Raw genomic sequence first — 230,095 nt, forward strand, 5'->3', positions numbered from 1 at the left:
ATGTTATTGATTTTTGGTGTTATTACAAAAATATTCCTATGAAATTGTAAAAAATCTAATTTTTGTGATATAAAATGTAATGTCATTTGTTTAAATCATAAAATGAGCTTTAATAATATCTACATCTAATTTTAAAAAATCTACCTAATTTAGCTTTTTTTTTAGCACCGCTAATAATTATATAAAACTTGTTACAATTATAGTTAGTTAATACTTTTTTTAATAACATAATTAAATGTACAATATAGTTAATTAGAAAATTGTCGAAAGACTAGGCAGAGGCATTTAAATATCACAAACAGATTTTTACAATGCAACTATGAAGGCGTAAGCACGGTCTACTTGGGTGATAAATCATAACATAAATCATCCTAGAAGGAACTATGTACATACCTAGGCTGTATTATAAATTAGTAAGTTTTACATTATTAAGAGTTATTTATTAATTTAATTTAATTTTTATTAAGTAGATTTTTACATTTTTATAAATTAAAATTACAGACACCATGAAGATCCCCCCCCCCCAATTTAAAATAAAATAGACAAGAGAGTGACAATTGAAACAATTATTCTTAGTTTTTTTTTCAGTTTCAATGTTTTTCTTGTTACAATGAAACAAGTTAAAAAGTGTTATACATTTATTATTTTAACCGGTTTGTTTTAACTGGAAGGTGTAGGAAAACATTGTGGCCTAAAGTTGATTACTTCTTCATAGATCAGTTCTGAAAAAAAAATATTTGTAGAATAGTCACAAGTGAATTGTAGAGTCACATCACTTAATAAACCTAAAATTTACATATTTCTCTTATGTATAATTTGTTTCAAATGAAAATATCTCATTGAACATAACTCAATCAAAAATTTTTACCCAAAATTACTAATTAATTTTACCCAGAATGTGAGAGAGAAAGAGATAGGGATGGAGGGAGGGGAGGGAGAGGGGGGAGGGAGGGAGAGAATGTGAGAGAGAGAGGGAGGGAGGGAGAGAGATGGAGGGAGTGGGAGGGAGAAAAGGAAGGAGGGAGAAAAGGAAGGAGGGAGAGAGAGAGAGAGAGAGATAGANGGGGGTGAGAGAGAGTGACAGAGACAGACAGAGAGATAGAGAGGGAGAGAGTGAGAGGGAGTCATATGAAAGGCCAAGACCAGCTACTCTATACCGTTTGATTTTTCAAGAATTTCTTTTGTTCTGTGAATCCCTCACCTCCCTTCAGTACTAAAAAATGAAATGTCAGATCAGTCTACATTTTTCTTGTGTTAACTGTAATATACCTACTGCTCCAAAATGAGAGAAAAATAGGAAAAAGCAATGAAGAAAATGTTAAATAAATTAAAAAACAGATTTTTAAAAGAAAAATCGACAGTTTTGTTTATCCAATAAAATAATATTTTGTTGGAATTGTTTATTTGTACATAAGTATGTATTTTTTTTTAACAGCCTCAGTATTCCAAATACTCCTCTGCACCAATTAGTTTGGAGCACTGTAATTATTAAAACTTAAAACAAATCACATATTTTTTTGTGTCATTATCAACTACCATGGATTATTATGCTTATTGCTTATTATGCCCCTCCCTATTTATCAACATCATGTAATTTTTCTGGGACATAACCCTCGCAAATGTTAAGAGATAGCTGTATATCATTCCAAAAAGTATATTAAATTGTATGTGTAATGAATATGTTTCCACCTTATTTAGTTAATAAAAGAAAATTTACCACTAAACTTTTACAGTACTCACTGAATGACTTCAATGTGTACCATGTATTCATTGGGTTTTTAATCAGCATTAAAATTAGGCATTATTCCCATCTAACTATGCTTAAATTCAAAACAAAGAATGTTAAGACTTAAAAAATTACCTTTCCAGTTTTCAACTGGAAGATCCATATCTTCAAAGCTTTCATCATACGGAGGAGAAGTGGGCTCATCTGTAGGATCTGCATAATGCTTCAAGTACGGATGAGCGAGCGCTTGTTCTGCCTTTATCCTCTTTTCTGGGTCAAGTTCCAGCATTTTTTCAAGAAGGTCTATTGCTAAAATAAATGTTCATGAGTAAATTCAAATAAGATTTTTTTTTATTGTAACAAGATTTAAACTTACCCAAAGGATTGGCACCTTTAAAGACATCTTGAAAATCTTTCTTTTTCATCACAGGTAAACACTGTATGTAATTTCTCCCCTGTAGGTCAAAAAACAAGAAAACTACACCAATAATGACAATAAACCTAATAACCAATATCAAATAAAGTTCAATTAAGATTTTAAGTTGAGATAAAAAAGTCAGCGTCACGAGCGGGATTCGAACCCACGACCTTCGGCTTGATACGCCGCTGCTCTACCACTTGAGCTATCGTGACTTCTTTCCCCTCAGGCACTAACTTCCCATCTCAACCCCACCTTTTGAATTTTCCCTCCTTTTTGCTAATTAAATAAAGTTTAATTAAGTGTATTAAAGCAGAGTAAATGCCTCTTTTCAGCAAGTTTTACTCCATTGTTTCAATTTGCAATAATAGATTAATACATTCCAGCATTGTACAAAATAAATATTAAAACTTATACTAAATGACCAGAAACCACTTTAAATCTACTGAGCAAGTAAACAAGGAATAATAAATCAACATTATACAATTAGCTCTATCATTAACCTTTTCAGGACTTGGTGACGAGTTGTCTTGATCTTGTTTCTTTTTTATTTTAAGATCTTTGGCAGGACATTCACGGCATCTATTGGGCTGAGATGTGTAGCAGACACCTCTCTTGCCCTTCCTTTCCAATCGTCATCATCAACCAACCCCTCTTTTTACCTTTCCCTACCATCTACACTATTGTCTTTCTGCTTTTTCGCCTTTTGTCTGCCAAGTGCCCTCAGTCTTAGTTTTATGTTATTTAAGTGCACAACAATTTTCAGAATGTTTTTATTGTCCTTATTTATATGTATTTTGTTATAAAATATAAAGTAATTTAAATAGTAATTTTAGTAAGTATAATAAAAAGTAATGTAATTCTTGTCATACAACAGGGTTTAATGTCTTACAATGTCTTTTTCATACCATTATCAATTAAAAAGCCATCAGCTATGCTAGGATTCATACCCAGAACCACTAACGTGGAATTGTAATATTTTGTTGTATTTATTTTGTTTTTTCGTTATGTTTTAAAATACATAATGAACACTTTTTGTGAATAATAAATTTTCAATTAAATACTTTGTTTTCCCCCCCTCCATTTACTTAATTCTGTTGAAAACTATAATATCCTGAATAATATAAAGCCAAATTTTGAACGGAATTGGTGCACCTCAAGAGGAGTAAAAGTGAATCGGGCTTCGGGCGTGTTACATAGCAGCTGAGAATACAGGCAGGGAAATGCGTCAAGCATCCTAAAAATCAGCCCTGAAAAGGTTAATAATAATAAACCATAATGGAGGAACGAAAATGCAAATAAATGTTAATTTAATATTACAACATTTTATCATGTCAGTCTTACTTTACCTTGAAACAAAGGACACAGTAGCCGTTATGTAGTTATTGCTACCGATACTATTTTTTAAATATAAATTATCTACGTATGCCATTGTAATTGAATTTTGATGGGCATTTTTGAAAATTATATAATTATTATTCTAATGCACATTAAGATAGAGTACCTCTAGAAAAGAAATCTTGTTCATGATTTCCACAGACGGGGTACCACACATTTTAAGAATAAGATTTAAATGATCAAAATCTGCAGGCAATGTTAAGGTTCTTTACTCCGTACAAATTTATAATAAAGCAATCTAATGTTATACAATAATAAAGACACTATTATTACATTTAACCGCTTTTAACATTACATCATTTATGTATATTGTGTTACAAAAAATAATTTTACACAATTGCAATATTTAGAGGAAAAAACAGTTCGAATAGCCTATCAGTGTTTTGTGAAAATAAATCTTAGCATTTATAATGTTTACTTTTACTGTAAGTGAGAATTAATAAACTGAGAATGAAGAAAGAAGTAAGGTGTTTAAAAGTTGCATACCACAGGGAAACTGATTTTGTTGAGAGAGAGAAAGTGTAGAGGAGAGGTTTTGAACATATGTAACTTGGAAAATATTGTATTGCGGTTTGAAAGGTAACCAACCTTTAGGCTGGCGCCACACTAGACGGAATGCGACGGGAATTTCTCGATGAAAAATCCACCCAACCTGAACAGGCCACATGGTGGAAATGAACGGAATGACTACAACGAATGTTTGGATAACTTCATTAGGTTTCAAAAACCAAACAATCCTATTATTCCAATCCATTATTGTACAATATGCTACATTTCTGTGAAAAATCGTTCTTCATACTCCATGTGGGACAAAACAGAAGGTGAAGTATTATGAATATTGCCAGAGGAAGACGGTGTTGTAGGGGGGGGGGGCAAAATGTTGAAGTCACTGAGGATTTATTGGAGCAGGTTGTTGTAGCTCTGATGAATGATAATTGATGTTTTTAATGATATTCATTACTTGCAGTTTGAAATCGAACTGTTCAGAGGGTGTCATAGTTTCCATTTCTGGAAGGGGCGAGAGCAGGAAATTTTTACTTGCATCATCTTTCTGCATGCTCCGTTCTTGATCTTTCTCCATCAACTTCACCAAATGTTCTTCAAACAAAGTAATTTTTTGTTTTTGAACTTTGCTTTACGACAAAGGTCGTGGCGAAGAATACTGCTGAGATGTTGAGGGTTGTTGTGGTATCGCAAGATGGTGTGATAAAGTTTGAGATGTCAACGAGTTTGTCAATTGGCTCGTCGATACTACTGTCTGAAATAATTTCGTTTTGCACTATATATAAAAATTTCAGTGCTTCAGAGTATGGAGGAATCCTCCTATTTTTTCTCTCTCTCTTCTTGCTGGCAATCCACTTTTTTTGGTTTGCTTTCTTCTTTTCTTTGACAAAATAGTCTCTTAGATTCTTCCACCATTTTTGCACATCATTAACTGCAAACAAAAAGAAAAAACTGTAGGTTATAGTATTATATAATACCTAGTAATATTAAATGTGCAATAGAAAACAAATTTGACATGAAATTCAAGTAGGTATTGTGTTTTACAGCTACAAGTATGAGATAAAGCTTTGACACATTGAAAGATAAAGTAATTCTAACAACACAAATTGTGTACAGCATTTCTCAATTAGGGATATTAAAAGTATGTTACTGATAATAAATGCATATCATGCTTACTGCCAAATGTCATATCGAGTTCAAAATATTTTTTTCAGGTATTTCATCAACCGGAATGAATTCAACACGCTAGCTCACAACTTTCTATTGGGTCGGTAAATGATTGCATAAATTGAGAAGGGAACATGCATTTATTTGTGGCAAACGTTACTATATTATTACTAAGGAAATGCCAGAGCTTTCTCAAGATATGTAGCTGACAATAGATGAACAGTTTTATGCGAAAACCCATTTCCCAAATTGCATTGGAGTAATTGACGGCAAACATATTTGCATGACTAATCACCCTCATAGTGGTTCACTGTACTTCAACTACAAAAAGTATTTTTCACTTGGGCTCATGGCACTTGCAGATTCTGTTGTTTTATTGCTACTGATATGGGTGCTTGTGGCAAGGAAGGTGACAGCAGTATCTTCACCAATTCGAATTTGGGGAAAAAGTTTTTTCGTGGTCAATTGAACTAATAATGCAAATCTCCCTAACTCCAATGGACTGTCTCAACCATTCATCATAGTCGAAGATTTCCTTTCCTTTTACACAAACATTTGATGAGACCTTTTGGTAATAGAAATTTGAACAAAGAGAAACGCATTTTTAATTACCGTCTCAGCAGGGCCCGCAGGTGTGTCAAATGTGCTTTTGGAATGCTTCCAATAAATGGAGGATTTTACACAGGAGTATTCTTACTGAACCAGATTTTGTTAAGATTATTGTAAAAGCGACCTGCGTTCTGCACAATTTTGTATGAAGGCATGATGGGTATAATTTTGAAGATGAATTATCAGTATGTCGTTGAACACTCTACCATCAACAGGAAATACAAGGACAATAAGTCCAGAAAGCACAAGGGATGTTTTCTTGAAATACTTCATACAAGAAGGGACACTTCCATGGCAAGATAGTTGTATTTAAGCATTCGTTACGACTAATAAATTATATGGATATTTTCTATTATGTTAATGCAGTTTCCACAATAATCTATGCATTTTCAAACTAAATTTTTTTTTCAAAATAAAAAATAAAATTAAAAAGAATAAATAAAAACTCCTCTTCTGTATGCATTAAATTTATACTCATTTGAATCACTTTTTTTAAAGCAATAATACTACAAAATAATAAATAGTAAAAGAAAAAATCAACAAGTACATACAAATATATAAACGATCGAATTAATGTAGTGAAATAGAATTAATAGTAAACTTACCAGTTTCCTTTTGTTTTGTTGTGGAAAACTCAGCCCATTCTTCATTAAAAATGCCAGCAATGTCTTCCCCTAAGCTTTTCTCTTGGCATCCCTGTTACTGTACATTCTGTCTTTAAATTTCCACAGATAGGGCCTTTTCTGAACTTCCACAATAAAATGGTCTATGTCCATCCTAGATCAGCTTTTTGCTGTTTGATTGCCTGCCTCTTCCCAGTGTGCCGCACCCCTCTACTCTGTACTGTTTTGACCTGCTTAGATGGAACCCAGCAGAAAATCCTGTTGACGGACACGTGGTGCACCAACGGAGCTCGACAGAAATTTCCTTCCAGTCTGTCGCTGGCTGTGTGTTTTGAATAAAAGCTTGTGCAGCGGAAATTGTCGTCGCATTCCTTCTAGTGTGGCGCTGGCCAATGAAGTTTAACATTGAAATTCAAAACTGGAAAGAAGTAGTCATACCAAAATGATAAAAGCGATCAAATAACAATATATAATATTTCCATTTATAATATTTCCTCTTGGATTCTGTAAGGTTTCTACTCCTATCCATCTTCAGTGGTCAGTCTAGAGATGGCAAGAAGCTGAAACACATCAGACATACCAAAGCAGCAAGTATAGGAAGACCAAAACCTCCATCACCCTTTACATCTATAATATAACTAACCGCTAGGGTACTCAGTATTCCACCATTGGCCATCTCTCATTTATGCCAAGAAATACATTCACTCTCAACACCCATTAGTGGACAAAACTATTAGTACTATTACAAACAGTACTGAAACAGCCCTATTTCTTCCAAGAATCAGAATAGGGGACTCAAATTTTCAAATCGAGTGATCAGGATCAGGAAGAAAGCTCTCTGCAAAAAACCATTCAAATTGACACTGATAATGTACTCTCAATATACACAAAGAAAACTAAGACAAGATTCTACAAAGTAATACACTGTTAAAGATTTTAATAAATGAACAGCCCCTGAAGTTTTAATTCGTCATTCCAGTTTGAAATAGAGCAGTACATATAATGGTCGTAGGTTCTAACTCAAGAATCCACTGTCAACTGCCCATTTCTCCTCATAATTTGTACTGCTGGTCGGTCTTCTAACCTGCTGACCTAACCTCTACCGACAACCAGATGCTGCTCCAATGATGGCAGTAACAATGTACAATAAAACAAGCCTATTTTCTCCACAAATTGGAACAGGGGACCTAGATACTCGCTGCCATGTTCAAGCACAGTTCTCCTATCAGGTGGCATTCCTACGTGCTCTCTATATGTAGGCAGTAATTGCAACATTCAATTAGGTAGGACATATCGGGCAACTTCTCTACATGCTGGACACATATGCGGACTTGGACACAAAAGTGTCCGAGTGTCAACCTTGCATGGCCTATTTTTAATCAGGTGAGGATGACCCTTTCTACAAGTTAGATCGTCCAATTGACAGAGCCCTTGATTATCAAAACTTCTTTGCAGATCTGGCCCATTGACTCTGCCACTTTATTTCAATCATGTTTTTATTGCAGTTTTAGAGTCAAAGGGCTGGATCGCGTTGGTTAAGTCTGGAGGTTGGGACGTCCCATGCCTTAGCCGTCTCGAATCACCCCATAATACACACATTTCAAATAATAACATGTCTAACATTTTAAAAATGCTACATATGTGTAAGTTACAAGTTTAACACTCTCACCAAATGATGTGAACATATTCATAAATAATATATTAATTAACAAATAAGTTTAAACAGTGAACAATTTTTACACGCCTTGTTTCTTATAATCTCAATTACACAACTTCAAATAGCTACTTTTAAAACAAGGTAACTGGTAGTAGAGCTTTCAATATTAATTAAACAATCTTATTTCATTTTAATCGAGAGTAAGAGAGGATGAAAGACAACAAAGAAAAAGTTTGAAAAGCATACAACATGCTCTTTGAACATTAATACAATTAAATAAACCAACTGATTAATTAATATGGAGTTTTATATGAAGTATAGTATTTATAGTATAGGTAATAAAATATAAATAAATGAGTGTACAAGTGTTTATAGGGTGTCCCAGTTCCTTCTGACGAAACTCAGGGAATCGATTCTACTCTTCGTTTGGAGCAAAAAATGCTCAGGAGAAAATTTTCGGAAAGTTCTCTATTTTGAAGATATTTGTCAATTTAGGTTTTTTTCTCATTTCGCATTTGTTCTGAAAAGTTCCTCCTTTGTTGTTAGGTGCTTGCTACAAGAAGAACCATTGCATTTTATTGTATGAATCTTTCTGGTATGGTTTTTGTGAGATTACAGATGTCATTTTTATTTTACAAAGCGAGTTCTAATTGATTTATTTCTACCCCCCTTCAAATTTACCTTAGCTCACGTTTTCAAACATTCAATTGTTATTTTTCAACTCTACTGCAACATTATTTAAAACCCTGGATATATCAACATAAAGCATATTAGATGAAGAAGTTTTTGTGAAATTTGACAAGTTGTAGGTATTTTTTTATAACCTCAGTAGAACGTGCAATCATGACCAAAATTTTAAAGTTTGTAATTTTGACATATTCCAATTGATAATGGCTAACATTTTATGTCATTCAGATTATTGCAAATATAAGTATCTTACAGCAAATTTAGAGTTCTTTTAAATGGTGTAATTGGATTTGTTGTAGTCTCAACATTTTGGAAGTTGTAAGCGTTTTTATGGGGTAAGGTAGTGAAAAGTTGAAAAAAACCTAAATTGACGAATATCTTCAAAATAGAGAACTTTCCGAAAATTTTCTCCTGAGCATTTTTTGCTCCAAACGAAGAGTGGAATCGATTCCCTCAGTTTCGTCAGAAGGAACTGGGACACCCAGTATATGTAATTTAGATGATGTTCACTTTTTAATATATTATAATATTAAAAGTTTTATCGATTGCAGAGGCCAAGTTTAAAAGACACAGTTTGCCAAAAAAAAGTATTGTGGATAATTTCTTTACCTTCCAACCCCAACACAAACCATCTTCTTTTTCAAAAAAAAAAATAAATAAATAAATAAAAATAAAATAAAAATATAAAAAAATATGGTCGGCTACCGACTTGTGACCAAGCAGCACTGGAGAGACTGGTTCTTCCATGTGATAGAGGGGCAAAGGAGTACTTGATATAAGACGTTTGCACAATGAGCATTTCCATGCACTCCATGCCTACTATTAAAGCTGTAGTCATCACAGACGCCATTAAACTTTTCAGTGGGAGATTGTGCGAATGTACACCAAGTTGATCGGGTTAGTGAGGAGGCGGCAAAGCGATGGAGGGAGAAGACATTACAAGGGCAATATCCAGCAATCCCGGAGGCTTTGGTTGCTTGGTTAAAGCATGGAAAGCTATTCCTGGAAACATAGGTGGGCATCCATAACTAGGTGGTATCTACGAAGACGTATCTGAAAAGAATAGTCGGGGACTCAACTGTGACGGATGAAGCGTGCAGGATTTGGGGCAAGTATCTAGAATGCCTTGAGACATAGTGCAGCAAAGATTTTCACCTAATACTGGCCATACGCTTAAATCTACTGCAGGAAGTGGATCCTTATTACCGTTACCACTCCAGTAGTACTGGAAGATAGCGAACAAGTACTATACAGATATTGTACAGTCCTCACAGGCATAACAGGCTTTTACCTGACAAAACAAGAGGAAATGTAAAGTTTTAAAATGCACATTACTTTGCCAAATAACTGGAATGTGGAGTCCGCGTATCAAGAAAATGCTGCAAGTACTACGAGCTTTCTTCTGAAATTTCAGCCCAATGGAGGAAAGTAAGCAAGGTGGAGACTGTTGTTCTGCTACTGTTGGCCACGGGTATTATTTCACCCACATTTAGAAGAGGTCGGACAAGGTCAGAATTAACCATGGAGTAATTCCACAAGTACAAAAGACAGTAATCCTCAGAACATGTAGAATCGCTAGGTTTGCATTAGTTTATTCCTGTGAGACAGAGTACTAAATGTCCCTGAAAGATTGAGACAGAGGGGACTATCTTAGGGACTACAAATTAAAATTGTTCATAAGAATAAGGCAAGAACATGCTACTTATTTCTTTATGATTCACTTGTTGGAAAGAACAATATTTGACTGCTGAGTAAGTAAGGGTGTGTCAGTGTCAAGGTTGAAAGATATTGGTGGGAAAAAAGAAGCTCTCTTGTTTCGCCCACGAACTTAAATTTTTTTTTATGAAGAAATTTTCCACAATATTATCACCAAATTTGTTAAAGATGAAATAAAATTTAACGATTTTGTATGTAAAAAAAATTAAAATTATTAATAAAATTACAGGCAAGAACATGCTTTAATTTCCTTACAATTCACTTGATGGAAAGGTGGTCTCATTCAATTACAACAGCAAAAAAAGTAAGATCTCTCCTGCACTTCACACTGAATAAATAAGTATCAAATATGAAGTATGGAGGTACTAGAATAACATCTTTTTACAAAAAGAAAATGTATTTGGTTTACACAAACATAAGTTTATTGTGTTAATTATGAATTGTTATTCATAAATTATAATATGCTTGTTATACTGCAACCAACAAAAGTATGTCATAATATAAATTTTGTCATTACTTACCGATTCACTTGAAATTTTTCTCATGAAATCACTGTTTGGTGTTCCTAATACTTCCATGATTAAATTCAGTTGATGAATATCTAATGCATAGTAAAGGGAAAGCACAATCAACAAGCAACATCTAACATGCTAAATTATGCACATTACAAAAAAAAAAAAAAAGTAATAAAAGAAAAAAGTAGTCAGTAGAAGTACATTCAATTTAAAATTCCTTTGTTCTTACATTTTAGAACATGCTTGGATTCTGATGAGAAAAAACACAGTCATTTTATGAGATAAATATTATTCACTCAATGCATCATAGTGAAAAACAACTTTATTATTGTTTTTAGTGACCGGTTGTTCAATAATTTGTTGAAGTCAAGTCAGTGGTCAAGAATGAAAAATTTAAAAAAAATACTTTCATTTTTTTCCAATGTTTCTACCTTTATCGGTTCAGGGCCTGAGTGAATTCTTTTATGACAACTCAAGAATAGCACCACACTTTATGTGAGTATGAAATACTTGGTTCAAAATTTACATTTACATCTGTATTGTATTTTGTCCGATCAATGTATGATTTATAATTCACCCAGGCCCTGAAGATGACCCGTATAAAGGTTGAAACATCGGCAAAAGAATGAATAAGCTGTTTTTCTAAAATACTTCATTCTTAACCGCTCCTCACGACTTCAACAATTTATTATTTAGGATAAATTAGTTATGAATAACAGATTTACAGTTGAATTAATTAACTAACAAATTATTAGGAATAAAAATACTACTAGAAAATCAATACGTCAAGTCAATTAGCCTTAACGGATATCCGATTAAAATGATATTATGCCTTACTACCCAGTATCACCAAAAAGTAAGCCATTTTGTTTGATCAATAGAATAGACTGATGACCAATCTCTCCATTCAAATTACTGTACAATAGATAAAATTGCAATAATTAAATCAACCATGGATCAATTGCCACATTTGATTACACAAAATGTCTTTTTGTACAATTTTTTGTTTGTTTTTGTAATTTGTATTACAATGTTTATACCAAACAAGGAATGTTTGCATGAGTAATGTTTATGACACACCGTACATAGATCAGTTTCCATATTTAATACGAATTTAATTGATTTATTATATTTTAATGCAAAGTGTGGTTGAGTTAAAAAAAATAAGTCACGATAGCTCAAGTCCTTCTTGTGACACTGATTTTTCAATTCAACCATACTTTGTATAAAAAAACAATTAATTATATTAATCACTTTGGTTAATAGGACCACCTAAAACATGTATATTAACTTAATCCAAATATTTTGTTTTATGTTTTTTAGGTTGTTTTAAGTCTGTTATCTCTTAAGGGATTTCCTAAACTATCAACTGAAGATTTGCTGACTTTCTAAGATTAGTTAATAATAAAAATAATAGCCAATACCACTGAAATAATTTTAATATGCTGCAAAAACTAAACACCTGGAAATTAATGTATAAAAATTATGGTTTTTATACGAGTGGATAAGCAACACAATAAATTGGCAGTAAAATCATTTTATTTTTGGTCCCTTTGATATTCTATAGTCATGGGAAACATGATGCCTTTTAAATTATTGTACAGTATATCTTAAAATATAATATAGTATATACCCATCTGAAGGAGAAAGATGATGGGAAAATAATGGCCGAGGGTAGAAGGCAGATCCATTAAATAAAAACTTTTTTTTTTTCAAAACAATCGATTTGCAAAAAATTTATTTTTTGCATCTTCAAATTTCTCCATGAACAAACAACAATGAACACTTTTTACTAACATAAATATTAAAAGACAAAGCAACATTTTAAGAACTTACCCGCGTAAACTATTTAAAAATAAAAGCTTTAGCCACCCTTGATCACACAAAATAGCAGGCTTCATTTGGTTGTTCGATCAAGCAATCAGACTACAATTATCAAAAGAGAACTTGGAAAAAGAACTTCAAATAATTAGATATTTGGCTTACGTCAATGGATACCAGAAACATTTGACCGAAAACCTGTTTAACTAAAAAAGGCTTAAGTTAACATTTTACAACACAATACACATTAACAATAAAAACAGTAATATAATCTAAGCTCAAAACTGTACATACATGGACATACACCCGTGTACAGAATTGAGCCTATCACTTCTTGCAGTCAACCAGCAAATACAGCTTATTAAGCTGCATTAAATTATTAGCAGGCCTTGATAATCATCCACCCCAGGTGTTGGCAGTCCAGAGTCAGATATCAGTGTTATCTGTCTGGCCGCTGAGAGATTGGGCTCCAGGGGATATGAACAACTTTGTCATTTTAGCCCCCAATGTAATCAGTGTCTAAATCGAAACCCATTCACACTTTCACTCTTCTTAAATATATTATTTTTTATCTCATACTATTCACTCGGTTAAGGTAGTGGGGTACTTGATCGTCCTTCATCACCCTCTTTACGTATTATATAACTAACCTAATTGAAGTTCAATAAGGGACTAAATATTCCGCTATTGACCCTCTCACACTAAACATTCATGGAAATAAATAGATTCGGTCTCAATATACCCAAAGAAACACAAGATATTAATAAAATACTATATACAGTAAAATCCTGTTTCCTCCAAAAATCAGAACAGGGGGCTCAAATACTGATATATCTCAGGGCATACTTCACGCTCTTTATATAGAGCCGAATGACAACCTTCAATTAAATGCCAGACAAATACGTGGGCTTTTGGTATGTCAACCTCATATGGCCTATCCTTAATTGGGTGAGGATTACCATTCTTCTTTGTGCCAGGTCCTCCAAGGGCCACCTATCTCTTGATAAGTGAGAACTTCTACAAAGATTGGGAGTCCTGGACTTAGCCGTCTCTTCCAACTTTTCGTTACTCTACCCAAACAACAACAGAGTTTTTTCAAGACACTCCAGTTCATGGTATCTTTGGAACAAGAGCACAAAAAGAGGGTTGACGGAAAACCCTTCTCAGACTGCAGTGCCCACACTAAGGGTCGATGCAGACTAGATAATCAGAGCCACAATCGTCTCAATTCACCCCAAGTATGTGTCGAATCGCTTACAAATTCACTGTAAATGCTACAGTAGAGCAGGAAGACCATGAAGTTTATGCACCCTCGTTGATTCTAGACACATCTGTAATTGTGAAGATGAGTCGAAAACCGGTGTACCTTGATTTAAGCTCTGACAACTTAGCTCGGTAAAGGTATGGCGGAGTTTACTTGACAAACATGGCAAGTGGGATCAGTATGGCCACAAGGACCTAGAGCAGAGTCAGTTGGTTGCCCAGCTCGAGTACTGTTCCCAGTGTCATCCCTACCCTCCTAAAGCTTCACCAAAGCATATTCCCAGGGGTATAGGGTAGTACTTACCCAGGTAGTAAGAACAGTATAAAACTTTCTGTTGCTTGCATATTGTTGTACTTTCCTCAACAATGGTATAAGTATAGCCTTTCAAAGCTCTGGCTCCACCCGTCAGAATTGTTCCCACCCTAAAGAATCCATTCGACAAATGGTCTCAAAGTGGAGTTTACAAGATGGTATGCAACTCAGTGTGTGTGAACCAAACGTAAGAAATTCAGTAAATGAATTAAAGAACACCTTACATACTTCCAAGTTTTGAGACCACCTAATACAAACAGACCATCCATTTTACCAAACCAAAATATTTTGCCTTCACTTTGGTGACAAGGGTTGACAACTCAATTGGTTAGAAGACTCCAGTTGTCCCCCAATTATGAAAAGCCTTCCAACCAGTGCGCACATTTTCAATTTGGCGCATTGTGAAGTAAATGTTGACAGCGGTAGAAACCTTTGTGTCCAATAAACCTCCTTAGGGCTGCCTGTGCATTCTTCCCCTACTCAAGTCAGTTAAGGCAATGCAACAAATGTTTCTAAATACTATACATATTATAATTTGTTCTACTTTTATGTAGTTTACCTGGTTAAGTCCTTAAAATGTTGCTTTTCAGATTCATATTAATAATAAATGTTCATGGTTGTGTTTGTTCATGTAACTTGATATGCAAAACGTAAATTTCTTGTGAAACCAAAAAAATTGTTTTTAGTTGTTGGATTTAGACACCCCTACCCCTCCACATCAAAGTGTATACTTTTATAGTCCCAAAGTGGAAGTTACTTCAATCCAAGTCAAGGGAGAGTAAACAATTTTTTCTGTTGGTCCATTTTCTTTGTTTATTTATTAGATAAACGAATAAATAAAAAATTAAAATCAAAATGTTTACAGAATTCCACATGGCAGTTTACTTCAAATACTTTGAACTGATCTTTTGTGTATTTATTCACCAAAAATATGCACCAAGCCTACGAACTATGTCTAACTATCTATAAAACGTGTTAAAAAGAACTAAAAAGTGTAAAAAAAATTGATAATAAAGGATACGGTCTTTGCCAGGAAAAAGTGTTTTTCTTGTTATAAGTTCTGCCATTATGCAACCGACTGACCAGATATCAACTGTAATATTAATGAAAATATTTATGTTTAATAAATAAATAAAATGTTCTTTGTAGATAAATTGTAAAGTAGCTTTTTAAGCATTTTTGCTGAAAGTAACTAACTTCACCTGTTTGATTATAATGCATCCAATTTAGCATAATTTCAGGAGCTCGATACCAACGTGTCGCCACATATCCTGTCATTTCATTTTCAGTAGGTCTAGCTAATCCAAAATCTAATATTTTAAGCTCACAATCTGCATTAACAGCAATGTTAGATGGTTTAAGGTCCTGAAAAATTAAAAATACAATATTATATGAGAAAAAGTTATTTGTTTGGCTTTAATTTTTTTTTAATTTAATTATTTTCTAGTGAACATAACATAAAACAACAATGAACCATAAAGTTTAAAGGTAAATTTGTGTCTATTTCTTAAACAATACGTTTCACTTATTTATTTACGTACTCTGTGTATTATTCCAGCAGAATGTATATATTTAAGGCCTCTTAAAATTTGATACACCAAGAATTGAACATGGTCATCAGATAATGGTTGGGTTCTTATAATACTATTAAGATCAGCACCCATCAAGTGTGTTACTAGATAAAGGTTTTGAAAATCATCAATGCTTCTTGAGGATTGAAAAACATCTAGTAAACCAATTACCTGGAAAAAGTAGAGTACAAGATATAACAATAATTACAATAATACATAAAGGAAGAACATTGTTAGTGTGCAAACAAACTAACAAAATACTTACATTTTCATGACACATATGTTTTAACATTCGCAGTTCACGATAAGTACGTTTTGCATGTATTGCCGACTGAAAAGGTCTAGGTAGTTTTTTAATTGCAACTTTTGCCTTATACTGGGTATCAATTGCAGAACTGAAAATCAATTTTTTTAAGCAAGTTTTTTTTCTGTTAGCAACTATAACAATTATAAGAAAAATTATATTAATAAAAAGATATTGTTATGAAAAGGTAGTACAAGCTACTGAAAGTTAAAGATATAAGCAGATGTTAACATTCACATTATCTTTTCCAAATAATTAAAAAATTCTAGAAATTCTTCAAATTTCTAAGCCATACCAATAAGTGTTACTTATTTAACTGGGATACTTACCCATGCAATAGTACTAGGTAAGGAAGTTATGTATTAAATGAATGAATGAACGATTTTATTGTTAATTATGTAAAGTACAAAAGAAACATTTAATAAATGATTTTTTTAGTCCTTTGTGTTGGTGTTTTTAAAATGAAACCATTACAATAATTTTTCATATCATAATTTTATTTTAAAAAGCACATTCAACACAAAGGCCAAAAAGAAGAATTTTTTCATCTATAAATTGAAAAAAGAAGGACAACAAGACAATGAAGAAAAGGAACATTAAAAAAAATCTTAATTAAAAATGAAAGACAACGGCCTTTGATTTGCAAAGGGTGGATTTGATAGTAAAAGCAAGAATTAAATTTGCAAAATGGTAAATTTGACTGTTTGATTCGCAATAGAAGGAATTGATTTGCAAAAAAAATTTACTGGCAAAATGATGACTTTCATTAGTAAAAAGAGTATATTTCCTCTACAAAAGGATGAATTTGATTTCCACAAGTGTGAATTTCATTAGTAAAAAAGTACAATTAATTTGTGAAAGGATGATTTTTGTTACTAAAAAGGTGAGTTTGATTTATGAAAAGGTGAATTTGATATGTAAAAGAGTGCATTTAATTTGTGAAAGAGTGAAATTGATTTGCAAAAGGGTGAATTTCACTATAAAAGAGTGAATATCTGCATGAATATAATGAAATAATATATAATGAATATAATGAAAAGAGTGAATATGCAATTTAATTGAATGAGTGAATTTGCCCTAGTAAAAGGGTGAATTTAAGGATTAATTGAATTTGCAAAATGGTAAATTTTATTTGTAAAAAGGGAATTTGATTAGCAAAATGCTTAAATTAAATTGCAAAAGGGCGAGTTTGGTTTGCAAAAAAGTTAATTTGATTTGTAAAAGGCTGAATTTAAATTGCAAAAGAGTGAATTTAATTTGCCAAGTATGGATTTTTATGTGTACAAAAGTTGAATTTAAATTGCAAAAGAGTGAATTTAATTTGCAAAGTATGCATTTTTATGTGTACAAAAATTGAATTTAAATTGCAAAAGCGTGAATTTGATTAGTGAAAGATTTAACTTGATGGCAAAAGGGTGAGTTTGCTTTGGAAAAGGATGAATTTAAATTGCAAAAGGGTTATTTGATTAGCAAAATATTTAACTTGATTAGCAAAATATTAAAATTTTATGTTTTTCATAAACATTATTTTTTTCTGGTTATGCTTGTAATATTTGGCATAGTTTTAATTTTTAAAATCAATTTCCATTTAGGCCAAACGATCAAATTTAAGTAATTTTTTGTTTTATAGCAACTCAGTTAACCGATTTGAAAAGAAAAAAAAAACAGTTTGATGTTCATATGTAAAGAAAAACAAAGCAATAACAATTCAAGATGGTTGACGTATTGAAACAGTGATAAAATCTTCTATAAAAAATTATTTAAAAAAACAGCAAAAAAATCAGGAAGTGCAAAAAGTATAGTATATACAATTTTTATTGCTTTGTGTAACAAAATTACCTGCAGGTATATATAACTTTTTTTTTTAATTTACATTGATACTTACGGGTATTGATTAAAAAACAAAGATAAAATGTATCAAGATATGTTTTATCATTTTTTTATGTGAGATATCGCATGGATCTGTTGTTATTTTAATTTTTTGTACGTGTCTATTGTTATTTTGATATTCAGGGTTTGGGCTACTCGTGTTACAACCTTTGCCAGTATATTCTACATTTAAAATGGAACCAAAAAGTCCGAATTAACTATGGTCCGAATTTCAAAAGTATCGGCGTTATTCCTCTTTTTCCGATATTTTATGGTTTCACGACTTTTCTTCAAATGAACAATTATAATTTCAAAACTAAATGGTTTTGGACGGATCCGTTGATACTATTGAAAACTACGTTAAATGTCCAATAAGATGTGATCAATACTAAACTTATAAACGTTCGTGAAAAAAGCGTTTTTGTAGCGAGAATTTTGAAAAATAATTTTCTTTTCAAAATTGAAAAACTTACTACGTTGTTTCTAAACTACTATTTCTAAACCTAGAGACCAGCAAATTTCAGAAAACGTACTCCATTAATATCCTTTTTATTGGTTTAATTTTTTTAAAATTACTTTTTGCAAAGATGAAGAAATTGATGAAGGAAAGGAAAAAACTGTGGTTGACGATTGGTAAGGTGGAAAGATTGATAATAATAAAAAAAAATAATAAAAACTTAAGGAAATTTGGAATGAATTAACTAAAAACGTTGTGAACCTTCAAGCTCTTTTATTCCAGGGAATAATAACACAAAAATACAATAATCCTTTAATCAAAGTAGCAGTCGTATTGGTAAATAAGTAAACACTTGCACTATTTCGGTTACGAACCCAAATTAAAAAACGTTTAACTAATTCAGTCAAAATTAAGTTTTTTTTATATTTTTTTAATCTTTCCACCTTACCAATCCATCAACCACGGTTTTTTCCTTTCCTTCATCAATTTCCTCATATTTGACAAAAGTAATTAACAAAGCGATTGTACCACTAAAAGGATATTAAATGAAGTGTTTTTTGAAATTTGCTGGTCTCTAGGTTTGTAAATAATAGTTTAGAATCACCATAAGTTTTTCAACGTTGAAAAAAAAAATATTTTTCAAAATTCTCGACTAAAACGCTTATTTCAACGTTTACAAGTTTAGTACTGATCACATCTTATTGGAAATTTAACGCAGTTTTAAATGGTTTCGACGGATTTGTCCAAAACCTTAAAAAATCCTAAAAAATCAGAAAAAAAGAGGAATAACCCCCGACTGTTGAAATTCATACCATAGTTAATTAGAACTTTTTGGTTCCATTTTATAAGTAAAATCTACTGGCAAAGATTGTAACACAAGTAGCCCAACACCCTGTATATATTTTTTTTTCTTTTATTAGAAGAAAATGTAATTTAAACAAAAGGGATAACAGAAGACGGCTAAAAATACTGCCAATTTGAATCAAAGTAAAGAAATGATACAACTATAAATAGACTGTAGTTGAAGGGTCCCTTGTGCCAAAACTCACGTCGAAAACAAAAGGAAACAAGAGAAATTTCCAATTCTAATTTTGCTGTTGGGACGATCATGGAAATAAAAATCAACCGTATCGACCTAAGCCCGGATTACACACCTTAAATTTTAGCTTTCTTTTAAAAAAATTCTGTTTTCAAATAGTTGATGTGTAGGCGTACGAAGTCCCTTTTGTCAATTAAGTTGCAGATGAAATAAGACATTTAATTTTTTTTAAATAGAATGAATTTATTGTATTTACCAGACTTGGCCGTATGATCCGCTACCGACTGGTATCAGTTGTTGATACCTGACGGGCACTTCCCATTCCGTCCCAGTCACCTCGAGCCTGTAGAATTCCAGCGTTTTATCCATGAGGACGAACCGATAATGAACACAAACGCCACTAAACTTTTTTCTATGAAGTCCGGCTTAAATTTACAGATCAACCTGTCTCATAATTGTTGAAAATCAAACAAATTCGGACAGCATAGCGACACATCCGAAGGTTTTCTCCTTTCTGTATAGTTTTTAAGTTTATGATAAGTCTACGTTCTAAACATAACCAGGCAAAAGTTCTGCCAACATAAAAAAACCGATTCAACTTTTACAAATCACATTTACACAAAAATCTCTCGAAAAAAATTAAATGGAAACTTTATTTACACTAGTACAGTCATTCTATTATCTAAAATGACGTTCGTAAAAGCTAATCGTTCCCTTTTAGAAATTGCGGAGGGGGAGAATAAATTGCGATTCCCCAATACGGTTTTCTCTTATCACAACATAAGATAATAATAATAAGATTTCTTATTATTTAATAACATTATAAATATATAATATATAACTTAAGAAATATAAAACAAACCTAGAGAAAATAAATGAACAATTACATGAGTTTTAATTAATTATTCTATTTATGTAAGGTCTTGGTTTATATGAAAAAGTTAGTGTCACGAGGCGAATTCGAACCCACGACCTTCGGCTTGTGACACTAACTTTATTATCTCAACCAAGACCTTCCATAAAAAGAACAATTAATTGAAATTATATGATCAATTGGACCGCTAAACATAAATGGTTTAATTACATGATTATTAAATTTTTTTAATTTATTAAATTTAAAAATTTCCCAAAAAGTTCATTAATACAGATTGCCCAGTTGTAGATGTAATGTTCGGGGGGGGGGACTAATATACCGAGCTGTTTGAGAGCTATTGTTATTTGTTTTTTATTGTTTATAATAATGATAGATTTGTGTCCCCTGCGTGTTCTGGGAGTGAATGTATTTATTAGCGTTAATGTGTAGTGTGAGAGGTCCGATGGCGGAATATTTACTAACCCTTCGACCCTGAATTTATAGTGGATAATTATATAGTAGGTACGGAGGAAATCAATTACACCACCACCCTGAGTGAATGGCATTTAAATAGGAAAGACGATATTTAAGAGTTGGAGTGGAGGAATAGCGGAGTAATTTGGCAGAGACCTAGATGGGCTTAGGGATTTTCATATATAAAATGGAAAAGAAAGAGAGCGACATAAAACTTTTTTTTTAAGAAGTATTAAAAAGTAAAACTTTTTTGCAGGGGAAAGGATCTTCAAGTGATTGTAGCAAACTCACTGTAAAAAAAGCACGTCCAAAAGCTTCTTCTCCAAAAAGACAAGAACCTCAGACATGTCCAGTATGTACATATTTTTATCGATATAAAAAATATAACCACCAATTTCAATTTCAGTATTCAATAAATTTTTCGTCTATATAAAATATTTGGATTTCGAATAATAAGTGAGAGGAGAGATAGAGAGGAAGTGATTGGGTGAGTGAGAACAAGAGAAAGAGAAAAGGAGAGTGAGTGAGTGATTGAGAGGTGAGAGAGAGAGTGAGAGGGGAGAGAAATAGGGAGAGTTATTGAGTGAGTTTGTGTGTGTGAGTGCGAGAGAGAGTGAGTGTGAGGTGAGAGAGAGTAAAAAAATAATGAACGGATGAATGAGAAAAAGAGAAAGAGTAAGTGAGAGAGAGAGAGCGAGAGAGAGATAGAGAGGGAGAGAGAGAGTGAGAGGGGAGAGAAATAGGGAGAGTTATTGAGTGAGTGAGTGCGAGAGAGTGAGTGTGAGGTGAGAGAGAGTAAAAAAATAATGAACGGATGAATGAGAAAAAGAGAAAGAGTAAGTGAGAGAGAGAGCGAGAGAGATAGAGAGAGAGAGGAGCGAGAGAGAGTGAGAAAAGGAGAGAAAAGAGGATGAGCGGGTGAGTGAAAAAAAGAGAAAGAGAAAGTGAGAAAGAGAGACTGGATTTAACTGATATTTTAAAATAAGGAAATTTTTAAAAACTTGTTTTTAATTTCTTTAGGCAAAAACACGTATGTATTATTCATGAAGGGATCGTTTTCACTTTGACTCCGACATACATATTTCTGAATTTCGATGATGTGACTGAAGTATGCTCTTTTCAACCCTCGTTCAGCAGCCCGGCTAGCTCAGTCGGTAGAGCATGAGACTCTTAATCTCAGGGTCGTGGGTTCGAGCCCCACGTTGGGCGATAATAATTTTTCAATGGACGATGCTTTGATTCGTTTGTTTTAATCTTTTAAGAATTTGAAGTTCGTGTTCATAAAGATTTTTAGACGTTTTCGTGGCCTTTTCCCCTTCAAAAAATAGTTGACTTTGCTAAGTTTCGGAATAAATAGGTCACTATTTATTGACAATTTCTTCAAATGTACTTCATAATTCAAGTTGACCATTAATTCATACGTTTTTTCCTTAAATTTTGCCCAATTAGCTTCTTTTTAGTTCCACTTGGGACTGGAAAAAAATAACTTGAGGCTTATCAATGTCCGTGACATCTAAGAGAGTAGGAAAATGAACTTATAGTAAACTTATAGTGTCTCCTAATTATCCGTAATTCTACGTCCTTAACGTACATTTCGTAGTGATTAATTTAAAGGTCTCAATGACAGTCATGATGATCTGAATATCAAGGTGTTTTGTTTTTTAATATGGATTTGGATTGATCCATTTAATGTATATTTTTTAAGTGCTATTTTTGGATGTAAAAATTAGATGTATAAATAATTTTATTTTATTAGTTACTTCTTAAAAGTTATTTTTAAAAGAAACCCCAATGTCTTCTATCAATTTCACATTTACTACGATGTTCTCGGTAATTACTACGAATTGCCGTGTTTTTATAGTTTTTTATTTATTTTTTAAACAACAGTGAGTTTTTTAAAAGATATTTTCAAAAGTAACGTTTTGACACCGTTTTTCAGATGGATATACAAAACTCTTTCCCTAATCTGAACTTCGTCACTCCAAACATTCCAGTAATCGGAACTATACAAAATTTCAATAACAGAATTTTAAAGAACACAAATGAAACATGACGGGGAAGGGGAAGCGAGATAGAAAAAGAAAAAGTAAAGATAGAGAGTGGGTGACTGAGAAAGAGTAAATGAGGGAGAGTGTATGAGAGGAGAATTGAAAAGAGATAGAGAGTGTGTGGATATATAAACTCCTGCTCAAAATTAACGCACCACTTCAATATTTCACCATATGTTTTTCTCAGGTGTTTTTTGAACGTTATTTTTATTTTTAGTATTGTAGGTTNGAATGGGAGCGAGAGCGAGAGAGAGAGAGAGAGAGAGAGAGAGAGAGAGAGAGAGAGAAAGAGAGAGAGAGAGAGAGAGAAAGCGTGAGGGAGAGTGTGTGAGAGGGAAGGAGAGTAAGAGAGTAAGTGCGCGAGTCAGTAAGAGGGAGAATCATACGAAAAACCAAAGTGAAACCGAAATAATAAAGTGTGTGCTGAAATTGTTTTTTTGTTCATATGTATGTATTTTTTAACACCTCTGTAATCCGAATACCCCTCTGCAACAAGTGGTTGGTATTACTGTGTGAGCACAGTATCTTTCAAATCGTCCTATTTTTGTTACGCCACTAAGAATGGAAAATGATTTTAAAATATGAAATGTTTTTCCTAAATATCCTTAAAAATGTATATTCTTATTTTGTGAGGCCATTCATGATGAAATTAAAACGAAAAACAAATGAAGGATTAAAATCATGGGCATCGGATGTCGCATCCGTTTTTTTTTTAATTTTTTTTTTTATTGGATTGGAGCGCCGGATGTCGGATGTCTTGGCAGAACTCCGTAGTTCCAATCCGTATGCCCAAAAGAGGTTGCAGTAAAGTCTTGTATAAGTTTTGTTTAGTATTTATAGTCAGATGTCTGTTGTTGAGTCTGTTTTTTCAATGTGAACACCGAGTACGTTTTTCTTTATTCAATCTTGTCCTCCACTTTCTCCACCAGTATATGATAAGCTCAATATGTTCTTGGATGTTGGATGTAGCTAGGATAGGATTGAAGTTAGAGGACAAAATTGCTGTATTGTACGCGTAGGTGATGATGATGGTATTAGGATATATAGGTCAGCAGTAAAAATGACAAAAAGAATGAGACCAAGAATGCTGCCTTGTAAGACCCTAGCTTTTAACTTTCTTACTTAAAGTAAAAGAAATACTTCTATCTAATAGGCATTTTTGCTTCCACTTGGCCAGATCAAATTTGAAATCAAACCTGATTGCTAATTAACCTTAATTTTGGTTGCATCAACACCGACTGACCCTACTTCCATAACTCATATTTAGTTCTAATTTTTATTGGTCAATGGTATTTAGTTTTGTGGTTCGTTCTTTTTTTGTTTTTCTTAATTAAAAACAAATTTTCTTTCTAATAGGACCAGGTGATTTAAGATTAATTAGTCATTTGTTTGATAGTATTAAATCGAGGCACATGTTGCTATGGTTTTATAATTCATTTTCGGGTCAAAATTTTTTCGGCACACACGGCTTCAAAATTATAGGGTAATGCACAACCAACAGACTGAACTAACCTGCAGGAGACTTTTCCCTTTCACAATACCCAATCTCAAAAAGTGTAAGTATCAATGATTTTTTTAATTTTTGCATTTAGTTTTTTTGTATTTTTTTAAATTAAAATTGTTATGCGGTCGGCTTTTATTTTTTGAACAAAACGTTTGTTTAGTGGGTGGACGCAATACCATACATTGGTGAAAAAGGTTTGCCTTTTTTTTCGAAAATCGTTTTATTTTTGCATTTTGAATTTTTAAAATTTAAATTTTTTATGGGTTCTTGTTGCTATGGTTATGAGACAACATGACTTAAATTCACAAAATGAGTTAAAAAAAAAAAAAAAGGATTTCCAAATTTGTCAAACGGCTTTTCTAAACAGATGTCATACTTGTTATGTAGTTTAAATATATTGTTAAATTTTATACCCAAATAAAAATTAAACATCAATTTTTAAAAGAGGGGCGTCGGTGGACGCAACGGTTTAGGCGTTGACGCGGCGCTCATCACTGTAAGGTGAAGGTCCCGGGTTCGATTCCAGCGGACCTGCATTCGAACCCGAAATACTTACATATGGGCTTTTTTTTCAAAAACAGCGGCACCCTGAGGGTTTATATGACTTCTGCTGTTACGAAAAAAAAAAAAAAAAAAAAAACTTGCAAAGGGTCTCACTCACATTTAGCTAAGACGTAACTTGAATTGATACTCTTTGATCAATAGATAATTTTTTAATGTACTGAAAACTACATTTAAAAAATAATCATTTCAATTCACCGACCTCACATTCTCTATGTACGCCCATTCAGTCTGCAGGGTCTTGTTAGGATTCGAAGTCTTTCCTGCTTCCTTTAATTCATTCTATTGTTATGAATGAGTGAATTCCACTGTTTCTTATTTTCAAACTGTCTCAGACAAAAGTTTGAGATACTTATTGATACTGTGAATTCCTATGGCACAGAAATGCTCAAGATCTATCAGCAGTACCTTTCCTTCAAGATTGGCGTTCTCTCTTTGCCCTCTATTCCCATATGTCCTGGGACCACCATAGGGTGACTGTTTTTCGCATACCTAATCTATTTAGTTTAATTTTACAATTCAACACCATCTTCGAGATAATGATGAGTGAACTTAGTGCTTTGATGGCTGCTTGACTATCTGACACGATAGCTATATTCTTGTTGAACCTGTAAAGTATCATGTGCCAATCAGTTGAAAAAAAAAATATATAAATATAAAGGAGGGATTAACGTCCAACTACTCGTTGGGTGTCGCGGACGAGGGGGTCAAACCGCTTTCCAATAATTTATCCATATTGGAATTTCACAACCGAGGGTTGTCAGTCTCCGAGGTGCTGACCTTAGGGATAATACCTCAGGGAGTTCACCTACCCCGTTATGCGGCTAGGTCGCTAGTATCTCGCTTGAGCCAGATGCTCAGGAGATTGTCGCATCCCCAATCAACGGCTCTTTCGACTGCTACATCACTCCAAACACATGGAAAAATCCCCATACACATCATTGGAGGGGCGAAGGTGACGCTATATTTCACCATCAGTCACCAACAAGTCACACTATAAAACAGATCAGTATACAATAAAAAACATACGTCCTCTAAAAAGCCGAACAGGGCACTCAGAAACTGCCCGATAAACATCCTTAAATCCGGCAACATACCTACATGCTGGACACATATGCTTTATTGGGTCCAAACAAGTTATTAATGTTGTATTTACGTTTTAAGTCAATTATTAATCTTTATACCTAGGGATAGGGATAGGTATACAGATAAAAGAGGTGTACACAAGGATTTCTGCACCTTGACCTGAGTAGATTCATTATGCTTTTATAATTTTATAAATCACTGGGTAGCTTCAGGTTGTTAATTAACCTCCATAGAGCCTCCTTTAATGTAGGATCTTGCTTGGGGGTTCTCCTCTCCTAGTTGCAGGACTATTCTCACATAAAATGGTCTCCTCTTTTCCTGGCAGTATCTGCACATTGTTTCTTCTGACTGTAGTCTTATTCGGTGTATGTGCCTTATTATGCGGCACAGTACCCTGTTCCAGGAGGTGGTAGGAGTCCAACTAGAATCCTGGTTCTGTTGCGGTTCCCCCAATAATTCCATTTTAAGTCTTGCGGATGGCCATTCTATGAATTTCTTCGCGTGCCTCATGCTCAGGGGAGTTTATATATTTATATATATCGTGCCAACGTTTCGATCTTTATTGAGATCATCTTCAGGGCTCAAAATGTTTGTTTTCCGTGTAGATGTATCATTCTTGTGTGTCGTGTTGAGAGTGCCCAAAGGTTATATATATATATAATGTAAAATAAACAAATAAATACAAGTTTCCGGTTTTTTGTCTTTGGGTGTATATGAATTTTTAAAAGATGTTATAATCATGAATTAATAATTAAATTTAACGTATTGCAGGGTGTTTACCGAGGCCAGTGCTATCGGTTCGTCCAGGTGCACAAGGAGACGGGACAGAGGACAATCCGGCCATGTCCCAATTTACACAAACAGAGTATGGCAAAGATTATACAACAAAGAAAAAATATAAACCGATCAATAAGTGGCGTATGGTCAGATCGGCGTATAAATTGAGTGGACGACCGAGTAGACGTCACAGTAGAAATAGTCAGGAATTGAAAGCCCAACCTTCTGTGGCAAGACTTCCGTCAATTCCTTCACTTCCGTCCATCTCCTCTCTGTACGAACCCGCTCCAGAAACAATGGAACCAATCTGTAGTCATAGCTGCGGGATAAAAAAACAACCGGAAATCTCACCACGAGGTGGTAGTCCGCCGAATACGCCGAAGATGAGGAGGAGATCACTAAGAGACGTCGGGCCAAAAGTCGATTGTTGGCGTTCTTTCAGACCTACCACCACCTCCACCGTCGAGAAGAAAGACTCCAAACTCCGACTTCAGTCCATGCTTTCAGTAGTCGACTTACTCCTATCTGCAAGTAAGAAAGAAAACTGGATACTCAGAGCGTCCGGATACCTGCTGGCGTTGAAGAAGGAGATCAAGTTTTGTTTGGACAACAAAATTCTTCCCCGACTGGCATCAACTAACGATTTACCGACTCTTTATGAACCGAGAATCAATTATAAAGAGTTCAACCCAAGGCGAAAGTTTTACGGATACGTACGACGGTTGAGGTTCGATGATTTCTATGACGATGAAATTCCTCACGAACCATGTAAAACTTTACAACACGAAACTCGGTTTTTGCCCATGGTTGATCCGACAACGGATATAATCGAGACTAAACTCAGCGTCAGGCCCAAAGCCACAGAAAAGTGTTTGGACAGCGATAATCTGAAATCGAGGAACAACCCAAATGAAAATCTCTACGACATTTTGAAATCGTACTGCATCGGTAAGTCTGCAATGCAGCACTACATCCCCGGCCCGATAGAACACGACTTTATAGACGATGGCATCGTAACGGACGAAAAACTTCCAGAAGATGAGGAAAAAAGACTGGAAATAAAATTGTCTTCTTTCCTTAAAGAAATGTTTTCCTTTAGCCCTTCAAGTTCGAAAACTGAGAAGAGTGCCGAAGCGCCCAGTTTAGACGTAGCGGATATTCTCAAGCGGCTCCAAATGGAATCGAGCAAGGAGAAAAACAAGTCACACTCCAGCGATCATTATTACAGGCATGAAGAAAATTTCTACAGAAGTAAGACTATAAAACGCGGAAATAAACAACTCTCACCCAGTAAAACACCGTTGATAACATCTGTAAAACTTTCAGAATTGATTTACGACAATAAAACTAATTCTACGACACACCGTCACACGACGGAGGGGACATCTAGTAAAAAAGATTCGGATAAACGTGTCACTTCCACAATAGACTCCCGTCTTAAGAGAGAATTCGAATCTCTTGAGATGAAGCTAAGAGGAAGTCATAACAAACTCTCCTTAAAAGAATCCGCCCACCTTGCAAATATACTTGACCAAATAAAACGCATGAGTTTTCAAAACAGAAAGAGCGCAGCAGAACTTAAACCGCCAAAGAAATCAAACCAACAGCCAAAGCGGCAACCAAAAAATGTGCCGAAGGATTTGAAGTTCTACGACGGAATTATCGCTCAGTCTTCTTTGCCCGATGCTGTATGCTTTTCGCGGATCAAAAAGCTATTGCGAGTTTATAAGGAAAAACAAGTCGATGAGAAGATTCGCTCTTTAATAACAGACTTTTCCGATGACCAAAAGTACGGAGAATTAAAAGAAAACATACAGCGACTGAACGAAGTAATTGGTAATCTGGCCAAAGGGAATAAGGACTGGGCTTCACTGCCTATAGACGCCAGAATTAAAGCAGTGGAGAACCCAACCGAAAAATCTATGATTACTGGACTCGAGGCTCGTGAAACAATAAACGAGCTCATACAGATTATCGACAATATAAAAGATATTTCGAGCAGGGTATATGAAGTAAAGTCTGGTGACGCTCCTAGTGGAACAATGTCATGTAAATCCGGCAAGGCAAAACAAAAAGGCAAAAAATACACTAAAAAGAAGCAAAAAGCGGGAAACTTAAAAAAACATCAAGATTCGCTTACTGTATTGCAAGAGCAAAAAGTGTTTTCATCACGTAAAGGTTTAACGCAGGAAAACCAAAAAGATTTGTCTCAACGCAATAAACCAATGGCAGAGTGTCGGAAAGGACTACCCACGGAATCACACAAGCAGTTACCTAATAAGGGACATTCGTTAAAATCACTCAAGGCCACTTCTTCAAAATCTAGTAAAAAATTGCAACCCAAGTCCTTAAGAAGTTTAGTACCGGATTCCCGAAAGTCTTTACAGTCTGTCCGTAAGACTTCAAAAAGGGAGGTGAGTAAAGTTTCACAAATGTCCCGTAAAGAACAGAAATCGAGTAAAGGTTTGCACCATAAATCTTCCAAAAGATCTGCCCAGGGACGTCGGAAGGCACATAAGAGCGTATCGCATAAAGGTGCGCATCCGAGAAGGAAGAAACAGCGACCTGAACCCGTTCGAGGTTTAAAATCCCAATCAAGAAAGAAGATGAATCGGCGATCTCGTAAAACGTTGAAATCAGGCCGCCAAAAAAAGAAATCAGTAAGGAAAACTACACAATCTAAGAAAGGAGGGCTAGCCCAGCACCAGGAGCCGCACAAAGCAACACAATCCAAATCCAGCAAAACCTTGCAACCAGGAAACAACAGCAAATCACAAGTCGAAACCCGTAAATTGACATCCAATAACAAAACCAAAAGCCCTCCTACCAGAAGGAAGAAAATACCATCGCTTAAAAGACTGCTGAATAACGTAGGCATAAAACAGCAACCTTCCAAAGGGCATGTAAAAGCAATCGCACAAAACGTTAGTAAGATTTCAAGCAGCCAAAGCACATCTCAATCTCCAAACCCTAAACAGATAAATAGGCAGAAATCTATTGTGAAACAGGCAAGCCAGGGGAAAAATAATTCAACGCCTAAAGAACTACCAGGAGATATGTCAAAAACGTTAACTCACAAGCATGATTGTATGGTGTCAAAGAGCGTCCTGGAGGCAATTAAAAAGAATCCTAAATACATAGAGACTGCCGTGGAAAATATACTGAAGAGAAGCCACTCCAAGCAATCTTTAATATCCATGTTACTACAAGTAATCCACGCACGTTTGGAAAGTGAGAATGGAGAGAACCTCGGATGTGGGGATCGTAGTAAAACAAATCGTAATAAATTCGACGATATGTATGAGAACCTCAGCGTCACGGAGTTGAGCTTTAACAGTCCCAATGTGAGTTGTCATAGCTTTAACTATTTGAAAAATTTGTACGATAAATCGACCAACTCTTTTGGTAACCAATTGACGAAATCTTTGGCGAAAACCTACCAACTCAAGACAGGGAACAGATTCGTTGAACAGGGTTTACCCAAACAAAACATAGGAGATGCAGAACTGCCTCGCCAGACAGATGCCTTGGAAAGGAGAAAGAAATGCTTACTACTACCCACCGAAAAAGTCCTTCTCGAGGAACATCCCAAGCCAATCATCAACAAACCAATTAAAAAATTGCCTGTTCGGAACAAAAAAATAGAAAAGTCTGATAAAGCCAAAACTTCAGCTAGCCACAAAACTATGGCTATGAAAGGGAAAAATATCTCTGCTAAACACTTCACTTAAAGGAATCACACCCAGCTTCAAATTGTTACAAGTGACACGTCTAAAATTAAAATTATTAAATTAATTGTTCCACGCAATTAAGTGTTTTTTTCTTTGTTTCATTTATAGACCTTAGACCTTAAGCAAGTTGCGAGTTAAGAAGCTCCCTAACGCCATAAGTGTTTTAATATTGTAGTTTAGTTGTAGTTGAGAACCCTGGTTCTGTTGCGGTTAGCCTCCAGTAATTCCTTTATAAATATGGCCCTTCTACGAATTTCTTTACCTCATACCTGGGGTTTTCTACCAGGTTTTGAAATCATTAAGGATCCATTTTTGGATTCATCCTTTTTTTGTGGCTTGGTGCTAGGACAGAGTAGGTTTCTGGGCCTAGAGAATTCATTCTGGCTTCTTTTTTGGCCAGCATGTCCACCTTCTCATTGCCTCTATGACCTGAATGACCAGGGACCCACATTTGTGCATAACTTTCTTATTACCCATTTACACTTTACTGGTCAGTTGACCAAGTTACTTCTTTCAATTAATTATTCTTTCTATTTAAGGACTTGGTTGAGATTTTTTCTTTCTTTCTTTTTTCTTTCTTACTTTTCAACCAGGTAAAATTTATTGTTCTCACCTTATGAAAATTAACTTGACAAACTGTGCCTAGTGTTTATGTTAAAAAAAGGTGCCAAAAATGGCTGATCAAAATTAATAGTTAAGTAATGATCAAAAGGAATTTATACAAAGTTAAAATCTAATTTATTTAAACAGTCTCATAAAAAGATTTTTATTACTTTCATAATTACATTTCCAAAAAAAAAAAAAAAAAATTATATATATATTTATCAAAAGTACTGCTACAACCAGCAAATAAAACAGTTTTTTGCGTTATTAGCAAATATCAGGTTTTACTTCCTATGTACTTGAGCGCATAAATCACATGGCAAAAAAAATGTGACTAACATAATAATAAAACATCACAAAATTTCCTTGACTCATGAAGTTTGAGTGCTGTTTTCGGTTTCTTTGTTTTCGTTCTCTTTCTTTTCTTTTTTTAGAGGAACTATCTGAAATTTTATATCAACACCGGAGCTTCTTTTCTGAAGAATTCTCGCTTGCTTCCCAATTAAAGTCTCTATCTGTGAATACACTTTTTCCTGAAATGCCAAAATTAAACAAAAAGACATAAATATAAATATGTAATTTTTTTGTAGTGACTATTGTATTTAAATAGAATTCAGCATAAGAAAAATAGCGTGCCAACTGCAACCATGTGTACTAATGGGGGTAGAGGTGTTTTGTATATGCCCAACCTTTAACATACAAATTTTGCCTTACATTATTTAACTATAATGTTATTACAATTAATTAAGGTTTTTAACTGAGATAAAAAAGTCAATGGCACGAGCGGGATTTGAACCCAGGATCTTCGGCTTGATACGCCGCTGTTCTACCACTTGAGCTATCGTGACCTCGATCCACTCGGACAACAACTTCCCATCTCAACCGCACCTTTTGAATTTTCCCTCCTTTTTGCCATTTTTCAAAAAACCTTAATTAATTGTAATATATTAATTGGTCAAGCGGACCACGAAATTAGTGAATATAATTTTATTACAGAATTATACCGAAGGGCTTAAAGTCCAACAACCCCGTTGGGTGTCATTAACAAGGGATCAAAACATTTTACAATACATTTTTCATACTATGATCAATTAAAATCCCATGGGTTGTGCCAGGATTCTAAGCTGGAACCACTAGCACGACAAATATGAGTCGGACACCCCAACCACTCAGCAACCCTGGGGTGTAAAGGTTGTAAAGCAAAGTAATTCCTTTCTTAAAGGAGGGCTTAATGTCCAACTACCCATTTGGGTCCCGCATCCCGCAACAAGGGATCAAACCACTTTACAGTACATTTTCATACTATGATCAATTAAAAAACTATGGACTTCACTGGGATTCAAACCCAGGACAGTTGCGTGGCAAATAAGTCGGATGCCTTAAACCACTTGCCTATCGCATTTTTTTTTTTTTTGACAGGGGCATCTGACAGCTTGGTCCTTTCTGCCCCGAAGCACTAGCAAAATATTGCTACACACTCGATACACACACACAACGCAGTCTTCTATTATAGTGAGGATAGACATATCAAAATGATCAGAAACGACCAAATTACTGGCTCCTCATGGTGTAGACAACGTAAAAGTATACAGGCTGAGTTGAATTACTGCCCATTCCTGTATTTTATTATATTAGAGCATTTTTGAGGAAAAAACTATACTATTCTTTTGATTTTTGTTTAGTTTCTCATGAGCCAAAACGTTTTGATAATTCAAAATGAGAGTCAATTAATTGATCATGGTACATAAAAAAATTTATTAAATAAATTGTAACAATATCCTCAAATAACATCAACTATAGGAATGGTATGCTCACAGTGCCTAGGTAGAAGTAGGGGTAGTGTGATGAAATGTTCTTAGTACATTACTGGTGGAAGGAAGAACACGATATCATGCCTGCAGTACCAGACTAGAGATAGGGGTGAGCGTGATGGCACACTGTCGGAACAGTACCTCACTAGCAGTAGGGGTGAGCATGATAGCACGCTGTCAGTACATCACTGGAAGAAGCAATAGCACGATATCATGCTCGCAGTACCTGAGTAGAGGTAGGTGTGTGCATGATGGCACACTTTCAGTGCGTCACTGGAGAAAGGATGAGCATGTTATCATGCTCGCAGTATCTCACTAGAGGTAGGAGTGAGCATGATGGCACACTTTCATTTCCTCACTGGAGGAAGTAAGAGAGTGATATCATGCTCATTGTCCTGAAATTATTAAATAAAATAATGACAGGGAAAAACTCTACTGTTATTAGAAGAGTCATTTGGAAAAGTATAATAAATTGCCTAAAATAACGAATGACTTAAATTAGTTTTTTATTTTCATATTGAACACCTTACCGTTTGCTGGTCATTAGGTTCCAGACCTGAAACAGTGGCTCGTACTTGGTGATATTTTTCAATCCACTTGATAATCTGTTTAACTTTAAAATCTAAATCGTGATTTGAAATTTTGTTCGAAAATGTAATTATTTTCTCGCTTTTGAACCCAGTGGGTTGGTCTTTTGTGCTTTTTTTGTGTTTGATTTCATCTTGTAAGTACTGGGCACTGGTTAAGAGTTTGTATACGGCACATTTTTTCTTTACATCGAAATCTGTTATTTTCATTAACTTCAGACCTCTTCTGTTCGAAAGCTTAGTGGCTTCTTCCAAAGTGATATACGATACATTGTCATCTGTGCCGATCAACGATATGTAAACGGGCTTTTTCTTTTTCGATGATTCTTTAAGCTGTTCACCCTCTAGCGGTTTGTTGTGAACACGGTTCAAAATCATCGGACTGTATCTTAAGCACTTTTGAAACGGTGCATTCGACGGAATACAAGAGTTGAGCAACGTACTCAGGTTCAACTTGGAAAGTAGCAAAGACATAGCGGAAGACTGGTTGGTACACATTCAAGACACCGGCAGGCTTTTGTCACCCCTCGAATCTACAATATAAAATTAAAGGGTTACTGAGTTGGAGTATTTATTACGTTTAGTCTTACCCTACCGAGGTACACTCAAAGAATGCTTTAAATCTTAATTTTAAAACTGGATTTTTTTTTTAAATTCTTCAACGAATTGAGATTTTCTCTTTTTGTCATCTACCACAGATGACATTCAGACAATAACGTTTACTAAAATCTTAAATATCGGAATAAAAATGTGCCAGAAGTTTCAGGTCGAAAATTCAAAATATAAACAAAATCAAAACTCTTCCCAGTGCGTAGTTACGACGAAGGTATCAATTACCACACGCGGTTATGGACCAATTTAACAATATCTAATTTATTTTAACGTTAGGTCAACTTATCCTCAAACCTCTGTCTAAATGGTAAATTAAACTATAATTTTTTTAAATTCTCAACTTTAAAAATAATTCTAATTGAATATCACTTGAACGATTTTAGAGTTTGCCTAATCTTAAGCCTTAATACAGTGCTGTCTCAGTAATCTGAACTAATTGCTTCAGGGGGGGGGTATTCGGATTACAGAGGGTGTTAAGTATATACATAAAAAAAAAAAAAAAAAAAAAAAAAAAAATCCAACCACTTTATTATTTCGGTTTCACTTTGATCTTTTGTATGACTCTCTGTAACTCACACACTCTCTCTGTGAGATGACTGAAAAAGTTGTGGCACTAAAAAGTAACACCAACTTGAAAAACCACTGCTCTTACATCAAATTTGTCATACTGCCAAAACAATCACTATTAAAACATTACCACAGAATTCAGTCAATTACACACCCAACACCGATAGAAGCAAGATAGATATGTTATATACTGTATGTTAAAACTTCCATTAACACCTGCTAAAAAAAATTAGAAACTATTAAAACCTTAGCAAAAAACAATGGGTATCTAAAAATATTTATTGATAGGTTGCTAGTTAAAAGAATAAAAAAATTAACTTTAAAAGAATCAACAATAGGACTCAGCCACCCCACCATAAATGAATCATTAGGTTTCCGTTGTTGNTATTATTCTAATTTTTTATCTTTTATCTTTAATCACTAATTTATAATTAATTTCTTACAGTATTTACCATTATAATATTTACTTGTGTTATAATTCCCGCTTTTCGCATGTGCGAAATTGAGCGGCATTAAAAACCAGCTTCTCATTGGAATGTCGCGTTGGAGGGGGTGTCAGCGGGTTCACTTTTGAAATTTATGTCGAGAACTCCTTCAAACTGATGATGAGCTAAAAGCTTGAAATCCGGATAGTTGGAAAACAACTTATTGTGAGTAGGAACTATCTTTTTTTACAAAGGGATTGAACACCGCATTCACTCCATCAATCACCATTTTTTGATAGATAGATAGCCTGGTAGGTTGTAGTGGTGTAATATATATAAGGAAAATATGGAAATGCACAAGATTCTGACCTGCAGATTGGCTGAATGGTGCACATACAATCAACCTGAGCTTTTTACTATTCACATTGGATGATGGCACTTGCGGCTGTTCTGGCTTTGCTTGGCTGGCTGACATTGCCCAATAGAAAATTTTTATTTAACACCAAGTGTTCCTACTAGCAACCTGCAACAATAAAAATGCTACTCCAACAGCACATGAAATAAGGGAGGTCAACTGTCTAGAAAATCTGGGTTGAACAGTGTCATTCACATTGTAAAGGCTCTAAGGTAAGAGAGGTAGATCGACAAACAAAAAACGCGGTAGGAAATGGAAATCTCGACATGAGCTTTAAGACGGTTCTGCAGTCACATGTCTATAAAATGTGCAAATTAAAAACTATCCAATTGTGGGAAGCCTATTGGGAAAACTGAAAAAAGGAATACACACAATGGCATTTTTTTCCAAGTATCAAATCAAGGTTAGACTCCAATTGCACTCCAACTTGTATAGGTGTTCAGTGGACATGGGAAGCACTAAGTATACCTGGATCGCTTCCAAATAGTAAACAACCCTTCTTGCCCCTTTGGCGCAGCTGTACAAGATTGGGACCGCCTGGTGTACCAATATCCTGTTTTCGTCCACGTCAGAAGCATCTCTCTCCTTCTCACTGACTGTCTCACCTGCTCACTTTCTCAGAGAGAACTGCTGAATTTAGAATGTTTTAGGACTAAAATGATAATAGGAGTGCTTACTCCAGAGGCGTATAGGCTCAGAGCAGCAGAAACAAGCAGGTGAGATTGTCAGGAAGAAGAAGAAATAACAGAACAAGTCCTCCGCTGTAGTTGTGGTTACTGAACACTTTCAAGGAGATGGAAATGTTTGGTATAGGGACTGCATCAAGGCCCTGTCAGACAATAAATTAGCCTTATTTTAGTACCAGGGTACACAGGGCAGAAGACTGATGAGAAGATCAATTGGACAAGTCAGTTTATATTGTTAAATTAAGGAAATTTTTTGAGATAATTTCAGGAGAAAAAAATCCAACTATCTAGCTACTATTCTTTATATATTTTTGATTTTATTGTACATTTTTCATGCATATTAATTTCTGTATAAACAAATGGATTGTGTATTTTCTCTTATCACTGAAGATCACCAACTACATGCACTACGATTGATTGTTACCACCGGTAAATTCAGTTTTTAATTTATTTCTTCAAAACATTCACCAATTTTAAATAAAATGAGTCTATTTGGACCCCAATTACAATCACTTTTAAAAATGCTTTCAATTTCAAATGGTATTCAGTTATAAAAATGGTGAATCTCGTTTTAATATCACAATTTGTCATGACATATACAATCAATAAAATATAGCATTCTACACAAACTACAACTATGTAAAAAATAATTCACAATGAAATAGTGTTGTCTAAGACATTAACAGCCTGAAAATAATAACATTTGTAAATGAGCAACAGTTCTCTCTCCTCCTACAAAAGAGTAATAAAAAATTTGATCTCACATCTTCATTGTAAATATTAAAGAAAAACAAAATATATAAATGGGTGAGAAAAAAAAGTTTAATTTACCACTCTGCATTCCAATGTTAATTATATCAAAAATATTCAAGGTGTCATTCTTTGTTGTAGTAAAAACCATTCTGCAAACATGCCTTCGACTTATACTTTATTTGCTTGAAAATATAATGATGGTATAAGGATACTAAGAAACAGCGGTTTGATATTAAAAGTTTTGCAGCTTTCTAACTTATTGTATATTCCCAGTTACTGACTTTTGAGCTTTTACTGTACTCAACCTCAACCTAGTTCTTTGGAGTATCATCTTTTTTTTTTGCGGTAAGGTATTATATTAAAAAACACAACTGGAGCAGAGGATGTTTTTTTTAATCAATGTCAAAAATTGAGCAGCTTTACATGGCCATTTAAACATCGAGTAAGCATATATCAGCAGACCTGAGTTCATCCCAACGTACTTTCAAATGTTTGTTTTTTTTTCCCCAAAAAGCGCTTGAACTTTTAGCTAACTTAATTGCAAAACCCCTTTTTTTAAAATTATGATCATTTTGTTGAAAATATAAGATAAATTTAATTTTTAATTTTAACTCATGACATCCTTAATATTTGTATTATTTTTCTTCTCACTCATGTACTAATATTTTCAACGACTATTATTTACGATATGTCTATGAGACTTCACTTATAGAGATCAACAGCATTACAAAATATTTTCTAAAAATTTAATTAATTTAAAATATACAGTTTTGTTCAAGTTTAATAAAATTAATGTAGATATCCATATTGTTTTGGCACATCATTTCACATTATGTGGATTTCATTTATCAGCCTCCTGTGAATAATACAAACTATTAGAAAATCATTTGTAACATTAAGATATTTAGATAAATTACAAACAAAATAACAACCAAAAACGCATTTGATATGTTAGTATTTCACATGCTTCTTTATGTAACAAGTTATACTACTGATTCAGTGAGAGACAGGAGCTCATTTTGATAACTTTCAAATCTTGTAACTACTCCTGATTCAGTGAGTGACAGTTCATTGTGCTTACTTCCAAATTCTGTAAATACTCCTGGTTGAGTGAGTGACTGGAGCTCACTTCCTAATCCTATAACTACACTTGACTCAGTGAATGAGGAGCTTATTTTGCTTACTTCCAAATCCTGTAACTCCTGATTCAGTGAGTGACAGGAGCTCAAATCCTGTAACAACTCCCGATTCAGTGAGTGACAGGAGCTCACTTTGCTTACTTCCAAATCCTGTAACTACTCCTGATTAATTAGGTGAAAAAAGCTCTGTTTGCCAACTTCCAAATCCTGTAACAACTCCTGACTCAGTGAGTGACAGGAGCTCACTTTGCTTACTTCCAAATCCTGTTACTACTCCTGATTCATTAGGTGAAAAAGGCTCTTTTTCCTAACTTCCAAATCCTGTAACTACTCTTGATTAATTAGGTGAAAAAAGCTCTCTTTGTCAACTTCCAAATCCTGTAACAACTCCTGATTCAGTGACTGACAGGAGCCCACTTGGCTTACTTTCTCATCCTGTACTCCACAAAAATTATTTTAGAGATTGTTGATTCATTTTTTAAATTTAAATACACACTAGTGTTGTGTATTTAAATGTACTTACACAAACAGTGGGTTGGTATTTTTAATCTATGAGGTAATCACACATACCAGTGACAAATAATAGTAGGGTCAAGAAACTTGATTTGCCGAGCCATAAAGAGCATCCAGTACTCCGTCTTTGATTATGTTAGGCAAGCCAGTTCGTTTTGTAAACATTGAGTTTTCAAGTTTAAATATAGGTTGATGATGATGATTGTCACTGTAAATAGTTAATGATTAATTAATCACTGGTATATTGTATACATTTTAAGATGGTGTAAAATACCTGTTGACAGAATGGTTCGAGGATAATGACAAGCCCAAAAAGTTAGTTACAAAATTTCTGCTTGGCACAAAATGAAACATTGTCTGTAAATAGGTTTCAAGCTCTTTTCTCCTTTGTTCGAGTACTCTCACTTGAGAGCATCTTATTCTTTTCGGTGGAAATGGAGGAGTTGAAAATTGTTTTCTGAGCTTTAAATAGTAAAAGATTAAAAATCAATCATTCTGAAAGTAGTTCAAAATTCAACTTACTTCTCTGTGCAAGGAATGAAAAGCACTGTATCTTTTTTCGACAGTACCAAAGAGACCAAGTTCTCTAGCGCATACTTGGATTAAATAGACGTAATATGGTTTGGTATCCTGCACCAATCTGTAGCTTGGAATGTAAATATCGTTCATCATAATTCTGGTACCCTAGAAATTATATACATATATTAACAATAATCTATTTATAACATTATTTTGAATTAATTAATTTATTTGAAAAACAAATTGGACAGTGGAACAGTTTAACATTTATTAATTTAACAATTACTACATGACAATACTATTGCTAAAGATTTCTGCCTGTTGATCCCAAAATTCAGACTTGATAATAAATTTCAAATATAAATACCCAATTGAGCAGTGAGAAAAAGGAATCCCATCTGGTATATAGATGGTCCAAAAAGAGAGTATGGGTCAGGAGCTGGTATCTATGTTAAAAACCAAGGACAAGAATTTATGAAGGCTTGGGCAATAACCACTTTCTTTCAGGTTGAGACTAGCCATTGAACAAAGGAAATCAAAATGCTGGTTATTACTAACAAAACAATAGTCATCTGCTAAGACAGCCTGGTGGCACTACCTCATAGATAGTAAAGTTCAGAGCTATTAGACAACAGAATTACCCTTATTTGGGTAACAGGGCCAAGGGGTAACAAGTTGAATGATCAAATGGACAGGGCAAGTTTACTGAAGACATCAGCCCTGAACCATTTTCCCTCTTGCAATATAATGGATTGTCAAAAACCAAAAACTTAGATCAAACAGACAATGTGTTAAGAATAATCTGTTCGATGTGAAAGTATTCCAGGACAGAGGCACAAGAAAAACTTCATTAAAGGAACAACATAGAATTTAACGGTAGATCTAGTAAACCTAGGACATGTTGAACTACAATGATAGTAGGATTGCTGGCTGGACACTGCAGTCTCTGGCGGCATATACACTACAAAAACCTTGCACAGATATGTCAGAAAGATGTCCTCTATTGGTGAGAAGGCTTATATAGACGTGAAGAGAAGTTTTTCCGCATCATCACCCCAAGCGCCTACCAGATTGCAGAATGTTCTACTGTACTCGCTGCAGTGCCGCGGGTGTGTCCACGAGATTGATGCACCCTGTTATGCATGGCGCTTGGCACACCCTCATCAGTTCTAGACTCGTCCGTAAAGACAAGGTTGAAACTGGTGAATTCCAATCAAAGTTCTAAGACCGCAGCTCAGTAAAGGTGTGTCAGTGTACACAACTTGACTAATACTGTGAGACTATTCTGGACTAGAACGACCAGAAGTACCCAGGGCAGTGTCAGTCTGCTTTACCGAGTTCCATCCCCAGAGTCAAACCTGCCCTCCCAATGGCTTCACCAAAGCGAACTCCTAGGGTCACATAGTCCAAAGTCGCTCATATACCTGGCTATACTTTTTCTTCAGTATCGTGCCTGGCTTGGCCAAGAAACCCGCTGCATAGCTGAGACTAAGCTGCTATCTACAGAATTAAGTGTGGCAACACTCCCGCACTCAGTAGAGGCTGTCAAAGGTGCAATAAATTATTATTTCTGTTTGATAAGGTTTTCTCATTAGGCGACGTGAGGTGTCACTGGACTTCCTGCACTATAGAATTGTTTCCCTATTTTCAAACAGTTCCAAACAAAGATGACTCCTTGAGATATTGGGACCTGGTCAATGTCACATTCAAACCACTTACTTACTTTCAAACTACGTTTTTACACTTGTAATTTTAATTATATAACAATTAAGAAACGAACCACTTTTGATGCTGGGAAAAAAAGCGATAATAATAAATTTGATAATTTTCTAAAACGTTGGGAATTGAATAGTACCATCGTACGTCGAGAGCTCCGTCATTTGTGTTTTGAATTGGTACCGTCCAAAGCAGACAATTTCGTCAGAAAATGAAGATTGAAGATTAAACAATAAAGTCCAGGTTAAGAATACAAACAAACCGGAAGTCAATAGTCAATATTGACTATGAAAGTATGAACTAGGAAGAGGAACAGAAGGTACAGTCCGTTTTCATCTACCCCACCATTTAGTATCTACGCATCCTTCTACTGTCATCGCAGTCCTTGTCATTTCCCTCCTTTTTTCTATTTTCTTATAGTTTTCAAAAGTATTAATGTTAAGTTTCATAACACTTAATCAATCATAACACTTAATATCAACTAGGAACATATTTTATTAAAAAATACACTGGCAGGCCGAAAATTTCCATCTACTTGTAATCCAACTTGATTTGTATATATTTTTATATATTAATCAAAGTTTCACATTTTTTTAACGTTTAATAATTGAATCGTTGTCTAAAAAAGTTAGAAAAAAGTAAATTGTTAAGGACAATGAAAAAAAAAGATGGACATATAAAATTGTTTTAATTTTGTTTTAGCTTTTTAATTTACATTTCAATATCCTCTTGCCTTAATTGCATCTCAAAGACATCTCGGCATACTTTCTACCAGTCTGGAAATGTCTCTTTGCTGGAGGTTAGCCCATTCTTCACGAAGAGTCCTTTCAAGATTGTGGAGTGAATCAGGAAGTGATGAACGTGCTTTTATTTGTCTTTTGAGGTTATCCCGTAAATGTTTGATGCAGTTCAAGTCGGGAGAATGGGCTGGCTAAGACCCTGACGTTATGCTGTTGAAGGTACGTTTGTACTATGCGACCGACATGTGGGCATGACATTATCATGCATTAGAATAGGATTGTTGCTGATTTCATCGAGATTAGGCAATGCATGATGTTCCAAAATTTCATGCACATAGCGAGTGGCCGTCCATGAACAACAACCAACTCTGTGTGACTCTCCATTTAAATTCCCGTCCACATCATCACTGAGCTACGTTGAAAAGGTTGGCTCTGGGAAAAATTACAAGCTTCATAACTTTCATTTTGCATTCTTCACACTCTTTCATGCCGATCTGGAGATCGTAGAGCAAATCTACACTCATCAGTAAAAAGTACAGCAGATCAATCGTCCTAAGACCAATGACTGTGTTCTCGAGCAAATGCGAGCCATGCAGTTCTGTATATTCTGGTCCTCTTACAGGGCGAAAAGCGGTCCATACAGATTTAATTTTCTTCGAGCACTGCATTCAGAGATTTGGACACCTCGAACTTCCTGGAGCTGATGAATCGTTTGAACAACAGTAAGGTGTCGGTTTCGCAAAATGCTCAAAGTCAAAAAACGGTCATCCTGTGTTTCGGTTACCCTAGGAGGTTCAGTACAAGGCCTTCTATGGTAGGACCCAGTTTCTCTAAAAGGTCTAACGGCATCTCGCAGTGTTTCGTAGATATCACCGATGGCAATAGCCGCATACCTGATGGAACATCCATCATCAATAAGTGCCACACCACGTGCAACATTCTCAGCACTAAGTGGCATTTTTATGTTTAAAAATTGAAATTAAGAAAACAAAGATGAAAACTAAACAGTTTATTGTTTCAGAATTCAAATGAGACTGAATAAACATTTCCAATCCTGTAAAAATTATACATTGACAAATCCTTTATCCTTGTTTTGGATTAAGGATTAAGTGTGTTTAGCTCTAATTGATGTATATATATGTTGTGTATATATATATCAGAATGAAAACATTGAGGTAAATATTTGTAAACTGTTTAAAGGCTAGGTTAATGAATGAATATGAGTATATATAAAATTTGTGTGCTATATCACCTTGTCTCTTGGTAAATTTAATTACATTCGTATCAGCATCTTCTCATTTCAAACAATATGGGTGATTTCTTTGAAAGAAAATTAGTACTGGTTGATATACACTTAGGCAAACTTTGCCCTATATCAGCTATCAGTCATAATATTGTAAAACAACTACAGTATTAATTAATACGAATTTTTTAATTATCAAAAAAATAAATATTCAGAAACAATAAACTATAAACGTTTATTGATGGATCTCTAAATCATTACAATTAATTTCAGATAATCGTAGAATAGACATTATCACTAAACACTGGTGTTCATTTGCAAAAAATTCTCTGCCCACAGATTTTTTTTTTTTTTTAAATCTGAAACACTTTTTAAACTATCTTAGTAAATTGTTGCCCCTCCCTTATTTCTAATTACTTCTCTCAATCAGTTTGATATCGAATGGGCTAATTTTCTTATCACTTCAGTACAGATTTGGGTTTTGATTCATGGAGGAAATGGGTTGTTCTATTGTATATAGTAATAATAGTTGTGTATACCTAATTTGTGTTGAGAGTGAATGTATTTATTAGCATGGATGTGTAATGTGAGAGGGTCGTTGGTGGAATATCGATTACCCTATTGACCCTCAATTAGGTTAGTTGTACAGTATATAAAATCTAAAAGTTCTATATTTTGTACAACATTGTGTCAATTCATATTAATATCGTATTTGTATAATTGACCCAGACCCTCTAGATGATCAAGATAAAGTCTTTCTAATCTACATCACAGACTGCATCTGATGATCTTTAAATAATCTATGTTCGTAATTTGTTGCTCCTCCTTTATTTCTAATTAGTTCTCTCAATCAGTTTGGCATAGAATGAGCTAATTTTTTGGTCACTTCAGTACAGATTTGGTGTCACTTATGTATGACACATTTTTTCAGATCTGTCATGTTTTTTATTATGCCTTTTTTTTCGCAATCGCCAGCCCATTTTGTACCATAAATGTTCCTTAATGTTTAGGTTTTAGCATTTGTCAATATTAAAAATGGATGGTTCTTTAAAGATCTGCGACAAAGAGCATTTAAGTCTGCTTGAAGTAGTAAGTGGTCATCTTAGTTTAGAAATAATAAGAATAACCATTTTAAGCCATCAGCAAAAAGAAGAGAAGTTGACTGTTTTAAAATAGAAAAAATATCGTTGATGAAAGCATTAAAAATGTGCAGATTTGACCTTATATATAACAGACAAATGCTTTGTTTAAACCTAAAAGTTCTATATTTTGTACAATATTGTATCAATTCATATTAATATCTTATAAGTATTTGTATAATTGAAACAGTGTTTATAAATCCCAGCCCCTGAAGATGATCTAAATAAAGATTGAAACGTTGGCAAGATCAAGAAAATGGCTTTCTAACCTACATCACACCAGACTGCATCTCAAGATGTTGAAATAATCTATGTTAGTAATTTGTTCCTCCTTTAGTTCTAATTACTTCCATAATGTTTAGGTCTTAACATTTATCCATATTAAAAAAGGGTGGTTCTTTAAAGACCAGCGATAAAAAACATTCAAGTCCACTTGAAGTAGTATGTGGTCATCTTTAGAGTTTGGAATTAATAGGCATGAAAAAATTTAATCTATTAGCAAAGAGAAGAAGAGGTGAGTGTTTAAGAATAGAAAAAATATAGTTGATGAAAAGAGTAAATATGTGCAGATCTGACCTAAAATAAAACCAAAGGCAACTATTGCATATTTTTAATAGGTTTTGCCTGTATAATAAATAAATATTAACTTAAGGTCTGGATTGAAAACAATGACCGTGATTTGGACGACGAAACGATTCCCGGGTTGTGACGTAACGGAAATAGTTGCATGTAGGCGGACAAACGGCGGGTAACCGTTTACGGAGGTTGCAAACAAACTAAACCAATCTGATAATCCATTGAATGTCGTGGAGAGTCTTGTTCGGCAGAAGGCCCGTCTCTAGAGTCGGAATGAACGGGCGTCGGTTTTTCCCCTCGAGGCGGACACCGGGAACGACGTCTGGCTGTTATTTCCGTTGGAACGGATTTTGATAATAAAAGAACAGCGAGCTAGGAAAAGATGAGAATCCGTTTCGCCAAGCTTTTGGCCCTCTCTGTGGTTTTACTCAACGTCGTCGCGTTTTACTTCGTCTGGGTCCTGCTGAAGAGCCAGAACGAGCTGGCCGGCGTCTCGACCGGGCAGTACGGCCAATCGACGACCGTTCAAAAAAGGGTGAAGGCGAAGAGGCCTCCGACGATGAACGATGTGGTGCAGAAAAACATCACCATCGTCATCCGGGGCTTCGAGAACTTCGAAAACGACATCCCCAACACGGTGAGGTCCATAACGTCCACCTACCCTAAAATCAACATACTGATCGTGACCGACTCGCCTCCTTACCCGCCACTACTTTTCAACACTTCCAACACACTTTTCCAAAACGTGAGGCACGTCTATCTTCAGTCTAGCTTGAACAACTCGTTCGAATCGAGGACACCGGTCTTCCAGTTGAAAGGCGACTACGTCCTCTTCATGCCGGACTCGGCGAGGATCCACACGAAGAAGACACTGGAGAAGATGTTCAAGACGATCGACGAAGGGAAAAACGAGATAGTCGCCGCGACGTTCAAAGCGACGAAACCCGTCGGATGCCTCAACACCCACATCAATCCGAAAGAGTGGATAATACAGTTCGAAGAATCCAACGATGACAAGTGTGATTTCGTCAAAGGGAAACACGCCACACTCCTCAGGACGGACATACTCAAAACCCTTACGGATCCATTCATGCTACCGTTCCCGGATTCGTTTTACGTCCAAGCTGCAGCCAAAGGGATCAAGGTACGACTATTGTCTTTTGACTTTCATCTTCTTCTGTTTTACCTGTCCTACAGATCAAAGCTGCAAATAGACCATAGATTCACTGATAGGCAGGATTGAGAAATCATTATTTAATAATGAATATACACTATGCTTCTTCGATATCCAAGGGGCGTTTGATAATGCTGATACTTTTTGCATTAGATAATTACAATGTCGACCATCACCTTACTAGATGGGTGAAGACCTACTTGGAAGGAAGGATGTGCTTAGGTGGTAACACTCTTAGAATTAATGTCAAAGGAGGCTGTTTGTCACCTCTTTTATGGTTAATTACAGTAAACAGCTTAATAGAACTTCTGAATAATTCAGGTTTCTACAGTCAATTATTTTCAGATGATGGTACCATAATGCTCACAGGTAGGGATCTTCTGACTCTTTCATTACTGATGGAAAACGCCATGGGATTGCTTTATGGGTGGTGTTGTGACAAAGGTTTATCAATTAATCCTGCTAAACTAGAATTGATAATGTTTAGCAGGAGAAGAACATTAGGTAATTTTAAAAACCCTAAATGTCAGTCTCCTCCCCTCTTTGTAATAACACCTCAGTTTTTCAGGCGGAAATCTGGGCCATTAATGTGTATTGTAGAACACTTATGGAAAATAAAATTAAGGGAAAAAGAAATTAAATTTTTTTCTGACAGTCAGGCTAGTCTTAGGTCACTGCAAAAAGATTTGTCAACCTCATGACTGGTGGAGGAAACTGTAGATTTTATCAATAGGATCTTTTCCAGGTTTGAGAACAAGGTGACCCTTATTTGGATACCAGCACTTAAAGGACACCATGGCAATGAAAAGGCGGCCTAGCCAAAGAAGGTTCTAATACTGCGTTTGTCAGGCCACAACCGGTATTACCACACTCTATGAGCACTGCGAAAGAGAGTAGCAACAATTGGTGCATGAAACAATTCCTTAGGGAGTGGAATTTATCTCCTGGACACAGGCAATCGAAAGATTTTGTTAAGGCGATCAAACCAGCAGAATCGAAATGGCTATTCTCTATCTCAAGGAAGGGAATTAGGAGGCTGATAGGTATCCTGACGGCCACTGCCCACTGAGAAGACACCTCTCCATAATGGGTATTCTACCAGATCCCTTTTGCCGTTTTTACGAAATAAAAGAAGAAACGGCAAGGCACTACCTCGCAGAGTGTGATGGGTATGCTAGGTCTAGATTTGAAATCTTTGAAGGAGAGTACATCACCAAATCACTCCCCGAGATTAAATGGTCCAAAATCTTGAGGTTTGTGAACAGGTCCAAGAGATTTATGCAGGACACGTGAGCAACCAAGTCCCGGACCTTTTAGGGATGGGGTACGAGTCTACCCACACATTTAACCCCTCGGGTCTTGGTCGCCCATTCTGCATAATATGTATATATACCTGTCCTACAGATCAAAGCTGCAAACAGATTGTAGATGTAGGACCACCACCGCATGCCATGGAACTTGACACAAACAGTATCTTGTTGGTAAATTGGTTAAAATATAAAATTATAATATTTGGACTTGATGTCTCAAGGACAGAAGTCACGATAGCTCAAGTGGTGGATGGTGAGGGTAATGAGGATACTAGGAACCGGGTTTTTCTGCTGCCAAGGCACTGCAGTCTTCTTGTTTAAGCTGCCTACCCACTATGTTCGCGAACCAGGTTCCTCTTTAGTGTGTACACTTCTGCGCTCAGAGAGTGTAACAGTTCGCGAACATTCGAGAACGTTCCAATAGCTATCGGTTTTTGGGGCAAACTCAAAGGGGAGCACAGTACGTTCGTGGATGCCAGTGAGGAACGTTATGTAATGTCTTACCTAACATCACATTGTGCAATCTCCGAAATCATAAACTGGCCGGAGGAAAAATGCCTCGTTCTTATCGAATTGAACGAAAAATATCCATTATTGTGGGATCCTAAAGGCTCCAATTATAAAAAAATTGCGTCCTGAAAGAAGACGCATGGCGAGAAATTGTTAAAAAAAATCAATCAAACTGGAAGTCATGGTTAGATCTCTTTTCATAGAAATTTACTCACTAAAAACATGCTGCATTAGCCACTATCTTGGATGACATGTTAATCCATCCACGTTCGGGTGAACACTGTGGATCTCTTGCAGAGCAACCACTTCGTGGCCTCGTCCCCACTTGAAGTGGCTACAGGATCACAGAGTGCTACTTGTTCTTGAACATAGTGGATATGCAGCTTTTTTCTACGTTCCTAGTTCCCTAGTTCAGTGCAATCGACTCTTCTCAGAAGTATTAGGCCCTTGACTTTTGCTGCTTCATTTTCATTCCCTAGGTTTTTTCTGTATGCTAGGTTATGTCTTCATTGAGGCGTTGCTTCATATTCAAAGATGATATAGGTGGCTGTTTCCTCATCCTCATTGCATAATCTGCAGATGGGATCATCGTTTTATATACCCATGTTATGTAAATGTTCTCTCAGATGCCGGTGACCGGTTAAATTAAGGTTCGGGGCCTATGTTTGGTCTTGCAGATCCCCTCTGGTCAGGATATCTGCTTTTCCGTTACCCAAAATTCTGTCTCCTGGCACCCAAGATATCTTCTATCATTGCTGTTTTCCAGGTTTTGCAATTTCGGATGCATTCACTGATTAATTTTGATGTGATTTTTTTACACGCTAATGCTTTAATAGCTATTCTTAGCTATCCGATCTTATGAAGATTTTTTTTGCCAGTGTAACCTCTTTTAAGATTTTCTAGGGCACAAGCATTGATGGCATATATTTCTGCTTGAAAGGACGACGTGTACTTCCCTAATGCTTGATGATTGGTCATATTTTGGTCTATTTGGTCTCTATTGGATATTTTGATTCAGAAAACACCCGATCCGGTTCTTTTGTTTGTTTTGGAGCCATTTAAATATATACCATATGCTCTCCTGAATTCTGCCTCTCCTTTATAGTCTGTCGAGACTTTATAGGATGTTGTAAAGAATGTTGTAAAGAATGTTTTTGGGATCGTATAATCCCCAATTTTACGAATGGTTGTCTGATTATATTAATTATGGTCATGTTCCCGAATTGTTTAGTTCCCATCCAATTTGATTGTTTTTGGAGCTGAATTGAGTTTTTCCTAGCTTCTTCGTGTATGAACATGGTTAGGGATGGTTAGGTGCCATAGGTTAGGTTCCAGTGCCAGGTAGGTTTAGCAGAGTTTTTAGTGCGATTGAGGGTATTTTTTCATTGACATTTCATTCTTATAGGTTTGCTAATCTTTGTATGTTGCCTAGAGTTTGAGTAGTAACTTTCTGTTGACCTTTGTTCTACCAGATTAATGATCCATAGGCTATTTTGGGTCTTATTACTGCCATGTATAGCCAATGGTCCATTTTAGGTTTTAATCCCCACGTTTGCCTAGGGGTCTTCTTGTGGTCAACAGCAATATTTTACTTTTTGTTATGGTTTGCTGCAGGTGAGGGTTTCAGGTTGATTATTCATAGGTATTTAACCTCATTTTTTAACTGCAGCATTTCGTTATAGAAGTGTAGGCCTTGTATTTCTGTTTCCTTTCTTGTTGAAAGCAGTTATGGTAGTTTTTGAGGTGTTTCTTTTAAGTCTTTAACGATTGATGATAATGATGAGGATATTAGGAAGCGGGTTTTCTGCTCCCCAGGCACTGCAGCCTTCTGGCTTATTCTACCTTCCTAGTCCCAGGTTAAGTGCAATCAACAATATTCTTCTTCTCAAAAGTATTAGGTCATTGACTGTTGCTGCTACAATTTCATTCCCTAGGTTTTTTCGCATCTGAAGATGATATGGGTGGCTGTTTCTCCCACCTCATTACATAATCTGCAAATGGGATCATCATTATATATGCTCATGTTATATAGATGTTTTCTCAGATGCCAGTGTCTGGTTAAAAGTCGTACCACTTGTCTGAAAGTGCCTGGGTACTGACCCTTAGGCCCTTAGGTTGTGGGTCCAAGTCCTGTTCGCGACACCAATTTTTCTTCTCAATCTTTCCTACATTGAATGAAAAACTAGTTTAGATAACTAATAAATAATTAATAAAACTAAAAAAATATAATTAACTGATGGACAAAATTAATGCACAACCCTTAAATTTTAAATTGTTTAGGTTTGAGTTGATGATGGGGTTTTGTCTACTAGTCGGTGAATTCATGTTGAACCGGCACAGGGTCAACTTACTGGATCTGTCTCCAGTCATGGATTTTTGAGTTATTCAAACGCCTTTTGGCATTGCGCCATCTTCAGTGAAGAACTTGTGCCGGTACAACAGGAGTATTTAGGTTTATTCATATTTAGCATACCGGAAATAGGTTTGGTTGTAAAAATAAGACATTTAAAAAGAAAATGTTTATTACCTGATTCTTCTACCCCTAACCACCCCCAAATAAAAATGTAAAAAAAAAATTGTCCCCTTTAATACCAAGTATTTCCACTAGAATATAAGATTTCCTCAACAAAAGTTTGGTTTATTTCAAGTATAGATGGTAAAAAAACATTTTATATATAAACTGTGTGGTTTTGACTTTTTTTAATTAATACATATTTTCCTATTTTAAACAACTATTTTATGTATTCCTATGTTTAAAACCGTTGTTTTATTTCAGACAAGAGTGATCAGAGACCTTCCTTTTGGTAGCGGCAAAGAACTTTACAGCAACCCGCACAATCAGTGGAAAGCTCAGCAGCTTGAAAAGGATAGGACCCACAATATGTTTAGAAGCTTGGGCTTAAAGAAAGTGGTGCGTGAAAATGGACTTGTAGAGTGGTATGGGTGTCGGAGAGATACGCCACGTTGTTTCGGTACAGTCGTCGACGACACGCCGCAGTACCTCTGGGAAGGTAAATGGACTCCTCCTTGCTGTTTAGCAGGATTGAGGCGAACGGCGAGACACGTTTTTCAACAATTGGAGCAATCTCAAACACGTTACTGGCTGGAAGGAGGAAGCCTTCTCGGTGCCATAAGGTCAGGTGACATCTTACCATGGGACTACGACGTCGATATTGGTATTTACAAGGAAGACATCAGTAGATGTATATGGCTTTTAAGAGCTAAAACAAAACCTACAGCAGACGAACAAGGTTTTATTTGGGAAAAAGCCATGGAAGGAGACTTTTTCCGAGTGCATTTCAGTCAAATAAACAGACTCCATGTCGATATATTTCCGTTTTATTCTCGAAACGGTACGATGACCAAAAGTACTTGGTTTAAAACACACAGACAAGACATGGAGTTTCCAGAGCATTATTTGAAACCCTTGTCCAGTATAGATTTTGTAGGTCGTACAGTTTCTGCCCCGAACAATATTCATGACTTTTTGGAATTGAAATTTGGAGAAGGCGCCATAGAAAATCCGGTGTATCCTAATCCACAGAAAATGGCTGGCTTAGGCTATAAAATTTCCCCAGAAAAAACATAAAAGTGAAAAAAAAGCTTTTTAGTTCTTAGTCATTCGTATTTCTAAAATTAAAAATTAGTTAAAAAAAAAATTGATTGCTTGAAAAGTGGTCTATTTTTAACACTGAAAGATATTAACTTTTTTTAAGACTATTTTTCTACAAAATTCGAAAAGGCCTAATAAATAATGTAAGGTAATAAAATTTAGTTGTTTTAATTAATCATAAGTAAACAATTACCTCAGAATGAGAGAGTGAATAATCAATTTGGTAATTAACAGTAATATAAAATTTAAACTAGAACAGTAATTAGATTAACAGTGAAAACCATCTGAAAACCAATTTTAATGACAGTCTGTCACCACTGTTGAATGGTCTATAATAAAATAATTATTTTAATATTATACCTAAAGTATGGATGCAAATAACCATATAGAAGAAAAAGGAAAGAAAAATCTAGTCTATTAGTAAAATAATTGTCAAAAAAAAAAAAAAATACAACCAAAATCAAAATTTCAGCCAAAGTTTTAGTACCTTATTAAAAATAGATTAAATGTCCACTGTTAGATTGTCAAGGAACTTTTAATTACCGCCATTTAATTTGAAATTTTAAAGATGTATTAACGTTATAATGTCATAATGTTTGATTACAATTTCATTATGTCCCTGAATTGCAAAAAACAATCAGTATTACTTTCATAGGAAAGCGATATGTCGCGAGTGCTTAAATTATAAAATTAACCATTTTTAAAACGGAAGTAATCCACATTTACGACCCAATTAAGTGATATCATTTTCCCATGTTTCATCAATGCAGGAGATTGAAATGTATGATTGCTACATGGATTTAAACATAGTATCAAGTTGTAAAATAAGTCCGAGGCTTTTTTAATGATAAATTCAAATTCATTTGAATCCATCTTCCATATAATTTTGTAATCCTGTTCTCCCACAACGTCTCAGGTTTTTGAGCAGTGAACGCCTTGATGTGTTTTTTGCTTCTAAAACTGTGTTTCCATCCCTCACGAAATGGCTGTTTCGGGTTTTACATTTCCACGTGGTGAAACAAGGTGAGCCATCAGTTTGCACGAGTCAAACATGCTGTTCGTATATACAACTCCTGCAGCATTAGCATTTGGTATCATGGTGATACTTTATGTTAATAATGAAAAGAAAAAGAAGTAATGAAAACACCACATTTCCCAACATGCATCCCCTCTCTTGTCCTTATTATGATTACTTTTATATTTAGCATCCCACAAAAATCGGTAGCTTGGATAAATCGAATACGGTCCTCTTGGTTCATCTGTAGCTCGAGACACATCTGCATTTACATGGAGAGAAACAGACAATGGGAGGCACTTTGATGCACACTAAGAAACTGACAGCCGGCTCACCCTGAAACATCCTCGCCCCTGGCTATTCCAAGAGTAGTATCCACAAGAGACAATTTTTGCAGAAGAGCTATGCGAGTGATTTTCATTCACTGGAAACCCAGCTTTAGTTATATAAAGTTTTTCCTTATTAATATAGTTTTCCAATACCAGGAATAAGTGAAAATCTGAATGAATAATGTCAGGTGAATCCAGTGGGTAGCACGTCCCAGCCAAGCTCCTACGATTTCTGGGGCATTATTCTGGCAAAAAAAAAACAAAACAATCTTGCGATTAGCCAATGCCGGTTAGTTTTGGTTAAATTGCTGACTTTAATTCTTAAATTATATACAGTACACTAGAATTAATGGTTTGGTTGGGTGAAAGAAGCTTATAATAAAGCACCTCCCCTCATACTGCCAAATCCATATTTGCCCAAGGATTTTCATCTCTGGACATTGTTCAAAAGGACCCTCTTTTCATCCCATTCAGTCTCAATACTCTGTATTAATTGTAAACATCTTAATAATTTTAAAACTTGCTCTTAAACTGTTTGTTACAGGCTGTTTTAATCCAATAAATGCAACACCTTGATAAGCTACAAAGTTGGCAGAAACAAAATATCAGTGCCATACTGTGCTTATAACCTTGACTACATCTTCCTGTCATCATTTGTGACAATTCTATTTTGACCAACTGACATCTAACCCACCTGCTTATCAGACATTTCCCACTGCCAAAATTTGCATAAATGGATGAAGTCAATACCTAGCCCTGCTTATAACCCTGACTTAACTCCTTCCCATGATTGTTCACTGTGACTGTCTATTTTGAGCAACTGAAATTTCATACGCGTTCTCATACAGACGTTTAACACTGTCAGCATTTGCATAAATGGATAAGTCACTGCCTTGCCTCTCCGTACTTATAAATCTGACGTCCCGTCATCTTCCTGAAGACTTTTACTGTCTATTTTGTAGTGACAGTCTATTTTGGTCAACTGAAATGGAACATGTCTATTTATAAGTCAAAATGGAATGTCTCTCCCTGTGTATATATCCCTGAGATCCACCATTTTTCCTATGATATTTTATTGTTCATGAAAATTACGTTTTTATCAAGTGAAATGCAAAATTTTTGATCATCTTAATGCACCTGTTTATACAGACATTTAGTACTTTCAAAAATTAGCATAATTGAATGAAGTCACTGTCCCGCCTTACCCTGCATATCCCTGATGCAGATTCTTTTCAGACACCCCAAATATCGCCACAAGAAGTTTATCCAGCTGCTCTCATAAACATTGCTTCAAAACACAAATAGATAAAATTGAATTATTGAAAAAAAAAAGCTATGGACTTATTTTACATTCCAATACAAATACTGCTGAATTTTATGGATAAATAGATGCTCTTATGTAGGGATTATCATAATTTTAATTTGACTTTATATTTTATTGTTATATCACTTTATCAGGCAGTACTGCAAACCAAAATTAATATAACGGTGCACAAGCAATATGTAAATTTTTTTTTTCACATTCATTCCATCGATTTGTCATAGTGTGCTGTTTAATTTCAAAGTTTAAAGAAAATTAACACATTCTTGAACTCTGGTGTATATAGATGTATTAAAAACAATTTATCGCAATATGATTTCATAGTTAATTAAATCCCTGGAGTAAGTTTTTCCAGAATTGTTACATGTTTGACTTAGAAAAAAATCCTAGGTACCTTCAAAAGGTTGAATAGTGATTACAAATGCCCTAATCTGTTTGTATTTGAACAATTGCCTCAAAAATTTTTAGAATAGTCATGTAAAATTCAACCTCGGAAGTTTTAATCAATGTGCCAAAAATGCTTTGTAATATTTTTAGAGGATTTTAGCACATTTTTTTATTAGATTTAAACAATGCCCAATATATTAGATCAAATTTCATTTCATTTTAATGCTAAAATTGTACAATAGTGCTACGCTGAGATTAAAAAGTGGCTAGTTTTTTATTTCTTTATTGCAAGTAGAAACACTGCTTTCATATTTGTACATATACATACGTATGTGATGAAAATTCACTATTTTCTTGAAATGGATCTACTAATAGGAGCAAAAATTGTCAACTTTACTGTTGTAATAGTGAATTTTCAAAAAACTTATAGAGTAATTTGCTGTTTGTTGATACAATAATGTTGCCATATCATTGTTCAAAGATGTTTCATCAATTTTCCAATTATGTATTGTTAATTGTAAGGCATTCGTAATATTTTGATATGTTAAAACTTATATTATTTTGGATTATTGTCTGTGATAAATCACTTTTATATCAAATTTTTAATTTATTTTCTTCCGAAGTGGGTATTATTAGAGAGATTTATAGATTGTTAGTGATTGTATCTTTAAATTGTTACTTATTTCTTATGAAACGTCGTTGTATTGAAAAAAAGACTGCATTAAATTTATTTGTATTTATCTTGCAATGCATTAAAATAAACAAAAACAAAGCAACAAAGTACTTTTGAAACTTTGATTATCCTGTTAGCTTTTTATAAGTAAAGGTACAGCCATAATGGCCCATAACCTGTCCATACAGAAAACAGAAATGCGTAGCGTGAAGGCTAGATGTGTCAACTGTGCAGAGGGTACCATCAGAGATTCCACCATGCTCAGGCGTTTTTTTTTGGGGGGGGATCACTGAAAAAAAATAATATTGGAAAAATTGTAGAATTTACTGGAGTTGGTTTTGATGACCCTCACTTAGACTAACTCACTCGTTGATTGATTAGAGAGTGAGTGAGGGAGAGAAAGAATGAGTAAGATAGAGAGAGCATGACTGAGAGATAGAGAGCGTGCTTGAGTGTGTGTGAGTTGTGTGTGTTGAGAGAGAGAGAGAGTAAATGAGTAGGTGAAAGTGATTGACGGAGATTATATGAGAAAAAGAAAAGATAGGGAGAAATAGTGATGAGTGAGCGAGACATTGAGCAGGGAGATAGACTGAGGGAGAGAAAGAGAGATTGAGTGAGAAAGAGAGAATGAGTGAGTGAATGAGGGAAAGCCTGAGTGGAAACAATAGTAAAAGAATGAGCGAAAGATATAAAGAGTGAGTGAGTGAGTAGAAAGATAGAGAGAACGTGGGTGTGTGTGTATGAGAGAGAGAGAGAGAGAGAGAGAGAGAGAGAGAGTAAGTGAGTAGGAGAAAGTGAATGATACGGCTTAAAAGGTGCTTAAAACAAATCCGAATTGATTTTTCCAACAAAACAACTTTTTGGCTTACTGAAAGCGTCTTTTTGTTTTTGTACTTTTTCTTATATGGAATCAGGTTTAATTCAACTTCGCATACTATTGTATTGGTATACATCCTTCAAGTACATGCACAAGGGTGGGAAAATTTATTTTAAATATCTTTTTTTTCTTAGTCTACTAGGCCCACTGTGGTTCAGAAGAGTAAAATATATTTTATGTCTGCTCCAGGACCATAATTTATATTTATTTTATAATGGGAGGAATGGGTAGGGACATAGATAGATAGAAAGGGTGAGTGACTGAGTAAGTGAGTGTGTGAGTGAGTAGAGAGATAGTGAGTGAATGAGTGAGTGAGATAGATAGAGAGAGAGAGAGTGAGCGCGCGTGTGTGTGTGTGGGCGCGTGCGCGCGCGCGAAAGAGAGATAGAGAGTAAGTAGGAGAAAGTGAATGATACGGCTTTAAAAGGTGCTTAAAACAAATCCGAATGGATTTTTTCAACAAAACAACTTTTTGGCTTACTGAAAGCGTGTTTTTGTAACTTTTCTTATATCTAATTACTTGCATACTATTTTTTTTATCCTAGATTTGTTTTAAATCGAATGGTATACATCCTTCAAGTACATGCAGAAAAATAGGAAAATATGTTTTAAGTATCGTTTTCTTTAATAGCCTCCTAAATCTATGGTGAGGAGATAAAAATATTTCTTTTTTATATTTTATATCCGTTCCATGAATATAAATTATATTTACTTTATTACATAAAGTAACAACACCCACTACCAAAAAAATCAATCCCAACAGCTATCTGACTTTCCTCTATTGGCATTCAACCTGTAACTACCAAAATTTTAGAAAAAAATGCTTAATACTACTACTAATAATAATGTAAATATTTAAACGCCTAAATATTATTCTTTACGATTATTTGGAGATCGTGAGATGCGGTCTTGTGTCATGTAGGTTTAGAAAAACATTTCCTTTATTGCGCCAATGTTTCGATCTTTATTTGGATCATCTTCAGAGCTCAATGTATGTATTTTTTGTGTAGATGTATCACGGTTGTGTGTCGTGTCGCAACTGTTCAATTTCTCTTTTGGTTAACCCGACATAAACGTCTGTAAACCATTGTTTCTTGATGTAAAGTGTAATATTTAGGCATTTGAATATTTACATTATTATTATTAAACATTTTTTTCTAAAATTTTGGAAGTTATAGATGCCAATAGAGAGAAAAAGAGATAGACGTTGGATTGATTTTTTTTCTCGGTAGTGGGTGTTATTACTTTATGCAATAAGGTAAATATAAATTATATTCATGGGGCGGATATAAAATATAAAAAAAAGAAATATTTTTGTTTCCTCACAGTGGGTCTAGGAGGTTAGGAAAAAAATATTTAAAACATATTTTCGTATTCTTGTGCATGTACTTGAAGGATGAATACCATTAGATTTAAAACAAATTTATGATAAGAAAATAGTATGCAAGATTGAATCATTGATGTGATTAGATATAAGAAAAGTTACAAAAACAAAAAGACACTTAGCAAGCCAAAAAGTTGTTTTGTTGGAAAAATCAATTCGGATTTTTTTTAAGTACCTTTAAAGCCTGTATCTCTTAATTTCTCCTTCTCACTTACTCTCTCACTCACGCACGCACGTTCTCTCTGAGTCGCTCACTTACTCATTCTTTCTTATCACTCACTATCTCTCTACTCGCTCACGCTTTCTCTCTATCTATGTCCCTACCTTTTCCTCCCAAAATTCATTTGTTTCGGATTTGTTGTAAGCGTCCTTTAAGCCTTTAAGGCGTGTATCGCTCATTCTTTTACTATCGTTTCCACTCAGTCTCTTCGTCATTCACTCACTCAATCTCTTTCTCTCTCTACTCAATGTCTCACTCACTCGCTACCTTCCCCCTATCTTTTCTTTTTCTTATATAATCTCTCTAAATTACTTTCGCCTACTCATTTCCTTTCTCTCTCTCTCTCTCTCTCTCTCTCTCACACACACACACACACACACACACACACACACACACACACACACACACACACACACACACACGCACGCTCTCTATTTTTCTCACTCACGCTCTCTCTATTTTAGTCACTCATTCTTTCTCCCCCCCCCCACACACACACACCCACACACACACACACACTCACACACGCTCTCTATCTCTCTCACTCGCGCTTTCTCTATCTTACTCACTTATCCTTTCTCTCCCCCACTCACTCGCTCTCTAATCAGTCACCCACTCTTTCTATCTATGTATGTCCGTTCCCTTTCCTCCCAAAACAATGTTTCCTTTGTTCATTTGTTTTTCCTTTGAAACTGACTTATCGAATTGTTTTCCGAAGTTCGGATTAGGCAGGATGCATTGTGAGATAATTTCTCAAGAATTGAAGTTTGTTCACAGGCCACCGCTGATTCCAATTCTTATTTATATTGCACCAATTATTATTTTTTATATATTATCTTTGTATTCTTTAAATTTCTGTTTAGGTCCACTTGACAGACGACTTTAACCATTGTTTCTTGACAGAAAACATGATGTTTAGGTATATAAATATTTGCATTGTTAGACTTTTTTTCTAAAATTTTGAAAGGTATAGGGATAGTGTTAATAGAGAGAAAGTCGATATATGTTGGGATTGATTTTTTTCGGTGGTGGGAGTTGTTATTTAATGTAATAAAGTAAATATAAATTATATTTTTATGTAAGGTTTTGGTCGAAATGAAAAAGTTAGTAATACGAGCGGGATTCGAACCCATGACGTGACTGTCACGCTAGCTCAAGTGGTAGAGCAGCGGCGTATTTAGCCGAAGGTCGTGGGTTCGAATCCCGCTCGTGGCACTGACTTTTACATTTCAACCAAACCTTACATAAAAAGATTAATTAATTGAAAGAAGTAACTTGGTAGACCACTAAATATAATGGATTTAATAAATTATATTCTTGGAGCGGAATTAAAATAAAAAAAGAAAATATTTTTGTCTCCTCTGAAGCACAGTGGCCGACTCTTTATAGGATCTAAAGAGACCACTTTTCACTGACCCTGTTTGGTCGTACGACGCGGATGTAAAACAGTGTAAAATCTTCGGCGAATCCGAACGAAACCGATCCCGGATCTACAGGGGGAGCGGAGGAGAGCGGACCCACCGGAGAGCGGCCGGAGTCGCTCTGCAGTTCCCGAATCGTTTGACCGAGAAAGAAAGAAGATAGACGAAGAAGAAGTCCGGCCGTGCAGGTCGAAAGAAAAATAAAGAGGGGGCGAAGAAGATATGAACGTGGTAGGGGCAAGATCGGCTCGACCCGACCGACTCTCACATCAGTCTCACAAGAGTCGGCCGTAGTTCTTGCACCCGTTTCGAATTTCTTCACGATCACCCGACTTCATTCATCTCAGACCGTCTATTTTTGTGGCTTTGTTCAAGTGCTGTGTGGTGTTTTACCGATACACGTAAGTACCCTTTTATAAAAATTTTTTTTTTTGAGCTGTCACTGATTTCTCGATGACGCCGGGTGTAAACAAAATACATCTCGTCAAATTCACTCAATGGTCAAATCTTTCCATCCAAAAATTCCGTTTTGTTTCGACGACCTTCTGCCCCGGTGCCTTAATCCTCCTACAACAACACACTAATCTTCCCTGAAAGAATTTCAGAACACAACGTCGGAGATTACAGTCGTTTTACAGAGATCAATGTACAAATTCCATTTTGGCCCGATTCACAACGAAAAACTAGAGAGGAAAATGAGTTTTTTAAATTCAGCAGGTTTTTAAATGTTTGTGGCTGGATAATAATATAGTGGTCGGTCGAAGGAGGATAGGATAGCGGTACTTCCAGGTTCCAGGTCAGTCTTTAATAAGCTCCATAAGTCAAAGAACACGCTACAACATTTTCGTCCTCCTCAATGGAGGGTCTCATGAAAGATCGAAATAATTTAATACTTTTTCCGGCTCTGCTGTCATTCGTAGATAAATCCGTCAAAAAGTCTCGTTCTTAAAACTGCCCTAGACCGAGATTTTTTTGATCAAAATGGCCTACGATTCTGCAGAAGTTCAATTTCAATTTTGCTTTTGAGGAAGACCAATTTGCCGAACATGGGAAGCTGCGGATGTTAGGCTGACATCGACGTCCCGTTCGATATTAAAATTCATTAATTGATCATTTTACACCGAGCCGAGTAGAACAAATCAAAACTGTTTCGATAATCGTTGTAATTTTTCCAGTCTTGGGTCTTTAAATTCCACATAGTCGTGGATAAAGCCGTCTTAAAACTGGGCCACATCGGCTTTTGTGAAACGGTCAAAAGGTGCCACTTTCGTACCCATATCGGGAGCTTTTCTCGTTCTCCTACGCCAACTTCCGCGAAGTTCAATTTTGCATATTTTACATCCACCTTGTAGAACTTATCTCGACTCTAAAAACCAACAACAACAACGAAACATTAAATCGTGACAACGGAAAACAATTAAGATTAATAATAAAAGCCTGAGAGGCCCGCATTGTAAATTGTATATTCCATAAGAATTAAGCATTTCGTTATCACACAATTCAAAAAGGTGAAAAAATATCAAGCGTTTACAAAAAAAAAAATTAATACACGATAAGGGTATAAAAGAACATTTTATGAGTGGTACTAAAAAAAGACAGTAAAGTTCACCATTTATGTCTTGTTTCATTTGGATGACGATTTGTTACGACAGGGGATTGTAATTCTCAATAATGTCATCGGTTTTTTAATTTCAACCGTCATAAAATTAGTACAAGATAAAAACGATTATTGACTTTTGATTTTCATTGTTTTAATCGTGTGTGACTCAGTTCTAAAAAAAATAAATAGTTGTTGCAATCGCATGCTTGAACTGCGTAAGTCTGGGGGGGGGGTTTCTATCGAAAGACAATATTTAATCGACAATACGAAATTTTCATTCAACATGAATAATCCGAAAGAAACAACTGGACAAAAAAAACCTGAATAATCACTGGGCTTGAACCCGAAAAACCATCTGGCGTGACGGCGAATTTGAAAGAGGAATTTGTACGTTGAATCGCCGATTTTTATCAAATTTTTTTGCGTGATACTAGGCCGAAAAATATTGGACACGTCTCCTGTTCTTGCCGATGGGCCCTAGGAGGCTAGAAAAAAACAAAAAAAAAACAGATTTTTTAAAATATATTTTCCTGCCTTTGTGCTTGTATTTCCTGATTATTACCATTCGATTAGAAAAAAATCTAGTTTAAGAAAATAGTGTGCAAGATTGTGTTAAATGAGATTAGATATAAGGAAACAAAAAGAAAACAAAAACAAAAAGACGCCTTCAGTAAGCCAAAAAGTTGTTTTGTTGAAGAAAAAAAAATCAATTCGGATTTGTTTTAAGCATCCTTTAAAGCCCCTAAATACGAATTTTGGAACATTTTTGGGGTAGGGTCTAGTTCGAGCCTGTCCTCTGGTCTTCCTGTTGTTCCGTTTAAAAATTCTTAACTCCTCTGGATTTTTACCAAATTCAACATTATTACAACAGTTGGAAAGCAGATTATTTCTTCTTTCACGCTATGTCAACAAAAAGTCAACATTTTATGCAATGAATAAAATGGGGTGATGCAAAAAGTCAACAATATAATAGGAATGAAATATACAATAACTGCTTAAACGTTTATTTTATTTCTCATGTTTGAATTTATTTATGGAGACTTGGTTTGTGCCACTAAGTCTGGTTTGTAGGATTATTCTAAGTTATTATCAAGTTTCATATACATCAGTGGAGTCGTTTCAAAGTTATCAATATTTTTTTCGACGAAAAAACCTTAGCCGAAACCTTCAAGAAAAAAAAATTATATTATGATTTTACCAAAAAATTTTATTTAAGCGTTTTTGGGGTGATGAAACTTTCTGTCCTGTTAAAAAAATATTTTAACCGACTTTGCTAAGTCGTTCGGTCCCTTCCTTCCTATAAGAGCAGGGTGGGCCATGATAAGTATTGAAAGTACATAGTTTGTGACCGAGAAACGCAGAAAAATTGACGAAATTTTTTTTAAAACAAGAAACAAGTTCATATTAGTTTTTCGCACCAGGTAAAACCACTCAATACAGATTTTCAGGAAAATCAAAAATATTTTTTTTCTCAGGTTTTGCGCCCTTAAGGATTTTCCTAAGAAAATCATAGAAACTGTTGATAACATTGAAACGACTGTACTGATCCATATGAAACTTTATAGAAACTTGGAACCCTGTAAACAATATCTAATGGCACAAACATATTCTCTGTAAATAAATCAGAATCGAAGTTACGAAATAAAACGTTTGAGCGGTTTCTGTTGATTTAATCTTTGTTTTTCTTAGTTTTACTAATGTCAAATCTAAACCCTATTGAGCTAGGCCGAAAGAAAAGACATTCAGCTTTCCAACGGTCCTAATAACGTGGAATTTGGATAAAATCCAGAGGTGTTGAATGGATTTTTAAGCGGAAAAACGGAATCGGAGCGAGTCAAAAATTGCCCCTGGCAGATCGAGCTCAAAAATGTATATTTTTTCTTTGCTATGAAAATTCCTATTCAATGGCTTTACAAGATGCTTAAAACGAATTGTTTAGTTAAGAAAATATTTTGGCCTTATTTTCCTTCCATTTTTGCTAGCCTGTGTTTACAGCTAGTTGTAAAGAGATTCATAAATATTGAACTATTTAATTTGTGACAGAGCGACATAGTTTTCAAAAAAATTTTTTTTTTAACAAGAAACATTCGTGTTTCAAACACCATAAAAACCCCGAATAAAAATTTTTGGGAAAATCAATCTAAAACTTTTCGTCTTCCAATGCCATCGATTTTTTGTTGGTAAATCATAAAAAACGCTGATAACTTTGAAACGACTCCATTGATCCACATGAAACTTTACAGTAAGTTAGAATCCTATAAAAGACATTTAATGGCCCAAACCTAGTCTCCGTAGGTACATTAGGCCTAGAGATAGAAAATAAAATGCTTGAGCAGAAGTCGATTTCGTCCATATTTTTCTAACTTAGAATGGCATAAAATCTAAGCATTGTTGACACACTACATACTATATACTAAAAGAAGAAATATTCAGCTTCAAATGGTTGTAATAACGTGTCGAACTTGGTTGAAATCCAGAGGAGTTATGAATCTTTGAATGGAACAGGGACAAAACGAAATTCATCCCCATCATCATAGCGAATCCAGCCAAAAAAGGAGTTAATTGTTGATTGCCATAAAAATTCGTTTTTGAGAGCTTTGAAGGTCGCTTAACGCAAAGACGAATTGGGTTTAAAAAAAACTTTTCAACTACTTTACTGAAAGCGTGTGTTTGTTTGCCCCTGGCTGATCGAGTTCAGACCAAAAATGTATATTTTTTGTTTACTATAAAAATTCGTATCTAATGCTTTATAGGAAGTTTAACACGAACACGAATCGGTTTTTTCAACAACAAAAAAATTGCCGGCCTACTTTACTGAAAGAGTGTTTTCGTTTTTCTAACTTTTTTTGTACTTCATCACTTCATCTCATTCAATACGATCCTGCATATTATTTTATTAGGTTAATCTAAACATGCTTTCCAACGGTTGTAATATCGTAGAATTTGGATAAAATCCAGAGGAATTATGAATTTTTATGAGGAACACCGGATATCTTCAGGGGAAAAATTGTCCCAGTCTAACCCAAGAATTGCATTATTTTTACAATGAAAATTCGCATTTAAGAGGTTAAAACAAACCCGATTTTTTGTTGTTTTAAAAAGTTTTTTTGATCCATTATGCTTCCAGTTATGCTTACCAGTGCTCACAGCTAGCCGTAGTAGAATCAGGATAAACTGCAGACATTCCTGTGAATTCCGATTTACTACTCCTCATTCAGAGGGTAACCACCTTCCATCAAATCGAGACCCAGTGTTCTTCAGGAACCTCCAAAAACATGCCTCGACGAAACCAAATCTCGGAAAATACTTTTCACCTTACACCGCGTCACTCATCCCCATCTTCTACAATTATGTTCCTCTCCCAGCAATGCCATCCGCTATTTGAGACTTTACATTGAAAAAAAAACTTACTTGGAACCCACAAATTCGAGTCAAAAGAAAAGAACATTATAAACTGCAGTATTCCTATCAATCTCTTCTTTTTATAACTTTTTCTATACCTTATGTCATTTAATACGATCCTCAATATTATTTTCTTATCCTGAGTTAAAAAAAAGAAAGAAAAAAGAAAGCCTGATTGATATATAATAACATGGGAAATACATTCATAATAAAGATAATAAAATATACTTAATTTACTAGAAATATATTTGGAAGGACGATTGTACACATGTCTATTTTTCGATCTAGCACGTCCGAAAAAAATTCTCTCCTGAGGATCGGAACTGGCTGATTCCTGTAGTGATAAATCTTCACGATTAAAATTCACGAAGAAAAAATTTATACGAGAAGTGTAAAATCGAAGATCGGCTAAACAAACGAAGCCCGTCGGCGACGTTTCACATTCAAACCTACTTCGTACTTAAAAAGCGGGTCACGGATGAAACATCAGATTTTCTTTTCATTAAAAAAGCTATTAAAATTGAATTTTTTTTTTGAAATGGAAAAAGTCTGATAAACCTTATATTTTTTAAATGACCCAATGACACATTGACTTTTTTTCAATGAGAAAATCACACCGCTGAACGTAGTATTCAAGTCGCGTTGCAGTTGAATCAATAAAAATGAATGGATCAATAAAATCTGCGTCGTGGGAAAAGGAAAGAAAAGCTCATTGATAAAAATAAAAAGGCGATCCATTTTCCATTGTCATCAGTAAACAATTTCATGACAAGAATTGTAAATGAATAATTAGTCGCCAAAATTGATCAAACTGGTTACTCGTTTGATTTTCAAGCTGTCTCATCTTTATTAATGTGTGTCTAACGTTTTCCTTCCCGCTGATCTTAGCAATTTTTCAATTTCTTTCATCTCTACTATATTTCACTAAATTCTAAGATTACTATGGTTGAAAAATAGCTCGGTTATTGCATATAGATAATTTAGGGGGGGGGGAAATAAAGAAACATTAAACAATGAAATGTACAGGCGGATTTTTTCGACTCACGAGACGGGATGGAGGCGAGCCCAAAAGGAAAATTAAACATCTCGAACTCGTTAAACATTCGCGACGGTTAGGTAAAACGACGATTAATATAATTTTGATTATCGACGTGAAATTGCCAATTCCGAGTAAAACTAGAAGTGATAAGAGTTCGACTGTTGGCAAATATGCAATTCAAATAGACCCAGACGATTTATATTTCAAATCAAAAACACTTTTTTTTCCTATTCGTTTTATCTCTGACATTTATGTAGTATAGGCGGATTTTATTGATATTCTGTGATATTAGGTCGAAAAATATTAATATTGCCTCGAGAAAAAATATATTTCGCGGAATTTTTTTTGAAAAATACATTTTTCTGCCTCTTTCTTGTTCAAATATTTCAAAGTTATTATATAGTCGATTTTTAAAAAAATCGGTATAAAGATAATATAGAGGATCGTATTAATGAAATTAGGCAAATCGAAAGATTAAAAAAAAAAATACGCTTTCAGAAAAGTACGTTAATTTTTTTTTTGAAAAACCCAATTCGGCTTCGTTTTAAGCACCCTTTAAAGCTCTCGAAAACGAATTTTTATAGAAAAAATAAATAAATACATCTTTGGGTTAGTTTGTAGCCCGAGGCTTTCCTCTAGCTGTTCCTGTTGTTCCACTTAAAAATTCAACTCCTCCAGATTTTAACTAATTACTTCTTAATTAATGCTGTGTTATTGCAACCACTGGAAAGCTTAATTTCTCTTCTTTCTATCTGCATCAACAATGTTTATATTCGACGGCATATTAAATGAGAAAAATAAGGATGAAATCAACAAACGTTTTAATTTTTATCTTAGGGTTCTAATTTATTCGGTTTGTGCCATCACTCGTAACTCCTTCAACCTGATGAGGTGCTTCAATGCTTGAAACCCTGATAGTTGTAAACAACAAATCTGCGAGTAGAACCATCTTTTACATACTCATCCCACTTTCATCATTTCTATGCCTATTGTAAAAAAAAAATGATCTTACAACAATATTTGGTCAGTTTTAAAGGATTAGAGGTAAATAGAATTCCCATTTGTGTTTACAATTGGATTTTGTAAATAAATATTGGAATAGTCAATCTCTTTTTAGTAAAGCTTCTTTCCGATAAATAAATTTTTTAAATTTGTTTTTTAAGTTTGTAATTGTTTTTAAAATTGTATTCAGAGTTTTTTTTAGGGGGTGCGGAAAACGAATAAGATCTTTGTTTCTTGTTGAAACAAATATTTTAACCTACTTTGCTAAGTCCTTACCAACGTATAAGAGATAAGGGGACATGATAGGTATTGAAATGCATAATTTGTGACCGAGATATACAGAACAGTAACCTAACATATTTTTTTAACAAGAAGAAAAATTCATATTCATTTTTGGCATCTCCAAATTAGGAAAAATTGGGAAAGACTTTTCGCCATTTAGATTTTGTTTTGAAAATCGTAAAAACTGTTGTTAATTTTGAAACGACTGCACAGATCCCTATGAAACTTAATAGGGACTTGAAACCTTGTAAAGAATACATAATGGCACAAACCTCTTCCCTGTAAATAAATTAGTACCGAAGATATGAAATAAAACGTTTGAGGATTTTCTGTTGATTTCATCATTTTTTTAAACTTAAAATATAAACTCTGTTTAGCTAGGGCGAAAGAAACGATATTAAACTTTCCAAAGGGTCGTAATTTCGTAAATTGTCAAATTTGGATAAAATCCAGAGGTGTTATGAATTTTTAGTGGAAAACTGGATATCGATGCAAGAAAAATTGTCGCCGTCCAGCCCAAAAATGTGTAATTTTTAGTCATATGTAAATTCGTATTTGATGGCTTTAAAAGATACTTAAAACGATTTGTTATGTTAAAAAATGTTTTTTTGGGCCTTACTTTGCTTGCAGCAAGCCATAGTGAGGTTCATAGATAGTTTGAACTTTGTATAGTTGAACTTGGTATTGAAATGCATAATTTGTGACCGAGATATACAGAACAGTAACCTAACATATTTTTTTAACAAGAAGAAAAGTTCATTTTTGTTTTTGGCATGTCCAAAAACCACCCAATTAGGAAAAATTAGGAAAGACTTTTCGCCCTTTAGATTTTTTTTTTGAAAATCATAAAAACAGTTGATAACTTTGAAACGACTGCACAACAAATCCATATAAAACTTAATAGGGACTTAAAAAACCCTGTAAAGAATAAATAATGGCACAAACCTCTTTTCTGTAATTAAATTAGTACTGAAGATATGAAATAAAACGTTTGAGGATTTTCTGTTGATTTCATCCTTTTTTAAAACGTAAAATATAAACTCTGTTTAGCTAGGTTGATAGAAACGATATTAAGCTTTCCAAAGGGTCGTAAATAGACAAATTTGGATAAAATCCAGAGGTGTTATGAATTTTTAGTGGAAACCGGAAATCGACGAAAGAAAAATTGTCGCCTTCCAGCCCAAATGTGTAAAATGTGTAATTTTTTAGTTCTATGTTAATTCGTATTTAATAGCTTTAAAAGATACTTAAAACGATTTGTTTTGGTAAAAAATTTTTTTGGCCTTACTTTGCTTGCAGCTAGCGATAGTGAGCTTCATAGATATTGAAATACATCATTTGTGACTTAGAAACTCAGAAAGGTAACAGCCCAAATGTGTAAAATGTGTAATTTTTTAGTTCTATGTTAATTCGTATTTAATAGCTTTAAAAGATACTTAAAACGATTTGTTTTGGTAAAAAATTTTTTTGGCCTTACTTTGCTTGCAGCTAGCGATAGTGAGCTTCATAGATATTGAAATACTTCATTTGTGACAGAGCGACTTAGAAAGTAATCTAAAATATATTTTTTTTAATCAAGAAACAAAGTTGATATTCGTTTTTTTAAACACCAGATAACCCGTGAATATAAATTTTTGGTAAAATCAAAAAAAAAAAAAAATTTCTAAAATTTTTCGTCTTTCAATCCCTTCGATTGTTTTGGTAAATCATAAAAAACTTTGGAACGACGTCATTGACTGCTGGAGACTTTATAGAAACTTAGAATCCTATAAACAACATTTAATGGCACAAACCCAAAATCACATTTGTTTTCCGCACCACAAAAAACTACTGAATACAGATTTTCAGGAAAATCAAAAATATTTTTTTCTCAGGTTTTTCGTCCTTAAGAAGTTTCTTAAGAAAATCATCGAAACTGAGCGGTCCATGTGAAACTTAATAGGAACCCTGTAAACAATACATAATGGCACAAACCTCTTTTATGTAAATAAATTTGTACCGAAGATATGAAATAAAACGTTTGAGGATTTCTGTTGATTTCATCGTTTGTTTTTAAACTTAAAAGATAAACCCTGTTTAGCTAGGCTGAAAGAAATCATATTAAACTTTCCAAAGGGTGGTAATTTCGTAAATTGTCAAGTTTGGATAAAATCAAGAGGTTTTATGAATTTTTAGTGGCAAACCGGACATCGACGAAAGAAAAATTGTCGCCGTCCAGCCCAGAAATGTGTAATTTTTTAATCCTATGTAAATTCGTATTTAATGGCTTTAAAAGATTCTTAAAACGATTTGTTTTGTTAAAACCTTTAAAACATTTTTGGACCTTACTTTGTTTGCAGCTAGCCTTAGAAAGTAGTCTAAAAAATTTTTTAATCAAGAAACAAAGTTGGTATTCGTTTTTCAAACACCAGAAAACCCACGAATATAAATTTTTGGTAAAATAAAAAAAAATTCTAAAATTTTTCGTCTTTCAATGATTGTTTTGGTAAATCATAAAAAACTTTGAAACGACTTCATTGATCCACATGAAACTTTATAGTAACTTAGAATCCTATAAACAACATATAATGGCCCAAACCTAGTCTCCGTACATACAGAGATAAGAAATAAAATGTTTGAACAGTTTTTGTTGACTTCTTCCTTATTAATCTACTCTCTGTGGCAAAAATCTATTCTTCGTAAATATATTTTTTTAACAAGAAACAAAATCACATTTGTTTTCCGCACGACGAAAAACCACTGAATACAGATTTTCAGGAAAATCAAAAATATTTTTTTCTCAGGTTTTTCGTCCTTAAGAATTTTCTTAAGAAAATCATAGAAACCGATAATAACATAGAAACGACTGCACTGACCCATATGAAACTTTATTGTAACGTGGAACTCTATAAACATCTAATTTCACTGACCTATTCTCTGTAAATAAATTAGAACCGCAGATGTGAACTAAAACGTTATATTCGTGTTTTAATTTTTTTTCACTTTCTTTGGTACGTTTCTCGGTCAGAAATTGTATTTTCAATATTTACCTTGACCCTTGCTATCGTTGCACGTACAGTTCGACCAAATGGCTTAAGGTAAAGAAAACATATTAAAATATTTTTTTACCAAAGTTGATATTCGTTTTCTGCACCCAAAAAATTCCTGTATACAATTTTTTTGAAAAATCCAATTCAGATTCGTATTAAACACCCTTTAAAACCCTCAAATACAAATTTTTCTGTCGTTTTTTTTGTTAAAAAGTTTTTTACGTGGACCAAGTTTTCGCCATTAAACGATGTTTATAGGTACTATAAAGTTTCATGTAGATCAATAAAGTCGTTTGGTCCACTACCTACGTGTTGGCCAGGGTAGATATTGAAATACATCATTTGTGACTTAGAAACTCAGAAAGGTAACCTAAACTCTTACAATTAATTAAGGTTTTTAGTTGAGATAAAAACATCAATGGCACGAGCGGGATTCGAACCCACGATCTTCGGCTAGATCCGCCGCTGCTCTACCACTTGAGCTATCGTGACCTCGATCCACTCGGACTAACTTCCCATCTCAACCCCTCCTTTTGAATTTTCCCTCCTTTTTGCCGTTTAAAAAAACCTTAATTAATTGTAAGATATTAATTGGTCAAGTGGACCACGAAATTAGTGAATTTAGTAACCTAAAATATTTTTTTGAGAAGAAATCCTCCTTTAGCATCCTCAAAAAACCGCCGAATACCAATTTTTAGGAAAATTAAAAAAAAAATTCCTATGTTCGATGCTTTAGATTTTGTAACAAAACATAAAAACTGTTGATAAAGTGAAACGACTGCATTGATCTATATGAAACTTAATAGGAACTTGAAACCCTATAAACAACATCTAATGGCATAAACCTATTCTCTGCAAATAAATTAGAACTTGAGAAATAAAATGTTTCAAGAGTTTCTGTTAATATAATCATTTTTTTCTAACATTTACTGATATTAAATCTAAGCCTTGTTGGTGGCTAGTCTGAAAGAAAAGGCATTCAGCTTTCCAACGTAATAACGTGGAATTTGGATAAAATTCAGAGGTGTTATGAATTTTTAAGCGGAAAAACGGACGACGGCGCCAAAAAATTGCCCCTGGCTGATCGAGTTCAGACCAAAAAATGTATATTTTTTGTTTACTATAAAAATTCGTATCTAATGCTTTATAGGAAGTTTAACACGAACACGAATCGATTTTTTCAACAACAAAAAATTGCCGGCCTACTTTACTGAAAGCGTGTTTTCGTTTTTCTAACTTTTTCTGTACTTCATCACTTCATCTCATTCAATACGATCCTGCATATTATTTTATTAGGTTAATCTAAACATGCTTTCCAACGGTTGTAATATCGTAGAATTTGGATANGGGCATCGAAGATATTGAATTGCTTAATTTCTGACCGAGCAAAGTTTAAAAAAAAATTATTAAGAAACAATGTTGATATTCTTTTTCCGCACCACGAAATAACCATGAATACAAATTTTTGAGAAAAATATTTTTTGCAAAAGTAATTTTGGAAATAAAAATTTTCTAAAGACTTTTCGGCTTCCTTACTTTGATTGTTTTTGTTTTTGAGAATCATAAAACACGGGTATAAATTTAAAACAACTCCACTGAACCACATGAAACTTTATAGTAACCAAGAATCCTATAAACCACATTTAATGCCACAAACCTAATTTCCGTTAATATGTTTCTGTTCTGTCAATTTAATCCCTATTTTTCTAAACTTTACTAATGTTAAATCTCAGCCCGGTTGAGCTAGGCTGAAACAAAAGACATCCAGCTCTCCAACGGTCGTAATAACGTGGAATTTGGATAAAATCCAGAGGTATTGAATGAATTTTCAAACGGAAAAACGGAATCGGAGCGAGTAAAAAATTGCCCCTGGCTGATCGAGTTCAAAAATGTATATTTCTCGTTTTCTATAAAAACTGGTTTTTCAGCAAAACAACTTTTTGACCTACTTTACTGAAAGCATGTTTTCATTTTTCTAACTTCTTCTGTACGTAATTGTCACGTTATTCGATACTTGATATTATATGTTTGGTTGATTTTTGTCGATTTCATTCTTATTTCTCTCACTTATAATGAAACACGATCTGAATTTGTTGACAGCCTGAAAGATAGAAATTCAGCTGGTGTTCCGCTGGTGGAAATTGGATAAAACCAATAGTGGTAACTTTGTCGATAAAACATTCAGACAAATTCTAATGCAAGTCTCTCGTATGTTAAACTTGGCAATATTTTTAAAAATGTTGCAATGACATTTCCGCGGGTAGAAAACGTCAGTGTTCACCGAGGCGATAGGTCGAATCAGTTAATATACGAGCATTAGGAAACCATTACCAAGAAAGTTAAGTACGGGCATAAATATTCGCCCCATCCATTCTTATATTTTCATTTTCACCCGACAGAGGGGTGAAAGTATCATAATTATTCATAAGGTGAATGTAATTCGAAAACCGTCGATGTTATAATGTAAACGATTTCCAATGTTGGGTTTTCTTCAAAATCGCCCTTTACGTCGTACTTTACGAAACCTACGCGGTTTTTTGTCTTTCCCTTTAGAAATCGGCGCCCGTTTCGATATAATCTAAAGCGCAAAGGCCCTGTTGCAACATTATGACTTTATATAGTCAACAACGCTTGAGGTTGATGCAGTATCCATGGCCGACCGTTGTGAAACGCAACACCACCTTCTCGGTTTCACCCTCACTCTCAAACATTTTTTTTTTTTAATCGCTCCACTGGCAACGCATCGAATTCAAAACTCTCTCGCGACTTGGCTAATCAATTTTACGCAGTAACGCAATTTCTATACTATTGCTATTTTTTTTAGAAAGATATTAAAAAATGTTAAATAAAACGGTTGCGGTTTTACTTTTAAGAAAAAGAAAATAGATTGATTTAAAAGGGCAATTTTCACAAAAGCTCAAAAAAATATTCGTAAGATCGGATAGCCAAGCACTTATTGAAGCATTAGAATGAAAATAAATCACATCAAAGTGAATGCATTGAAAATCTCTAAAACCTGGGGAAACCCAACACCTTGATATCTATGGGTATCAGGGCACAAAGGAATTTGGGTTAACGGGAAGGCAGACACATTTACCACAGGAGGATCTGCATGACCATTACAGGCACCTATTCTTGGGATAAAACACAAACAGAATCCTCAATCACAGAATGAAGCCAAAAGAGAGAAAATGAGAAGTGGATAAACTTTAGAGGTAGATGTAGATGTAATAGTCGGGGTATAATATACTGCGCCCTTTAAGAGCTATTGAATCCCCGTTTTGTGTCTATGGCACACCGGTGAGTCCTATTTCATTAAGGAACTTGATTAGTAGGCCTGGTTTCAATAGTTGAATCTCTTCTTGATTGTGATACTGATTTGTGATACACGCTGTGTGACTGTATGTGGCGTGCGCTTGACGTCGCATTGATGTGCACACCTCTACCAAAACTAGACAAGGCGTCGGGTAGCGTCGCATAGCGTTGCATCGGGTAATTGTGTTCTCCGCTTAAAGCACACCGGTGAGTCCTATTTCATCAAGGAACTTGATTAGTAGGCCCAGTTTCAATGTGACCACAGAAGGGTTCTCTTCTATGGTCACATTGTACATCCTAAAGCACTTCCTCCTGAGGGCAAGTGTAGCACCGCAGTTTGTTAGTAGGTGTGTTGGTGTCTCCTGCCTCTTTGCAGAATCTGCATGTGCCGTCTTGGATTATGCCAATCTTCTTTAAGTGTGCATTTAGCTTGCAATGTCCTGTTAAGAATCCTATTAGGATTCGCAGTTTATTCCGGCTTCCTTTGATACATTTAGTAACTTCTTTTCTTCCGAAATTTGTTAGGAAATTCTTGGATTGCCTTTGTTCAACGAGGGAATTTCATTGTTCCTTCATTTTCTTTTTGCCCTTCTGCTTGAGATACTCATTGATAGTATGGGTTCCTATGCCACAGAAGGGTTCAGCGGTGTAGCAGCTCCTTTCGTTGCAAGTGTGTCCGCTTTCTAGTTGCCTTCTACTCCGATGTGTCCTGGGACCCAGCAGTGACTTTGTTCTGGGTACCTAATATGTTTAATTTGGTTTTGCAGTTCAACACCGTCTTTGAACTAATAATATTTGAGCTTAGTGCTTTGATGGCTGCTTGGCTATCTGACATGATAGCTATGTTCTAGGTTTTGTACCCTTTAGTCAAGTTGAGTTGAGTACATCTCTCGATTGCGTGAATCTCAGCTTGGAAAATACTGGTTTATTTTCTCATGGGTTCTGAGTATTTGGTTCCAGGACCGAATACTCCTGCCCCTGTACCTTCTTGTGTTCTAGAATCTGTGTACCAAAAGATACTGCAATTCTTAAAGGAGGTGTTTTCCTCTCGTTCACATTCTTTTTTGGTACCTAGGTTTATTTGGAAGTTTTGATTAAATTCAAACATCCTGTTAATGTCGTCTCTTGGAGCCATGAGTATCGGATGGTCTTTCATTATTTTGTTGCTATCTCTCCATTTTAGTTTTATTCCTGTTGGAGGTTTCTCTTTGATAATACTAATGATAGTTTTCTGTGCTGTCCTTGTTACCATGTGGTGCAGGGGGATTAATCCCAATACTTTTTCCATACTAACTGTGGTATATGTTTTCATTGCTCCCGTTATGCAGATGCATGTACGTCTCTGTATTTTTGTGAGTTCTTTTCTTTTAGTCATTTGTTCTGCTTTATCGGCCCAGGCTACGGCTCCGTATGGAAGTATGGCTCTTACTATCATCCGGTGTACATCCAAAGCAGGGTTTTCGGTCTGCATCCCAGTTCCTCCATGCTATTCTTCTGCACACCATCAAAGCGCGTCGCCTTCGTATGGTAGAGCCGATGTGTTTCTTAAATGTCAGTATTTTGTCTAGTGTGATGCCCAGATATTATTGTTATTGTGTTAGATATCAGTGTTGTTGAGTGTTATTTACCTCATGTGACTTTATTTTTTGTGTAAAAGCGACTATGGTTGTTTTATAACTTTACAGGTAATAAACACAGTAAGCCTATGTTAAAAAAAGAAAAAAAAAAAACAAAAAAAACAGCCAAGACTGGCAACTCATTGCAATGTTAGAAAGGGCTAACCTCAGAGGAGTAATAGGACTACCGGTCACTTGCATCTGAGGTGTTTTCTCAGGTGCCATTAACTCGTATAAAGCTCTGTAACTGAGTTTTACTATGTTTAACTGTAACAACGTCCTTGTCAGTTTTGACGAGTTCTATAACAATGAGCTTGCTGTGTCTGTCACCTTGAGATTTCGTCCACATCTCATTTTGTTTTTTGTAGATTTATTCTAAGATGGAGGAGGCTGAGTCTGTGTTGAAGCTCCTCTGTCCAGTTAGTCTGCTTGTTCCTCGAAATTCCTTTCTGCCCTGGCACCCAAGATATTACTAGGTTATATTCTTCCACCTTTGAAGGTTTTGGATGTATTCACTGGCTATTTCGGATGTTTTTACGTGCTAATGATTTTAGGGTTCCTTGGCTGTTTGATCTTATGAGGTCATTGTTACCTCTTTTGTGATTTTCAAAGGCTTGTACGTTGATGGCATGTATTTCATCTTGAAATACAGAGGTGTACTAGATTGTTTCTGGAGATTAAATGAGCTTTCCCTCGTTCCCCTTTTTGCTGCCCCTTTGAAACTTAGGTTTGCCAGTTTGTACCCTGCGTAATGTGTGGTTAGCTCGTTGATTGTCGAGCATTGGTCCACTAGATTACTGATCCATACTTGGGGTCCTATTACTGCTGTATATACCCAATGGGCCATCTGCGGTTTTAGTCCCAACGATTTGCCTGAAGTTCTTGTGGTAGTTGACTTTGCCGTTTTCCCTAGACGCGTGGTATGTGCTTCTAGATTCCTGAGGATACAACCGGGTTTTGTTCCGTGGCCTTGAGGGATGTAGGTGGTGGCACAGCCATGCACATCCCTTGTCTGCCTTCCACGATCATTTTGTTTGATACTTAAATTGCTTCATAGTGTGGTATAACACTCTCTGTTCTAGGGGGATTATAATGTACACGTGGCCAATTGGGACAATAGCCCCATTCTATAGTCGGAATCATGGAACGAAATGAACGAGGGAAAACGGATTGAGAATCCAAGATCGCAAACTGTAATATTGTTAGTCGTTCACTATTGTTTTGTTTTCTCATGCTTCATTTTGCGTTTCGGGGGTTCACAATGTATAAACAGTCTCCTTCAGAGGCGCGTCTGTGCCGGAGAAACTAATTCATCATTGCTTTTGCCTCTTATTACAAAGTACAGAAACCATTAGCACTCACTTATGATGGCGCAATGCCGAAACGCATCTGACAGATCAACCTGAGGATAAGGAACAAATCACAAGTTCATCACCGCGCTAATCACAGGAGGAAATTTCACGAGAATAAGTTCAGCAAATTGTTGTAATATAAATAATTCATCCAGATGTAAAAATGACGAACAGTTACAACATAAAATTATCCCATTTAATCGAAAGATTTCAACATTTTCGTTTCTGTTTATGCATGTATAAATAAGTATAATTCAATCTTGTATTTCTTGAATGTTACGCTCTGTCAGCATTGTTAACTTTGTCAATAAAAGGTAGAATAAATGAAATTTTCATGCTTTAACGAACACGTTTCATAATGTAACTTACAGGGAGGGGGCATAGTGCAAACAGTTACACTAATGTTTGTCAACTAATTTTCCTTGTCGAATAAATCAAATGACTTTCTATGGAAAGTTGTTTGTGGATTACATAGATAAGAAAATTACCCTTTGAGTTCCTTTAGTGTAAAAGTGTAATTTGTTTTTTCGCAATCCACCCCGGGCAACAGTTTATCTCAAGCCGAAAGCCGGAACGCCATTTCTCCACCCGATTCTAGACATTTTCAACTTAACCGCTTGGCCGTTTTCAAAGATATTCTATCGGGTATGAATGCTTTCTCCATCGTTCTACCGCCCGGATCCGGTTTCAAATAGGATGCACATTAAATAATATTGCCTTCGCTGACAAGGTTCGGTAAATATCGGATGTTTAGCGGGCTGTGCATTCCGAAACATACATTAGCGTCAACACAGATTTTTTCAAAAACTACACGACCTAGGGAGAAAAAAGTTGTCTTAGCATTAGCTCTACTTTTGATCATTGCAATAACTACTTTTGGTATTTTGTTGTTATCATTATTATCATAATGTACGGTGGGTACCAATAAATTAATAAGGTAGGGATAGGGATAAAAGAGGCGGTCACAAGGCCTTGCACCTCGACCCGAGTTAATCTATTGTGCTCCTCTATTTTTTATACTGGCCAGGTTCATCTTGTTAGTCATCCTCCATAGCCCTGCCAGCGGCTCCTTAGTGTAGGACAAGGTTTGGTTAATGTCGGATGTTTAGCGGACTGAGCATTCCGACACTTAGTGTAAACACATATTTTCTTATAAACTACCCAACCTAGGGAGAAAAAAAATTGTCTTAGCATTATCTCTACTTTTGAACGCTGCAATAACTATTTAGGATTTTGTTATTATTAACGAGGCGGCCACAAAGCCTTACAACTCGACCTAGATAGACCTTTTATACTCTTCTATTTTTTATACTGGCCAGGTTTAGGTTGATAGTCATCTCCATAGCCCTGCCAGTGGCTCCTTAGTGTAGGATCTTGCTTGCGGCTTTTACTCTCCTAGTTGTAAGAATCTGCGCCTGCATAGACCTTCACAAAAACATAGGATGTGTTCTGCGGCTTCCTCTTCTTCCTGGCAGTATCTGCTATCTGCACAATGTTTTTTCTGTCTGTACTCCTATCCGGTGTATGTTCCTTCTTTTGGGGCAGTGCCCTGTAGTAATTCCTTTGTCAGTATTGCGGATGGACTTCTATAAATCTCTTCACCTGCCCCATGCCAGGGGTAATGTTCCGCCAGGTTTTGTTCTCATTAAGGATCTATTTTTAGAAGTATGTATGTAGTTGTTCAAGTTTTGTGTGGGGGTTCGACATCAGTCTGCGATCTAACTTGCTATTCTGTTGTTGAGGTATAGTGGGCACGACTGTTTTTTAACGTAAACATTGAGTACAGTTTTCTTCATTCGTTCTTATCCTCCACTTTTTGCACCAGTCTTCGATAAACTCAAGATGTTCTTGGATGTTGTAAGTAGCATGGATAGGATTCAAGTTAAAGGAAAAAATTGCGGTGTCGTCCGCGTTCTGGTGATGATCGTAATAGGGTGTAAAGGTCAGCAGTATAAATGATATAAAAGATGGGATCTAGAATACCCCCTTGTGGGACGCCGGTTTGTATCGATCTGATTATGCTAGGGTGTTAGACCTTATCAAAAGCCTGTGCTACATCTTGCACCCAAGCCGTACATTTTATTCTCTAGAGCAGAGGATCTGAAACCTTATTGATCGTGGAATGATGAAGGCGGAAGTCGAATTGCCGATAAGGAATGATTTTATGAGTATCTAGAATGGGTATTAAGTGCTTTAAAGGAAGCGCTTTCGAGGATTTTGGACATTGAAGGAATACGAGTCTGTAAGAAAATACGTCGTTAGGAGGTTTGAGAATATATCCCTAAATCTCCCAGACCAATACATTATCAAAAGTCAAAATATTATTCAAATGGCCACGTGGTACAATAAAAAACGAATAGACAGACCAAATGGCAAGAAGGAATAAGGACTTCAATGACCTTTGCTGTCACTTTAGCCAGGGACTGGGAACTGGGAAGCCTGCCGGCGTGAATGATTGCCTGCCCAGGAAACAAACTCCTACCAGACCTTTCTGAAAAGAAGAAACCATTCTAATCCGGCAAAGAATAGGCCACTCCCGGCTACCCTTCCTCCTCGAAAGAACTAGCAAAAAGTCCAAACTGTTTCCAATCACTATTTTCTCCAGAAACCAACACCAAACCTCCTCTACATATTAAACAGTAGATCAACGTTAACAAACAAAATGTTCAATTTCTTCGCAGACATCCAACTTTTGAGTAAAATTAATTGTCATATCTTTTCGATACAGGTTCCCTCTGGAGGTGACGGTCGGTCTCGGGTTGGATTAAGGGCCTCCAATGCGTGACCAATAAGATCGCTGCTTTAAGAATTTTTTTTAGGTTTGACGAATTTCTTTATAATATGCGACTTGATGGGATTAAGAGTAATTATCATATATGAAATCGGAGTGGCAAATGGCCCATTAGGTTTGATTAGGCTCTTGTCTGCATTGAAGGCTGAATCCCAAAAATGGATCCTCTTGCCGACCCTGGACCCGTCAATGATTACGGCAGTACCGCCGTGGCCGAAGAACGTTCAAATCAAAAGAAAAAACAACGCCCATTTGATTTTGTAAAACCTCGCCGACCTTAATAATCAAAAACGTTCATTATTCCAGCTTTCCAAAAGTAACACATTTGTACCATTTTCCTCGAGCGTTCCCATTTTCACTGGGAAAACGTGAATCGGCGTTGTTGATTCGACTTTAAAACGTAACGATGAAAATTCTACGTGGATGTATAATAATAAATAAATAATTGACGAATGTTTAAATATATTAACAATCAAAAAATAAACTAATGCAAATTTGGCCGGGAGAACCTGCAGACGTAAAGGCCAAAACGAATTTTCCCAATTGATAATGACCTCATCTCCGTTTCAAAATATTTATTATTATTAGGTGATTACTTAATAACTTCCTTTATTAGTTATAAAATAGTAAATCCATCAGTCAGTGATCAAAAATGTGCAATCAAACTCATTACTGAAGTACACCTCGGTCTTTAAAGCTGAAATTTATGCCAGGATATTTGTGCCTTGGAAAATCTTAACAGCGGCTACAGTGACAAAAAAATCCTCATAAGATCGGATAGCCAAGCATCTATTAAAGCATTAACATTTAAAAGAATCACATCAAAACTAGTCGTTGAATGCATTCAAGATCAACAAACCTGGGGAAACCCAACAATATCTTGGGCAGCAGAACACAACGGAATTTTGGGTAACAAAAAAACCAGACACACTGGGCCAGAGAAGGGTCGGCAATACCACCACCAATAGGCACCTATTTTCGGGATGACAAAAACAAGCGCAGATTCTTCCATCACAGAAAAGATAAAAAAAAAGACAAAAGTAGAAGTGGACAAACTCGAGGGTGCTAGACTCAATACTTATGCTAAAGAAACCGTCACCAAGACTGGTGCTACAGTTAGAGTGTGCTAAACATCGAGGAGTGATAGATCTATTTATCGGTCGCTGGCATCTGGAAAACAGCTACATAATATGGATTTCAATGATGACCCTATGTAGGTTATACAATGAGAAAGAAGAATCAGCTTCCAATGTGAAGGAAGCAGCTCAATGGAGACACAACCTGTGATACAGAGAAAACCCAGGGAAAGGAACTGTAGCTACGACATTCAATGAGAGTGTCAGACTCAACACTTCTTAAGAAAAGGATCGAGACGATTGCACTGAACTAAGGAACTGGGAAAGTACAATAAACTACAAGAACAACATAAGCGGAAACAAAAAGAACTTCGAATCCGTCATCATGATCATCTTCATCATTATCAGTCAGTGAAACCAAATTCTGCTCGACGGAATTCAACCTTACATATATGGAGTCATATATGAACTCTCGATCGCTGGTTCAGTTTGAGAATTGGAACTGAATTTTCAGATATAAAGCCAAATGAGTATTACTCTAAGACCTATCCTCTACAGGTTTACTACCGCTGACATATATACTTAAACACGCTAATGACTCAGTCTTAACATTGCCAAGGACTGTTGCAGTCCTTATTGGATACTCAGTGTTACCCAGGATCTACAATTATTATTGAGTACCTCACATCTTGCTTTAATTTAATACAGCCTGTATTCTCTCCTTTTTCCACTTTGATTCATTATTGTTGACACGAGGTCTTCCACTCTCGAAGTCTTTTTTGGAAAACATCATTAGGTGCAGAAAATACTGAAGATTTGATGTCTTGTCTGCCTTTACAATAATCCCAAGAAGAACGGATCAATTGTTCTGTATGTGACTTATAATAAATTTTTTCCGTAAGATAGCGAGTTATTTCTTTGATTTAGGTTATTATCAATGCCTACGTTAAAAAAATAGTCTGTGATGTTGGTTTTTCCATCTTGATTCATTACTGTTGTTATGAGGTCTTCTGCTCCTCCACACAATCGGATATTTCCGTAATGCACCTTCCTCATGGATTCAGTGTTCAACTTGTGCCATATTTTCTACAATCGCGTCGAGCGCGACGTGCCACCCGACCGCCGTGAGTGCGTTTTTACAGTTACACGACTTTCTTTTTTAGTGAAGGTGCAGAAGAGGATTGATAAACTGTAATATTTATGGATTGGGGATGAGGCCGATGGAAGCGGAGCCGAGTGGAAGGGTGCCCCCAGGAGGTAAAAGTAGGACCTTTTATGACGTGGATTGGAAGAGGAAAAGAGCGACGGAGAATGGGAAGGGAAAGACAGAGACTCGGCGGGCCATAGGTTAGAGTCCGTGTCGAAAGTCTCCTGCCGGTACTCGTTTGAACACTTTCTCCCCGTGGTAACTCGCGGAAAACGAGACCCAGAAGATGGGTTTTAATTTTTGTAAACGGAAGTCTTGAGGTACGCGCATGATCTGTACAGCCGCCCACACCAAGGTTTTCACTCTGGCTTTCGTTTTACTCGAAGGCATTTCCCTCTCATATGAAACAAACGGATTTAAAATGCAAAATACATCTGATTATTAGGATCTAACATGTTTTGGCTTTTGGCCATCACACATCTGATGCAACAAGCATTTCAAATTGTGGAAGATTTTTCACTTTTTCACCAGCAAACTAGGCAAACGACTAATAAGGGTGATACCTGCCTCAGATTTATAAATTGCCGAGTATGCAGAAATCAGCAGGCCTGATAACCAGCAGACCCGCTAGAAGAGAGCATGGCTTGTAGCTGTTTGTATCATTAACGCCCCCACCAGTGTCATGTATATATATGGGCTGTGTCCAGACACCTAAAGAAATGGAATCTCTTGCTGAACCTAGGTAGCTCGATATGTCCAACGGTAATGGCCGTTCCCAAACTAAAGCTCCACACTGCGTCACCCACCTCACTAACCACAAAGTCCTCAACATTTCTTTTGTCAATGAACTGATTGTTAGTTCATCTATCGGATGACTTTTAACGGCACCTTCCATCCACTTTTTGAGGATTTCGCGTACACGCAGTTCTAGTATTTCTGCTTGAATAGTTGGAGTATGCCCCCGGCCGTAGGAAGTTTACAGTTTTGGCCTTTAAGGATGGCAGAAGCTAATGGGTCGGCATTAGCATCTGCCATCCTTGTACTGTCTGTATATCAAAGTAGTGCCATTTTTTGTTTTACAGGTTTCTTTTCATTCCTTTCTTACACTAAAAACCAGTGGTTTATTATGCATTATAGAACATAGCTGTTCATTTTGATATCCATGATATTTAGTTATACATGAATTGTACTGGTAACAGGTGTCAAACCAAAGCATTTCGTCACTAACTTCTCTATCCCTAGTGACCAGAACCTTTCGTAACCTGAACCAGTCCTCCTCGATAGATGTATCCTCCTGTGTGTTTCCTCCTGAGGAAAAACCTACTCATTTACTTCAATTAATTATTATTTTTACCTCAGGTCTTGGTTGAAATGAAATAGTGTCACGTGCGGGATTCGAACCCACGACCTTCGGCTAAATACACCGCTGCTCTACCACTTGAGCTACCGTGATTTCGATCCACTCGGACACCAACTTCCAAACTTAACCTAAAACCTTTCTAATTTTGCGAAGCCGAAGTTCGTGGGTTCCATTCCCGTTCGTGACACTAACTTTTTCATCTCAACCAAGACCTTAGATAAAAAGAATAATTAATTGAAATAATTATTATGCNCATCTACACGGAAAACAAACATTTTGAGCCCTGAAGATGATCTCAATAAAGATCGAAACGTTGGCACGATAAAGAAAATTTTTTTCTAAAACCTACTCACACCAGACCGCACCTCCCGATCTCCAAATAATACATTGAAAATATAATCTTGCCTACTACTATACATCAACAAAGAACTACCGACTTCTAATCAGCTCAGATACTTAGGACCATAACTATCTACTACAAAGAATTGAAATCCAAATACAAGACTGCTTAATAAAAAGACTTGGACAACTACGAAGGAGCGACTATCACTTTGGACATACGGCGTCCATACCACCAAGGCTTCCGATAATTTCCAGAGCATCCAATCCATGATCAGTAGTTATAAACGTTAGAATGTTTTTTAATGAACAGAATTGAAGACAATTTTGCCGGTTTATGTTAATTTTCTTTTACCGTGTGGCCAAAATCGTTGATTTTTGAAACCAGATTTCGGTTTGTTTATTAAAACCAAGTCCAGTAGTAAAACGAGTCCCGATGTATTCCATGTCGCTCAGTAATTTACAGTCTTCTATCAATTTCTTTTCACCGGGAGGTATAATTTCATAATTCGTAGGCCGGCTGTTAATTGGCTTTGAGCTATTTCCAATTTGCATCCCATTTCCAGAGATTCGGTGCGTGCCTGTTTCTCACGGAACACCTCCTACCGCTAACAGGATGCGCTTCGGCCCGACGACAAAAGTAGATTTGGGGCTCATTTTAAATCTTTAAAGACCAAGGCTCACAGCGAATGATAGAATTTGTATATAGGACGAGGCATCCACCAGTGAAGTCGACACATATGGTCGCCCTTTAGAGCGTGAGAATCATAAAAATAACTTCAAGGATAATTAACGAGACTGGATTGTTTATAATATGACATCGATCGTGGATAACAGTCATCTTCCATCAATCAGTACCCCCAACCATGACAAAATTTGCGTTAAACATGTAACTATTCAATTTCTGAAAACCATAACGGAAGAGATTGCGCTGTCTTTTGACCTAATAAAGTCGCGTGACAAGAAGGTACAAGTTATGCAAATAAGATCTAGGACCTTTGGAAAAAATGTACTAGCTGCCTACTGTCGAGAATGTGTCCTTACTGCATTCCACCCTATGCAGACAGTTTAACCACTTTTACTTTTTCTGCACGTTTAACTTCTTAAAATATAAATAACTACAAAATAAACCGCTTTATATAGATTTTGGTCGTGTTTTCATAAAAGGATAAAATTCTCGTATTTTACAACATCGCCGAAAGAATGTTAACAATGGTGTTTTGAAATGAGGACAATCTCGTTCGGTGTTTTCCTAGCACCTAGAAGGTGATTAGAAAATTCTGCGCCGTTGGCAAATAAGTATTATGGAATACCATGGGATTACATGGGAATGAGTTCACCTTGTTTTTTTTAGGGGGGGACATTAGGACAAATGTGTCCGAAGATAATTCAGAGGCGGCGTGAACCTGCTGTTGATAGGGAGTACAAACAATTCAAAAAAAAATCCGTTACAACAGTACTGAAGCACTTATAAACTTGGCATTATAATAGTAAAAGTAATCCGTTAATTTACTAATGAGGAAATCCTGAGGTCGTTAATGTCCTAGAAGGTTGTCAAGAAGGGTCCAGGGTCTTATCGAGAGATCTGAATCGAAGTAGGAAGCTAAGTCAACGGTTCGAATGATTTTGGACTGGACCTGCTTGATTCTTTGGAGGTTGGAACGCTTCGTTGAACCCCACGGTCGAATTCCGTCCAGATTGGTTGTAGTGATGTGTACATGAGGTGTTTACATCGTTTATGTAGTTCATTCCGTCTGGTCAATTCTGTGCTTTTAAGTCGAGTGGGGTGTTTCATGTTTTATGTCGATGTCTCAAATACTGGAGACATTGGTTGCTGGGAGAGGCACTGGGTTGTAATACATTAAAGGAGAGGTGATATAGGAGTGTAGGTTATTTCCTAGGATCTGGTTTCGTCGAGTCTGACCGTTTTTTCATACAGGATAGTCCTGGAGGTTTCTGAAGGCCATTGGGTCTTGGTTTCTTGAAAGGTGGGCTATCGTCTGAATTTGTTAGGAGTACTGTACCGAGATTGATAGGAATACTGCAGTTTATAATGTTCTTTTCTTTTGACTCGAATTTGTGGGTTCCAAGTAAGTTTTTTTTTTCAATGTAAAGTCTCAAATAGCGGATGGCATTGCTGGGAGAGGAACATAATTGTAGAAGATGGGGATGAATGACGCGGTGTAAGGTGAAAAGTATTTTCCGAGATTTGGTTTCGTCGAGGCATGTTTTTGGAGGTTCCTGAAGAACACTGGGTCTCGATTTGATGGAAGGTGGTTACCCTCTGAATGAGGAGTAGTAAATCGGAATTCACAGGAATGTCTGCAGTTAATCCTGATTCTACTACGGCTAGGTGTGAGCACTGGTAAGCATAACTGGAAGCATAATGGATCAAAAAACCTTTTTAAAACAACAAAAATCTGGTTTCGTTTATACTCTTAAATGCGAATTTTCATTGTAATAATAATGCAATTCTTGGGCTATACTGGGACAATTTTTTCCCCTGAAAATATCCGGTGTTCCTAATAAAAATTCATAATTCCTCTGGATTTTATCCAAATTCTACGATATTACAACCGTTGGATAGCTGAAGCTCGTTCTTTCGGTCTGTATCAACCATGTTTAGACCATCATAATAAAATAATATGCAGGATCGTATTGAATGAGATGAAGTGATGAAGTACAGAAAAAGTTAGAAAAGCGAAAACACGCTTTCAGTGAAATAGGTCAGCAATTTTTTTGTTGTTGAAAAAAACCGATTCGCCTTCGTTTTAAGCACCCTATAAAGCCATTAGAAACGAACTTTTATAACTACCATTTTGGGTCTGGATCATCCATGGGCAATTTTTTTGGCGCAGACGTCCGTTTTTCCGCTTAAAAATTCATAACACCTCTGGATTTTATCCAAATTCTACGTTATTACGACCGTTGGAGAGCTGGATGTCTTTTGTTTCAACCTAGCTCAACACAGCTCAGATTTAACATTAGTAAAGTTTAGAAAAATAGGGATTAAATTGACAGAACATAAACATATTAACGGAAACTAGGTTTGTGGCATTAAATGTGGTTTATAGGATTCTTGGTTACTATAAAGTTTCATGTGGTTCAGTGGAGTTGTTTTAAATTTATACCCGTTTTTTATGATTCTCAAAAACAAAAACAATCAAAGTAAGGAAGCCGAAAAGTCTTTAGAAAATTTTTATTTCCAAAATTACTTTTGCAAAAAATATTTTTCTCAAAAATTTGTATTCATGGTTATTTCGTGGTGCGGAAAAAGAATATCAACATTGTTTCTTAATAATTTTTTTTTAAACTTTGCTCGGTCAGAAATTAAGCAATTCAATATCTTCGATGCCCGTACGCATAACTGGAAACATAATATTTTGCACATAACAAAATAAATCGGGTTTCTTTTTAAGAAACTTTGAACGCCCTTAAATACGAATTTTCATAGTAATCAAAAATTATACATTTTTGGGGTTTACGGAGGCAATTTTTCTTTTCCACTTGAGAATTCATAACCCCTCTGGATTTTATCCAAATCCGTTGGAAAGCTGAATCTATCTAGTTTAAGTCTGTGTCAACAAGGTTTAGATTTTACATGATCATAAACGAGAAAAAAATGGTGAAATCGACAGTAAAAGCCAGAGACCTTTTTTATTTTATATCTACGGTTCTAATTTATTTGTTTTCGCCATTAAATTGTAGGATTCTAAATTGATTTAAAATTTCATAAAGATTCGTGCTGTCGTTTCAAAGTTATCATAATTAAATTCAATAGTTTTCTAGGTCTGCTTGACCAAATAATATCTTTCAAGTAATTAATCTGCATTTAAGAGATTGGTTGAGATAAAAAAGTCGGTGTCATGAGCGGGATTCGAACCCACGACCTTCGGCTAAATACGCCACTGCTCTACCACTTGAGCTATCGTGACTTCGATCCACTCGACCCATTGTCAAGTCACGATTGCGCAAGTGGTAGAGCAGCGGCGTATTTAGCCGAAGGTCTTGGGTTCGAATCCCGCTTGTGACATGACTTTTTTATCTCAACCAGTATCTTAAATACAGGTTATCATAATTTTTGTGTTTTTCAAAGAAAGTCGAAGGAGAAAAATTTATGAAAAAATCTTTTTTTTTCATATAAAAATTTATATTCGGGGTTTTTTAGGGTGCAAAAACTGAATATCAACTTTGTTTCTTGCTAAAAAATTTCTGTTGCCTACTATGCTACATCGCTCGGTCATAGTAATGTTAATGACGCACTACATACCAGTTCTAGTTTTAGTTTTATGTAGTTTGTCGGCTCCTCCTGTTTGCCAGGAATAAATTGTTGGTTTTACCATAGATTTTATCAAAAAAGAAAAATTCTCTCACAGGTGTCTATTGTCCCATATAAAGATTAATAAATTCTCTCAATTTTATCCAAATTTGATGTTATAAGAGTTAAAAAGCCCGGCTGGCCTTTTTCTCTTAAAAATTGTTACAAAATTGCTTCGTATTTATTTACAGCGGAATTCGCTGGTAAAAATCAGCTGATTTTAGACCCTGTGAGTAACGTGAATGAGTTTCTGCCTTTCTGCTTTAAAAATAAAAACAAAATAAATATTGTATGTACACATCTTCCATGGAGGCCGATTCGGGATTCCAGAGGCGGATGGATCGTAAACATGACTTAATTGGCGGTGCGTACGCGTAGTTTCGTGTTTTCTAATGAATTAAATGTATGCGACTGACGCAACGAGGCGTCTCGAGAATATAAATGGAAACAAAGCGAACGGTTTCCCGTTGGTACCGTTTCTTCCAGGCGAATCCCAGACGGAGGCAAGCTCGGCCGATTCCCCCCGCCACGATTCATCCGGAGGATTCGTTCAGGATATACCTCGTGACGTATCCCCCATCCATCCTCGCACACACGATTCCCGTAAATAAAAATAGCCCGTGTCCTTTTTAGAAAAGGAATTTCGGTTGAGATCGGAGGTCAGAGCAATGGTGAATTAGGAAGCTGCATAGCTCCAAACAGGTCTACGAGTAGAAAGCGACCCCTTGTACTTTCCAACACTGACCTTAAAGACTTGTTTACGGATGAAAAGGGAGAATACCAATCCGAACCGAGATATTTAATACGTGAGAGAGCCTTTCAGACTTTTTTTCCTCCTTAATTTAATTTAAAAATTACACAAAGGGGTGAATATGCCATCCTTGATCTTTTTACCCTTTACCATTTAAAAATTAATCATTTAAGTTTCCGTAATAGGAAAACAGCACATTGGTAAAACACTGAGAAGAGACTCGCTTTCACACAAATCACACAAACCCGACAATTTTAAATTTTAGATATACAGTTACTCTTATTTAATTTATCAAGCTGGCGAGGTTCCATGGATCATTAGCTGCTAATGCAGAATGCCTTCCAAGATTCCAATTTAGTTTCTTTAATCAATTCTCGATGTATTAGCTTCAAGACAAACTATGCTTATTTCTGTGTGTTTCGAAGCATTTGATTGTTGTATGCGCTTTGGTTTAATCGCCTGCTGGCATTAACTCTCTTCCGTAGGATGTCCAAATTTTCATTCCACCAATTAACAGTTTTTTGGATATTTATTCTACTTCTTTTAACAGCGGGTAAGGATAATTTACCGGCTTCAATAATCGAGTGATGCACCCTATCAGTGGATGTATTCAAATTTTGAGGACGAGGACCCTCTATCCGGTGTTAAGAGATGGCTGAATCAACGCAGTCTAGCTAGCTGGGAAGAAATTTGGAGTAACTCTATCTAGAGGGACGACGTACCAGGGAGTTCTTTTCATCGGTCTCATGCCGTTTACGGAAGGGCCACAGGCGTACCCAAATCCTGACAGGACATGGAAAATTGACGGACTATCTCTTTCGCTTTTATATTAACCCCGATCTTGCTTGTTCTTGCAGTCGGGCATCTCATCAGACTATGGATCACCTTCTTTTTGAGTGCGATGCAGTGAACACTCCGCACACATCAAGAAAGAAATCCATGTCGTACTATATTACGAGTCCTTAAGTCAATTTACATATGCTTACATGGCTATTTGCGAGTTCTTGAAGTACAGAAGAAATTTTACAACGTTTTTGTTATCTCGTTTTGCTAGTATGTTGACCCGTAGCCCGACTATTCTCGACCTGTACGATTTTTATTGTGTTTTGCTGACGGCCCTAGTTAACGAATCCGTCCCCTTTTTCAGACAGGCGTTCATTTTCTATATTTGTATTGCGTTTCAAAATTTGTCCACGTTGGATGTCCGAAATATCGAAGAAGTTGCTGAAACCGGTGAAAAACATTCAATCTCGCAAAACCTACTAAAATTTTTTTTAAAGAAATCGTTTTGCACGTCGAAAGCTTTTGGGGTTGATGGTGAGTTTACAGTGGAAGTTGGTTAATTATGGAGGAATTCATTAGTGATTTAAAGGCTGCAGAAATTTGAGACGTTGAAATACTGGAACGTTTAGGTTTCATCGTTCTATAAACGTCCAAATCGTTTGTCGTTTTTCGTCGATTGCTTGGATCGCCATCGCATGTGTTTATCGAAAGGACAGTATCGTTTCAGTTGGGTATGTCGATTCCCAGAGGGGCCCCAAGGTAATGCAGTTAAATTTGGGTAATCTTCATTTTCCATTGTCTATACTTATGAGATATCCTCCGATGAGATTGTAAAATCGGGGTCAGAGGAAAGAGGTAGTTAGTCATATAAAAGATAAAGAGGATCGGCCTAGCACTGTGGTACCTCAGAGGTCAGCAGTAGTCGGATCTGCTCCTTGCCGAAGGTTAAAAGAAGTCGGCCTCTTGACTGCTTTGCGCACCGTGAGCAATATTGGTTTATTGTGCAATCTCCATTACAATCTTGAGCTCTTCTTTAAACTTAAGAATTTTCATCAGATCCCAAAGCTTTTTTAACGGCTCTCGTGTTCTTCAGACCTTCGAACCTCTCAAACGGTATCTCTAGATGCAAGGTCTTCGCATCAGAGGACTTCTTCTGTGCAGTTTGTTTTTACTGCTCAGAGTCTATATGGGGGCAGTGTCCAGTTAGCAGGACTATCAAACTAGCCCTAACAGGTCCTAAGTTAATGAAATTTTGTCCAGAAATACAACCCCATTGAATCGAAGATTTTATTCTTAATATATTGTCTGATGGACGTTTTTGGCCATTTGATCCTCGCTGCCCTTCTGCCCAGTGTGCAAAAACAACATGTTTGTCCGCAATGTCAGTCAAGGTCTTCATGCAATCTCAAACATACTTTACTAGCGATGCGGTGGTAGTTTGTTTGGCTTTATTATACCTTGGGTTTTTACGTAGATGCCAGTTCCTCAACCATGCTCGACGATATTAAAACCCCAGGAATACTCCGAAACCTACCAAAGAAAGATGTTTTACTCTAGCTCAACTACATCAACCTTACTAATCTCTCACTTTCCTCTGTTATGGAAATATTCCATAATCACTCTTATATCCTTACGAACCTCCCAATGACATGTCCTCCTACCGACCTATAATGCCAAATCATCCTGGACTTCGTTTAAATCGTATAATGCCAGTCTTAGATTTACATAAAATTTCACGTCAGTTCGGTTTCCGTTCTCGTCAGACGACGATTCAGCTAACACATCTGCTTTAGAGAACAGAGAGTACTGCTCGGGTGCTTTCATAATCATACAAGCTTTTGGCACCCGGGAATTTCCTTCTTTGATTTTCTAGATCACGACTGATTAGCTAACAATTATGCGGCCAATCTAACAAATTATTTTATATCTGAACAGTATCGTTGACTATTTTTTAATCGAAGAATGTTACAACTTTGTAATCGGTCGATAGCAATTATAATTCGTTACTAATTCACTAATCTACATTATCGACTTATTATCTCGAACCAAGGTGTCGGTTAATTTATAATTATTCAATTGCTTATCGTATCAGATTAAAACTGATTGTGTGTTTTAATTTTTTGTTTCAGGACGGGGAAATTCGCCGAATGGATTAAATCTCGTAAGCTCAAAGCCCTTATCGTTAAACTTAGCAGTTGATAAGTTAAACTAGATAAAACTACTATAACTATGAGAATACAGCAATTTTTTGATTTTGGTCTGCTTATCCTAGAAGATAAAGGACAAAATAAAGTAGCGATATAAAGAGGACATTTTAAACACCGTTGAAACTCAAAATATCAGAAAACAGGCAAACTGACGTCGTTCGAATATCTTGCCTTTTCTAAGCTGTTTTCTCCGATTTCCTTTTGCATATTTTGCCATGTTTCCTATCAAGTATGACGTTCAATAAATCATGGTTCGATTTGGCCTTAAATTCCATAGAAAACCTTGTTGAAAAAGCTGACTTTCTAATTGGAAAATGTAGCTTTACGATTTACGCCATATCTAGGCGATTTTCTCCAACACAGTTTCTACATATGGCCAAATAATCTATCCTTTATGACTGCTTAATTGAGCAGGGTTCAATTTGGTTGGAAATACCAAAGAAAACTATGTTAAAAAAGCTAAAAACACTAAGAAATGTTTAACAAAACATAATAACACAATATTTTTAAATTTCAAGAAATGAATTAATGTTTAGAAATATATGGATATATTACAATACTATATATATAGCTTATAAATGTTTAATAAAGCGAGGTTAATAATATTAAAGAAACCCGTGTCGGAAAAGCCAATAACAACCATAAATGGCGAAAAAATGTACGTTTTTACTGCTTGACTTTTCGAGAATGTTTTCTCCGTCAAAATTGGAATAGTCATTAGAGTTTACATCCTTGCAAAGTTGTTATCTTAATCAAATTCTTCATATTCAATATGACTTTTAAGTAAAGTTGGGCTAAATTTTGTTTTAAATACAAAAAAAAAACTGATGAAAAGCTTACAATCGTCGGACAACACCCAAACTGAAGTTTTTCGAGTACTTTGCATTTTGTAGGAGGTTTATCTGTCAACATTTACACATTTTGTCGTATTAACCATACAATATAATTTTTAAATAAAGTGGGGTTAGATTTTTCTCTACATTTTAAAGAAAACACCGTTATACAAACTTAAAAACGCCAGAAAATTGCCAATCCGATGTTTTTCAACTAACTTGCCACTTGTAGGTTTTCTCTGAATCAAAATGTGCATATTTTTCAAAATCCACCACGTGATTGATTTTTAAATAAAGTGGGGTTTAATTTTGCTTTAAACACCAAAGAAAAACCCCGGTTAGAAAAGCTTGAAAAGCTCAGAAAAGAGCAAAACCGACTATTTCGACTGACTTGCCTTTTCTACGATGTGTTCTTTATCAACATTCGCATATTTTTCCATATCGATCATCTCCATGATTTTTAAATAACGTGTGGTTAATTTTCCCTTTAAACCCCAATGAAAACTCAGACCCAGTTAGAAAAGCAAAAAACGTCAGAAAACTGCCAAACTGACGTTATTCTACTGACTTGCCATTTCTAGGTTGCCGTGTCAATATGTGCTGATGGCTGATATGTCAAAAATTGCGTATTTTGCCGAATTCCCCATCCAAAGTTATTTTTAAACCAAGTGGGGTTAAAGTTTGCTTTAAATGTCTAGGACGGTTAGATAAGCTTAAGAATGTCAGAAAACAGCTGACTGGTGTTTTCTGACTCCCTTACCATTTCTATGCTGTTTTATCCCGCAAAATTAGCATATTTTTCATTATTCACCATAAAGCATGGTTTTACAATAAAGTAGCGTTAAATTTTGTCTTAGATACCAAAGAAAGCTAAGTTAGAAAAGTTTTAAAATGTCAGAAAACATCCAAACCGACTTTTTCTACTACCTTGCCTCTTCTGATGATGTTTTCTTTATCAAAATTTGCATGTTTTGCCAAATTCCCCATCCTATATGACGTTTGATAAATTACGGTTTGATTTGACTGAAAAGAAAACCTAGTTAGAAAAGCTTAAAAAGGCTAGAAAACAGGCAAACTGTTGTTTTTCAACTATCTTGCCTTTTCTAGACTGTTTTATCTGTCAAAATTAGCATATTTTTCGTTATTCACCGTCCCAAATTATGTTTAATATCTTGTGATTTTAAATGTCAAAGAAAACCTCATTAGATAAGCACTACGTCAGAAAACAGCCAAATTGAAGTTATTCGATTACCTTGCCATTTCTAGGCTCTTTTATGCGTCAAAATTAGCATATTTTGCCAAATTCCCCATCCAACGTGATTTATAAACAAAGTCGGGTAAAAGTTTGCTTTAGATATCAAAGACCGTTGTTAGATAAGCTTAAGAACGTGAGAAAACTGCCGAAATTGCGTTTTTCGACTGCTCTTCCTTTTGTAGCTTGCTTTATCAGTCAATGTTTGCGCATTTTGCCAAATTCTCCATCTAAAATAATTTTTGAATAATCTTAAAGTGCGCGTTAAATTTTGCTTAAGAAACCAAAGAAAACGTAGTTAGAAAAGCTTAAAAACATCAGAAAAAAGACAAACTGACCTATTTCGACTACTTTGCCATTTCTCGGCTGTTTTCTCTATCAAAATTTGCAAATTTTTCAAAATTCACCATCTGACATGAATTTTATGTAATGTGGGGTTGTTTTTTTATAAAAACCAAACGAAAGCCATATTAGAAAAGTTTTAGAATGTCAGAAAACAGCTAAAATTGGCGTTTTTTATTTAAATGTTTTATTAGTCAAAATTTTCTGTTTTGCCAAATCATGATTGCCATCATGATTTTTAAATAATTTATGGTTAAATTTTGCTTTAAACACTAGAGAAAACGCTGTTAAAAAAGCTTTAAAACTTCAGAAGACAGAAAAACCTACTTTTTCGATTACACTGCCTTTTCTTGGCTATTTTCTCTATCAAAATTTACATATTTTACCACATTTACCATCCAATGTAATTTTTCAATAAAATGAGGCTACATATTCCTCTGAATACGGGAGAAAACATCGTTAAAAAAAACTCCAGAACGTCAGAACACAGCCAAACAGGTTTTTCGAATTGTTTGCCTTTTCTAGGCTGTTTTATCTGTCCAAATTAACATAATTTTCCATATTCACCACCCAAATGATTTTAAAATAACGTAGGGTTAAATTTAGCTTTAAACACCAAATAAATCCCAGTTAAAAAGGCTTAAAAACATCAGAAACAGCCAAACCTACTTTTTCGACTATCTCGCCTGTTTTATAATGTATTCATTATCCAAATTTCCATATTTCCATACTCCTCATCCAACATGATTGTTAAATGAAGTGGTGTTTAATTTGGATTTAATTAACGAATCAAGTTATGTTAGAAAATGTTGAAAACGTCAGAAAACATCCGCATTTACGTTTTTTTATTACTTGACATTTCTAGGCTGTTTTCTCCAATAAAATATATATGTTTAGCTAAATTCTCTATCCTACTAATTTCCAAATAATGTTGGGTTAAATTTAGCCTTAAACACGGAATAAAGCCCAGTTGAAAAACGTCAAAAACAGCCAAACCTACTTTTTCGACTACCTTGCCTGTTCTATAATGTATTCTTTATCAAAATTTGAAATTTTTTCTATATTCCCTATCCAACGTGATTGGTAAACGAAGTGAGATTTAATTTGGATTAATTTTTCATGAATAACGATTCAAGCCACGTTAGAAAATTTCGAAACCTTAAGAAAACAGCCATACTTACGTTTTTTGATTCCTTGCCATTTTTAGGCTGTTTTCTCCAACAAAATGTACATTTTTAGCTAAATTCTCCGTTCAACCTAATTTGCAAATAATGTTGGGTTAAATTCTGCTGTAAACACTAAAAAACTTCGAGTTAGAAAAGCTCGAAAATATCGGACTGACGTTTTTCGACTACCTTACCTTTTCTATGCTGTTTTTTAGATCAACATTCGCATATTTTTCAAAATTCACCATCTGACATGATTTTAAAATAATGTGGGATTAAACTTCGCTTTAAATACCAAAGAAAACCATGTCGTAAATAAAATAAAAAATTTAAAAAAACGACAAGAAATGTCAAAATTTTATTTTAAGGTGTGCCCATGTTCTCTAACAGTTCGGTGTGTATTTTCTTACACGTTTTAATCGATTTTCGCTTTTAAAGTTCTTCCACCGGTTTGTTGCGAGGAATGCAATAATAGTAGAAGCGCTGGCGGTGAGATTTTTGGCACAGACCCGCCACTGAAGACGAGTCTGACAGGGCAAATTACAGGTTCATCACCCAATTGCGACCACACAGAGAAATCTTAAGAATTAAAAATATCTCCGACATTTTCTTAAACTTTTATTTTGTCTAGGGGAGCGACTAGTTTTCGAAATATTATCGATTAACAGTAAATTAAATAGATCAGGGTTAACTTTGGGTCTTTGGATATTGTTCAATTCGTTGGCCGGTCTTCCATGATCCTATTCTTACGGATTACCAATTCAAGAACAAAAATGCTTCCCTTATCAACGATCCCTTATCTTTTCTTCAGAAAACAAAAACATTTCTAGGAAAGATAACTTTGACTACAAACAGAGCTGAGACGCAATGAGGATTTGTCCTAAACAAATAAACGCGACGTCCTATAAGCCATATCAGACACGCATTTTGTTTTCGCTTATTTCATCTACGTAAAAACTTTCCAAAACTATTTTTTTATAAAGCTTTTAAAAGAGGGCCTAGTTTTATTATAGTCTAACAGAGATTACAAAGCCTGTTCATTATAAATTTTTATAAAGTTAGGAAGAGCGGTTTGTTTTTACTCGTCTGTTCGGGCGATTTATGTTGCGATTATGGTCAGATAAATACGAGATATACCGTGTGAAGAACGTGCGTACATCCAAGGAAATTTGAAGATTGAACGGAAGTGCGATACGTCTGGACGTGACCGAGATCCTGAAATTTTCTCATAAAACTTCACCGTCACCAGGAAGCGCTTGAAGATGAAAAACGTCAGATTATTCCCACAGTGGTAGTAATAGATGTCCGAATAAGGCACTCGGTTATCTGGAGGAATTTAGGCCCGATGCACACATGCGGTTTTTACCGTCCGAAGCATAAAGGGTCGAATTGGTCAGTGCACACACCGCACCGGCACTTGGGCGGTCTTGCGGTCGTTTTTCCCCTCCTAACTTGCGGTGGTGCAACAAATCGAGAGGCACTTCGTTCCTATTTGGCACTATTTTGAACTTCATCAAAAGACGTATAAAAGCTCCATCTCGAAAATCTCAAAACTCGTCGATAAATGTACTATTTAAACACAAGCAAATATGCCACTTGTTCTTTGATAGACATCCGCCCATCGCATGGCCGTATGAGTTCTGGCAGTATCCGATATACCTGAGTTCCTACGGCGCACAAGCAGTTCTAAGTTCGAATCACAGCCCAACTCTTGGAATTTTACACAGTTTTGTACAGTTCCCGTGCTAACCGTTATTGAATACAGTTTGAAGTCTTTAAGGTATTTCGGAAACAGTGGCTTTATATGTTTGAATTTGAGTAGTTTGGTGGTTGACTAGCTGACATGATAGCTTTTTCGTTCAAACTGAACTGAGTACATCTTCAGCCTTGGAGATAGTGGTGTATTTTCCCATGAGTTTTGAGTATTTGGTCCCAGGACCGAACAATCCGGCCTCCGTACCTGCGTTCTGGATCCATCAATGTACCAGCAGACGGTTCCGTCCTCAACTGAGGGTATTTTAACAAGAAACGTTTATTTTTTATTATTATTGTTTAAAATGAGAAAAGGTTGGGGAGGTTGGTGTCCGTGTGGATCGAAATCACGATAGCTCAAGTGGTAATGCAGCGGCGTATTTAGCCGAAGGTCGTGGGTTCGAATCCCGCTCGTGACACTAACTTTTTCATTTTAACCAATACCTTACATAAAGATTAATTAATTGAAAGAAGTTATATCGTCAATCGGACGAAAATATAATGGATAATATTACATTATTCTGTGCAGTCTGCGGGTTGTTGACCCTATATGGTCTTTACGGATTTTGATTGCTTTGGATAGTTTGGACTAACTTAAAGATTAATATTGTGATTTAAATATAAAGTATAATTCACGCTATAATGCTATGTCATCTGGTACGAACGTGGTGTAGAGATATTTCAAGGAGGCGAAAGTCAAATTTCAACGTCATGGACCTAATATGGAAATTCCAGGCGGCTCCGATATTTTCCTTCTTCCACTTGCACAACGGGCGTTTCTCAATTGCAATCGTTGTTTTCCGTTCCGACCGTTGAATGCTTTTAGGCTTCGCGTTGGAACAATCCAAGGTTCCGAAATAGAGGGTAACAGGTTCCGCGTTGTAACGGTATTATCGAGAGACAGCCGAACTGAGACCGTAGAGGCGAGACACCTACTTTCAGATTTCATCGCGTTTACCTTCTCCCGATATCCTTGAATGATATCGCGTGCGAGTTCTGCCGGAAGATAAGCCCTCTGATTTTTCGGCTAAATGTAAATATACAGGGTGTTCGCCTACTCGTGTTACAAACTTTGCCAGTTAATCTACATTCAAAAAAGAACCAAAAAGTCCTGAATTAACTATGGTCCGAATCTCAGCAGTTTCGGAGTTATTTCACTTTTTCTGATTTTTTAAGTTTTCACGACCTCGCTTCAAATAAACAATGCTAACTCCAGAACTGAAAAAAATCCTTTTTAGTGGTGCAATTTCTTTTTTAATTATTTTTTTCAAAGATGCAGAAATTGATGGAGGAAAGGAAAATACCATGGCTGATGGATGGAAGGGTGGGAAATTTCAAAAAAACCTAAAGATATTTTGAACGAATTTATTAAACTTTTTTTAAAATTTGGGTTCTAAACCCAAATAGTGCAACTGTTTACTTATTTACCAACATGACTGCAACTTTAATTAAAGGATTATTGTATTATTATTATTCTCCGGAATAAAAGAGTTTTAAGATTCAAAACCTTTTTAGTTATCTATGTATCTTCTTTAGTTATCTTGTTAACACTGTGGCTACTTTTTCTACAGAAGAATACGCTGATATACATAATTTTTTTTTAACGAGGGTGTGCAACAGTAGAGGTCATATAACCCTCAGGGTGCCGGTGTTTTTTTTTAAAGCCCATTTATAAGTATGTCGGGTTCGAATGCAGGGCCGTTGGATTCGAACCCGGGACCTTTACCTTACAGTGATGAGCGCCGTGTCAACGCCTAAACCGTTGTGGCCACCGACGCCCCCATATCCATCTTATGTATGGGTTTTGCGGGTTTAATGCGACGGCAACGCGTCGAAAATATATTGCGGATTTTGGAGACCATTTCGAATCAAAGTTAAAAAAGTTTAATAAATTCATTCAAAATTTCTTTAAGTTTTTTATTTTTTATTACTATTAATCTTTCAACCTTACCAATCCTTCAACCACGGTTTTTTCCGTTCCTTCATCAATTTCTTCCTCTTGAAAAAAGTAATTAAAAAAGCTATTGCACCACTGAAAAGGATATAAAATGGAGTATGTTTTCTGAAATTTGCTGGTCTCTAGGTTTGGAAATAGTAGTTTACAATCACCATAGTAAGTTTTTCAACTTTGAAAAAAATTTTTTTTTTCAAAGTTCTCGCTACTAAAACGCCTTTTTCACGAAGGTTTACAAGTTTAGTATTGATCACATCTTATTGGAAATTTAACGTAGTTTTCAATGGTATCAACGGATTTGGACAAAACCTTTTAGTTTTGGAGTTATCATTGTTTTATTTGAAGCAAGGTCGTGAAATCTTAAAAAAATCAGAAAAAGTTAAATAACTCCGAAATTGTTGAAATTCGGACCATAGTTAATTTGGATTTTTTGGTTCGATTTTGAATGTAGAATCTACAGGCAAAGTTCGTAACACGAGTAGCCGAACACCCTATATATAATATATTTTAAATATTTATTGGTATATGCAATTAATATATATAACCACATTTGATTTTTAAAAGCTTACTTAATTAACAATATTTACAATTACTCAATTAATTATACACAATTTTTTCGAAATGAAAAATTTGTGTCACAGGCAAGGAAGGATCTAACATGTTTTGGCCATCACACATCTGATACAACGAGCATTTCAAATTGCGGAAAATTTTTCATTTTTCACCAGCAAACTTGGCAAACGACAAATAAGGGTGATACCTGCCTCAGATTTATAAATGCAGAAATCAGGAGGCCTGATAACCAGCAGATCCGCTAGAAGACAGCATGCCGTGTAGCTGTTTGTTTCATTATCCCCCCCCCCCCCAGGTACCTAAAGAAATGGACTCTCATGCTGAACCTAGGTAGCTGGTCAAGCATCTCCAACCGGCAATGGCCATTCCCAAACTAAACCTCCTCACTGCGTCACCGACCTCACTAACCTCAACGTCCTCAACGTTTCTTTGGTCAATGAACTGATTGTTACTTCATATGGGATGGCTTTTAACGGCACCTTCTTTCCACTTTTTGAGGATTTCGCATACATGAGGTTGATTTCTGCTTGAATAGTTGGAGTATGCCCCGGGTCGTAGAAAGTTTATAGTTTTGCCCTTTAACGATGGCCCTTAAGGATGGCAGAAGCTAATGGGATAGGCATTAACATCTGCCATCCTGGCATTGTCTATATACCAAAGTAGTGCCATTTTTTGTTTTATAGGTTTCTTTCCATTCCTTTCTTGCACTGGAATCCAGTGTTTTATTAGAAGACATACATTGCGGTTCATTTTGATATCCATGATGTTTAGCTCTCTACTCGACCCTGTGTGTTTTTTGCTCCTGAGGAAAAACGTACTCATTTACTTCGATTAAATATTCGTTTTATTTAAGGTCTTAGTTGAGATGAAATAGTGTCACGAGCGTGTTTCGAACCCACGACCTTCGGCTAAATACGCCGCTGCTCTACCACTTCAGCTACCGAGTCTTCGATCGCCCATGCCACAAACTTCCCATTTCGACTCCCCGTTTTATTCCAACTGTAAGCAATTGTGACAGAAATTTTCCTTTTCGAAAAAAATTGTGTATAATTAATTGAGTAATTATATAATTAAGAATAAGCGTATAAAAATAATTTAAAAGTTAGTATTAATATTTGCAATGTTACATTTTTATTTTTACCCGGTACATGAATTTAAAGATTTTTGTTGATAGATATATCTTTATTGTTAGAGGTAAGTAGGGTCTCATACTTTACGCCTTCTTTCATTCCGGTTAAGAAAATACTCCTTTCTTCTTTGTATCTTTTACATCTCATTACATTGTGTTTGAGATCATCCTGGGTGCTTTTTTAATTTTTGTTTCTGCATGTACCACGTACAAATATTACATGCACTTAACAAACATTTACATTAAAGTAGATCATTTCCACTCAAGCCCTCTGGTTACCACTTCTCTTATCAGAGACGCTCTTTCCGCATCAAAAAGTCTGCAATGAAAGATAATATGGTCCCATAACTGCGAGGTTGTTGGAACTCAAGGGCAGAATACTAAAACGATGACTATATGCTCTGTTTTTTCCATGGTCTGACAGCATTTGCGTCACTTTGTAGCTTATTGCAATGTTACACTTGACTCTCGTCCCTATAGATGAAAAAAATTCTTTAGTGAGCATGACTTCCCCTGTTGACGGCCGAATTCGTTCCCACTGTTGTATTACCCTCTGTTTTCTTATGTGTTCTACATAAATTTTCGGAACATGTACAAAAGATACGTGCAAATTCTCATCTTCCGATGCTCGTTTCGCCAATAAATCATCTCTTTTGATACCTACTTCACCAGTGTGAGCCTGGTTCTTACTGAACTGCATTGCATTTCCGCTGATTAAGATTCAATAAGGCTAGCCGAATTCTCTCCATAAAGAATAAGTGGCGGGGCGTTGATGATACTGCTATTCTACCTCCAACTCAACCACTGCTATAGCTCATCCTCCAGACACTATATTTCATAGAAAAATTATTATAAAATGGCGAATCAAAATCAGCAGTACAAAATCACAAAACATAACCTTCACATGCATCACCCTGCCTCTAACCTGTTATAACCTCACTAATTCGGGAAGCACGGTGGTCTTTCTCGAGGTCGAACAGGCTTTCAATCATGTCAGCCACCTGGTTTGCTCTGGAAACTTAAATACATCCTATACTACACTCACTTCCTCATCGTACTACTTACCTGGCAAAGGCATTAGAGTATGGGTCATATTCTCAGACATGTAGAGAATAGGTCTCAAAGCTTCCACGGTCTATTACTTTACTAAGAACAGTACGACTACACAATCACTACCTTCATCCTTACTCTACCCCCCAATGTATAACCTCTCACCCTTTCTATCGACAACGTCCTTTTCTTTGGGCTGTATCTAGACAGGCTAATGACCTCGAATTCACGACTTAAAAGAGTAAAAGATAAAAGACTTCTAAGGTGACCTGGAGTATTCTCGGGTAGGAGATAATCTACAGGTCTTAAACGGAAGGGTTTGGGTGAGACGAAAGGGTAAAATGGACCTGTAGGGAATGAAGGGATGAGGTCATTAGGTGAGGTAACAGACGTAGTTGGGAGCTTAGATAGGTCTAATGAGTTTTGAATGGAATGCTTCGATTAATTGGTTATTGGATAGCTTCGTGGTACTCCACAATCCTGCTCCGCATGTAAAAATAGGGTCGATTGTTTTTTAGGTTTGTTTGTTACAGTAAGGTAGCGTACGTTCAAGAATAACAAAATTACGAATTATATCAGAAATATAACCTCCATCAACCTTAACCTACATAGTACAGTCAATACACCTACCCATTTATAATCACCACATGTCCGTCCCTCCGAGCTTTCGAGGGATGTTTCCCATCCATAGACTGTAAAAATTTAATTGATAATCAACAAGGTTGAAAATTATGAACTTTTGTTTAAAATATCGTAACCTAAGTTTTCAAGAAAACGAAATTACGAATTATATGAGAAATATAGCATCCTTAATATAATGTCCTATACAGTACAGCTAATATGCCTGCCCATTTATCCTACATTTATCGTACTTAGCAATAATAATCCTGGGGCGTCGGTGGCCGCAACGGTTTAGGCGTTGACACGGCGCTCATCACCGTAAGGTGAAGGTCCTCGGTTCGAATCCAGCGGCCCTGCTTTCGAACCCAACATACTTACAAATGGGCTTTATTTCACAAACACCGGCACTCCGAGGGTTGATATAACCTCTGAACCCTCGTAAAAAAAATAAAATAAAAAGAACTAGTGGTTGATAGTATTGGCGATCATGTCGAGAGCTGTTTGACTATCAGACACTATAATTACATTAATTCACTACTTTCGTGGTCCGCTTAACCAATTAATACATGACAATTAATTAAGGTTTTTAGTTGAGATGAAAAAAGCTCTCCGTCGCCATTTCAATTGTCGTCGAGAATCCAAACCGATTACACGACATTGAAAAATGGCAAAAGGAGGGAAAACTCATAAGGTGGGGTTGAGATAGGAAGTTGATGCCCGAGTGGATCGAGGTCACGATAGCTCAGGTGGTAGAGCAGCGGCGTATCTAGCCGAAGGTCGTGGGTTCGAATCCCTCTCGTGCCATTAACTTTTATTCATCTCAACTGCCAGTCCAAACATCTCAATATAGCCAAAGATCAGCTTGGCTGTTTGAACAATGTTCTGCAGGAGGAAATTGTCTCTCCAGAAGTGTTTCATCATTCCAATAACCTACAAAGATGCACCCAATTTTGTTATTCTTCTTACTACCATCAGATGTATAGCCTGAATTTTGTCCAATCTGAAATTTCTGCTAATTTACCTTCAGGAACCAGTCCAGGGTGTATCCAGATGCATAGTTTAATATTTTCCCTCCTTTTTGCCATTTTTCAATTCGAAAGGTGGGGTTGAGATGGGAGGTTGGTGTCCGAGTGGATTGAAGTGACGATAGCTCAAGTGGTAGAGCAGCGGCGTATTTAGCCGAAGGTCGTCGGTTCGAATCGCATTGGCTTTTTATCTCAACCAATACCTTACATAAAGATTAATTAATTGAAATAAGAATAATCTTTAATAAACCATCCTGGGTACCGCATTCTTGACATACAGGTCCCTTTTCCCTATCTTGTTAAGATATTTTCCGCATAACCCGTGATTAGTTAAGAGCCCATTTATAGTCGTGGTGTGGGCCTTATTGTAATAATATCCTCGGTACGATGGCTCTTGTCTTTCTAGGGGGAAAATTACTTTTAAAAAGACTGGCCTGCTCCTGTAGTAGAATATGCCAGTTGCTAGTCAATCTGAAGAGTGACATATAGCGTACGTCTCGCTTCGGTTCACGTATGGGTGCGATGTAAGTCCAGAATCCATTGCGGTTTTGGCTAATTTATGCGCTATTTCATTTTCGTCTACACCCACATGCGCTTGAATCTATACCAAGGAAAATTTATACTCGGATGATTGCATTTCTTGTACACTGTAATATATTCATGACTAAAATATCTGTGATGAAACCCTTTTCACTCCGTTTTAGTCATCACTACACTTTGCTATCTGTGCAAGCAATCGTTGCTTTTGTTTCGTATAGTCAAGAGCCATTAATATTGCTACATGTTTTGCAGAGTATATTGAGCATTTGTCTGGCAGGAGAAACAATGTTCCAAATTTAGCCTTGGAGTCGTAGAAAGAGGCATCCAACTCCCTTATTAGGTACCATCTGTCAATATATAGTATCCATTTGGGAAACTTTAAAATGGGCACAGATGGTTCGCAATATCGGTCATATTTGTTGCAGAATTTACTATCTGTACTTACAATATTGGTAATACAATCCGCTTGAAATGCAGGCAAAAAGTTGTTTTTTTCCATTTCCAGTTGCGATTATGCCATTTACGTTCATTTTTCAGTTAGTAGAGGCTTGCTTCCCTCCCAGTAGTTTTCGGTTAATGCAAGAAGAGTTAAAATGGAAATTTTCTCATGATTGGATTTTTTCGCCATTAGGTTAGTCAGAAAACTTCCAGCCAGAGCTTTGCGGCCTAAAATCGGATTAGGTTCGTTGAACACCCTCACAGCGCACAAGGGGATGCTAGGCAAAACTAGATACGATCAAAGTGCCTTATTTTGTACTACTTAGCTTCAAAGAAAATGCGGCCAAAATCAATAACAGACCTTACGTTTGCTTCATAAAACGTACTCATCATTAATATACGAGCCCATTCTGGCAGGAGAGGTAAAACGGAGGATATTGCGCATCCGATCTTCTTTCGTTGCAATTTTGAAAGTTGAATATATAAAACGGGACCCAAATGAAGAGAGCGTACATTTCCATCTTTTTTATTTAGAACCGTTACGTACCGTTGTGCCAGTTCCGATGAGAAAATCATTGCCGTTTAACCTTTACATGTAACGATGAGACAAAATTGGATCTTCAAAGGGGGGATGACCTCCGATTGAAAATATCTTAAGAAAAATTTGCGCCCCTTCAGGCTTGTCTACGATCAAGATAACAAGAAAATTATTCGAGTACGAATCGTCAATGAATCTGTCGATATATCTCGACTGGACAGGGACGATTGGGTATCTACGAAATTTCTTTTTTTAACAGTTTGAAAAAGGTTCCCGGATTGCAGAGTTCAAAAAGGAGCCTCGGAGCGCTTGGAGATCGGACATTAGCATTAGGTTGGTGTAGCGGTTCGGTGAATATGTAATTTCGACTGCGAAACAAGCGAGAGGGCCAGGGTACATTCCACCGTTTCACAATCCTCTCCTTAACACAATGGCTCGGCTAAGAAGGAAAAACGCGGAAAACGTCGTGAAAATGGATGGATTAAAAAAATATACACAAATTCTGGAAGGAGATGAAATGTTATCTGTTATTATTTGAAAACTATTAGATTTAAAACTGGGAGATCGAAAATGTTGCCAGGTTATTTATTTGTTTTCAGCACATTACAGGGAGATTCGCTTTACTCTTTATTATCGCACTGAAGTCCTAACTTGTAAATTAGGTATTTAATAAATTTCCTTTGAACACCCAAAAGTAGTATTTTAGCTGAAGGTCCCGGCGATACTAAACCAAGCTACATTCCTCGACCAAATCAAAAGTAGAGTCAAAATGGCAAAATTCGAAAGGTTGTAGCTTGAGATGGGGAATTGGTGACCGAGTGGATCGAAGTCACGATAGCTCAAATGGTTAGAGCAGCGACGAATTTAGCCGAAGGTCGTGGGTTCGAATCCCGCTCGTGACACTAACTTTTTCAACTTAACCAATGCATAAAAAGATTAATTAATTGAAAGAAGTAATTTGGTCAATTAGACCACTAAACATAATGGAGTAGAGTCAATCCCAGACAACCTACTCAATAGGGATGTTTCCTCCTATAAAAGAAGGAATATATTTGTCAAAATTAAGAGAAATTTCATTCCTCAGATACGGAGAGGCAAACCTATTCAAATTCTACTACAATCGCATATTTCTCTCAACAAGTTGACAACGGCGAAAACTTTTATATCATCTGCCAATAGTAAAAATTCTTAAACTTTGAAACAGAAGGGCACATCGTCGATGAAAATAAAAAACAAAAATGGAAAGTTTACTTCTAAATTTTACCGGTCAGTTACTTTCAGGGGGAGACGGTTTCCTCTTGAGATTAGTCAAGGAAAGGAAGGAATTTTTTTGCCACATCCTTTTCTTCCTTTTTCGTTGATTTTCCATTTAAATTCTATCACAACTGCATTACTAACGGCTTTAGAAAAGAAAAACCAAAATAAAGGATATCCACAAATAAAATATGTAGTAATCACAGAGTTAACAATTAATGGATAAACGGGTAGTAAAGGCAGAAGAGATGGATGTACGTGGAGAATAAAACAAGACCTAAGATGGACCTCTGTGGAACTCCAGAATTAATAAAGCCCAAGTCAGGTATTATGGCATTAAAACTGACTTGTGAACGACTATGATCCAAATGTATTAAAAAAAATCAAACTCCTTGGCCCTTCTTTTAGGTTATAGATATTGATATTTTAAACGAATACAACTAGATTCTTTCAAAATTATATTAAGTAGGGAAAAATTGAGACCTGCTGTATTTACATGCGAAAGGTGCTTCAATACATCAAAACTTTTGAATGGAAGTCTTTAATTATCCTACATGTCAAAATTGAACTAAAAAGTTCTTATTGTTGAAAGTCTGATACTCAACTGTATTCGAGATATTTCACTTTTCAGGATAGTTCAACCATTCACAACTTTAATCCATAAATTCCCTCGTATCTGGTGAAATGTTAATCCTACTTTAAATTTGATTACACAATACAAACAGCATTAAAACACCACGAGAGTCATTTTTTTAAATTGTAACATTAAACAAATAAAATAGACTTCGAAGAAAAACTTTTACGAGTTTACAGAAAAGTTGCCCGTAATACCAAGTCTATTTTGTTATTACTTGATCATATTGGACAGGTCTGTGGGGCGCTGAACGGTCGTTTTCGATCTTGGTTTGCCTATCCTCGCTGTTTTGGTTTGGTCACATCACCAGGAGGACCGGACACAATGAAACTTAAGCCCTCACAAACCGACTGAGACTAAAAGTTCTTTTTGTTCTGGATTACACTGTTGAAAGCAACGCTTTTTACCGTACGAGATTAAACTGACCTCCGTTGATACTCAGTTGTTAGCGATTCGTGATAAACCGAAGGCCGCGATTAAAGTAACTAATCGCCTTCTAAGGCTACTTTTCTTCGAACTTTTGGGGGAAAAGCACCGAAGTCCCTCGACCTCTCTTCCTCATGCAAAATTTTGTCTTGTTGACTCCTATTCTTAATAATGATTAATAATAAAGCGCATGTGACCAGTTCTCAAAATAAGTATAAAGAAATTGTTGATGATGATAGCACTGCAGCCTTCTTGCACTTTTCCTAGTTCCTTAGCGTTCAATTGACTCGAACCTTCTTTTATTGCTCAATTATTTTTCCCGGATCTTCTTCTTGTACCTAGGTCAGATTTACATTGATCTTCCCTCGCATTCAATCTTAATATAGGGCAGGAGTTTCTTCCTCATTGCATAACCAACCTACAAATGGGGTCATCATTGAGCGTTGTGTAGGTTTATCTAGATGCCAGTGACCGGTATACTCTATAGCGACAAGAGTTTTTGTCTAATGTACTGTTTTCCAGTTTGACTTCTTGTTCATTACCCAAAATTCCTTTGTGCCCTGGCACCCAAAAGTTGTTAGGCTATGTTTTCCCATGCTTTGTAGGTTTTGTGTAGCCTTTTTACGTGCTAATCCTTTGAGGTATATTTCTCTTAAGAGGTATTAGGTCATTGCAATTCTTTTTCCCGGAATTTCTTGACGACCTAGGTTATGCCTTCATAAGCTGTTGCTGAGGTGGCAGTTTTTTCTTCCTCATCATTATATAACCTACAAATGGAGTCATCAGTTAAGAAACCCATGACCCAGTGACTGCTGTCATAACATATAGCCCTGTCACACTGTGTTATCCTCTCTAACTGTAAGAAAGTGCTGGCCAGTTTGGACGAGAATTCTATAACTACTAGTTTGCTATGATTTTTTCCATTTCTCATTTTGGTTGTGTGGACCCGTTCTGAGATGGAAGAGTCTTCCAGATCCTTCTCTGGCATGTTTGACTGGTTGTTCATTTCCCAAAATTCCTTTGTGATCTGGCAATCAAGGTAATGTCATGTTGTTATGATTTCCCAGGTTTTGGAGATTTTAAGTGCATTCACCGACTATTTCGGATTTGACTTTTTTTACGTGGTAATGCTTTTAGAGTGTTGGCTACTTGATCTGATGGGGATTTTCTGTCAGTGGAAGATCTCTTAAGATTTTGTATGCCACAAATACCGTTTATTTCAGATTGAAGTAGGGAGATTTACTTCCTTCGCTGGTTAAGCTTGTAGATGGAGAGGTTTGGGCGTATTTGGGGGTCCAGCCAGTTTGACTGCTTGTTCATTACCCGAAATTTCTTAGTTTCTTTCTTTAGTTTTCTTAGAGTTCTTTCTACCTGGCACCCAAGATGAGGTTATGTTTTCCCTATGGACGTTTTTCATATGACCTTTTTATGTCCTAATACGTTTAGGGCTCCTTGGCTAAATGATCTTGTGAGGATATTTTTGTCTGTGTAACCGATTTTAAGGTTTTCTATAACATATGTATGGATAACATGTATTTCAGCTTGAAACCAGTGGACGGTGTCCGTTTTCAATTACCAAAGGGTGTTCGGTCTCGTCTTTCTTAATAATCTTTGTACTGATGATGTTCGATTACTTGGTTTCCCGTCAATTCCTGGAGCGTTATGATTCTTCGGAGACTTCAATAATCTCCCCGTCTGGGGGCTACTTCATCATCCACCCGCTCGTTCCTCTACTCCTGACAACTATTTCCTTCAGAATGCACGTTAAGTTAATAATTTTTTTCTTATTGCCTTTTATGAAGTTATATAAAAAATTAAGTTTCTTACATATTGAGCTGTTTATTTACTAGTACCAAGTACTTATTTGTGGTCGATAATCTCTATTAAGTTTCGGAGAGACTTTCTTCCCTGGGTCTTTTGTCTGCCTTTGTCATAAGGTGTTGTGACATCAAATAAGCGTCTTTACCCCTTTTGGATATGGGTCAGTTAAATATAGTCATATTTTTGTATACATCCTCGACCTTTTCGAACAAGTGTAAACCCCTTGTAATTTAACATTCTTCGGAAAATCGTAAGAGAATAGGCCATTTTTAGGTATGCGACATTGTTTAGAGGAAAAATAACATATAAGTTCGAAATTGAATAACTCATTTGGAATTCAAAACAGCGGCAAATGAACGATTCATCACAAGACAAAAATCCTGGATGAGTCCTTTTGTGCATTAACGAAGAGGAAATCTGCGAGGGCCAAACGAACGCGTCTTAAGTTAAAAACATTCAAACAAGTTTTCCAAATCTATAACCAGTAGCATATTTTCGTAAATAAAAAAACTGACTTGTTTTATTTTTAATCTTTATCTTCAATCGTCCATTCTTGTCGCCAGAGTCTGTCTCTCTGACAGATTCAACTTTGATTATCTTATCAAAGGGGGAGCCTTTGAAAAAATTAAATCTTTTAGGGAGGCCGGCGACTGACTGAGTCATTCATAACCTCGTACAGAGTTCGATAAAAAAAAAACGCAATTATTAATAATTCGGTGGGGGAAAAAAGAACTCTTTGGATCTCCTTTGAGATAATCCATTTACACCAGTTGACAATTGGACATGGCTGATATTTTACGCTCATATAAAATGGTTATCTCCTTTTTTTCTTATTGTCCCTACAAAAAGACATATTTTATCGCCTGGGATGACTTGAAACATTTAAATCTTGAATATATATATAGATATACAAAGAATCCTTTGTTCCAGAAACAGACGCCCTTTCACCACCCTCTCACTATTTTCTACAGACAGTAAATCACGATAATATGCAAATAATGAGCCTCGGAGTATAATTTATTCCGTCTCTACAGTGGAATGTTTCATCTTAGTCAGGAGGAAAATCGCCATAACGTTTAAATAACTATCCCAAAGATCATCCTATCCCCTCAAAAACCACACTTGTTTTATTTAGGAAAAGACACGTAGTAATATAATTAGCCCATGTTTTTCCAATGAAGTTCAGTTTAAAACGAATTAAAAATATTTGACAATAAATCAACCTGAGATACATTCTTACCAAAAGTAAATAGCCACAGGAGAAACTTTACGCAAATCTTGGTGACAAACCGGGAGTAATAAGTTATAATTATAAGAAATCCTATCGTTCTCTGATCAACTAAAGCTCAACAAAAACTAGGCAGTATAAAAATTTGTAAATTTGTGCTTCACCGGGGAAATGACTATCCATCCTTAGAAACACTATTAAACCTACCTCCATTGGAAGCAAAGCATATAGGAAAAGCTCATATAGACTTTAGAAATAAATAAATTGGATGGGACTAAATATTTCGCGAATGGAACCAATAAGATCAGACAGCCAAGGAGCCGTAAAAGCACTAGCACGTAAAAAGGTCATGTCCCAAACCTCCAAAGGTTGGGAAAACATAAGCTAACAATACATTAGGTGCCAGGGTATGGCATGGTAAATTCCTTTGAGTAAAGGAATTTTATGTTATGAACTTGCAGTCAAACTGGCAAACAAATTGCTACAGTTAGACATGGTAAAACTGAGTGGGGTAATAGAGATACCTGGATCTGAGAAACACCTAATTAAAAATAGTCTTTAAATGCATCCAAAGCCTGGAAACACATAACCTAACATCTTGGTTGCCAAGTCACATAGGAATTTACGGTTATGGTCAAGCAGTTAAACTGGCAAAGACATTGCTACAGTTGGACATGGTAAAAAAAAGAGGGGTGCTATAGTTTGTTCTATACTGGTCACTGGCATACATAACGGGTTTTTTTCAGGATGGCATCATTTGTAGGTTAAGAATAGAGGAGGAAAAAGTGTCACGCATGAAGGCATTACCTAGGAGGTCAAGAAGGACGGGGAAAAGAATGACAGTCAATATCAGGGATATCCTCTACTGGCTTCCAGGACTGGAATCGAATGGGCTTACAACGGGAAATAGGGAAATGGGAAAAAGGTCATACCCAAAGTAGTCGGTGAATGCATCTGAGACCTGAGAAACCAATTTTGTGAACTTGCCAGATCGCAAAAGAATTTTGGATAATAAGCAGACATATTGGTCAGAGGAGGATCCGCAAGACCATTAGGCTCAGAATCTATAATCAGCTTAATAGATCATAAAACTCTCCCAGAATGGATGCACAGAGCTAACGGTCAGTGAGAAAACACACACATCATACTATGATAACCCTGTTTGTAGGTTATACAATCAGGAAGAAGCAACTGCCACTTATTTATTTTTTTCGAATTCACAGCAACCGCTTAACTTAGGCATAACCTAAGGTACCAAGAAGATTTGGGACAACGAATTGTTGTAATAACAGGTGACCTTCTACTTTTTAAAAGAAGGATCGACTCAATTGACCTGGATTAAGGAACTAGGAAAAATACAAGGTAACAGTCAAGCAGCCCCAAAAGCATTAGCATTTCAAAAGGACCATTCATCAGTGTCTCCAAAACCTGGTAAAACACAACTTACCTGAGAATATATTGGGTGCGAGAGGAAAAAGGAGTTTTGGTTAATGAACAAACCGGCAAGAGGAAAATCTTCAAGAACCAATGAGGTTAACACCATACGTATGACTTTGCCATCTCAAAATGGGTCCAAACAAAACGGAAAGAGAAATGGACGGCGTCTAAAGTTGACAGGCATCATTAAAGGTCCTAGCCAAACTGGTAAACACATTGCTCCAGTTAGACAGGGTTAAAATCGCGTTGAGTGCCAGGGCTAAAGGTCACTGGCACCCGAGAAAACACCACCACAACGTGAGGATCAATGACCCCAATACCGAGAAGACTTAGGAAATGAATTGCAGAAATGACAGTCATTGACCTACTACTTCTTGAAGAAAAAGTCAATTAAACTAGGAAAAGTAAAATAATCCAAAAGGTAGTGCTTTAGGAATACCAAAACTTGTATTATCATCATCATTGTCTCATCATGAAAATCTGTATTTTCATTACAGAGCACACACGAGTGGAAGAAGAAATTTTAAATGAAACATTCAAGTAGCGAATAGTGTCAACATATAAAAAAATCTAAAGTAATTTAATACTTTGAGGCTTGTGCGGGGCTTCAAATCCCATTAACAATTCACTAATGTGTGGAGTAAATTTAATTTTTCCGCCATGTAAATAAATGTGAGGATTGTTCTACGTACAAAAAAATTAACTGCTACGTTAACAAGTTCCTCACTGAAACAGATATATTTGTTTATTTGACGAAAACGTATGATAAATTTAAGCATTTCTAAACAAAGATATGCATTAGACATTAAAGGAATGAAACATTTAATGCAATATTTGCTAGAAAAAAAGGTTTGTTATTGAATTGGCAGATTTTGGACCAGAAAGTAAAAAAAATTCTTGTATCGCTTGATTATTATAATTGAAAGTCGATTTCCATTGCGTCTGCAAGCTATAAGCCATACAAAGCCGTATAATCCCAGCTATTAAGTCCAAGGAAAAACTTACATTAAAAAAAAATCAGTTTGCGCGAAATTTTTTTTTTTGGTAGCTTTATTTATCGTGCCTTAATTTTCAAACAGGAATTAAGCAGGATTCAGGAACTGTATAAACATTTTAGCACTGGAATTAGAATTTAAATAAATGCATTACGAATACACACAGTACTTACAAATATTGCAAGCTTTAAGAGTATAGCGTCCATTTTTCGGACCACAAAGGTAAATTTCTTAAATATTTGTTTTGGTTAGTTAAACTACAACCATTATGTATAGGATGAAACTGGTCCCGTGTGATCCGACCATTGGAAGTGGTTCAAATAATTTTTTGAAAGTTGCAAATCGTGTTTTGGAATAACTTGTTATTTCTTATGCCCTTCGAAGACTTTTTTTTAGAAATATTCTATGTCAAAAAGTACTTTTCCAACTAAAACACAGTGTACCAACTGACCCCTGCAAAAGGTGTTACGTTTTGAATGCATAAATTGAGGGGAAAAGACAGATAAAGAAAAAATACCTTATACTATATTGTAACAGAAAATTTTACGATTTACGACTACTCAAATGAAAAATTCAGTCATATTCTGAGTCAGAAGGGAGAAGGTCAGAGAAGGAGAGAGTGAATTGTAATCAAAGAGTAAGTCAGATGGAGAGGGGAGAGAGAGAGTGAGAGAGAGAGAGAGAAAGAGAGAGAGAAAGAGTGAGAGAGAGAAAGTGTGTATGAGTGAGTGACTGTCTGACTTACTGAGAGTTAAAGAGAGAAAGAGTGAGTGACTGATTGACTTACAGAGAGTGAGAGAGAGTTAAAGAGAGAAAGAGAGAGAGAGAGAAAGTGTGTATGAGTGAGTGACTGTCTGACTTACTGAGAGTGAGAGAGAGAAAGAGTGAATGAGTGACTGACTGACTGATTGACTGACTTACTGGGAGTGAGAGTGAGAGAGTGAGAGAGAGAGTTAGAGAGAGAAAGAGGGAGAGAGAAATAGTGAATGACTGAGTGACTGACAGACAGACAGACAGAGAGAGAGAGAGAGAGAGAGAGAGAGAGAAAGAGTGAGAGAGAAAGAGACTGACTGACGGACAGAGAGAGGGAAAAAGTGTGTGTGAGTGAGTGACTGTCTGACTTACTGAGAGTGAGAGAGAGAAAGAGAGAGAGAGTTAAAGATAGAAAGAGTGAGTGACTGATTGACTTACTGAGAGTGAGAGTGAGAGAGTTAGAGAGAGAAAGAGGGAGAGAGAAATAGTGAATGACTGAGTGACTGACTGACTGACTTATTGAGAGTGAGAGTGAGATTGAGAGAGAGAGAAAGTGTGAGTGAGTAAGTGACTGACTGACTTACTGAGAGTGAGAATGAGGGGGAGAGAGAGAGAGAGAGAGAGTGAGAGAGAGTGGGAAAGAGCGAGAATAGGAATAAAAAAAGGGAGGGTGAGATTCATGGTCTGAGTCAAATGGAGAAAGAGCCGGTAGCTGAAGAGTCAGATAGAATCACAGCCTAGTCGCTTCCAGTGTGGCTGATTAACTCCCCAAAAGTTTGGAAAGTTTACGTGAACACGGACGATCGAAAATCCCGGTTGATTCCCGCTTAGGCCAAATGTGAATCGAAAGGGAACCTAGCGTAGCGCCCTGTTGGACCTTTTCTCTCTGACCCCGTTGGACCAAAACCCGAAACCTCTGAAATAACAAAGTATATAAAAGAGGATGGAGCTTTTCCTTACAAATATGCGCCTCAACCCCACCGAATACAAACTACGCACGCACATTGCGGAATCGGTTCATGAAGACTGCACTTGCCGATTCTACGCATCCCATATTCTAATCACTGTTATCAAACAAATCCAAGCCGAATCTAATTCCGGAAGCATTAAAAAAAGACTCTGAAAACCAGATGAAAAGACGGACCAGAGAATTGATTGATTTTTTGAACACAACCTGGTGTAAGTTTAAAGGAAACGTAACAGACAGCAACGTGATGGAGTGCCTCGGTAAACCATCAGAACGTCAGCTCAACCCTGAAAAAGACGACGAGTGAATTATTGTTATGAAGAATAATTCATTGTGTGGTAACGAAGGATGTGCGGCTGAAGAAAATTTACTTTCAGTAATTACATGTTTATTGTTTCATTAAATTTCGTACAAAGTTTTGTAAATTTATTGTTGTCAGTAGCCTGAAAACTGGGTTGTCATTTGATTTCTCATCTGAGTTTGTCATCTGCTGCGCGTTTTACCCCATGATGATAACTACGTTCGGGGCACATTGGGTAGGTATTCTAATCACCTTCGGGACGTATAGGGTATAGTCCATAATCTATTATTACTCCGCGGGACACATGTAGGAACCCAACCATCTGCTGTTGGGCCCAAACGGGTTCAGTATTCTACTTATTTGTTGGACCAACCGGGCTACAAATATTGGTCGAACGGGGTCGCGTTTTACAAGCCACTGTTCCACCGGCATATCCTTAAAATCGCACGTTGTAGGTTCCAGTGTGAGACCAGCCTTAAATGGCTGCTGTTATGCTCGGTCGTTACCAAAATATTGTCGTTCATCGGGTATATCCATAGAGCCACATGAAGACTGGAAAACGTCGTCACAAAAAAAGAAGGGAGAACAGGCGGACCGGTTTTTGTTTAAATATAATTTGAATTATATTCCTTTTGGAAATTTGTTGAAAACATTTTGTTTGCCGTGGCATACCTGGTGTTGAAACCGTGTTCGTGCCGTTTTGCCCACTTAAGCTTTATTGGGTCCGTTTAGGGCAGAAGCCATTTATGAGTTACTTTTTTGTGCGAACGGTATCCCCTTCCTCGCGCCCACAAGTTCCCGTTGTGGACGAAGAACGAGTGGGCCGGTGTGTTTCCGACGGTAAGGCACAACAAGTCTTTTTTTCAATCCTCAATTCAACGGCTTTGCCGCTTCAGATCCGCCTGCTCCTATTGTACAAAGTTTTCCCTCAATAAAACTAATTAAAAATAAGGATGACCACACCAACGGGAACCCGGAGACTTTCTAATTTCGTGCCTGCTTTAATATGGAATTATGTGAATTGAGCGAAACTTTTTTTTTCATAGATTAGCAGCGACCTCGTTGAATATCCCGCTCCAAGTCGGGGAATCGTTCCCTTGGGTATTTTTTCGCGTGCAAATATTTTTCAAACAGCGTTTTCTCTAAATCGATTCAAATTGAATACAGTGCGTCGACATAGACGTCAGACGTCCGTCGTATTTCCACTCTCTCACGCTCGACCCAGATTTAAAAGAAAATCGAAAAATTTCCCTGGAAAATTCAAAACATGATTAGAGAGGAATGTTTAAAACAAAGTGTTTTATGACTTCAAAACGCTTTACGTCAGTGTCACCATTATGATAACGTACGTTAATATTTGCACAAGATTTATTACTTATTATTTAAGTTCTTTAATTCTCTGTGTCTATTACTTTTTTTTATTTTTATTTTGAAAGAGTTCAGACCTTTCATGCACCGGCAGATCGGCTAATTCCTACAACACGTGCAAGCGGTCTTGTCCAAGTCAGGTTTCGGGTCTAACGAGCTGGGTTATTTCAGCCCCCAACACACACAAGTTTTAAACCAGAATGCACATTCACGCTCACGCGCTTTCCTCTGTGTCATTCAATAACGCGACGACACTCTACACACACACACACACACACACACATCCATTCAACATTGTAACGAGGGACCACCTACTCGCTTTCTATATGGAGCCAATGAAAAAATGCCCTTCGACCGACCGCGTGAGACAAGCCGACCAACTGTATTTTCCAGGCTTACAAAGCAGGCTGGTCTCACACTGGAATCGACTACCTATGATTTTTGACCGTCGTTATTATCATAATCTGTACCTGCGGCTTGGCGTCATACCGGTTCGCTTGTTCTCGCTGATTTTTATTTGGCGGCGTCGTCGCGCCCATAAAACCGTCTCTCGGTAGAATTTTGATAATGTCCGAGGACCACGACAATGTTTTAGGGCTGTCTCACACTGATAACGTGCGATTTTGATCGTCCGCATTCGCGTAAACTTTCCCCCTTAGGGAATTTAATTAATCTTATCACACTGCAACCGCTAGGACCTGATTTCTCACTCTCTCCTTGATTCCACTGTCTCTCTCACTCTCTTTCTCCCTCTCTCTCTCTCTCTATCTATCTATCTCTATCACTATCTCTACCTCTCTCCCTCCATCTAGCTACGATTCTCTCACACCCTTTGATTCCAACTCTTTCTCATTCACTCTCNCCCCCTCCCCTTCTCTCTATTTATTTCTACCTCTATCTGTATCACTATCTTTGCCTCTCTTCCTCCATCTAGCTACGATTCTCTCACACTCTTTGATTCCAACTCTTTCTCATTTTTTCTCTCTCTCTCCCTCTCTCTCTTCCTCTCCCTCTCCCTCTCCCTCTCTCGCTCTCTCACTCCCTCCCTCTCCCTCACCCCCTCTCTCTATTTATCTCTACCTCTATCTGTATCACTATCTTTGCCTCTCTCCCTCCATCTAGCTACGATTCTCTCACACCCTTTGATTCCAACTGTTTCTCTTTCTCATTCTCTCTCTATCTCTCTCTCTCTCTCTCTCTCTCTCTCCCTTTCTCTTCCTCTCCCTCTCCCTCACTCGCTCTCTCTCTCCCTCCCTCTCCCTCTCCCCCTCCCCTTCTCTCTATTTATCTCTACCTCTATCTATATCACTATCTTTGCCTCTCTTCCTCCATCTAGCTACGATTCTCACACACTCTTTGATTCCAACTCTTTCTCATTCTCTCTCTCTCCCTCTCTCTCTCTCTCTCTCTCTCTCTCTCTCTTCCAAAAAAACGGTTTAATTAATTTTTTGATCCAAAGCTTGTAATAATCGTAAATATTGCGTGTATTATGAACTTTCTGTAATGTAGTACCAGAGACCAAGGATTGCGACACAGCACAAAATCTCGCTGAGAAATTGAAAACTTGTTTGTTTGGCGTAGACATGGTTAAAGCGAATGATTGTACAAACATATAATATTGAACCTCTCCTCACTTTTCCAAACAATCCGCTATTCTACAGCCACCGACACAAAGACTACTATTGATCAATGAAAATTCACCTCAGACTTCTAGATTATTTTAAAACCTTTCATAGACCCCATTTACTTCCTCACCTTATCTTTCTCCTACAGTGTACTATTGCTTTGTGCAACTCGGCCAAATCTGCCCAAATTTTTTAATAAGAGCGTATCACCTTGGGGTCAAGAAAATTTCTTAGCGTCCTGAAAGTTGGTCTCAGACTTTAATTGACAACGATGTCCAAAAGCTTGGAAGAAAACCACTCTCAAACAATCAGCACATTCACGCTCACGCGCTTTCCTGTGTGTCATTCAACTAGATGCAAGTGCAGCTACCGTGTCAAGACAATTATGGAACATAGGAAAAGTCAAAAGGTTTGATCTATGGATCCCTCATGAGCTCCCTGAGCGATAGCAGTTAAAGCTCCTCGAGGCATGTGTTTCGTTGCTCGCCAGGCAAAAAACCGAGCCTTTTCTTGAAAGAATAATCACTTGCGATGAAAAATGGATTGCATATGACAATCAGCGTCGGTCAGGGCTAAATATCGACGAAAAACCAGGACACATGTCAAAACCAAATTTACACCCCAAAAAAATTGATAGTGACCGTATGGTGGTCCATGGCTGGAATTATTCATGACTCCTTTTTGCGTAGAGGTGAGACGTCGTACTACAAGGGAATTGACGAAATGCGTAAAAAATTACTCAAAAAAACAACCTGCATTGGTAAATCGGAAAGGTCCTAGAATCCTCCACGACAACGCCAGGCCTCATATTTCAAAACATACTGTAAACAAATTGAACGAGCTTGGCTACGGAGTTCTTCAGCATCCACCCAGCCGGCGCCACACAAGACGGAATGTGACGGAAGTTTTCGCGACATTCAAAACACACAGCCAGCGACAGATTAAACGGAAATTTCCATCGTAATGACTCCGTTGAGCTCCGTTGGTGCACCAGCGTCCGTCGACGGAATGTCCCGCTGGGTTCCATCTAAACAAATCAAAACAGTGCAAAGGGGATGGGGTGCCCCACACTGACGACGGACAAGGGTAGAACGGAAGTGGTAGGCGGTCGGACACGCAATCTGCAAGTAAAGCTGATCTAGGATGGACTTGGACCAATTTATTATGGAAGTTCTATAGTCATTGGAAGAACTTGACAGGATAGCGGCGGAGGTCCCCATACAGACAGTGCAATTGACCTTTTCATATTCAACGGATGATTCCAATGTTCACTTTTTCTCTTCTGCTTCTCCATTGCCTTGTGAATACACAAAATGAAAAGTCGTTTCATTGTACCGTGCATGATCAACTAAGTCACGTTATCAACTGCTTGTCCAAACAGTCGTTGAAGGTATTCAGTTCATTTCCTCTGTATATGCTGCTTAAGGGGGCGTCGGTGGCCGCAACGGTTTAGGGTAATCACTGTAAAGTAAAGGTCCCTGGTTCGAATCCAGCGGCCCTGCTTTCGAACCCGACGTACTTACAAATGGGCTTTTTTTTTTTAAAAAACACCGGCTTCCTGAGGGTTTATATGACTTCTGCAGTTGCGAAACGTCGAAAAAAAGGGGGGGGGGACTTCAGTCGCATTCCTTCTAGTGTGGCCCCTAAACCAGTCTTGTCTCCAACAGATTTTCACCTGATTAGGAATTTAGATAAGTTCGTCAAAAGAATTTTTTTTTTTGAAAATGATGTTCATGTCCAAAAAGCGTTTTCAGATTTTTTTTCATTACAAAGCTCAAAATTCTTCAGTTTTTTGGGAAAAATTAGTAGAAAATGAAGGTAAATATTTCCAATAAAATGATTTTGTTTGTATATAGTAATTTTACTTAAAAAACCTTTATGTTGGAAACGTACATTTCATGTGAAACAACCCAATAAATAAGCCAAAAAATATTCATCCAAAGTTTTGTACGTGGGTCTCTAGTCGATGAGAGCCGGCTGCGCCCTAGAAATCAAAAGAGCCGTTTCACGAAAAGTTAGAAGTCACTGCTCTCATCTTTCTTTTTGAAACCAAATAGCGTAGAATCCCGCCTATCCGTCAGGAATTACAGAAATTACCGCATTTAACCGGAACGGGTTTTTAACTTTTGCCGATTATCCGGGCGCTGGGTGAGCCGCTCTTTCCACCGAACCATTTCCGCCTCAATCGGCTTATTAACAATCGGAGATGCTGCTGGAACTTTAGACACACTGCGGACGTTCGAGCCGATGATCATTCCTTATGTGATGAATACGATTTGAAAACGTGACCGGTGAATGAATCCAGGCATCCTCGCCAGTTCCCCTTGATATTAAACCAACAGCTTTTACCCTTCTCTCATTTCTGGAGGCATTTCATATCTAACCTTTTTACTGTTGAAAAACAAAAGAAAAAAAACAGTAAAAATTCTCTGAAAATAGAGTATGATTAAAGATCTCAATTGATAAAGGGTAGTTATTAGTTATTGACGTTGATAGGCGGCGTTTATCGCTTTCCTGGACCTCGTTAAGCCTCCCGACTTTGAAATAATCGAGTAAAGCAGCCTTTTTAACGGCACTCGAACGCGATGAATCGACTTACTCCAATGAGTTAGCCATTCATATCCTGAGAACTGGAAATTCGAGAAAGATCCCACGTGCATTTTTCCTAATTAACTTTTTTTTACAATCCGATTTTATGGCTTATTTGTCCGTTGAGAACGAAACAGTCACACCTTCGGCTTCTTTTGCGATAAAAAGACACGAGAGAGTCAGGGGAAATCCTCGGTTCGGCCATCGATTGAATATAAGGAAAAGGTTCTATTAACAATAATCGTGATGTAGCTGAAGGTTTTACCCAAATTTTTGGAAAAAAAAATCACCCCTTAAAAATTTTCCTATGTGATCCTTTCTGACTGTTATATTGATGAGGCTCTTTTAGTTGTTAAGTATTGTTGGATAATGTTTCTGACGATGTTCCTGCTATTATTTTGAAACGTTGTGCTTTGAATTTGGTTAAACTTTGATGCGTTGCACAAACGCCCCAGAAGGATTTTGATCATTTCATTCATATTTTCCACATTTATGATGATATCAAATCTAAATTTTGTTAACGTATGCAAAGAATGATTTTAATTAGAAATTAAAAAAAGGTTTATTTCAAAGGAAAACGGGTTGGTTTGAACAAAACAGTTTATTTGAAGATAAAAAGGGATTAATGTAAAAGTAGAAAAAAGAGTAATTTAACGTTAAAAAAATTAATTTGAAATTGAAAATTAAGAAAAGTTAATTGGAAATTAAAAACGGGTTAATTTGACGAAAAAAAGGTTAATTTGAAAATGCAAAAAGGGTTAATTCGAAGTTAAAAAGATTTTCAGTGAAATTAAAGAATAGTTAATTTGTAGTTAAAAAGGATTTATTCGAAGTTAAAAAGAATTCATTTGAAAATAGAAAACAGATTAATTTGAAAAAATACAAAAGGTTAAGTTGAGATGTAAAGGGATAAAGAATTATTTGAAAATTGAAGAGGGATAAATTTGAAGTTAAAAACGGTAATTTAATGTTAAAAAAAGTTAATTTGAACTTGACAGGTTTTCAACAGTTGAACATTTAACGTAATTTGACGTTAAAAAAAAATGACATTGAAAGTTAAGAAAAGTTCATTGGAAATTAAAAAAGGTTAATTTGAAAATACAAGAAGGGTTAATTGGAAGTTAAAAATATTTGTAGTGAATTTAAAAGAATAGTTAATTTGCAGTTAAAAAGGATTAATTCGGAGTTCAAAAAAATTAATTTGAAAATAGAAAAAAGATTAATTTGAAAAAAATAGCAAAAGGTTAATTTGACATTTAAAGTTAAAAGGAGTTATTTGGAAATATCAAAAGGGTTAATTTGAAGTTAAAAAGGGTTAATTTGAGGATAAAAAAGGTTAATTTGAAGTTAAAAAACGTTAATTAGAGAAAAAAATTAATTTGAAAATAAAAACAATTGACACTCAATGTTAAAAAGAGTTATTTGGAAATTAAAAAAAAAGGGTTACTTTAAAGTAAAAAAAGGTTAATTTGAAATAAAAAAACCGTTACTGTGAAATTAAAAACGAGTTAATTCGTGGTTAAAAAAGGGTTAATTTGTAGGTAAAAAAAGTTAAAAATATTAATTTGAAAATAACCTAAAAGAGTTATTTAGAAATTTAAAAAAGGGTTAACTTAAAGTAAAATAGGTTAATTTGAAAATATAAGAAGGGTTCATTTGAAATAAAAAATAGTTACTGTGAAATTAACAAGGAGTTAATTTAATAAATTTGAATTTTAAAAAGTGTTAAGTTGAGGTAAAAAAGGGTTAACTTAAAGTAAAAAAGGTTAATTTGATAATAGAAGAAGGGTTCATTTGAAATAAAAAATAGTTACTGTGAAATTAACAAGGAGTTAATTTAATAAATTTGAATTTTAAAAAGGGTTAAGTTGAGGTAAAAAAGGGTTAACTTAAAGTAAAAAAGGTTAATTTGAAAATAGAAGAAGGGTTCATTTGAAATAAAAAATAGTTACTGTGAAATTAAAAAGGAGTTAATTTAATAAATTTGAATTTTAAAAAATGTTAAGTTGAGGTAAAAAAGGTCAATTTGAAAATAGAAGAAGGGTTCATTTGAAATAAAAAATAGTTACTGTTAAATTAAAAAGGAGTTAATTTAATAAATTCGAATTTAAAAAAGTGTTAAGTTGAGGTTACCCCTTTTTAACAAGGGTTAATTTGTCGGAAAAAAGCTCTGTATACTTCTAATATATTGTTAATAAGATAATATATTGTTCTTTGTATCATTTGGACATAGCCTGTATTTGTATATAAATTTTTTTTTAAATCCACCGGTAGTTTCCTTTTTGTCTCCGGTTCGATACAAAACTTCAAAGCAATGAATACCTTTTATAAATATCGTCTTTTATGGACTTTGAACCATCGACCTCTGTCTCTTCTCTCGCGTAAAGTCTTTGTGGATGATCGGAAGAACTGGAGGATCGACGATAGTGGGTGGTGCAGCCATAGGGGCTGCCTTTCTCCCAGATCCAGGTCACCTAGATCTAAAACTCAATCTTTCCCTTTCCCTCCAATTACAACCGGAGAACTCATTGACATATGCAAAGTCGAATTTTCGGGCGGAACCGAAAAAAAACCCTGCATAACATTTTGCCGATTTCTGATTGGAAAAGAACTATTTCCGCGTAGAAAACCGGCAGAATCCTTACCCTCTAGATACTCACTTACCTTTGATTCTATTATTAACTCGAAACGTTCAAAATTGGTTCATCGTCCTCCTCATGTTCGTGACACGCCACTTTCTTCTAAAGTGAGAGAGTGATGCAGTAGAGGGTAATGTGCTGTAAAGTAAAAGTAATTTGTGCAAGCTGGTGGACATTCTTCCCTTCACTACCGGCTTCAATCTTTGTCCACAATCGTTCAATTTGTCTGATCGGTCAGTGGGCCGATGCATTTCCGTGAAGTTCAAGACTTTTCCTTAAATGTTTAAGTCCGTGTTTCGTTCAGTGACATGTGTTTCCATAATTGATACAGATCCTTGATAATTCGTGATAATTTTGTAATTGGTATGATTAGGACTTCCGTCATTATCTTTCGTATGATTTAATCTGTTCTTTGAAACTCTTTGAGTACAGCCGATGTTTTTTTATACACCCCAACCATTACCTAAAACAGTATATATTTTTATTTATTATCTGACTTGGTTTTTTTTATCAATGTGTAATTTCAGTAATTTTCATCGTTTATTAACTCGAGCTGCGACGCTGTTTATCGTTATGTAACATTGTCATTTTTGTTTGTCATTTTTGTCCCTTAGCCATTGTTCTTACTATTTGTACATCCTGTTTGTATATTTTCTTTGACGAGTGTTGCATTTGTTACAATTTTTCGTCATGTTGAATTCATCATCAACAGATATATTTTCGAAAGTCTGGGATTGATTAAACAAAACCGTAGCTTCGAATTTCTAGTTGCTAATGTGCCATTATATGCGTTAAAAAAACGAACAGATGAAAAATTGACCGAAAAAAGTCTAAAAATTCAGGGTCTAATTTTATTCAGGGTGGTCCAGCATAAACCCGAAAAAAGTAGGTTACAGTACATCCTAAATAGAGTAAAATGCAACCAATCGAACTGTTCTATCTCAATCCGATCGGAAGTTATGAAGTTTTATTTTTATTATTACTATTTTTTTTTAAATCCCGACCTTAAGCCATAAATTGGAATTTGTCAAGATCTAGAGCATCTGTTCCAAATTTTATACACATTTTTAAATTCCGCCTTAAATTTCCTATAAGAAGGAGCTATTTTTGATCTCATCAAACGCCGATGTATGGTTATTAATTCGACCCAAAACGAAGAATTTTAAAAAAGTAGAAACTTTTGATAAATTTCCACAAATAACTTTTTTTCAACAGATATGTTTATAGGGGTGCCAAACAACTAACATGCATCAAAAGAAAACGAGCTGACGAAAAATTGACTGAAAAAAAAGTCGAAAAATTCCGATTTTATACAGGGTGGTCCAGCATAAACCCGAAAAAGTGGGTTATCGTACATCCTAAATAGAGTGAAATGCAAACAGTTAACAGTTTTTCAAGAAACATATTTGTAAGGGTGCCAAACATCAAAAACTTCTTCATTTAACAAGCTCTCTTATGGTTTACACGAAGTTCCAAAAACGTCAACCCTTCAACGGTAAAGTTAACCTGGAATGTTAAAAAAACGTGATTCAAATGTTCAAATTAAACGTATACAGAAGGGGAGTTTATTTTATTTAATTAATTATTTTTTTATTTTATTATTTATTTTAGCGATTAGGTTTCGTGGTCCGATTGACCAAGTAAATTATTTTCAATTAATTAATCTTTACGTAAGGTGTTGGTTGAGATGAAAAAGCCCCGAAGGTCGTGGGTTCGAATCCCGCTCGTTTTTTTTTATCTCAACCAATACCTTACTTAATGATTAATTTATTTTATCGTTCGCCGGGTCTGGGCGTACGACTTAGTACAATAGGTTAATTTTTTTTAGTGAGAAACAAAACTGATATTTGTTTTCTGGACTTCAAAAAACCCCTTAATGTAATTTTTTGGGAGGAAATAAAAAAAAAAAAATTTTCTTAGATTTTTCGTCTACCGATCCACAGGAAATACAGAGCTTTATGGTCTTATAAACTAAACATAAAGGCACAAACGTCCCCTTCGTAAAAAATCAGAACCGTGATATATATTAAAATTTGAGGATTTTTTAGGAATTCATAGGAAATTTAGGAATTTCATCCTTACTTTTCTCACTTATAATCATAAAACCTAAATCTTATTGATATAGGCTGAAGGCTTGTAACGTTGAATTTTGGAAAATGCCCCGCGAAGCCCAAAAATATAAATCGGCGCTTTTTACATATCTAACATCATTTAATAATTTATTGCGTATTATTTTCTTATTTTACATAAAAATACAAACCGACTGATATACAATAACTTTGGAATAATTGCACTGAATAGGAAGAAAAATATATTTAAAAAATAATAATTTTAGTCGGGGACCGCGGTAGCCGAGTGGTTAGCATGAGAGACTCTCACGCCGCGGTCGTGGGTTCGATTCCCACCGTCTGGCCCTTTTTCCCGATAACCCCCAATTTGAACACACAAGAATTCGTACTATGGCTAATATGCAAGATCATAAGGAAAAAAAATAAATAAATAATTTTAGTCTCATAGAGCTTATTGGGAAGAACGCTCGGGACACAGGTCTAATATTTTTCGACCCCCTTGGGAGACACAGCCCTTTAACTTATAAAAAGACAGTATTGATAATCGGTAATTTCATTCTGAAAGTCAGTGCTTTTGATTTTGTGTCTGTCTACTATGAGAAGGGTAAAGTACCTGAAGTGCCAGGAAACATAAATCCAACAATAAAACCAACACTGCACATCCAAACAATAAATTACAGAAAGAGCAAATCACGGACGTTCATCGAACCTCCGACCATATCCAGTGATTTGTGTAAATTGACATTTCTAATTTAAAAGAAAAATGACTAAATGACTAAAAATAGAAAAGCCGGACCGGAGATTTCACTTACCGAGACTTGTCCATTCGCGAAAATGATTTCGGGTTCAAGGGGTCTTCGGCGAGAGTTATGAAAGTACCGCCGATCCTTTATTTCCCCCGGTATTGCCCGTGGAACTATTTTTATATCCAATTTTACACTGGCCCGTACTTGGCTAATGCAATTATAATTTTATATTGTGAGATTTCTCCATGTCCTTCGGGGCGGTGAACACAACTTTGTAATTTGTTCGTTACAAGTTCAGGATTTCGCCATCATCAATGGTTCGTTTTTATTGTATCAAACGGGTTCGGACAATTTACAAGACCACGAGAATAAGGATGGTCATAAGGACCTGGCAAAACTCTGAAGATGGCGGTTAGCCTGACCACCGAACAGGCCAAAATGGTAAACGACCAAATTATAATTTTATATTAAAAGTCAAACAAGGCCTTTGCGAAGATGATGGTGATGAAGATACTATGAAGCAAAGGTTTGGTATTCGTCAAGCACTGGAGCCTCCTAGCTTATAATTTTCATAGTTCCGTAGTTCAGTTCAGTGGACTCGATCCGTCTTTTAAGAAGTACATAGTAGATCATTAACTCTTATTCCTTTTCCTGGATCTTCTTGGTACGTTTCGGTTATATCTACGTTGGTCTATCCTTACCATTATTTTTACCTTGTCTAACTATAGTAATAAGTTTACCAGTTTCCTTATGCAACTTGAACCATGAGTTTATGTCTTTCACCTTTAGGGTTCGTCCATTTTTACTTTGGTTTTGTGTGGACCCATTCTGAGATGGAAGGATTCTGAGCTTATAGTTAGCAAATGAATAGGATGTGATGTACCATATCCACTTTCGATACCTTTCGATCATTCCAGAAACGCTGAGCAGTTTGAATTTTATGACGGATATACCTCGTTTAACTTTAAAAAGCTTTGATGATGGTAACGATGGTGGTGATGATGCTAGGAACCGGGTGTTTTATATTCCCAAAATACTGGAGCCTTCTAGCTTATTGTTCTTTTCCGATTCCTTAGTTCAATTCAATTGACTCGAACCTTCTTTTAAGAAGTACATATATGACTAAAAGACATTTCCGCATTTTCATGGTACCTTAGGTTATGTCCCATTCTGGTCATCTTTGAAGTTATCCACGTTGTTTAGGTGTTTTTGCAGATGTCAGAGACCTATAAAGTCTTAAAGAAGATTCTTTAATGATGAGTTTACAGTGTCTGGCACCTCCGGAGTTCGTCTGTTTTTGTTTTTAGGTGGACTCATTATGAAATGGACAAGTATAGTATTTCAGATACTCCTATGCTAATTGGGCTCTTTGTTCATTACCCAAAACTCCTTTCTGTCCTGTCAGCTAAGTATCAATTATGTTTATTTAGATTTTGGAGATTTTGAATGTATTCACTGGTTATTTTGGATGCGACCTGTTTACCTGCTTTTAAAGTAACCGCTCACAAGAATAAGCGGGTGTTTGGTATTTGTCAAAAACCGCAGCCTTGTGGCTTATTTCCTTTTGTACTTCTCCTTAGTTCAGTCAATCGATCTTTCTCTTAAGCAGTAGTAGTTCATTGATTATAATTCTTTTCCTCGGGTCTTCTTGGCAACCTAACTTATGGATTTATAACTGGTAGTTTCTTCCTCCTCATTCCATCCTACAAAAGGCCAAAAATGGGTCATCATCGAAGATATCCACGTTGTGTATGCCAGGTAATAAACCTATCACTCCCCTGAGTTTTACCCTGGGTCGTTTTGGTACTCTGGATTATGTCATTGACCTATGTTGTGTAGGTGTTTCCTCAGATGCCAGACCGGTATAGCTCTAATACTCCACTGAGTTTTATCATGTCTAACCGTTGATATGTGTTAGCTTGTTTTGACGGGAATTCTGTAACCGCGAGTTTAATATGGCTCCTCTGTTGTTTGCCCACTTCTCCTTTCGTTATTTGTGGACATTCTGAGATGGAGGAGGAGGCATAGTTGTTCTTGTAGACCTCCCTCTGGTGAGTAGAGTACTTGTTAACCATGGCCCCCAGAGTTTGTTAGGATGCTATAGTTTAACCGAAAATTGGAGGTGTACTATCTGATTTTGGTGTTTATACCATGGAAGGTCCTTCCTAGGGTGTCTTGTTTATATCTTTATGATTAGGGCACAGTAATATAATAAAAACACCATTTAGAAGAGTAGCTACAAACTTATACTTCTATAAACTTTACTGCTTCTGTTTAATTAATTAAGATGGCGGAAAGAATGACAGGGACGTAAACGAAAAGGAATGAAGGTTGTCGACGCAAGACAGTTTCACTCTCCCCGATGTTTGGCTTGAGATTGTGGTTGTTAATTCCTTAACCGCTGATTTCAGCTATTGCGGTCGGTGAAAATTGTAAAATCCCCTTCTTGTGAAAGATCCTTTCATCACTTTCTTCTCACCGGACAGAGTCTCAGTCCTTCCGTAGTGTCTTAATCCTTTCTATACCGCGAATTAACTTTTTACTTGGGGTCTTCACCTTGAATAAGCCAAAATTCAAGCTAGGTTAGGCTATTCAGAAACGTCTATTTGCAAAAGTACCTATAAAGATGGTACGATGGAAATGAACTAAGAAAATGACAATTAAAATTCTTCGGTGTCAGATTGAAAGAACAAGAGGTAATGAAATGGAAAATTATAGATACAGCTTTGCAGGTATTCCATCACAGATGGATCGGTATACCCACAATAACAGCTATCAAAATGTCGAGATATGAGAGAAAAAGGAGCTTTTAGGATCAAACGGAAGTCATCTAGGAAGATCGGGTTTTGTGGACCGGACGATTGTGAGGTTAATACAATACAAGCGTTAAACTTATCAGGTGACAGGGGGAAATGGAAAGGGCTTGGGATGAGGTGCACAGGTTTTTAAGAACCATTTGGACTTGCGGTCAGGAGCAGAGGAGAAATATCGATATCCTATTCGAACCTTGGACTGAGCCTGATTTCCTTGAAGGTTACACGATCAAATTGAAGAACAGCGCGCCTTGACTTCAGGAATTTGAAGGGATTAAAGAATTCCCCAAGTTTGATTGATATTTGTAAACGGACTTATTTTTCGTCGTTCTTCTTCGCCGGGCGAAATATCTGAGAAACAGAAGATATTATGATCAAATGGAGGTCGACTAGAAAGGTTATATGAGCCGGAAGATGGTGAGCCTGGCACAAAAACAGCTGGTAAGAAAGCGGAGAAGATTCCACTTGGACATGGTGTCATATTATTGATTGCACTTTACATTCTATTTTTAACCATTAGTCTATTTATAATGAAAGTGTTGCCACATAAGAAGTTTTCTCAGTACAAAAAACAAAATATACGAAATTTTATTCTTCTAAGAACTACATTGCTCCAATCATAAGCTGAAATTGATGGAAAATTATCGTTAATGTCACCTGAAGAAATTTTTTTGCAGGTCAGGGAGACATATGTAGAAATATATTTAATATAAAAAAGAGAAAATTGTCTGCACCATTTTAGATAACGGTGCTGCTACGCTTAGTTTCCTCTCAGAAGAAAAGCTCTGTCGCTTTGCACCTTAAGCTTAATTTTAGATCATCTGCCTGAAACATTTTTTTTATTACCATCTGTAAAAATTAGATACAGTATGCAATGAGATAAAAAAACAACGATCGTTTGACATTGTTACATATATCCTGAGAGGATACCGCAACCATTGTAGCTCTTGAATGACGTGCCAGGGCCACCTCCGGTTCAGTTCCAGTTTTTAATGAAGGGTATTTGAAGATAATTGTGAAGGATTGTTGGAAATGTAGTACGAACCGTCGACAACGGTCCTGAGGACTTTGGATAGTAAAGATAGTAGTTGGTTGGATAGTAATTGGATAGTAATTGTTTGGGTGTTGGAAGATTTAGCTGTGCGCCAAAGTTTAAATCGGTTTCAACAATTTCTTGTAAAGTGTTAGTTGGGTTTTAGTTGTTACATGTGATGTTCTTGATACTAATTTGTAAAGTAATCCGCAGCGTTTAATTCCTGTCTTTTAGTTTATGTATGTCGGTTATAGTTTAGACTTGAGTTCCAGATAGAACATTGATGACCTACCCAGTCAGTTTTAAGGATAGGAGTTTTATTGAGGAATTGTATGATAGATTTTGTTTCAAGGGATGAGATATGTGGTCTACTGCGCGAAGCACCTGCTGGGTTGCGGAGTGTTGAGTGCCAAAGCCAATTTGGTGGTTTTGGATCTTAATAACCACTTAAAACATATAACAATTATTATTAGTGTATTATTAAACACGATAACAAAAGGGCAAGAAGCGAAATTATTCAACTTGCTTTCTTTTAACCCTTTTTAGCTTCAAATTAACCTTTTTAAATGTAAAGTTGACCTTTTTTAACTTCCAACTAATATTTTAAACTTCAAATTAAAGCTTTTATAGCCTCCAATGAACTCCTTTTCACTTCCAATTACCCTTTTTTTACTTTCAAATAAACCAGTTTTAAACTTCCACTTAACCCTTTTTAGCTTCAAATTAGCCTTTTATAATTTCAAATAAACCCTTTGTAATTTCAAATTGACCCGTCAAATTAACAATTTTTAATTTCACATGAACCCTTTTTCGGTCAAATTAATTTTTTTTCAAATTTCAGATAAACCCTTCTTATCTGTAAATTAATCCTTTGAACTAATCCTTTCCCACCATACTAAACCTTTGTAAATTGAAATTGATTCTTTATAACCTCAAATTAATTCGTTTTAACTTCAAATAAAGCTTTTAAATTACAAATAAAGCTTTTTTAATTTCAAATTAACATTTTTAATTACAAATTAACTTTTTTAAATTTCAAATTACCCTCTTTTAATTTCAAATTAACATTTTTGATTACAAATAAACCGTTTTTAATTCAAATTAACCTTTTTCACTTTTCAAATTAACCCTTTTTAACGTCATATTAACCTTTTTTAATTTCAAATAAACTTTTTTAATTTCATATTAGCCCTTTTTAAATTCAAGTTAACCCTTTTTAACTAAAAATTAACTCGTTCTAACTTCAAATTAAGCTTTTAAATTACAAATACACCATTTTTAATTTCAAATTAACATTTTTAATTACAAATTAACTTTTTAAATTTCAAATTATTTTGCAAAAATTTCAAATTACCCTTTTTTAATTTCAAATATACCGTGTTTAATGTCATATTAAACCTTTCTAAATTCAAATTAATTCTTTTTAACTTAACATGAACGCATTTTAACTTCAAATAAACTTTTTTAAAATTTCAAATTAAGCTTTTTCAATTTCAAATTAACTGGTTTTAGTTTCAAATTAATCTTTTTAATTACAAATAAACCGTTTTTAATTCAAATTAACCTTTTTTCATTTTCCAAATTAACCCTTGTTTAACGTCAAATTCACCTTTTTTAATTTCAAATAAACCTTTTTTAATTTAATATTAATCCTTTTTAAATTCAAGTTAACCCTTTTCAACTTCAAAATAACACTTTTTAATTTCAAATTAACATTTTTTATTTCAGATAAAGTCTTTTAAACTTCAGATTAACCTTTTAATTACAAATAAACTCTTTTTAAATTCTGCATTCAGATTTCCCAATCGAAAATCCAAAATAGTAAATCCTTCTACATATCCTGACTTACTTGTATATATGGACTTGCGACCTGTTGTGCAATTAGTCACAGTCACTACTAGAGGAGGGTCACTGGGTTCTTCATGCCCTGGTGCCAGATTGTTTTATTTTATTTTAAATTTATACTTATCAACAAGCAAAAATTGGAAGTACCTAAGATTGTGGCCCGTTGATTGAAAGTTGGACGAGCGCATCCTCCTTTGGAGGAACGGTTTGCCTACGAGGATTTAACCATGTGTTTAAAATTGGCTAAAAAATAAAGAAATCGTCTGGACGATGGACACGGATCACGATTTTCGGAAAAGAAACAACGGTAATGTTTATTCCGAATGATTATACGCCAAGTACTGACGTTATTAGATCATTCATTAAGGACGCTTTCAACTATTTAACCCACATAACGAAATACATTGACTTTCGACATTTATTTTACTCGGAGGTAAATAAACAAAAGCGACTGACGTTCATCAAGGCTATGAATATTAACTAGGAAAAAAAGTGAAAACAGGAATTACAATTTCGAGGTGAAAACATTCACCACGAAGCCTGTGAAAAAATTGGTCAGAAGCGCGCTTCTTGTTTATTTTCCATCTGAAACACATTTGTTTTTTTATTGTCTTATCCACCGTTATTTCACAATTATCCGATACGGTGAATACTCGAGAATTTTTAACGCGACGATTGTTTCGCCGTCTGATATACTTAATTGGCATAATTTGAACAGCGTTGATAATTACACGATGTTAATCGTAATGGTAATTAGAAGGACGGTTACGCGGCGACTTTTAAAGTGTTACCGAACGCGTCAAATTGCATAGGGCTCCGATGGATGGTTCGGCAGGAACCACCAATTTTCCGCCGAGAAATGGTTCGACTCGTGGTTTTCTAATTGTACCGTCTCAACGAGGAGAAACTTTACCACTCGACCCCGAACAGACTGGCATTCGAGAAGGAACCGAATGATATAAAAGAGGGCGTTTTCTTCCAGCCAATTACAAATAACACGCGTTGGATAGAAAGAAATCGAAATTTGGTCGCTTTCAAATCATTTTCAAATATCTCTGACCTTTCGTCTTTCTTTCTGAATAATAAGGTCGCCATAACAGGTCATTTTCTTTTATAAATAGGCAATCGACCACATTTAAGCTATGTTGCGCCAAAACGACTGGCTGGAGACATATATTATACACCAATATAGTTTTCCTGCCTTGCCTCCTTCCCTTTTACAAATTCACCAAATCCCTAACCATCACTAGAATCACACGATTCCAGACTACACTCTGTGCCTTTTTATATAAGTTATTAGTGGTCTATTGTGGAGGACTTTCCTGAAGCCTGTCTGTTCTGGTGGTTGTATTTCATCAAGAGTCAAGTACCACCAAGAACCGTTTAATGAGTGTTGGGTTTAGGATAACAGGTATATTTTCCGATGATTACAATTTCTGCTCAGGAACACCATGACTGTCAGTTTTTATATACTATGTCATTGGATAGTTTTAACCATCCTTTAATAGTAACATCGAATGTAACTTTGTTATTCCGTCGCTACCTGACGTTTTTATTTTTTAATATTTCTACTGCTTCGATCTCTGTTATAGTGAATTCTGTTATACCCTCCTCTTTTCCGTCATGTCCGATCGTTTTTTGGAGATTCTAGAGTACTTAACACCAGTTGCTATTTTTGAATGATGGTTATTGAAAGATGAGGTTAGTGCATGGTCATGTTTTTAAGTTGTATACACAATTTTTATTTGGCATTACAGGTAAAGATGCTTGGTGGCAGGGTTAGGGTTAAAGTTAGACGGAGAGGTTAGGTTAGAGAAGGAGTAAGGGAGGTTAGGTTAGCTAAGGTTAGTTATGGTTAGAGCTAGAGATGGACAGATTAGGACAGAGTTTGGATTAGAATTAAGATCAGGTTAGGTTAGGTTAGGGTATGACTAATCGAATGATGGTTATTGAAAGATCAGGTTACATGCAGTTCATGTTCAAACATGTCATGTTTTCAAATTGTATACACAATTTTTTTTGGCTATAATAAATATGCTTGTTGGCATGGTTAGGGTTAAAGTTAGACGGAGAGGTTAGGTTAGAGAAGGAGGTAGGGGGGTTAGGTTAGCTAAGGTTAGAGTTATGGTTAGAGCTAGAGACGGACAGATTAGGACAGAGTTTGGATTACAATTAAGGTTAGGTTAGGGTTGGAGACAGATTATGATAGAGTTCGGATTAGAAATAAGGTCGGGTTAAGTTTGGGTTAGAGTTACAAAAGAGTGAGGTTAGGCTATATTATGGTTAGGGTTAAGTTTTGTTTGTGTTAGGGAAGTTAGTTAGGGTATAGTTAGAAACGGTTTATGTTAGGTTAGGTTATGGTTAGAGTTAGAGACAGATTAGATTAGGGTTGGGTTGAGGACATGTATTAGAATTTGTCAGGGAGCACAGTTCACATACGAAGCGCAAAATATTTAGATTGCGGGCCTGGCTTCGTCAATGGGACACTGAGCGAGATCGGAACAGTAAACCTAGCCTGTGAGTGATTGTCGGTTGTATATTCTTTCGGTAAAGTCCGTCCAGCCTTCGCCACAAACTTACCTGATTTTTCCCATTTTGATTAAGAAAATCAACCGTTCCTCACTGAAGATGGTGACCGGGTGTCGGTTCAACTTGTGAGCACCCGCATACCAGCACCCACCATCAACTTTACCGTAATGTAATTAGTTCATTTAATAATAACATACAGACTGGTCGAAATCGGTTATTACCCAAATGGGGAAAATTGGAGCTTGTTACCTTTTTAATGTATTAATGAAACTCGTTTGAAAATATAATGTAGACTTTTGACGGATGAAAGATACGGGCCTTGGTGAATGTTGCTACCAGGCCCATGATTATTGCTAAGTGTTATGAATAGCATAAACGGAGAAAGTTTCCGTCATCCTTCGTGAATCCATCCGCGTTGCATCGAGGCACGACCTATCTAAAAATCATAGGGTGAAAGTCAAATTATTACCCCCACCCTCGAACTAAAGCCTGAAATTACGTTTTAAAAAAACTAAAAAGTCCAATGCGGAAGTGGGTGTGGACAAAGGAAATTTAGGCACCCTCGGACTTCAATTTGCTTTCACCAATTTGGTATATACAATTTTTATGGTGAACTTTACCTTCCGATCAAAAGCCATTACCCATGATCTACCACTGAGGATGTAGAAAGGCACGCGTTCAAAAACAAAAATGATTTTTTTAACCTGAATATAAGACCACATGGAAATGCGATCGCAGATTGTAGATTTGAGTCAAAAGAGAAAACCACAAGCAGGGAAAAATGTTACTCTGTTTCGAACAATAGACGGGTCTGGGAGTGAGACCGAAGTGAAACGTAGAGTAATAGTATAATTAATATCTTTGTCTCACTTTTTGTTTGGGTTGCGATATTTATTCTCATGGGCGAATATGGGCCAGTGCAAAGTACGTGGATGAAAGTGTTTTAAAAGCCTCTATTCTCTCAAGGAAACGGAAAAACCCGTACTTTCTTTTAAACATTACTTATTAAAGTCAGGTAATAAAGTAAATCACATTTGACGGACGTAGGTCACAGTAAAACTCTCACGCATTTCAAATGAACGCTTTTACCTCTTAAATTAAACGTTTTGAGTATCAAATTAACAGTTTTTAACTTCACATTAAACCATTTGAACTGAAAATTGGCCCTTTTTCATTCATCAAGAAACCTTGGGGATGGTTTGGAATGTAAACACGTAAAGTGAAATTACATGATAAGTAATACAATTGAAATTAAAAATTAAAAATAAAATGAAATTTAAAAAAATTAATTTGCCGTTTAAAACCCAAATTTCTCACATTTCTCAAAATAAAAGAAGAATCCATTATTTTTGTATTGTCTTTTATAAAATTATTAATATTAATTACAATTCATTTTCATATGGTTTTTAAGAATCCAATTATTTTATATTTAAAACATCACAAACATTTGTATAATTCATCCCAAGTGGTTTTTTTTTTTAAAAAAAAGGTTGGTAGATAAAAATGTTGAATTTGAAGTAAAACGTAGAATTTTATGGTAAAAATGGTTTATTTTCTGTTAAAAATGGTTAATTTGAAGTTTAAAAATCTTAATTTTAGTTATAAAAGAAATAATTTGAAGTAAAAATGGTTAATTTGAAGTTAAAAACCGTTAATTTGAAGTTTAAAAAGCTTAATTTCAGTTATAAAAGAAATAATTTGAAGTAAAAATGGTTAATTTGAAGTTAAAAACCGTTAATTTGGTATTAAAAAGGGTTAATTTGAAGGTAAAAATATTGATTTGAAGTTACAAAATGGTTAATTTAAAGTTAAAAAAGTTAATTTGACAATAAAAAACGTTAATTTCCCGTCAAAAATATTTAATTTTAACTTAAAAATGGATAATATTTAGTTAATGTGAAGTTGAAAACAATTAATTTGACGAAGAAAGGGTTAATTTACAGTTAAAAAGATTAATTCGAAGTTAAAAATGGTTAGTTTGAAGTTTAAAAAGCTTAATTTGATGTTATAAAATGTATAATGTAAAAGAGGTTAATTTGAAGTTTCATACCGTTAATTTGAAATTAAAAAGGGTCAATTTGTAGGTTAAAAAGATTGAAGTTAAAAAATCGTTGATTCACTGTTAAAATGTTTAGCTTAAAGTTAAAAAAGGGGTAATTTGATAATAAAAAGGGTTAATTTAACGTTAAAAATATTTAGTTTTAACTTAAAAAAGGTTATAAAAAGGATTAATTTAACGGAAAAAGTAAATTTCAGTTTAAAAGATTAATTCGAAGTTAAAAATGGTTAATTTGAAGTTTAAAAAGCTTGATTTGAAGTTACAACAGGTCTAATGTCACTTAAAAGGGTTAATTTGAAGTTTCAAACCGTTAATTTGAAATTAAAAAGGGTCAATTTGGAGGTTAAAAGGTTGAAGTTAAAAAATGGTTAATTTACTGTTAAAAATGGTTAGCTTAAAGTTAAAAAAGGTTAGCTTAAAGTTAAAAAAGGTTTAATTTGATAATAAAAAGGGTTAATTTACCTTTAAAAATATTTAGTTTTAACTTAAAAAGGGTTAATTGTCAGTTAATATGAAATTAAAAAGCATTAATTTTACGGGAAAATAGTAAATTTCAGTTAAAAAATTAATTCAAAGTTAAAAAGGGTTAATTCGAAGTTAAAATTTTAATTTTACGGGAATGAGGAATTTAATCTCATGGAAAAAATCGTTAATTTACAGTTGAAAATGGTTCATTTTATTTTAAAATGTGTTAATTTTACTGAAAAAAGCTATAACTAATGTAATTCCCCATAAACCTTCTCATTCTGCACGTTCACTTTCAATGTACAATGTTCACTGTAAAATAAGATATATATCTCAAATTCTGTACATAAGAAAACACCCCTGTTTCCTCCAAAAAACAGGACAGTGGACTCCCATACCCGCAGCCTTATTCAAGCACATGTCTCATATCTGACTGCCTACTCGCTCTCTATACAGAACCAAGAAATGGCATTCTTCAATTTGTGGCTCAATCGATCAACCTTCCTCTGTTTGCCGGATATTTAATTTTTTACTAAATGTCCATATGACATCCCTCGACTAGCCTATTTTTATTTGGGTGAGGATGATACCTCTTCTAAGATTCAGAGTTGTACAACTATGAATACATTTAGGGCCAAAATCCGTTCTTGGCCGACAAAACTCAACTAATTCTATAAAAGACATTACTGCGATCATTTAGGACATACGAAGTGGAACTGTGGTGTTCCGCCGATCTATCCAATATCCAGCTCATCCATTCCTTCCGAACCAAAACTCCTCAGATCAAAAATTATTAAATCGCAAAAACTGACAAAAATTATTCGAAAGCCTACCAATAACATGATTGAATACGTCAGCAAAGATGTAAAAGAAAGGTCTATTAAGTGCATTCGTACCACTATAACATGTTTTAACATAAAACTATTATAAATTCTTTAAAATATAATTTCTTTAAAGTACAATTTCTATCTGTTAACCGTATGTGATCAAAGGTTTCTTCAAAAAAGTTACGGAGTCTTTGAAGAAAAGTTCTACCGCGAAAGTTTTGCCATTGCCGAAATGTCCTTGAACTTTGTGTTCACGCCGACCAAGAGCGAGCTTAGGTTACGGTACTTTAATCGACGCGCTTGTTTTACTTTGGCCACAATATTATTCACGATACGAGTCGATGGACCCTTCGAAAATTTGCACACGGAAACATCGTGATGAACGGTTTCTGTCGGATGTGTAACCACGGCTATATATTTTGGGGATTCCAATAACCCAGTGGGACATAGAGGAGGATTCAATTCAAGGAATGGCTTCCGATTGGACACTGACAGAAACAAGCCTGTCCAGATATTGTCGGGAAGAGAAAGAAACAGAGGAAAACGTCCTCCTCGGAGAGCAAAAGCCAGCGCCTCTAGGATCTTGGGATCTAAGCTTAGCTGAACCTTAAGCTGTGCTTTTTAAACAGGTTTAGTTCGAATCTGTGTGATAATTGATTAGTTTGTTGCTACAGAATAGGACAGACGAGTCTCTCAGCGTTTTTGGATAAGTTGATTTTTGATACTTTGTGATAAATTGCTTTGTTTGAATTGTGAAGATGTTTAAACGTCCCGTTAGGTTTAATGTTTCTCCAGTCTCAACGGCATCGTTGAATACCTTTTGGTAAGAGTCGATTGGATTGCACGATCTCCTCACACCTCCCGACCGCATGTTATATAGGATTAGGGTCAAGAGAAAATGGAGTTTCCACCCACTAATCCCAGCTCATGTCGGACATATCGTTCAAGAGATGATGTACGGGGATTAGAAGCGATTTGTACTCTCCTCGGAAATAATGCGACACATTGAAAAATGTTTCACTGTCATGGCCATCTGGTGTCATGGTAGAACGTTAGTACAGAGTTTATGTCTTGATTGTTTGACGGGATTGGGCTTAAAATCGTGCGACCGACGCCTATCTGCCTTGTTCTCGGTCCTCAAGTCTCTTATGTGTTCGCAACACACCATACACCATCAAAGTACAATCGATTTCCAGTAGGATTAACACGGATTTATTCGTGGCGTTTCTTGTGTAATCTGTAAAACACTTTTGCTTACACCTTTGAACAATAAAAAGCCTCATCAGAGTGTAAACATAACAAAACACCTTCTGAATGAAAGGTATTCATTAAACCACGATTAAACGGGCGATTCTTTTAAAAAACGCCTTATAAACTCATCCACAGTCAATTATTGTGAACTTTTACTATTTGATTTCTCATGTTAACTTTGTCGTACGTAACAACGTCTAATAGAAATTCACACAAAGTCGGAATCCTCAACAGATACATTGTGTCGTCGGTAAATCCAACTTTTTAACTCAGTACGCTCTTGAACCTGAAAAATTTGACTTAGGATATAAGCAGTAACTTTCTCTCTAAATAATACAAACCCGTTTGGTGACGCGAGCTTTTTCTTTTCACGGCAGCGATTCAGCGAAATTCTTACATCTTCATATAGTGACAACTGGTGAAAGTTTACTGTTAACATAATTAATTTTCGAGTAATATCCATTTAAATCGTTCTTGAGATTTGACCTTTTCTGTTCTAGGTTCATGGATACTTGAAAAGTATTGAAAATAACGGAAGTTGAATGTAATTTTATCTGTTATGGATTCACAGCCTTCAAACCTTGATCTTTTTGCCTAGTTAACAGTGGTTAGGTAGAATTACAGTTAGGGTTTCGTTAGGTCAGGGGACGTTCAATATCTCACCGATCTGTCAAACCGATGGAAAAACCTGTTGGCCTAAACTTTTTGACATTTTTTTTTTTTTACAGACGGGTTTCAGAACGGCTGTTGTTGACTGCACATATTTTCCCATTGCACGTATAATCGTATTGCTGTTAAATCTGTTTTCCTTTAGCTTGGGGCAGTGTAAACGCGGTGTTATATTAGGCGGAGTTAGGTTAGGTCAGTTTAGGTACTTAGTACTTAGAGACTGGTTACGTTGAGTTTAGACAGATTTAGAGTTAGAGACCGTTTACGTTAGTTTAGGGTTAGAGACTAGTTAAGTTAGATTAGCTTTGGTAGGGTTAGGGTAAGAGGCCGTTTACGTTAGGTTAGTTTAGGTAGATTTTGAATTCGAGACGGGTTATGCTAGGTTAGTTTATGTAGGGTTACAGTTAGTTTACGGTTAGGGACTGGTTACGTTAGGTTAGTTTAGGTAGATTTTGAATTCGAGACGGCTTATTTTAGGTTAGTTTATGCAGGTTTACAGTTAGTTTACGGTTAGGGACTGGTTATGTTAGGTTAGTTTAGATAGATTTTGAATTCGAGACGGCTTATTTTAGGTTAGTTTATGCAGGGTTACAATTAGTTTACGGTTAGGGACTGGTTATGTTAGGTTAGTTTAGATAGATTTTGAATTCGAGACGGCTTATTTTAGGTTAGTTTATGCAGGGTTACAGTTAGTTTACGGTTAGGGATGGTTACGTTAGGTTAGTTTAGGAAGTGTTAGATTAAGAGTCCGGTCACGTTAGCGTAGTTCAGGATTAGAGTAAGAGGCCGGTTGTGGAAGGTTTTTAGGTAGGATTAGCGTTAGAGTCGGGTTACGTTAGGTTAGTTTTGGTAGATTTTGAGTTCAAGACAGGTTTGGCTTAGGTTAGGTAGGGTTAGGATTAGGTTTAGAGACGAATAAGTTGCATATCCATGAGTTTTCCATTTCTTATCAAAGTCCAGACATACAAAAATAGAAGTTTTGGATAATTACAAAAATGAGATTTTTTAATAACATTGGTCATAGTTCCAAAAATAAAAAACAAGATGGTAATAAAAAAAAATTATCTTCATTTATTTATATAAGTAATATATCAGAAAAAATAGAACATATGGAGTTAAGAATATTACATTTGCATTTAAACCGCAAAATAAAAGCAATAATGTAAAACTCTTAAAATTATATTTTATAATAGTATGTGTGGTGTTTAGTGACCGTCAGTGAATGATTATTCGGAGATCGTGAGATGCAGTGTGGTGTGACGTAGGTTTTAGAAAAACATTTTCTTTATCGTGCGAACGTTTCGATCTTTATTGAGATCATCTTCAGGACTCAAAGTGTTTGTTTTTCGTGTAGATGTGCCATTCATGTCTGTCGTATTGGGGGGGGGCACTCTCAACCTAAACAAACACTTTGAGCCCTGAAGATGATCTCAATAAAGATCGAAACGTTTGTCTAAAACCTACGTCACACCACACCGCATCTCACAATTTCCGAATAATAATTTTTATAATAGTATTATATTCTGACATTTTAAAAAATCTAATTCAAAAAATACATAAATAAAAAAACCAATAGTTTAAATTTTGGCGCAAACTCTTAAAATACTATTAAGACCAAAAAAAACTTCCTTTATTGTAAAATAAAATTTATAAAAAATCTAAAATGTATTACAATTATTTTCAACAATCCATATGAAAAATCGTATATATACCAAAATAATAGATTCCTAGATAAAAAATGTTTTAACAAAACCGCAAGCTTATGCACTAAAAATATCTCTTTTTTGAAAGATGGAGGAATAGCACCTATGTTATAAATGTAGTTTAAACAATCTAGGGGCAGTATGTAGAAACTCTGGAAGGGGGGCAAACTTGCAGAGATCTGTGATTTTGTCAGGACTGGGGCTTTCTTGCTTGCAGACAGTAGACCATTTGAACGATAGTCTCCTGGTGGTTCCTTTGTCTGTCAAGTAAATACTCCTAACGGTCATCCCTGGGATACACTCACCGGTATACCCATATAATAATGGATAATGTGTTGTTTTAGGTCGGTGTGATCAGAAAGACAAAATGCAAGTAGTATAAAGTTTTTTCCCGGTTATATTCGAGGTTTTATCGAATGATTAACTGACGACCTTAACCTAAACCGTTTCGACCGTCACCGGACTTATACCCGACATCTAATGTCTCGAGCATTGTTCCACCTGTCATGGACGAGCGAAATGACCTTATTAAATATTCAGAGCTTGTGGAAGCGTAATTGGTCACGAAGTCGACTCGTCTGTTTTACATTAATTAAAACATTAAATCCTCTTTCACGAAACCGGCCATTCATAGATGTTAATAAAGTTTTAAAAATCAAGTAATTGCTGGGTCGATTCGTAACTATTTCGCCTAAAACTGGGCAACTGGTTAATATTATCCATATAATTATTCTCAAAACGGGGTCTTGGATATTTAATTATGGAACTTTCGACCGAAGATCAGACGGTCATCATGACGTTCCAAGATTTCTGACAGATGTTCATGAGAAGTCATCCGATGATAATCATAAGGATCAGAATGCTCAGCTTGAAAAGTCCTCGCTAATGACTATGAATTAAAAAGAAAAAAAGAACTAAAATAGAACTGAAAGAAATGACTGAAGGGGTGAATCAAAGACAGACTTGTTTAAGTAATAAAGTGTGTAAATTTAAGTTTCTCAGCGTGTTTTTTTCCTGCTTTAAGAAATATTTTCGAATTTTGTCATCAATCTCCATTAGACTGAGTTATGAGAGATCTCTCTCTATAATATTAAACACGTTTTGGCGAAAGAGACAGAGATGGACCCACACGATTTTAATGATGTAGAAAGAGAAAAAGTAGGAAGAGTGAAGGCGCAACTTTTTAATACAATTTTTAATTTCTCTCACTATTTTCTTAGTTTAAACTTTAACCATTTCATACTGTACATCGTTCGAACGAGGAACTTCTTTTCTGCAAAATAAGCTTAATGTGAAATTGTAAACAGTTTTAACATTTATTTTAATTCGGAAGTTAGCTTCTTTATGTGTTTTTCAATTAATTAAGGTTTTTAGTTGAGATGAAAAAGTAATTGTCACGAGCTGGATTCGAACCCACGACCTTCAGCTAGATACGCCGCTACTCTACCACTTGAACAATCGTGACTTCGATCCACTCGGACAACTTCCCATCTCAACCCCACCTTTTGAATTTTCCCTTCCTTTTTGCCATTTTTCAACGAAGGTCGTGAGTTCGAATCCCGCTCGTGACACTGACTTTTTTATCTCAACTAAAAACCTTAATTAATTGAAAGATATTTATTGCTCAAGCGGACCTCGAAAACTAGTGAATTTATTCGTTTTGTTCGGATTAAAATTCTGAAAGATTTTCCGCGAGGACTTCATCTTTTTTTACATAGTGTTCAACAGCTATTTACGACCAATCGAATAAAAAAATCTCTAAAAACGGATTACAATTCTCGAAGTTACGGAAGTTTTTTTAATCATATTATCAGGCAACAGCGAGAGCAGCGGTATTGTGCGAAAAAAAGGGAAAATTTTATGTTCGAAATGTTGAGCGATGCTGCTTCAGTAATGATACCAAATAGATTGAGGCATTTCTATGTTTATGTAATAATGAGTGAAGAAGTAGATGCACATATGTTTTGGGAACACTTTAAAGACCAATTGAGCGAGCACTGTAATGAAGCTACTGCACTGTCCATAATTAGAGATCTGATTGAAAAGGAAGGAATGATAATGAAAAAATATGGCCATCCTGAAAAGATTGATGACTCGAAAATCTTGAAAGAAATTGCTGTCGACGAAGGTCTACAGAGTTACGATCATAAATTAACTTAGGAACAAATGTTATGGGGGCGTCGGTGACCGCAACTGTTTAGGCGTTGACACGGCGCTCATTACTGTAAGTTAAAGGTCCCGGGTTCGAATCCAGCGGCCCTGCATTCGAACCCGACATACTTACAAATTGGCCTTTTTACAACAAACACCGACACCCCGAGGGTTGATATAACCTCTGCTGTTACAAACCCTCGTAAAAAAATGTTATGCAAAAATGAATGCAGATCAGTCAAAAGTTTTCGATACCATTAAATTTGCCGTAACTGGACAAAAGTGTAGCTCTGAGAATATGTGCCTGATGCCTGTTTCATTTCTGCAGCCATTGCTTGGACAGGAATAGCGGCAGTTCTTCTCCCAACATGGACGGACAGGACATAAAACATTCGGGTTACTGTCAAATTTAGTTGAAGACCGCGTCACACTGAACTGGTCACTTGAATAGTGAACTGGTCAAATGAAACAGGCTCTCCAAGAAACATACATTTTCACCTGGGATGAAACGTCGATGTTTCCCCAAACTCTATTAGCCACTATCGATAGGTCATTGGGAAATATTTATACTGGGAGGTGACTTTCGCCCATCGTAAAAAAAGGAGGCAGGAGACGAATTTATGAAGCAATCAAATTATCCAAGAATATGTTTCAGGATGGAGATTCCATAGAATTCCTCACATTGATTATAAGATAACGGAAATAAAAACATATCGTAAAAAACGTAGAATACCCCAGGAGATGTTATGTAATAATTTAATTGAAGAATTTTTTCCATTAGATTTATCTGAGTAAGAAATGAGTGATAGAGCAGCAATGATGAAGTGGAAAAATCAATCATCTTGTTAAGAAATGACAACCAGGGGAAATTTTTTATGTGTGCTTCCATAGATCATGCGTCACTTGTTGATGACAAAGACGATACAAAAGTAAGTCTATAGTATCCCATTGAATATTTACAATCAATGAGACCTTCGGGTTTGCCTCCTGCAGAACTGCAGAATGTATAGTTATGCAATTGAGGAATTTATGCTTAAGAGACGGTTTGTATAACGGGACCCGTTTGATAGTAAAAAAATGATCGGACGTTAGTACACTGCGGACTATTAACTAGGAATAAAAAGGGAAAATATGGTGCACATTCCTCGAAAGGCCTGAGCCTTCGTTCTTTCCGATTTGTTGTTTATTAGTTCAGCCGATTCGGACTCTTCGTGAATTCATGTACCAGCGATAGACCGTCCTGTCGGCAGTCACCTCCAGTTAACCCATGGTTGAGTCCATCACCTACAGGATATCATCCTTCATGCTTGGTCCTTCTTACTTTTGCCTTCCACTTTCCCTAGTTTCTTCTCCAGGGCATCATCATTATGTTTGCCAAATTACTTCAATTTTGCCTTTAATGCTATTCTCTCAAGTGAGCTGGCATTACTTCCTGAAATAGGACTGCTTTGACCTTGCTAATTTCAATATTGTTTCCTAATCAGTACATCTTTAGAACATAGGATCGGTCGTTCACTACCAGCTGCTAACCTTCCTTTCGGCTTTGAGCTAGCTGCGTCATAACATGTGCGACTAGTTGAACTTATCCTCTGTTCATCCCCACAGTATTTTGACCACTTCTCCGACCTGGGAGTCCCAACTTCCGATGTGTACCGACCATGGTTGAACTGATCCAGTTAGTTTTCACGGCAAGAATACTGGGGTTGCCGTTACCTTCCACAGGGATCGTATTTAGCCTTCCCGTCTTGTCCGTGGTTTAGCTCATAAGTTCAATGAGGTGCTGAAGCTCCACGACAACTTTACGATCTCCTTTGCTGGACGGCTTCTTTCTTTTCCTAGCTAATAAAGAACAAAAGGCAATGTTTTTGTTTTTTTAAGTCAAAAGCTCTTCTATGCCCCTCTAGGAGAAGAAGGCAGGAAAATTCTTCCCCTAAGGTTTTCTTTTTTTCCTCTTAAGCTTCGTAAGCTTTGAGAATTAAAACAGACATTCTTTCAATTAAAAATAAAGCGATATTGTCGAGTAATTGCTTCCATTACCACTTGACATTTGAGGTTTGTTACATTTCTTTGATTCGTCGGGGCGTGGTGTCCTGACATACGATGCATGTCAAAGTTCCGTTTGTTAACAGTAGTAAAAAAATATAAAAATAAAAGATCCTACCAGGATATGATATATGTAATCGTTTGATCTAGGACGGATGATGTTCCTTTTTTTCCCCTATGTCATCTTCGAATGTTCTCTTTAATGTAACGGAATGATCTCTCTCCCTTTCAATCTTTCGTTTTGTAATTCAAAGTTACAAGCATTAAGAGGCTAATTATTCAGAGTGAACGAATTGAACAAATGAATAGTAAATTGTAGTTTGGTTTCCGATCATTTTGTACTACCTATCCTCCTTGTTTGTAAAACAATTTTTACATTAGTGCTTTTTGCTTTTTTTCGGGGGAGGGGGATGAGTAAAAATGTGGTGTGAATCGAACCCACGATCTCGCGGTCCTCAATGTAACTTAAATTATTTTTGCTCTGTTGATGGGTAGTTTCATTGTACTGATCTGAGTTTTTCATTTTGCAGGTAGCTGACATCAAGAGTGTAGTGCGAGGGACGCTTCAAATTACAATGGTAAAATTCTACGTGCGAGAAGGATATTCTGATCTGAGGATTTTTAAGTAACTGGAGCCAGTGAATTATCGAATCGGTGTGGTACGTTAACGGCCCGACTGTAAATATGGAAGAGGTGTTGGAAATCAAGCACAACCGGCAGCAGAGCCACGATTCGGGGACTTATCAGGACTGGCCCCACGAAGAACAGAAAGAGACTAATTACAATAGCAACGTGACCGGGGAATTCGTAACTGTCGTCGCCGTGGACACCAACGAGGTACCGGAGAAGCCTTTTGTGACGGTAGTTTCGATAGATTCCGCCGTCGGAATTGCAAACAACGCCGAGGAGGTCCTCGTCTACAGACTGCCGGGCGAGCGGCTCGGTTTCGGCCTCAAATTCGAAGGAGGACTGCAATCTTCTGAAAAAGTGAGCAGGTTGTTTATCCAGTCGTGTGCCGACGATAGCCCGGCGTCGAGGACCACCGCTTCCTGGGGTCCGATCACGCCGGGAGACGAGATCTTGGCCATCGACGGCGAATTGGTCACCGACATGACGAGGATGGATTGCGTCCGAGTTTTAAAAGAGTCTAACGTCGTGATAAAACTGATCATGTTACCGGGAAAGGAGAAACCCGAACCGCGTCCGAAGGAGGAGGAAGTCCAAGCGCCTCCGATACCGCCGAGGAAGTTCCCGAGGAAGAAAGACATGCCAGATCCGCCTCAAGGGTTCGACGATAAAAAGACCAGTCCGCCTATAATTCCGAGGTCCAGGTTCAACGTGCCACAGGCCGAAGTCTACACGGACTTGATATCCCAAGAACTCCCGCTTCCGACGGAATCCGAATCGGACGATACGGGGTCGAGCATTTCTACAGTCGTGAGCAGGCACTGCTGCACTCCGACCACGTCCAACTCCAGTTTTTCCGATGCCAGGTCTATAACATCCATGGACATACCTTCCCCTCCGTCCCCGACGGTCCAAAACACCCCGTTCGACCTGGACAAAGTGCTCGAACCGTTTCTCCAGTTGGAGCGGGAATTCTCCTCGACGACCATTTGCGGCAACAACATGTTCACGAACATGGTCAAAGTGATCGACCAGAAAGAAGAATCCACCCTCAAACCTCCGGAGAACTTCCAAGACGCCGACAAAGAGACACCTCCGGTCGTCGACGCCCCGGAACTCCCTCCTAAGCCGTCTCCGAGAGTGGAGATCGACAAGAAATTTTCCTCGGGGAAAAAGAGGCCACCTCCTCCGCCTCCACCTCCGAGAAACGATCGCCCAGTCTGCCCAGATCCTTACGGAGCGCAGAATTCCAGCCACCTCCCGCGTCTTATCGATTTCGTGCCGAAGGACCGCACGGACGTCGTCATCCCTTGCCCTCTTCACCCTTCAACCAGGTTAGTCTCTGACAATTACTCTTTCAAAACTGACTGTTTAAAATTTTCAATAAAGATGAGATGATGGATCGACGAACTACGTGGAAAAAGGATCTTCGGTGAGGTTACAACAGAACGACAATTCTTCGGTGATTTTATAAAAAGTTTAATTCATCGACAGCTGTGATATCCAAATTTACCTGAAAAAAGTAAGAAAAGAGGCATGTACTTCTTATATCTATGTTAGCCAAGATGCTGAGCTTCACCAAATTTAAATAATTTATTATAAATGCAGTTTTCCTCAAGACGAATGTTTAACACTCATCGATTTAGAGCCTGATGATGATGTAATCGTCGAAAGCTCGGCAAAAAACCGAAAGAATTGTCATTCTGTTGTGTCCTCACGGAAGTCCTTTTTCTACGTACTTTCAGTATACTTCTTCATTATTTACGGCGAGGATACACTTTGAACCTTCAGAAAACAATGTCTTTTCTCCATATCAAAGACAGAAAATTTGTTTTTCAAATGAATCCTAAAAGGAAATGTGATTTCTAGCAAGACACGTACATTGACAGTAGATTATCTCATTTAAAAAATGTAAATGATGAGCTTTTTGGTATAACCTAATCTAGATAGCCGTGTTATGGAGGAAAGTTAATTTTCAGTGTCATTTTTTGTATTTACGACACGTACGATCCGATAGGTATGAACGCTCTTTCGGTGTTTGCTGCATCTTCAGACCCTAATCCGGTGGATTATCCCTTTGATCCATTCTGGCGGTGTCGAGGGGAAACCGATCGGATCGAGTCTGCCGAGAATGCTCATAGAGAGCGGGTCTGCTCTCTCCTTAGATTCCTCCTGGAAATCATCGTCGATAAGGAAACTTACAGTTTTATTTTCTTCAAAAAGATCAGGTCCTTTCAAATGCACGTCCTCGCACAAAGGAAATCGCCTTTATGAAAATCCTGCAATAAAATTACTATACAATTTTCTTATCTGGTTTCTTTCGAGTAACCATGAGTCAGAACTTAATCGCTGAGTTGCACTTTGATTATTAATTGATTTCTCTATTCTGTTGGCATCATATTACAAGAATTCCAAATATTTTAACTTCATTATAGATAGATTTAAAGGTTATCAAAGATCGGCACAAAAGTGTACAGGTTGTAGAGAAAAAGTTTTTTAAGTTTTTATCACCCGTTCAGAAATACATCCCTCGTAAATACAGATTTTTTCCGTTAAATTAACCTTATTTAACTTCAAATGAATCAATTTTAAAAATTCCAATTAACCTTCCTTCAAAGCAATAAAAAAACTTAGGAGGAGGATATCTCGTTTTGTGTTCGTTGAGAGTGAATGTGTGTGTGGGTGAGAGGTGAGTCGATCCGCAATTAAATCAGTTTTGGCGTTTTCTGTCGAATTTGCCTTTTTTGTCATCAAATTCAAAAATTTTAATACCAAAAACCATATGGAAGTTAATTACCATCTAAATTAAAAATGATACATAAATACAAACTACGTATAAATAAAGATTTTTTTAAAAGAAATGTGACAAAAATGAGCCAAATTACTTAATATTTCGAAAAATCTCAAATGAAAAGAAAAATAATTTTGATTTATAGTTAATTTTATGCAATTTTTAGTTTTAATTAATTTTCGTATAATCACAAGAGCCGCATAAATTTATTTGTTTGTTCAAATGTCGGAATTTTGCTTTAAATGCTTACATTTCATACCTTTCCTACGTTCTTTTTGAAAGTTTAAATTTGACGGGAAAGAAGGTTAATTTGAAATGAAAAGGGTTGATTTTTAGTTAAAAAGGGTTAATTTGAAGTTACGGTTATTTTATGGAGTAAAAGCGTTAATTAGAAATTAAAAAAGGGTTAATTCGAAGTTAAAAACGGTTAATTTGACGAGGCACAAGGTTAATTTTAAATTAAAATGTGTTAATTTTTAGTTAAAAATGGTTAATTTTCGTTAAAAAAGGGTTAATTTTTAGTTTAAAAAAATATTAATTTTTAGTTTAAAAAAAGATTAATTTGAAGATAAAAACGGTCACTTTAAGGTGCAAAATGGCTAATTTAAAATGAACAAAAGTCAATTCGACGTTGAAAACGTTTAATTTGAAGTTAAAACCGTAAATTTCAGGGTTAAAAGAGTTAATTTGAAATTTTAGGTAAAAAGGGTTCATTTTTAGGGGTAAAATGGTAACATGAAAATGACTAACCGTAAGAAGTAGCGTATGCGTAATTTTTAGTTAAAAATGGTTAATATTTCTTTAAAAAAGGGTTCATTTTTAGTTAAAAAAAAAGTTAATTTGAAGATAAAAACGGTCAATTTAAGAGCTGAAAGAGTTAATTTGAAATTAAAAAAGTTAATTCGACGTTGAAACAGTTTAATTTGAAGTTATAACGGTTAATTTATAGAGTCAAAACGTTAATTTGATATAACAAAAGGTTGATTTGAAGTTAAAACGATTAATTTGACGAGGCAAAAGGTGAATTTTAAATTAAAAAATGTTAATTTTTAGTTAAAAATGGTTAATTTTTTCGTTAAAAATGGTTGATTTTTGTTTAAAAAAAGGTTAATTTGAAGATAAAAACGGTCAATTTAAGGGGTAAAATGGTTAATTTGAAATTAAAAAAGTTAATTCGACGTTGAAAACATTTAATTAGAAGTTAAAAGGTTAATTTATAGAGTCAAAACGTTAATTTGATATAACAAAAGGTTAATTTGAAGTTAAAACGGTTAATTTGACGAGGCAATAGGATAATTTTAAATTAAAATGCGTTAATCTTTAGTTAAAAATGGTTAGTTTTTCGTTAAAAAACGGTTAATTTTTAGGTTAAAAAAAGATTAATTTTAAGATAGAAACGGTCAATTTAAGGGGCAAAACTGATTAATTTGAAATTAAAAAAAGTCAATTCGACGTTGAAAACGTTTAATTTAAAGTTAAAACCGTAGATTTCAGGGTTAAAAGAGTTAATTTGAAATAAAAAAGGGTTAAGTTTTTATGTAAAAAGGGTTCATTTTTAGGGGTAAAATGGTAACATGAAAATGACTAACCACAAGAAGTAGTGTATGCCAAAACATATCCACGGTAATTAAATCGATTAGATTTCGTGGTCCGAGTGACCAAATAAATTCCTTTCAATTAATTAATGTTTAAGTAAGGTATTGGTTGAGATAAAAAAGTCAGTGGAACCATGGTAATACTTGAATTTTTAATTTCCTTGGGTAATAGATTCAGTGTCAGAATGAAATGAAGCATAAAAATATGCTAGATACACAAAGCGGGATGCAAGTCTTATTTTTCAATAAAGGGTATGTTATAATATGGGAAAACGCGATAAGCAATCATAATTCGATCCACTTGATCAATTTAAAAGAAGTGCGTCAATCTAAAGTTGAGATGAAACGTTATAAACAGCGTTTTACGTTAAGTAAATTACGTCCTGATCACGTTGATGCCCTTCGAAGAGCCGGGGTCGATTTGCCGAAGGAAATTCAAGGAAATTTTTCACAGTTTTCTAGCATAGTTCCGGAAGTGACGCGTTGAACAATTTAAAGGGCTCCGGAAACGTTAGTCAGGACTTTCTATTTTTAACGCCCATTAATTGCATTTAGGGTGTAGAGCCTGCCTTCGACTCGTGCCCGGCTCTAGATAAAACGGGCGGTCGTGAAATTCTTAATAGGATCTCGATACTTGTTATCTTCTTCGGTAACCTCGTATTTCGGTATAATTAACAATTCAAAGAATCAAATTATCCGATAAAATTGCTGTCCTAAATCGTTACAGGGAAAGATTGTCTACACTATTTCAATTTTGGCCATAAAGAGATCTTGGAAATATTTTAAACGTCCCCAACTCAAACACTAACCTTACAAAATACAACAACGCGCGCTGCGCACTCGCATATTTCTCTGCTTTACGGAAAACAATGAATCATGGATAGATAGGTTAAGTCCCGAACGCTAACCCTTTCCTAACATGTCCCTAACCCTAACCTAACCAACCCAACCTAATCCATTCCAGCCCAAACGCTAAACTAACAAAGTACAAAATAAAATGTGCGCTTCGCACTCGCATATTTTCTCGCTTTACGGTAATCTATGAATCATGGATAGATAGGATAAGTCCTGCACGCTAACCCTTTCCTAACATGTCTCTAACCCTAACCTAACCAACCCAACCTAATCCATTCCAGCCCAAACGCTAAACTAACAAAATACAAAATAAAATGCGCGCTTCGCACTCGCATATTTTCTCGCTTTACGGAAAACTATGAATCATGGATAGATAGGATAAGTCCTGCACGCTAACCCTTTCCTAACATGTCTCTAACCCTAACCTAACCAGCCCTTAACCTAATCCGTCCCAACCAAACGCTAAACTAACAAAATACTAAGTAAAACGTGCGCTTCGCACTCGCATATTTTCTCCGCTTTACGGAAAACATTGAATCATGGATCGATAGGTTAAGTCCGATTGCTAACCCTATCATGACAAACCCTTAACCTAATCCGTCCCAACTCCAACGCTAAACTAACAAAATAAAAAATAAAATCCGCGCTTCGCACTCCCATATTTTCTCTGCATTATGGAAAACATTGAATCCTGGATAGATAACCTAACTCGTCCCTAACTCTAACCCTAACTTTCCAAACCTGTCCCTATCTCTCATGTTAAGAATAACCGTACCTGACGTACCCTAATCCATCTCCATCCTAACAAAATACAAACTACAAGGCGCGCTTCGGACCCGCATATTTCCTCCACCTTATGGAATGTTTTGGAAGTTTTTAACCTAACCCGTCTCCAACCCTCACCCTAACGCCAACCGTAATTCTACCTAACCTAACATAACCTGTCCCCAACTTCAAACCTTATCTTAACTGTACCTACCCTACCCTTACCCGTCTCCACCCTCACCCTAATCCTTTACACTTTAAGTACTTAATTAAAAATAAGAATGTATAACGAATATATTTATTTTATTTTTTTATCGTTATTAATTTTTCTAAAAAAAAAATTAAAACAAACATCATTTACTTGTAGCCTGGCTCATACTTAATTATTACATACTAAGCATAAACTATAATGTTTATCATTTTTATGATTTTTTATTTATTTTGTTTTAGTAAGATAAATTTTAGTGATTATTTTTGTTATTACCAGTAATTAAATTCGTTTACCAATAACGTTCTATAATATAAGTTCTTACGTGCAATTAAACATAATTTCCCTTTAATTTAATTCCAAAACTCCTGTTGATCTAAGGACTTCTTGAGGAATGCTATAAGACTGGTTATAAAACTAATGGAATGGTATTTTAAAATTTCAAGGGTTTAAAATGTTCTTCTGGCGGTCTTACATCCTCATTTAATCCTAATAATCTGCCTTATAAATCTATAATTATATAATTTTAAAATATCTGTGTACATTTTGGTTCGATGCGGTTTTTAAGGGTTGGGGGTTGGATTTAGTCATAACATGGGTGTAAATTTTAATTGTTGTAGAAAATCTTAATATAAAGGCAAATTTCAACATATTCGAGCTTGTGAGAGACTTTGAACGCAGTCTAACTTCCGGATTTGTATTTCTTTTTCCAGATGCGATGCAACGGATAGCAAACAAGAGGCGACGAAAGATGCCGAAGCAGGGCAAGAAGAAGAGCCAACCGAGAAACGACCATCAGAAAGCGAATGTAAGTATGTTAGCGAAAAATTTCCCTGCCTAACAATAATTATCAACGGTAAAGACATTTTTCCATATGGACCGTTTCCATTCGGTGAGGGTTCGTCGGCAAACTGGTTGAAGAGGGGGCAGACAAAGTGTCTACAAGCCATATGGCCTGTCTGGCATGCCGGGCCACCCTTCGACTTCCAGTTATCGTCGTTAGCCCTAGGTGCACAGAAGCCTGCCACGGTCGAAAAGTTTTCCGTTTGGACATCCGAAAAAAATCGATTTTCCCCCTTTTTCGGGACATGTGCACATGTGCCAGATGTCGCCTAGTTGCCGACACGAAATAAGGTAAAACATGAAATCTGCTTACTATCGAACATAAAAAAAAAAAATGTTTTAAGAATAAGTAATATTATACCACGAGGTCTTTCTTGATTGCTGTTTATTTCCTCTAATTGGCCCAATTTGTAAACAATCAATCAAAGTGATCGATGTTTCTGTGGACATCTCGCATTTACATAAATTATTTACAATACATTTATATCAAATAAAATTTTTAATTATTATGGTTAAAAATAAAATATAATTACTTAAAAGAACCGATTAATCTTTACTAATATAGGGGCGACATGGTATTTCCCTTACAAAGCATGGATATTTAATTATTTCTTTGTAAAATGGACTTTATTTTATATAAAAATACAAATTTCATGTCCTCAAGTTGAAAGTTTTATTTTTAAGTGTATTCATCGAGTTTTGTATTAAGGTTGGAAAATGACTAAGTGTCCAGCCTATTTCTCGACATCATCACAAATTTGTTTAAAAAATGCCTAAAGTCTCAATCTCTGATAAACTTAAAAAAAAACTATTTTCCTATTATTAATTTTAATTCACAACGACTGGCCCAAAAAATGAACAGCGTAGACTCCGGACCTAACATAACTAAGCAATAGTAAAATTTCTTGTTTTTTAATGTATTTAAATACTTTTATGTTTTTACTTATCAGCCAGAGTAGGAACGATCATTAGGTTATGCTTTTTAAAGGGAGAGGATCAGAAATTCCAGGAATGATGGGAAGAATTGAACCCACGGCAGCGGGGGTCTGCAAGCCCCCCCCCCACTTAACTCAACAACTTATTTTTATTTATTAAACGAGCAGAGGATTTTTTTAAAAGATGGGGATTGTTCTGGAAACTCATGATTAACCAATCTATACTCACTTGAAAATCCTCAAGTCGTAACTGATAGGTGCTTTAGAGCTTTAGAGTTTGGGTCTGATCGACAGATAGGTAGAGGTAGATATCTCAGGGTTGCTCGGTCCTTTACTGCACTCAGTAACTGCTGAACATATGACACTGCCAATTTTATCCAACTACGACCGTGTTATAGCTCACCCTCCAGACTCACTATTTTTAATGACTGGGATGTTTGGTGGTCCTGATAAAGGCCGATGTCATTGGGTTAAGCCGTTGGTTGAAGTTCGTGGATTGAAGTCAGTGAGCCTGATGTAGCGGGAGTCTCGGTAGCGAACGAAATTGAGAAATTATTGCGGCTCAAGACCTTTTTATCATATGTACACTTGCAAATCTTTAAGTCCTACGTGGCAGGTTCTTAAGAGCACGGGCTAATCCAGGATGTCTACAGGTGAGATAGGTTAGCTATGTACCTCAGGATCCTTTGTTATTGTATTCAGTATATATTGTTGAACAGTTGATGATACTGCTATTCTACCTCCAACTCAACCACCGCTATAGCTCACCCTCCAGACACTATATTCCCTCGAAAAATTATTATAAAATGGTGAATCAAAATCAACAGTGCAAAATCACAAAACATAACCTTCACATGCATCACCCTGCCTCTAACCTGCTATAACCTCACTAATTCGGGAAGCACGGCGGTCTTTCTCGAGGTCGAACAGGCTTTCAATCATGTCAGGCACCTGGTTTGCTCTGGAAACTCAAATACATCCTATACTACACTCACTTCCTCATCCTACTACTTACCTGGCAAAGGCATAAGAGTATGGGTCAGATTCTCAGACATGTAGAGAATAGGTCCCAAAGCTTCCACGGTCTATTACTGTACTAAGAACAGTACGACTACACAATCACTACCTTCACCCTTACTCTACCCCCCAATGTATAACCTCTCACCCTTTCTATCGACAACGTCCTTTTCTTTGGGCTGTATCTAGACAGGCTAATGACCTCGAATTCACGACTTAAAAGAGTAAAGATAAAAGACTTCTAAGGTGACCTGGAGTATTCTCGGATAGGAGATAATCAACAGGTCTTAAACGGAAGGGATTGGGTGAGATGAAAGGGTAAAATGGACCTGTAGGGAATGAACAAGTTCAGAACGAAGGGATGAGGTCAGTGGGTGAGGTAACAGACGTAGTTGGGAGCTTAGATACGTCTAATGAGCTTTGAATAGAATGCTTCGATTAATTGGATATTGGATAGCTTCGTGGTACTCCACAATCCTGCTCCGCATGTAAAAATAGGGTCGATTGTTTTTTAGATTTGTTTGTTACAGTAAGGTAGCGTACGTTCAAGAATAAGAAAATTACGAATTATATCAGAAATATAACCTCCATCAACCTTAACCTACATAGTACAGTCAATACACCTACCCATTTATAATCACCACATGTCCGTCCGTCCGAGCTTTCGAGGGATGTTTCCCATCCATAGACAGTAAAAATTTAATTGATAATCAACAAGGTTGAAAATTATGAACTTTTGTTTAAAATATCGTAACCTAAGTTTTCAAGAAAACGAAATTACGAATTATATGAGAAATATAACATATACCTGGTTGTCCTATACAGTACAGCTAATATGCCTGCCCATTTATCCTACATTTATCGTACTTAGCAATAATAATCCTGGGGCGTCGGTGGCCGCAACGGTTTAGGCGTTGACACGGCGCTCGTCACTGTAATGTAAAGGTCTCGGGTTCGAATCCAGCGGCCCTGCATTCGAACCCGACATACTTACAAATGGGCTTTTTTTCAAAAACACCGGCATCCTGAGGGTTTATATGACCTCTGCTGTTGCAAATCCTCGTCAAAAAAAAAATTCCTAAATATACATACAAAATAATTAATAATTGTATAAAGATACAATACTAATTCTTACAAAAATTATATTAACTTAATTTGGTTACCTTAATATTCAGTTAGTTACAACAGCTTTTATCTCTATGTATATTTTTTCTTTTATATATATTGCAATAACTACGAGTATGAAGAATAAAACCTATTTATAATTCAAAACTTGTAAATGCTAGACGTTAGAACTTTAGCGAGCTTTGCTTCGGGTTCTAAACATGGTCGGATCCGTATTTACACTCGATTTGCACGAAGTCGTCGTCAGGACTTTCCCGCTGAGGTTCGCTTCGTACACAATGAGCTGGATTTCTTTATGATCCAAAGTCGCAAGCCAACTTCCGTTGCTGATACGTGCTTACTTTACTTTTTGCCCCAAGGGAGCATGTCTCTAAATGATTCGAAACGTCCGACTCGGCCGTGAGTTCAAGCTGAAACGCAGAATGTTCTTACTCTGATCGGTGAAAAGAAAACCGATCCAAGGTAGTTTTCCTTTTTCTTGTTTTTTTAAGTTTAAAACTGTTGTGACGCATTTCACAGAGGCAGATGACAAGTGTACTCGTTTACTGGACTCCCGGTGTTCTCATGTAAATTTTTTTTTCTCGATACAGATAAACCGATTTGGAAGAAAGAGAAGGAGACAGAAGAAGGACAATATAAGTGATATGTTAAATTTTTTACCCAACGCTAGTGCTTTGAGTAGGTTTTCGTCCTTGGGTGTTACGTTCCCCTCTAATGAAGCTCACACCAATAATTTCAATATGTTGGAATGATTAAATCTGACGGGGCTTTTCGGGGTTAATTGACGCATTTGTTATAATGATCCGGGGACCCGTGCTCAAAACTTGCAACATAGTCTTGTGGAATCCGAAGGGGGGGCACAATGCCACTTCGACATAGGCGGTCCAGAATAGCGATTGTAAATCAGGTGGCGACCGGATTGTATCGAATCAGGCTCAACGAGGTTCAGTTTCAGCCGGTTCCTCATGTAATACTTCGGTCCCGATAATTTAATGGAAAATGCCGATATTCATTTCATTTATTGAAGCCTACAGACTCTTCGAACTTGTATACAGACATCGACGTGTTGCGCTGATGTCCATCAAATTAGATTAAATATTATAACCCTCACTCAAAAAGTGTATTCTGCGTTCTTAACGAGTCACAGATGACGAACAAAAGGTTTAAAATTTGACCAAGACGAGATGGAGAATGGGGCTAGATCAGAAATTTCCGGACTGACTGTGGGACTCGAACACTCGACCCCGCCTACAAGAGTGTAATAAAAATGACGATCTATAACTAGGTTATTTATGAAATTTTGTTCTCCCTATGGATTGGTCAGACGCTTTTCAACATTTTATCATCTTCGTTAGCGATCAACCCGCAGTTTAACACGCAAAAACAGTGAGGTTAAGTGGACCCAAGATGATCGGATACATTTCACGACATTACATATATGTTACGTATACCAGTTCAGTTCATCAACTCGCACACCTCCAAAAGAAATCGTACAAATAAATTAAAAAGTTGGAAATTTAAATGGATTGGCCAAATAGAAAACAGATTTATAAGCAAAAAAATATTAAAAAACGCGCACTCGCATTTTTCATTCGCATGGATATATAACCCATCTCTAACTGTAACCCTAATTACCCTAACCTAGACAGTTCCCAGCACTAAACGTACACTAGCTAACATAACCTGTCCCTAAATTGAATCCTAACCTAACAAAACAGAAACAGAAACGTGTACTTCGTACTCGCATATTTATTTTTTCTGCTTCATGGAAAATATTGACTCACATATATGGAACCTAATCTATAGCTCTGCTTCCAATTTCGAAAGCAAAGAGAAAGAAAAACAAAAACATTTATCCTAACCCGTCCCCAACCCTAACCTAACACTTATTCCTGCCTAACCCATCGACTAATCATACTGAAACTAACCTAATTTGACTGTTCCCTAAACCCTACTTAACCAGTCTCGAACCCAAACAACCAACGAACAATCCAACCCGTTGAAGCCCTATCTAACTTATTCCGATCCGTCCCTAACTCTAACCCTAACTATGCCTAAACTAAACTATCCCAACCTGTCCCTAACCCAAAGGATACCTTCAAAATATCACCGAATATTTATTCGGTGAAAGCAAACGGGCCTTGGGAACTCGAAATCGACCAGGGAAAAAGCAGGGGTGATATAATTGAAGGTACCCTAACCTAACCTAAACTAATCTTACCCTTCGCTAACCTACTATGTTTGGCACCTTTAGAGTTCGTCCAATTTTCCTTTGATTTTGTACACCGCATATGCTGAAGCCTAGTTTGTACTTTTCCTAGTTCCTTAGTTCTGTTCAATTGACTCGATCCTTCTTTTAAGTAGTAGTAAGTCTGTCATTGTTGGAATTATTTTTCTCGGGTTATCTTGACACCCAAGATAGATCTTTGCTGGTTGCTTGGCATTCGAAGATGGTACGGGTGGCAGTTCCTGCCTCATTGCATAATATTTTCAGACTGTTTGGTATTCGTCATTCACTGTAGAAGTCCGGCTTATTGTACTTTCCTTAGTTTGTAAGTTTTGTTAAATCGACTCGATCTTTTCCTTAAGAAGTATTATGTCATTGACTGCAAACCTAAGGTATTGTTAGGTTACGTGCTTCCAGGCTTTGGAAGTTTTGGATGTATCCACTGATTATATTGGAAACGTACGTGTTCTCTGCCAGAGAGACCGATGCAGAGGTCACCCCATTATGTTTTACCATCTAACTTTAGCAATGTGTTTGCGAGTTTGACCTAAAATTCTTTTGTGATCTGGCAACCGAGAGGTTAGGTTATGTTTTTCCTGCCTTTGGAGGTTCTGGTACGACCTTTTACGTGCTTTTATGACTGCTTGGCTGTCTGATCTCGTTGTATGCTCGAAATATTTAGTCCCCATCCAATTTATTTGTTTCTGAAGTCTGTATTAGCTGTTCCTTAATTCTCCTTGTTTAAAAGTTTTCAATGGTAGTAGATTTAGTAGTGTATCTAAGGCAGCTAGGGTTGTAGTACTTATCCCTGTGATGCATTGATTTGCCAATATTTAATTTTTGGGTTGCTTGTTTTTGTTGAGCTTTAGTCCTCGTGATTAAATGGGCATCAGCTTGTTCGTCGACCCAGCCACCAATTAGGGGTTTGTGAGAAATTAATGTAAACTGAACTTCACTATACCAAGAAATGAGAAAACATGCGCCCCTGAATCTTTGACTAGGGCCGTAGGAAATGTGGTATCAAGAAAATTCGGTCAAAAAGGAATGTCAATAGTAAAATTCATAAAAGTTAGCATAAATAGTAAATGTGTGTATCAGAGAAAACAAATACGTGCGTGTAGGCCACATTTGTGATCATTTCAATTTCAAGTCGTGCTCCGACTCGCTCGAATAAACACCGTCTTTTGTAGTAAGGATATTGTTCTGAGAGGCCATTGTCTAAGGTAGAATCCACGTTTTCAAACGGCAGGGATTGTAAATTTCAATTTATGTCCTGGTGTAACAGTCATTTTCCAGATGGGGAATGGATCAAAAACGGTGACCAAGAATGAACGGAATGTCGGAACTGTGTGCACACAATGATTCAAACGGGTAAGGAAGATTTTCACATGTTACAACGAGTAAAAGAATGCAGCGAGCACTCTTCTCCTTCGTAAAATTTTATGCTTCGCCTAGGCTGGAGAATGACACAAAGACATGTTTGAATAGTAGGACGACTCGTCTGGCTCGTTCCTTTACTCACATTGTTCTATCCTAGCGTTGCTATCGATCACCGATTTAATTTTTGTAAATTTAGCGACTTTTTTCCGAACCGTGAAATATATTATTTTTCTCACCAAATATATGGACGACACTCCCCATTCTGGAGGGCAGGTCAGAAAAAGAATTGTGTCGAATAAGAATGCCAAGATCACGCGTTGCTACGGATTCTATACCACCTGCCCATTTTTTCCCCGAGATTCATCAAGTCGAACCGAGTGTCCCGAAGAACTTTGTCGCAAAAAGGAATAATTGATGACATCCGCCATCGATCACCAGACTGTGACCTTTAGTGTTTTTTTATTTTTAGCACATTTTTTCAGTATGTGCGACCATGCGGATCCTGTGGACTGTCTGTTTCGAAGACGGTTGTCGTAACTGATCCGTCTCTCATAGCAAAAGACAATTTCACTTGCCAAGACCGCCGATTTGATGGAATTTTCCCTTTACACTAAACAAGCCTGTCTTAGAATTTTTTGTATAATACAATTCCGTATAAAAGGGTCGCACTATGCACCACCTTCATAAGTTGACTCCAGTAAAGTATAATTGTAAAAAACAAGTTAGAAATTTTCCTTTTTTGAATTTAAAGATTTTGTCCACTAAAGCAAAGTAATTGCTGTTATAAAGGATGACTTTCAACTTGTCGTTTGGGTGACGCGAACAAGATCTGAATCACTACTTTAGTCAAATTATTGGCTATTCAAACTTTAGCCTCTATGCCAGGATTCTAACCTAGAACTAGGAGGTATGTAGTAATGATGGAGGAATAATTAAACAAAACAATCAATTATATGAAATGGATTCTGGAAAAACCATACTTTCAAGGATGCGCGTCAAATGATAATTCTACTTTTAACATGAATTTGTTTTTGGGCTGAATGTACATATTTTGCGTGACCATTTCCGTGTCAATGATTAGCATTAGTAAGGAGAGCATAAGTTGAGTGAGGAGATACTAGGTTAGGAATGGTAAGATTAAGTTAGAGATAGCTAGCGTTAGGGTTAGGGACAGGTTAGGATAGTTTAGGTTAGGCAGGGTTAGAGTGAGTGACGGTTTTGGTTAAGTTTAAGGGTTAACTTCAATGAGGACCCCCAATGAGACGAAACCATGGTACCCAAGACCCGGGAAAAGGAATGACAATCATTGACCTACTATGTACTTCTTAAAAGAAAGATCGAACTAAACATCAATCAAAAGATCGAAAGATCAATCAAACTAAACTAAGCAACTAGAAAAGTACAAGCTAGAAGGCTTTATTGCCTGGGGAGTACAACATACCTAACCTTTATCCTAACGTCTAACAGCTTACAACTTTATAGGATAGGGGTATCTATGTGTATCTATTATGAATGAGAGTACGAGGACAGGTCAGAAATTAACAAAATAAATGTATTGGTCTGATTTAATTAATGCGTATTTAAGAATAAAAATACGTGTAAACAAAAAACAGCTATTAAATTCGTCGCTGCCATGTTGGTTACCTACGCCCTAACGGATAGCAATGTGACTACATTTTCGACCTAACTTCTAACATTGGCCCTGGCCTGTTAGATCGAGCAATGTTAACTAGCCGATTTTTACAAGTGTACGTCATCATTTTTCTCGATCGAACAGGTCCTAACAGAGTTAACAGGGTTAACACAAAGATGGTGAATACCCCTACTATGTACTTCTTAAAAGAAATTGAATTCAGTCATTGAGTCAATTGAACTAAGCAAAGGAGCTAGAAAAGTACAAGCTAGAAGGCTTCAGTGCTAGGGGAGTGCAAAACCAAAGGAAAAAAGGACAAACCCTAAAAGTGGCAGACATAGTACAGTCATGGTTAAAGTGGGTACACTGATGACCCCAATGAGACAACCATACTTCTTAAGAGAAAGTTAGGCTCAATTGAACTAAACTATGAAACCAGAAAAAGTACTATAAGCTAGAAAGCTGCAGCGCTTTGGGAACTTACAACTCCCGCTTCCTAGCATTCCATGGCTGCTAAAAGCATCATCAGCTTTTACGTTAAACGGGGCAAATTATTCGTCATAAAATTCACACGGTACAGGCGTTTCTGGAAATCGGAGGGCATCGTATTATCACGTCCGATACAACAGCTAACTATAAGCTCAGGCTCTCCTTCCATCTCAAAATAGGTCCACTCAGAGCTAAAGGAAAAACGGACGAACTCTAAAGGTAACAGACATAGTAAATTTAATGTTAACGTGGGTACTTTCAATTAAGACCCCAATGTGACCTAATCTAAGGTACCAAGAAGACCCGGGAAAATGAAGGACATTCAGTGACGTACTATGTACTTCTTAAAAGAAAAATCGAGTCAGTTGAACTCAGCTAAGGAAATAGGAAAAGTACAAGCTAGAAGTGTTCAGTGCTTGGTGATTGCAAAACCCTAGCATTCCATCATCATCATTGTAGGCTTTTAAGTCAAACGGGGCAACATATTCCTCGTAAAATTCGAACTGTACGTACAGCCGTTTCTGGAAGGATTGGAGGTCGTTGTAAAGTGGATTTGGCACATCACGTCCGACACGATAGCGCTTGCAGCCAACTTGCACTATTATTCATTTAAAATGGGCGAGACCGCCGTGCAGAATCAGAGCTAAACCTGAGACTGGATTCCAGCAATTTCCGCGGTTTGCATGCGGTTAAATGCTCAGTTCGTGTCACCTTTTGTTCTCTCGATTGCAATTTTTGACCAAAAACACCGTGCCTTTTTCGCTATTAAAATATAAAATAAAAAATCCTTTCTCGGCATATGTCACCGTGCAGGTCTTTCTTTTCTTCCGTTTCGTCGTGATTTCTTAAACCTTGAGCAAGGAGAAGAGTCCAACCTTGAAATCGATCAAAAAATTAAAACCAATTACCCGACCGGGACCGAAGGGGGATGTATTAATTTGAATAAAAATCGCTTGTTTGGCTTTGAAAGAAATAAAGAAGGTTTTTGAACTGAGTTAATCACAGGTTTAGGTGACGAATTATTCACCGAACTTAAAAGGAGCCCTAATTGTGACCTTCGTTTTACAGAATGCCTGCATAATGACAAACCGAATCGGCGTAATGAATGGAACAGACAATATCCGTCCTGGCCAAATACGGCATTGGAATTAATCCACCATTTTCTTAATAAGACCTTTAATTAATATACCAGGTCGCCGAATAAGGATGCACTTACTGACTCAACAGTAATTTACCATTTGGCCGAATAAAATCAGTTTAATGAATGAGATATGAAACGTCGTAACTCCGTTCGTTCAGTCCCTCGGTGCTTTTTCTAAGATCGTCGAGTCTGTAAACAACCTGTTCTAATTTGAGTCTAAAAAATGGTTACAGCTGAATTAAAACGGGAATCTTCCTAAAAGAATGCGATTCGAGCACCAAGGCTAATAACACGCTGATTACAAAAGATGGTCACTGCTATCGTGCCGTTCGAGTCTAACAAGGGGGAAGCTATGATCTTGGGACCATCGATTTTAATTAAAATTTTTTGGCGATACCAGATCAAAAAATATTAGATACGTGCCTTAGAGTTCTTACCAATGGGAGCCTTAGGTGCCAGAAAAAAAATTTAAATATATATATATTTCTTTAAATATGGTTTTTCTGCCTTTTTTGTGTATGTATTCCACGATTATTATATATCATTCGATTTGTGTTTTGTATATACGATAAGAAACTAATATGCAATATTTTATTGTATGAAGCTAGATATACAAAAAGTTGCAATATCCAAAAGACGCTTCATAGGCCAAAAAAAGAAATTTTTTTGTAAAAGAAAAATATTCATATTTGTGTTTTAAGTAACTTTTAAACCCTTTAAACCCGAATTTTATCGCAATCAAAAATAGGAATTGTTGATTATTCGAAAATCGTGAGATGCGGTGTGGTGTGATGTAGGTTTCAGAAAAAGATTTTCTTTATCGTGCCTACGTTTCGATCTTTATTGAGATCATCATCAGGGCCTGGGATTTACAAACATTGTTTAAATTTAACAAATACACGTAGGATGTGGAAAACAATTTATACAATTCAAAAAAATTTGTCTTAAATTCCATCAATGTATTTCTACTGAAAAAAAAAAAAAAAAAAAAAAAAAAAAAAAAAAAAAAAAAAAAGGAATTGTTTTTATTGATCAGCTTGATACGCCTGGGCCAATTTCTTTTTCCCCGGTCTATTTCAACCACGAGGTTAATTGAACCCTCGGGGGTGCAGTTGTTTTTGGATAAAAGCCCATTTGTAAGTAAGTACGACTTGTTCGAACAGAGAGCCTCCGGATTCGAACCCGGGACCTTTACCTTACAGGAATGATCGCCGTGTCAACGCCTAAAATGTTGCGGCCAATGACATCCGTTTTTTCCCCCGTTGTTCCATTTAAAAATTCTTAACACTTCTTAGATTTTAACCAATTCGTTAATTATTACAACAATTAAATATTCTTTTTATCTAAAGTTTGTCATCTCCACCAAAAACCTTAGATAAAACACATAATTAATTGGAATAATTAATACGGTCAATTATGACCACTAAACAAATATGGATTGATTATTACAACCGTTGGAAAGGGGAATATTTCTTCTTTCAACGTATGTTAGCAAGATTTAAATTTTATGTTTTTATAAATGATAAAAATAAGGGTGAAATCAACAAAAAGTCTTAGGGAGGTCGGTGGCCGCAACGGTTTCGGCGTTGACACAGCGCTCAACACTGTAAGGTAAAGGTCCCGGGTTCGAATCCAGCGGCTCTGCATTCGAACCCGACATACTTACAAATGGACTTTTTTTTTTTCAAAAACACCGGCACTCTGAGGGTTTATATGACCTCTGCTGTTGCAAACCCTCGTAAAAAAAAAGTCTTGAAGTTTTCGTTGATATCTTCGGTTATGTATTTATGGAGACTAGATTTACGCCATTGAATATTGTTTACAGCATTCTGTCATACTTTAAAAGTTTCATATGATTCGGCGAAGTCTTTTTAAAGTCATTACAATTTTTTATGATTTTATAAAACAATTCAAAGGCATGGAAGGCGCAACTTTTTGCGGTAAATCTTTTTTTTATTTCCCAAAAAATTGTATTGAGGGTTTTTTTAAATACGAAAAACGAATATCAAATTTTTTCTAGGTAAAAAAATATTGTAGCCTACTTTGTTAAATCGCTTGGTCACAAATTAATTATTTCAATGTCTATGGCACCCATACTAAAGACACTGCATGCATAATAAAAAGTGAATTAGGTCAAAAAACGTTTTTTGGTCAAACCATTCTAGTATGTTTTTAGCATCTTTTGAAGCTTTTAAAAATGAATTTTTATAGGACACACAATTTTTGCATTTTTAGGGTGGGGTTGTCCGGTGTTCGCTTAAAAATTCATAACTCCCGTGGATTTTATCCAAATTCGACGTTTCTACAACCTTTTAGAATATTTTTTTATCTTTCAAAATGTTTTAACAAGGTTTAGATTGTATTTTATTATAAGTGAGAAAAATAAAGGTGAAATCAGCAGGAACTGCTCAGACGTTTTATTTTATATTTCTTGCGGTCATTTACATAGGCAGACTAGATTTTGCCATTAAGGGCAGTTTTATAGGATTCTAAGTTGCGATAAAGTTTCACGAAGATTAATGTAGTCGATTCAAAGTTTTCACAATTTTTTTATGATTATTGACAAAATCAAAGGTAGGAAGGAGAAAAATTTTACCGAAAAATTTTTTTTTTGATTTTACCATAAATTTATATTAGGGGCTTTTTCGGGGTGTAGAAAACGAGTATGGATTTTGTTTCTTGCTAAAAACATATTTTAAGCTGCTTTGCTAAGTCGCTCGGTCATAAATTTTTATTTCGATATTTACAATGCCCATACCACGGCTGTGAGCAATGAAAGCAAAGCCGGAAGCATAAGATTTAAATTCCACGTCGTAATAGGTGAGAAAAGTAACGATGAAAACAAGAACTGCTTAAATGTTTTATTTGATATCTTGGTACTAATTTTTTACGAAGACTCGGTTTATGCCCTTAAGTGCAGTTAATAGGATTCTAAGTTACTATAAAGTTTCATGAAGATTAGTGGAGTCGTTTCAGAATTATCGCTTTTTTATGATTTTCGAATAAAGTTGAAGTAACTTGGAAGAGGAAAAATCTGAGGTAAATTTTTTGTTCCCGAAAATTTGTATTCAGGGGATTTTACATGTGCGAAAAATGAATACCAATTTTTTCAAGGTTAAAAAAAAGTTTAGTCTACTTTGCTAAGTTGCCTGGTAGCAAATAAAGAATTTAAATATCTAAGATGCTGCCTAATGGATAGATTAAATTTTAATTGGACGAATTTGGTCTAAAAACATTTTTTTAGAAAACTATTTGTTTATGAGTTTGAGCATATTTTTGAAGACTAAATACGAATTTTTATAGGAAACAAAATTTATTACATTTTTGGGCAAAACAGAGAGTATTTTATTTTTTCCCATGTACGGCGTCCAACTTAAAAATTCATAACTCCCCTGGATTTTATCGAATTGTTTCTTATAACAACAGTTGAAAAGCTGACATTCTATTATATATTTCTAGGCTAATTTTTGTAGAGAGGCAAGGTTTATGGAAGTTTATGGTTATGTGCAGTTTATGGGATTCTGAGTTGCTATAAAGTTTCACGAAGATTAGTGGAGTCGTTTCAGAATTATCGCTTTTTTTATGATTTTCTAATAAAATCGAAATGACTTGGAAGAGGAAAAATCTGAGGTAAAAAAATATTTTTGATTTTCCCGAAAATTTGTATTCAGGGGATTTTACAGGTGGGAAAAATGAAAGCCAGCATTTTTCAAGGTAAAAAAATAGTTTAGTCTACTTTGGTAAGTAAAACTAGCTAACGAATATCAACGTGCGTAACTAAATAAATATTTTAGCCTACTTTGCTAAGTCATAATTTAGTATTTCAATATCTATGATGCCCATGTTATTGTTACTGCAAGTATAATTGGACAAAAAGTAGACTGATTTTTTTTTACGAAACAATTCCTGTATGTGTGGAGCATGTTTTGAAGCCCTTAAATAGGATGTTCATGCTGACAAAAATCATACATCGGTTGAAATCTATAGAAACAATTCAGAATTTTATCTTCTAACTTACTCTAAAGTCTTTTCAAGTTCGCTGCGGCCGGGATGGTGGCATCTGGCTACTGGTGGATGCACGGTCCTCAAAATCGGTTCGTTGGCTAGTGTATAACAACGAGGCAAAAAAAAGAAGTTTTTTCAATTAATTAAGGTTTTGGTTGACTGATAAAAAGTCAGTGTCACGAGCGGGATTTGAACCCACGACCTTCGGGCTAAATACGCCGCTGCTCCACCACTTGAGATATCGTGACTTCGATCCACTCGGACACTAACTTCCCATATCAACCCCATCTTTAGGATTTTCCCTCCTTTTGCCATTTTTCAAATGTGTAATCTATTTGATTAGTCGTGGGCACTCTCAACACGACAGACAAGAATGACACATCTACACGGAAAACCTTTGAGCGCTGAAGATGATCTCAATAAAGATCGAAACGTGGCACGATAAAGAAAATGTTTTTCAAAACCTACGTCACACGAGACCGCATCTCACGATTTCCAAATAATCAATTCCAATTAATTATTCTTTTTATCTATGTTTTATGCTGCTCGAACCACATAATCTATCGCGACTTCGATCCCCTCGGACACCAACACCTCATCTAACCTAAAAACCTTTCGAATTTCCCCCCTTTTTACCATATTTTCTAATGTCATATAATCAGGATTCGATTCTCAGCGACTTATGAAGTGGCCACGGGGAGCTGTTTAGTGAAGTAATTAATTTAATTTAATTTATTCCTATTAAATACGGAATAACTGAAATAAGGGAAAAAAGGCGACGGAAGGTCTTGCAGTAGCAGATCGTGATTCCTGAATTCTCGTCGATTACATCGTTATCAGGGTTGTACAAAAGTGTCGGAAGAACAAACAATATCATTTAACTGTGATTATCACTGACCAGCTACTTTCGACCTACTTTATATATTATTTAATATCCCTAGTCATCATGTTGAGCGTTTTTTAAATGTGTGGTAGTAAATTTGAAGCATGGTTGCGTAAAATCCGGTGTGTGTGTGAGTAGGTCTTTGAAACTGGTGGTAGGCGTTGTTGAGCAGATCTCTCGCCCCGAGCGTCTCCTTCTCCCACAAAGGTCACCTCCTTCTTCAGACATTCCATGTATAACAAACAATACTTCCTTGTATTGAGGCGAGATTGCATACAAATCATCCCATTTCATTTCATGCTGTTTTCTATTGGTTTTTTTCTTTGCCTTTTGCCAAACGACGAGCTCCTTTATGGGAGATGAAACGGGTATCTGCCGATCTCGGTTACGCCATCTTGCAAAGCACAAACCTGTAGGTCTTTATGCTTTCCATTTATATTGCCCAATAACCGTTCGGTTAAAACGAAGAGTTTTTAGACATTTTATGCTTTTATAATTTTCCTAATACATTATTTTATTCGATACGGTGACCAATTGTGGACCAAACGGTTCAGAAACGTCTGAGAGCTTATAAAATCTTTTAAGAAGAAAAAAAAATGAATTTGAATTGAAATGTGTATAACGCTTTTTGTCGAGCCTCTCCCATCTTTCAAGTACAGTCATATTTCCTTTTATCCAATGGATAGGGTAAATTAGTCTTTCCTTTCCAACGAAATGTTATCTTTGCACGGTTTACTTTTGCGTTAAAACAGTTTAACATTTACAATCGAAGTAATAAATTCATCGTCTTCTCTTGCAAGCGTGTACAAAAGACCTAGCACGGTCGTCGGGCGTGAATTTCGGGATTAGCCCGAGAGATTTATTAAATTCAATCCGCACGGGACAATAGAAAGGTGTGCCTCAACGAGTCTTAGGATCAATCGGATCGTTTTAATTACTCGTTACTTTTCTCTGCCAATCTTCCTCCCCCTCACTTCCTCTTTCTTTCTCTTACTCTACATCTCTCCTCTCTCTCCCTCCCCTTTCAGTCTTTATCTCTCTCCCGTCTTCTCTCTCTATGTTCATATCTTTCTCACAGTTTTCATATCTCTCTCTCTCTCTCTCTCTCTCTCTCTCTCTCTCTCTCTCTCCAGTCTTACGTATAAGTCTTCATATTTCTCTTTTAGTCTTCCTCTCTCCCGTTACCTCTCTCAATCTTCATATTCTCTCTCAGTTTTCATATCGCTCTCTCAGTCTTTATATATATCTCTCTGTTTGTCTTATACATCTCTAACATTTCTCGCTCCCTCTGTCTTCATCTCTCTGTATTTATCTCTCTCTCTCTCTCTCTCAGTCTTCATTTCTCGCTCTCTTTGTCTACATCTTTCCCTCTTTCTATTCATCTCTATCACTCTTTGTCTTAATCTCTCTCTCTCTCTCCCTCTCTCTCTCNATCTATCTATCTATCTATCTATCTATCTATATATTTATCTCTCTATTTCCCTCTCTCCCTCAGTCTTCCTATCTGTCTCGGTTTGTCTCTGTCTTTATCTCTCTCTCTCTCCGTCTTCATTTCTCGCTCTCTTTGTCTACATGTTTCTCTCTTTCTATTCATTTCTATCACTCTTTGTCTTAATCTCTCTCTCTCTCTCTCTCTCTGTTTTCATCTCTCTTTCTCCGTTTTCATTTCTCTCTCTCTCAGTCATAGTATTTATCGCACCCGTCCTTTATCCCTGTTTCTCAGGCTTCATCGTTCTCTCATTCAGTCTTCATCTTTCCCGCCCTCCTCTCTTTCTCTCTCCCTCTCAATTTTTCTTTCGGTCTTCATCTTTCCCTCTCTCTTAGTCTTCCCTTCTCCCGTCCTCTTTCTGCTTTCTGTCATCATACATTTCTCTCAGTCTTATACATCTCTCTCTCTCTCTCTCTCTCTGTTTATATATCTATCAGTCTTCCTCTCTCTTGTCCTCCCTCTCAATCTTAATATCTCGCTGCCTTATATATCTCTCAGTATATATATCTTTCATATCCTTCTTTCAGTCTTTATATCTCTCTTTGTATGTCTTCATCTCTCTCAGTCATCAAATCTGTCTCTCAGTCTTATACATCTCCCTATTTCTCACTGTTTTTATATATCTTTCTCTCGGTTTTCCACTCGCTCGTCCTTCCTCTCAATCTTTTATCTCTCCGTTTGTCTTCATCTCTCTCTCAGTGTTCCTCTCTCTGTTTCTCTCTCTAGGTCTTGATATCTCTCTCGGTCTTTCTCTGACTTCATCTCGCTCTCTCTCTCAGTCTGCATATCTCTCTGTCTATCTCATAGTCTTTATCTCACCCGTCCTCAGTACCTATTTTTCAGTCTTCATCGCTCTCTCTTTCAGCATTCATTTCCTTTACTGGGCTTGAATGGTACCAGGTACAAATAGGTGGATTTACAATATTAAAAGTTGGTTTCGAAGTGTGCCTATTTTTCACCTAAAATTGCAATATAGCAATGACTTTTTTAAAATATGCTTTATGATCGAGAGATAAATATTCCTAATTTTGAAATTTCAATAAAATATTGTGGAATTAGGAGAGAGGATAAAGGTACGCAAATAAATCCTGGATTATGTTTTGATACTGGGTTTATTTAAATCGCTGGATTGTTTAAAAATGCAATTAACGGAAGGATGAATCCTAGTACGTTTCTTATTTTAAAAAAGTGTTCTGTTCGATTTATGGACAGAATGGTCCGGAGTGGGTGGCCCGGGGGGCATGCCGAGGGTCTCGATCAACTCGGAAACCGTTCCTCGCATGGGACGCGACGTCCTCCCGAGTCCGGGCGTCGGGCCAAAATGGAAGAAGCCCTCGAAGGAGAAATGTGACGATAGTCTGTGAGAGGACAGGTTAAATCGGCAGTAAAGGTGGGCAAAGTGGGACGGGACCCCACTACTCCACCGACCTCCAGTCTCAAACATTCCCTCGAGAACTTCAGATGGATCTCCCGTCATTTCGCTGCCGCATCAGGACTACCAACAGGTTATTTCGCATTTACAAAACCTTTTTAAAAAAGCGAATCGGCGATTTTTTTTTCTTGCCTTTCTGACAGTTGGTAACGTTACCAGTTTCTTTCCTATCCGACCCCCGCCCCCAGTCGAAATTAATGCAGCATACATCATAAATCACCTGGTATCGTTTAATATTTCACGAAAATTTTTAGGTTCTGATAATTCACTTTATTTGATTACAAAATTATATATATATAAAATTTACAAACAGAACGGTTATTGTAGTTTTGAAGAAATCATACTTTACTATTTCAAGAATATTCCTTTCAAAAAACCAAGTTATTCAAACATAATTGCTTCTAGTCTGTGGATAATTGTACAACCTGCCCATGGACTAAAATAGGTAGATGAAAACGTTATTTGGACCATTGAAGGCTCCTTTTTCCTTAAGAAGCGTCTCGAGTCCCTCCCTTTTATGCCTTTTTTTTTTTTCAAAAAGTTCATTTATTAGCGGTAGAAGCGAAAGTAAATGTAATTAAGTGTTATCGTTTGATAAGGCTTCTCTGAAGTATTAGAGACGGGATTAATGTCCCACCCCGACTCCTCGCCGATCTTAGGCTGTCGTGTCTGTGTCAATAAGAAATTCCAACGGAAAATTTGTTCAAAATTTGATCAAACGGTTGGCGCTAAATAAAAGTGCGATCATTTCTTTAAAGGAGGGAAAGGTCAAGCTATAGGTCGCGGTGTAGAGCGTTCTTGCATCACGCACCACCCGTCGTGGAAATTATTTCGAATTTCGTGAAAAATCTAAATACGCGGTGAAAATTTTTTTCTTATCAATGTGTATTTTCACACGTGATTCGCCAAATAATGACAACTCTTTATTAATTTTTTTCCGATTTTTTTTTTATTTCGACTTTGGCGTAGATCGAAATCCGACCGTCCATCGGGACGGTTATCAATCAAAGAAAGGAAGAGGGTGAGGGCTCGCGATTCGTCGCTCGGCCGAGGAAGGTTATTGAACGATTCTGAGCCACGAGAGGAAGAGAGAGAGAGACCGGTTCTCTCGGACCGGGTTCCTCTCTGGACCATCTCTCCTACACACACCAACAATCACCATCATGTTACTTACAAAATTAAATCTATTCCTCCCCCCCTCGTGCGAGAACAATTTCGCTGAAAAATCCGCCTTTTTCAGATCTACGGGCTTGGACTCGCGTGTTTTTGAATTGCGGTTGTACACGGACCTCGTTTAACTGCTTCAAGACACTGCTATTTCGCCCAATTAGACCTTAAATCAAAATTCACAATCGGATGAAAAATCTAGTCGCACAAGTACTGATCGTAGAAGTATCAAGTCAAGATCTTTTCATAGGCATAAGTTTTTTTTTTAACAATGAAGTTAATCATACATTCAAAATCTTCAGTGAATTTGTACACGGGTTTATTTATTTACATTTAGAAAATAATTATTTAACTTATAGCTTTCTTCCAACATGCTCTTTGTTAAGCTCAAGTTGTATGAAACAGTAAAAATTTACTATGCCGCTTGTGTAAACTGTCCACTTTCAATTTAAGTCTTCTCTAACTATCTACTGTGAGAAGTTTAATAACTATCTAACCTGAGTTAGGTGTTCATTTTTCATAGTGGTGTGCTTGCAATGCAACCGGAAATATAAATTATTGCAGATGTGAACGTTCGAAATGAAACATTGATCCTGATTTAACACCGCAACTGCGATCGGTACGGAATTCAATTCGTAGCAGATACGTTTCTTTTATAGCATGCCCTTCGATGAATAAAATCTATCGAGGAAATGTACGATAGTCGGTTGTATTATATATATTTGAGAGTTGGACATGTTTTACACGTTACATTCACCCTTTTGCAAATCAAATTCAACCTTTAGAGATCAATTTTATCCTTTAGCAAATTAAATTCACCTTTTTTCAAATTAAATTTGCCATATTGCAAATCAAATTCACCCTTTTATTAATAACATTCACCATTTTGCAAATCAAATTCACTATTTTGCAAATCAAATTCACACTTTAGAGATCAATTTTATCCTTTAGCAAATTAAATTCCCCCTTTTGCTAATTAAATTCATCATATTGCAAATCAAATTCACCCTTTTATTACTAATATTCACCCTTTGCGAATAAAATTCACCATTTTGCAAATTGAATTCACCCTTTTATTAATGACATTCACCATTTTGCAAATCAAATTCACTATTTTGCAAATCAAATTCACTATTTTGCAAATCAAATTCACTATTTTGCATATAAAATTCACACTTTAGAGATCAATTTTATCCTTTAGCAAATTAAATTCCCCCTTTTGCAAATTAAATTCATCATATTGCAAATCAAATTCACCCTTTTATTAATAATATTCACCCTTTGCGAATAAAATTCACCATTTTGCAAATTGAATTCACCCTGTAGCGACAAATTTTATCCTTTAGCAAATTAAATTCATCATATTGCAAATAAAATTCACCCTTTTACGAATAAAATTCACCATTTAACAAATCGAATTCACCCTTTTGCGAATAAACTTCACCCTTTAGAGATCGATTTTACTTATCCTTTGGCAAGTCAAATTCACCCTTTTACGAATAAATTTCACTATTTTGCAAATGGAATTCATCCTTGAAAAATCTGTTTCACTAACTTCGATTTTCCGAATTATATTCACTCTTTTACAAATCAAGTTCACTCTTTAGAAATCAATTTTATACTTTCGTACATTAAATTCACCCTTTTGCAATGAAATTCGCCATTTTTCCAAATCAAACTCTCCCTTGGCACATTCAGTTTTATCCTTTTGCAAATTAAATTGAACCTTTTACAACCAAATTCCGGTCTTGCAAGTTAAATTAACTTTTTTGCAGATTAAATTCATTTTTTGCTAATAAAATTTACCCTTCTGCAAATCAAAATTACTCTTTTACTAATCAAATTCACCCTTTTGCAAATTCAGTTCACCCTTGATACATTGGCTTTATCATTTTGCGAGTTATATTCACTTTTTTGCCACTGGAATTCACCTTTTGTACATCAATTCTATCTTTTGCGAATTGAATTCGTTGTTTTGCAATTCGAACTCATCCTTTTGGAAATCAAATTCATCCTTTTGCAAATTTACCTACGTTTTTGCAAATTAAATCCACTCTTTTACAGATAAAATTAACCCTTTTTGTAAATTTACTTTTTTTTACTAATTCCATTCCCTCTATAACAAATCAAATTAATTAAACATTTTGAAAAATCTGTACAAAGGAGAAATCGTGTTAAAACATGACCTTTGAAGTGCAGTTTGTTGAGAACTGGATCGATATTATAAAAGGAAGAAAGTCGGAGAATAACAAGAAGGAATGCAACGATTAAAGATACAGAGGTGTATGGGTGTTTTAGCGGACCTGTGGTATGCAGGTGGGCCGGCGCTAAAAATTCACTCGCCTCGAGTGGGCCGCAAAATTGTCTTATTGGCCAGAAATATTACAAAGTCGAGATAAATAAGCGGATCCCGGGAAATGTCGACAGGCCGGTATAATTTCCCTTTTTTAATGTCAGTATTTCCATGCGTTTTATAGTTTCTGTGCCGGATAAAGGGCGTACAAAAGGAAAAAGCCTGCCCACATCGGCCAGACGACATCTCGCATTACTCCCAAACGGTTTCTTTTATTTTCGATTACGAAACTCGATAAGTGTCGAAAGAAACCAAACACCGGCTCCAGAACGATTTGTAATCATATAACCATGAGTGCTGTGATGCGTTTTTCCAGCGTTGACGTGCGGGTGCGCGATGCCAGTTCGGCACAGGCGTTTGACTCGAGCCAAATTTTAAAAGAACAGAAACAGGGTAACTAAGAAAACAAGAAAGAATCGAAACTTTAGCACACTGAACAAATTCTTCATGGAGTAACAAAGGCAAGAAATGCCCCTTTGCATTTAATAATATTTTTATTTTTTCCAATGACTGTAACCCTGCCATTGGCTCTTTTATGTGACCACCTGTTCCTCTATTTGGGCTACATGAGTTTACAAACAAATTTAAATGTTGAAGCACTTGATAAAAGCAACTTACCTTCATTTTTCAAAATTACGTTTACAAATGTGCGGTGTTTAGTGACCGTTAGCCAATGCTAGAAAATTTTAGATTTAAAAAAGAATGAATTTATACAATGCTAGAAAAATTTAGATTAAAAAAAATGAATTTATACAATGGTATAAAATTGTAGATTAAAAAATGAATGAATTTATACAATGCTAGAAAATTTTAGATTAGCAAAAAATGAATTTATACAATGCTAGATAATGTTTGACTAAAAAAATGACTTTATTCAATGCTAGCAAATTTTAGATTTAAAAAAAGAATGAATTTATACAGTGCTAGAAAATTTTAGATTTAAAAAAAGAATGAGTTTATACAATGCTTAAGAATTTTAGATTTAAAAAAAGAATGAATTTATACAATGCTAGAAAAATTTAGATTTAAAAAAAGAATGAATTTATACAATTCTAGACAATGTTAGATTAAAAAAATGAATTTATACAATGCTAGAAAATTTTAGATTTAAAAAAAGAATGAATTTATACAGTGCGAGAAAATTTTAGATTTAAAAAAAGAATGAGTTTATTCAATGTTAGAAAATTTTTGATTTAAAAAAAGAATGAATTTATACAATGCTAGAAAATTTTAGATTTAAAAAAAGAATGAATTTATACAATGCTAGAAAAATTTAGATTAAAAAATGAATTTATACAATGGTATAAAATTGTAGATTAAAAAAATGAATGAATTTATACAATGCTAGAAAATTTTAGATTAGCAAAAAATGAATTTATACAATGCTAGACAATGTTAGACTAAAAAAATGACTTTATTCAATGCTAGCAAATTTTAGATTTAAAAAAAGAATGAATTTATACAGTGCTAGAAAATTTTACATTTAAAAAAAGAATGAGTATACAATGCTTAAGAATTTTAGATTTAAAAATACAATGCTAGAAAATTTTAGATTTAAAAAAAGAATGAATTTATACAGTGCTAGAAAATTTTAGATTTAAAAAAGAATGAGTTTATACAATGTTAGAAAATTTTTGATTTAAAAAAAGAATGAATTTATACAATCCTAGAAAATTTTAGATTTAAAAAAAGAATGAATTTATACAATGCTTAAGAATTTTAGATTTAAAAAAAGAATGAATTTATACAATGCTAGAAAAATTTAGATTTAAAAAGAAGAATGAATTTATACAATTCTAGACAATGTTAGATTAAAAAAATGAATTTATACAATGCTAGAAAATTTTAGATTTAAAAAAAGAATGAATTTATACAGTGCTAGAAAATTTTAGATTTAAAAAAAGAATGAGTGTATACAATGTTAGAAAATTTTTGATTTAAAAAAGAATGAATTTATACAATGCTAGAAAATTTTAGATTTAAAAAAAGAATGAGTTTATACAATGTTAGAAAATTTTAGATTTAAAAAAAGAATAAATTTATACAATGCTAGAAAATTTTAGATTAAAAAAAAAGAATGAATTTATACAATGCTAGAAAATTTTAGATTAAAAAAAATGAATGTATACAATGCTAGGAAATTTTAGATTTAAAAAAAGAATGAATTTTTACAATGCTAGAAAATTTTAGATTAAAAAAAAGAATGAATTTATACAATGCTATACAGTATTTGTGCTCACTCAAAGTGTTTGTTTTCCGTGCAGATGTGTCATTCTTGTGTGTCGTGTTGAGAGTGCAGGTGAGTTCAGTATTGCTGTTTTATGTATATATACATCTAAAATTTTCTAGCATTGTATAAATTCATTCTTTTTTTTTAATCTAAAATTTTCACATGTCTTTTTTTACACATCCTACATGTATTTTTAAAATTCAAACATTGTTTATCCCAGACTCTGAAGATGATCTCAATAAAGATCGAAACGTTGGCATGATAAAGAAAATGTTTTTGTAAAAGCTATGTCACACCAGATCGCACCTCACAAACTCCTACTAATCATACGTTTACAATTAAAACTACAAATACAATAATAAATAATAAATTACTTCATTTACAATTTTAATAAATGCAAGTAAACATATCACTAAAAGGTGATCTCGGCTATAGAGAGCGAGTAGACTACCCGATACGAGTATTGTGCTGAGCAGCGGGTATTGATAGATACCTCGTTTTGTATTTCTTTTTTTGTACATTGAGTTTGATTGTATTTATTAGCGGGAATGTGTAGTGTGAGAGACAGATGGCGAGATATTGAGAACACCATAGATGTTCAATTAGATTAGCTCGATTATATGAAAAGGGTGGCTCGATGTTTCCAACTTAATCGAAGAGTCTCCCTTGGCTCCACGTAGGGAGCGAGATGGCCACTAGATATGAGACGTCGTGAGGATGGGAACGTTTATTTCGGTCTCCTACTCGTTTTTTCCGTGTCCATGGTACTTGATATATATATATTGGTTTGTGTTGTGAGATTGAGTGTACTTATCAGCGTGAATGTATCGTGTTAGAGGGCTAACGGTCGCATATTGAATACAGCAATTAGATCCTCAATTAGATTAACGAGGTTATGTGTAAAGGTTTAAGAGTCGTAGCAAAGTAAAGGGTTGCTCGATGTTTCCTATTTAATCGAAGGGTGTCCCTTGGCTATGCAAAGAGAGCGAGCAGGCCACCAGATATGAAACTTTGGCTTTAGCAGGGCAACTATAATTTCGGTCCCCTGTTGCGCTTTTTAAAGGGAACGGCGGTTTTCTTGTATATATTTCTTGATATGTGTTTTTTGTTTCCTTTTTTGTGTGTATTGAGATTGAATGTATTTATTAGCGCGAATAAGTAGTGTTTGAACGGCAGCGAGTATTTGAGTCTCCTGTTATATTTTTGAGGAAACAGGGCTGTTTTCTTGAGCAGCGAGTGAATATTTTACAGTTTTTTAATTTTTTTTTGTATATTGAAGTTGAGTATATTTATTAGCGTAAATGTGTCGCTTTAGAACTTCAGCGAGTATTTGAGTCTCCTGTTATGTTTCTGAGGAACAGTGCTGTTTTCTTCTATATACGACTCGATAATCTTGCTGTATTTCTTTTTGTATGTATAGAGATTTTATTTAGAAGCGTGAGATCAGCAGTGATTATTTGGGTCAGTTGTTTTTTGTAGAAACAGAGCTGTTTTCCCGAGCAGCGAGTATTTGATAGGTATCTCGTTTTGTATTTCTTTTATATATTTGTGTATGTTGGGACTGATTGTATTTATTAGCGCCAATGTGTAGTGTGAGAGGCCGATGATGTAATAATGAGTACCCCATAGATGGATAATTATTTAGCTAGATTGTGTGTAAAAGGTGATGTAATTAAGAATAAGTGAGACAGCCCCTGAAGCGTAAATTCAGCAGCGGGATGGTCAATACCTAAATATTTAAATTGGCAAAGGTTATCTTCTAATATTCTGCTTTAACACAATTTATCGCGAGACCTAGAGTGAACGGAAGTTTGCAGTTTGGAAGACACACACATGGAACACGGAATGTTTTTACATTCGACGACTCAATGGGCACATTATTCTTGGATGTCCAGCTTCTTAAAAGATCGTGGAATATTTTAGAATCCCATTGAAACCGCGCAATAAACGTCGTATTGAAATCAGACCGATATTCAGCCTGATTGCCACCATCACGGACACAACATTCGATTTATATCCACTTATAAAACCTGCAGTAAACAGATTTTTTCTCGTTTTTTACGTGTTTTCGTTGATTATCGGGTTTGATTGGTAATGGTAGATATGACGGTTGACAGTGGTAACATTATTGTATGATAGCATACGTTTTATGATCGGGGGATATTGATGGCCGAGCAGTAAGGTTGCTTAATCCTTCGATGTCTCCTTCTTATAGTTCCAGCCCTAACCGGTAAAGTTTTGAGTTCGAATCCCGGCCCAGCACTTCAAATTTTATTTGATTTGAGCTTGGAAAAAGTGTAAAATCGTTTCGATTTCTTTCGGGTATAATAATAAAATTCGATTTTTCCCATTTTGTCGTATCTTTTTATTAATGTTAGTATTTATGTAGGTGTAAGCACAGGAGCTTCCTTGTTAACTTTACAACAGTTTAGAGGCGTCGATCAACTTTACAACACTGATAGAACCCTTTTTTATATACTTTTATTACCCTACGAGTTGTTCTGGTCTTTCTCGACGGTCGGGAGCCCTCAGTTTAAATAAGATGATGAGCTTCAGGATGCGATAATAAACATTATCCCTTACTTACGCCATTTTGTCCTACGATGAGCTGATGGATCGAAAACTGAAATTTATGTTTAGCTTTTTCATGCCTAATTAACACTTTTTAACTTTAAATTAACCCTTTCTCGTACCAAATTAATCTTTTTAAATTTCAAATTAACCTTTTTTAATTTCCTTTTTAACTTCTATTAATCTTTTCTTTACTTCAAATAAACCATTTTTAATTTGAAATTAACCTTTTTCTTACCACATTAATCCTTATTTACTTCAAATAAACCCTTTTTAATTTCAAATTAACCCTTTCTTTAAAGTGTTAACAAATTAAATTAAATTCCTTCATATTTGCGGATTGTAGTTTAAATATAAAATAATCGGGCTCTTAGAAAAGGATGTGATTACAATTAATATTACAATTTATATAAAATAAAAAATAAAATTTAACGATTCTTCTACAATATTAATTCGTGAATTTTTTAAATTAAAAGAAATACTACCATTTAGTTTATACTTTAAAAAATTCAAATGGTCCCTTTTGTAAGTTCAAACAAATCATTTTTAATTTCAGATTAAACCTTTCTTTAAAGCATCAGAAAAATTTGAAGCTTAAGTAGCTAAGAACTAAAAAAAAGGATATGGTTTGAAATATGAGCGTTAAAAGTAAAATTTTTTTTTATTTGAGGATTTAAAAAAATGTTAACTAAATGGGCTCATAGAAGACAATATGACAATTAATTACAAAAGAACAAATAAAAGATTTTTCTGTTGAAGCAAAATTGTTTTAAAATATTAAATAATTAATAACTATTTTTTATACTATAAAAAGTATCTCAAATCAATAGATCACTTTATTTCATGCTTAGTTTTATGTACCTGTACTATATCCTATTTATAACTATATACTTTTTTTATTTCTTAGATTTTTAATCTTTAGGTTTTTTTAATGTTCGAAGAAAGGGTTAATTTGAAGGAAAATGATTAATTTGAAGTAAAAAGGGTTAATTTGAAATTAATGATAGTTAATTTGAAGCTAATAAAGGGTTAATTTGAAGGAAAAAGTTATAAGAGCCAAATTGTTTTATATTTTTAAAAAACTGATATACAGAAATTTTAACTTAAATGCTTATATTTATGTCATACCACCTCCCAAGTTTTTTTTGCTTTAAAGAAAGAATTAATTTATGTAAAAAATGGTTCATTTGAAACTTAAAAAAAAGATAATTTGAAGTTAATAAGGAGTAATATGAAAATTAAACAGGGGTATTTGAAGGGAAAAAAGGATAATTAGAAATTAAAAAGGGTTAATTTGAAGGAAAAATTTATAAGAGCCAACTTTTTTTATATTTTTTAAAAACTGATACACAGGAATTTTACTTTACACGTTTATATTTATTTCATACCATCTTCCAAGTTTTTTATCGCTTTAAAGAAAGAATTAATTCATGTAAAAAATGGTTCATTTGAAACTTAAAAAAGATAATTTGAAGTTAATAATGAGTAATATGAAATTAAACAGGGGTATTTGAAGGGAAAAAAGGATAATTAGAAATTAAAAAGGGTTAATTTGAAGAAAAAAGGCTAATTTGGAGGAAAGCAATAGAATAAAGGGAAGTTGTAAAGAAGAGAGAAAAATAGAAATAGAGAAAAGTTTGCGAAATGTCAAATCACTCAGTTCTTTCGACAATTCGTCTTTCTCCATCTGATTTTTCCCATCGTTGAGACTAACTGGACAAATGGAGGGCACATGATGAAACGAACGATACCATTAGACGCTTCTTTGATATTTCACTCGCAGATATTGGATTTTTATTGGTACAGCTGTTTAAAGTCCGTTTTATAATTGGAATATGTACTAAATTTGAGCACGTCGAATCCGGGTGTTTTTTCTCCTGATCTTATCCGCGCGGACAGCGCAGGAAAATCCGTTTTGGACATTTAAACCGATGACCGGTGAATAACCCAGGTTGAAAAAGTCGAACAATGAAATTAGTTTCATGGGGGGAATCGAGTCTGAAGTCTGCGACAATCATTCGTATTGTTCTCTCCCCACGATTGTAGCCCAAGGTCGGTTAAGGTGGTGATTCAGTTGAATTCACAGGAATCTCCATCCCTGGATGTTAATTTGCCACACGGACCGCAGTCACCTGTGCGTCGAGTGTCGAAGGAATTTCCTGGAATCTGTTTGGATTTCTAGGAATTAAAAAAAACATGATTTTCTGTCGTGACTGAGGTTGGTTGGAGCGTCTCCTTCAGGATGCGATAATAAAATTTATCCCTTACCTACTCCGTTTTGTCCTTCGATGAGCCGATGGATCGGAAACCGAAATTCATGTCCAGCTTTTCCCCACCAAATTAGATTTTTTAACTGCAAATTAACCGTTTTTTATTTCCTTTTAAACTTCAAATTAACCCTTTTTTACTTCGAATAAACCATTTTTAATTTGAAATTAACTTTTTTCCACACTATATTAAAATCCTTTTTAACTTCAAATAAACTTTTTTTATATTCTTTTTTACTTCAAATTAAGTGTTTTTAATGTGACATTAACCCTTTTCCGCACGAATTAGATTTTTAACTGCAAATTAACCATTTTTTATATCCTTTTAAATTTCAAATAAGCCATTTTTAATTTGAAATTAACCCTTTTTTCCCATTACATTAATCCTTTTTCACTACAAATTAACCTTATCTTATTTCAATTTTAACTTCAAATTAACCTTTTATTTAATTCCAATAAACCATTTTTAATTTAAAATTACCCTTTTTCGCACCACTTAAATTCTTATTTACTTTAAATAAACCATTTTTAACTTCACATTAACCCATTCTTTAAAGCTTTAAAAAACTAAATTAAAATTCTTTTATATTTGTAAATTTTTGTTTACATTTAAAATAATTGGGCTCTTGAAAGACGATATGGACATGAATTACAATTAAAATTAAAACTCATGTAAAATAAAAAATAAAAATTTATGATTCTTCTATTAATTTGCGTGTAAAAAATACTACCAATTATTTTATACTGAAAAAATGAAATTATTAGAACAAATATCTGTTGCTATGCTTAATTTAATATAACTTTTCATTTTAATTGTAGTTAATTTTGATGTGGTATTTTTGAGAAGAACCCATTTTATATTTTCTTAAAATTCTCAAATTAAAAGAAGAATCCTTGAATTAACTTTTTTAAATGCAATTATCTTCAAATGAACCATTTTTAATTTCAAATTAACCCATTCTTTAAAACATTAAAAAAAACTTAAAAATAAATTATCTTTGTCAAAAAAGCGTATGGTATGAAATATAAGCAGGTAAAGTAAAATTCTTGTATATTGGCGGAGGTTTAAAAAAAATTAACTAATTAGGCTCTTAGAAAAATTAATAAATTAGGAAATTATAATAACAGAGTTTCGAAGAAATTTCCTGGAATCTGTTTGGATTTCTTAGGATAAAAAAACGGATGATTTTGGTCGTACCGAAGATCGTGGCGACCCCTGGTGCGTCTGGTGAGATGTGACGATAAAGCCCGATATTAATTATTTTCATAAGGTTTTTAATCCTGACATAGGAATAAATCTTATATTGAGAACAAACATAAATCGTTTAATTATATTTCACGCCCAACTAAATACGATACACGGATTAAATTTTGACAATTTTCAGTCTTTCGATTAAATGGGCGGCCCAGTAATAAGGCATTCCTCAAAAAGTACAATTAGTGGTACTGGTTCCTTCAAGGTGACTTCAAGGTTGAAATTTTTTGTATAGCGTTATTTAACATGAAATTTGGTCCGCTGTAATCGGCTACCGAATAAATTTTATCCGGCTACTTTTTATTTTTTTCTTTAATTCCAAAGCTGGATGTCGATAATACCCCATCCGACGGCATTGGATTCAGAGTTATTACGCGAATTTGATCCTCTTTGGAAATAGGTTTTGTAACATGGGAACACTGGATTTTGAACGCTTTCTTCTGTCCCACGAGGCACGTTTCGATCGAATCTAACAGCTGAAAATAATAATTTAATGAGTGTATATTTCTGTCCGGTCGTTAGTCTCGTCAATCCGTCAAAACTAAACACACAGAAAAAAAAAAACTGTTGACCAATACTTTTGACGATTTTGTAGCCATTGTGCATGTTACAGTATGAGACAGAGCACAACAAATATACATACTTTTCATGGATGTTAATTTAAATTTTTTTGAGGATATAAAGAATATCAGACACGTGTGCTTCTTTGCAAATGGAGGAGGAAAAAGGAAAATTTTTCTGTGAGTCAGAAAATATATAATTTTCAGCCTTGGTTGTGCCTGTATTTCAAGATTATTATCAATCGAATTTTCATTTTTTAGAATATGAAAATAATAAGCAGGATGGCATTAAGTCAAAATAGGTACATAAAAAGTTGCAAAATCCAAAAAACTCTATCAGGAAAGAATGGAAAAAAATGTTTTTTTGAAATAATAAGATTCGAATTCGTTTCAAGCCAACTTTAAAGCCCTTAAATATAAATTTTTACAGCAATACAAAAATAAACTATTTCGGAAGGTACAGCACGTATTTTCCGATGTCCCAAGTTCCATTACAAAATTTAAAAAAAATCATAACTAGATTTTATCAAAATTCAACAGTATTATATTTCGTGATCTATTGAACAAATTATTTCTTTCCATTTATTAATCTTTTCATGTAAGGTTTTTGGTTGAAATGAAAAAGTTAATGTCACGAGCGGGATTCGAACCCACGACCTTCGGCTCAATACGCCGCTGCTGTAACCAATGTCACGATAGCTCAAGTAGTTACAGCAGCGGTGTATTGAGCCGAAGGTCGTGGGTTCGAATCCCGCTCGTGACACTAACTTTTTCATTTCAACCAAAAACCTTACATAAAAAGATTAATTAATGGAAAGAAGTACTACAACCGTTGAAAAGCTGAAATTCTCTTCTTTCAGTCTGCATCAACAAGGTTTAGATTTCATGTCATTATAAGTGAGAAATATAAAAATGAAGTTAACAAAACGCCATCAACGTTTTGTTTTTGATCTCCAGTTCTAACTTATTTGCAAAGACTAGGTTGGTGCCATTAGATGTTCTTCATAAAATTGTAAGTCCCTATAAAATTCCATTTAGACCAAAGGAGTTGGTTCAAAGTTATCACCGTATTTCTCGGTAAATCGTAGTAAAAGAAAATCCCAAAAATTATATTCGGTTTTTTTTAGCGGTGCAAAAAATGAATATCAACTTTATTTTTAGCTTATTTGTCGTGAGATGCGGTCTGGTATGACGTAGTTTTTAGAAAAACATTTTCTTTATCGTGCCAACGCTTCGATCTTTATTGAGATCACCTTCAGGGCTTGGGGTTTATAAACATTGTTTAAATTTTACAAATACATGTAGGATGTGAAAAAAATGCATTTATACAATGCTAGAAATTTCAGATTCAATCAAAGTAATTGTACTCACTCAAAGTGTTTGTTTTTTGTGTAGATGTGTTATTCTTGTGTGTCGTGGTGAGAGTGTGAGTTATTTTTTGCTAAATTTAATATTTGGTCCTGCAATGTTAAGTCACCTGGACACAAATTAAGTATTTCATTATCAACGGTACCCATAGATATTGCTAGTGTAGCAATTTTTTTCACCATATTGTTCCGATTCGTTTTACGCACCTTTTAGAACACTTAAATACGAATATTTATAGAAAACATAAATTACATATATTTTGGTTGGAAGAGGCCAATTTTTGTTCTCGCCGAAGTCAGTTATTCCACTTCAATCCTTTTTAAAAAGATAGTTCCTGCTCACAGTAAGTTGTTTTGCAACGATCCGGATTTCGAGCCTTTTAGTGCATCATCAGGTTGAAGGACTTCTACAACCAGGTCTCTCGACATGAATTGCCAAAGTGAACCCGCTGATACCTCCGCCAACGCGACGTTCCAATTATCAGCTGTTTTTTTTTTAATGGCGCTCAATTTGAACGTGCGAAACGCGGAAATTATAAAACAAATAAATATTATACTAGTAAATACTTAATATTATTAAATTNGGTAGAGAAATAAAAACAAGAGTAAAAGAACACTTGCCTAAATCGAGCAAATTTTCGGAATTTAAGGACCATCTAAAAGAAACAAAACATAATTTCAATTTTTAAAAAGGATTGAACACCACACTCACTCCATCATTTATCATTTCTGTTATTCCCCTTTTTTTTTAAATTTTATTTATTTTATTTTAAGCAACAAATACATTTGTACCCCAGGACCATACCTTTATTCACTACGCAAATAATTGGCAACTTAGTTGTCATTGGTAGTTATAATTTATATATTATATATATTTCATTACTGGGGGAAAAAAAACCCTATGACTAACATAATTATTATTATATTCCACATGTATTTTTTTTCGGCCGGCTAGCTGCCTGGGCTATTGCTGGCACCTCACATTTCTTCCACCTCACGTTTTAAAAATGTATTTATTTTTATTTATTTATATATTTTATTTATTTATTTGAAGTTAGCTTTTCTGTAGGAAGTCTGGCGATCTTTCTGGTTGTGTTCTGGGACGTTATTTCTACATTTTTAGCCCTCCCACACGTGGTGAAAAGGCTCTGAAACTATCTCATTCACTAACATTCAATCGTTTTCTCTCGATATTCTCGATATTCCTCTGAAGACCCGCCCTCGTTCACGCTAATAAATACATCCATACATTATGTACAATTAAAATTACAATTAATCTAAAATTTAACCTACGTTGGTGGGTTTATGGGGTACTTGATATTCCACCATAGACTGTACCATGCATACACTACTATCGCACTAATAAATACATTCACTCAAACAGTAACCACTTGTATTCCCATTCTACAACCGTTGGAAAGCCTGTATCAACCAGGTATAGATTTTATAGCATAACAAATGAGAAAAATACCAGTGAATTCAACCAAAAAACCTTAAATGTTTTATTTTGTATCTTCGGTTCTAATTTATTTACGAAGTCTTGATTCATGCCATTAAAATTATTTTTTGTTTTACTTAAAAATGCGTATTCAGGGTTTTTTGTGCGAAAAATGAATATCAACTTTTTGTCTTGATTTAAAATATTTCAACCTAATTTGCTACGTCTCTTGGTCGCAAAAGTTGGAAACGGCCAATTGTTCATCCACCGATATCCGTTTTTACAATTAAAAATTTATAACACTTCTGGATTTGATCCAAATTCAAGGTTATGCCAACAGTTGGAAAGGTAGTTTGTACTCCTTTCAGCTTATTTCAACAAGGTTCAGATTTTATGTCGTTATAAGTGAACAAAATAAGGATGAAAATCAACAAAAAAAAATCTAAACATTTATTTTATATCCCCGGTTTGAATTTATTTACAGAGACCTTAAGACAAAATGCAGGCTTATGCCATTACGTCCTGTATGTTGGATTTTAAGTTACTATAAAGTTTCATGTAAGTCAGTGAAGTTTTTCAAAGTTATCACCATTTATTATGATTTTTACGAGAAAAAAATCGAAGGCTTTCTTAAAGTCGAAAAATCCTAGAAAAAAAAATATTTTGTTGATTTTCATAAAACAAGCTTGTTGTTGTTGTTCCAGCGTGCCAAAATCGAATATCAACTTTGTTTCTTATAGACGAGCCCTTACATTCGAATTTTCATGTTAATTCAAAATCATACATTTTTGGCATGGACGGGGACAATTTTTTTTTACCGATATCCGTTTTTCCACCTAAAAATCTATAACTCTATTGGATTTTATATGTAATTACAACCATTAGAAAGGTTGTCGATTTATATTTTAGAACACGTCATAAGCCAACTAATACAAACGTTGAACGTGTTTTCTAAGGAGTGTCTTAGTGGTCTCAGGTGAGAAGGCGGACGAGGTGGGCAGAACGAAACGTAACCCCGAAGTTTTTTTTTTAAATGGTATTTATGATAAAGCGAGTTTGATAATGACGGAAATATGCTGTTTAAAGATTAATTGTTATTCTTCTGTAACAATTGTAAGGATAATTATATCGATGATCGTTCAAGAGATAAAAGACAAAAATCTACTTGATTTGAATATAGATTTAGCAGGATAAAATCTTGGTCAGGGAATGAGATCGGTTTTTTTAAATTTTAGTTCACACCATTTAAAATGAATTTAATTTTAGAAATGACAGGAAAATATTTTCTCTAAGAGCGACCTCTTTCAGTTTAAAATGTGGCCGATGTAGAATATTATTTACACAATTGAGAAGAAAAAAATTTTTTCTTTTAAAATCCAAATTTAGATCCACTTTCCGAGCAGGGATGTGTTGTTTCGGCCATTCGTCCATCTTCTCCTTTCGGCTTAAATCAAATAGATTTTTATAAGGTATAAGGTTAGTGTGAGCCATTATTTTCAAATTTAGGCATTTCAAATCGATTTTCGGGTCGAAAAGATTTTAAAGGAAACTGTATAGAAATGTTTCGTCCATGTTCAACTGGTTTTTGCGAATATTGATTCCATTTAGCTAGGTACAGATATTTAACAAGACCTCAGGATAGACGGCTAGATATTGAAATAACTGTGACCGAACGACTTAGCAAAGTAGTTTAAAATATTTTTTAAAAAGAAACAAACATTAACATTCGTTTTTCGCTCTCCAAGTGCTTCGATTTCCTATGAAAATCATAAAAAATGATAACTGGGTGGGTGTCTGGGTAGATCGATGTCACGATAGCTCAGGTGGTTAGAGCAGCGGCGTATTGATCCGAAGGTCGTGGGTTCGAATCCCGCTCGTGACACTAACTTTTTCATTTCAACCAGTGCCTTAGATAAAAAGATTATTTAATTGAAAGAAATAATTTGGTCAATAGACCAACAAATATAATGTATTTAAAAATGATAACTTTGAAACAACTACATTAATCTTTTAATCTTTATAGCAACTTAGAATCCTGTAAACAATACTTAATGAAACTCGGCAAACGAACAATTAATTACCCTCCTTCCAAGCCCAAAAATATAAATTTTTTTATTGCTATGAAAATTTGTATTTAAGAGCTTTAAAAGATACTTAGAACAAACCTAATTTGTTTTGCGTAAAAAAAGGCTTTTGGACCTATTGTGCTTCCAGTTATGCTTGCCAGTGATCAAAGCTAGAGTCATAGTGGGGTGGGGAAGGAAGTCGGGATAGAAAGACAATTTTCATATAAGGAGTCGGCTTCTTTGAGGTGAAAAGAACCGACAATGGGAAAAATGGGTAATGGTTCGGCCTGATTATCCTTTCAGGATTATATAGACTGGGATAATTAGGGAAAGGAAAGCCAAATGGTTTAATAATAAGACTATTTAGAAATGTTTGATGTGAGGAATGTAATGATTGTTTTGTATGTTTTGTGTGATGTGATGATGATATATGTATGTTATCGATATTGAATTTGATAGATGATATTAGCGTAGCTGCGACTGAGTTGACATGTTGTTCTGTAATTGATGCTGTGTTTATCTGTGATGATGTAAACCATTTCTAAAAATATTTATTTAGAAATCGTGGGATGCAGTCTGGTGTGATGTAGGTTTCAGAAAAACATTTTCTTTATCGTGCCAACGTTTCGATCTTTATTGAGATCATCTTCAGGGCTCAAAGTGTTTGTCTTCTGTGTAATTGTGCCATTCTTGCACTCTCGACACGACACGCAAGAATGGCACAATTACACAGAAGAAAAACACTTTGAGCCCTGAAGATGATCTCACGGTAAAGAAAATGTTTTTCTGAAACCTACATCACACCAGACCGCATCTCACGATTTCTAAATAAATATCGATTAACGGTCACTAATCACCACACATTTCTAAAAAGCTACGTTTATGTTTGTTTTATTCTGTTTGTAATATTGTTGGATTATTGAACTCCAAATTGTGTTGTGTTCAAAATGGTGAGTAGCCAGTGCTGTAGGATTTTGTTTGGGTTCTTTTGCCATCATAGATATGTTGCTTTACTCTTTTATCCAGATATTGGGATGTAATTCCGATGTAAGTTGCCGGACAGTTTAAACAATTGATATTGTAAATCGTCAAATTTATTTGTTACTGGTGTGGGATCTTTAATTTGGGAAAAAAGTGTGTGATTTGTTTTATAACACATCCACACAGAAAACAAACACTTTGAGTGAGTACAAATACTTTCATCGAATGTAAAATTTCTAGCATTGTATAAATGCATTTTTTTCGCATCATACATGCATTTGTAAAATTTAAACAATGTTTATAAATCCCAGGCCCTGAAGATGATCTCGATAAAGATCGAAACGTTGGCACGATAAAGATCGAAACGTTGGCTCGATAAAGAAAATGTTTTTCTAAAACCTACGTCACACCAGACCGCATCTCACGATCTCCAAATAACCATTAACTAACTGTCACTAAACACCACACATTATTTTTTATTTTCCCGAGAATTTATGTAAATTTTTAGCCTATTTTGCTAAGTCGCTTGGTCACAAAATAATCGAGCATAATATACCAGTCTGGTTTCGCCTCTAATTGAAACATATATGACAAGAAAAAATTGTTGGCTTTATCAGATTTTTATTTTTTTATTTTACTGCAGATTGATAAAAAATATGTCATAATATCATAAAATATGCATCATAATTTCAATCTATTACATTAATTGATTGCAGCTTTGGAATATTGATAAAAGATATTTAATATGGCCTCACGCGGTCCGGTCCTGTTATTCGGTTTATTATTTCGATTATTATTGTATAATTAAGCGAAATGACAGTTATTAGAAGCGCCTCGTCCCACACTTTCCATCGGATCGTTTTACTTTACGATGTGATGTCAAGAGTGAAGATTCCTCCGCTATTACGAGATCCTCTCCCCGCCAAGGCGTCGGATGCGATTCCTTTCGTGGAGGGTGGAGATGCGCGATTGCGCGATACACGTATTTCTTCTTTTCTTCTTGTATTTTGATTGTTTGCCCGGAAAGGAAAATCGGTTGAAATCCAACGTTCATCAGTACTGGGCTGATTTCAATGCGACCGCCGCACCTTTTCCATTATTGCTTCTTCCATGTGAAATTACGTTGGGTGGTCTGCGAGTCGATGAACTGTAGACGGCAATTTCAAAACTGCCTCTTTCCTCCGATTTGAATTCAATCTGAAAAGAAATTTATGTTTTCTCTCTCAGCGGGTTTCTTTCTATTTAAATTGTTTTAATTAATATTGTATAGCTCATTATCTGGTCGGTGTGTTTTCTCTTTCACTTCCCAATTGTGTTTACGTGTCATCCGACAGCTTGTAATGTTTATTTACAGTTTGGACCAGGACTTTACTTGTCTAGAAAATGCTTCTAATTAAATAGTAGAGAATAATGATATATTAACATCTAGTGGTATATTCAGTAGCCCATGTAAAATTGGCAAACAGGATTGGGCTTAATATGGAGCCCTGGGGAAGTAAGGGACTTAATTCAGCTACCTCCTACATGGAATGTAGCTTTTTTTCGAAAAATTACCCCTTTTTCGCTTCAGTTAACTATTTTTATTTCAAATCAACTTTTTTTTACTTTAAAATTTACCCATTAAAATTTCAAATCAATCGTTTTACCTTTAAATTAACCCTTTTTTCGAATCAGCTTTTTACCTTCAAATTTACCCTTTTTAATTTCAAATCAATTTTTTAACCTCCAAATTTATCCATTAAAATTTCAAATCAATCTTTTTGACCTTTAACTTAACCCTTTTTCGAATCAGCTTTTTTACCTTCAAATTTACCCTTTTTAATTTCAAATCAACTTTTTTTTTACCTTCAAATATACCATTTTTAATTTCAAATCAATCTTTTTTTACCATCAAATATACCAATTATAATTTCAAATCAACCTTTTTTTATGTTTAAATTTACCCTTTTTAATTTCAAATCAACTTTTTTTTTACCTTCAAATCAATCTTTTTTTATCCTCAAATATACCCATTATAATTTCAAATCAACCTTTTTTTATGTTCAAATTTACCCATTTTAATTTTAAATCACTTTTTTATTTTTTTAAATGAAACCCTTTCTAATTTTAAATCCACTTTTTTCTGTTCAAATTTACCCTTTTTAATTTTAAATCAATCTTTTTTTTTAAATGAAACCCTTTCTAATTTCGAATCAACTTTTCTTGCCGTCAAATTTACCCTTTTTCATTTCAAATCAACCTTTCTTATATTCAAATATAATAAATTTAAATTATTTTCAAATAAGCTTATTATTACCCTAATATTAACCCTGTTTAATTTCAAATGGACAGTTTTTAATTTCAACCATTTCTTTCCCAGGAGATGGTAGAAATGTAAGCATGTAAAATACAATTGTTGCATTCTTAAATATAAAATCATATGATTCTTATTTTAGTTTGAGATTAAAAAAAATTTAATTGTGCTCTTAAAATCAATAATTTATCATATCTCACATTAAAAGAAAAATCCTTTATTGTTATATTTTAATTTTCAATTTTAATAGTAATGAATTTTCACATGGTTTTGAGAGACTTATTTCGAATATAAAAACTTCTCAACTTAAAAAAAGAATTTTGCTTAAATTTTATATAACTTAAATTTTAATTGTAATTAATTTTTATATGGTCTTCTAAGATATATATATAACGTTTTTCGTCTCCTTAGTAAATTTACCATTTTAATTACAATTTGATCCTTTTCTTTTATAAAAGAATTTCTAAAAATTTTAATTTTAAGAGCCAAATTATTTTATTATTAAAAATTCTCAGATTGGTTACTTTAATAATTAATAATTAATTTTATATTTTTTATTGTAATCTTATTTAATTTTTATATGGTCTACCAGCCAAATTAGTTTATGCCAAAAATCAAATTCTCAAATATATCTTTTTTTTATTGCTTACCGAATGGGTTAAATTGAATTAGAAAACAGTTTTTCAAGTTAAAAAGGGTTCATTTGAAATTAAAACGGGTTAATTTGGTGCAAATAAGAATAGGTATGAAATTAAAAAAGTTAATTCGACGGAGAAAAAAAACGATAACAGCCCAATTATTTTTCATTAAAAAGTCTGAAATACATGTCAGAAATGTCTATTTTACTTTCTATGCTTATATTTCATACCATCTCCTAAGTGCTTTAATGCTTTAATGAAATAGTTAATTTGAAATTAAAAAGGGGGTTAGTTAAAGGTTAGAAAATATGACCCTTGAATATTTTATATATTTTCTATATTAGAATTTCATCTTAGAAGTATTTGATGATGTGGAAAGTAGTCAAATAGACCTTTTTAATTTTATTTGTCTTTCTATGATTTGGTTTTCAATTTGTCCAATTTGAATAAACCCTGGAAAAAAATAATGGCAAAAAAACGCCGATCTTTCATCTCTATGTATTTCACTTTTTCAATTAGCCTTCTGTAAACATATATTTTATCAAAACAACTGGTTTTTCATTACCCCAGTCAAGCCTTGTGTTGTGTACATCGTACTGATTGCCTTTTTGTGATTGATTGCCGCTCTCTCCCGGATTTACAACCCGTCACTTTTCGCCCTAAAATCCATGATAAATGGCGTCCGAAAAAGGTCAACGGTGTGAAGATTTAGATTTCAAATGATGCCGGTGAAAAGTCAAAGACCGTCGTTGGTCGCCTGTTGAAAAACTCTGCGGAGGACCGAGTTTGAAAGAGAGCTGCTTCCTGTTCCGTTCGAGTGGCTCGCAATGCTTCGATGATCCTCCATGCCCTTCGACCGTCACAAAACTGTTTCGATTCCTGTTATGAGTTAATTGGCAAATTACAAGACTGTGACACTTAACGGCCATTCGAACTTTTCACATCTGATGGTATATACAATATGATTCTTTTGTTTTTTTTTTGGGGGGGGAGGAGATAACCCTTTCAGATTAGTTTGTCTTTACTCCGTGGACAGAAATTCTACAATATTTAAGGGAAAAACATTTTATGAATAATACATGACATTTCACTGAGCACGTAATGCACAACTCTTCTGCGTTCTACCAATTTCGTAAGATTATTAACGATTGTCCTTAATCTTCGAGGATCTGTCTGGAATATTCGAATATGCTATTATTATCGTACATACCAAGATGTTTGCATGCGCGCTTGTATATGACGTTAGTGTCTTAATAATGCAATAACGTTTTTACTATAGACATTTCTAAATTTTTTCAACATGTTAGCATAAATAAATACATCGTTCTTCTATTTCGACTGATTAAGTTAATCTGACATTAAATGATTTAATGTAGTAGAGACCCTCGATTAAAATTGTGCAATGTTGAAACCGAGGGTTAAAACCAGGTATAGAGGTAGAGCTTGATGTGTTTTAATTAACTGAAGGGCCTCCTTAATAGTATAGTACTTGATAGGTATGTTGGTTTGTGGTTTGAGATTGAGTGTATTTATTAGCGCGAATGTGTCGTGTGAGAGAGCCGATGGTTAAGTGTTGAGTAGCACATAGATCCTTGATTAGATTATGTTTAAAGGGCAAAGAGAAACGTTCCTCGATGTTTCTCACGTAATTGTACGGTCTCCTTGGCTCTATATACAGGGCGAGTAGGCCACCAGATTTGCGACTTGTGCTTGAGGAAGGCAACTTATATTTGGGTCCCCTGATCCGCTTGTTTTGAGGAAACTTGTTTGTTTTCTTGTTTATATAACTTGACAGATATCTCGTTATGTGTTTAGAGGTTGAGAGTATTTGTTAGCGCGAATGTGTCGGGCGGATAGTCGAATATTGAGCACCGACACCTTATAGATATATTAGCTAGATCATGTTTAAAGGTTGCTCGATGTTTCCCATTATTTAGGTCCCCTGTATTCTTTGAGGAAAATGGGCTGTTTTCTTGTATATAGTATCTGATATAAATCTCGTTTTGTGTATGTTGAGGGTGAATATATTTATTAGAGTGAATGTATAGTGTGAGAGGGTTGATAGTGCAGTATGGATACCTCATAGATCTTCATTTGAATTAGCTAGATTTTGTGTGAATGGTTAAGAGGAAGGTTGTTCAATATTTCCCAATTAATTGATGATTATCATTCTTTGGTAGTATAAAGAGAGCGAGTAGGCCTGACTTGAGACTTGTGCTTGAGGTGGCAACCATAACTTGGATCCCCTGTTCCGCTTTTTAGGAAACCGGGCTTGTGTGTATACAAGATATAGATGTCTGTTTTAGATGTATGTTTTAGCGCATATGTATAGCATATGAGAGCCACTGTCGGAATGTTGGGTACTCCATAGATCGATTAGATTACCTAGGTTATATGTAAATGGTTAAAAAAAAGGTTGTTTGGCTCCGTATATAGCGCGTGTAGGCCACCCATTATGAGAATTCTGCATGACCGTATTTGTGTTTCCTGTTGTTCTTTTTGACGAAAAAGTGCTTTTTATCGTATATATATAATAATCGCTCCGTTTCGTTTTTGAGTTTATTGAGATTGAATGTATTTATTAACGCGAATGGGTAGCGTTAGAATATCATCGATTATTTGAGTCTACGGTTATGTTTTTTGAAGAAGTAAGGCTGTTTTCTTGAGGAGCGAATGAGTATTTTACAGTTGTATCTTTCTTTTTTTTGTCTTTGTACATTGAGAGTGAGAGTGAGACAGTTAGTTTAGAGAGACTATTAGCCCGATTGTTTAGCGTAAGAACTGCAGCCAGTATTTGAATCTCCTGTTATGCTTTTGAGAAAACAGAGCTATTTTCTTACATATACTTCTTGATAGTCTTGCGGTATTTCTTTTTTGTGTGTATAGAGATTGAAAGTATTTATTAGCTCGAATGTGTAGCGTGAGAACGGCAGCGAGTATTTAGGTTTCCTGTTATGTTTTGAGAAATAGGGCTATTTCTAGTATATATATATGCTACTTGATACTCTTGCTGTATTTCATTTTGTGTGTATGGAGATTGAATGTATTTATTAGCGCGAATGTGTTGTCTTTGAACGGCAGCGATTATTGGAGTCTTCTGTTAGGTTTTTGAGAAAACAGAGCTATTTTCTTACATATACTTCTTGATAGTCTTGCGGTATTTCTTTTTTTTTGTGTATAGAGATTGAAAGTATTTATTAGCGCGAATGTGTTGTCTTTGAACGGCAGCGATTATTGGAGTCTTCTGTTAGGTTTTTGAGAAAACAGAGCTATTTTCTTACATATACTTCTTGATAGTCTTGCGGTATTTCTTTTTTTTTGTGTATAGAGATTGAAAGTATTTATTAGCTCGAATGTGTAGCGTGAGAACGGCAGCGAGTATTTAGGTTTCCTGTTATGTTTTGAGAAATAGGGCTATTTCTAGTATATATATATGCTACTTGATACTCTTGCTGTATTTCATTTTGTGTGTATGGAGATTGAATGTATTTATTAGCGCGAATGTGTTGTCTTTGAACGGCAGCGATTATTGGAGTCTTCTGTTAGGTTTTTGAGAAAACAGAGCTATTTTCTTACATATACTTCTTGATAGTCTTGCGGTATTTCTTTTTTTTTGTGTATAGAGATTGAAAGTATTTATTAGCTCGAATGTGTAGCGTGAGAACGGCAGCGATTATTTGGGTCTGCTGTGATGTTTTTTTGCGAAAACAGGGCTGTTTTGACGAGCAGCTTTGATTTGATAAGTATCTCGTGTGTTTTAGTTTGGATGTATTTAATAGCTGGTATGTGTACTGTAAAAAGGCGTACTAATGATCCAACAAATCAACTAGAAAAAAATGCATACATCAATGTTTTTTACTGTTTATATTTCCATTTTGCGAGCCTAGACAAATCTCAAGAAAGAACGTGACTCCGCTTACGAGAATTTTTAATGAATGGCGTATTATTCCCCGTTAAGTCTCACGTTTGTACGCATACTTATGCCAACAGTGTGATGATAATTTATGCTGGAAGTACGTAGCCTGGAATAACATACACTTCGGTCTACCGACATGTGCATGAGATATGTGCGAGAGATGTTTTACATAATACTTATTGCATTTTAGTTTTAACAGTTTGCCGTGGAATTTTTACTGCATTAATGAAACGACTTAAAACCCTTTTCCTGCGAATGGTGACAAGTGAATAAAACTGATACACAGACGATAAAGGCGGATCAAATAGCATCCGTTCTCTCCCCCGAGACAAACTCTCATTTGTTCCTCTGTTCTCTCATTCCAGTAACCCGAAAAACCGGTTCCAGCCAATGGCACCACTGGATAATTGGCGGACGACAATGTTTAGTTTAAAATTCCTTTTTATTGGTTTATCGCTGATTGTGATTAGCCTTTTATTTGTCATAATTGACCAATTAGCCGCCGATAAAAATTAATCTGACGACCTAACGTTTAATACAGTTCGTAACATGTAAGAAATGGTCTGTGATGATTTGGGTTAGTCAGACTCAGCAGTTTTGAACGTAATTTTAAGGTTAAAAGGAGTCTGCACCTTTACGACCTTATCGAGATAAGTATTGGTCCGTGTGCAAGTTCCTCTTATCCTAAAGCTTTCTTAAGGGTCTTTTTTTGTCAGTAGTAGAAATCTTAGCCTCCAGAGGTTCACGAACAGAAGATATGTTCCGATGTTTCTTTTTCTTCCTGGCAATATCCGTCCTTCGAAACTGCACGCCTCTGGAGCCTGTAATGACCATCAGCAGATATATTATCATTCTAGTCCTAAAACATCCTAAAGTTAGTTTTTGCGATAGTTTAATGAACTTTTAACAAGCTTCCTGGAATACAAGCCCATGTAACCAAGGACTAAGTCTTAACCCATTATTTGATGGATCGACCCTAAATGGTTTAGGGCCGATAGGTGTCCTCACTGAACTTTCCTTGGCCAATTTATTGACCCATTTGCCCTGTATCACCTTTTCCCCAATGTCTGACAGCGCATTAGACTTTAATATCTATGAGGTTGCCTTTACTGCCGCCTTGCCGTCCGAGTAGATGGGTACTGTTTTGTTTGTAATACCCAGCCTTTTTATCTTCTTGGGCGTGTTCTGGCTACAGCTAAACCAGACGGCATGTTTTCATATTTTTTCCTCTTCCTGGCAATATCTGCACTTGCTAGTATATCCTGCTCCGAGTCTATGTGCCTCCGGGTTTTGCAGTCTTATTATCATTTCGGTCCTAAAACATCCTAAATACAATAGTTCTGCCTTTAGTTTCTGCGATAGTTTGAACATTTTTAGCAATTTAGGGCCAATAGGTCGAACTTTCTTACCTAAGTGTGTAGAGATTAGTGACCGTTAATCGATAGTTATTCAGATATCGTGAGATGCGGTCGGGTGTGATGTAGGTTTCTGAAAAACATTTTCTTTATCGTGCCAACGTTGCCAAGGCACTCTCAACACGACACGCAAGGATGGCACAATTACACAGAAGATAAACACTTTGAGCCCTGAAGATGATCTCAATAAAGATCGAAACGTTGGCACGATAAAGAAAATGTTTTTCTGAAACCTACATCACTCCCGACCGCATCTCACGATATCTGAATAACTTTCTTACCTAATTTGTCGATCTCATCGTTCCTCCTCTGCCCTGTGTGCTCTGGTTCTTCAAGGATAACTTTGTTGTCCCTAATGTCTGGCAGAACCTTGATCCAATCCCAAATAGCTCTGCATTACTACCTATGCTTTAGTGCCGCTTGGCTCTCGATAGAAGAATAGCAGATGGCTATTCTTTTGTGCGATTATCCAGTCGTTCGAAGAAGGATGTTCGATAACAACAGGATACAACAGAGGACATGTTTCCCTGTTCTTCTTCTTTCTGGCAATATCAACACATACTTGTTTCTGCTGCTTCGAGCCTATGAGTCTAGATTTTCCAGTCTGCAGTCCTATTACCATTATATTCCTAAAACACCAACATTCAGTAGAGCTGACCTTATTTTATAAGGTGCCTAACTTTATGCAAGAGTTTGATGAACAATTTAGCACGCTTCTGTCTTGGAATTGCCCATACTCAAGATTTATTCTTAACTCATTGTCTTATTGAGCTACGTTTTTGGCAATTTGGTATGTTGCAGAAGGGTTCCGGGCCGATAGATGTCCTCGTCGAACTTTCCTTATAAACCTCCTCGATGTCCTTTGTGTCCTGTTACCCAAACAAGGGTAATTTTGTTTTCTGACAGGGGCTTGGTGCAATACCAAACAGTTCGAGTAGATGGCTATTCTTTTGCTGGTAATAACCAGCCTTTGTTCAATAGCCACAATTACCCCTGAAATAAGGGGGCATACCGCCCAAGTCCTTGATATCACTAGATGCCATCGCTTGGTATAGTTCCATAAAAAAAGCAGTCTGCTCTACCGGGTATTTTGCATTTCGGGAACCTGGCATCAACAGGCACCCCTAGAATCTTGTCTGCCTGAGTTTTCTCCCGAATTATGCTTTTTATGCGAGCTATTGTAGTCTGCCCAAACATTAGCCTATGAATTGTTTCTCAATCCACTCCCTGGATGAAGTTAAAATTAGTTTAAATTAATTAAGGTTTTGGTTGAGATAAAAAAGTCAGCGTCACAAGCGGGATTCGAAGTCACGACCTTCGCTTGTGACAATGACTGTTTTACCTCAACCTTAATTAATTGAAAAGAATTTATTTGGTCAAGCGGACCAGGAAACCTAATAAAATGTTAAAATGAGTTAAGAATACCGTTCAGATATAAAATAACTGTTAATAATCAGTTACGAAAATCACGGAAAAGAATAAAGAATGTATATTTGTTTATTCTTTCATAATCGAAGTGTAGAGAGAATTTTGGGCCGATTTGATACAATCACACTTCCACCCAAGACCTACCGCACTCTCTACTTCGTCCATTATGGCTATCGCACATCCGACTTGGCAAATCGGTTGTCGAACCCTAAGATAACGAGATTAGAAGTACTGCTTAACCGTGTCAGCAGAAACGTAAGGTAAACAATTTTTTGAAACGCAAAACCATTATCGCCGAAAGGTCAACGTGAGCCAGGAGGAAAGACGCGCAATGTTCGAAGTGGTAAATAACTCGTGTTCAACTTTATTTTTAGATCCAATTCCTGATATCTTATTCCTCACGAAAAATCAACCCTAGATATAGACCAAAATCAATCTATTAGATTGTTGATCTTTGCCAGGACATGTTTTAGTTTTAGAATGGATTTCTACCGCCTATTTTCATTTTATCTCAAAAATCCTAGGATTATATTGCCGTATATATTATAAATGATTATTTGTATTTTTTTACTGCGATAATTAAGCAACCAAGTTCTGTATTCAGGATGAATGGATTTAAGGCTAAATGTACCCTCTGATGTATTTATCCGCCTCGAGTTTTTGTTAGCTATCAACCAACTATCTACAAGTAGTGGGCTTGATTTCTTGGACTTAATTTCTAGGCCATATTTACTATTTGTTTTTGTCAATAAATCTGACCCAACCACTGACGATTTATTGAGAATGACATCCGATCTAAACTTTAGTGCGGCATTGCAATATAGAACGCATCATTAATCGAAAATGCTTTTATTGGTAGTTTTGAAAAATTTGGTGGGGAATAGTAGTACCAACATCTAGTTGAATGTTTAGACTAATAGCCCATGTAAAAATGGCAAAAAAGATCAGACTTAATACGCAACCCTCGGGAAGTCCCACATAAGCCGTCCCATGCGTAATATAGCTTTTCTCCGCCTAATTCACTCTTTTTCCCTTTTTAATTTCGAAAAACAGTTTTTAAGTTCAAATTAAACATTTTTAATTTCAAATCATCCTTTTTTACGTTCAAATTAGAAGTTTTTAATTTTATATCACTTTTTTACCTTCGGATTAACACTTTTTAACTTCAAATCAACCTTTTTTTTACCATCAATTAGTTTTTTTAAATTTCAATTAAACCGTTTTTAACTTCAAATGAACCATCTTTAATTTAAAATAAGTTTTTTAACTTCACAGTAACCTTTTTTAGATTCAAATTAACATGTTTTAATTTCAAATGAACCTGTTTTTCCTATAAATTACCCCTTTTTAATTTCAAATTGATTTTTTTAAACTCAAATTAATCCTTTTTAATTTCGAATTAACCTATCCTTTAAAACTTAAAAAAAATGAGGAGATTGTATGACATAATGGAAAGGGAAATTACAGTTTATTTGCATTGTTTATTTTTTAATATAAAATAATTGGTTTATAAAATAATTACTTCATATTGTAAAAAATCTGGAAATAATGAAGAACCATGTTTTCATATTTAATTGCGTTTAACTTTTAATTTTAATCGTAATTAATGTTTGTATGGTTTTAAGAGCCTCAATTATTTTATATTTAAAAATACTCAAATTAAAGAATTCTTAATTTTTATATTTACTTTATATCATTTTTAATTTTAATTGTATTTAATTTTCATATTATGGTCTTCTAAGAGGCTAATTATTTTATATTATATATAAAAAAATTCGTAAATCTCCAGGAATTTTACTTTACGTGTTTACATTTCATACAAAATGCTTAGTTCTTAATACATTAATGAAAGGGTTAATATGAAATTAATGAATTCTGAACATTCTGAACAGAGACACGGCATCCCACAGATTTTCCATCTCTATACATTAATAAACCTACAAAGAAAATGCCTCTGACGTTAGTTCTATCTCGTGGTATATTTACACTAATAACCTGGTGTAAAAATGGCAAATAGGATCGGTCTTAATTAGCCCCCTGTGGGAAGTCCTCTATGTCATCGATCAGAAATTCATGTCTCCTAAGAATTCACATATATCTAAGGTCTAGGATTTTGAAGTTCCTCACCTCCAAAATTCCACTGTCATCGAGAGTGTAGTAAAAGACCCCTGAAATTTTCAATTCATCAATCGCTAAATCAAAAAGCTACGAAATACGGCTTTATAATTTTCTTATTTTAATGCCTAGCCAATAACCTTTTTTGAACAAAAATTTAGAATGGTATTTATAAATTTTCCACGTCTTTTTTTCCCTTAAGGAGGATTTTATGAACGTGGAAGTGTTACGTTTTTAATTTGAAAGCGGTCGTGATATAATCGTCGAAATTCTTAAAAGGAATTTAGATTTGCTTTTGAGAAAACTACGTGACGAGAATGCGTTGGTGGCGGTTTATGTTGACACAACTACCAAATATATTCGACGTCCGGTCGAACCTTGCCTGGGAATTTAAAACATTAATCCATTTCAGAAACTTAAGTTATTTGATGTTGCACGTTGTCTGCCGATTTTTATGTTACGTTTCACCTTTAATTTTCGTCGTGTCTTGTTCGCGTACTTATATTCACTATAAATATTAGTCCGTAGGAATAAACAGGCCGCTGATAGATTTTTGAATTTCCTTTTCGGTTTGTACTTAGTTCTGGGTATATTTTAGGTTTTACGATCCATCGGTTTCTCTAATGTCGATCCGGGAAGTTTGCTGTTATGCGCCGGATAACCATCTAAGTGGAGCCACAACCGCGGTCTGGTCAGTAGGGCCACTTCCTCGACCGTTTGACGAAGGATATAAAGAGAGAAATTGAAATACATTTCCGCCATTAAAAATCGATATTTTTTTTGGATGGGAGTGCGACCTACATCTATTTTGTACCCCTATGATTAAGAACATACCGCGGAAAGTGCGCCTTTTCACATAAAGCTTTCTCGGTGCCTCTTCGTGCACTTATCTTGGTTTGAGAAAATTACCGAAGTTAGTATACGGTTTAGTGCTTCGCACGTTCAAATGATGTGTGGCGTTGTCTCTGGTTTCGCAGTGTTGGGCCACCATTCTACAGCTCTATGTGTGACCGGGAGTACAGCAAACTCATCGGTGGATTTACTCTTCAGTTTTTGCTGTGACTGACTCATCCACATGAGCCTTTGGCCATAGGTCAAACCTAGGTACTTATTTTCTTTAGAGATGGTTATGGCTTCGAATTTTAGAGTGGGTGTTCTATTAAGGTGGCCATTCACGATCTCTCCAAATGGAACCGCGCCAAGCCGTACAGCTCCATTTGGAGTGTCTGAAATTTGAGGGGGCATTCACGACCGCTCCACAGCCAGTCGCGCCGAACGTCAACCAGTGAATTACCTTCTCAAAATGGATGACGATCTCTTGTGCTACTATTCGGTTTATTTACATATTAAAAGCAAAAAATCGAAGAGGAAATGGTGTAAGAAGTGGCTCCTGAACAGAAGCCGTAATACCCACATCAATTTGAGTACAGATCTTTCCCTTGAACCCGCTGATAAGAGGAACTATTTAAGGATTTATTTATTCATTATATTTAGTGTTCTGTTGACCAAATTACTTCTTTCGATTATTTAATCTTTTTTGTAAGGTTTTGGTTGAAATGAAAAAGCTAGTGCCACGAGTGGGATCTGAATTCATGGCCTTCGGCTAAATACGCCGCTGCTCTACCACTTGAGCTATTGTGACTTCGATCCTTTCCGACACCAAAAAATGGCAAAAAGAGAGAAAATTCGAAAGGTTGTAGGTTGAGATGGGGAGTTGGTGCCCGAGTGGATCGAACTATCGAAATCACGATAGCTCAAGTGGTTAGCGCAGCGGCGTATTTAGCCGAATGTCGTGGATTCGAATCCCCTCGTGACGCTATTTTTTTATTTCAACCAAAACCTTCCAAAAAAAAAAAAAGATTAACGTCTTATTTATATTTACTCCAGCTTGTTACCCCCTAGATTAGAAAACAAAAGACAGTCATGAGAGAAATCATCACTACATGAAAGGTTGGCAACCACATTACGATTTCTCACAACAGGGATGAACTACAAAGAACTTAAGTTCTCTACTACGATTTCTGATCATTGTTAGGCGTAATCAATGCAATATCAACTGGTTGAGGATCGAATTTCTTTTATTTCTATCGTGGTAATATAATCATTGTCCACCACTTTCATAAACATGGTAAACGTTCATCCAATTCAATCACCTCAACAATAAAACTCGATTGGACCAATAAAGAATAAACGTTTTTGACTTTTTGAGAATGTACGAAGGAGATGTATGCTCAGTGACATAAAGACGGAGATTGCGCCAAAAAAACGAGGGTTTTCCCATTCACGACCAGGCCAGCGCGCCAAAATCCCCACTCTCCACGCCAAGTTTTCCCATTCACGAACGCGCCATGCCGTCGTCGCGCCGTAGATATTTGGAGTGGCGCGATGGAGTTTGGACCGTCGAATATTCGGCACAGCCGGGCAGGCCAGTTCAGTTTTGCCATTGACGTAGTTTTTGGAACGGCGTCGCTCCGTTTGGACTGCTAGGAGCGATCGTGAATGGCCACCTTAAAGGCACTCCTGTCTTTGCAGGCTTTTTAGTTTGTTTTGTGTCTATTATGCAGTGTTTTGGGCCCCATATTAGAGCTCAATATGTGTCTAGGTTTCATGTAATTTCGTATAATACATCTTCTTGGGTATATTCTCAGTTTTGGTTGTAGAATCCCTGGCCGATGCAAAGTAGGGACTTAACCGCTTGAACGTTGGTCAAAGGTCATACCTACGTGCACTTACTTTCTTTGTAGAAGGTTATGGCTTAATATTTTAGCGTGGGTTCTTTTTGGTTTAGTCTCTCTGGATAATGCTTAGTAGTGCCTAGGCCTTGTGTAGTATGGCCTGTATGACTTCTCCACTCGAGCCTTTGATCAATGGTTATAGGTTCTTAGTTTCTTTCGTTATAGCTTTATTTTGTAGAGAGCTTTTAGTTATAGCCTCTTAGGTCAGTGCTTAGTATCGCCTTGGTCTTATGTAGTATGCTGTCTATGACTTCTCCAATGGAACCTTTGAAACTGATCCACATGAGCCTTTGGTCAAAGGTCTTTATTTTCTTTGGAAATGGTTACGACTTTATCTTATGAAGTGAGTGGTTTTAGGTGTAACCGTTTACACCTAAAAGCAGGCCTTTTCTGGCCAATGCTTAATAGTACCTAGGCCTTCTGAAGTAAACATACTTTACTGATCCATTAGGTTGTCTATATGACTTATCCACTTGAGCTTTTGATCAAAGGCTATACCTAGATACTTAGCTTCTTTAGAGAAGCTTAAGATTTCATTTTTTAGAGTGGGTACTTTCATATTTCGCGTCCTCCTTTTTTTTAGGTACGAGAGAGGTTTTCTTAGAGTTGATATTTAAATAAATTTTCTCATAGCTTAAGTGCATTTTACATCTGATACGATCGTATCATCAATTTTCCCTTGATGATTGTCGCCAGGGTATCTGCGTAACATACGCTATTGGATCACCCCAAATTACATAAGTTGCAATAATCAAAAGTTCACTGCAAACTAATACAGTATGATGTGAGGTTTAGGAGCCGGCAGACGGCTGAGGTCATCGCTGGACTCCGCGCCTTGTTGCTTCTTTTTCTTTGCGTATTTTTTTGTTCAAGTGGAGTCATTTGAGCGTCTCGATCTGGTTTGTCTATATCGTACAATCTAATACAGAACTCAATGCTCATACCTCACGGGTTTAATGACCAATTATGAAACGCTATCCTTCGGAATGTAGAAACGCCATATTTTCCCATAATTATATGAAAATTGGGGCTTTAGATCAGACAATCTTCGATTATCCCACTTTGAATTATTTTAGCGGGATTGAAATATGATCAGTCTGAAGGGGCATTACAAAATCGTTAGCGGACCTCTGAGAACTCCGAGGCACGACAATGCTCGACATCACGAAAGACACGTTTTCCGACCTCCAGAATATAATTTCGACTCTCGAAATTTGCCTCCTGCCGAAACTATTTCGGTTTTATTCTCATCATTACGCTCCTACGATTTGCCGTAATTTGTATTTTTATCGGCAGTCCTGATTAATTGCCTTCGACACTCATAATCGGTTTTATGCTGAGTTTTCTTTTTGTATGGATTGGCACCTTACCGATGGAAAGAATAGATTATGTTTGCTACAATTAGTTGGCAAATAAGACTATGAACAAATAGTTGAAATATTTCATCCATTTTGAGAAAATGTAGCATCGGACGTCCGATCATTGTAGTCGATTTCGTCATTTTGCAAAGCTTAATGGTGGGTTTGTACGTACAACATGATATCAACCACTCCAGGACCTCGTGCGATTTAATTTCCTTGAAATTTTGAGTTCCAACCCTTTAATTTTCCTTAGTTTTATGTTACAAAAGCGCTAGAGTCAGCAACTTTGTTTTCGTTACTATTTATTCCAGCTATAGACGTCTTAAAGGTCAGGAATGGTACGGGATAAAAAGTGTTGGTTTTAGGGAGGCTTCTGTATTGAAAAAGCCTAGGAAGGATCGGTTTGAAGGATTTTGAACTGGAGCGACTGGGTTCTTTGGAGGTTGCTGAGAGAGGAAGGTAGTTGAGGTTGATCAGATAAGTGATATGGCGGTGAAGATTATTTACTAAGATTTGGTTTTATCGAGTCTGACCATTTTTCCAAACAGGAGAGATAGTGGAGGTTTGTGAGGACTACTATGTCTGGGTTTGTTGAAAGACCTATCGCTAGAATATGTAAGGATTGTCATATCCCATTTGATTTGAGTGCATGTAGTTTATACTCTTCTTCTTTTTAAATCGAGTTTGAAGGTGAAGATTATTTCCGGGAATCTTGTTTCGTTGAGTCTGACCATTTTTCCACAGATCAGAGATGCTCCTGGACATTTCCCTTCACAGGGTCTGGATTTGCGGAAAACATGGTTACCATCTGAATATCGGGATTGAGAAGAATGCCTGCATTTTATACTGATAGTTTCTTTTGAGTGAGTTTATCGGTTTCAAGGAAGACTTTTGTCGATGTAACGTCCCAATAGCGGATGTCACTGGTTGTTAAGGTAGGCATAGATTTATAGGAGGTGATATGAGTAAAAAAGGCTCTCGGCATCTGGTTGTCGAGTCTGGCCATTTTTCGAAAGAGGAGAGAATTTTCTGTAGGTTTCCCAAGTGTTCCAATGGATTTGTTGAATGTTTAGCAATCGTCTGAATATGCGAGATATGCTGTATCCCCATTGATAGGAATGTCTGTATTTTATACGGTTCTTTTCTTTTAAGTCGAGTTTATCGGGCCCAAGGAAGACGTTTGTCGATGTAACGTCCCAGTAGTGGATGGCGTTGTTTACTGGGATAGCCACTGTGCTGTATTAGATCGAGGGACACGTGATGGTCTGAACCAGGGCTGAAGGTTATGTCCTAGAATTTGTCTTGTCTGAAGAAAAGAGATGCTCTTGGAGATTTTTAAAGGCCACTGTATCTGGAGGAGTAGTGTCTGGGAATGCATGCAGTTGATGCTGTTCTTTTGTTTTGAGTCGAGTTTGACAATTTGTCCGAGGAGTGATTGGAACACAGGGGAATTGGATGGCAGTAATGTCTTGTAATGGAGTTGTGTACTGGCAGTTCTTTTCTTCCTATCGACAAGCAAATATTAAAATGATAAAACCCATATCCAACTATGTTGACACGACCTGGAAAGAAAAATATACTCGGTTAGGATTTTGCGCGTATAATATCGACCTTTAACAACAGCTTAAGTCTCTCACAATTAAAATTGTTTTGCTTTAAATGTTTAATTAATAATTTTTTTTATTATGATTCCAGGGGAGGAATGCGCCTTTCCTAACCGAACGATGGAACAAGATCCGGTGCCTGTCGAAGAAACAACTTGTAAGCTTTAAATTTATTAATTTAATCTAATAAAAATTGAATACAAAGTTAGGTAGTGACTAACCTTTGTGGAGTATTTAAAAAAAACGATTCATCGTCATCAACTGAAGGTTGCACTACGCAACATCTTTCTCCTTATATTGTTTAAAACACCACCCTTTCTCATTACACATTCGCGCTAATAAATATGTTCAATATAAAACACACAAAAAGGAAACACAGAACGAATATCAAGTACTACATAGAAAAAAAATAGCCCTATTTTCTCTAAAAACGGAACAGGAGACCCAAATTTCCCTGCCATTCTCTCGCTACACATTCGCGCTAATAAATATGTTCAATATAAAACACACAAGAAAGGAAACGCAGAACAAATATCAAGTACTACATAGAAAAAAAAATAGCCCTGTTTTCTCTAAAAACGGAAAAGGAGACCCAAATTTCGCTGCCGTTCTCTCGCTACACATTCGCGCTAATAAATATGTTCAATATAAAACACACAAAAAGGAAACACAGAACGAATATCAAGTACTACCTAGAAAAAAAATAGCCCTGTTTTCTCTAAAAACGGAACAGGAGGCCAAAATTTCGCTGCCATTCTCTCGCTACACATTCGCGCTAATAAATATTTTCAATATAAAAGACACAAAAAGGAAACACAGAACGAGTACTATATACATGCAAGAAAACTGCCCTTTTTCCGCTGAAAATCACAACAGGGAACCCAAATACAATTAGCTTTCTTTTAACCCTTTACTCATAATCTTGGTAATATAATCGAGGATCTATGGGATATACAACATTCTGAAATGGGCCTTCTCATGCTAGACATTGGTGCTAATAAATACACTTAATATCAAAAGACAAAAAAAGATATACAAAACGAGGTATCAAATATTATATAAATTAATCAACCGTGTTAACAGAGGCCCCAAATACTCGCTGCCTGGGCAATTTTCATATCTGATATCCTACTAGCTCGCTATATGGAGCCATATAAATGACACCCATCAATTAATTTGGAAACATCGATCAACTTTTTCTCTTAACCCTGTACTGTTCTTGCTAATTTAATTTAGGATCTATGGAACGCTCAATATTAGACCATCTGCCCGGCCACGCTACCCATTCTCGCTAATAAATACATTCAATTTCGAAGCAAAACGAGATATCTATCAAGTATATATTTAAGCGTATATACAAGAAAACTCCCCAGTTTTCGCAAAAAAGCGTAACGGGGAACCCAATAGAAACTATTGTTGCCCTGATAAAGCGCAAGTCTCATATCTGGTGGCAAACTCGTTCTATATATGGAGCCAAGCAATGATATCCAACCAATCAAGTGGGAACAATCGAGCAACCCTCCTTTTAACGGTTTATACATAATCTAGCTATTCTAATTGAGGATCTATGAGGTATCAATATAGCGCTGTCAACCTCTCACACTACATATTCACACTAATAAATACATTCACCCTCAATATACACAAAACACGAGATATACATCAGATACTACATACAAGAAAACAGCCCTTTTTCCTCCAATAATCCGAACTGGCGACTCAGATAACACGTTGTTCAGCTCAAGTGCAAGTCTCACATCTAGCCTACTCGCTCTCTGTAAGGAGCCAAGTCTCACTCTTCAATTAAGTGGGAAACATCGGACAACCTTTCTATCTACCCGTTGCTTATAGTATAGTTATAATAATATCACTGACGCATGGTTTTGTTTTTATTTTTCAGTTGCTGACAAAATGCTGAGCAAAGGGCCCTCAGATCAAATCTCTGTTCCACCGAGGCTTCCCCCGGATGGCCACGAATTTCCCGTCCACTACGATGAAATACCGACAAGGCGCCGTGAGCGGCCCCAAGGGAAAATTCAGTTTTCTCCCAAAATGGAAAAACGGCACTCGTTCAAGGGAAATCCTCCTGTCACCCGGAAAACGAGCCTGCCTTCCGCCGACTCCTTCAAACACGGCCTCTGGCGCAACGACGAGAAGAGTGAAAAAAGCGTACGTGATAAAATAGCCATGTTTTCCACTGCAGCGTCGAATCAAGAGAAGACCTGCCCTCCGCAACCGGCCCCCGTGGTCAGCTCCTACGTAAAACTCAATAAATTTAAAAGCACTGACGATGTGTCTCATAAAAGCGCGGCTTATAAAGTTCCTTTGTCCGACATGAAAAATAACGACGGCACGAAAAACGGACAGATCAAGAAAGGCATGTTACCATATCGGAGCCTTCTCGACGTCACTGGAAACTCGTTTGAAGACAGTAAATCAAAGTTCGAACAGACCGAATCGAACAAGAGGACGCAGAGCACGACGGACCTGACTTGCGGTTTCTTAGAATGCGAGCCCGTTTCTACGGGAGTGGAATATTCAACGCTGCCTCGCAAATCCGACGCGAAACCGACGGGTTTCGACAAAAGAAACTCCGTTCAGACGCCGACCTTGTCGAGAGCGGTGAGTTTCAGCGGGAGCACTAAGCTCCATCCTCGCTCTCAGAGCCTCGTTGACGTAGGTGTGAGACCGCCGTTGCTCAACAGCAAATCGACCGAAGAGGCGCGGAAGTCTTCCCTCAACCACCTGATCGAGCAGAGAAAAAAGAGTATGTCGAAATTACGAGGTCTCGTCATACCCGAGAAAGTTCCCGAAGTCCCGACGACCCAATTTGTCATCGACCTTCCAGAAATCAAGAGCAAAGACTGCCAAATCAGTACGGACCTACCGATCGACAAGCCGAATCTAGATAAGAAATGTCGCGATGTAATTTACTCTAATACTGATGTGACGACGTCGGCGACGCTCCCGAACAAACCGATAACGGCGATAGGAGTGCCTCCATGGAAAGGCGAGAACTCCTACGACCTCCCGAAATACTCTCCGGCCTTTAAAAGAAAGTCTTTGGCTCTGTACTACGGGCTACCTTCGTCCGTGTCGTCGGTGAGCTCCTCCCTGAGCTCGAGTAGGGAAGAACTCAGGAGCTTCAACGAAGTCGGCAAGAACGGCAATGTCCCGCAAGGAAGAGTCAACATCTCTACCAACAGCCCTCAAAACCAATCCGAGCCCAAATCTTTAGAAAGCATCACATCACCCTCCATATCAGATTTGAGCTTTGAGTACGTCAGCAACTCGCCCAATTTAAAAGGCAGCAACGACAAACTCAAATACGAATATTCTTCCAAGATTAAAAACAATTACGAAATGAGAAGTCCGGAAGAAGAAAGCGACAACGATTCCGCAGTCAGCTCTAGCCGTTCGAGCATATCACACGGATATTCCCCGCCACACTCGCCCATGCCCGGCCTCAACAGGACGGAAAACGCGAACAATTTCATCAATCATCATGGAAACGGATTAATCCTGAAGAGGACCTTGTCTTCCGAAACGACGGCCTCCACTTCCTCCATCGGGTCCACGTTGACTTCCGGCTCCCAAGCCAGTTGCAGCAGCGTCTCGTCTTCATCCAGCGTCGACAGCAGGAGAGTTTTAAAACCGCAGAGCGTCGAAGCCATAAATCGTAAAAACGTTCTGTCATCCGCCAAATTCAGCAGTGGGCTGGACTTGAAAGTAGGACTTCCTCCAATGCAAAAAGTGCAAATTGCCGACGGTAAAACGAATACTGAACTAGCCAATGAATTGACAGGATTGCACACAAAATCATCTGGTAAAATTGACGATAAACTTCCTCAGGAAAGAATGTCCAACGGCGAAACGCTGGAAATAAAAATCGTCAGCGAGCAAATAATCGTCGAAGACACATCGATCAACGAAGACTGCCTGAAAGCGTCCGACTCTTCATTCGGCGAGAGTTTCATACCCATAGAAAACAATATTAACAACGACAAATCTGAAAATGATGTTTGCATTTTAAACAATAACAACAACAATACCAACAACAACAACTTCACCCTCCAAAGTCCGGAGCCTTTCGTCGAGAAAGGAAGCTTCGATAGTCTCGACGGAAATAAATTGATCGAAACGTCAGAATGGCCAGAAAAGGAAAACGAAACGATCAACAAGCAGACACTCGAAAACGGAACACATAAAATTTCCGAGACTAAAATGACAAAAACAGCCAAAAGTTTGTTGAACCAAAAGCCCGTCAATGTCAACAGCATGAAAAAAGTTTTCGAAAAAATCGACAATTTCTCGGTTCCAAATGGCCGTTTAAAAACGAGCAACTCTGCGGCAAACGTTCTCATCCAACACCCTCGCGTATCCTCCATAGATTCGACGACTAGCGACGACAGCTACGTCCCGACTACAACACCATACGGCTCTATAACCAACCTACAAAAAGAACAGCAGTTCGGCAGCATCACATCCTTAGCTTCTTCTACAAGTCTTATATCTCAGCAGGTAAACAGTTCTTTCATCTCTTTCACGAATTCCGTTTTACGATTATGAGACAAATGTGGAAAACAAGCAACGATTATGCAAATATTAAAAATACATTATATAGAACATAGGTATACAGATTCACGAACAAGGGTTTCGGCTTCTCGTCATTATCAGTAGAAGACATAGCAAACGATGAAAAAACGACTAGACTACAAGTTTATCTTCCAATAAAGCCCAAGACGAAATCCTTCAGTATTCGAAGTTTGGTCGTTTCCGATCATTTTGGTCAGAATGTTTCGGTCTGACGGATAAGTTTCCGCTTCTCACCATCTTCACCGATGGGCTCAGCAAGGATAGCAGTTTATCATCCCGTAGGCCCCAAGAGAGGGTAAATCTTACAATATACTGATGTTTGTAGTTGGGTTGGTTTCAATCGTTTGGGTAAGACGGTATGTTTCAGTTCGTTTAGTTTAGACATGTTTCGGCTTCTCATCATCTTCATTAGTGTACACAGTAGGGGTAGGAGTTCATCTCATCGTAAACCGCTTAGAGGAAAACGTTTTCTTTATATCCATCACTATTATAACTCTGACTCTTAACTTCTGACTCAGTCGCTGATTCTCACTAGCTCCTTGACTGGAACTCTCACTTTCTGTCTCTCTCACTCTCTCTTTCTCTCTCTCTCACTCATTCTATCTCTTTTTAGTTTCTCTCACTCACCCACAATCTCTCTCTCTCTCTCTCTCTCTCTCTCTCTCTCTCTCTCTCTCTCTCACACACACACACACACAGTTATAACCCACGTTGGATTAAGAGAGGTCTAAGGGACCTATTCTGCGTGGCTAAATAAAACGCTATCAATCTCTCTCCCTCTCTCTCTCTCTCTCTCTCTCTCTCTCTCTCTCTCTNCTCTCTCTCTCGCTCACAATCTCACTCTCTCTCTCTCTCTCTCTCTCTCTCTCTCTCTCTCTCTCTCTCTTTCACTCACTCACTCACTCACAGTCTCGCGCTCCCTCCCCCCACTCCTTCTCTCACTCCCTCCCCCACTCCTTCTCTCACTCCCATTTACTCACCCTCTCTCTTTCTAGTTTCTCTCATTCACAATCTCTCGTCCCCCCTTTCTCTCGTTCACTCACTCACTAACTCTTTCTCCTTCTCTCTCTCTCCCTCACTCATTCACTCTTTCTCTGAGTTGTTTTTGGGGTAGTTTTTTTTTTGCTTTCTTCATGGCATACTTTCCTAGGGCTTGTGGTGTTCTTAGTTATTCCAAGAGTTCCTGTTTGATCTGGCAGTTCAGATAGGTTTTGAGTTGATCACGTAAGCTTTGAGAGTTTTTAGAACGGACCGGCTTTGTGATACGGCAGTCCGGCCTGAAAGATAGTCGTGGTGACCCAAGGGCCATGTGGTGCGTATAGTTAAGCCGATTTATCCCCATACCCGTACCATTATACATTTTTGGAGCCATCTGTGTAACACAGAAGAATCTCCCGGTTTATCTTCTTTTGTACTATACATTCTTGATTAATTTTCTCATAAATTATGGAGAAGTTCGAGTTTTAACAGAAAAAACCAAAAATATCGCCATTATTTTTGAGATTCATACAGAGGTCAAGGGAACTTTCCTGTTAATTTTGCGTGTAGAAACACCTCCTGACACATGAATATACAAGACCCTAATGTCTATTTTGTATGTTTTAATACAAATTCAACTTTTTTTCAAAGGTTTTTCAAAGCAGTCCGGTTTAAAACGGCACCTAGTGAAAATGGCAATTGATGTGTAGGTTTGGAATAGGCCAGATGTAAATAATTTTGCTTTCTAAAATCGATTTATCGCCCTTACAACTCTTACTTTCACTTTTAAATTCACATTACCATCGCCTATGAATAATTCTGCTTTTAGCAATGGCCAATTTTATGCAGATAAACTTTCGTGTACGATTATTTCATTCCAAAGTAGATACAGCGTCAGATTGACACAGCATGAAATGCAGTTCCAATTTTTCAAGGATCGTTTTTGATCATTTTTTGGCATAAACAGATGATTTGAATTGAAAAATGTCAATAAGGATGTTGCTTCAATGAGAAGAACTGTTTGGGAACAATTTTTGTACAACACTCTCGTTCTTGATACAAACTTGTACTCTACCTTTCATAATTCGTAAATTAAAATTTTTCTTATACACTCTGATTTTCCTAAGGCTTGGAAAACTACCATTACTCATCCAAACCGATTAAATCCAAATGCCTTCAGGTTAGCTCTCTTAGATCCTGGTCATAGCTGTACTTGCGTACTCCTCAAAGTAACTGATGACATCCGCCTAGGCATAGAACATGGATTATGCTCAGACTTAGTACTTCTTGACTTCTTTAATACCTTCGGTTCTATTTCACATCAAATTTTCATTAACTAATCCAGTACTATGTTTAGTTCTTCTAATCTACCTTTGAATCAATTCCAATATGTATTTACCAATACCTCAGTGGTGTTTCTCAAGGTTCATTCATTAGACCATGGTTATTTTCCCATTTCATAAATGATACATCCTCCTCTCTCTCCTGTTGCAAAAGATCATCTTCATATGGATGACTTTCTGTTTTACAAGCAGTGCAAACTAGCTGAGATGCCGATTTTTATTTTTAATTGCTTTCCTTTCAATTGTGTACTGTCAGACAAGTTTGGCTTCTTCCCATATTCAGAGATCTTGTAAAACCCAAAAGGAAATTCTACAATATACCACGCCTAATATATAAATACCAATACTCTCAATTCTGGAGACTCCAATTGGACAAGGCTGGTGCTCAATGGCGTCCCTCAAGGTTCAGTCATTGTACCGCTGTTATTTTCCATTTATGTAAATAATAAATCTTCCTCTCTCTACAAATATCTTTATGCAGATCATTTTCAGTTTTACATGGCTAATGCTAACTTTATAAAATCTTCAAAGATGGTAGGCGTTAATTGCTTTTAGGATCAGAGTCGGGTATTCAGATCTTCCTAATATCTTGCTGTTATCCTTCTTCACAATTCTGTGAGAAATCTTGGTGTAAAATTATCCTGTGACCTTTCATGTCAGAAGAATCAACGACATTAGCAAATAAGAGTATTAATCTCTATTTTGCCTGAGAAGCTTGGGCAGTTTACTCCGGTTTGTTCAAATCTTGCCAAAAGTCTTGTCTTACCAATGTCTTTCACCTATTATTCACCATAATTTATTTTTTCCATATTTTGGAGCATTCTACTTTATTCTTGGCCGTGAGATAGAACCCCTCACCTTACACTTTTTAAAATTATATATAGGATATCACAGGTAATTTGTTATCAATGGTGTGAAAGTAGATATTTATGCATAAATAAATTTATCTCATGCCTTGTCCATTTGCAGGAATTAATTATTAATGATTATGTTTTTTCCATGTTTGTTTTCTTAAGGAACTATCACAATTGATTGAAGAAGCGAATCATACTTTGGAAGATGGCGGAAATGCTCACGAAGTAGTCGTTGTCATCCTCCATCGGGACAATCCAGGGGGTAGTATCGGAATTACGCTAGCAGGAGGTGCAGACTACGAAGCTAAAGAAATTACTGTAAGTAGTTTTATCGAATTTGAAAAACATGACTGACATGTTAGGTCGAAATAATTATACAACTTAGCAGCTGCTTTTCTATTTATCCATTATATTAATTTCAGGTCCATAAGGTACTCGTAGGAAGCCCAGCTGAAAGAGACGGAAGAATACAGAAAGGCGATCGAATACTTTCTATTAACGGAAAGAGCATGAAAGGATTAACACATTATGAATCCCTCGCCATACTTAAGGTATTAATTTACATTCAAATACTTTTATAAAATACACAAATGGATGACAATTGTAATAAAATAGATGTGAGTTCAGTTGTTAAGAATAACAAATAAATAAAAATCTAAGGACAATTTTACACTCTGACTCTTTGACTTCTGGCTTTTTCCCATTTGATATAGACTCTGATTCTCTTTCCCTCGCTGGCTCCTGACTCTTTAGCCATCTGACTCACTATCTGATTCTCCCTCACTCACTCTACAAGGTTAACTCTGACTCTTTTACTTCTAGTTCTTTATCCATCTGACTTAGACTTTGATTCTCAGTCACTCTTTGATTCCATCTCTCTCTCTCCCTCTCCCTTTCACTCTCTCTCTTTCTCTTTCTCTCTCTCACTCACTCTATCTCAGTCTCTCAGTCCTCCTCCTTTCCCCCTCTCACTCCCTCTGATCATCTGACTTTTATTCCTATGATCTCTTATGGCAGTTTTTCATCTGATTCTCACTGACTCTTTGACTCCTGGCTCTATCTCTTTCTCTCTCTATTTAACTCTTACTCTTATTCTGAGTGTATGGGCACTTAGTAACAAACAAAAGGTGACCTTGCAATGGATGTCTGAAAAGCTTCTTACGGCTTGATGGTTATCAGAGAATCTTAGCCGTAAACAATGAATCATATTCACCCACTTGAGAATAGGCCATATTTGTCCACGCAGGTGCCTTGGATGTAGAGAAATGTAATTGGCTTGTTACAAAGATCAAAAAAGCATTTGCCTTAGTGGGTCCAATTTTTGGAGGGTTCGGAAATGATTTTGCAGGATTTACATTTTTTGGTTTATCCTGCAGTGTATTAGGGAAGGAGTGCAAGAATCAAGGGATGACGGAATGACACAATTCCTTGGTAAGTAGAGGATGTTGCTTGTGTGTTACGGTCGATGGGGATGCTTATTGTATTCAGCATATAGATCAATGTGTATGTTGACTTGACAGGTCATGCTTTGATTCCCCTGAATGAGTCCCCAAAACAATATATATATGACCTATATGAACAATTTAAATTAATAAACCCTCCAATTATTTAAGAAACTATGACATATTTGAAAAATAATCTGTAACTTTCATTCTGCTTTTTTACATATTTGTGATGGAAGAATTTCATGTTCACAGGCCCCTAGACCCGAAGTTGTGCTCGTTGTGTCTCGCCACAAAGTAGAAACTCCAGATGAATCCAGCCTAAACAGAAGCACAATGAATAACATCAGAATGAGCCGTCAATTAGATACAAAATATACATCACCTATAATCGAAAAAGGTAAGCTTTTAACTAAATGCTTGAAACAAGTGCTGACAATCAATGCGGGTTTACTGCAGTGCTTAAAAGGAATTTGATGTCGGTGGCCTAAGCATTTTCAATAAGTTTATAAGTTCTGTCATGAACAGCACAATTGACATTCTCCTGATTTAAACAGAAAGTTTGTACACGTTCAGAAGGGCTATCATTTTATCAATTTTCCATATTTCTGAATTTTTTTACATTTTGCAAAATATATTTTTTTTAAACAACAAACTTTTAATAAATTTTTTAAACATAAGTTTATGTTGATGATCGATTTTGGTCTGCCAGTAGGTGAACTCATGTTGAACTGGCACACGGTCACTTACTGGGTCTGTCTCTTCTTGCGAGTTTTTAAGTTATGAAAAGGCATTTCGGCATTGTGCCATCTTCAGTGAGGAACAGTTCCAGGTATGGCACAATGCTCAAACGCATTTTAACAACTCAAAAACCCACAAATGGAGACAGACTCAGTAAGCGACCCTGTGCCAGTTCAGTATGAATGTAAGTTTAATCTAAATTGTCTTGTTAAGGTTTGGAATTGAAATGGGGCCCGGTGGCTACTGTGGTGCTAAATAAAGATGGTGCAGGTCTGGGCTTCAGTCTCGAAGGAGGAAAAGATTCACCTTTTGGCGATCAGCCGCTAACGGTAAAAAAGATATTCACAGGTATGCAAATTTCTGTATTATACATATTTTCTTTAAGTAATGTCACTTTTTTATTCAAACGTGAGGCAACCTTTTTCTTACTCTTTATGCATAATCTAGATAATCGAGTTGAGAATCTTAGAAAATGATATGTTTATCCAGTATTATGTACAAGAAAACAGCTATGTTTCCTTATATGGCCCAGCTCAAGCACAAGTCTCATATCGAGTGGCCTACACGCTCTCTATATGGATATATGGAGCCAAGAGACACCATTCATTTAAGTGGGAAACATTGAGCAACCCTTTTTTTAACTACTTACATATTAATCTAGCTAATTTAATTGAGGATCTATGGTGTACTCAATATTCCGTCATAGGTCCTGTCACACTAGTACACATTCGTGCTAATAAATACATTCACTCTCAATATACACAAAAGAAGATATACACCAGGTACTACATATAAGATATCAGCCATTGTTTCCTTCAAAAAATGGAACATGGGACACAAACATAGCCGTGCTCAGGGGCAACTTCTGAAGTCGGTTTTCTATCAGGAGCCAAAGAACACCCTTCAATTATGTGGACATAAATGATGCATATATTTGCTTAAAAGTGTCTGTGTATCCTTAAATCAGAATTAATTTATTGTATCAGTATTAAATGCTTATTGAACTGTTACCTTGTTATAAATTTAAATTGTTATTTATTTCAGGCGGATGTGCTGAAAAATGCGGCCAACTTTTTGCTGGTGATGAATTGATTAGTGTGAACAACATCGACTTGAGCGAACTGTCTAGAATCGAGGCTTGGGCTTTAATGAAAAGGTTACCAGATGGAAAAGTTCATTTAAACATTCGACACCCAATTTCTTAATATATCCTTATAAGGATTAGTTTATAATAATGGTTGAATCACGAGCCAGATAAGAGAAAAAATTATGCCGGCTCGCGATTAATTATATATTTATTTTGCTAATAAATTGTATATATTTATATCTGTTTCTGTGAATAGTAATATCACATGTTGAACTTGCATTAAAAATAAGTTTATATTTGCTTATTCAAATATATTATTTGTATTTTTTAAAGAAAATCTGTGATAGCTAAATTACAAAATTAAAAGTTTAGTGTATTTTTTCATTTGTTAATTATTTTGCCATTGGTTTGTTTGAATAACTTGGCGTTTTCTTTTCTAAGGTCGTGATCTCGGTGTGATACATAAAAATTGGCCGTTATAAATTCATTGTTCATCCTGATCTGATTGAAAATAAAACACAAGAGAAAAATTGTATCGGATAAATAAAACTGCAGATATGTTTATCAAAACCATTTAAATATTGTTGAAATAACAGCAATTTAAACTTGCTGGTTTGAATTTCAATTACACACGAGTATTCCAGAGGGGTCGAAAGAAATATTTTTTGAATTACTTAAATATGAAATCTTTACAGAGAGAAAATTTATTTGAGTTATTGTACGCCAGTTTGGTTGATATGTTTATTTTCTTAAGCTTTTACTGAAAAAACGTTCTTCCTTTCAATTACTAACATTGCTCATTTTCTATTTGGCATGGCAAGTGAACTGAGTATTTATTTTTGTTTAAATTAATTTTTTTTATAATATAAAGAGGTCAACTTTTCCCTATTTTGTAAAAGAAATAATTCTCTTTTTTTACTGTTTATTTAATTTAGAAACTGGAATTAAACATTCTTTCTACAATACCAATTAATAATGTAACTATTAATATGATTGTATTTTGTGTGTATATATGCTAATGTTTCATATGCCTAAATTAAAAGATGGTTTATCATTCATTGAATCTTTTTTTCCCCTGGAACCACAACAAACTCCCCGCCAAATTTAACAAAATAATTCTGGGCAGTGCCATCTTAGCCGTGGATCCACTAATCCAAGAAAATAAAAACAGAAATAAATTAAAAGAACTAGTATCACAAATAATTCTGTCTTGGATCCTGCCAGAAATGAAAAAGCCAACCAAACGAAAAGACACCACATGAAACACCGGTGAGTTCAGCAGATGTGAGAAATCTTCTTAAAAACAAAAACTGGAAAGAATGGCATAACCGCTGGACCACCATGACCAAGCTAAATGAAATAAAACTGTCGGTCAAATTTTGCCACTTTCTTGCTTACTCTCTAGCTCCAACTTTGACCTTTAACTCCTGACTCTCTCCACCTGACTCAGACTCTGATACTCACTCACTCTCTGACTCCTGGCTCTTTTCCATCAGACTTAGACTCTGATTCTCACTCATTCACTCACGCTACGACTTGACTCGTTTCCGTTAGGCAAAACCATGTTCATGGGCAAGTACACAAGTATCTTTCAAGCCTAAATCCATACAATTGAGAAGTGTAAAGAAGGGTCAGCTTTCAGTAGCTGTAATGTGGCAAGTATGCATTAACAGGGACATTAGTCAAGGGAACGATAGTTCCTCTCTGGCCGATGCATAAGAGCTTCTCAGGGAACCCGGTCCATCGACACTGATATAATGTTTTTTTGCTTGTTTTGCTCAGCAGGTCGGATCGCAACAGGTTTCATTTTGTTTACTGAATAAAAAATACTAGTTCATCCATTGATATCTGTATGTTTTGTAATACACTTTTCCATTCAGCACTATATACAATTTGTACATAAAATAAATCAATTTGAAAACAAATTTAATCTGAATGTTTAGTTACAATTTTTTTTTTTCAAATAAAAAACAATAAGGCAAAATAATTTTTTTTAAAGTCGATATATGGATTTACAGAATAGTTTATCAAACCAGCATTTTAAAATTTAAAAGTTTACTATAATTAACAGAAATAGCATTCCCATGTGTTAAACCAGCAGGACAAGCAGTCTATAAGCCAAATAAGTGTCTCTTGAGGTTTAACGCTGCACTCCGAGCTGGTACGCTGCGATGATTCGCTGTAATTGCAATAATTTTGATTGTCCAACGTTTCTGAGGGCGCCGAAGGCATGAGAAAGCCATTCTCGACTGTCTCCACGTAAATATGCTGTGGATTGAAAACGTGTTCATTTTCAGTCATTTCATGAAGATAGGGAAATCCTTGGGGCAGACTATGCTCTACAGTTGATCTTTCGAGCAACATGAGAAGTTGTTGAGCTGTATCTGCTACATTTTTCCCCTGTAAAAACCAAAATAAAAAAACCTGTAGTTCACATATTAAATTTAATGATGAGTCTATGATTAATATAATTATAGATGCAATAATAAAAATCAAACTCACAGGAGCAGGTTGTAATATAATAACATCGTCCGTTTGGATCTCTTGATCTAAAATTGGTAAAGTGTTATCTATAATAAAGTTTCGTTAAATATCTTAGTAAATACCCTGATGAACAAAATAAATGCACCACCCTTAAATTTTACTGTGTTTAAGTTTAGCTTAAAGCACCCAATTCCAACCTAATTCCAGTAGTCATCAACAATAGTGCTCTATGCGACCTGGCAGTATTCTGCAATCTCTCACTGATGAGGAGGGCAAATGACACTATACGTTCTTTGATTGCCTTGTAAATACCTGCGTGAAGTTAAAGATCTTCCTCACACAACAACCAATTCGGTGTGGGCGTCCAAGAAAATGCCACCTCAGAATATCAATGACACACTGTGGAATGCCACCTAAGGAACCGTACAGCATGGGGTGTACTTTTCTCCTGAGCTTCTGCACATGACATTAAGCCCATTTGAAAATTTGAGGCCAACTCTCAATTCATCTGTAAAGTGAACTCATGCACAATCTTCCAATGTTCCCATGCGAATAGAAAGCCTGGCCATTTTCTGAGTTGTGGTAAGAAGAGGTTCGGGCCAGGTGCCGCTCCCTGAGTTTGTTTTCATAGAGCCTTCTTCTTACAGTCCTGGAGGAAATCAAAACATTTCGGATTTGTCTTATCAGATTGCTTATTTCATTTCACTTTTCTCCTGAGCTTCTACACACGACATTACGCCCATCTGAAGATTTGAGGCCAACTCTCACTTCATCTATAAAGAGAACATCCACAATCTTTCAATGTCCACATGTTCCCATGCGAATAGAAACCCTGGCCATTTTTGGAGCTGTGGTAAGAAGAGGTTTGGGCCAGGTGCCGCTCCCTGAGTTTGTTTTCATAGAGCCTTCTTCTTACAGTCCTGGAGGAAATCAAAACATTTCAGACTTGTCTTATCAGACTTATTTCATTTCCCGTAATCTGGTCTTGTGCAGCCTGATGACGGATGAATCTATCGTTTTTCCTGTCTGTAGGCCTAGGTCGACCCTGTCCTGTCCTAGTATGAAGCCGTTTCTCTGAAGCGCCAAAGAACCCTTCCTATTGTAGAGTGTATTAAATTGACATTCAGTCTCCTATCAACTTCACTGATTCCTTCCTCTAATAACATTATGACCCGGACACTGTCACACGTACTCAAATCTCTGACTGGAGCCATTGAAAAAAGTATAACAATAATATCAAATGAAATCAACTAAGGAAAAAGATTAACTGAAAGCAATTTTTTGGCGTAGCAGAATGGAAGGGCATAACGCTACTTTTGGTCCACATGGGATTAATCAATACAAAAATAAAGGGAGCAAGCGAAGCATTATTTACTGTTTATTTTGACTGCGGTAGCTCCTAATTGCCTGTAACCAATGTAGAAAGATAATGGATTTAATTTTAAACTAAATAAATTGAGTGGTGCGTTAAATTGGTCCATCAGTGTTTTAAAGAACAGGCTCAAAATCTAACAAATTCAGTAGAAAATTTTACTTCTTTAAATTAATTATTTTTATCGTTACCTGAATGAAGGATATGTACTTACATTTGTGTCCCATTGACGAAGAAAGCACGTCTATGATTGATCATTCAGACCGATAGAATTTTTTTTATTGTTCTGAAAAATCATCACATCCTAAACAGGACGGAAGGCAAATGACCATTTTCATTTTTTTAATTATTAAAGCAAATACGAGTATTTAAGCTTTTACAACGGGTATATAAATTTTTTATTCACCTCCTCAGTAGGTTTTAATGAGCTTAGACAGACGACCGTACAATTGGAAAAGAGTAAATACTCCTACATAAATAAAAAGAAGACGATTAAGTCATTAAGTCACTTTTTTGTTTTGAGATTCAATTGTTTTTGTCACCATTATCAAATAAAAGGTACCTTAATATAAAAGTACCCTTAAAAAAAAAAAAAAAAAAATGAAAACAGTTTTAACTAGGGAGACGAAGTTATGGGGCATAACATTCCATAAAAAAAACTCAATCTATGAGGACGCATAGACAAAATAAACCTTTTTCTATAAAATTAAGCGTTTTAAAACCACAAATTAACCTTTTTTCACTTTTTGAAAATGACGGCTGAACACACAGATTTGTTATTTACAAACATCCTGATTTCAAGCATTAAATGCTCATCATCAGTGGTTACAAACGCGTCAATGCAACGTTCCAATGAGAATAATTTTTAATTCTGAACGTGCAAAAACCTTCCGTCATAACACAATATTATCCTAATAAATACTGTAAGAAAATAATTTTAAATTAGTGATTAATTTGTATTTCAAAAATTATTTCGGTACATGTTTAAAACAGGAGGCAGATCGAAATTTGTGATATTATTTATGCATTTATCTACGTGTTCAATTTTACTTTTTTTTCAAATTTCTCAAAACCAATCGCGTTCCCTCTCTTTGATGAAACTGTGTAACCCTGTTGTATTTAAATTGAAATTGTGTTTTGTTTCATTTAGATGGTACTTAAATTCAGAAAATTTGTTCGAGGTAGGCAAATGTTCTTTTAGTGTCGTTTTAATTTCTCTAACGCTTTCTCCTGTATATTTAATATCGTAATCATTATAATTATGCTACTCTTAGGTATATTACTTCCTTGTTCAATAAAACTATTGTTTTCTTATTTAAAATGACAAAGTTAGTGTAATTTCCCAGCTAGTTGAGAAAGTTATGTTAAATCTGTTACCACCACGCGATTCCTAGTCAAAATTAACTTGGGGTTTGTATAGGACAATTTTTGCTAAAGTTAATCGTTTTCCAAATAAACTGAATGGGCTGACTTGTTGTCACGCGTCTTCCGTCGGGCATATCTCAGAAGTGGTCGATTCTATCAAAATTTTCCTTTCAGTAAAACTGGCGTAAAAGAAGCTGTAGAATCGAATTGTACAACAAAGATATGGGATTTTTATTGAAACTAACAAAGTTAGTGTCATTTCCTTGCTAGATGAGAAAGTTATATTAAATCTGTTACGACCATGCGACTCCTAGCCAAAATTAACTTGGGGTTTCTATAAAACCATTTTTGTTTTGTTAAAGTTAATCGTTTCCGAATTAAATGGGTGGACTATAGAAGTTGATGCACCCTGTATATTTCATGATCTTCGACGTTTAATATAACTTTGCATTCATTAAAACATTTGCATATACTATTAATAACAAAGATAAACAATAGTATTCAAAATGGGGGGCGTCGGTGGCCGCAACGGTTTAGGCGTTGACGCGGCGCTCATCACTGTAAGGTTAAGGTCCCGGGTTCGAATCCAGCAGCCCTGCATTCGAACCCGACATACTTACAAATGTTTTTTTTTTTTCAAAAACACCGGCACCCTGAGGGTTTATATGACCTCTGCTGTTGCGAAAAAAAATAGTGCTCACAGGGTCGACCCTTGTAGGATACAACTCTATATTCATATTTAGATGTCATTTTACCTTTATTTTTAACAACTTCTAACCCATTTTCAGGTAAAATTTAAAAAATTTACTACTATAGAATAGAGGTTGTAGCCGTGTAATATATTTAATTCTCGGCGACAAATGAAATGGCCACGGAGACGAGGTCGTGGGTTCGAATCCCACTCGTGACACTGACTTTTTATCTCAACCAATACCTTACTTAAAGATTAATTAATTGAAAAGAATTTAGTTGGTCAATCGGACCATGAAACCGATTTTATAAGCAAAATAAAGTTTACTTCACAACGCTCTCCGTGGCCATTTCATTTGTCGCCGAGAATCAAATAGATTACAAGAAATTTGAAAAATGGCAACAAGGAGGGAAAATTCAAAAGGTGGGGTTGAGATGGGAAGTTGGTGTCCGAGTGGATCGAAGTCACGATAGCTCAAGTGGTAGAGCAGCGGCGTATTTAGCCAAAGGTCGGGGGTTCGAATCCCGCTCGTGACACTGACTTTTTTATCTCAACTAAAAACCTTAATTAATGTATCATAAAGTTAAATTTGGAGCTTCTGTAAATAAGCGACCGACGGCCTTTTTTTTAAAAAATTTTTTTCTGTCTTCTTGTTCTACATAAAAATTTGTAACTCCTCTAGGTTTTATCCAAATTCCAATTTATGGTAACCTTTGGAACGTTGAATCTCTCTTATGTCAACCTGTGTCAATTCTGTTAAAAATTTTCTCATTACAAGTGAAAAAAATAAAGATGACATGAACAAAAAAACTCAACCCTTTTATTTATATATCCGATTCTAATTTATTTACAGAAGCTCCAAATTCAACTTTATGATAACATTAATTTAGGTTTTTAGTTGAGATTAAAAAGTCAATGGCACGAGCGGGATTCGAACCCACGACCTTCGGCTAAATACGCCGCTACTCTACCACTTGAGCTATCGTGACCTCGATCCACTCGGACACCAACTTCCCATCTCAACCGCACCTTTTGAATTTTCCCTCCTTTTTGCCATTTTTCAAGGAAAAATTCAAAAGGTGCGGTTGAGATGGGAAGTTAGCTTAGATAGTTCAAGTGGTAGAGCAGCGGCGTATCAAGCCCGAAGATCTTGGGTTCGAATCCCGCTCGTGGCATTGACTTTTTTATCTCAACTAAAAACCTTAATTAATTGTAATATATTAATTGGTCAAGCGGACCACGAAATTAGTGAATTTAAATTCTAAATAATTATTTTAAAGAAATATAAATGAAATAGTGTGATGTAATAACAAAGAGCTTTCTTAACAAATTAACAACTAGGCTTCAAGTCTGGTAAAGTGTATGAACGTACATTTGGTCACTTAAAAGGTCAGTTCCTCACTGAAGATGACGCAAAGCAGATACGCGAGTAACATCAAAACTCATGAAACAGAGCCAGTGGTAGAGCAGCGGCGTATTTAGCCGAAGGTCGTAGGTTCGAATCCCGCTCGTGACACTGACTTTTTTATCTCAACCAAGACCTTACAGAAAGATTAATTAATTGAAAGAAGAATCGGACCACGAACTCTAATGGATTTATGGTAACACTTGGAATGTTGAATTTCTATTCTTTCTCTCTGTCAGCGGTAAACTTGTATGCTATTACAAGTAAGAAAATTTCCTCTCCTTTTGCCATTTTTCAAATGTCGTATAGTCTATTTGATTCTCGGCGACAAATGAAATGGCCACGGAGAGCTTTAGTGAAGATATACTTCATTTTAACATTAAATTCACTAATTTTCGTGGTCCGCTTGACCAATTAATATCTTTCAATTAATTACGGTTTTTCGTTGAGATAAAAAGTGGTCCGAGTGGATCGAAGTCACGATAGCTCAAGTGGCAGAGCAGCGGCGTATTTAGCCGAAGGTCGTGGGTTCGAATCCCGCTCGTGACACTGGCTTTTTTATCTCAAACTTACTTAAAGACACTGTGAAATATTCAGCTCCTCGACAAATCACGCTGTCGGTTTCTTGGTGATGGAACAGCACCTGATCCGCATCTCCTCATACTGCGAGCAACACGAATAAACGTTTTGTGGTTTACTCTGAGGCGATCAGGAAATTTCTGTCAGTACACTCGACTGCACGACGCGCAATTCACACTATCAATAAATCAGTCGTGCATATCCACTCGCTGTTGATCGGAAAAATTGAGCTCTTCGGTTCATTTTGAATGGAGTACTGAATGTAACCAGTAGGTACTGTTCTAAAATTTATTTACTTCCAGGAATTAAAATTTGCTCTCATAATACTAGTTTGACAAACAATGACAGAATGTAAACAATAAAAGCAATTAATGTTTACTTTAGCGAAGAAGCAAATTATTGGAATTAACAACGAAATGCGTATTTTCAAACTTTTTGCCATAAGTTTGTCATTTTTAAATTTAAATCCGATTTAACCGTTGTTTTCAGCGTGAAAAATCCTTTAAAATGATATCTCAGGATGTATAGGGCTGTATTTGAAATGTTGGATTATGGGCCTGAGAAACCCTGTATATATTTTCTTCAAAAAGGTAACAATTTAAAACTAGACTAAAAAACGTTAAAAACGTATTTTTTATAGCGTCATTGGTTCAAGAGAAATTTAGATGGGCCATCTAAAAAGGACACCCTGTATAGCCAGAGCAGCATGGTCGATGTTGTATTCTTCCATTGTCAGCCGCAGTTTTTATTGATTCACATTAACTGTCAAAAGCTCAGCTATATTGAAGCTTAATATCAATGACCCATTTTTAGTAAAAATCACTTATGCGGTTTTGTTTATAGCATAATGAAATTCATCGGGTTACTTCCAGCCTGAACCCGATTATTAATTCATTTGGGTAGGTCGGAAACGAGCCTGCAGTTTTAGTAAAACCGCAACAACCGCCGAACTGGTTCAGTGTGCGAATGTTTCAGATTCTTAAGAACAATGGGATAAAACAGCCGAAACCAAATTACCAAAGAAGGTAATGATTTTAAACTCATAAGTAAACTTTAATAATAAAAAACATGAGAACAGGCAGGACAGGAGCGGATTAGTCAGATTCCTTGTCCATATGGTCAATTTTCGATCTCTACTAAGTGGAAGCTGTGAACGTCGAAACATCCTCTTTGATCGTGGTAATTAGTTGTAACATATTTTGTTTCAATTCTTTTGAGCTTGTGTAATAAATTGTAAATGCATTCTTCCAAAAATCTTTTGTATTTATTAAGCATGCGTGCATGGGAGGTCATAGAGGCGATGGATGCTAAATGATCTCTTTTCTCGAAGTCAGAAAAAAAGAGTGGTTTCATGGTAGCCAGAGCAAAACAAATAATAGCTTTTGACCTTTGGATTTGAACATTTTGAAGATTAACAGATAATATGTTCAGGTAATATTGTGTTTTGGGGGCAGCGGTTGTCGCAACGATTTAGGCGTTGACACGGCGCTCATCACTGTAAGGTTAAGGTCCCGGGTTCGAATCCAGCGGCCCTGCATTCGAACCCAACATACTTACAAATGTTTATTTTTTCCAAAAACACCAGCACCCTGAGGGTTGATATGACCTCTGCTGTTGCGAACCCTCACTATGTGTGGAACTGCGGTGACGACGGGTGGTATACTGTGGTTTGAGCTCGAGACCCCGAAACGGCTCACCTCGTGTTCTCATCCACGGCCCTTTTTCTCAATCCAAGTTCCTTCATTCTATCCTGTGACCCCCCCATCCCTTGGTTGCAAGGGTGGTATCCGGGCACAAAATAAAAGTGCAGCCCGGAGGGCGTGGCAACCTCTCTAAAGCACAAGCTGTACTCGTGTCGGCCTAGGGTCGGCATGGGCGGCTGGTGCCTTAGCAGAGTCACACGAGGGCCAGTGCACTAGATCCTGCCAGCACAGACGAGGGAGGGTGTATGGCCATCTGTACCACGGGGTATCTTAAATGTTTCAAAATCAGCCCAAGTTACAATGGGAACGGTTTCGTGGTGGCGCGTGGTGACGCCCCTGGCGAGAACTTAGACAGAAGCTGTCTTCTATCTGTGGCCTTCGTGAAGCTTGCGTATGGCCAGCGTTATTACGCCCGGCCACACGGGAGACGGTGCGACCGGAAGACAGCGTGTAAACGTTGAGGGCGCGATAATCATGCTGAATAGTCCCTCGAATGCGAAACGGGTAGTGACCTACGCTGAGCCTATGGCGTCCCTCGAATGCGCATGGCAGGTGTAGGCTGAGCTCGAATAAGAGACTTTTACCGTAGGCGGTGCTCATCTAGGGTGTGGTTAGCAATTCCACTTTAAACTAAACCGCTGTCGGGGCGTTTTCGGAAGTTTCTACGCTAGGGGTGCCCCTATACTCAGGGAGATAGAGTGGCCTTCTCTAGAGTGGCCTGCCTAGTGCCATGAAAGCTGCCTGACTTTCGAAGGTAACTAGTTCACTTTTCATTTTCTTCTTTATCAACTCCTGTGCTCAGAATTGAATTGCATGGATCTCAGCTAGGGGTTGTACCACTTAACCCCTACACCTACCATCTTTGATCCATGAGTGTACCATATTAGATATTGAGCCTTTGGTCAAGGGTTATACCTAGTTAATTTCTTTGGAGAAGGTTATGACTTCGACTTTTACAGCGGGTGTTGTAGGCATTCCAGTCTTTGCAGGTTTTTAGTTTGTTTGGCGTCTGTTATGCAGTGTTTTGGGTCCCATATTAGAGCTCAATATGTGTCTAGGGTTCATGTCATTTCGTATATTACATCATCTTGGGTATATTCCTCAGTTTTTACTGTAGAATCTCTGGCCAATCCAAAGTAGGACTTGACCGCTTGAACTTTGGTCAAAGGTCATACCTTGTAGAAGGTTATGGCTGCATATAAGTGGTTACTTTTAGCTTTTGCCTTTCTGGCCAAACCATTGGTGCTATTGCTTAGTGCCTTGGCCTTATGTAATATGCTGCTTATGTGTCTTTTCCACTTTAGCTTCATGACAACGCAAGTCTTCTTATGCCGTTGGTGGCAGGGTGAAAATGGTTCCTCTCTCCCTAGGAAGGGCCTCTACAGATAATATTGTGCTACGGTCAATTCAAAATGATTGTAACTAAAAAAATTGAGTCAATGACGTATAAAAAAAAGAAAAACAAAGAAAATATACAATCTAACTGACAGTCGTTTGTGAGTGTGGAAGAGAAATCGACGCTGGAGTCTTGCAAGGGAGCATTCTCGTTCCCATCATTTTACCCGTTTATTCTGCCAGCACAGACGACCTGGTAACAATCATAAAAGAAAATTGTGTGTATAATATGCAAAACGCTCCTAAGCTTTGAGAAAATGGATTTAAATATCAATTCTAAGAAACATCTCTCATACCCATCACAAAAAAAGTTAAAACCGGAACCCACGTTAAAACATGAAGCTATACCCTTCTCCAAAGAAACTAAGTACATAGGAATAAACCTTGAACAACAGCTGACGTGGATAATTCATATAGGCAACATACTATGCGATGGCCAGAGAGACAAAAGCTAAAAGCGACCATTCTAAAATATGCAGCCATAACGTTCACTACAGAAACTAAATACCTAGGTTTAACCGATTAACAAAGCCCAAGTAAAGAAGTCATAGAACCATGGAGTTCTACCAACAGACTCTAACATCACTGGCACTACGGTCAACACTGATCCTAGAAGACGCATTTCTTAGAAAGCAACCTAGTTTGGCAATTTCGCTGCTGATTGTTTATAGGGCGAGAAGGTAAGCCAATGGCGTTTAAAGCACGAGAAGGGTCTTACGAAAGGCTACGAAAGGTCTACGAAACGGATCCAGTCTTGAACGAAGGTTGAAGGTAATTGGGTGAGGTTAGAGACGTAGTAGGGAGCGTAAACGTCCAATACCTTCAGCTGTATCTGGACAAGCGACTTCGAATCACCATCACGAGTCAATAAGACTACTGGACAATATGTAAAATCACGCTTGACAACAAATACTTACACACACCTCAATACTAGAAAGAACCATGGGGTTCAACCAAATCTTTAATAGCGCAGAATCCAGACGCTACAACGACAAATTCTTAGGTCCATCTTTTCATGTTTCCAGCTACATAATAACCTAAATGTTCGGTTGATTGACAAAGGATGATTCGTACTTGAAAGGGATTTCGAATAGATAGATTTTAGGTAATGAATGTATGTTATTGAGCCACACTCGATCGAAGGCTTAACGTCTAACAACACCAGAGGATGTGCAATGTCCATTACCCTACGGCATTGACGAATAGTAGCCTGAACATACGGGATGGAATGACGCTGGAGGTTTAGGAGTGTTTCAGTTTTTTTAAGGAGTTTGCCTTGGGAGAGATGGGGTGATTTGTCACAGTGAAATGCTAAGGTTTTTGCGGTTTGGGAATCGTTTTTACGATTGACAATTTCCATCGAATTCCGTACTGGACTGGGGTATGGTGTTAAGAAGAATTATTTTTGGGAAGATGGCACGATGTTTCTGTTTATTAAGTCAAAACCAGTGGATTTTTGTTTACTGGAAGGTGACGGATGATTTTACTTCTGGTGGTTTAGGCGGAGGAAGTAATGGCAGTCTTATGGATGAGTCTGGGTGAGGTGTAAAGCGTTTTCAACATTATGCAAGGTTAAAATAATTGACTTATTCAATTATTTATAGACACAGTATTAAAATAAATAAAACTATAGACAGTTGAATAAATGAATGAGGTGAAATAAATATGACATGTCGATATTTTAAATTTAACGATGGCATGACTGTCCGAAATATACATTATAATTGGAACAACATATCGTGAATTAATTATCGATCCTGTTGTAAAAATAACTGAAGAACGATGTTTTCCCCTGATCGGCTGGCTCATTTTACAATAGATAAAGTATTCAAGTTATATGCAGCATTAATAAAAATGTTGATTGTCTGTTAAAATTATTAATATATTAAATTACTCCCTTTTCCGACGAATTGTTTATGAAGTGAATTAAAGATTAGTTAACGCATAACATTGTTTATATTTCGTATATAATCACGTAAATGGACTGGTTTAATTCAATTCCAAGGGAGAGTTTCGCATGCATTAGTTTAAATTGGGCAAACGGCTGAGACGGAACGAAATCGTTAATGAGTGTTCAACATGGGCATATAAAAATGATCTTAAAACTGTTTTATTTTTTTATTTTTATTACTGAACTACAATTGCATCAATTTATGGAAAAACCAACATAATGGGGGTGTTCAGCGTGAGCCATCCATCGACCAAAGATGGTCTTGGAGAGATCGTATTGCCGGACAGGATCGACGTTTGCTGTACGGTAAAAGTAGCGGGCTTAGGTAAATCTTTAATCTACCTTGGGCGACGCAACCACCCGGGCTAAGACAGTCAGATATCCTCAAAGGGGGGGGCAGTTCTCTCACCCCTACTGCGGACAACACTGGTACCCCGAACTCGTACAAATATTGGAACAAGGATTCTCTACGCCATGCGGACGACCTTGCGGAGGATAAGTGAGCGAAAAAAGGAGCCAAATGAGAATTCTCTAGGTTAAAAGGATAATCCAAAAATTGATCTTTAATGAGTCCAAAACCTGGTGGTACAATACCCCAGGAATGAAGCACGCGAAGAGATTCGTTCCATCCGCAAAAGTTACAAAGGAATTACTAGAGGGGAACCGTAACAGAACCATGATTCTGGCTGGACTCCTGACAGGGCATTGCCACCTTAGTAGGCACATGCACCGGATAGAAATACAGACAGAAGAAATGTGGCGCAGATATTGCCAGGAAGAAGAAGAGACCGCGGAACACGTTTTGTATTTTTGTGACGATCTATGTAGGCGCAGATCCATGCAAATAGGAGAGGAAAAGCCACAAGCCAGACTCTACAGTAAGGAGCTCCTTAGCTACTGGCAAGGATATGGAGGTTGATTAAAAATATGAAGCTGACCGGTTAGCTATAAAAATAGCAGTAGATTTACTTAGATCAAGGTGCAGAAGGCCACCTCTTTTCCCCTATCCCTATCCCTAGAATGCTCCCTTTCAAAATACCAGATAAAATAGACTCGAAGAGGTTTTTGTGCGGTAGGT

At 36.0% G+C, this 230,095-nt stretch overlaps 7 protein-coding genes and 1 non-coding gene across 15 annotated transcripts; 4 read left to right on the top strand and 4 right to left on the bottom strand.

Moving 5' to 3' along the window:
* Window positions 1-555: 555 nt before the first annotated feature.
* On the bottom strand, window positions 556-20,309 carry LOC106663306 (mitogen-activated protein kinase 14A-like). 2 transcript variants are annotated; one of them, XM_014388026.2, is made up of 9 exons: window positions 19,914-20,309; window positions 16,254-16,383; window positions 15,959-16,159; window positions 15,620-15,782; window positions 15,439-15,510; window positions 3,649-3,728; window positions 2,103-2,181; window positions 1,862-2,035; window positions 556-722 (listed from the first exon to the last, which is right to left on the bottom strand). In XM_014388026.2, the coding sequence occupies exons 1-9, from the start codon at window positions 20,024-20,026 to the stop codon at window positions 661-663; spliced, it is 1,074 nt and encodes a 357-aa protein (XP_014243512.1). In that variant the 5' UTR covers window positions 20,027-20,309; the 3' UTR covers window positions 556-660. The 2 variants fall into 2 exon arrangements, with proteins under 2 accessions (XP_014243512.1, XP_014243511.1); XM_014388025.2 differs by lacking the exon at window positions 3,649-3,728 and adding an exon at window positions 11,027-11,106 and having other exon boundaries at window positions 19,914-20,306.
* On the top strand, window positions 18,006-30,772 carry LOC106663305. 2 transcript variants are annotated; one of them, XM_014388024.2, is made up of 3 exons: window positions 18,006-18,137; window positions 21,241-21,336; window positions 26,955-30,772. In XM_014388024.2, the coding sequence occupies exons 2-3, from the start codon at window positions 21,330-21,332 to the stop codon at window positions 30,689-30,691; spliced, it is 3,744 nt and encodes a 1,247-aa protein (XP_014243510.1). In that variant the 5' UTR covers window positions 18,006-18,137; window positions 21,241-21,329; the 3' UTR covers window positions 30,692-30,772. The 2 variants fall into 2 exon arrangements, with proteins under 2 accessions (XP_014243510.1, XP_014243509.1); XM_014388023.2 differs by lacking the exons at window positions 18,006-18,137; window positions 21,241-21,336 and adding an exon at window positions 24,422-24,588.
* Window positions 22,121-22,193, top strand: Trnak-cuu. Its single transcript has one exon. It is a non-coding gene; the product is annotated as a tRNA-Lys (tRNA).
* A 715-nt stretch (window positions 30,773-31,487) lies between the features above and the next one.
* On the bottom strand, window positions 31,488-34,545 carry LOC106663382 (translation initiation factor IF-3). 2 transcript variants are annotated; one of them, XM_014388196.2, is made up of 3 exons: window positions 34,283-34,527; window positions 33,636-34,225; window positions 31,488-31,827 (listed from the first exon to the last, which is right to left on the bottom strand). In XM_014388196.2, the coding sequence occupies exons 2-3, from the start codon at window positions 34,188-34,190 to the stop codon at window positions 31,666-31,668; spliced, it is 717 nt and encodes a 238-aa protein (XP_014243682.1). In that variant the 5' UTR covers window positions 34,191-34,225; window positions 34,283-34,527; the 3' UTR covers window positions 31,488-31,665. The 2 variants fall into 2 exon arrangements, with proteins under 2 accessions (XP_014243682.1, XP_014243681.1); XM_014388195.1 differs by having other exon boundaries at window positions 31,491-31,827; window positions 34,288-34,545.
* Window positions 34,546-36,685: 2,140 nt separating this feature from the next.
* LOC106663356 (sorting nexin-24-like) lies at window positions 36,686-41,185 on the bottom strand. The gene is made up of 5 exons (XM_014388160.2): window positions 41,102-41,185; window positions 39,325-39,486; window positions 39,077-39,264; window positions 38,860-39,010; window positions 36,686-38,006 (listed from the first exon to the last, which is right to left on the bottom strand). The coding sequence occupies exons 1-4, from the start codon at window positions 41,177-41,179 to the stop codon at window positions 38,881-38,883; spliced, it is 558 nt and encodes a 185-aa protein (XP_014243646.1). The 5' UTR covers window positions 41,180-41,185; the 3' UTR covers window positions 36,686-38,006; window positions 38,860-38,880.
* Window positions 41,186-44,902: 3,717 nt separating this feature from the next.
* LOC106663340 (fukutin-related protein) lies at window positions 44,903-52,946 on the top strand. The gene is made up of 2 exons (XM_014388115.2): window positions 44,903-45,879; window positions 50,506-52,946. The coding sequence occupies exons 1-2, from the start codon at window positions 45,118-45,120 to the stop codon at window positions 51,316-51,318; spliced, it is 1,575 nt and encodes a 524-aa protein (XP_014243601.1). The 5' UTR covers window positions 44,903-45,117; the 3' UTR covers window positions 51,319-52,946.
* Window positions 52,947-59,026: 6,080 nt separating this feature from the next.
* On the top strand, window positions 59,027-216,923 carry LOC106663317. Of its 2 annotated transcripts, none has more exons than XM_014388055.2 (11): window positions 59,027-59,370; window positions 90,301-90,332; window positions 144,362-145,792; window positions 151,386-151,480; window positions 205,123-205,188; window positions 206,932-209,552; window positions 212,965-213,120; window positions 213,225-213,353; window positions 214,500-214,644; window positions 215,199-215,333; window positions 216,030-216,923. In XM_014388055.2, exons 3-11 carry the CDS (start codon window positions 144,516-144,518, stop codon window positions 216,188-216,190), a joined length of 4,785 nt encoding a protein of 1,594 aa, XP_014243541.1. In that variant the 5' UTR covers window positions 59,027-59,370; window positions 90,301-90,332; window positions 144,362-144,515; the 3' UTR covers window positions 216,191-216,923. The 2 variants fall into 2 exon arrangements, with proteins under 2 accessions (XP_014243541.1, XP_014243542.1); XM_014388056.2 differs by lacking the exon at window positions 59,027-59,370 and adding an exon at window positions 59,588-59,765.
* Window positions 216,924-218,014: 1,091 nt separating this feature from the next.
* Window positions 218,015-224,206, bottom strand: LOC106663284. 4 transcript variants are annotated; one of them, XM_014387990.2, is made up of 4 exons: window positions 223,963-224,206; window positions 220,143-220,397; window positions 218,575-218,621; window positions 218,015-218,472 (listed from the first exon to the last, which is right to left on the bottom strand). In XM_014387990.2, exons 2-4 carry the CDS (start codon window positions 220,153-220,155, stop codon window positions 218,137-218,139), a joined length of 396 nt encoding a protein of 131 aa, XP_014243476.1. In that variant the 5' UTR covers window positions 220,156-220,397; window positions 223,963-224,206; the 3' UTR covers window positions 218,015-218,136. The 4 variants fall into 4 exon arrangements, with proteins under 4 accessions (XP_014243476.1, XP_024083160.1, XP_014243477.1 ...); XM_024227392.1 differs by lacking the exon at window positions 223,963-224,206 and having other exon boundaries at window positions 220,143-220,214; window positions 220,335-220,642; XM_014387991.2 differs by lacking the exon at window positions 223,963-224,206 and having other exon boundaries at window positions 220,143-220,232; window positions 220,335-220,642.
* Between the last annotated feature and the right edge of the window lie 5,889 nt (window positions 224,207-230,095).

The sequence above is a fragment of the Cimex lectularius genome, unplaced genomic scaffold (genome assembly GCF_000648675.2).
Source record: "Cimex lectularius strain Harlan isolate CLEC.00 unplaced genomic scaffold, Clec_2.1 scaffold195, whole genome shotgun sequence".
Lineage (NCBI taxonomy): Eukaryota > Metazoa > Arthropoda > Insecta > Hemiptera > Cimicidae > Cimex > Cimex lectularius.

Coding starts and splice junctions, on each gene's coding strand:
- LOC106663306 (XM_014388026.2), bottom strand. CDS start 20,026: ATGGATAAAACGCTGGAATTCTACAGGCTCGAGGTGACTGGGACGGAA. Junction 16,384..19,913: donor GGATCATACGGCCAAGTCTG/GTAAATACAATA, acceptor ATTGATTTTCAG/TTCTGCAATTGATACCCAGT. Junction 15,783..15,958: donor CTGCTGGAATAATACACAGA/GTACGTAAATAA, acceptor TTAATTTTTCAG/GACCTTAAACCATCTAACAT.
- LOC106663305 (XM_014388023.2), top strand. CDS start 24,519: ATGCACAACCAACAGACTGAACTAACCTGCAGGAGACTTTTCCCTTTC. Junction 24,589..26,954: donor AATACCCAATCTCAAAAAGT/GTAAGTATCAAT, acceptor AACGTATTGCAG/GGTGTTTACCGAGGCCAGTG.
- LOC106663382 (XM_014388196.2), bottom strand. CDS start 34,190: ATGTGTACCAACCAGTCTTCCGCTATGTCTTTGCTACTTTCCAAGTTG. Junction 31,828..33,635: donor AACCTAATGACCAGCAAACG/GTAAGGTGTTCA, acceptor TTGGCATTTCAG/GAAAAAGTGTATTCACAGAT.
- LOC106663356 (XM_014388160.2), bottom strand. CDS start 41,179: ATGGTACTATTCAATTCCCAACGTTTTAGAAAATTATCAAATTTATTA. Junction 39,487..41,101: donor TTTTCCCAGCATCAAAAGTG/GTTCGTTTCTTA, acceptor TATAATTTCTAG/GGTACCAGAATTATGATGAA. Junction 39,265..39,324: donor TTCATTCCTTGCACAGAGAA/GTAAGTTGAATT, acceptor TACTATTTAAAG/CTCAGAAAACAATTTTCAAC.
- LOC106663340 (XM_014388115.2), top strand. CDS start 45,118: ATGAGAATCCGTTTCGCCAAGCTTTTGGCCCTCTCTGTGGTTTTACTC. Junction 45,880..50,505: donor CTGCAGCCAAAGGGATCAAG/GTACGACTATTG, acceptor GTTTTATTTCAG/ACAAGAGTGATCAGAGACCT.
- LOC106663317 (XM_014388055.2), top strand. CDS start 144,516: ATGGAAGAGGTGTTGGAAATCAAGCACAACCGGCAGCAGAGCCACGAT. Junction 213,121..213,224: donor ACGAAGCTAAAGAAATTACT/GTAAGTAGTTTT, acceptor TATTAATTTCAG/GTCCATAAGGTACTCGTAGG. Junction 213,354..214,499: donor AATCCCTCGCCATACTTAAG/GTATTAATTTAC, acceptor TCATGTTCACAG/GCCCCTAGACCCGAAGTTGT.
- LOC106663284 (XM_014387990.2), bottom strand. Junction 218,473..218,574: donor TTATATTACAACCTGCTCCT/GTGAGTTTGATT, acceptor TGGTTTTTACAG/GGGAAAAATGTAGCAGATAC.